The sequence below is a fragment of the Moschus berezovskii genome, chromosome 14, assembly GCF_049115385.1.
Source record: "Moschus berezovskii isolate FMDL1 chromosome 14, NW_MosBer_1.0, whole genome shotgun sequence".
Taxonomy (NCBI): Eukaryota; Metazoa; Chordata; class Mammalia; order Artiodactyla; family Moschidae; genus Moschus; species Moschus berezovskii.
The window spans coordinates 39749997-40038354 of record NC_142473.1 but is presented as its reverse complement, the minus strand read 5'-3'; the positions used below and the strand labels follow the sequence as shown (position 1 = coordinate 40038354).

General features: G+C 45.7%; 2 protein-coding genes and 1 non-coding gene across 11 annotated transcripts; 1 reads left to right on the top strand and 2 right to left on the bottom strand.

Moving 5' to 3' along the window:
- Nucleotides 1–7688: 7688 nt before the first annotated feature.
- Nucleotides 7689–33158, top strand: C14H11orf58 (chromosome 14 C11orf58 homolog). The gene is made up of 5 exons (XM_055423327.2): nucleotides 7689–7910; nucleotides 13034–13117; nucleotides 28237–28297; nucleotides 29823–29932; nucleotides 30691–33158. The coding sequence occupies exons 1-5, from the start codon at nucleotides 7848–7850 to the stop codon at nucleotides 30916–30918; spliced, it is 546 nt and encodes a 181-aa protein (XP_055279302.1). The 5' UTR covers nucleotides 7689–7847; the 3' UTR covers nucleotides 30919–33158.
- A 12515-nt stretch (nucleotides 33159–45673) lies between these two features.
- On the bottom strand, nucleotides 45674–266071 carry PLEKHA7 (pleckstrin homology domain containing A7). Of its 9 annotated transcripts, XM_088843056.1 has the most exons (30): nucleotides 265866–266071; nucleotides 265674–265750; nucleotides 265523–265580; nucleotides 131695–131781; nucleotides 118168–118279; nucleotides 117069–117173; nucleotides 114174–114246; nucleotides 112689–112789; nucleotides 107253–107416; nucleotides 93228–93695; nucleotides 83414–83930; nucleotides 82566–82652; nucleotides 81880–81999; nucleotides 79769–79822; nucleotides 74315–74395; nucleotides 70710–70778; nucleotides 70455–70535; nucleotides 69142–69291; nucleotides 68499–68600; nucleotides 62448–62556; nucleotides 62058–62284; nucleotides 58967–59155; nucleotides 58755–58872; nucleotides 57472–57575; nucleotides 56614–56814; nucleotides 53588–53746; nucleotides 51091–51224; nucleotides 50078–50220; nucleotides 48371–48481; nucleotides 45674–47069 (listed from the first exon to the last, which is right to left on the bottom strand). In XM_088843056.1, exons 1-29 carry the CDS (start codon nucleotides 266069–266071, stop codon nucleotides 48381–48383), a joined length of 4197 nt encoding a protein of 1398 aa, XP_088699182.1. In that variant the 3' UTR covers nucleotides 45674–47069; nucleotides 48371–48380. The 9 variants fall into 9 exon arrangements, with proteins under 9 accessions (XP_088699182.1, XP_088699180.1, XP_055279257.2 ...); XM_088843054.1 differs by lacking the exon at nucleotides 81880–81999; XM_055423282.2 differs by lacking the exons at nucleotides 48371–48481; nucleotides 81880–81999.
- On the bottom strand, nucleotides 255419–255523 carry LOC129554965 (U6 spliceosomal RNA). Its single transcript, XR_008685687.2, has one exon. It is a non-coding gene; the product is annotated as a U6 spliceosomal RNA (small nuclear RNA).
- Nucleotides 266072–288358: the final 22287 nt, after the last annotated feature.

Here is a 288358-nt window from a genome sequence, read left to right as displayed (position 1 = left end):
TAAAAACTTCCTGCAAAATCTTCTGACATCACAGTCTTACTGATTCAGAAACTCAGGTAGGGCCCAACAATATAAACTTTCATAAAAAATCTTCCAGGTCATTCCAATGCACACTGAAGTTTGAGAGCTATTGGTACAAATTAATAAGATGTTATCTCTTTGCTTCTGTACATTAATATAAAGTCCTTTAGTATATACAGCCATTAGTATACTTGGTGTTTTGCACCAAGTATAAAGACATCATCTTTTACTGCAAAACAACTAAAAGATTTGGTTCCAAAACTGAAAGTAACTTCATATCCACTAGGATAGCTATAATAAAAAAAGAAAAATACATAATAAGTACTGGCCAGGCTGTGGAGAAATTGGACCCTTCAAACATTGCTGGTGAGAATGTAAAATGGTGCAGTCACTTTGGAAAGCAATCTGACAATTCTTCAAAAAGATAACCACTGAGTAAGCTCATGACACAGCAGTTTCTTTCCTAGACATAAACACATGAGAATGAAAACATGTTCACACAAAAACTTGCACATAAATGTTCATAAGAGCATTATTCACAATAGCCAATTAATGGAAAAAATCCAAATGCACATGAAGTGATGAATGAATAAACAAAATATGGTATATCCACATGATGGAATCTTATTCTACTATAAAAAGGAATAAAAGCATTGATACATCCTACACTATGAATGAACCTTGAAAGCATTATGCTAAGTCAAACCAATCCCCAGAGACCACATATTGTACGATTCCATTTATATGAAATAGACAAATCTACAGATGCAGAAAGTAGATTAGTGGTGGGTTACAGTCCATGGGGTCGGTGAGAGCTGGACACGACTGAGCGACTTCACTTTCACTTTTCCCTTTCATGCATTGGAGAAGGAAATGGCAACCCACTCCAGTGTTCTTCCCTGGAGAATCCCAGGGACGGGGGAGCCTGGTGGGCTGCCGTCTACGGGCTCGAAAAGAGTCCGACATGACTGAAGTGAACGACTGAAGCGACTTAGCAGCAGCAGCAGCAGCAGGGTTGAGGAAGTGGGAGGAAAAACTGCTAATGGATACATGGTTTCTTTTGGGAATGATAAAATTGACTGTGGTGATAACTGTACAACTTCGTGACTATATTAAAAAATAATTGTGTACTTTATGAATGAAAAATGTATACTTTATTATGCGAATTAAGTGGTATGTGAATTATATCTCAATAAGCCTGCTATGGTGCTGGAGAAGACTCTTGAGAGTCCCTTGGACTGCAAGGAGATCCAATCAGCCCATTCTAAAGGAGATCAATCCTGGGTGTTCATTGGAAGGACTGATGCTAAAGCTGAAACTCCAATACTTTGGCCACCTCATGCGACAAGTTGACTCACTGGAAAAGACTCTGATGCTGGGAGGGATTGGGGGTGGGAGGAGATGGGGACGACAGAGAATGAGATGGCTGGATGGCATCACCGACTCGATGGACATGAGTTTGAGTGAACTCCGGGAGTTGGTGATGGACAGGGAGGCCTGGCGTGCTGTGATTCATGGGGTCGCAAAGAGTTGGACACGACTGAGTGACTGAACTGAACTGAACTGAACTGAAGCCTGCTATGTAAAGAGCCTAAGGCATATGCCAAAAAATTATTGATGGAAAGTATTCGTAATATAAAAATTGATGCAATAACAACAATTTGTACTTAAAGTCTAAATTATATTATCCTGAACGTGAACGAGGGAAGAACAAGGCGAAAGTGAAGGTGTTAAATTCTTCATACATCTAACAGAAGTCAGGAAACATTGAGATAGTTATAACCTTGATTGGAGCAAAAACTAAAATATAACCATTAATAATACTGAAAATAAAATGTATATCCTCCAAATCAAAAAAAAAAGAAACGAGAAGGGATTACACTTGGATGTTAACTAGTTACCCCACAACTATGGCTTTATGAGTGATTTTTATTTCCTCTTCGATGTGTGTGTGTGCTCATTTGTGGCTTATTCTTAGCAATGCTATGGACTGTTGCCTGCCAGGCTCCTCTGTCCATAGGATTTTGCAGGCAAGAATACTAGAGTGGATTGCCATTTCCTTCTCCAGGGGATCTTCCTGACCCAGAGATGAAACCCACATCTCCTGCATTGGCTGGCAAATTCTTTACCACTGAGCCATCTGGGGATATCCAAGCCATGAAACTCACTAGTTACCTCACAACTTTGGCACTGTGAGTGATTTTTATTTCCTCTTTATTTTCCACATTTTCTACAAAGGGTTGTTTTATCTTTGTGTAAAAAGCCTCTTGATGAAAATGAAAGAGGAGAGTGAAAAGGTTGGCTTGAAGCTCAACATTCAGAAAACAAAGATCATGGCATTTTGTCCCATCACGTCATGGGAAATAGATGGGGAAACAGTGGAAGCAGTGTCAGACTTTATTTTTTTGGGCTCCAAAATCACTGTGGATGCTGATTGCAGCCATGAAATTAAAAGACGCTTACTCCTTGGAAGGAAAGTTATGACCAACCTAGATAGTATATTAAAAAGCAGAGACATTACTTTGCCAACCAAGGTCTGTCTAGTCAAGGCTCTGGTTTTTCCAGTGGTCATGTATGGATGTGAGAGTTAGACTGTCAAGAAAGCTGATCGCCGAAGAATTGATGCTTTTGAACTGTGGTGCTGGAGAAGACTCTTGAGAGTCCCTTGGACTGCAAGGAGATCCAACCAGTCCATTCTGAAGGAGATCAATCCTGGGTGTTCATTGGAAGGACTGATGCTAAAGCTGAAACTGCAATACTTTGGCCACCTCATGCGACGAGTTGACTCAATGGAAAAGACTCTGATGCTGGGAGGGATTGGGGGCGGGAGGAGATGGGGACGACAGAGAATGAGATGGCTGGATGGCATCACCGACTCGATGGACATGAGTTTGAGTGAACTCCGGGAGTTGGTGATGGACAGGGAGGCCTGGCGTGCTGTGATTCATGGGGTCGCAAAGAGTTGGACACGACTGAGTGACTGAACTGAACTGAACTGAACTGAAGCCTGCTTACCTTTGTGACCTTAACTTTTTTAAAATCCAATTTCATTTACTTATGTATTCATTTATGGTTAATTTTAATATGTTAATAGATTCAAATAACTTAAAATTCAAACGATACAGAAAGTATGGTGAAAAGACTCACTGCTACCAGTGTACTCAGTCCCCCAGCCACCACCACAAGCATGGAGGCTACAAATATTATCTGTTACTTCCTGGGTATCTTTGTGAAAATATTAGATGCATATATATTAATTCTTTTCTGTCTTTTTAATACAAATACAGCGTAACATACACATTGTTCCATACTTTCCTGTTTTTAGTCAACAATGTATCTTACAGATTGTCTCATATTAGTATGTGTGGAGCTTCCTCTTTCTTTTTAATGGATACATGGTAGTCTACTGTATGTATTACCATAATTTATTTAGCCTCATATAAAACATACTACTTTTATAATTGGCAAGAACAGCAAAGAGATTATAGAGAAAAAACTATCTTTTAATCTCAGGCTCTTCTTCCTCACAAAAATGTATTGAGTCATGGTTTATCTACAAGACATGGTGCTAAGTTTAGATCCTATCGAAAAGAATCTCAGTCTCGAACAGCCAGTAAGACATGTATCTTTATTCATACCTCTATGATAGTACATATACTTTTGCTATAAATAGTGATGACAGATTAATAAAGATAAATAAAAGGCAGTGGTTCAGGGATAAAGAATCCATCTGCAGTGCAAGAGACTTAGGATATACATGTTCGATCCTTGGGTTGGGACGATCCCCTGGAACCCACTCCAGTATTCTTGCTGGGAAAATCCTATGGACAGAGGAGCCTGACAGGATACAGTCCATGGGGTCACAAAAAGTCAGACACAATTGAAGTGACTAAGCACACAGCACCAGTACAAAGTAGTATTGGAACAGATGATCGAGGTCAGAATATAGACCCTTAATTATAGGCTTAATTATATCACTTAAAATCCGTATAAAATAGGAAGCTCCAGAAACTTTTTGAGTAGGGGAGTCTCTACATTCCATTTTCAGATGATAGATATGGCTGTGATGTAGAAAATGAATTTAACTGGGGACCTGTTCAAGGATGGGAGAATGTATCTATTAAACAGATGATGGGAACCTGAACAGACCTAAATTAAGCCTTTGATCAGGTTGTCTTTGATCAGCCTACTGAGTTTTCTCTCAGAATATGATACTTTCATGCTTATCAGGTTTCATTCACATAGGACACTAACTATTCCCAAATACATGTTCCACCCTGCTCCACTGTTTTCCAAGGCCTAGATCAAAAACTCTGGGGAAAGAATTTCCTCCAATTCCCTTAGCTAAAATGAACTGCTCCCAGAGCATTTTATCTGTAACTTACTGGTGCTATTTAATCATTCTCTCCCCACTAAGCTGTAAACTCCTCTAGGTAAGGGATTATTATTCCTTATTTATTCTGGTTTTCTAGAATTTAGTACACTGCCTGACACATACTAAACACTCTATATAAATTGTTGAATTATACTGACACAGTGGAAAGTGTATGGGTTTTGGGAGTTAGACAGACATAAGGACTCAATCGCAGCTTAGCCACTCACTCATTGGCTATATGATTATGAACAGGTATTTAACTTTTCTTATCTATAAAATATGAAGAAGGCAATGGCAACCCACTCCAGTACACTTGCCTGGAAAATCCCATGGACAGAGGAGCCTGGTAGGTTGCAGTCCATGGGGTCGCAAAGAGTCAGACACGACTGAAGCGACTTAGCAGCAGCAGCATCTATAAAATAAAACTTCTTGCAAATTGTTGTGAAGCTTTGAGATCAGTACCTAGCGAAGTATACTAGATACTGATACTGCATAATGGATACTCAATGGATAATAGTTAAAATAATGGCTCCAAAACTTTTATTTTAGTCTCAGGTAAAAGAGCAGATCTACTTTGTTAACTATGCTCAGTCATGACTCCTCTTTGTTGAGGGATATCAATGTATGCACTCAACAAACATTTTTGAATGCCTACTACATGTTAAGCATTGAGTATATAAAAATGAGGAAAGCATGGTCTCTATAATTAGGACAATTATTTCAAAATCCTTTTAGTAACAGGATCTCCTCTCCTTGTCTTTACTACCCAAGAAAGAAGGGCATTGCAGAGTTTCTGAGCCTTATATGAGATGTCACTCTGTTGCATTGCATAATTTCATATTTCCTATATTAATTTAAAAAAAACTTACTAACTATCCTGTGGCAGGCATTGTTCTAGAAGATACAGAAACAAACAAACAAAAAAATACAGAACAGTCCCAGTCTTGAAGAAGGTATTTCAGAGCATCTTCTTCTTGTTTTCAAAAACAAGGAAGAAGAGTATTACTAAGTTTTTTTTTAACCACACATGCATTTCTATTACACTGCATAATTTCATCCTTACCTATAGCCTTCTGTAGATGAAACTGAGTAGAATCTGATAAGATGATCCAGTCTTTACTATCTCCTATGTTATTTGTTAGCTTTAATCTAGTTTTATGGTAACTTGAAGATTTAGCCATCCATGTACCAACAATTTTGGGGAGGAAATAAAAGATATGTCACTAGATCATTAACCTTTTCTGGACTTTCACCAACCTTACTGATAGTTGTTTTTTAATTCAGAATCCTTTTAGCAATCTAAGTTACTGACTCAGCCATCCAATTTACTAATAACAAAACTAAAAGGTTTTAAATTATATATACTATAGTCTTTTAAAACCTTTGAGTGTGAACTGTAGCCCATCCTGGAAAATTCTCTAATTTAATTGTATTTCATTGTAGTTAAACTTATAAACGTTTTATAGACTCACACAGTTAGACAAAATGTTTTAATTTCATAGTTAACAGCAAGCAACCACTTCCCCAAAATACCTTTTCTCCTCTTGAGTTTACTCTTCTTCTTCTTGATTTAAGGTTTATTTTTACCACAGAACTAATTGATAAAGATGCCCTTGCTTGGTTATAAAATAGGATGTCACAGTTAGATTTTTTAAAAAATATTTCCTAATTAGAATTGTTACTCCCTTGCTTCCAAAATAAAGGAGTAAAATTCGAATGTGAGACTGCATAAATTAAAGAACTGTCTTCTACTAGTCACAGTTCTATAAAAGGTTCAGTGATCATCAGAAATTTAGGAAAGTAATAGGACCACACACGCAGTCAAATTAGAGTAATTGCTGAGTTCAGAAGCTAATAGCTAAGCAGCTTCATAGGCTGCGCTCAATATGAAATTGAACTTTCAGGCTGTATTGTCTGTACAGACTGTAGTTACTGACTTTGGTTTTCAAACAAAATTAAACTTCTGAACAAGGTAAGAATGCTTCAGAATAAGTAAGGAAAAAGAAGTTCAAGTTCAGCCAGGTTCTGGCCTAGTTAAAAATTCAGATACCTTGCTACTCCATGAATTAAACTCCAATATCCAATTAATACTTTAGATTCAGTACTTTCTTTCTTACTAAATTAGCATTTGCAGTTGATGGGGAGAGGGAAGAAGGGGGAAGGGCTGCTTTATGGATATTGAGGTGCTTAATCGTTTTGGGGTGACGAAAATGTCTTAGAACTAGGTAAAAGTGATGGTTGCACAGCATCGTTTATGTATTACACGATAATTATACACTTTAGGCTTCCCCGTTGACTCTGCGGTAAAGAATTCGCCTGCAATGCAGAAGGCGCAGGTTTGAGCCCTGAGTCAGGAAGATCTCCTGGAGAAGAAAAGGGCAACCCACTCCAGTATTCTTGCCTGGAGAATTCCACGGACAGAGGAGCCTGGAGGGCTACAGTCCACTACAAAGAGTCGGACACGACTGAAGCGACCTAGCACACAAGCAGGCAACTAAACACTCTAAAATGATTGATTTTATATGATGTGAATTTCACCTCAAATTTTTTTTAAAGTAAATTATTTCTTAAAAGGAAAAGCTACAGGGCTTTCTTGCAGAGATGAACTTCACTTTCTGAAGGCCCTCTAAGTACAAAACCTACATACCAGAAGCGAGGTTGGAGAGGGTCACTCCTGTTTCACATAAAGCAGTGTTAAAAGCTTACAGATTTTCCTCAGGTGGACCCTAGTTTCAATACTGGCCAATTAACTAGCATTTAACACCAATACTGAACTCATTCCAGTGAGAAGGAGAAAGCGGGGAAATGTCTGTCTGGAACTTTCTAAAAGCAGCCCCGCCGGTTTAGAAATTCACTACGAGCGTTAGCGAACACCACAGGGGAAATGGTAGGAGCCATATTTTTTTCCTGAAAGGTTTTTGTTTCGGGGTGAGGCTACTCGTGAGGTTCTGTGAGCCTGAAACATTACATTAAAACCCAGATGCTTAACTGTAACGAATGGATTTGTAAAAGGGGCAGCGTCCCACAGTGAAATGCAAAAACCCAAGCTAGGTCTCTTTCTGTAGCAACGAATCTTCGCTACGCCGCTGACCGCCATACCCATCCGCGGGAAAGCTACCTCCACTAGCCGAGGAAGGCGGAGCCTCCGAGGGCACTCCCGCCACACAGCGCTGGCGGCGCCGCTGGGCTTCCTGAGAGTTGTAGTTTTAGTCACCCATCCATCTCCTTTGTTCAGGCGGTATGTTGTGAACCAGGAAACTACAACTCCCAGAGTGCGCCGAGGTAGCGAGCGCCCGCGGCAGTGACGACTGTGGCGGACAAGGCCCGGAGGGACTGTGCCTTGTGGAGTGGCGCTGCTGCTTGGGCCGGTGGCAGACTGCAGGCTGCTGGCGTCGCGGCTGAGGAGAACCGGCGAGTGGGTTCGACCTTTCCCGTTGTGGTGTCCGCAACGATGAGTGCTGCCAGGGAGTCCCATCCGCACGGGGTGAAGCGTTCAGCCTCCCCAGACGACGATGTAAATAACAATGGCGGAGTGGTGGAGGGTTGAGGCCTACCAAAGATTGGGATAGGCGGGGAAGGGTGGATGAAGACGGAGGAAGCGCTTGAGGTGACCTGAAGGGACAGGGCCGCGGGGAGGACCCAAAAGAGTGGGAAATGTACTCTTTTCTTAATTAGGGCTGAACTTTTTGTAGCGTTCTACCCGCTAAGACCTGCATGGGAAGGGGAATCGAGGAAGGAAATTCTGAATGGTCGAGAAGTGAATGAGCTTAGTCAGATGTACGTGTTTACCCATTTTGGGGCTGTTGAAACTTCTTTGTGGAAATGACAAGATCATGCTGGTTTTAGGCTTAAAATCCTCCTGTGATAAAGTCGAGATGTTCGTGCAAATTTGGACAGATTTTCTGGCCGGGATTATTTTTGCAACGTAATGATAACAGTTAAAATTAACTGTACTATTAAGAGTAAACCAAGAAAGTACTGAACGGAAAAACTATACCGGGAGAACTGGCGCACAGTGCCGAGGCCTGAGACGTTGAGATGTAGAATCCCGTTTTGATGTCAAGTACTTCTCTTCTCCCTCCCCCCACAGTTGTCAGTTTAAATAGCAGGCCATTCATTCCTTGAAGTAAACCATTAAATATTTACTGCTGTGCCAGATGTTGGGAATTCAAAGATGAATAACTATGGTGTTTATCCTGGGCCTTTTGTGTATTTGTACTGGCTCCTAGCGCGGTGTCATGGACACTGCAGTAACCAGTGAGTGTAAAACTAGGTCCTTCATACAATGGATGAATGCCATGGAAACGTCGACGGGGAAATTTAGGAGCGGGGGAAGGTGGAGAGGTTATCGATAAGGACGATGAAGGGAGGATAACTAGTTTACTTTCGGTTGTTTAAAGCGCTGTCAATTTCTGAATGTGTAGAAGTCTTTGTTTTCTAAAGTGCGGCTCAGTGTTTTTGGTAATATTTTACTTTGCGAAGCATAAAAGACTCATTGAACTCTGTTGGTGCATCACTTGTAGTAAATGAGATGACGTTAAGACCCATCCATCGTTAGGTAAATGGTGGAGTAAGGTCCAGAATAGTAAGGCTCTTAACGGAAATTGATTTTAGCTCTGCCGAAAGGTAAGTAATCAGTAAAGATTTGAGGATGAATAGTTATATAGTGAGATTTATTCATGCCCGCTGTTCCTCCCTACAGCTGGCTTTGAGATATTTTCTTGTTAATATGGTAAGCCAATACTTATCAGGAATTTATCTAAGCTTTTTGAATAACCTGGGTGCCGTTTTAAAAACCATTACGCTGTTTTCCTCCTGGTATTTAACTGTGACTTAATTGCTAGAATGTCAGGCACCTGTTTTGCTAGAATCAGAGAAATAATCTTTTATTTTGACAGAAAACTCTTGGCGATATTAGGTAATTTACCAAAGTTAAAGTGATTAAATAATTAAATCTCTACAGTTTTTGATGAGGTCAGGTTAAATTACATGACTTTTAAGACCTCTTCCAATCCTATAAGCATTCCTTTTGATGGAGATGGTTACAGTTGCAGTTCAAAATTAGGTCCTCGGACCTTAACCGGTTATCTATAAATGTTGCTAATGTGTGCTGCAGTTCATGGGGTCGCAAAGAGTCGGACACGACTGAGCAACTAAACTGAATTCCATATTTTAGTGCAATACAGTAGTAACTTGTCCCTTGACGGTAATTTTTGAGTCAGTTTCTTTAGTATTTTTATTTTTGTTGGCAATTGGGAGTTATCTTTAAGTGCTTGTGGTTTTAATATTTTAAGAATAATACATATTTACATTTTTAAAATACATGTCTAAGTTTAGAAAATCAAATGTAAGTGGTCAGCACTTTCTAATGTGCCTTTGCACCTAAAAGATTATCAGTTTTCTTTGTCTACTCACCTCATGTTTATTGGGGGTAACAAATCATGGAATCCAACTCTAGGAAAATGCTGACAATTGTAGAAATAAATTCTAAGAGTTACTGCAATGTGTACTGAAGAGGAGGTAAATTGACTGCAATTCTATAATAAGTGTATTAAGGATGAAACCAACTTAAAAAATGGTTTCGTTGGTTTGATTGGAGTGGAGAAATGAAAGCTGTCTTTTAGGAAGTAGGATGAATAGGGAGGTTGACTTTAGTAACTAGTGGAGAATCTCTAAGAATGTATGGGCACCCATGTGCTTTTCATTCAGAGTACAGCACTTGAGCAAGGTACTTTCTACTGTATGGGAAGACCTCGAAGGAAGAACTGGAAGGACTTCATGATTTTCTTTTTTAATTAGAATTATAAACTGTAGATGATAGGGTTATTTATGTAAGGCATTGAAGATATTTGCTCTTTTAATAGGAAATTTGGGGAAGTTTTCCTTTTTTAGACCATTATTTTAAGTTAATTCTACATATTTTATAACTGTAGTTCATAAACTACCTGTATATATCCTGTCTCATTTGATCATGTACAGAGTATGATGTGGAAAGAGCAAAGGATAGAAGCAAGTCATTTAGCCTCTTTGCCTCAGTGTCCTTATTTATTAAATGGACTCTTGAGAGAATGTAAATGAAAAGTGATTTGTAAGTTGTGAAACACTATGCAATTCTTAGGTGTTGGTATTCTTAAGACAGCCTTTCAAAAAAGACTCTTCCGGCAGATAGAGAATTAAAAGTTAAATATCAGGTCCAAGGAACAAGTGTTTGGTGAGAATCAGAACTTAAGCTTCACTAATACTTTGTTTTTTGTTTTGGGTTTCTTTTTCTTAACTATATTGAGCCAGAAATAGTTAAGAACTAACTAGTCTATGAAAAAATATGAGATGTCAGGTGGGACGATGTCAGATTGGGAACTTAGATGGCCAGAATCAGAAGAGCATGCCACCAAAAGGAATTGAGAACTGTAAGTGGGTGTCCAATATGGGACAAATATTTTAGCTCTCATATGCCCAGGAAGGATGACCATCATTGTTCTACATATACATTATTTTAGTGGTCTTTTATGAGTAATTTTCAGAAGAAAAAAAGGATTGTAAAAGTAATTTTATTAGAAATTCTAATAACTTAAATTCTAGAACTTAACAAACCAAATTTTCTTGATTTTTTTTTTCACCATATATGTATATACACATGCATATCCAAAATATTTAGCCTTCTCTGAATATAGCTAACTGCTTATCAGTTGTCATGTGTGAAACTGAAACATAATTTCAGTTTTCAGATCTATTTATAATAGATCTTAGCTTTATCTTAATTCTTGCATTTGCATCAGCAAAATGATACCTGAAGAATTTTTTTTGAAACGCTTTCATTTCTAATAGTTTTGTGTAGAAAGGGGGGTTGGCTTCTTTGCTCTATAATTACACAGCATTTTCATTTTTAGATTATAAACTCAACTGAAATGATCAATTCAGTGAATGCTTTCATTTCTGTATTCCTTGTAGTCACCAGCCCTTAATATTTGTCCACTTACAAACTATATCAAATAAGTTTCGGTGTACAAATATCATAAAAGAGAAAATTAAATTGTTATATATCTCTCTAGAAAAAAATGGGATGGTCCAGGCTATTGTTGCAATATTGCAAGATGAAGCCTGTTGAATGGCTTTCTACAGGATGGCTTTCTAGATGAAAGTATCATATTTCTTTTTTTGTCTTTTTTCTTTGTCTTGCATTGACTTCCAGGTTGGAGAAAAGTTCTCTCTCTCATTGACTTCTGGGTTGGGGAAATCTAGTATTTCATCATCCCAAAACTCATAGTTTTAGATTTTTGCAGTTAAGTTTGCCATTATCGTTAGAGTGTGTACCCTACTTGTCATTTTCCATTCATCTGCTGCTGCTAAGTCGCTTCAGTCGTATCCGACTCTGTGCAACCCCATAGATGGCAGCCCACCAGGCTCCCCCGTCCCTGGGATTCTCCAGGCAAGAACATTGGAGTGGGTTGCCATTTCCTTCTCCAATGCATGAAAGTGAAAAGTGAAAGTGAAGTTGCTCAGTTGTGTCTGACTCTTAGCGACCCCATGGACTGCAGCCTACTAGGCTCCTCTGTCCATGGGATTTTCCAGGCAAGAGTACTGGAGTGGGTTGCCATTGCCTTCTCCAATTCGTCTTCTAATTCATGTAATAGTTGTGAAATACCTCCAGTCAGTTTCTAGTTTTTTTTACTCCGTTGCCATTATGGGTAGAAATGTAAAATTTTCAACTGTGTCCAAAGAAAGCTAAAGCATACAACAGAGAGCTGATGTGTTCTTGAAAGATGATGCAATTCTTTGGACAACACAATGGGATAACTTTTCTTATTATGTAGTCATTTTTAGCATAATTGGGAATGATTAATGAATTATAATGAAATACTCCTTATATTTGTTTCAAGATGTAGGGAAAAATATTGCTAGGATTCCATAATATTTGTTAGATTTATAAAAAGTTTCAATAGACTCATTTGATAATTACAAGATAGGATTAGTTTTGTTCTTTTTAAAAAAAAATAGTAAAAATTCTTTTTGTTCTTTGGAAGACCTTAAAGAAAGAATAAAAGTCCTAACATACTAGTCCTTAGAAGTAACAGAAACTGTTCAAAAAAGAAACTAAAAATGGGTCCAGTTGACTCTGAAGTTTTACTGTTCTTTAGAATATTACTATAGCCAGTTTTTAACTTCAGTTAACAGCTGTGGCAGCCTTCTAGGTTTAAAGTATTAGGTACCCTTGGGCCCTGTAAGGCTCTTAAGTAGCTCTCACAGTATGGTTAGCATCATCAGTATCTCTTAAGAATTTGTTGGAAGTGAAATAAATCCTTGAGCTCCACCCCAGATGTACTAAATCTGAAATTCCTGAGGTACAGTACAGCCCAGCAGTCTGTTTTAACCAGCCCTCTAGGTAATTCTTATAGGTGTAAACTTTTGAAACCCAGATCTCTGGTTTCAAAAGAACTAAAGGAACAGAAAAGAAGTATTTTTTAAATCAAATAAAATGCATATGGTTAACTTCCTAATCAAGAATGAGCCTAGTTTATAGTGAAAACTGATGGGAGTGGGAGGGAGGAGGAAACTTGGGATTTACGAGTAGTAGACTCTTAAGTTTTCTTAATATTTATTATTACACAGAAAAGGTTAACTGGTCTATTTCTTTTCCAGCTTGGATCAAGCAATTGGGAGGCAGCAGACTTAGGTAATGAAGAAAGAAAGCAAAAGTTCTTGAGACTTATGGGAGCAGGAAAGGTAAGCATCAGACAGAATACATTTTTATCTTTTCTGTGAAAATAATGCCCTTTTTGTGTATGTTAAGTGAGAAAGAATGAATACACTCAGATTCCATTTTACTTTACATTTTAAGGTCGCCTGATTAGTTTTTTGTAACTATCTGTTCTGTTCTGTTCAGTTGCTCAGTCGTGTCCGACTCTTTGTGACCCCGTGGACTGTAGCCTACCAGGCTTCTCCATCCATGGGATTCTCCAGGCAAGAATACTGGAGTGGGTTACCATTTCCTTCTCCAGGGGATCTTCCCGACCCAGGGATCAAACCCGGGTCTCCCGCATTGGAGGCAGACGCGTTAACCTCTGAGCCACCAGGAAAGCCCTTTTGTAACTATAACTGACCTAATTGAGCTGCTTCTAGGATTCTCTGTGCCACTGGGTGATAGTGTTTAGAGACTATATATAGAAAAAAAAAAATTGGTTTGAGTAGACTCCTGTGGAAGAAAGAAAAGGCAAAAGTTGTGATTTGCCATCTGTTAGCCTAATAATGGAGAAGGAAATGGCAACCCACTCCAGTGTTCTTGCCTGGAGAATCCCAGGGACGGGGGAGCCTGGTGGGCTTCCGTCTATGGGGTCACACAGAGTTGGACACGACTGAAGTGACTTAGCAGCAGCAGCAGCAGCCTAATAATGGCAAGCCACTCCAGTACTCTTGCCTAGAAAATCCCAGGGATGGAGGAGCCTGGTGGGCTGCAGTCCATGGGGTCGCTACAGGTCGGACATGACTGAGCGAGTTCACTTTCACTTTTCACTTTCACACATTGGAGAAGGAAATGGCAACCCACTCCAGTGTTCTTGCCTGGAGAATCCCAGAGATGGGGGAGCCTGGTGGGCTGCCGTCTATGGGGTCACACAGAGTCGGACACGACTGAAGTGACTTAGCCGCAGCAACCTAATAATTTGATACTTCTGGGCAGACCATTTGGTAGATCTCACAAAGAATAATCTTTCATATTTTATAGCTTGTCCAGCTCTTTAAGTAGTGGCCTTTATCAAAAACTTGAATTCTGTCCTTTACCTTTGTTTTTCTTATTCATATGAGAATGCATTCATGCATTTTACCAATGATTGTTGACTGTCTAATACATGCCAAGCACTGTCCTAGGTCCTGGAGGAGCAGGGTGCGATCATGCAGATCAGTAACACATGTTTGGAGTCATCATGTGCTGGAGGATACCAGATAATGACAATATAGAATTATAATTACTATGGAAGAGCTATGCACATGCTGCGAAATCAGCAGACAAGGGAAGCTAACTCTTGCTTAGCAACACAAGAAAGCTTCCTAGAAATAGAATTGATCTGAAGCTGAGAGGATTAAGAGTTAGCCAGACTAGAACAATGGAGTTGGGCATAGGGAAAGATCATGTAAGATGTTAGAGCCTATACAAAGGAAGCATTTGTATAATACTACATTAGTCCAGATTTCCAATAATTTGTGATTTGTCATAGAAAGTAGTCTGAAGTTTCTCTTGATTCATGTAAATAGATTTTCTAAGGATATATAAAGTAATAGTTTAGGGAGTATACTCAATCTAGTAGAATTAAATTTTTTTATGTACCTTGAAAGAACAGCCTAACATAAAATGTATGAAATTTAGCTACCAGTGGTCAGTTATATCTCAGTAAAACAGGAGGAGGGGCTTAAGATGGAGGACAGATTGAACAATTTTCAAAAAAAGAAAACATTTGGCTACTGATAAATGGGTATAGCATACATTAAATTCTTTGATAGCAAAGACTATAACTGATCTTTTAGTCACAGGGTGCTATCATCTTCAAATAATTCGATGCCATTGTATTTATTCAAATCTTATTACATATTGTCTGCAATCTAAAGGTGCAGTCTACTTAATTATTGATTTGCTTTTGTGCTAATATGTGCTAATAATATGTCCGGCAATAAGCATTAATGCTTGAAGCTTTTCAGGAGTATCATCTTTGGGTATGGAGAATGTGGCATGATTTCACAATAGGATGATTTGTTATCTACTGTATATCTTCACACTTGATTGGTTAAGATTGCTTTGCAGAGTCAAATTTTAATGAACAGTTTTGCTGTTATTCTTGAGCTGCTAAGTCGTGTCTGACTCTTTTGCAACCCCATGGACTGTAACCCCCCAGGCTCCTCTGTCCATGGGATTTTGCAGGCAAAAATACTGGAGTGGGTTACCGTTCCCATCTCCATGTGGTCTTCCTGGCTTAGGGATTGAACCCAAGTCTCTTGAAAGGGCAGGCAAACTCTTTACCACTGAGGCACTAATTTTAGTGAACAATATTTTTTTCAGTTGGTATTCTTTTTTTTTAATTGAAGTATAATTGATTTACAGTTTTGTATTAGTTTCAAATATACAGCAGAGTGATTCAGTTATGTAATCTATATCTGTTTTTCAGATTCTTTTTCATTATAGTTTGTTACAAGATCCTGAATATAGTTCCCTGTGACATATATATATATATATATATATAGTAGGACCTTATTGTTTGTCTATTTTATATATAAGAGTTTGTGTCTAAAATTCCAAATTTATCCCTCCCACCCATCTTGCTCTTTGGTAACCATAAGTTTGTTTTCTATGTCTCTAAGTCTGGTTTCTGTTTTGTAAATAAGTTCATTGTATATTTTTTTAGATTTCACATGTGATATAATATTTGTTTTTGTCTGACTTCATTTATTATGATAATATCTAGATCCATCCATGTTGCTGCAAATGGCATTATTCATTCTTTTATTGCTGAGTAGTATTCTATTGTGTGTGTATATATATATATATATAATTCCATTATGTATGTATGTATGTATACACGCCACATCTTCTTTATCCATTCACCTAAATGATGGACGTTTAGGTTGCTTCCATGACTTGGCTATTGTAAATGCTGCTGTTGTGAACATTGGGGTGTTTATATCTTTTTGAGGTAGTTTTCTTTGTATATATGCTCAGGAATGGGATTTATGAATCATATGGTAACTATTTCTAGTTTTTTAAGGAATTTCCATACTGTTCTCAATTTACATTCCTACCAACACCAGCGTTGGTAGGGATCCTTTATCTCTTCATCCCCTCCAGCGTTTATTGTCTGTAGATCTTTTGATGATGACCTTTGTGACCATTGTGAGGTGATACCCGCTTGTAGTTTTGATTGGAGTTTCTCTAATAATTAGTGATGTTGAACATTGTTTCACGTGCCTTTTGGCCCATCTGTATGTCTTGGAGAAATGTCTGTTTAAATCTTCTGCCTGTATTTTGATTGGGTCAGGATTTTCTTTTGATATTGACCTGTAGGAGCTATTTGTACATTTTGGAAATCATTGTCTTGGTTCTGTTCTGTTCTGTTCAGTCACTCAGTCGTGTCCGACTCTTTGCGACCCCGGGGACTGTAGCCTACCAGGCTTCTCCATCCATGGGATTCTCCAGGCAAGAATACTGGAGTGGGTTACCATTTCCTTCTCCAGGGGATCTTCCCGACCCAGGGATCGAACCCGGGTCTCCCACATCGGAGGCAGATGCGTTAACCTCTGAGCCACCAGGGAAGCCCATTGTCTTGGTGGTCTCATCATTTGCAAACATTTTCTCCCATTACATAGATTGTTTTTTCATATTGCTTATGGTTTCCTTTACTGTGCAAAAGCTTTTAAGTTCAAGTTTTTTAGGGCCCATTTGTTTATTTTTGTTTTATTTCTATTACTCTAAGAGACAGGTAAAATAAATAGTGCTGCAGTTTACTTGTATCTTTAATCCTGTTCAAGTTTATATTTGAATACAGTGTTAGAGAATGTTCTAATTTCACTCATATGCATGTAGTTGTCCAGTTTTCCAAGCAGCACTTATTGAAGAGACTGTTTCTCTGTTGCATATTCTTGCCTCTTATATCATAGATTAATTGACTATAAGTATATGGGATTAATTCTGGGCTTTTGATCCTGTTCCATTGATCTATGTATGTTTTTGTGCCAGTTCCATACAGTTTTAATTACTGTAACTTTGTAGAATAGTCTGAAATGAGGGTGTGATTCCTCTGACTATTCTTCCTCAAAATTGTTTTGGCTCTTTGGGGCCACAGAAATTTTAAAATTATTTGTTCTGGTTCTTTGAAAAATGCCATTGGTGATTTCATAGGGATTGCATTAAATTGGTAAATGGCTTTGGGAAGTATGGTCACTAACAATATGGATTCTTCCAATTCAAGAATACTTTCCATCTGTTTCTGTTGTCTTCAGTTTCTTCTGTTAGCATCTTTTAGGCTTCTCAATACAGTTCTTTTGCTTGTTTAGGTAGGTTTATTCCTTGGTATTTTATTCTTTCTGATGCGATGGTAAGTGGAATTGTTTCCTTAATTTCTCTTTCTGATAGTTCATTGTTAATGTATAGAAATGCAGCCAGTTTCTATATATTAATTTTGTAGTCTGCAACTTTACCCAATTCATTGATGAACTCCAGTAGTTTTCTGCTGGTGTCTTTAGGATTTCCTATGTATGGTATCATGTTATCTGCAAACAGTGACAGTTTTACTTCTTCCTTTCTAATTTGGATTACTTTTATTTCTTTTTATTGTATGATTGCTGTGGCTAGGATTCCCAATACTATGCTGAATATAAGTGGCAAAAGTGGGTATCCTTGTCTTGTTCCCAATCTTAGGGGGAATGATTTCAAGTTTTCACCTTTGAGTGTCATGTTAGCTGTAGGTTTGTCATAAATGGCCTTTATTATGTTGAGGTAGATTCCCTCTGTGCCCACTTTCTGAATAGTTTTTATCATAAACGTATGTTGAGTTTTAGCAGAAGTTTTTTCTTCATCTACTGAGATTGTCAGTTGAAAAACATGCACAACATGACAGTTGAGAATTATTTTATTCAGCAGATTTTCCGAGTACTTAAGCCCTCTCAGATTGCTCTGAGCAACTGCTCTAAAGAGGTAAGGGAGGAGCCAGTTGCAGCAAAAACCAGATTAGTTGGAACATCAAAAGATTACTGTTAACTAGGGAAAATCCGATATGTTAAGTTAGTGAATTTAACACTTCATGTGGGAAGGTACAAGAGTCTGGACTCATTAAAATCATTCTTTTGATAGGCATCTTAACTGTTTAGGGCCAGTATCCTGCTTTTCTACATTCTGAATCTCTACCGGGAGCAAAGTGGTGAATGCAGTGGCTGCTAGCTTGATGGCTACAGTGTCCTTTGTTTACTGACATGGCTACATTTTTCATTCATAGTTCTTCTTTCCTCTTGATTGTAAATTCAACCAACATTTGAGAGGCACTTTGTGACCAATTTTGTCCAACAGTGCTAGGGAGTGCTGTGTGAGTGTGAGATTAACTGTCTTGAGACCTTTGCCATCATTAGTTTTTTGGAGACCTGGTTACACGTTGGATAATGCAAGAAACAGTCTTATAAACTAGACAAGATAATTAATATAGTTGGTAACGTTAATAACTTTGCCATCATTAATTTTTTGGAGACCTGGCTACACATTGGGTAATGCAATAGATAATCTTATAAACTAGACAGGATAATTAATATAGTTGGTAACATTAATAAAGTCATGCATAATACAGCAGAGACAGACAGTATAAACAATTAATGTTTTATTTTTGTTTATAAAGGAATACTTGATCAACTTGTACATCATGGAATAATAGAGGAAAAATTTTTCTGGAAAACAAAGACGAAAAGCTAGTGTGTTCCCCCCAAAATCATAGTTATATATTTATTATTTCACTCAGTCCCATGTAATGCCTGTTGATCTGGATGAAGTCATCAGGTTTTACATGAGAGTTTTGTCATTTCTTTCTTATTTCAGTGGTATAATCTAAAAGTTACCAGAAGCTTATATTCTTTTAAAAAGTTCTTTTTATGAATCTTCTAGATCTTCATTTTATAAAAGCATTAGAGTAAAACAACGACTGTTCATAAATTACAGGACTTAAAATGGCATGGTTAAAAAACTGACTGCAATGCAGTTGACAAGGAACTTGGGTATTTCTGTGAACATAAAACATTTTAAGATAGTAAAATTATAATAACATTATACCAGGGCATCTCAGATTTTTAGTAATTTCATGTAAATTTTGGAATATCTATTAATGGTATCCATACAATATAAGATTCATCTCTAATTACATGACAATGCTTCTCAAGTAATTTAACATACCTTATAAGCCTAACATCTAACCAGATGTTTTGGAGAAGGCAATGGCAAGCCACTCCAGTACTCTTGCCTAGAAAATCCCATGGATGGAGGAGCCTGGTAGGCTGCAGTCCATGGGGTCGCTAAGGGTCGGACACAACTGAGCGACTTCACTTTCACTTTCACACATTGGAGAAGGAAATGGCAACCCACTCCAGTGTTCTTGCCTGGAGAATCCCAGGGACGGGGGAGCCTGGTGGGCTTCCGTCTATGGGGTCACACAGAGTCGGATACGACTGAAGTGACTCAGCAGCATAAGCCTAATTAGTTTGACATTGCTCGCTGAGGTGTCTTGGTCCCTTTGAAGCATCCCAGAGTTAGTTGGAGGTCAGGAGAACTTTAGAATTTGATGTTTGGGAAGTCTGTCCATAGTGTCAGCACTTCATCAAATAGGATCATAGGTCATTCTGAAACAGTACTTAAACACAGTGACAAAAGATTTCAAAGCAAATATAGATCACCTAAAGGCAAAGAAAATCCCATAATCTATTGTCAAAAGCAGTTTTCTAAGAAAACTTTATTCTTTCAACAGAGAGAAGAAACAAATCAAGTCATGTACCAGCCTACTTTTAATAGCAAAATCCATTTATGTAATTCAATCTAATTTTAGTCAGTCCTGACCGTGTACAAAATTCTTTTCTCAGAGTTCGTTTTCCACAAACCTTCCATCACTTTCTATATCTGTATTATTTTGTCTCTTTTCTCATCTACAACTAACCACTTCTAGGAAAGAGTTACTTTCTTTTCTCTTATCAAAATGCAAATCTGATCCTCAGACCTTCTTTTGTTCTTAATACACATCTTACTTTTCTGGCATACTGGACTGTTTTTCTTTATTATATGTAGTAGCTTTAATTTTGTATTAAATTAGGATTCTTAACTCTTAAAAACTTTTTCTAGTGAATACTAAGAAGTAAGCAATTATGAACTTTTATGTAGCATTCTGTATATTGGTGAACATAAATACCAATTTTTATAAACTTTCATCTCAATTCTGTCAACTTTAACACCTTTGACTCTAGTTTTTATTAGGACTCAGTCAGCAAGTCTTCGTCTTACAGGGAGTCCTAGAAGCTTTCCTTTCTTTTATCCTCCAACCATTTTATCTATTTTGTATAAAAGTCTCTGGGGTCCTCAGTGAGGGGTTGAGCCAAGTGACTCGGGCCCTTTTCTCAATCTTTGAAGCTGATAAATTGGCCCATTTCCCCAAGTAATTGTTGATCAGGATCTCAGTGCAATTTTCTTCCACCCTTTAAATACATACATATGTATTAAACAGGTTAATAGAGCAGACCTGCTTGAGGTCTTTTATTGTTGGTGACCAGTACTTTGGGGCGAGGATCCCTTTGACACATTGAACCTTAGGTAATGTTGTTTGAGAATCTTTTGTTTTAATCCCTTTGACATATTTATCCCATTTTAAAATAATAATTTATCTAAACATTTCTTTATCTGTTTGGGATAAGTTCCTTTTAAATTTTTACCTTGTTGGGAAATAGTCTCTAGATTTTCCCTTTGGTTTTTTTCTTATTTTTCTGTTAATCAACCTAATTAATATTGATTATTCTAATACTTTTATCAGCATCTGTAAGATCCATTAAGGGGAAGCAGAAACCAAAATAAGATTTCCAAAACTAGTTTTTTTGGGTTTGTTAAACTAAGGGTGTTCTTAGAGTTAACTATATTATATACTGTTTTTTCCCCACCTTTTAATTTTTTTTCCCATAGGTATCAAGACACATATTTATAATGTTGTTTAGTCACTGAGTCATGTCTGGCTCTTTTGCAACCCCATGGACTGTAGCCCGCCAAGCTCCTTAGCCCACAAGATTTCCCAGGCAAGAATACAGGAGTGGATTGGCATTTCCTTCTTCAGGGGATCTTTCCAACCCAGGGATCAAACCCACATCTCCTGCATTGGCAGGTGGATTCTTTACCACTGAGCCACCAGTGAATCCTGTTTATAATAAGAGCTCTCTAAAAATTTAGATATTTAGAAGTTTCTCCAGTTTAAAGAATCAATCATCTGGTTGTTAGTGAGATGTATCTTAATAGTGACTTAAACCGATAACACAAGACAGTTCTCCACAAGAGAGTGTGAATGATGCCACTTAAACAGATCCAGAAAGTTTATTCTTAGAATAAGTCTAAGAAAGTAAAGGCCTTCACTAAACAAGCTGATGCATTGAAGGTTAAGAATGCAAAAAGCCCCTGTGAGTTGGTAAATTCAGACAAAAGACTGCTCAGAATCTATTTGACTGGCTGCTAAACGTACACCATATCCTTTTGGATGACAGAGATCAAGTGCTCAAGACACACACACACACACAAAGAAAAGGCCTGAAGATCAGGTAAAACATTTATATCAAAGACACAGAAGAAAAAATGAATGCAAATCACCCTAGAAGGGCTTTTGTTTTTTAACATCAGAATTCTGTTTTTTTTCAAGCTGACTTTTTCTAACTTAAGTGCATACACAATAAATGAGTTCCATTTAGTAGTTTTCAGGACACGACCCCTTTATTTACTTGCAGGTATGAGTTCTGTATGTACATGAATCTGGCTGGAGTATTAGTCAGAAGTTGGCTTTCTGACACCCCTCATTTCTCTGAGTCTGCTTCCTATTTTAAAGTTGAATTTCTCTCAAATTTACTACTGCACTTTTATCCCAACAGATTCTTATTAAGGTAGCCAATTTGAGGAAAACATTAATCAGGTCAGCCTCTTAACCCAACCATTCAGCCAAGACCTCTTAGTATGTTTTCAGTTGAGGAAATCCCAGCGTCTTTCCATTGAGTTCCCCCAGTGTCTTTCAGGTAGGGGGCACTTTCTTTCGGGGTCTTTCATCTGGGCTTCCCTTAGTACCTTTCAACTAGAGGGAGCCACTCTCTTTCAACTGGGGAGCCAGGCACCTGTTCCGTTCTGTTCCGTTCAGTCGCTCAGTCATGTCCGACTCTTTGCGACCCCCTGGACTGTAGCCTACCAGGCTTCTCCATCCATGGGATTCTCCAGGCAAGAATACTGGAGTGGGTTACCATCTCCTTCTCCAGGGGATCTTCCCGACCCAGGGATCGAACCTGGGACCTGTTGCTGCTGCTGCTAAGTCACTTCAGTCGTGTCTGACTCTGTGTGACCCCATAGACGGAAGCCCACCAGGCTCCCCCATCCCTGGGATTCTCCAGGCAAGAACACTGGAGTGGGTTGCCATTTCCTTCTACAGTGTGTGAAAGTGAAGTCGCTCAGTCGTGTCTGACCCTTAGTGACCCCACGGACTGCTGCCTACCAGGCTCCTCCATCCATGGGATTTTCCAGGCAAGAATACTGGAGTGGCTTGCCATTGCCTTCTCCAGGGACCTGTTCTGTTCAGTTCAGTTCAGTTCAGTCGCTCAGTCGTGTCCGACTCTCCGCAACCCCATGAATCACAGCACGCCAGGCCTCTCTGTCCATCACCAACTCCCGTTAGACACCACCAAATATAACTCATCATCATCAGGAACTGGGAGAGACTCATCCAAATTCGTCTGCACACTCTGAGGAGACAGATGGGCACAACAGGCCTCTGTTGGTATCAAGGCCTCAGTTCTTCATAGCATTCAGACAAAAGAGAGGCATCTTCTCTGTGTCCCTTCGTGGTCACCAAAACTGTCCACTGGAAAAAATATACAACCTAAAAGTTGAGAATTATGTTTTATTTGGCAGATTTTCTGTGGACTTAAGTCAACCTCTCATATTGCTCTGAATTACTGCTCCAAAGAGGTAAGGGATATATAGGCATTTTTGCAACAAAAATTATAGATAGTCGAAACATCAAAAGATTACTGTTCATTAAAGAAACTAAGGAAAACCAGACATGTCAAGTTAATGAATTTAATGCTTTTTGGGGAAGATTTACTGGGAAGATATGAGTTTGGACTCACTGAAATCATTCCTCTGATACGCACCGTAGATACCTAGGGCCAGTATCCTGCTTTTCTCCATCCCAAATCCCCTCAGGGTGCACAATTGAGGGTGGCTGCTGACTTGATGACCAAAATATCCTTTATTTATTGATATGGCAGGCCACATCTTTCATTCATAGGAGGATCATGTAGTTTATAATTCTTCAATTAATGGAGCATATCACACTGATTGATTTGCAGATATTGAAAAATCCGTGCATTGTTGGGATAAATCTTGTTTGATCATGTTGCATGATCTTTTTAGTGTATTATTGTATTCAGTTTGCTAGTATTTTGTTGAGGGTATCTGTGTCTATGTTCATCAGTGATATTGGCCAGTAATTTTCTGTTTGTGTGTTATCTTTCTCTGGTTTTGGTATCAGGGTGATGGTGGCTTCACGGAATGACTTTGGGAAATGTCCCTCTTTAATTTTTTGGAAGAGTTTGAGAAGGAGCAGAATAAGTTCTTTAATGTTTATTAGAATTCCTCAGAAGCCATCAGTTCCTGGATTTTTGTTTGTAGTGAGTTTTTAAGTTACAGATTCTCTTTCACTTCCATTGTCCAGTCTGTTGAAATTTTTATGTTTCTCCGTGATTCAGTTTTGGTGTGTTGTATGTTTCTAGAAACTTGTCCATTTTTTCTGGGTTGTCCAGTTTGTTGGTATATAATTGTTAATAGTATTCTCTTAAGGTTTTTTGGTATTTCTGCAGTATTAGTTGTTACTTCTGTTTCATTTCTTATTTTATTTGGGTCGTTTCTTTTCTTCTTGGTGAGCCTGGCCAGAGGTTTGTTGATTTGGTTTACCCTTTCGAAAAAATCCAGCTCTTGGTTGATTTCCACCACCCTCCCCCCATTTTTAAAAATCCTCTATTTTCTCTTTGAAAGTGAAAAAGTGAAAGCGTTAGTCTCAGTCATGTCTGTCTCTTTGCAACCCCATGGACTGTAGCCCACCAGGCTTCTCTGCCTGTGGAATTCTCTAGGCAAGAAAACTGGAGTGGGTAGCCATTCCCTTCTCCAGGGCACCTTCCCAGTCCAGGGATTGAACCTGTCTTATTGCATTGCAGGCAGATTCTTTACCATCTGAGGGACCGGGGACGCCCTGTTCCCTCTTTCATCTTTTATTATTTACCCTCTTCTTCTGACTTTGGGTTTTGTTTTTCTAAATATTTTAGGTGGTAGGTTAACTTGTTTATTTGAGATTTATCTTTTTAAGGAAGGCCTATATTGCTATCAACTTCTTACTTAGGACTGCTTTTGCTGCATCCCACAGATTTTGTATGGTCATGTTTTCATTTGCCTTAAGGTATTTTAAAATTTTCTCTTTGATCTCATCATGGACACCTTGGTTTTTTTAATACCATGTCGATTAGTCCCCATATAATTGTTTTTTTTTTCTTGTTTTCTTTCTGTCATTGATTTCTAGTTTCATGCCATTGTGGTCAGAAAAGACCCTTGAAATAATTTTTATCCTTTTAAATTAGTTAAGGCTTGTTCTGTTTCTTAGTATGTCATCTACCCCAGAGAATGTTCCATGTTCACTTGGAAAGAGTGTGTATTCTGATTTTTTGGATGTTATGGCCTATAAATATCAATTGAGTCTTAACTGTTCTGTTGTGTTATTTAGGATCTGTTGCTGCATTGATTCTGTGTAAGATCTGTCCACTGATATTAAAGTCTCCTATTGTATTCCCATCAATTCTTCCCTATGTCTGTTAGTATTTTATTTTTATTCATTTATGTGCTCCTATATTGAGTGTATATATGTTAACAACTGTAATAGCCTCTTCTTGTATTGATCCTGTTATTCTTTTATAGTATCCTTTGTCTTTATGGACTTTGTCTTAAAGTCTTTTTTCTGATATGGGTATTGCTACCCCCACTTTCTTGTCATTTCTATATCCATGAAATATCTTTTCCATCCTCTCAATTTCAAATCTGTATGTCCTTCACCCTAAAGAGAGTCTCTTGTAGGCAGCATTATGGTAGGTAGCCTCTTGGTTTAGTCCAGTCTGCACTCTTTTGATTGTATCATTTAGTACATTTGTATTTAAAGTAGTTGTTGATAGATATTTGTTGCCATTTCAAACCTTCTTTTCCAATTGAGAATGTATTTCTCTTTGTTCCTTTCTTTTTGTTTGTCCTTTTGTGCTTTGATAGTTTTTGTTTGTGTTACGTTTGAGTTCTCTTGTTTTTTTTTGTTTTTGTGAATTTGTTGTATGTTTTTGTTTTGTAGTTACCCTGTTTTTCAAGGTTTTTTTTTAAAAATAAAATTTCTTATAGCAAAAATTACATATATCAGATTTATTAGTGGAAAAACTAAACAATTTGGACAAGTACCTTAATATTTATGGGTTTAAACATTTTCATACTTAAGAAATGTGAAAATGCTTTCTGCCAGGTTACACACCAAATCACATATGAGGAAAGAAATGTACTAGGTTTTATTCATTGTACCCTTGGCGTGAGTTTTAAAGAAAATACTGTGAACACTGCCAGTTTGAAGCAGCCTCAACTTGTTGCCTGGGACAGAGTTAAGGATATAAATATGAGTACTGTTAGTCTTTCCTATTTTTCAAATGGTTTTAACCCATTGTTATATCTCCTTGCTGGTAATCATATTCCAATAAGCACATTCCAATAAGAATCTACATTTTCTAACTTCTCTCCCCCATATCTTATGATTTTGATGTCTGTCTTCTTTTGCATCTTCCTGTTAAATAAGCCTTTTGCTATTCATGTTAATTATCACTGCTTTCACAAAAGTTTTTTTAAAAACTATGGTACTGGCTTACTTAAGTGACTTATTTTCTGATTGTTATTTTCTCTTTCCTATAGGTTTTTGCTGCATTTCTATTTAGAGAAGACCTTTAAATTTTAGAATAGGTTTTGTATTGCTGTATTCTTTTAGTTTTTGCTTGTCTGCGAAATTCTTTCTCTTCTTCTAAATGATAATCTTGCTGTGTAGAGTATCCTAGGTTGTAGGATTTTTAGGACTTTGAATTTATCTTGCCATTCCCTTTTGTCCTGCAGTATTTCTGTGGAGAAGTCACTTGATAGACTTATGAGGTTTTTCTTGTAAGTAACTCTTCTGCTACCTTGTTTGACTGTGCTGCACAGTTTGTGGGATCCTAGTTCCCTGACCAGGAATTGAACCCTGGCCCCCTGCAGTAGAAGTATGGAATCCTACCACTGGGCTACCAGGGAACTCCTATTTGCTGCCTTTAGAATTCTCACTTTAACTCTGGCTATTTTAATTATGTGACGGTATAGTTCTGTTGGGTTCATCTTGTTTGGGACTCTCTTGTGTTTCTTGTACCTGGATATCTATTTCCTTTTGGTTTGGGGAGTTCTCAGCTATAATTTCTTCAAATGCATTTTCAGTCCCCTTTTCTGTTTGTTCTGGGATCTCTATTACATGAAGATTGACTCGCTCTGTTTTATACCATAGATCTCATATATTGCTTTCTTTTTTTTTTTTCATTTGTCATTTTGTCTGCTGTTCTGATTGGGTGATTTCCATTATTCTGTCTTCCAGATCATTTATTTATTCTTCTGCATTGTTTAGTTCACTGTTTATTGCCTTTAGCTCAGGTTTTGTCTCAGCAGGTGTTTTCTAATTTTAATTGGCTTCTCTTTATAGTTTCTAATTATAATGATCTGCATTTTTGTTGATAGCCTTTTTTAACTCCTTCATTATTTTTATCATCTTTTTGAACTTGGGGTCTAGTATACTGGAGAGAGGTTTCTTTGCACGTCCAGGGGATTGCTCTTGTTTTAATTGGGAACAATTCCTGGTTTCTTCATTTTACTTATGTTTCTCTATAATTTTAGGAGAAACAGTTTTTTGCTATTGTCTTAAAGGGTTGTTTTATGTGGAAATATCCCTGTATAGCCCATGAGTCTGATATTTTTGGTGTGAAGGCTGTTTTTAGTCTGCATCTTTCCTCAGTATATGCTTGCTGTCCTCACCTCGTCAGGATGTAATCTGGCCTCAGGTGATATGAGTTTCTATGATTCTTTTAATCTGGCCTCAGGTGGTCTCTTGGAGAGCTTCTCTGGTTCCTTTAATCTGGAATGAGGAATGCTAACATCTTACATTTGTTTATGGGGTTTAGTTTTGTAAAGAACTCAAGAGATTTGTATTTCTTGAGGTGGAACTTGGAGACCCTGCCCAGAGGCTACACTATTGTTTCTTGACTGCGCCTCACTCTGCATCCCCTCCCTTCTCTGTTTAGCATCTGTTTGAATCTGCCCTTTGGAACTCAAGGAAGGTCACGGAGGCTGGAGTCTCTTCCCTACAAGCAAGAAATGAGGGACACAGAAAGGTTTCTGTGCCCAGGAGCCCCGCAGGCTCCTGTTTGTTTTCAAAACTAAGTATGAACCATAAAGAATGGATTGGAACTGATAAATTGAGACTAATTATGTAAGCTAATGAGTTGGTAACTTTGAGTTAGATTTATCTTTATGTTGTATAGAACTCGATTGTTTTAAATTCTATGCTTTTTCATAGTTTGAAAGAGTGTTTTGTGTAGTCAGAAGTAACGAGCTAGCTGTTTGTGGTCTGTTGCTAAGTAGTAATGATTATTTTTAATATTTTAGATTTCTAGCATTTTGTTCATTATCTTTATTTAGCTAAATGATCTGATTTGCTTTTTATTCATGATATATACCTGAGACATAAACAACTCTTAATTGATTTTAGAAAAGAAAATGTTTAAATTGATCCAATTTTCTAGTTATCTGTCTGTCTAGTTTAAAATCTACATACTTTCTATCCGCATCCTCTGCTTGGTTTATTGTAATGACACTGCCTTCAGACATAACTATAATTTACTTATTGATTTTGTTTCCCCTCCCCATCCCTATCCATGCAAGAATGTAAGTTCAGCATCAGGCATATAGGCAATAATTATGTTAAATATGTGGTTTCAAATTCTAACACATTTCCTTCTTACAGAAAGAACATACTGGTCGTCTTGTTATAGGAGATCACAAGTCCACATCTCACTTCCGCACAGGTAAGAAGGTAAAATATAATTAAAGTGGAGGTGCTAAATTTGGAATGTGAAATACTTGCATATATTTTGGGGTATTCTAACTTCTGTGTATAATTGTTGATTAGTTCTGATGATTAACATGTTAGAAATAGATGTTGTATATGTAAACATGTTACATATATCATGTAACGGTATATACGCTGATGAAAGATTTGAAAGAGTTTACATTAATATGATATTCTAACCAAGAAACTGACTTGTTTCTGTTTTCATTTTTACTAATTTACAACATGTAGTATTCTAATTGTAGTGAGGTTTTATGCCTCATCTTGCCAATTGTAGTTTCTAGAGTTTACATATATTTTATATACTATTTACAGTGTTAATAGTTGGCATATTTTACTGGTTTTTAGTTTATTCACTAAGTCTGAGATCTTTGAAGAGCATAAACTCATTGGAAAACCTGAAGAAATGAATTTTTCTTTTAATTTTGGGGGGGTTTAAATTAAAAACTGAAAATGAATTTGGATTTGAGTTCAGTCTGCTGAAAAATTTTCTCGCATTTAATATTGACCCTGATCTTGGACATTATTAATAATAGGGCACAATACCCCATTTACATTTTAAGAAAACCTTTACTTAGATCATTTAAATTAACTTTATACTGACCTAGATTATGTAGCATATTTTAGAAATTAACAGGCATTTTATTTTCCTGGTGTTGAACAATTAGTTCAAATTAATCTGCATTGCTACAAAAGGCTAAAGAGTCTGAACTTTGGCAGAATGGAAATGTATTTAACTGTTGCACTTATTCTTTTAAAATATGAAGTCATTTTCTTGTATTTACAAATTAAAACGCCACGTACAGAAAGCTCTAATGGTATTGGTAATATTTTAGTCCTTGGGTGGTAAGTTTATAGATGGTTGTTTAATATTCTGCTTCATAACTTACATGCAGCAGAGTATATGTTAAAAGTGTATGTATATGTCAAATGTCACATGATATATTGGTTCAGTAAAGTGATATGCAAAGAAAGGCATAAGGAGAGCTAATTCCAAGGTCATTTTATTTAGCTATTTTCTGAACAGAATTATGTGCCTTTTCATTATTTGTGTTCAAAGACAGAAGCTGTTGTTTGTTGGAGGTGTTTTTCTATGACTAGGAGGAAACTTTCACTTTCAGGAGAACCATTATTAGACTGTATTAACTAAAACATGATACCCAGAATTCTTAGTAATTAATATTTACAGTATCTAAACTGCAGGCAATTCTGAGAATTCCTTATCTGGTTTGAATTATTACATGGAAAACTTTTTCATCTTTAATAAAACAGCTTCTAGTTCCAGTAGTTGCTAAAGAAGTAAGTTATTTTGTCTGCTAGGTTACTACGTATGGTATATAAATCCATTCACAAAATTCACTGTAAAATTACTCAGAGAAATAAACCCTAAATATAATAGCATCTGTATTATGGGTTTTTTGTGTAATCAGATATTTTTATTAATTTGACTGAAACATAATCAAAGTACACTGGACATACAGGGGAAGAAGACAAGAAAATTAATGAAGAACTGGAGTCTCAATATCAACAAAGTATGGACAGTAAATTATCAGGAAGATATCGACGACATTGTGGACTTGGCTTCAGTGAGGTAGTAATTAACATATTTTCATTAAGTAGAAAGATAATTCCAAGTTGATTTCACTTATTTCTGTTAAATTACTCTAGCAACCAAGCATCCTATGTAGAAACCTCTCTTTATAGTTACTTAAAGTATTTTTATATGCCAAACTAGGTCTTTGTAGATAATGAGAAGATATTGACAGTTTTTGAAATATGTTTTTTGATACTAGCTTAATGTACATTCTGCGCAGAGAATCATTAGGGCACATTTTAAGTAGGCATAAACAATGTACTCACAAGTTAGATGAAATATTTCATGTAAGTACTCATTAGGAGAGTTTTCTCAGTTATTTCCTGTGTCACCTCGTTCCATATAACTACTGGTTCATTACTCCAAAATAATGTAATATGCAAAATATTGGTAACTGTTTTCAGCATTCCCGTGAATCAGTGGTTAACTTGCCTTATTCTTAAAAAAAGTATTGTTTCCATCAGGAAGACAATGTTAATTTCAAACTAGGGAGGGAAGGAAAGGTGGTGGTCTGCAGAGCCCTTTCTGAAGCAAAAATCCTAGTCAAGTACCAGTTTATAAATCAGCTGGAAATGCTTGAGCCCTCAGTTCTTCCCTAGGCAGCCTCTGTTCTTTAACTGTTAATTTAATGGCTAGGGGAGTTAGACAAAAATGAAGATCTTTTCCAGTTTTTGTACTGGATAATTTTATTTTCTTGTTTTATTTATTTTTTTTGTACTGGATAATTTTAATAGGCTGTTGATTGATGTTTTTAGGTAGATGATCATGATGGAGAAGGTGATGTGGCTGGAGATGACGATGATGATGATTCACCTGATCCTGAAAGTCCAGATGACTCTGAAAGTGATTCAGAGTCAGAGAAAGAAGAATCTACTGAAGAGCTCCAAGCTACTGAGCACCCTGATGAAGTGGAGGATTCCAAAAACAAAAAAGATGCAAAAAGCAACTATAAGATGATGTTTGTTAAATCCAGTGGCTCATAACTCCCAAACACTTAGTCTTTGTATTAAAAGTAAGCCTTATTGTTATAATGCACAGTGGAGGACTGCTTATAGAGCACAGACCTTTGTATTATAATTTTTAAAAAGGCCCTTTTAAATAATTACAAAGAGTGTTTGCTTTCAGATGCCATGGGTTACACTTTTATGGGCATGATTATAACCATTTTTGTAAAGAGTAAGAGTTGTATAAAATAAGAAATAAATACAATGCTCAACTTCCTTTCATGTTAGCATCATCAAAAGTCTCTAACATCACCTTTTTACCCCTTCAGATACAGTTATGGGGGAAACAGTATTTTTTGTGTGGTAGCTGTTTATCTTTTTTTGTTTCTTCATGTTTTTCTCTTATAAAAGTTTTATCTGGTACTGTGATGTGTTCATGGAAAATATTCTTTTATTATACTTTCTCATAGTAGAACTATTCATTATGGGTATTTCTGCTGCCAATAACAATCTAAATTAATGCTGGCAAAAGATTAGGAACTTAGTTTACTCTTATTGATCCAGCTCTACTCTTTTGGACCAAAGCAACATGAGAGCAAATACTTTTCACACCTGTTAGGTTGGGGTTGCAGTTGTCCTATATTTGGAATGTTATGATCCCAAGTAGTCTTTATATAATTTGAATGATATTGTATGTTAGATTTTTTTTTTTTTTTTTTTTACTATAAAATTGGCCAATTTTTACAGAAGAAATTTTTTCTCTGATCATTTGGTCCTATCTATTTAGGAATATGTAAAATGGAGCTTTTTTTTTTTAAGGTAATATGTGACCAAAGTTAATTTCCTTCCTAATGCTTAAATAAAGAGAAAGCAGTTTCCCATATTTGGTTGTAATACCATTATCCTCACTATCTACAAATGAGGAACAGGCTTATTGAACAAGAATCTGAAACAAATTCTCTTCATTTTATCCTAGTGCTGTTATCCTGATTATCTTACAAAAAGGAGTATTGCTTTGATTTTATCACTACTTCTGTTGGAGTAAGATTAGTATCTGACTACTATTATGTGGTTAATTTGTACAGCAGGTTAACACAAACTGCATTATGGGCTAGTCAATGATGTTTGAGTAATTGGGATCAAAATCTTAATGTTTCTAAGTGATGTGTTCAAAGGCTTGAGTTCAACCTATTTGTTTGCTGAACTGTTATATACGTCTAGATGCTTAAGTGTGTGTTTAATGTGTTGGATTTTTTTTTTTAGTTCCTGTGTCATTTTGAAATATAGAATGTGTTCAAGGAGTATAGCATCTATATCAGGTGATTTTTGGATTATGCAGTCCATCCTGAATTTTTTTTTGTATTTCACACCCCCAACATTTTTTTTTTTATTTCTCACATTGTTTTATAACAGGTGTTACCCTATATAGTAAAATACTGAGTCAGTGGATAGTAAACAGAATGTGCAACATTTAACAAATAGCATTTGGTTTAAAACAAGTTTGGCTTTGTTCAGATTTCAGTTTGGCCATTGATTTTCAAATATCTAGCCTGTAGGTTTGCTTATTACAACTAATTTAAGAAGTGAAAACTGATTTATGTTTAACAGTGTTATATTTTTAAAAGTACTTTCCATCAATTTATTTAAATATTCTGGCTTATTAATAAGCCTCGGTTCTTATATAAATAGAAGAGCCTTGTTCTAAAATAACTACACTGGAGGACCTTTTTTCTTCATCTTCAAGTAGAGAAATTCTTACTCCAGTTCATTTATTATTAGACATTTAACAAAATTCAGGATCGGAATAAATTTAGGTCTGTTGGATCATGTGGCCCAGTGGCCCAGCACCACATTAAATATCATGGCTATCTTTTAAGCATGAACATTGGGTTTTTGTTTTTCTTTATTAAATTGTGGGGGAAGGGAATTAAAGGAAGACAGATACTATGCCATTTTGATATCCCTACTAAAGTACCAGGAGGAAAAATACAATTTGCTTTTGTGCAGTGAAACATGCTATTGAGGTGAAAGTTGAATGGCAACTTTCTCCTACTATTGATACTTTCTTACCTGAAATATACTTCTCCCAGGTGTTGATTATACTAATGTTCCAGTGATCTTTCTATTGTAAAGGTTTTTAGGAACACAGATTCCTGTGTGTATTGATAGGTAAAAGTCTTCTCATATCTGTAATTTTTTAAACCTGGAAGAATTCAAGGTATAGAAAAAAGTCTTGACATGATTGTCGTTCTGATTAAACAATGGTTTGAGAGCAGAAAGGTGGGTCATATTTTTTGAGTACATTTTGAGGTAGTAAATTTCAGCTGCCTGGTTGGCATCAGTGAACACTGCAGGGCTGTGGTTCCATTGCTTTGTCTCCACGATAACCACATCTTGGATACTTTTAGTATCCAAAAACAACTTTACCTCTGAAATGACAAATGTAGAAATCTTTTATCTCTGACCGTAACTGCTGTATTCATTTACGTATGTTCAAATCAGATCATTTCACTGTTGTCACCTGTTTCATAAGCCCTGTCTAGATTTTTTATGTGATCAATTCAGTGTCCCTGTGGTCAGTAACCCAAATTACCTTCCCTAAATGTCATAACATTCCTAGAAATACAGCCCTGGATTATCCAGTTTCCTATGGATTATTTCTGGAGAAAGACCACCAACTGAACAAACCAGTATTTCTAAATGTTGATTAACAACACTGCATATTATCCTTACTGTTTTCTCTTGTCAACCCTTCTCCCATTCTTAACTGTTGAAAACCCCTATTTTCAAACTTGCGACCCTCTCTTTCCTCCTTCACTCTTATAAATGTCCTTACATTCTAGCTTACAATAAAGAATAGGTTTTATCAGGCAGAAATTCCCCGAACTTTGACCTAATTTGACAACTGTGGAGAAGTGCTCCACTCTTCTAGGTCACATCCCAGCTCTACCAACTTAGTGATAAACTCAGTGACCTTGGACATAACTAGATCTGAGTTTCCTTTCCTCCCTTTCATCAGTAAAATGAGATTATCAATAGCAACCACCTTGCATGGTTATTATGAGAATTAGTTAAAACAGGTAAAATGCATTGTTCAGTTGCCAAGTCGTGTGTGACTCTCTTCGTAGCCCCATGAACTGTAGCCAGCCAGGCTCCTCTGTCCATGGGGTTTCCTAAGCAAGGATACTGTAGTGGGTTGCCATTTCCTTCTCTGGCGGACCTTCCCAACCCAGAGATCAAACCTGTTTCTAGGCAGACTCTTGACCACTGAGCCACTAGGGAAGCCCACATTTTCAGTAGTTTTAATAACTGCTGTTACTGTTTGCTTCACTGCTATTCCCTTCCCCCCAATCCACTCCAACGTTCCACCCAACTTTATTTAACACCACAACTGCATTGAAAACTGCTTTGATCAATCAAATCAATGATTCTTTCCTAAACAACATTTTTTTGGCCACTTGATGCAAAGAACTGACTCATTGGAAAAGATCCTGATGCTGGGAAAGATTGAAGGCAAAAAGAGAAGGGGGCAGCAGAGGATGAGATGGTTAGATAATATCATTGACTCGGTGGACATGAATTTGAGCAAATCCCGGAAGATAGTAGAAGACAGAAGCCTGGTGTACTGCAGTCGAGTTGCAAAGAGTCATTTAGCGACTGAACAACAGAATGGTGTTTCTGAAATCTGTTAACTGACTCCAAGTGAGCACGGTCTCTCAGTGCTTTCATATATAAAAATGAAAAGGAGAAGTTTTCTCCTTAGAAACTCCAATTACATGCGCATGTTTCATTTCCTATCCCATGTCATTTTTATTTTTATCCGTATTCTCCTTATTGTGATTTGAGCACTGTGCACTCTTATCATTCCAATTTTATATTCATTTTTATGATTATATACTTTTTTCCTTGAATTCTGCCAGTTCATGTTTCTTCTGTCTCCTCATATCCTCTCGTATTTCTGATGTGTCAGTTTATAAGATAAGATGTCAGTTCATAAGATACTAAGGTTGTCATGAAATCTTTGATCATAGTTTTCAACTTTCTTGAGGGAATGTTTTTCTGGTCAGTGTTCCTCACATGTCATTTATTTTTCTTGATCCTTTTTTCTCTATTTTAATATCCTCATGCAAAGCCTGTGCCAGTTCTTTTTCATTGTTTAGTTACCCGCAGATATTTACTCAGCACCTACTATGTGCCAGGCACTATTCTAGCTCCTGAGAGGGCAGCAGTTATACATATGTATTGTCTCCCCTTCACCAGAATGTATGCTTCATTAGAGCAGGGACTGATTTCATTTACTGCTGTCCTCCCAGGAGCTAGAATAGTGCCTGGCACATAGTAGGTGCTGAGTAAATATTTGCAGGTAACTAAACAATGAAAAAGAACTGGCACAGGTTTTTCCTACTTTTAGGCCCAGGTAAGATGGGCTTCTGCCTTGGGGGCTACATGTTAGAAGGCCCTGCATATCACAGATATTTATCAAAGAGCATGTGGGTGCCTAAGTCACTCAGAATTTGCCCCTGAGGACTAGCACAACACCTTGAATATTTAACCTTGTGACCAGGAAAATCCTCCATGTCTTTTGCCCTGTGTCCTTGAAACAAAAGGTGACTTATGTCAAATTCCATGAAGGTTTGTGAGTTTCATCACTGCTAATGTTAGAGACAGACACTGCTTCTTAGCACAGAAAAATTCTGGTGGCATCAGTATTTCAGTAAGAAATAGCTAATTTGTCAAATCCTTTTCACATGGATGTAATGGATTCTTGCATAATAAGATACTGTTCCCCAGCAGTGGAAAATACAGTAAAAAGTGTATAAAAATATGTATATTACCCATACATTCATATATAATTGGAGTTGCCAAAAGGAGAGAGAGTATGGGGAAAATTAATTTTCAAAGAGATAAAGGTTAAGAATCTTCTAAAACTGACAAAAGATACCCACCCATAGTTTTGAGATCTACAATTCCCAAGCTGGATAAAGACAAAATCACACCTAGGCATATTACAGTATAAGTGCTATGACGCAAAGACAAGAAAAAAACTATATGCAGATAGAGGGGGGAAAGACATTAAAGGTGCAAGAGTAAGGTACATCGAGAACTCGATGTAACTTCCCAGATGGCGCAGTGATAAAGAATCTGCCTGCAATGCAGGAGACCCAGATTGGATCCCTGGGTTGGGAAGATCCCCTGGAGAAGGAAATGGCTACCCACTCTAGTTACTCTCACCTGGGAAATTCCATGGACAGTGGAGCCTAGCAAGCTACGGTCCACGGGGTCGCATAGAGTTACAACTGAGCAACTGACCACACACTACACGTAAGCCAAAGAAGCCAGAAAACAATGCAATATCCTCAAAACACTGAAAGAAAAAAAAAAAAATCACCAACTTACGACCCTATCCCAGTGGAAATATCCTTCAAGAATAAAGGTAAGACATTTGTGTTGGCTTCTAACATTGAAAGGGAAGTGCTCGCAATGGGTTCCACATTCAACCCAGATTTCTCTCTAGGGTCATCTTTCAACAAAGTACAAACAGGCAGCAGACTCACTGGGTGGAGGTAGCATTCAGGGCTGTCAAGAGATCGCAGTTTGGAGGGAAGATTTCCAGAGACAGAGCTGTAAAGCTCCCAAATCTACATGAACTCCCCTGGTCCTTGACTAACCCCTAAGCTGTGTACAAACATGGTGAGAGGGAGAGGCCATCAAAAACAGCTGCTCAGGTCTCAGCGTCACAGCTTTTGGAGTAGACAATCTACTTCGGGGGAAAGGGATACCAGAGGTTGACCTCACAGTTCCTATCTTTGCTCCATTCCTCTGGATCTTGGCTCCACAAATTTTCACAGCTTTGCGAGCCCTCCAATGCCTTCAAATACATATTTTTTAAAAACAGTTCAGCCTCCTTTTCCATTTGTTCTCAGTAGGAATGTTGCTTCAAAGTACCCTTTTCTACCCTTGCTAGAAGCATAGTTTTTTTGCAATAAAATACTTTGGAGAGAAATATTTAAAGGTTTAAATAAACATGGTCATAGACTAGGACACTCAATATTGTAGTGATATAATTCTCTCCAAAGTAATCTACATACAATGTAGTCTCAGTAGAAAAAAAATCAATCGAGGATGGAAAATAAAACTTGACAAGTTTGTTCTAAAATTTACAAGGAAAAACAGACCAAAAATAGCCAAGATAGTTCTGGAAGATAAGAACAAGATAGACACTTTGCTTTTCTGTGTATCAACAGATACTATAAAACCCCACTAATTAAAATAGTATGATATTGGCACAATGATAGACAAATAGACAACAGAGCAGAAAAATAGAGTCACACATATACAGATACTTGATTATGACAAAGTGGCACAGCAGTGGGAAGAAAATGATAGATTCTTCAATAAGTTTGGCATCTATGCAGAAAAATGAAATCTGATGCGCACTTCACACCTTAACTTAAAAACCAGTTCCAGGTATACTGTAGATCTGTGAAAGGCAAAACAAGAAAGCTCCTTAGAGAACAACAGAGAATTGTTCTCCTTAGAGAACAACAGACAAGTACAAGAAGACTGAATGATGCAAAACACCGCAAACTACAAAGGAAAATATTTACATGATTACCTTAAAAAACTGTAATTATTGATTGAAAGTCGCTGTGAAAAGGCAAGCCAGAGTGGTATAAGACATTTGCAATGCACATCATCCATAACAGGTTCTATGTCAAATACTCCTTGGCTTTCACCACACATCCCCTAGATATGACTGGTAGGATCTCATTTTAGCCACACCTCTCACGTGATGCCCCAGAGCTTCTTAGCTGCCCCAGTGTGGGGTTCACATGGGAGTCACCCACACGTGTGGGATATGGAGATATGAGGGACTCACCCCATGGGGAGCCCGTGGTCAAGGGAGGCTCTGAGCCAGAAGATAAATGCTCTTCTTGGTTTATACCACAGGTGGATAATTTTGAGGAGCATTTTACATGACTCTTGAGAAGGTCCCAGTGAGACTGAGCCCAAGTTTCTCACTACAGTGACCAACTTGAGAAGGCACATGCTTCTGTTGCTTTCCCTTCTTTGCCACTTCTGTTCCTTGGATATACTTAGTCGCTCAGTCGTGTCCGACTCTTTTGCAACCCATGGACTGTAGCCCATCAGGCTCCTTTGTCCGTGGGGATTCTCCAGGCAAGAATACTGGAGTGGGTTGCCATGCCCTCCTCCAGGGGATCTTCCCAACCCAGGGATCAAACCCAGGTCTCCTGCATTGCAGGCAGATTCTTTACCAGCTGAGCCAGCAGGGAAGCCCTCTTTTCCTTGGATCATTTCCCAAATTAACTTTCTGCCTACAAGCCCTTCCCTCAGACTTCTTTCTAAGGGTAGCCAAGATTAAGACAGGCTTACGTCTAGAACCTCTACAAATCAACAAGAAAAAGATACATAAACCAATAGGATAATGATAGAGTCCTGAAGATACTTCATGAATAAAGAAATCCAAAAAGTCAACAAACATTTGAAAGGATGCACAATATCAATAACCAGGAAGATGCTAGTAAACCTAATTCAGACACATCAAAAATAGTTACAATTTTTTAAAAAGTTTTGTTGAGTATATCATCTATTGCCATGTAACAAATTACCCCCAAAACTTAACAAGTTAAAACGATAAACATTTATCTCAAAGTTTCCACAAGTCAAGAATCTGGGCTCTGCTGGGTGCTTCTGGCTGAAGGTCTGGCAAGGTTGTAATCAAAGTGGCAGGCAGGGCTGTAATCATCTCGAGGGCTGACTGGAGGCAGGGAGGACCCATTTCCAAGCTCACTCTTAGGTCCTCACTGGCTGTTGGTCACAGACATCTGTCCCTGCCCTGGGGCCTCCCCACAGGTTAGCTCACAACATGGTTTCTCCAGTGAGAAAGCAAGGGAGGATGCCCAAGACGGAAGCAACAGTCTCCTTGTAACCTCATCTTGGAAGTGATACCCTGTTAGGTTCTGTCACGTCCTATTCAGTAGAAGGGAACTGCTAGCTCCAGGCCACACTTAAGGGAATGGGCTTACAGAGGGTGTGAATGCCGGAAGGCGGGCATCACTGGGGGCCATCTCAGAGGCTGCCACCACAATGAGGATATGGAGAAACTCACATATTCATGGTGGGACTATAGATTAATACGATCACTTTGGAAACCAGTTTGACATTTGCTACCTAAACTGAAAGTATGCATACCTTATAACTTATCAACTCTATTCTGAGGTATAGACCAAAAGAAAGGAAATGTATATAGCAGCATTATTTTTAATAGCTCCAAACTGGAAACATCCAAATGTCCTTTGACAGTAGAGTTGATAAAAACTCCTCGAATATTCCTACAGGGGATATTATACGACAGCAAAAGGAGTGAAACATAGTTACATGGATGAATATCATAACGTTTAGTGGGAAAAAGCCTGGCACAAAGGATTACATTCTTCATTATTCCATTGGTACACATTTCAGAAAGCAAAAATTAGTTAGAGTATCTGACTAGGCCTGCTTAAATAGTAAAACTATAAAGAAAAAGTACATAGTAATAACAAAAGTCAGGGAGGGTGGTTATCCTTCCTGGGAGGGGGAGGGCCTACCTAACTGAGCAGGAAGGGGCATTAACAGAGCTTCCTGCATCCTGGCAAACTTGGATTTCTTAACTAAGGCAGTGATTACACAGATATCTGTTTTCTGACCATTTTTTGAGCTGTATGCTGTTATTTCATAGACTTCTATGTGTATGTTACATTTTGCCATAGAGGAAGCTTTCCCAAAACTGCACATAAACCCACATCCTGTTATCCAATCATGCACAAAAGGTGCCCAGCAGAAGGCCTGGCATGAGGTTAAATGCTCAGGGTACACAAGCCAGTATCCATTTTGGGACTCCTTCAGGTGGGAAACCCTGCCTGCCTCCTCTCTTGACCATGCCAGGTGCTGGAAGGAAAGGTAGGCAACAGGGCTGAGCCTCCCGGAAGCCCTGCTATTTGCAGCAGGGTTTGGCCTGGAGGGGACCACGGTCTCTCTTTCGGTGAGAGGGCCCCATCTTCTCCCCTGTTCCAGGCAGGAACAGGGCTGGCGGGGGTGGGGGGGGGCGGGCCTCAGGTCAGGAGTCAGGGACCAGGAGCCCTTTTGGGGCAGTCATTGGAGCTCCGCTCTGAGACAACTTGCCTACCCCATGTGACTTCAGCAAGAAGACTCAAAATCCTCTCTAGCCACCTCCCCCACCCAGAACTTCAATGAAAAGGTCAAGGGAATTTTCCTCCCCTATAAATGGAACTGATCCTTCTCGGGCCCAGAAAGAATTATTTATCAGGTGTTCGTGGCATTCCGTGTGCCTTTACACGGCCCAGGCGTGCTCTGAGGCACAACAGCCAACTTTCTTCCTGAAAGCTCAGTTTATAGGCCAACTTCAAAGCCCAGGTCCTCAGAACAGGACACAAGGCTCTAGTTTGGGAATTGACATCAAAGGCGCACGCACAGGTTGATCTGACGTCGGGGTGGACAGCCTCAGGGCTGCGAGGGGAGGCCTCAGAGGATTCGCCTGTCCTCAGCCCCTGGAGAGCTGAGGGAGGCAGCCTGGCGGTGGCACGGCCTTGTGAATCCAAACTTCAAAAGCCCTGGGCCACTGCTTAACTTGCTGCAGGCAACTGTCTAAAATGGCAGACAGACGGTGGAGGGCAACAGCAGCTGACCCCAAATCTGTTTATCCACTGAGCCAGGGAGAGGATACAGGGATTAAATGTGGAAGGGCTGTCTGAAGTCTTGCTGTCCATAGTAAGGATCCTACATGAGAGCAAACCAGCACAGTGACGGTCGGCCCACTCCGTCTTCACGTCACCCATGTACGGTAGGGACTGCCATTCCTATTGCCCAAGGGAGGAAACTAAAACTTAAGGGGGTACCATGACTTGCCCAAGGTCAGAGTCAATCAATAAGGGTGGATCTATCTGCATTGCACAACCCCTGCTCTTACCTACTACTCAAGAAACTTAAAAATAGGGCACTAGGAATGCTCTCTAGGGACTTGAGTATAAAACATGTAACAGCAGAGAGAGGCAAAGTCATTTAAGAAGGAGAGAAGGCTTCCTGGCTGACAGCCTTTGACTTTTTCATTCTCTCATTCATTCAACAAATTTCTCAGTACCTTCTTTGTGGCAGACATTGTTCTTGGCACTAGGGATGATATAATGAACAAGACAATGCCCTTGCTCTTACCAAACATATATTCTTGTAAGGGAGATTGGCTATAAACAAGTAAACAAATTAAAGAATGAGAATGCAGCATGTGTTAAATAATTATAATTGTTGTTGTTGTTCAGTTGCTAAGTCGCGTCCAACTCTTTGCAACCCCATGGACTGCAGCATGCCAGGTTTCCCTGTCCTTCACTATCTCCTGGCGTTTGCTCAAACTCATGTCTTGCTGCTGCTGCTGCTGCTGCTAAGTCACTTCAGTCGTGTCCGACTCTGTGTGACCCCATAGACGGAAGCCCACCAGGCTCCCCCATCCCTGGGATTCTCCAGGCAAGAACACTGGAGTGGGTTGCCATTTCCTTCTCCAATGTGTGAAAGTGGAAAGTGAAAAGTGAAAGTGAAGTCGCTCAGTCGTGTCCGACCCTTAGCGACCCCACAGACTGCAGCCTACCAGGCTCCTCCATCCATGGGATTTTCTAGGCAATAGTACTCATGTCTTAATAGCAGGTAAATGAGAACTTATATTATATTTTTTCTAGTGCTTCCTATGGGGTCAAGAACCATGCTTAGCATTTTCTATGCCATAATTCATTTAATCTTTGTTAACAACTCTCCTGACGTAGATGCCAATATAAATCTTTATTTTATAGGTGAGGGAACTGAAGCAAGGATAAATAACTTGCCTAAGGTTACAGGACTGGCAAAATGGCGTGATCAGATTTAGATTCCAGGCAGCCTGGCCCCAGAGTTGATTGCCTCCTTGCCATGGTGTCAGTCTCCTAAAAATGGATTGGCCAGCCATGGTCACAAAGAAAGGGGGCACCTGAGGATCAGTGCCATCTTATTCTGTCCTGACCTTCCCAGGCCAGTCTTCTACGCAAGGACATTGAAAGGATTTTGCTGAGATGCCAAGCCCTGGATCTGATTTTTCACCTTCTCCCTGGGATGATTTTGCCTCTGATCTCAAATTCAGGATCTACAAAGGAGACGCTTTCCAGACCCAAGAAGCCTCTGGAGGCAGACACTTGGAACTCAGTCAAAGCGGGCTGTGTGCTTTCAGTGGGTCAGGAGAGGCCCCCTGTGTGGGGGAAAATGAGATTCTGGATACTTCCAAGGACCCACCACCAGGATGGCATGAGGGACCACTATTGTGGCCCACACAACCAGCAAAGTGTCCCCAGATGTCAGATCAGTTAAGGACTGGGATGCAGCTCAGGGCTCAGTGGGAAAGCATCTCTGATTGTTAAGTGATGTCAAGGGCTGAGGTCAGCAGCAGCTTCCTTTCTGACTCTGTGACCTCAGCCAGGGGGCTGTGCCTCTCATGCCTTCTCAGTTCTAAAGCAGCTAAGGAACCCCTTACTTCAAGGACAAAACCTTCATGCAACAGAAGAAGGCCCTTAGCAAGTACTTCTCAGCTCCCTATGAAAAAGTCTTTGAGAAGCACAGCTGGGAATCCTCTTCCCTGTGTCCTATGCAGTCCCCAGTGAGCTCAGAGAGAAACCTTCTAGGGTCTGTGTGTGCTGCTCCATAGGCTCGGCCTCTCTCCCCAAAGCTCAGTCCTTCCCGGGCTGGTCCGCACCCTCCAACCACGACCTGCACCCTCCGCAGTGTGGGCAAGTCCACCCCCGTGTGCACCCTGGCTCCAGCCTCATCTGCATCTAACATCCCTTGTTGGGCTTTGGCAGAGAATACTCAACAGACTCGTATTAAAAATGCCCTTTAAAATTCAAAAGCTTTGAACTGAAGAAATACTTTGAGAAGTTTTCATGGAAAGTTCAGCTCTGCTGGTTCAATTCACTACACTTAGATGCGCCTTTTCAAATAATAGGGAAAAAATGTAACAGGGTCAGACCCAATCAATATGCCTGTTCAAACAGAATTGCAGGGACTGTGATGTGCACACATTTTGTACTCTGCCTTTGTACCCCGCCACTCGCTCTGAAGAAAGGTTTCTTTGCTGCGAGAGCAATGAAAGTGGTAGCCTTTGGAGTGGAGACGGCAAAGCAATGGCGTGTTTACTGGGCTGGGAGGGGCTGCCATTTTTTGCATCCACCCCCCACCCCCAGCCTCGTCTCTTTGTTCTTTTCATAACGGCATGCAACCCACATGGGCAAAGTCCCTCCTATGCCCCGGGGTCTGATGCTGAATTGGAGGCAGAGGACTCCCAGCATTTGCCTGCCCCATCTCAGAAAGGTGATTTGTGGATTAGACAAATAATTTGCTGCTTCTTTCCCACCCCTGGTGAGAATGCAAAGGGATTTGCCATAGAGCGCTGTACCACGACTGGGGGAACTCCCAAAGTCTAAAACGGGCTCTTGTCTGGCTAAGTCAGGGTCCACATCCACTCCACCGCCCCATGCCTTCCATCCCCAAGAGGACCTTGGGCAGATGGAGGTTTCCTTGGCCTTGGGCTGCAACCTAACAACAGCCAGGAAAATTCTGGAAAACCCACCTTAAGTGAAGGTGGCCAAGTTAGAGGGAGAAGGGGTGAGCTACAGATCCCACCACCAGCCCCTTGGCCAGACACAAAAGGCAGGCAAAATAATGAATGAAGGGGAGCAAACGAAAGGCCTGCCTTCAGCATCCACATCAGTCGGGCACACTGACCTCATGCACAATCACAGATGTATACACACGTCTCCACTTCAGTCATTGAAACGATGCCCTGGAATTGAGAGAGTGGCACTGATGTATATACACCGCCATGTACAAAATAGCCAGCTAGCAGGAAGTAGCTGTATAGAGCAGGGAACTCAGCCTGGTGCTCTGGAATAACCCAGAGGTGTGGGATGGGTGGCTGGGAGGTAGGCTCAAGAGGGAGGGGATATATGTGTACTTATGGCTTATTCACGTCGTTCTACAGCAGAAACCAACACAGTATGGTAAAGCAATTATCCTCCAATTAAAAAAAAAAAAATTAAACAGTGCCCTCCCTGGACATGGTGAGGGTTCCCAACCCCTACTTCATACTAGATCCTACAACATTCTTGTTGGTTCTTGCTAAAATAAGACATTCTGGGTTTCCGCTCGAGCTGCGTTAAAGTCAGGAATAGATGTCAACAGGGGTGCAGAAGCATGCTCATGCTCCCTTGGCTGACCACAAGCAATCCCATCGCTTCAAACTCTGCTCAGGCTTCCAGGGCCCCTGCAAAGAAGCGAAGTCAAAACTATCGGGCCACATGGAGTTTCCCCTCCAGAGGGGCCCCCACCTGGAGGGTCCCAGGTCAGCCAGTCCTTTCGCAGATGGTCCCATCTTACCTCGGGTAACGAGTCCTCTCGAGGAAGCAGTGAAGAGGGCCAGGCCATGTTGCCTGCTCATGCGTGACGCAGCTGAAGGGTGCCTGTGTAGAGTCTGAGTCGAGGGCCTGTCATGCTCTCTGTTTGAAATTTGGGCCACGATCCTTAGAATAGAGGCTACCCCTCCTCCCGGTGGAGTTGAGAAAAGAGTTAGGAGTCACCATGTTCCCTCCTACACAGGACTGTAGGTGGGACCAGCTAGTAAGAAAACCCCTGACATGCTTTTGCTGAGAGAATGGTGGCCACCTAGCGTGGGGGGCTCTACCTTCTGTACTTTTTTTCTTGCCTTACACTCAATTGTGGGCAAATTCTCCACCACCTCCACCCCTCACTGGGGCTTCCCAGGTGGTAAAGAACTCAGATGCCAATCCAGGAGATGTAAGAGACGTGGGTTCCACCCCTAGGTCGGGAAGATCCCCTAGAGGAGGAAATGGCAACCCACTCCAGTGTTCTTGCCTGGAGAATGCTGTGGATAGAGGAGCCTGGTGGGCTACAGTCCATGGGGTCACTAAGAGTCAGACACGAGCGAAGCGACTTAGCACAAGAGCACAACCACTCCACCCCTCGCACCCCAGCCTCCCTTTCATCTGTTACGGAGCTGTCTCCAAGTAATGCTTAAAATCGGAGAATACTTTCCATTTTAAAATTAAAAATCAGTAGCTAAAAAAGCAGCAGCATCCCCTCTTCTGTATGCTTTGGACTCTGTTCTCTCCAGTTTAACTAGTTGGAAAGTCACTCTGCACTGAGGGCGCTCTTCTTGGCAACAGAGATAAACTGCCATTAACAACAAACTCGAACATGCACGCATCCCTAAACTGAACTGGCCTCCTGCCTTCTGTTTCAAGCATATATCACAAGTCAAAACAAATTAAATCCAAATCCAGTTTGCAATGGTCCGTCACTAACCGCCTGACTGGAACGAGCTGGTGGCGTGTGGGTTGGAAGAGGGCCTGTGGGGTCCCTCCCGCCGCCTGGGATCACGGTCCGCCTGCCAAACCAGCCCCGCACGGGCGTCCACAGCCCATCCACAGCCCAGCGGCCCCTCGACTGCATGGGCTGGGCTGGGAAGCCATCCTGAGCAGCTATTGAAGCCCAGCCAAGGGCCTGAGAGCACAGGCCTTCCTCCCTGAGACCTCAAATGTCAATCAAGTGTCAAGAACTCATCAGGAGACACTTCATAGGTGAACACTGCAGGGTCAAGAGCTAACACTGGGGATTTTCCAAAGAAATAGAAAGAAAAAACTAACACAGGCCACTCATGGAAAACAGCCAGCAAAAAGCAGGAAGTGTACCAGGTTAACACTTTAATCTGTACATCACATTTTTTTTTTTTTGCAAACCATTACACTTTTTTTTTAAATTAACTTTTTCTTGCAAAATACTCATTTCATTTTTCCAACAAAATCTTATAAAGGCAAAAATAAAATCTTATTTTGGCAAATGTCATGAAGTCGATACTGGCAGCATATGGAGTTAGTTAAAAATAGACGGCAACTTCTAAATATATTCAAGATTATTTTTCTGACCATAGTCAAAGACCAATTTTCATTTAAAGTGTGGCTCTACCCAATGGAAGTTTTTTTTCCTTTTCAACCTCATTTTCTGTATGCAGAGTATCATGAGCTCGTGACTCACATAAAGGGCCACAAACACGGCAGCTGGTCTGGTGGCCCCTTCCCCATTTTAGGCTAGAAGTCAAGTCATCATCCTGCCATCGTGGCCTTGCTGGCCATCAGAGATGGTGGGGACCCGCTGCCTGCCCTCCAGCCACTGACCCAAGTCCTGGGAAGCTGACCCATGTTCTGAGGGGCAGGCCGCAAAGGTCCCAGGATCGCTGTCACAGCCTAGTGTGGACACAGGGAGTTGCAGGTAGATGCCACCCAGTGTGACGTTTATTGCTTACGATACAAGTCGAAGATGCTCTTCTCACCTTTTCTGTATTTCAAAGGGTTCTGTATTTCTTTTTTTTTAATTAAAGCAAACTTTTTTATTTTTGAGAAGAGCCCTTTGCTGAGAGAACCTCATGGGCGGGTTGGGAACCAAAGTTCTTAGACACGTTGTTGGGCCTAAGGCAGACCCAAGGCCGAGGCACAGACTTGGGCTCCGTCTCGGTGGAGCTTCCCACTCCAGAGTTGGCCATCAGGTGGGCAAGGTCAGGGACGGCTGACCACTGCCCTGGACAGCACGCCAATGAGCCCCACAATGATCCACTGGAGGCATGTCTCCCATCCAAGCTCGCCTGCGTTCAGCAAGTGCTGGACTGGCTTCTGCTCACCCTGCCCTTCAGCCTCACCCACACCCACCACCCCACGATACCTGAATCTGTGTGTGCAGCTCCAAAATCTTGCATCCCCACCTTCTCGGCCACTGAGCCCTTGAGGTGAACATTATAAAATACATCCTGATTCTAAAATACAGCATCAGTATTGTACAGTGTGTATAAAAAGTGCCTCTGTCACATGTAAAAGGAGTCTGAACTGAAACGAGCCGGGGGCGGTTAAGACCTCGCCCTGTGGTGGACGCCCCACAGCTGATGGGCTACTCCATCCTCCAGGCTGAACCCCTGCTTGGCTGGAAGGGGTTTCCTTGGCGGAAGAAGGGTCGATCTTCTGGGAGGAAACTGGTTCTGCCGGCCCCTGGCTCCAGACGTCTCTGTGTGCTGGATCACGGGTCAGTCACTGCCTGGGCTGCCAAAAAGCGAGGAGACAGTGAGGGGCTGGCAGGACCCCAACCCACTCTGGGGAGCAGGTGGTGGGCTTGTTTGCGCACACACGGGACAGGGAATGGCAGGTTAACAAGACAGAGTGCAGCCGGGCAGGGGGTCAGGGCAATGCGGCCGCTGCTGGGGGACCCTCAGCCTCTAGGACTCATGGGAGCCCCACCTTTCCTCCACCCCATCACTTCTAGGAAGTCTGCAGACACACTGGCCCTGAGACTGGGTCCCTGCTCTAACAGGGCCATAGGCCTGAGCAAAGAGGGCTCTGGGTTCCAGTTCCGGCCTGGCCCTCCATCTGCTGAGTCACTCTAGGTAACTTGCTCAGCTTCCGTGGCCCTTGTTAGTTTAATCTAAAAACAGGGTGATTGCACTGATCTCCTAGGACCACTGAGGATGCTGGAAGGGTAAAAAGAAATGTGGATGGGCTCTGAAAAGAGCATCAGAGGCCTACTAATGGCCACAGAGGTGCCAAAAGCTGATAGGAACAGAGCCTCTCTGTGGCCTGGGACACTCAGATCTCCAGGAGAAAACCACACACCCCACCTGTGACCCCAGAAGATGCTGTGGCCTTTACAGGGTCTTCTGGAGCCAAGACCTGATGGAGCATTTCCCTGGGGTTCCTCAGCCACGGGGGCCCTACTGTATACCTCCCAAGAGCCTGGTCCAAGGCCGACCTCCTGCCACCCTCAGGCTGGGGGACACCTGCCCAAGAGCATGCCTCCGCCCCGACCACACACCTCCATCCCTCACTACACTCCCTTCTCCAAACACCTAGAGCTCCTCGGGTGGCCAGATGGGCACACAGGTGGCGATAGAGGTCTCACGAGGAAAGGGTCCCCACCCTGGTTCTGACACCCACAGCCACGACTCTTTGGGCCAGTCCCTCACGGGCTCTGGGCTGCTCTTCCTCATCTGTAAAATGGGGTGAATATCCCCACGGGTTATCAGAGGACGACAGGGAAAACCCTACATGCCATCTGGCTTGCACCGGTCCCTGGGGGCGCTAGGCTACTCGCAGGAAGGACAGCTGGGCAGGGAGGGGCGTGGCTCTGGTTCCTGAGATTTCACAGGTCCTCCTGTATCGGAGCCACTGAACACTGAGTTCGTAAAAACCAACAGCCCTCAGTCCTGCCCACCAGCCCGGGAGGTCTCCCCAGCGGCCGCGTTGCCCAAGGAAGGAAGCATCAGCGGTGGTACTGCAATCGTCTCAGCAGCAGGGAGGGGACATGCTCAGCGCCAGGAGAGGGGCCACGACCAGGCGGGGGCTCTTACTTGGAAGGTGTTAGACAAAGGTGTAGTGGAGTCCGTTGCTTAAGGGGGGGTAAGGTGGCACGGTCCTGGAGGACAGGGGGGCTTTAGGCGGGAGGAGGGCCAGCTGCTGCGCTAGACGGGCAGACAGGAATTAAGCGGTGTGTTAGGCTCCTTGTCTGCTCCCGCAGCTCCAAACATCCCACTCGGCAGGGTCAGGGAGCTGTGGGCCCCACTGCCTGCCACTAGTGGCCTGGGCTTGGGGGATGTGCCCGTGGGGTTGGGTTGGGACCTGGCCTGGGACTGGAGAAAAGGAGCAAGAGTGAGGAGAGGCTGCAGCAGAGGTGGCCACTCAGCGGGGGAGTGATTGCGGGGGGTCAGGGTGGGAGGTGTGGGGCACACTCGCCCGCTGGTGGGGAGGAAGCCGAGGACAGTACGTCCACACAGGTAAGAGCGAGCACAGGCCAGAGAGGAGGGTGATTTACGGCAGGGCAGGTGCCCCCACTGGACCCCTGGACACAGGGAGGAATTAAAAACCGCCATGCGGGGCCTCAGGGACCCCTAGGATCAGCAGGAGGACGGGCCTGGGGGAGCCGCCTGCTGTCTCCCCCACAAGGACGCCCTCTCAGCTGACACACATGTCCTCAGCGGGGTCAGGACAGCAGGGGCCTCGGGGACTCTGTACGGGACCAGAGCTGGGGGAGAGAACAGGCCTCCTCCTGCCCTCAGCCATCCCACGGCTTCCTGATACAGCTCTGCTCCCCAGGGCCACCACCTCAGGGCCCGGCAGGCCCCACCCTCGGTCGCTTCTAGACCCTTTGGCCAGAGGTGGAGGACCGGTGGGGACTGTGACAGCACTTCGCTCTACGACCACGCCTCACACCTGGCCAAAGGCACCACCCAGACATGCAGTGGCCGCTGCGTCTGGGGAGAAACGGCCCTGGGTGAACCGTGAGGGCTCGCATGGGCAGGCCGCGTCTGGGTGGGGAGAGGAGCCAGGAGTCTCTTTCCCAGCTGAGAGAGAGAGCCTTTAGCACACGCGTGCATGTACACACACAGACACACATACACTCCTGACAGAGAACGCCTTTTCACACATGTGCTCATGTATGTACACACACACACACACACACACACACACACACACACACACACACACACCCTCCCATCCTGTGGTGTATTTTTTTCCCCACTGGACAACAGAGTCCCACTTTCCAAGTCCTGCTTTCTGGCACAGGCCACTCAGAGGCAACTCTGAAGGTGGACAGTGGTTCTGATTTGGGGACCAAAGCACAGACCTCAAGGAGGGTTAGAGGGGCCCCTTCTGCCTCGTCCCAGCAAGAAATTCAAGCACCAGAGGCTTTCCTGCCCCTTCTTCATGAGGCCAGAAATCTTAGCCCTGACCCCTCGGCTCAGGAGCCAGAAAAGCCTATTCTCAACCGGCCATCTCAGAGAGAGCAGGAGAGCAGCAGTGCTCCCAGGTCTAACAACGAGCTGCACGCTCTCTCTCGGACCCCCGTCCTCCAACACTCCTGAGTACCAGTTGCCCCGCCTGGCCTGCCCCGCTCCTCCCCGACCCAGGCCCTGCAACGGACAGGGCAAACACCACTGTTCCTCAATTTCTAAGCTGATGCCTGCTTTCCCACTGACTCCCCGACAAGCTGGGCTGGGCTCTGAACCCAGGGAGCAGAGGCAGGGGCCCAGCCTCCGAGGCTGCCCCCGTGGCCTCACCTGCCACCTGCTTGCTGCGCTGGGAGGCCTCCGAAGCCAGGGCGTAGGAGATGTTGATGATGCGCTCTTGCTCCTGCAGCTGCGAGTCCAGGTCGGCCACGCTGTTCCGGTCCTGGCTGGCAGTCGGCTGCAGGTTGCACATACTGCGGGAGGGTCAGAAAGTAGGCTGTGGGCCTCCCCGGCCGTGGCATCCACCTCAGGAGAGGTGGGAACCCCTGGCCTGAGGATCTCACCCTTCTGGGGGCGTCAGATAAAAGCAAGGCACTTTCTCTCCAGACCAAGGTACACAAGCTCCTCTCCAAACGCCCAGTCACAGCTTTGTCCCTCCCTTGGGGGATCACAGACCTCAAGGTAAGAGTTCTGGCTCTAGGCCCCTATTCCCTCCAGATGTGAAAAGGCTAACCTGGCTCTGAAAGGGAGAACCTCAAACACCAGGTTTATGTTTCTGAGGCTAAAGGGGCTGATGGGACAGGAAAGCCACTCGCTGGGGTCCCCTCCTGGCCTCCGGGGGTGTGGACGAGGCCTCTGCAGCTCAGGACATGGCTGGGCCCCTGGCTCTGGTCTAGGCCACAGGCCACTTTGATAGGTAAAAAGCAGCTCTGGTTTGGGGACCAAAGCAAGGACTCCGAAGGTCTAGGGTCTGAATGAGGGAACACAGGCCCTGGGACTGGGAGCGCCATCCTTGAGGGCGATCTCTAAGTGTGTCCACTTCACCGCCACACTTGGCTCCACTCCCCACGCTTGCAGGGCCACGGGATACAGATCTGGGGGTGAGGGCCTAGCATGGCCCTCTGTGAGCTTCACGACCTTCCAGGTGACCTGGGCAAGCTTCCTCGCTGATCTGTCGGTAACGTGCTGAGAGCTGGCCTGCCCGTTACAATGAGCAGCGCCTGCCTAAGACGGAGGCCTGATAAACACGCACACCCCGGCTGGCCCAGTCCACGGCCTGCTCAGCTGAGACATCCCCGGGGTGCCTAGCAGGCTGTCAGGACTCGGGCAGCGTGAGGGCTGACCTGGATCGGGTAAGGATGTTACGGATCTTCTCAGCTTTGCGGTACCGCGCCTGCAGCTCCTCCAGGCTGGGCGGCTCTTCAGGATCCAGCTCCACGTAACGCTCGGGGATGGAGACCTTCTCTGGCTTGGAGAGCTGAGGGAAGGACCGGGTGGCGGTGGTTGGGAGGCACAGATGTTTGGTTTGAGACCCGCTCCCTGACCCTGTCCCCCTACCAGGAGGCACAGAGAGCCACCCACAGACTCAAGTATTTGCTAAGATCACAGTGACGGCAGTTCAGTGTGGAGTCAGGATCTGCATCTGGGTTTGACTCCAAAGCCTGTGCTCTTTCCACCATACCCAGCACCTCCTACTGGTCAGGGGAAGGGAAAGAGGAAGCCAAAGTAACTAGACCAGAAGCCCCGAGGAGAACAGCAGTCACCCATGACGCCACCCTCCACGTGATCCGACCTGTGCGGACCTCTCCAGCCCCACAGACCCCTGGGGCTGTCCTCTGCCTGGGATGCTCCTCTCCAGGTCCACGGCCTCTCATCCTCCCGACCTCACCTGCAGAAGCCTTCCCTGACTGTGCCTCTCCCTTACACCCTCCCCGTTTTCCCCCTGTTTCTCCACTGTATCACTCAGACACTCGGTACTCAGTGGCCCTTCAGCAAACACTCCTTGGATAGGTCGACGGGTGGGTGGGCAGATGGATGGGTGGCTGGGAGGAGGAATGAAAGAAAGTGACAGTGCTTTTTGTCCCTACAAAAGGCCCTCTGACCCAGACAGGAGGCAGCCACGTTGCATCTCTTGCTCTCAAAAGGAAACTGACCCCCCCTCCACCCCTCTAGTCTCTCACACAAACCCAACAGCAACCTCAGCTTAGTGAAACCTTATTTGGGCCAAGAAAGCTAAAGGCAACTTTCGCACACCTTAGGGAATTTTTTTTCTCCTTGAGTAACAGCAGGACATTTAAAATGAGGTTGGTTGAAACTCCTAAAAACAAGGTCAATCTAATCCCAGGGCAAATATGGACTTGAATTTAAACCCATCCCTACCTTCCATTCTGGTGAAAGATGGCAAGAAAAAGCTCCTGTTTTTCCCAATGAAGGCAGAGACAGAGCAAGGTTGCAGATCACATTTCAGGAGCAGAGATTTAGGTTAGTGATAAGGAAGGACTTCCCCCTTGGCTGGCAGGCTAATCAGGACACCACAGCGCGTGCTTCCCACTGCCAAGGCAGCCTGTAGAAGCTGCTTTTGTGAATCTGAGAAGCATGGGCTTCTGGCTGCTTTAGAGGTGCCAAAGGGAAAGGGGCTTAAGGCGGGGGGACTAACCTCGCTAACCCCTGGATGCTCAGTGGACCCCAGGACCCGGGTAGTGCACAGGTGTCAGTCTGCCCACTCTGGTCTGGTCTATCCTTCACGTGGTAAGAGCACTTCCTCGTGCAGTTTCAGGCCAGGCCGAGTCCTCACACAAATGTGTTTGGGCTCTTGTGCACTTCATTCAACAGAGTTGTCATCCAGCAAATATTTAGAGAGTGGCTATTGTGTGCCAGGCCTGGGGCTGGATGCGTAAAGGCGAATCAAACAGCCATAAACACTGCTCTACAGAGCTTACGAGGGGCACAACACAGGAGACCATCCTATGTCTTGAAGACCCTGAGTCTGTCGTGCACTGACTCCCTTTCTCTTCCTTCCGGCAAAGACACTCTTGGCTGCGGTAACTTGCTTTTCTGGGCCTGCCTGGTCATGATGTATTTGAGCCACCAGAGGGCGCAAGGAGAATTCAGACCAGTCCTATCCAGGTCTCCCAGCCTCTGCCACACCTGGAAATTTCACCTGTGATTTTTTTTTAAATTTATTAATATTTATTGCTGCAGCTGTGCCAGGTCTTAGCTGCAACACACAGGATCTTTAGTTGTGGCATGTGGGTTCTAGTTCCCTGACCAGGGGTTGAACCTGGGTCCCCTGCATTGGGAGCTCAGAGTCTTAACCACTGGATCACCAGGGAAGTCCCAAAATTTCACCTGTGATTTCTAAACCTGCATCCCCTTTCCCCCACCTCAAGTCTGATTGCCTAAACTAGCCTGACTAGCTAGATGCAAGACCAACTCCTGGTTTTCCAGGGAATATATCCTAACAATAACAGCTACCTCATCACATTCCTATTATGTGCCAGGTCCTGTGCTCATAGCTTTCTGATCATTGCCAATCGTTCGGGCAATGTGATGAGTCTCTTAACCCTCACCACAACCGACATTACTGCTGAGGAAACCAAGGCACGGAGAAGTTCAATGACTTGCACCCAGTTACAGAGAGATGGATCTGAGCCTGCATCACAACGTCTGGACTTCTCTCACCACCTCCAGCTGCTGTTCACCCATCCTCTGGGCCACACTGAAGCTGAGCCTGTCCCATTCAGGGCAACACCCCCAGTGCCCCTGCGAGGGTGGGTCAGGCTGCAGTCTGAAGGCCATGCCTCAGAAGGAACGAGGCATGAAGGAAGCCCCCGCCCTCACCTCTCTGCTGATGTCCACGTCATAGTCTTGTGGCTCCAGGTCCAATTCTGTGACAGGCATGGCCTGCACCTTCAGCCAGCCATTCTCTTCCTTGTCTTTTCTGTCCCCTTGTACAGCCCGTTCCAGCAGCTGCAGGTCAAAGTCCTGCTCACGCTTCCACTGGCAACAGAACGAGAGGGTGAAATGTAGTCACTTCCTGACCAGCCCTTTTGGTGGGTCTTGTAGGCACCAGGGTCCTTGGGAAGTTGGGTCTGTGACCCATTAGGGAAAAGCTGTGTGACCGTGGACCTCAACGCCATCTCTGAAAGAAGGCAGCAGTGGTCTGTGACATGGATACTCTCTGTTGCGTGCTGAAACTCTGACAGAGAGAACAAGGCCTCTGCCCCTTTGATACAGCCTGACTCCAGCCTGCTCATGTCTCTCTGACCTGGCCCCAGTGTTCAGACCTCCAGGGCACAGGTCTGTGATCCACAACTTTAGACTTCACAACAGTCCCCAGGGATACAGGAAGCCTCCAGGTCCCAGAAGGTGACCCCAAAACAGAATCTGGGACACAGCTCCAGAGAAGGGGTTTGCTGCTTCTGCCACCTGACAGCTCATGGAAGCCTTTCCTGGTTCTGGAGTCCTATGTCCCAGCTCAGAAACAATGGAAAAAACAAAACACTTTGAGGCCCTGGTAAGCAAGTGGGGATAGCCAAGATCCTCTCTCACGGGAATTCCCAACAGGACTCAGTGAGGGGTGGGGAATACTGCATCCACAGTGGGGCTGGGGAGGTGCAAGCAGGAGCAGGTTAGGACCACTGAGGCAGATAAGCTGCTGTGTACCAGGCATCTATGTAAGTTAGAAAAACCAAAACCATGTAAGATTTAAATGCTAAATAAAACTCAACATTTCCAACTGTGTAGTGAGCAAGCTTCACAGAGGGAAACGCTAACCCGGCCACTTTAAAATCCCAGCACAGAGAATGGAGATACCTACACACATGGCTGAAACTATCACAACACCGTTAATCTGCTATACTCCAATATAAAATAAAAATTAAAAAGAAAACCCAGTACAATGGTTGGGCTCCACTTGGGCCTTCCTAATCACCGGTGGCGTTCGTCCCCACAGAACTCCATGTTGAACAGGTTGCTAAGAGGAGGCAATGGGCTCAAAGCCTCCCTTTCCTTGAGCAGAAGCCAAGAAGAAACTTCTCCATCCCAGGCTGCTCCTCCCTCTCACTTCATCCACTTCACAGAGCCCCGAGTGGTCACAATTGTCTTTAATGTCCCCTCCAGCCCCACTCACCCAAGCCCAAAACCCATAGCCATAACAGCACATTTCACCCATTCATGCACAAGCTCTCAATACTTACTCTACATCAACATAATCACTCTCAGGTGATGGCTTCCTACTAAAGTATGAAAGGATTAGACAGTTGAAGATTCAGGGATGAAAAATTAATTTAATGATTGATTCACAAAGAAAACACACATTTTCTGACACGCTCACCAATGCCCCAAATAGAGGCAAGTCCTCACATAAACCCAGCCTGATTGCTTCCACAGACAGAAAAAGTTCACTGGACTGTACAGTGTATCCTGGGGAAGAATCAAGCCAATCCATCATCATTAAGCAACACGTTTATTGGCGCTGAGGCAGAGACTTAACACAAGTCTTTTTTAAAGAGAAAAAATTACAAAGTATTCAAGTTACGATTTTTAGATCATTTTTCTACATTTGAGACATCAGGTTGTAAAAAGTCAGTTTTATCTCATAAGACATTTACTTACAAAGTTTAAAAGTTACTAGCTTTGCAGCTTTTCAGGATATGAGTGTGCTGGGTCTTATCCCTTTGGTGTCTGAGCTAACAGCTGCCAAGAGGCCCTCTGAATACAGATCATAATAAATCTTGCTACCTGTTCAAGTTATAAAATACTAGAACACAAAAAGTTTTCCATAAGAAATTGTGCCGATGGGGCTGGAGGAATTAAAACCGAACCACCTCAGACTTGGCAGAATTTATTCAAACGTGCAATCTCTGAAGTCCATGTCTACTATCCCGGTATAAGGCGTGGACATTAATAAACTCATCACGCCCAGACCTCTGGCAAAGACCACTGCCCTTGGGCAGTGGGGCTGGCTCAGCCTTGTGGGGCAGCTTTTGGGATAAGTGAATTATGAGTCAGTAAGCCTGCATAAAGAGGGCAGCAGAAAGTGAGTCACACATGGGAGTGCTCGCTAGGCTATGGAGAAAAGAACTGCTATTGTAAGCCTGGTAAACAGGAGCACAGGCCAGTTAGAGAATGGTGGATGCAAATTAGAAGCTTCTGTAAACACAATCAGGCAGGATTAGAGAGGCAATGAGTGGTAACGCTAAAAGCAAAAGAGCTTGTGCAACGAATTAGGGAAAGAACAGTCAGGCTAGAGGTCTAGGGAAACATTTAATTTCAGACAATAGAGAAAAATCCAATGGAATGTTTCCAAAAGGGACCTAAGGCGACAGTGGGCAGGGTGCAGTGCCTGGAAGCACCACCAGAGGGCAGCAGGCAGCCTGGCTCTCCTGGGGCGCAGGGCCTGTGCGCACCGCTAGCTGTGGGAGACGCCCGGCCCTCAGGAGTGTGCGCACCACACCCTGCTCAGTTGCTCCCCAGGGCACCTGCTTGGACGTTTGGGAGGCAGGCTGGCTGACTTGCACTCCTCAAATCATAGCACCATCTTTCTCCTCCACTCCTCCAACTCTGTACTTCCCAAGTCCTGGGTGCAGGTGAGAGACTCAGAATGCCTCTCCCTCAAGCTCGACTGCAGACCTGAGCGTGGACGCTTCCTCTGGCTCCTGGGCTCCTGCCGTGACATCCTCACTCTTTCTCTAGTTTGGGGCACCCTTTGACCAAGTCACTTACGCGGCCTGGCTTGTGGACACACAGCCCACGGGGCGTTCTCTGAACCACTCTCTCGGGGGTGAGCCGGGCTTGGGTCTGGGGGCCTCGGGGAAGCTCTGCTCCCTGTCCCAGCCCCGCCTGCCTGGCCCCTCCTAACATACTGAGCCGAGGTCTCCAGGGAGCGGCTGGCTGAGGGAGCGGGGCGAGGGCAGCCCCGTCCTCTCTCCTTGGCTCAGCGTCCTCTTGCGCTCCCGGACCAGCGCCTTCTGGTGCCGCTTCATGCGCTCCAGCTGCTCCTCCGCACTCATCTTGCCCCGCTGGTGGTCTCCTGAGTACAGGCGCTCCAAGGCACTCTTGGGTCTCTGAGGGGCAGGAGGGGCAGACAGGGCGGTGGGCTGAGAACAGAGGGCGGCCGGCCACCTGGCTTCAGCCCAGTCTCTCTTACACGTGCACACACTCACATACACTCACACTCACCCACACACACACAGTCACACACACACACTCACACACACACTCACACCCACACACACAGACACACACTCCCACTCACATTCCCACACGCAGACACACACTCCCACTCACATTCCCACACACAAAGACACACTCACATTCACACTAACACACACACACACTCTCTCTCCCCTCTAAGCACACTCAGGGACATGACAACCCAGCCCTCATGGGCCCTCTGGCAGCACCCCATCCTGCAGATGCAGACCCTGAGGCCCAGGCCTGTCCAGGCGGGCACACGCACCACGTGATGGACCAGGACTCAGGGTGTGGCTCACTGGGTGAGAGCGGGGAAAAGGGCGGGGGCCCTTGGGAAGTGGAGGGGGTGGTGTGACGCCCCTCTTGGTGGGCAGTGTGGAAGGCATCGTGAGCACGTGGTGACGGGTGGAGCTGAGGAGGAGCCGGGGCCACCTCACGGGACAGCCCATCACTGTCCACCTCAGAGGCCTTCCCTCTGTGCATGAGGGAGCAGTAAGCCCTTCGAGAACTTCTCAAGGCCTACTCACAGGGTAGGTCATTTTGCTGCTTTCGGCATCTAGACCCCTCCGGAGGGTGACGTAGGGAGCAATGGTGGACGATTGCTGGAGCCTTGACATGGACCCTGAGAGGCCTTAGTGAGGAAAGAGAAGTGAGTGGATTTGTGGTGAGGAGGCCAGGCCACCAGCCCCTTCTTGATCACCTCCCACTCCCACGAGAGGACCACAAGGACCCAGCCAACAACCCATGCTTCTTCCTCCCAGGGCCTAGAAAAGCAAGGCCTCGTGTAGGGAACGAGAGGCTAGCTCACGGGTGCCCTTTGTCCCTAAGAGGGGACAGTGTCCCTGAAGATCTGAGGACTCCCCACATCTTCCCTCACACGCAGAAGACTGGGCTACGTGGCAGGAGGAAAAAACAGAGGGCGAGGAATGCCCTTCTTCTTGATAAACTCCTGTGCATCTGGTATGATTCAACCTGGATGCCCTGCCCGTGAGAAGCCTTTTTAAATGCCCCAGGCAGAATCAGTTCTTCCCTGCGCTCTTCAGTATATTCACTGGTTACTGCACTAACCAGTGTCAACATGCCTGTGGACAAATTCAACGACAACTAGTTGAATGAAGGAAGGAAGAAGGGAAAGAAGAAGGCACCAAGCATTCACTGAGCACTTACTAAATAACAGGCGGGCACCGGGCCATGTGTTTCATACAGGTTTTGTTCCACTGGCCCTACAAGGGAGGGCACCTAACCACTGTGACGGTGCTCAATCTAAAGTTTAGAGAAGTAGAGCAACTTGTCCGAGATTATGGGAGCCACAGTCCAAGCTTTGTCCACTAGCAACATTCTGACAAGGCTGGTCCCTGACATCTGGAAACGGGCATCATGTTCAGTGAGGACACCACTAGCATTTAGCACATGGGAAAAAGAATGATGACTGTCCTGCAGCGCCCAAACACTCCACAAGTTATTTCATTTCTCTGGGCTTTGGTTTTCTTACCTCTAAAAACGGGGATAACAACAGTACTTCTCTCACAGGATTATTATGAATCTTCACTAAGTGACTATAAAGGGCTTATATTATAACAACCACCACAATTACCATTGTTCCCAGGGGCAGATGTAATAAAAGAAGATGAGAATCAGGATGTGAGCCAGAGGTAAGGACGGGCCCTGTCTACAGCCCAGAGGCCCCAGACAGCTGCTACCCCATGGAGGCCCCGCGCCGCAGGCAGAAGAGCTGCGAGGACCAGGTGAGGGCAGTGGTGTGGCTGCGGTGGGGGTCCCCGGGAAGACTCCGTAGAAAGTCACGCCTTACCTCTGCCTGGCAGCGTCTGGTACCTGCTCTCAGAGCCCACGAAGCCCAGGGAGGATGGGGCCGTGTCCCCGCTGAAGGTGGCCAGCTCTGGCTCGCTGACGTATGACCGGAGCTCCGCCTGCGGGCAGCCGGAGGCCGTCACAGCTGCCCGGGGTCCCGCCGCCTTCCCTCTCCCCACGCTCAGCGGGCACCCCGGGGTCCTCCCTGCTCACCCTGGAGTCCCCGTTCACACACTGTCCCTGCTCCCGATCTCGCTTCCTCTCGTCCGACTGCCGCTTGAGGCCCCTCACTGAAGTGTGCCGGATGATGGTGGCCTCCCTCGGCAGCGGGGGCACGGCTGGCGGCTGGTCCTCCGGGCTGTAGAGCTCGGGGAGCGGGGGCCTGGGAGGTGCCTCGTCTTCCTGCTCAGAAACAAAACCACAACCAGTGCCCAGTGAGAGGATGCCGAGTGGCCCAAAGGGCCGGAGCAGGCCACCTGGGGCCTGCGGGGCACGACCACTTCGGCCCAAAGATGCCAACATTTCCCCTGGTTGAGCTGTGAGGGTGGGTCCACCTCTGCTCCAAGCCCATCGTTCCCTCGGACTCATACGTCTTCCAGTGTTAACTATACACAAGTTTCCCAGTGTTAGCTACACACAACCCAGAACTCAGGACGTGGGTCCCCGCTCTCACTCCACCTGCTCATCTGTATATGACAGCACCCCACCACCCCCACCCCACCCCACCCGCATAGACCGAGCTGGCTCATATCCCTGCACGATCTCTGGATCTTCCAGCAGGCTGCAGATCTGAGCGAGGACCATCTACATCCTCCTGCCCTTTCTATCAGAAATGTGCATGGTTACGAAATATTTCCTCCTGCCTGACCACTGAGCAGGCCGTCAGGATGGGTGACTCACTGCTTTCTCCGCAGCCCACTCCCTGGGCTGGGATGAATGTAACTATTTTCCTTGAACTGCCCTGTCCACAATGCTCTCCAAGGGCTGTGGCCTCCTTACAGGCTGACAGCCTGGCCCCCGATTGCCATGAACACCCACTCCTGGGACAAATGACCATCCAGACTCTCTCCTCCCGAACTCCTAACTTTGCTTTGATTTTCAGATTTTTTCAGAGTTCAGGAAAGGGAACTGCCAGCTTGTTTTGCAAAGGTTTATCAGCATTCTTCTAGAGTGACAGATTCATTACTGTATGAAGGTTAAACCGCCTACCCGAGATACCCAGAGGCTCTCTGAGCATCAGTGGTTTCCAACCCTGAACAAGATCTCAGAATCACCAAATCCTAAAAAGCCCCCCAGAAAGGTAAACATAAATCACTGATTGCCTTTGACTGAAGGGAACAGAATGTCTGGAGATAGAGGGTGGAAGGGAGACATTTTATTACACACTTTTTTATATCCTTTCACAGTGTTGTCTAATAAAAAAAGTACAAGACATTAAATTAAAAAAATCAAATAAAATGAAAGAACTATAGCTACATGCAGCAATGGGATGAACTTCACGAATATAACGTTGAAAGGATACAAGATAAAAAAGAATAAATACAGTTATGATAGATGGGCAGTGTTCAGGATACAGATACAGGTATCAAAACAAAAAAGCAAGGAAATTATCTGAAAAGTCAAGATAGTGGTTACCTCTGGCAGAAAGAGAAAAGAGCCTGCGCTGGAAAGGGACCCATAGGCCCCAAGGGCTTCTGACCACTGGCCAAGTCCTATTTCTTGGTCTGAGTGTTGCTATGAAATGTGGAATCTCTTTTTTATTATTTATTAAATTATATATTCATGCTTTATGTCAATTACAGGATATCATTATTCACAAAAATAAACATAAAACAATATAAATAAAAAATAAATCTGAAAAAACAATAAAAAATGGTGAAACTGGTGAACACATATACAACTAGAAGGTGGCTTTTACACCACCCTCTCCCTGAGCCTGAAGCCCAACCAAGCTGCAAAGCCTCGCCTGTGAGCAACAGCAGCCAAGTGTGAAAGGAGCCTCTGTGATCGTTTATTTCATGCGCTTGCTCTGTACAAGGGGAAACTGAGGATGCTCGGGGGGTGGGCCGTCCCAGAGGGACGGAAGGGCTGGAGTCCAGGCGATCCTGCTCCCAGGGCTTTTCCCCTTTGCTCCTGGCCGCAGGGGGCAGGCATCTTGCCTTATGGTAGCAATGTCTGCCCCAGCCACTCCTGTTACTTGTTTTGCTATTTTCTACCTCCTGCCTTGTGGCTGGTGCTTCATGACTCTTAGATCTGGGAGTGGGAAGGAGATCGCAAGATAAAGTTCACAGCGACCCTGGGTCCTAGCACCTGCCTTCTAGCTCTGGGCTCTAGGCCACGGTTGGAAGCAGGTGGATGGTGATGTGTTTTAGCCAGCACTGTGCACTGATCTTGTCAGACATCCTAAGCGTACGTGGTGCCCAGCTACAGCTCCTCCAAGCCCTTGTTGGCAAAAACCTGGAGGTCTCCATTCCAAGGTCCCTTCTGCGATGGCTTCCCTGTCTCTTGGATCAGGCCCCTCATGCTTTCCAGCCAAGACTGGCCTGGCCCTGGAAACATGAGCTATCGCAGTGTCTGACTGCATCCTCTATTTCCTTAGAGCCTCCTGTGCTCCCAGACTCAGCCAAGGACTTGGCTCCTCTCTGTGCCAGGCAAGCCAAGGTGCTGGCTCAGGCAACCACACGGGCTATATACTGACCTGAACATCAGGGCTGAATGTCCAGGTAGATATCAGATGGCACAAAGAAGATGTGGATTGGATTTGCTCATATGGAGACCTCGTGCAAATTTTGAACACCTTGGGCCTCAGTTCTCTTATCTGTGGAATGGGAATACTGACCTTCCTGTCTATACTCCGTGAGGTCACTGTGCAGACTGCATGTATCCTCACAACCCAGCACCATGTTTGGCTGCAGGTAAAGATTCCCTTCCGCTAAGAGGTGCTCCCTGTCCACCGACTTAACTATGAGTGTGCACAGAACCCTGCATGGGGCAGCCACACACTTCCCTGCACAACACAGATCATAAACTATACCTTACTCAGGGCAGTCACTTCCTTTTGCCCTGCCTCAGTCTTCTCAAATGCAATGGGAGGGCTGGACTAGGTCATCTCTAGGGGCCTTTTCAGTTCTGGGAGACAAAGCAGGATGGCAGGGGCCCCCTACCCCATGGTTCTGGCTGGTTCTGTCTGACCAAGTTTCCCTAAGAGCTTCTCTCCCAAGAGAAGCGGACCTGAGGACACGGTGAGACCCTCACCTGGCAGGGAGGTGAGGACAGCGCTCGGCTCCTGGTCCCCAGTACTCACCACTCTGGGCTTGGGCTTGGTTGGTGACTGAAGGGGGGACGTCACCTTCCTCAGCTGGGGTGGGTGAGGTCGGTACGGCACGTAGGTTTGCAGCTGGGGGAAGAGTCGAACCTCCAGAGGGGTCCGCACGGGGCTGGTGGGAGGGCTGGGCTGCGGGGGCGGCTTGCTCTCAGAGGTCGAGAGTGAAGGCACAGGCAGGTGAGGAAGCAAAGGCACCGTTTTTCTCTCTGAGGGGCATGGAGGGGAGGAAAGGGTGTGAGGGAACAAAGACCCTCCTCAGAGGACAAGAGCAGCGACTTATGCTGCAAAGACCCAACCTCCCCGGGGCCACCCCCCAGCGCCGGGTGCAGGCCCCCCGACAGCCCTGCCCCAGGAAGACGGTCGGCTCACCTGGATTTTTGACCGATTCCACCAGGATTCTGAAGTTCTCTTTATTTGCACTCAGGCCTGCAATGACGTCTTCAATCCTCCAGAGATCCTTCTGTATCTGTGATTTCTCCTGAGGAAAAGGAGGTGGGGTTTATTCCCTTCTTAGCTCCTCACCAGAGGCTTCTTCCTAGGATTTCCATTGTCATTTCAGACAGAGCCCCTCACTCTGGAGGACGGTATCCCCTTGGGAAACCCCACCAGGGCTAGAGACAAGCCTGCTTCACAGCTTCCTGGACAAATGCAGACGTGGGAGAGGCCCCAGGTCCGGGGGAGGAATCTCAGAGGAGCTTTCATCAGTGCACCTCACCTGTTTCCACCCCATTTAAGAAAAGACTGCCTTAAATACAGAGCGAGTCTATGAGGTGATCTAGGGCAGCCAAATTCAGAGACAGACAGCAGAAAGCTGGTTGCCAGAGGCTGGGAGAAGGGGGAAGAGGGATTGTTGGTTAATGTGTACAGAGTTTCGGGTTTGCTAGATGAAAATCATTCTGAAGACTGAGTGTACAGCAATGTGAATACACTTAATGGTACCAAAGTGGATCGTTACAAATGGTTATGGTGAACTTTTACGTTAGGTATATTTAACAATTTAAAAAACAGACTGTCTCAGGCAACCATGGCAGAAGGGAAGAGAAGGCAAGGACGAGGTGACATGACCCCTAGAATATAAAGAGCATCTTTTTAACAACAGGGCTGAGTCCTGGGATTTGGGGTGTAATATAATGGGCAGAGTAGACATTATTTGGCAGTAAAAAGGAATGAAGTACTACATCTGCTATAACACGGAGGAACCTTGGAAACATTATGCCAAGTGAAAGAAGCCAGACACGTCAGTGCCACATATTTATGGTTTCATTTCTATGAAATGTCCAGAATAGGCAAACCCATATAGAAAGAAGTAGAGTAGTGGCTGGCTAGAGCAAGGGTGGAGAGCTGGGGTGGGGATGAGGAGGGACCGTAAACAGGACCACGTCTCTTTAGGGGCAAGATGGAAATGCTACACAACTGACTGTGGGGATGGTTATCCAATTCTGTGGATTCACTGAAAAATCAGTGAACTGTTTACTTAAAATAGTGAATTTTACGGTATGTGAATCACATGACAAAGCTGTTTTTCTTTTTTTTTTAATAAAGTACAACGGGGAAAGAGCCAGGCTACATGACCATGTGCACACTGTGACAAGTTACAACCAAAGATGCCCTAGAAAGAAGTGAGCAGGGTCTGCTTGACTAAGGGATCGTGGGCATCTTTTAATGGAGTTGTTTAAACAACAGATATGGTATTCTTTTAACTTTAAAATTATCATGTCTCACCTCAAGGACTTAAAAAGGAAAGCTCCACACCCATATTTCCTCTCAAGGTTCCCTGCCAGCCTCAACTGGAAGAGCTCTCATGTGTGTAATATTTGTGGATCACTGCTCCTGGATACCTCCCCACAGGGCCCGGCACTGAGCAGGTTCTCAGTACCTGAATGTTGAATAAGTAAAGGACCAATCACATAAAATCCCCTGACCAAATACTGCCCAATAGCCAGGACAACAGACGTCTGAAGCCTCCCTCCTAAGCGGGACTCTTCTACTCTCTGCCCTTCCAACACCAGTACATCTCCTCAGGGCTGATGTGCAAATAGCAGGCTTTTAACGCTCAGCTTCCCCTAAAGGTACAAGGGTCCTAAGACAGACACGTCACTGAGCTGGGGGGATTATCTCTAGAGCTGAGGGCCCCAAGCAGAGGGCTGGTAAAGGAGGGGTGTGGGGTTAAGGTCACCGCACTCTCTCGTCCCCGAGCAGTCTACGTGGTGTAGTTTTACCTGTCAGTTCACAATCCTGCCCCCAGTTCCCCTGTCACCCCAACATGTAAGAGAAGAGCAGAGAAAAAAGCAAAGGCCAGAGAACTCATATCTTTCCCCAAGGACGATGGAATTTGAGAACTGAACGACAAGGTGAAGGAGGCTTTTGGGGGAGCAGCAGAGTGGGGCTTCACTCCTGTGTCCTCGCATCACACTGGGCTGGAAGGCTCCTATGGACTTCATTCAGCAAAGGTCTGAACTCACTGTCCGGAAGCAGGGACACCTACAGGCAGCCTCACCTATCACTGACTCTCACAGTCACCTGCAAGTTCTTTTATCCTCTGGTTTCCCTACTCAGGTGGCCGTGAGGATCTTCATAAATAAAGCCACTTATCTTTGCTGAAAAGGCCGTGGGCTTTCTCCCAGCCAACCTTGGCTAAAGAGAGGTGAATTTCCAAGCCTCATTACTGAGAATTTGCATATGGGGCTGCAAGCCTATCTCCAGTGTCAATGATTTATTGAGGACTCTCACAGCTTGGCTGGCCTAGAATTACACCAAAGAAGTTAACACCGAGCCTGCTCAAAGGAAGGCTTTGTGAGCTTCCCAGGTCACTGTGGCACTCAGGGAAAGCATGAGCAATGCCACTAGGCTAGGTAGAAATCAAGCTTCAGGGCCCTGGCTTCAGACTGGCCTATTTCCTAGTAACTTACAGGACTGAGTTCTCTACAAAACCTGTGACAAGACCTGCATGTTGTACCCACTTGATTGGGGGAGGGGAAAAAAGGATTCCAGGCCTGCTGTGTGTTAAGTCACCAAGAACTAAGGCACGGTAGAAGCACAAATAGCCAATAATCACATGAAAAGATGTTTAACCTACTAGTAATTAAATAAAAGTAAATAAAAGCCAGATGTCCTTTTTCAGCAGGCAGACTGGCAAAAACTAAGAAGGTTGATAACATCAAGTGTTGGCAAGGATTTGGGCAAACAGGTTCAGTACTCTCATGCACTGTGAATGGGCTTTTAGAAGGTGGTTTTGAGTTACTTGCTAACATTTAAGAGGTATACTCAATTCATAGCCATCGTTAAAAAGCCTACAACTAACAAATGTTGGAGAGGGTGTGGAGAAAAGGGAACTCTCAGACACTATAGGTGGGAATATAAGTTGGTGCAGCCACTATGGAAAACAGTATGAAGCTTCCTCAGAAAACTAAATGAACCACCATATGGTCTAGCAATCCCATTCCTGGGACTATACTCAGAAAAAAAACTGTAATTCAAAAAGATACATGCACCCCTATGTTCTCAGCAGCACTATTCACAATAGCCAGAACATGGCAACAACCCACGCTTATTGGCAGATGAATGGGTAAAGAAGATGTGGTACACATATACAATGGAACACTACTCAGCCACAAAAAGCATAAAATAATGCCATTTGCAGCAACGTGGATACAACTAGAGATTATCATAGTGAAGTCAGAAAGAGAAAAATATCATATGATATCACGTATATGTGATACTTCAGCCACCTTATGTGAAGAGCCCACTCCTTGGAAAAGACACGGATGCTAGGAAAGATTGAAGGCAAAAGGAGAAGAGGGCGGCAGAGGACAAGACGGTTAGATAGCATCACCGACTTGATGGTCATGAATGTGAGTGAACTCTAGGAGATAGTAGAGGACAGAAAAGCCTGCCATGCTATAGTCCATGGGGTCACAAAGATCTGGACACAACAACATAAGGGGAATCTAAAATATGGCACACATGAACCTGTCTGCAAGACAGAAACCAGCTTGTAGACTTGAAGATCAGGACTTCTTGTTGCCAAGGGTGAGGGAGGGAGGGAGAACGGTGGATTGGAGTTGGGGTTGGTAGAGGCAAACTATTACCTTTAGAGTGGATAAAAAACAAGGTCTTAATGCACAACATGGGGAACTATATCCAATATCCTGTGATAAACCACAGTGGAGAAAGAGTATTAAAAAAGAATATGTGTGTATATATATGTAGAACTAAGTTACTTCACTATACAGCAGAGACTGGCACAACACAGTGAACTCATCACACTTCAATTAAAAAAAATCTCACAAATTAAAAAGGATGTGTACTCATTTCAACTCAACAAGTCCACTCCTAGGAGGTTATTTTAGATAAATGCTCATAAATAAGTTCTGATAGGCAATGACATAGATGCTCATTGTGACACCATTTACAAAAGCAAAACACTGCAAATAACTTAAATGCCCATCAGAAGAGGAATGGCTACATAAAGCATGGGATATATACCTATGAAATATTATGCAGCAGTCAAGAACTAATTCCATTCACTTAGACCAACAAAGTCCAACACAATTTCTGAGACTATAAAAGCCTATAATGTGTGCTGTCCAATACAGAAGCCACTAGCCACATGTAGCTACTGAGCACATGAAATGATTCTAGTGTGACTAAGGAGTACATGTTTAATTGTTAATTTTAATTAATTTATGTTTCCATTTAAACAGCTATCATGTGGAGCAGTGTAACTTGGGGGTATCTCTCCTGGAAAGATTTCCATAACATAAAGTTATGACAAAAAAGCAAGTTACCAAACAACGTGTTAAGTACGATTCCTCTTTAAGTAAACCCAACTGCCTCCTCCAATAACTTATACTACATACGTGTGTTCATTTGGAAATGCATAGGTCACAGTCTGGAAGGCAGCACTGCAAACTCATGGCACTGACCACACGCAGGGAAGGTGACGGGACCAGGACAGAGAAGGGGAGAAAGGAGGAAGAGCTTTTGTGTCTTTTTCTGGTCTTGTTTCTCATTGTGTGGACTTTTCAGAGAGATGCATTTGTGTGTTATCTGTATAATTAAAGAAACAAAACGAATGAAAAGCTAAAAAAAGAAAAATTACTGATGAAATTAATGTGCATAGTTGAAGTCCAAGAAGATAAGTATAATGAAACAGTTCAAGGAACTAGTAACTAGAAACAATCATTTGAAGGACTCTGCCAAAAATATCCACCTATTTATTTTTAAGCCACCATGCTAAATCTGGGGATACAAAAAGAATAGGAAACAGCTCAAATGAAGGAAAATTATGGGGAAACCCAATAGCCACAGAAGATAAACAAATTCTAGGTAACCTTACAGGCCAACCCTGAACCACAGGCAAGAATCTCCTCCACGTGGTCCTAGAGCAAGCTCTCTGGGACCAGCTCTAAGTGGTGAGTAAAAGCGTAGCAGGGTCTGGGAAAAGCCTCCCAGTCCACAAACCTAAACCTTCTCCCAAATTCCCTCAGTTTTCTGGGGTGATGCTGATGTGCAGAGAGTCAACACATTCATTAAATCACTTAAACGAAGAGGCCTGGCTAGAACTAGTTCACCAATTAGCAAGCCTCGCCCCAAAGCTGGCCCAGCATGGTGCCTCGTACACAAGAAGCCTCGATTCAAGGCTTGCTGACTTCAAATAAATAGAATTATGTCAGGGTCCTGAAGAGGGGGTACAGATCTGAAGCTGAGTTCAAAATCAGGTTATTTTCCATTTTCAGAATTTTGAGGGTGGAGTGGAAGCCCAGTTGGGTGCTTCAATGGAGGAAAACTGGCAGCTGGAAGACCCAACCAGAAGAAGGAAAACCACACAGGGCCTTTCTTTCTCTCACCTTTGCAGGGGCAGCTATCAACGGGGTGGCCTGGTTTTAAGGTAGGGAAGGCAGGGCTCTAAGGCTGCCTGTCCTGAGTGAGGCAGGGGCCACAGCAATGGGTATCACCCCATCTGGCCTGAATTCACACTACTGATCCGGTGAGGGCTTGATAGCATCTGTCCTCAGAAGTCAGGGAGGGGAGAGGAGACAGGGCTGCTGCTAAGTGAGCAGCTAGGAATCCAAGACAGGGCCAAGGAAGAGGAACACAGATCACCCTCCAGCTCCTGTAAGGTTCTCAAGATCAGTACCGTCTCCTTTTGGGGCTGTTTCCCCAGATGATTAGTAGAGAAACCCTTACAAAAATACCAAGGAGCTTGTCTCTGAGAACAGAGAGGCAGGGGGAATTGAGGTGACGCTTCTCATGACAGCCTGGCAGTGGCAAAGTGTTCCCCAAGAGACAGCTTGGGGTGGTGAGCAGGCTGAGTTCAGATGGACAAAGAGAAGGCCTCTGGGTAAGGCTTACAGCCCTCATAAGTGAAGACTCCAAGAAGAAATCAGAGCTCAGAGGGATGAAGAGCCCTTGGGTCACCTGGAAGAAAAAGGCTCTTCTGTGTTGCTCCTGCAGGGTCTGCTTTAGCTGCTCCACATCTCTTTCTAGCTTTAGGTACTCATTCCAGGCATTTTCCATCTCCTGTGGATCAGAAAAATGCTTCTGATTCTTAGTTATCCCATGCCTACTCCTCAAAGGGCCCCAAGAGCCCCTGTACTCGTGACCACTGCTGACCCGACTACACGGGAAGAGGGCAAGGGGTGCCTGATGCGTCTCAGGCCACCTGCACTGTCCCGTCTCCCACCCCTGTGGGTGCTTTGATTCCCAGCTCTGGCAGAAAAAGGGCCTGAACCACATCAGACAGACAAATTAAAGAGCAGAAATTCTGACGTCTCAGAGTTAACTGCACACAGATCAGGGGAACAGCCGTGCAGGCTGCTGAGACGGCTGACCCCCTGGTGTCACTGCAGTCACCCAGAGGCACTGAGAGCATGCACCTTAAGGCACCGGTAGAGACACACGTGTCACCCTGACAAAGTAAGCTACTGTCAGGAGGAGTTCTGCTATGCCCAGACTCTCGCCCCTGGCCACCTTCTCAGCTATAGGTTGGGAGACAAGGAAAGCAGCCCCCTCCCAGCCCAACCGGGGGGGCAGGGGTGGGGCCAGGGGAGCATCTACGCACGGTGGACTCTCTGGAGAGCTCAGCCCGGATGTGGACAAGGTCCTCTTGCAACAGCCTCTGCTGGTAGGCAATCTTCTCCAGGTGCTGGGGCTGGTCTCGGTACTGCTCCGTCTGTGTGTGCAACACTTCCAGCACGGACTCTAGCTGGTCCTGAGCCAGACCAGGGCCAAAGAGCAAGAGGATAGCAAGACAGTTCCCTGGTGGCCCCTTGCCAGGCCAGAAACTAAACAAACTTGCTTGATCTAAGCAAGACTGAAGAGGCCAGCACCCAGCTAGGGGCCTGAGAGTCAAGGCCTCTGAGTCTAGCTCTGACTCTGTCTGCCCACTGGGTGGCACAAATCGCCTAACAGTTCTGTGCCTCAGTTTCATCGTCTATAAAGTGGGCATAAGGCCATCCACTCCTTAAGGGGATAAACTATGAGGCTAAATCAAAGAACAGATGGAAAACTCTCTAAGCTGTTGAAGAAGAAAATTATAAGCCAAGTCCTGTTGTTTAGCCTAAGAGATTTATTTAGTAGTTTCTTCTCAGGTATGGAATCACTGTCATAATTAACATCTTGGCCAGACTAGGACTGAGGGTTAAACCATTTTATTCACCATTAAGTGATCTTTTCAATATTCTGGATTAGGTAACAAATTACCTTTCTTGGGTGTTCCTTATAAACTATACTCCTGCTTGAATGTTAAATTTTTATTTCTAAAGTTTAATTTTAAGATGTTGGAATGTTCAATTTATGTATTTAAAGTACAATAAACCAACCCTTTTTTAAAAAAAAAATTTATAAACTTTTGAGTATCACGAATATAATGCCTTGTTAAAATGCAGAAAAAAGTTCACACAAAGCGTCTAAGAGACCAAACATCAGTGGCTACCAGTCCATCCCTCCTCTCCACACTTGCTTCCTCTCCAGCCGAGATCCTTAGAGGAAAGGAAGCTTAGGAAGAAACAACCTCTGCCGCATTATGACTCTGGCCACTTCCCCCAAGGCGGCCCCCATCCCTGGGGTTCAGGGGTGTAGCATCATCACTACAAGCCAGGCCTACCTCTCAGGGCTGCTGGGGAGAGCTGGGTCGGGGCAGAATTAAGGTTGGGGACATGGTATTTGGAATAAGTAAGCTGAGGCTGCCCCACAAGGCTTCCTCTGGGTTCAGACAGAAACCCCACAAGATACCCTTAAAATTCAAAGACATTGCTCTGGATAAAGTAACACCTGCTGTCCAATACTAACACGAGAGTCCAGTCTATACTGAGGAAAGACAGGATGACAAAAGCCCCGCCACCCAGCCCAAGATTACACAAATCTGATACACACTTTGTTCTCCTTAAGGGCTCGTATCTTGTCTTCCAAGTCCTGGAGGACCCTATCTTGTTCACAGAAGACGCTCAGCTTGACCTGTGAACAAGAGCAGTTTGAAGAGGGCCTGGGCGGACGAGCAAAGGGCACGGCCTTGGAGGGTGACCCGAAAGCCTTTGGCTACAGAACCACCCAAGCCCTGCCTGAAGCCGCCCACCCCGGGCTCGGGGGCAGTGGGCAGGCGGGGGCCGGCCTGTCGCCCCGCTCACTCACATCAGCGTCACTCTCTGCGATCTTCACTGGCTTTAGACTTCGGTCCTTGAGGAGATCCCGGCCTGTCATCTGGGAGGTGAGCAATTTAGAGAGGATTTAACCACGGGGTTCAGAATCAGAACTCAGGAGGGAAAGTTTACCCTACAACAGACAGGTATGGAAATCTTGGCAGTGGTAGGGAGGGTCACGGCACAGAAAGGGAAAAAACGTGGGCAATACCTGCTTTAATTTTATGCTTATTTCATTTCAGGGAAAAATAAATGAGATCTTACCAGTACTCACAAAATTCTCAAAGAAAATATAGACTTTCAAGTTAAGAATCAATAGTCAAGTCTTAAATTTGGTCCAAATGAGTTCACTATGAATCACAGAAGATCTGCCACTGATAAGAAAGAGTTCTGTTACTAAATCTGGGGTCAAACATAATTAACAGAAGTCCATGACCCCGACCCGGGGCTATGGAGTGAGTGGACCAAGAAGAACTAGTAAATCCCTTGGGCATCATTGAGCCCTTAGTTCAAGGAAGTCTGAGCAGCCCACACCCCCATGAATACGATCAGCCTTCCTCATTCTCCACTATTTAGCAAGAGGATCTGGTCAAAGGTAGAAGCACCTGGGTGATTCCTGGATGGGGTTTTCAACTGATCCCTGAATAGCTGAGGTTAGTCGGAACTTACAATACAAGTTACCCTGTCCTCTCAAGAAACGAAACCACAAAGCAGCAGACAAAAACCACCCAAACTTAGCGGCCAGTAGAATTTCACAAGATCTGCCACCTTTTCCCAGACCAGTGTGGGCGACATGTCGCCCTTCACTCACTGGCCCCTACAGTAACTCTCTAGGCCATGTTTTCATTTCTACCAAATCTCCTTCTTTGTCAAAAACTGCAGGAGCAGAGGGACCTTTTTCACAGATGCACCCCGATGGCCAAACCATGGTCAGGGATGGCCAGGTCAAATACCCCTTGTAGGGGAGGCCATCTTGCTGAACTCCGGTTTGCAGATCTGGCCAGAGAAACGGAGGGTGGAGCCAGCCGCAGCAGAGAGAGGTGGTATGTGCACTACACAGAAGGTCCCACTACAGATGGACACACGGCTGCTGGAGAAATGGCCCTCACTTCCTCCCTACTCTATCCAGTCTGTGCGTGTGAATCAGAAGCAGAAACAGATTAGCAAACATTCCCCTCAGAATTCAAAATCTGCGTACCCAGATCCAAAGGTCAAGGTCAAGGGAGAAGCCCTCTTCACGCTGTGAGCTGAGGGCCGAGTCTGGGCTGCAGACCCACCCCCACCCGTTCCCCTGCTCCCTTGGGTGGCACAGCGGATGACAGGAACCACTGTCTTCTTTATCCTGGGGGAAGTCAGCCCCGGACGGAAGGCCTGGCACTCTGGAAGGCAATTGGCAAATTGCTTACTGCCTCCCAGGTAGGTGAAAGGGAAACATATGTAGGTCAATCCTAGAAGGAAGTAGAATCCAGCCAAATTCTGCTCTTCAAACTGGCAAATTACGAGTACACACACAGTCACATAGTCACAGAATACACTGACCACAAGAATTCACAAAAGCAGACTGCGCTGGCTCCTGCAGTGGCAGGGGGTGTGTGGAGGGGGCAGGGAGGGAGGGGAGTGAATCTCGGGGAACCAGGGACAGCTGAACTTCCCAGGCAGGACATGGGAGCCCAGCGGGCAGAGGGTGGGGTCCTTCACTCTGCGTCACAGTCCTTTGCCAAAGTGAGGGGCCATGTGCTTGTCTGCTTTCCCAGGGGCTGACCCTGGTTCGCTTCCTAGGAAGAAATCAGTTTCAAATTGAGATATGCTTCGGGGATATTTTCCTCTTAGCAAAAATTCTTTCTGTCCCTGAAGCTTTTTCCTGGATGATATGTTTTTGATACTGAAATAGCAAAGGCAGGGAGTCCAACTGAGCAACGCCTCATTTATCCAGCACCGTCAGGCAAGGAATGAGGTATTTCTACACAAAAAGGGTACTTTCAGAAAGCTTTTAAACTTTTTGATGGAAAGCTTTCTGAAAGTATGTCCTTCACTGCCTTCATGGAATACTGAATATAAATTTGACCTTTCTGGGGATGAATCAGAGTCATTACAAAAATCAGTAATACAGAATTTCTTAGAAGTTAGTGTCCAAGACTATTTGCTTATCTAGCAAAATGCTCCAAATTTCTGTGCTTTCATTTCCATTTCAGATTGGCATAAAATGTTTCTTCTCTCAGGATATTAGCACTCTCTCTTTTCTAAGAAGTAACTTTCTTTCTGTCCCCTCTTAATGCGCAGCTTTTAAGGTGCTACAGCTTGGGAATTCAAGTGACCGAGTCTATTAGGATCAGACACTCAGCTGACGGGACCCACTTGCTGCTCTTCTGTCTCCCTCCCTCCATCCGGGCCTGGTACCCATCCAGGGATATCCTGGCACACCTGGGGTCTGTGACTACCAGGGGCCTTAGTAGACAACCTGTTTCCCCTCACTTGACAGTAATCTATTTAGGAGTAACTGTGGGGACTGTCATGTATTTTCTCTGTAACCTCAAAGTCCAGTCCAGGGCCCAAAGTACTGAGGATATTTGAGAAGCGTTTGCTTAGTGAGTCTGTGAATGTAACAAAACCAGGTGTGCTGGCTGTGCTCAGGGCCTAAGTCCTCTTTCTATGGGTAAAGGTCACAGGCTTCAGTGACAGGGGCTATGGGACAGCTCACAGGCCCTTTAAGCTTCTAAATTTAGCTTCATTCCAGAGAATCGAGGCTATTAAACATAGTCACATAGCAGTACGTTACATCTAATTTTCCTTTTCAAATTGCACTTTGTGATAACAATGCTTAAATCCTTTCAGAACATTAACTATGAGTCCACAACTGTGGGTCCAACTAAGTCACCAGAAAAAGTGAAGTTAGTGGGCACTCGTTCATTTGAAAGTCTTGGCATCAGAAAGGAATTAACGGTCACCCAGGCATCTGACTCCCCTCCCATACACTCAAAGACATCTACACTCAGGGCTTAAGATGACTGGACACAGCTCCTGCATTCCCATCTGCAGCCTCCCTTGGGATGCTATAAGAGCTGGCCACGTTTCAGGCACTACCTCTGCATCTCTCAAAGAGGAGGGTGCTGGGGGGGTGGGTGTTTTGTTCTAGTCCAGATCTAGCGCGTTTTCAAACATCAACACTTTGCCCCAAAGTAGAGCCACCCTAATATCAGGGCTATGGTAGAATCTCAGGACACCCCGGCTCCTCCAAGGTGACCAGGAACTGCTGCTCCTTCCCCAAGAACGCATGCTCTAGGGCAGCCCTCACCATGGAGGCAGACGAGTGAGAATGGGAACACAACACAAGCTGGTGGCAAGCTAGGCAAGCCCCCGCTCCGCCCCCCGACGGCAGCACAAAAGATGGAGTCACAAAACACTACAGATGGGAGGCTCAGCCTGGTGCACCAGCCAAAACGCTGAGGGAGTTTCAGTAGAAAGAAAATAAACCGAAAATGACTTGCAGGAAGCCTGGGGGCGGTCAGGAGAGCCCCTGGTTAAGCAAGTGATGAAGTCGGCACTGAGCCAGAAGCAATGGAATGGCCCCGCCTGGAGACACAGATCAGGTCATCTTACGCTTCTCCTGGGCCGACAGCCCCGTGCTGACTTCTTCAGCACTTTGTAAAGCACGTTGATCAAAGGTTCATTATTTTTAATCTGTTTCAAACAGAAAGGCAAATACAACAAAACGTAACAGGTAAGACATCAAACGACATTTGAAGGAGCCAGAATTTGGGGACGTGGCAAGGGGAAACCTTAGGAGGATGTGTGTTGTGTGGTTTTAATGAGTGGGTCTCAACTGGTTATGCTGCTTCCCAGCCAGTGGACCTTTCCAGATTTCAGTTCCCTCATCTGTAAACCGGCCTCCTAAGCGCTGCCTGGAGGATCTTCGTGAGAGCGCCAATTTCAGTGCCCATGCCTGGTTCTAAAGGCAAGAGGGGACTCTGCTTCTTCCTGCGTCCTCCCCCATCACATACTGAAAGATACTGAATCTGTGGTTCAGCATGGAGCCATGCGTTAGTCTCAGCCCCGCCAACATTTTCCACCTTGGGTCTCTCAGACTCTCGCCGCCACACCTAAACGATTGTCTTAGCAATGACGCCAAATGCTTCCAGCTCCCTTGAGGGATCACTCTCCCTACCTGCTAAGACTGGATCTCATCTCTGCCTCCACCACTGTGATCAAATAGGAGCTTTAAAAAATACTGATGCCTGAGTCCCACTCTGAGAATTTGGATGTAATTGGTCTGTGGTGGGGCCTGGGCACTGGGATTCTTAAAAGCCCTTCTGGGTGAGTCTAATAGGTAGCCAGGAGTGGGAGCCACTACACTTTAAGGGGTTCTTAAACTTGTGCATCCTTCAGAATCATCTGGAGGGCTGTGAATATACAGATTTGCTGGGCCCCATCACCAGTGGTTCTCACTAAGCAGCTCTGGGGAGGGATCCAAGATTTTGCATTCTGACAAATCCCTAGGAAGTGCCGACAATGTCAATCTGGGATCACATTTTGAGGATTACTAATTTGAAACCGTTTCTCAGCCACAGCTACACATAAGAAACACCTAGGGAGTTTTTGTTTCCTTCCTTCCCTCCCATTCTTTCCTTCTTAAAGGGTGATACCTGAGTATTACCAATTAAGTCGGAGTCTCTAAAGGGTAAGACCCAAGCATCCATACGCATTTTAAAAACTCACCTGGTTGCTCTAGTTCACGACCAAGGTTAACAACCTCTCTCCAGAATAACAGACCTCAACTTTCTGTGCACAAGAATCCCCCCAGAGCTTGATTTTTAAAAAGATTTTTAGAATTCTGGGCATCATTTCCAGTGATGTCCAGCACCCTCCAGACCTACAATTTTTTAAATCAAGCTCCCAGGCCATCCTGAGACAGATGATGTCCCAGACCATGACTTAAGAGACTCTGCTCCGGAAACAGACTCTGAACAGAGAAGCCCTGATCTCAAGCTCAGTCAGAAAAAGTCCAGAGACCAGGCACCTGGAGCCACTGATAACATCCCTCACCAGGGACAAGAGCCTCTCTGGGGCTGATGGCAACCTGTTCCACCTAATGTGGCTGCAGGTACCCTCCCCCCACCTCACTTTCCCAGCTGTGCTTTCCACTTACATAAAAACAATTCAAGCTGTCAATAACTGCAAACCCTCACACCTGCTCTTTAGACCTGGCTTAGGTGTAGGGTTCTGAAGAGCAGAACGTTAATGCCAAAAATACAACTCAGTGAATACAACTTCAGGGCAGGCTTAGTATCAGTACATGGCACATGGAAGAAAGGAGGCAGGTATGAAGTTAGTCACAGGGTTCGAATCTCAGTTGCCTAACTTTGCAGAAATTACTTCTCTGGGTAATTTGATTAGTGTGGTGGGGATAATAATTCGTATTTACTCGCAGAGGATTTAAGTAAGACGATGAACATCAGGTGCCCAAACATTGCCAGGCAGGAACAGATGCTTGATCAACGTGAAATCCTTTCCACCCTGGCAACACCAAGTAAAATGCCAGGGAAATAAACATTTCCAAAGGTCACTAACACACAGCATTTTTTAAGACAATGGAGTCTGCTTCTACTTGATCCTTTGGCACCCCAGAAGGAATGCTCAGACCAGACTCCACAACACATGGGCAAGCACACACCACCAACGGGATCAGCTGATGGGACATGGGCTTGGGATCCTCAAGTCTGTGGCATTTGGGATAGAGACACGGGGGACCCTAGGCCCACCTGCTGGGGGCAGGGAGACTGTCTTTCTCCAGAAGGGCTTAGCTCTCCTCATGAGGACCCAGGAGGAACCTCTCCCAAGAAGCTGGTCGCAGCAGGGGTGTGCTCAGCAGCATCTCTGCGCCCAGGCTGGGCTACACACCCATTCAGATGTCAGCCTTTCTGAAGGTGACGCACAGCGCAAACCCCGGCATCTTTCTCCACATGTGCTGCTGGCAAGCCAAGTCTCTCACCTGCTGGTGCTGTCACGGGGGATGGGTTCTCTCAGAGGAGCTGAGCAACCGGAGTAACAACTATAAGAGCAGGGGAATGCCGGCATCAACACAGCTGTTTTTCATGACAAACAGTGACAATTTCCAATCACGAGCTACTGTTTTGGTCGCGCACGGCTCCGAGCTGGTAAAGACACAAGGATGTACCTTGCCTCTCTCTGTCACACCATGCACATTTCCTGGCAGAAAAACCCCAGTTCAGCTCCATAAAAAACCTAATGCCTTTGGGTCCACAGTAGTAGAGGCAGTATTGTGAAAGCGGCCGGGAGGCAGGGGGCTTAAGAGCACGAGTTTCAGAGTCAGCGCTACACCCAAGTATGGATTCCTCAGTGACTACCAACACAGCCTTGGGAAAGTCGTTTATTTCCTTGAGGTTCGGTTAGTGAAAACTATAACACCACCTCCTTTATAGGGCTACTTACAGGGGTTACTTAATTGACTAGAAGTGAAGTAACACATGGTGACTGGCACGCATACCCTCTGTGGCTATTCAGCTTCAGTGGGGAGTCAGGGCTCACAGGGCCTTCTGGCTCTGCTCCATTATCCTGTGCCTCAGTTACCCCTCCCCTCTCTCTCAATCCCTTTAGCTCAATACAGGTTTGAGCCCTGGGTCTGGAAGATCCCCTGAAGGAAGCCATGGTAACCCACTCCACTACTCTTGCCTGGAGAATTCCATGGGCAGAGGAGCCTGGTGGGCTGCAGTCCATGGGATCACAAAGAGTCGGACACGCCTGAAGAGATTTAGCACACACACTACAATCTTTAAACCAACCTGAGCTGGATCTTCAGCCTAGGACCTGCTGTGAGATCAGCTATCCCACACAGATGGGAATCAGAGGACAGCTATTTCCTATGACTCTGGCTCAGGCACTTTATTAAGTTCCCTTGCGCCATGCACCAAGCACGCTGAAGAGCTCCACAAGGCACACTTGTGCTACCGTGAGCCACGCCTCTCCCACAGGCCCAGATAACATCACGGATGCGCTACAAATATTTGTGCGTGGCCTCCGTGGCCCTGAAGCCGGAGAGAAAGAACTGAACGGGGGCACGGTGAGGGCAGGGAACAAAGATGTGGGATACCCAGAGCAGGGGGAGATCGGGGGCTGCTGATCCTCACTCCAGGTCACGTGGGGAAGGTGGGCATGGCGGAAGGGCCTGCCCAGGGTTAGAGGCTGCCCATCTGGCCCATGCCACCGTGTCTGAGCACTTGGCATCCTGAGGCCTGACTGCCACCACCGACAGCACTCACTCATGTTTTGCGTGACCTAACGACCACATAAGCTAGAAGACATCCTGGTTTTGAGAGAACCCTCTTTGTTCAGCTCAACTATGAAAGCCAAGTCTGACTTTTGTTCACTGCACCTTCCTTCCTAAAGCCTAGGACAGATTCAGGAACCTAGACGATCTGCCCCCACGTCCCCCGAGCCCCAGCCACACCCTGGCTCCCACTGTTCCCTTCCCTTTAATTTCAACCAACCCGAGCCTTCTGGTTCTTCAAGGCTCCAGACACATGCCGCCTCCTCCAGAAGCCTTGCCGACACATCAGCCCACGGGGATCCTCACTCTCTCAGATCTGAGCACTGAGCCAGACACATCTTTATACACTCCTTGCCATAAATCTGTGTTATTTGAGGACATCTTCCCCCAACCCAGAGCATTTGGAAGTTTCTCAAGAAAGCCTCAGTTATTCTTTTGCTTCTCCCCCAGTTTCTCTGAGCTGGGTATGCACAAACGTCAAGTTATTAACAGATAGGTAAGTTAACTGAGCGATTCCTAACCAAAGGCCTCGATCTTGCCTCAGAGTGGGGAGGCCTCTCATCTGCTGCCTGAGGACCCAGAGTTCATAGTCCTGCTTCTGCCAGGCTGGATGACAAGCCCAGGTTAAAAATCTGTCAAGCCGGGTACCCTGAGGGCTGAGGGAGGCATGCCTCAGTGGCCCTCACCTGGGTGTCCTCCCTTGGGGGCCCTTGCCCGCCTTCTCACACCCACAGTAAACTAAAGGTCACATTCCTTCAGGCTATGTCCTGGCTCAGGCATAAGAAGTGCTTTTCACAGTGGGAGCTTTCGGAGAGCTGTGGGAACAAAACAATAGCTGTTCTCTTCCCGGCAGAATGCTTCCTGCTTCTCCAGCAACTTGCCCAGCTCTCTCTGTGCTCTGGAGGTTGATTTAGAGCCTGAACTTCATCACCTACAGGGAGGGGTCTGGTGTTCATCTCCTAAACACGGGTGGAAGACCACAGTACCCCTCAGGGCCACAGGATTCTGTGTGGTACCTGCTCCCCCAGCAACAAAACTGAAGCCACTAAACCACCAGTGCCTGAAAATACACATCAGGGACACCTGTGAACCAAACCTACCCCCCCACCCTACTGGAGGCTCGGAAGAAGCAACTTGGTATTATTTGGAGAAACCTTGTGGTTCTAACCAAGGACAGGAAGAGAGCAAGAGTATGTGCCCTCATTTTGTAAACCAGAAACCTGACAGCAAAATTCATAAGAAACTAAGAGCCCAGAGTCTGACAGGTTATAAGAAATAAAACTCTTCTGAAAGGGAGAAACTTCCGGTTATAAAATAAATAAATCATGAGGCAGTAATATACAGCATGGTGACTATAGTTATTAATACTACATTGCACATTTGAAAGTTGCTCAGAGAGTAGATCTTAAAAGTTCTCATCACAGGAATAAAGAATTCATAACCAAGAATGGTGATGGATGTTAATCAGACTTACAATCACTTCCTAATACATACAAATGTCATTTTGTTGTACACCTGGAACCAATACAATGTAATATGTTAATTATATTCCATTTAAAAAATGAAATTTTCAAAGCCACAGCAACCAAAGAAAAAAAATCAAAAACACCAAAACAAAACTTCCGCCTTCTGATTCAGATAGGAGACATCTTAATTTGAAACCCAGATTTATAAGACCTGCAAGGTCTCTGGCTTTGGGGCTGGTCTCCGATGAGGCTGACACTCAGAAAGGTAAGCGCCAAAGAAAGCAGACCCCTGAGGCCACTCACCTTTAGGTCCAGGTACTCCAGGTCTTTCTTCAGCTGGAGGTAGGTATCGTCAGCCTTCAAATGAAGCAGAGAGAGAAAAAGAGCCAGCTATGAAAACCCAAAGGTGTCCCTTCGAGTGTGAATCATTTACATGGTGCAGCTTCAGGGACAAGAGACCACAGGAGAACAACATATCCGAGCCACAGAGGAAGCACAAATGTCTTGGTGCAGTTCAGAGCCCCGCAGCATGGCGGATCTCACTGGTCCCCCATGTGGGGAAAGCCAGCGTGCCCCCACCACGGGCTGGGGACAGTCTGAGGGGGAGCAGGGCGCCAGCACACATCCCATCAGAGGGCTAGGACAGCAGCGCAGCTGAGGTGGAGGGGAGCTCTGGACACAGAGCTGGAGGGGTCTGCCTGGAAGAGCACAGGCTACGTTCCAAATCTGGTCGTCAGGCCTCTGCACCGCGCAGAGGAAAATGGCCCCTGATCGGTGCGGACTGGTGCCCAGAAGAGGCATGGAGATGATGCACATGGCCCAGCGAGGTCCCCTTAAGACCTTGGGTTCCAGGAGGATAAGCACCTGGGGCTGTATAAAGTCCCCGGGAAGTTCTGGCTCCATTTGCTCGCATGAAGTCGAGGTGGCTGTGCCGAGAGCTAGATCAGGAAGGTCCAGGCAAACCGACCTGCCTGCGTCATCTCTGACAGTCTGTTGAGTTCTTCAGTATAATGACCAGAAGCAGTGAGAATAAGAAAAAGACTCTCTGATTCCCTAGAACTGGTGCTTTCCACGTAATGGATTACAGAAGCTAACTGTGAGGCAGAGGGACTATGAAAGCTTCAGAAAAACAGTCCCGGCACTTTCTCAGCCAGCTCAGAGGCCTCTCAGCAAGCCAGGGCTGTGAGAGTGGTCTGGGTTTACAGCTCTGATGTAATACCAACAAAAACAGGGACTTCCCCAGTGGTCAAGATGCTGTGCTTCCACTGCACGGGGCATGGGTTTGATCCCTAGTCAGGGAACTAAGATCCCAAAAGTTGTGTGATTAATCTTTTTAATCCCAAAAATTAAAAAATAGACTACAGGCTTGCTGAAGTATTTTATAAGAATAAATAAATAATGCTAAATGTTTAGGCAGTGCTTTAAAGCATAAGAAGGCCTTAAGGACCACGGCCAGGGACACCAGTGGCTTCCAAGATCTTATTTCTGACCCTAAACTGTCTCCTCACCCATTCCTACTTCCTCAGTCAACCCAGTTCCACAGCAGATAGCACCAAGCAATGTTATTAAAAAATCACCCAAATTCACAACTTAGGATTTTTGTATGTGTTACCTTAGATTCATTTTTCCAAAGACATTTCCTTAGTCCTTCAGGTCCCACTAAAATAGGACAGGTAAGCAAGGTGACAATCCCTCACCCTCCTCATCTGTCCTCTACCTATTTCTGTGCAGCCGGGAGGCCAGCCCTGTGCGGGCCAGCATTTTCTTTAGGATGATGCCCAGGATGCCCAGGAGAACAACTTCCTGGCCACTTAAGGAGCTTGCCTGCAACCCCCCATGTCTTGGAAACACTGTGCCAGACAGGACCTGCAATTCGGCCCTGGCCTTGCATGCCCCTGACTGCAGGATCCTGGGCAAATCACTTCCCCACCTGTCTCACCTAACCTGTTCCAGGTTACTGTGAAGTTCACCAAGCTAAGGGGTGTGAGGATGCTCTATCAATCAGCAGGGCACTGTCCAGATAAGAGGGCATGATGCCTTCTCCTTCTGGGCTGACACACACCTTTCAGCATCGCAATGAGTGCCCAAGGTGGCAACAAGGATGACAACCAGCACAGCCCTTGGACGTGACCACACACCAGCCTGGCAATCACTACTCACAGGCAGAGAAGCCACAGTCCAGGTCCCTCACACCCCATGCAGCCTCCCTCGCTGCTCCCAAGCACCAGGGGCGCGGGGCCCATGATGGCCGCACGGTGTCCGGCAGTAGCATCCAGAAGCGAACAGGCAGGAACAAGGGAGAGAGCCAGACAGCAGGACAGACTCGAGCACGGGCACAAGGGAGCACAGGCCGGCAAGGCACTCCCTGGTCCCCAGGGTGGCCCCCAGCCCTGAGAGGGTCCACCAGCGCTGACCTGGCAGGAGGGAAAGGTCAGCTGGTGCTGCAGTAACTGGCCGATGGCGAAATTTCGCACAGTGGCCAGCCTGGCCTGGTGCTGCCGTAACTGGGCGAGCAGCAGTGACAGCTCCTCCAGCTGTGGGTGTGCAAGACACAAGGCAGGAAATGAGCCACCGCGGGAGCACAACGCCGTCATTACTCTTCACCCCGCTGCAGGGACAGCACTCATGTGACACCGGTAAGTAATTATGGCACTAATTCTGTCATTAGGACAAATAGAGGGCCGGCAGAAAGGGAGATGCAGGAAGTCGTGTGTGTCAGGAAACAGCCACCAGCAGTGCAGCCTCACCCAGACTTGAACTTTGAAGACAGGGAACTCATCAAAGCAAACGCAGGGAAGAAAGGAGAGATGCCAACAGAGGGGAAAGGCAGGTGGCTGGAGAACACTGCCCCAAAAAGAAGACACACCACATCCTCCTCCATTCCACATTGTCTTCCACTTTCCCCAAATTCTCCCGCCGACCTCGGGAGGACCCGGTCCCAGCGAGTCGGGCCTGGGCAGCTCATTGACTTCTCTGAGCCTCAGTTCCTCATCTCTAAAATACAGATTGCCTTTGGCTCCCGGGAGAACCCTGACGAGACCAGCCCTTTGCAAGCTGGATCAGTTCAGTCACCCAGACCGGGAGAGCAGGCGCTGCTTACCGATTTTCCGTGTAAACTGGGAGCGCTGACAGTGTGGGTCATGTAACCCATGGAGGGCATGGAGCGTCGGTCCACGTGAGAGGAGTTCTGCGGGAGAGGAGACCACACATCACACGGGGAGCCAGGCAAGGCTGCAGCGCCAGAGCGGAGCCTCTGCCACTCACCATCGGGCAGCCGAGCCTGGGCCAGGGTCCCTCTCTCAGCCTGACTCTTCACCTGTCTAACGCAGACCCACACCTTCCGCACCGGGTTACAAAAATGCCTAACTGTGACAGACCCCCGAAAGTTCAACCTTAGGTCGGGTTCTTATAAATAACTCAACTGGTTGAACACGGACATCTTTCCCTGCCTTTCGAGCTGCAAGAAAGTAGAGTTTGAGTTGTGTGACTCTGTGCAAGTACGTTCACCCCTTAAGGCCCAAGAGTTCTCATATGTGAAATGGGCACACAGGGATCTCCTGCTTTCCAAAAATTTGTTACATGCCACTTTGATTTTACAAAAGACCTACCTTCAGTACCTGTTTTTTGATAACTGAAATCCAAAGGCGATTTTCGCTTTTACAGAAAAAGGTAATTGCTTCTTTGCTTTAGGCCATCTTGGCTTACAAAAGCTTTCATAGGAATGCTCTACCTGCAGACAGCAGGGACACCTGAGAAAACAGCACCCACCTCACAGGGCTGCGGCTAGGATTAAAGCCTCCAGTGCTGCTCCCAGTGCTACAGCACAGAACGGCGGAAGTGTTACCTAGCATTACCCTGCATTGCTCGAATTGGTGTTCAAACCACGTGAAGCTCCAGCGCCATAAGGCGGGGCCTCCCGGCAGCTTGGCTGGGCCTCCGGAGTCTCACCTTGGCGGCGGGGCCCCATGCCTTCCTGGGAGAAGCCCCCAGCGAGATGTCCACGCTCCTCCTCTGGTCCGGCGGCTTCACAGTGACCCTCTCTGCCGGCGTGTGAGGCCGCCGGGGCGGGAAGGCCCTCGGGGGCCCCGGGGGAGGGAGGTCCGAGGGAGACGGAGGCACGGAGACGGCGCGGGGCACCTCCAGCATGCTCCTGCTCCGGCCCTGCTCGGGGAACTCGGGGGCGCAGACAGGGGCCGTGGGGCTGCCGTGCCGGAACTGCTGGCGCTGCTGCCACTCGTAGAGCTGCCACACGGTGCCGTCCCGGTGCGCCCGGCGCTCCTCGCTCGACATCTTCAGGTGGCTGGCTCGGTCCTGCGCGTACTTGTAGTCGCTCGGCAGGCTGCGCGGAGGCGGCGACGAGCCCCCCGGGGGCTGGCGGCCGCTCCTCGGCAGGGTCTGGTAGTTTTCGGGGAAGGACGGGTGCTGGCCGGGACCCTGGCGAGGGAGGGTCTGCTCCGGGGGCAGGCTGCGGGGAAAGGGGAGGGCAGGTCAGGGGAGCTGCAAGGCGTCGCCACGCGCCGGGCCCTGAGGGAGCCCTGCCGGAGCCCCAAAGAACAATGGCCCATCACTCACCTCCGCCCTCAGCAGAGCGCTCCTGAACCACCGTCCCCATCAACCCTGCAGTGTCAACCCCCTACCAGGCCCGCCCGCCCCACTTCGGTGCAGCAGGATCAACCTGCCTCCCTCTCTCCCTCCCTCTCCGTCTCGCCATCACTTAGCTCTTCCCACGGGTGTGCTTGTCTCTAGGAAACGCCTCACCGTTTCCTCCAGTCACCAAGATGCTCCCAGCACCACGTTCTGGAGCTTCTTAAAGGAAGTGGCTGGCATCCGCTCCTTCCTTTCCCCATTATTCTAGTCCAGATCCTGATGAACCCCTGCCTCCCAGGCAACTTGGCTCCGTTGGTAAAGAATCTGACTGCCATGCAGGAGACCCCGGTTCGATTCCTGGGTCGGGAAGATCCCCTGGAGAAGGGATAGGCTACCCACTCCAGTATTTTTGGGCTTGCTTCCCTGGTGGCTCAGCTGGTAAAGAGTCTGCCTGCAATGCTGGAGACCTGGGTTCGATCGGGGTTGGGAAGATCCCCTAAAGAAGGGAAAGGCTACCCACTCCGGTATTCTTGGCCTGGAGAATTCCAGGGACTATATAGTCTATGAGGTTGCAAAGAGTCAGGCACAACTGAGCGACTTTCACTTTCACTTTTCAGACAACTTGGACACCTTTCTATCTACAATCCCTGTTGTACGCAGTCAACTGCTTGGATCCAATCACTCCTGTACTCCAAAACCATCAAGGGTACCCTGCTGTTTATGAAGCAAATTCTAAACCCCTTCTCCTGATACTCATGGCTCTCTAGCACCTGACCTCAACCCTCACCACCCTGCTGTTTTCTCACTGCTCCTCCTACGCAGGCCATGATCAAACTGGGGCAAGTTGAGCATCAAAGGCCCAACATTTAAAAAGGCACCCCCTCTCAGCTGCACCCCTGCCTCACCCTGACTTTGTCCGGCCGCCTACATCCTTGGGCAACTTCAATCCACCGGCTGTGTGACCCTAGGCAACTTACCTGGCTGCTCTGAGCCTCAGCTGCCTCACTACAATGCGAGGAAGGACGACTTGCCTCCTAAGGCTGAGCTGAAGAATGAATGAGGCAGGCAGAGACCGCAGGCTCCGTGAGACACAGACAGTACCTTCACCAATGGGTGAGCCCTTCCAGCTTCTCTCTCCTTGTTCTCACAGTTCAGTCCCGTTCAGTCGCTCAGTCGTGTCTGACTCTTTGCGACCCCACGAATCAGTACTGTTCATCTTTTCCCTACGTGCACGGGCTCATCTTGCCTACTGCCAACTTTCACTCATTCTTCAGGACACACGCCTCTTCCATGGAGGCCTTCTGCAGTGCCACAGACCTCGGGGTTCCTGCCCTGCTCTGACCTAATTACTGTACGGTCTGTAACTTTTCCAAGGTCCTGAATTGATGTAACCTTTTTCTGCTTGTAAGCTGTCTCTTCCCCAGCCAAGCCATAAATCCCAGGGGGGCAGGAACTGTGTCTCACATTCTGTGGTGCTGTCCACGGTCTGAGAAAGTCCTGACGCATACCCAGCCCTTCAACATATACAAAAGCTGGACAGGATCATGAAAATCACTACCAACCAGCCATCTTATTTTCTAAAAGAAAAATTCAGCAAGGGGCCAAGTAGAGGGTTTTATTAAACCTTGAATTTATTAAGCCAGTCTGAGAGGAGCATGATGTAAAAAGGACAGGTTTTTAGAATTAGGCCCCGGCTGGAATCCTGACTCTGCCTTTTTCAATTTTATCTAACAAACCTTTATATTGTGCTTACCAGGTGCCAGACCTTGTCGTAAGCCAGTGCTACTCACAGCATAGTCCAGCAGCCTCAACACCACCTGAATTTGTTAGACATGCAGGTTATCAGGCCCCACCCAAAATCCGAAACCCTGGGGCTGAGGCCCAGCCACCTGTGTTTTAACAAGCCCTCCAGGGGCGCATGTTGGAGAAGTGCTGTTCTGTTTCTAAAGTCACTGCATCACTTCCTACCTATAGGACCTCAGGGTAGTATCTTTTATGTCCTCACTCTCCTTACTGTAAAATGGGGTCATAAGAACTATTTAATAGACTTTTGTGAGGATTACTAGTAGTTGTCATTCAAAAGTGGTGACTTTTGGAACTTCCCTGATGGTCCTGTGCCTAAGACTCTGAGTTTCCAATGCAGGGGGTGCAGATTTTGATCCCTGGTTGGCGAAGTAAGATCCCACATGCCCCATGGTGAAACCAGAAAAATAAAATAGTGACTTTATTATTTTTATTGTTACTTTTGAAATTTGTTGTTGTTTAGTTGCTAAGTCATGTCTGACTCTTGCAACCCCCTGGACTGCAGCCCACCAGGCTCCTCTGTCCATGAGATTTTCCAGGCAAGAATACTGGCGTGGTCTGCCATTTCCTCGTCTAGGGGATCTTCCAGACCTAGGGACTGAACCCATGTCTCCTGACTTGGCAGGTGGATTCTTTACCACAAAGAAGCCAACCTTTGCAATTAAGGAAGGTAATTTCAAGATCTCTTTGGCACAGACTCCTTGAGCGTGTCTCCTTGCCACCAGGTGGCAGGTTTGCTGCGGATTTCTCAGAGGGGACTGTGTTTGAGGAAGGGGCAATGTGGCAGCAGTGGCAGAAACCAGGCCAGGGGCTTCCCCCCGGGAGTTCGTGACCGTTCTAACCACCGCTTCCTCCACCTGAAGCAAAACGCAAACTGCAAAGCACGTCCCAGCCCTGCTCACCCCGTAAACCTCTTCAGTCTGGCTCTGCAGCCCATTCCCCATGCTTGCCTATGGCGTCCAGATGGTCCACCCACCCAGTAACACAGGGCAGTGCCCCCAAGCCCCCAGCTCATCCTCTAGCCTGTGCCCTCTGCTCATACACTGCCTGCCACCCCTTCAGTGCTGGCCGTTGGATTGTGTGACTCAAAAGACCCCCGTGTAATAGTAAGTCCTGGTGCCAGAGGCCAAACCACCACTAACAGATGGTAGAGGGAAGGACACAGTGGATAGGGTTGTAAGATGAGGTAGAAGTCCCCCAGGAGCAGGGAGGCACACCCAGAGCAGCTGTCCTAAGAGCAGACCCATTTGCTGGATCCCAACCTCAGCCTTATCCAAAAAGCAGACTCTACACTTCCTGCCCTCTGCCATGGGCCCTCCCTGTTCCAAAAGGCATCTAACTACATTTTCTGATACAGTCCCTGTAAAACAGTCATATCAAAATGTGAAATCAGTTCTTATAACCAGTTACTTATACAGCAGATGGCACTCCCCTGAGCTTCCACACTGACTGCACAGGCCTCGTGGTAACGTCTGCATCCCTGACTCTACCCCCACCCCTGCCTTTTATTATACAAGTATGCATTATTTTAAATACTAGGAAAACACGGAAGGCTAGAATTTCAAATCAACCTTATAGAATGTGGTCAGATTCTAAGGCTGTATCAGTCTGCCCTTGCAAACCACCATTCAAAAGGAGTTTAATAAAGTGAAATATAATAGACACCTCCATGTACTGAAAGAACTGTTAGAAATAATTCCTTGTGCAGTCTAGAGTCGTGAATACAAGATCATATTACACTTCAAATAACCCTCCTTGCCAAGTCCAGCGTGCTCCAGTTAATGAGATTAGCAGAGTCTCCATCATACAGAGCATGGATATCCCTCTTCTGTATTTTCAAACGGAGGAGCTTCTTTTATTAAGCAGCCAGATCTACTTATTACTTGACTGTAAAAGATTATAAAAACATCATTAAGGGGAAAATAGAGATAACTCTGATATGTAATATGCAATCCCTCTCAGATACATGTGAATAATTAAAGACAGTGCTCTCTTGACCTCAGAGGTTGACAGCTTGCTTCTCCAAGGGTCGTCTTCAACCCCTAAGCCCACTGAGCACTGCTTCCACCACGAGGCTGAAATTCCTCTCACTGAGTACACAAGGACCTCCAAGGCCAATGAGCCGTTTTCATCCACAGACCTCATGTCTGCCCCTTAGATAAGAATGGCTCCACATCCTGGGGACAGTTCAACACCTTCCCCGGCCACCTTTACCTCCTTGCAGTTGGCTTCTCATCCTTTAGCTCCCTGCTCTGCCCTCAGCCCCCAACAATGTGCAGCAGAATAGCCTAGGTCTGTGGGCTGCCAGGCACATTTCACAATCACCACTTATAACTGCATATCAGGTGCACAGCTTTTGAAAACCATTTCTGTATCCCTGTCACAAAGGTTTATCACTGGCCATGGCTTCTTTCTGGTTCCCTTCTGTCTTGCCCTCCCAGTACTCTTCCTTCTGACTTAACTTCAAAACTCTAGCTCTATTATGAAGGTCCACCCATCTAAGGCCCATCAAGCAGCTCGGTGAAACCAAAGGCCTCTGCTACTGAGCACAAGACCAGCAGAGACTGTGACATTTCAGATTCTCCTTCCAGGTGCCCAACCTCCTCAGAAAGCACCACACCTAGGGAGCAAGCTGTTGACTAGACTCGTTCCAGATGAATCCCCCCTCACCATACCCCTTTTCCTCCTCCGTCTCCTACTAGACTTCTTTAAGCAGTCTCTGCTGTTGCCCACCCCCTGGGGCTGGAGATCCTCAGGCTTCTGCCATTGAAAAGTGAAAGTCACTCAGTTGTGTCTGACTCTTTATGACCCCATAGACTGTAGCCCACCAGGCTCCTCTGTCCATGGGATTCTCCAGGCAAGAATACTGGAGTGGGTTACCATGCCCACCTCCAGGGGACCTTCTTGACCCAGGGATCAAACTCACGTCTGCCAGGATCTCCTGCATTGCAGGAGGATTTTTTACCCATTGAACCACTAAGGAAGACTCAAGTCTGCCACTGGTCCTCTGCTACTGTTTCCTCCAAGCCATTTATTCTCAACCCTGAGCGCATGTTAGAATGACCAGGGACAGCGGGTATTTTGAAAACTCCTGATGCCCAGGCTGAAATTGGGATCATCAGAATCAGATTTCCAGGCAGGGGACACGGGCCTCAGTAAATATCAAACCTCTCTCATACACTGGTATCACCTGGAGAGACTTTAAAACATACAGATGCCCTGACCTTGCCCCAGACCAAAGAAAGCAAAATCTCTTGGGCAGGGCCTCAAATGACCAAATTGTGCAGCCAGAATTAAAAACCAACTGCTTGAAGTTTTCAACCCTGGGTAATCTCAACTACTGCCTGGGCACATTACCACCTCCATGGCAGTGACTTCCAAATCTCTCCCTAAGCTGAATTCACATTCTCTAGAACCTATTGCTTATTTGCACATGGCCATTCCACAGGTACCACATTCCTCTTCAAGCTTAGCCCTCTCTCCCCTGCTCAGTACCACACCTAGCTATTAACCACGTCAAACATTAAGGTTAACCTCAGCTCCACCTGCGGCCCTCCTCACCCTCCAGTGGATGAATCAGTTCACCAAGCCCTGTACCCACCCAGTCTCAGCATCCATGTATCCCATCCATCCTATCCCCACAATCCTCATCACCTTCACTGTTTTCACTGAGATCTTCCCTGCCTCCTACCCAAAATATGACCACTTCATACTCGACTGTGTTCTTTCCAGACTCCTCCACTTAACTATCTTCTATATGGCCATCTGGAGAAGGAAATGGCAACCCACTCCAGTGTTCTTGCCTGGAGAATCCCAGGGACGGGGGAGCCTGGTGGGCTTCCGTCTAAGGGGTCACAGAGAGTCGGACACGACTGAAGTGACTCAGTAGCAGCAGCATATGGCCACCAGAACAAGGAGTTAACTGAATACAGTTTTCAGAGATAATTTGAGGGTGGGGAAACAGGGACACTTTTGGCAGGGGTATAAACTGAAATAATACTGTTGAAGGTCAATTTTGTAAAATCAATCAAGATCACATATATTCTCTGACTTAGTCATTCTACTTCAAGTAATCTGTTCTGCAAGTATACCTGCACTTATTTGTAAAGACAATTGGCCATGGACATTGACTGCTGCATAATCTGTAATAGCAAATGTTAACAATCAACCTAATCTTCCATCAACAGAGAAATGGTATAAAGATCACTGATTATATTCATTAGATGAATATAGTGCAATATTCTGAAACATTTCAAATTAATAATCTCAGTCTGTATGTCTGATATGGAAGGTGAGCCAAGATATGTTAAAATATCTGTATTTTCATTGCTATATTAAAAGAAACAAAGCGAGAAGAAGAACATGGATTTTTGTTTTGTTTTTAACACAGCGGTTGTTCGTCTGGGAGTAGATCTGTGTTTCTGAGATAAAATAGAAGGGCACTTATTTTTTAGTATTTACCCACTGTTATTATTTTGATTTTTTACCTTATTAGTAAATTACTGACTATTTGAGGGCCCTGAATAAGGGAGATTTACACATCTTGCTCTGAGTTTGGTGATAAATTAGTAATGAGTACACAGAAAACTATGGTCCAGCAGTGAATATTTATATTTTACATTATGTAACTATGTAAAAATTGACTAGTGATCTAAATAAAAATTATAGCTATATTATAAAGCTGGAATAAGAGTAAGTATGTTTTTGGAAAGGAAAAGCAGAGATGGGAATATGAGACTTAAATCTTTATTTTCTAGAGTAGAATGTCAATAGCTAACTAAAACTGAAAAATCAAGAAACCAAGCAGTATAAATATCTTATCTGGAAATACAGAGATAAATACTGAAAACTACTAAAAAAAACTTGACTGTGTAGTCTCATTTTGCATGGTGGTACCTCAGAGTCCCTTGGGAAATTTCTTCACCATGTACATGGATCTGCTGTGTTAGAACTGGGAATAGGTAAGGACTCAGTTCAGTCAGTTCAGTTCAGTCGCTCAGTCGTGTCCGACTCTTTGCGACCCCATGAATCACAGCACACCAGGCCTCCCTGTCCATCACCAACTCCCGCAGTTCACTCAACCTAACCTTAAAATTAGATAATTAGATTAGATTAAATTAGATTATCTAGTCTTAAAATTCTCCCCAGCTATCCTGATCCCTCTTCCCTGCTGCTGCTGCTGCTAAGTTACTTCAGTCGTGTCCGACTCTGTGCGACCCCATAGACAGCAGCCCACCAGGCTCCCCTGTCCCTGGGATTCTCCAGGCAAGAACACTGGAGTGGGTTGCCATTTCCTTCTTCAATGCATGAAAGTGAAAAGTGAAAGTCAAGTTGCTCAGTCGTGTCCAACTCTTAGCGGCCCCATGGACTACAGCCTACCAGGCTCCTCCGTCCATGGGATTTTCCAGGCAAGAGTACTGGAGTGGGGTGCCACTGCCTTCTCCATCTTCCCTGCTACTCTTCAAACCACTGTCCTAAATATTAAAAGCTATCACGCCACACTCTATTTTAAGCTCATCAGTGGCTTTCACTAGCCTTCAAGATTACATCCAGCCTCTTCATTCAGGCTTTTCAGGGCCAGACCCACGCCCCGCCTCTCTGCTTCTCTTTCTGATTTCTCTTGCTTTCACCTGCCCTAGTCAGCCCCAGACTGACTTCAGTTCCTGAGAGTTGTTGTATATAAGAGGAAACAGCTAACTTACCACGAGTAGCTTCTGTCTGACACACCATTTCCTCTGTTGGATCGCCCCTCTGTTGTAACACAAAGTGCTGGGATACCACCTATGCACTCAGGGCTCCCCATCAACATGTCCAACCAGATGCCAAACCTCCACACCACAATCCACATCCACCTGCCTCCCAGACGTCTCCCCCACTGGAGATCTAATAGGTTCTCAAATTTAAACGTCTAAAATGGAAATCCTGATTTGCTCCCCCCAACAAACTTGTTCCTAAGACTTCCCCATCTCAGCAACCACTCAGAACAAATTTTGTTCAATTCAAAATTTGAGGAATCATCCTTGTTCTCCCTTTCTCTTATTCTGCACATCCAATTCATGGACAGGCTTTTCTGTCTCAACCTTCAAAATGTACTGCAAATTTATTTCTTTCTGTTTCCACCATCACCAGGCTGTCACCATACTGGACTACTGCAGCAGCCTGTTCCCTAGGCTCTGATCTTCTTTGTGAATCAGATCGCACCGTTTACCCGTTCACAACCTTCCAGCAGCTCCCCCTATTGCTCTTTCAAATAAAATCCAAATTCCTTATCTTGGAGTATGAGGATCTGCATGATACAACCCCTGCTAGCATTCCAATCTCACTCAGCAGCAAAGTCACTAAGAACTACCTTCTAGGGGGTCTACCGAGTCTGGCATCAAGAACAGCAGCTTTCCCCTCATGTGTCCTAGGGCAGTAGCTGATTTCAATAAGACACAAATTCTGATCAAACAGAACTGACACCTGGTCTGTGTCAGGCGGGAACTGGACAGTATCTCAGCTGCAACACCAAGGGCTCTCCTCACCTGACCCACGGCAAGGTCTACCAACTGCTCAGGGAGCTTCCATTGTGAGTTCTCCACCGTTTAACCTCACAACAGACCACCTGGATCAGACTACAGACTTTCTGAATGGACCACAACTTTGCTGTCTCGTCTCCAGCCCGAGGCTTGTTTTCGAAGCCTGAGCTTGGTGAAGGGGACCTGTTGTCTTCACAGTTTAAACACACAGTGGCTTCTAAGAGCACCGGGAAAGCTGAGTGACCCTGAATTCTGCACGTTCAGAAATGCGTCCTAATGAATCTAAAATTATAAAATACAGACAGTGCTTTGCAAATAGCAAGCGATGTCTTCCCTCTAAATAATTAAAACCACTTCTTGAAGGAATGGGTATAATAAAGCCGAATGTCAACAGTGCCTGAACACTTCCCTATGCCTGGAATTAAAAAGGGATCTCTATTTACTATTAATTGCTACAACTATATCCCGGATGCAGAGAAGTAGCGAAGTAAGAGGAGAAGACCAATTACTCTCTATAAGCTGACAGTCTCAAGGCATGCTCCCTGGGGCATGGGGAACCCCCATTCTGTTATGTAATCTCGGATGAGCTTGGCAGGCTCACGAACAGGCTCTGAACTCCTGTTTGCCACTGATCTGTGTGCCCCAGGCAAGTTCCCTTACTCCTCCAAGCCCCAGTTTCTGTTTATAAATTGAGGCTCTTACCCTTCCTTGCAAGGTTGTTGCAGGGATTTATGGAGATAATGGGATAAAGAGTTTAGGGCCAGCATGTACCCAGCCTGTGCTGGGGAAGTGACAGTTACTGTTACAACGTTATTACGCTCACTAGCAGCAGCGATCCTGAAGCTGTTACTGACCTCCTGCCGTCCCCCTTCTGGGCCTTTGCCCACTGCTCCACTTGGGCCAGGCTGCTCTTCCTCTGGCTGTGCTTCTCAGGGTTGGTCCTGGAAGGGAAGGCCCGCTGGTACCCGGCAGTCCCGTTCTGCTCTCCTGGGCCAGATGTGACAGGCAGCACTCCATTCCTCTCTGCCCGCTGGGGCTGAGCCTGCTGGCCTCTTGGGCCGCTGGGTAAATCCACAAACAAGGCGTCCTCTTCGACTTGTGAGTACGGGGACCTGGCCTTGTTCCTGTCCCGCTTGCCCTCCAGTGGGTCCCTGGAGCGGTACCGGTCTTCCTCCTGCTCCCGCCTCTCGAATCCAAAGGAATCCTCGTGGCTGCGATAAGGACAATCCCTTGCATGTCCGGGTCCCACGCGGCCACACTCTCGACAAGACTCTGTGTGGTTGGCCTGGGGGACCGCCTGCCGCTCCACCTTCTCTGTGTCCCTGCAATGACAACAGCACGTTCAGCCCAGCCCAGCCCAGACTGGAACCCATAGCCAAGACTTGCCAAATAACACACTTTACACTCCAATTACCTAAAGGCCTCTGCATGGGCTAGTCCCTCTGCTTGGAGCCCCTTTCATGCCTACTCCCTTACTCTGCTGACCTAACTTCTACTCCTCTGGGATCTGGCTTAAATGTCACCTCCTCCAGGAAGCCACCCTACACACAGTCCCAGTCTAGATCAGGATCTTAGCTGACTCCACTGTCAAACTAATCACACTGGACCATAACTGCATGTTTACTCATCCAGTGCCCAAGTAGACTACGAGCTCCTTCAGGCCTGAGGCACAGCTGGCCATTCATCATATGCCTGGAACTTCCAAATAATGATGGTACAAAATAGGAGCTCTATAAACACTACTGAACAAATAAATGGTATATGTATGACATTCTCATGCCTTTCCCTTTTGCTGTTTGTCTACCTGTCTGGGGCAGGTTAACTTGGATAGAAAGTTCCTGAGCCCAGGCTCTCTCCCGCTGGCATCCAGCACAGCCCAAAATACAATGAGCAGCATAACTAACAGTTCTCCAAGATGGTGAGTGAAGAGTCGCACAGCAGTCTGTCTATATGACCAGTTATCTGTCTTGTCAAGGAACTGCTCAAACAGGAATATAAGAACAACGACAACAATTTTCTGAAGTATTGTTAGTGACATTTCAGAGATAAGGAAACTGAGGCACAGAGAAGATAAATGATTTGCCCAAGACCATCCTGCTGGGAAAAAGAGGCACCAGGGCTTAATTCCAGGCAGGCTGCAGAGTCCAAGTACTGGAGCCACGACTCTCTACAGCCTCTCCATCTGTTTGTCTATGATCTGCACACATGCAGACCTGGAAACTATACGGGAGAAGGGGGTAGGGGTGAGAGGTGAGGATGTGAGCTGAGGCTAAAGAGCTTCCAGGACATAGAGAAGAGAGCCTCTTTCATGATCCATCTCCCGCTAGAAGCTGCCTCTCTCCCACTCCTTGAGTCCAAGTTGTATCTGCATCCTCATTACTTGGTACCAGGGGCACAGCAGCAGCTCCATAAGCTTAGCAGAATTTAGACTGAGTAGGCAGGGGAACACACTCCAGCCTAGCTCAAAAGGACCAGAAAAATTACCAGGGACCCTTGGACAGGCAGCCAGTCGACTTATATTCCTTGGTAAAAAAGTCCTGGCCTTGACGTCCATCACTTCTTGAAATGGCCAAGGCTGAGGGTTCAACAGAAGAACGAACACCAGAGGTGCTGCCGCATTTATATCTCAATGGCCAGACCTCAGGTGTCCTGGCAACAACCTCAGAACCTCAGCTACCAATAATCAGCACAGATTCAAGGCAGAATCCACCCAGTCAGGGAGCTGGTTGAAATGTCAATACAAAGTGCATACAACCCCTAGCACAGGTCTGCTTCTTCCTATGTGCCTGGCTGTCAGCCTAACACAGGGATGGAAACTGAGGAAAGCAATCTCACATCTCACGTCCGTGCGCTACTGTGTGTGCCCAGTTATGTTTGATGTTCCGTGACCCCACGGACTGCAGCCCACCAGGCTCCTCTCTCCCTGGAATTCTCCAGGCAAGAATACTGGAGGGGGCTGCTATTTCCACTCCAGATGATCTCCCCAACCCAAAGACTGAACCCACATCTCCTGCAATTGGTACATGGATTCCTTAACACTGCACCACTTGGGAAGCCCCATGTACTCATTACTTTTCCAAGAAAGCCCAAAGCTTTTGAGGGGAAAGAATAAGCTTCTCTGGACTTCCTCTATTCTTCACTAGGAGACACCTGTCCCCCAACTCCCACCCCTTCTGCTAACGGAGTTTGAATTTTCATTTGGGGATCATCCTGTCCCACTCTCAGTACTTGTAGTTTAGGTCCTGCTGACTCTACTAGTCCCTTTCAATCTGAGGCCCCCAGTCTCAGTGACTGGCTCACAGGCTGACAGGTCACCCAATCCAGGCCATGCAGAGCTAGTAATGGGACTTTGGCTGGAGCTGGTCTTGAGCTGCTCCAACTACATAGGAAACAGCTATCAGAGAACGAGGCTTCCCAGGTGGTGCTAGTGGTAAAGGGTGCCTGCCAATGCAGGAGATGTAGGAGACACGAGTTTGATCCCTGGATCGGGAAGATCCCCGTGGAAGACCACATGGCAATCCACTCCCGTATTCTTGCCTGGAGAATCCCACAGACAGAGGAGCCTGGAGGGCTACAGTCCATAGGGAAGCAGAGTCAGACACAACTGAAGCGACTTAACACACACGCATCTGAGAATGAAAGCAGATGGAGAGAAATAGAATCTTAAAGACTTGTCCTGAACTCCTAGTTTTAGCCATACCTATCACTTCATGGGAAATAGATGGGGAAACAGTGTCAGACTTTATTTTTTTGGGCTCCAAAATCACTGTGGATGCTAATTGCAGCCATGAAATTAAAAGACGCTTACTCCTTGGAAGGAAAGTTATGACCAACCTAGATAGTATATTAAAAAGCAGAAACATTACTTTGCCAAGCAAGGTCCGTCTAGTCAAGGCTATGGTTTTTCCCGTGGTCATGTATGGATGTGAGAGTTGGACTGTGAAGAAGGCTGATTGCCGAAGAATGGATGCTTTTGAACTGTGGTGCTGGAGAAGACTCTTGAGAGTCCCTTGGACTGCAAGGAGATTCAACCAGTCCATTCTAAAGGAGATCAATCCTGGGTGTTCATTGGAAGGACTGATGCTAAAGCTGAAACTCCAATACTTTGGCCACCTCATGCGACGAGTTGACTCACTGGAAAAGAGTCTGATGCTGGGAGGGATTGGGGGCAGGAGGAGAAGGGGACGACAGAGAATGAGATGGCTGGATGGCATCACCGCCTCGATGGAGATGAGTTTGAGTGAACTCTGGGAGTTGGTGATGGACAAGGAGGCCTGGTGTGCTGTGATTCATGGGGTTGCAAAGAGTCGGACACGACTGAGTGACTGAACTGAACTGAACCTCTGATAAACCATAATTGAAAAGATTATGAAAAAGAATATGTATATATATATGTGTGTGTGTGTATACATATATAAAACTGAATAACTTTCCTATACAGTAGAAATTAACACAACATTGTAAACCAACTATACTTCAATAAAATAAATTTTAAATTAAAAAGAAGAGGATTTCTTCAACTTCAGAACCCAGGAGTTATGGGTACAATGTCTTAGCCCAACCAACTGTAATGAGGATTTTTCTTTCAGCCTCCATGTCTTTATGAGAACCTATCCATTCCCACTGAGGCAAGCACTTAGGGATATAGTATAGAAAACAGCCTCTGCCACCACAGCCAGACAACCCTGCTGCTGCTGCTGCTAAGTCACTTCAGTTGTGTCCAACTGTGTGACCCCATAGACGGAAGCCCACCAGGCTCCCCCGTCCCCGGGATTCTCCAGGCAAGAACACTGGAGTGGGTTGCCATTTCCTTCTCCAATGTGTGAAAGTGAAAGTGAAGTCGCTCAGTCGTGTCCGACCCTTAGCGACCCCACGGACTGCAGCCTATTAGGCTCCTCCATCCATGGGATTTTCTAGGCAAGAATACTGGAGTGGCTTGCCATTGCCTTCTCCACAGACAACCCTAGAGCCTGATTTAATCACAGTAACCACATTTAACACTGTTCTCTTGAGCTGATGCCACATCATGGAGTTTGCATCTTTTCTAACCTTGGAATTACCTTATAACTATAAATCTTAATCCTTACTGTCTGTGTATATATATGAGTGTACATATCCCAACACATGCCAATACATCCTAAATAGAAAGTTGACTGAGAAAGATAAAACTTTTTTCTCAGATTGACACCAGGATTTACTGCGAAACAAACCTTAATAGGGTACCTAAAAGAACGGGCGGAGAAGGCAATGGCAAGCCACTCCAGTACTATTGCCTAGAAAATCCCATGGATGGAGGAGCCTGGTAGGCTGCAGTCCGTGGGGTCGCTAAGGGTCGGACACGACTGAGCGACTTCACTTTCACTTTTCACTTTCCACTTTCACACATTGGAGAAGGAAATGGCAACCCACTCCAGTGTTCTTGCCTGGAGAATCCCAGGGACGGGGGAGCCTGGTGGGCTTCCGTCTATGGGGTCACACAGAGTTGGACACGACTGAAGTGACTTAGCAGCAGCAGCAGCAAAAGAACGGGAGTCTGCTTGCCACCCGGCCCTAAGACTTGGGATTATGAACAACAGCTCCTGTTTCCACAGCTGTTGGGCCTTACCCAGGATAAGAAGATGCCTTTGTGTCCAAAATGTTCAGGCTATGGCTACAGGTAAAAAAAAGTGAAGGCAATGTTCCCGACTCCCCCACCTTACCTGTCTTAAACATTTAACTTACTAAGTTACAGGATTTAAGGCAAAAGTGTTTTTTGGTCTTCTCCCTGTCTCTTTGAATTCCCTGCAATGTAACACATGACCTCTCAAATCAGGAGACCTGTCACACAACACATCTGAAGTGCTCAGTTTAGCACAGTGGTGGGGAAAGAAGGAAGTACCCCTTGGCTGTCAGTGACCGTGTCATTCAGAGAAGAGACCATGCACAGCACTGATGTTCAGCTAAGATGACAACAGCCCTTCCTGTGCAGGTCATTACTATTGATGCGAGTACCTGGTATCACTGACTATTTAAAAACACAAGGAATTCCTGACATCTGGTGATCACTGTGGCCACATGTGTCACTTTCTGAGCACGACAAACCCAGAGTGCACAGGATTAGTGACAGTCAGACCTGGATTCAACAGCTGGCTCCAGCCCATAGAAGCTGGGTGACCTTGGGCAACTCCCGGACCTCTCTGGTCTCAGGCTCCTCATCTGCAAAATGGGGACAACAACCCCTACCCCCTTGGGTTCTTATGAGGAATAAAGGACACATTGGCACAGACGGAGCACCGCACTGGGTCTGGCACCTAAAGCGCGTGTGTTAGTTGCTCAGTCACATCTGACTCTTTGCAACCCCATGGAATGCATCCTGCCAGGCTCCTCCGTCCACGGAATGGAATTCTCCAGGCGAGAACACTGGAGTGGGTCGCCATTCCTTCTCCAGGGGATCTTCCTGACCCAGGGATCGAACTCGGGTCTCCCGCTTTGCAGGCAGATTCTTTACTGTCTGAGCCACCAGGGAAGCCATTAGCACATCATCAAATACAAATGTACTAGCTCCCAACAACTTTTCCTTCCTTGCCCCCAGTTTTTCAAAGCAGCAATGTACCCAACAAAAAACTCACATTTCCTAACCTCCCTTGGAGCTGAGGGTGATCATGTAACATAAATCTGGCCAATAAGATGTATGCATAAGTTGTTGGATGGGTCTCCCAGGAAAGTCTTTAAAAGAAAGAACACTTACCTGGCTTAGCTAACCTTTCCCTTCTTCCTGCCTAGAACTTAGACTGGAATGCAAGGTGACAAAAAAGAGGATGAAAGCCACCTATCAAAACCTGGGTAGAAAGTGAGAAAGAGCCCAGGTCCCTGACAGCACCGTGGAGCTTCTACATGAGCCAGAACTAACTAACTGTGGATTCCTATTAGTGAGAAAACTAAAACCCAATTTGATTACACCGCTCTAAGTTGAGTTGTTCTATCGCAGGCAACCAAACGTAATCCCTGATACAAGGGGCTGAGCCCTGCCCTGGCCATTTTCAGCACATGACAGCAACACTTATGTCTGCTTAGAGAAAATCCTTGTTTTCCCCTGCAGGTGGGAAGAGCACAAATCTCAGGCTGAGGATACTTCTCTCTTATTCCTTTCACAAGAATTTAGAAGTTAATAGATCATACAGAGCAGTTGACACTATTATTTTATTCTGCCTCCAAACCCTTTATTTCACCAGGAAATAAGGAATAATATTTACTTCTATCTTTAAGTTACACAGATACTTTACACACACCGGAAATCTCATGCAAAGACCTGAGAGAGAAAAGGAACCACACACAGCTTGAAGGGACTTAGCTGGACTTCAGTCCTGTTGGCAGACACAGCCCATCTGTCACAATCCCACTGGAGGATACCTCCCTACTCACCACACCTAAATGACCAAACTAACAGCCCAGGAACAAGGGTCAGGACACTGACATCCTTGGAGTGTTTGTCTCAACATCAGGTGGCAGATGTTCCTGTCCAGCTACTGAATAGTACAGGGAACTCTGCTCAATGTTATATGGCAGCCTGGATGGGAGGGCAGTTTGGGGAGAATGGATTCATGTATATGTATGGCTGAGTCCCTGCACTGTTCACCTGAAACTATCCCAACGATGTTAATCAGCTATACCCCAATACAAAATAAAAAAGTTTAAAGTTGGGGGAAAAAAAAAAATTCTGTCCTGGAAAACCAGCTCAGCCAGTGTCAACAGATGCCAAGTCCTGAGCACTGACCCCAGGGCTCAGGAGGACAGTGGGCTCAAAAGCTGCAACCCACCCTGTGCAGTCCACAGCCTTGTATAAAAGCCTGAAGCAAGTGGGTCCAGAGTCTCTAGGAAGCCCACAGGCAGGCTTGCTCACTTGAATTAGTTCCTAAATTTGATGACGGAAACGTCTGGAGAAAAATGGAGACAGAAGTTGGTTTCTTTTCCCAGACTTAACTAGGGCAGTTCCCCTGGGATGGGGGAAGATAGCTGGCTACATTTCCGGCTCTGCTCTAAATAAACAATAGGTGGGTCTGTCCTCCCCCAGAGAAGAGTGAGGCTGAAGGACAAATGAAACACCACACTGCCAAGCTCAGGCCGTCACTCCTCTCAGCAGTGGCTACTGGCAAAGTCCGTTGTGAAGTTTTAAGGACCTGACAAACCAGACAAAGAAGAAAGGAGAGACGTATAATGGCTGACAGGTCTGCTCACTTTGTTCATTCCTGCCTGGAGAATCCTTCCCTCTTCCTCTACCTGGGTGCTGCTGCTGCTGCTAACTCTGAGCTTCGTGTTCATTACCTATAATGAAAGAATAATGTTTCTAGCTTGGTGCGATTGTAAGAGATAATATTTAAAGTCCTTTAGTTCAGGGTTTTACAGTTAGTAAGTCTCCCCGTAATCCCTATCCTTCAGTAGAGACAATTTATTTTCAGTAAGCTGGTGCTCATGTGAGTGCCCTCAGCCTCTCTGGGCTTGACAGTACTCACCTTGCAAGATTGCTCGAGGGGTTAGAGGTGGTCTGTGCTGGGTTTCTGGCACACAGTAGGACCCAGCATAAAACAGCCAAGCACCATTACAGGTAATGAACACGAAGCTCAGAGTTACCACTTGCCCTGGATCATGCAACCAGTGACATGAAAGTCGTTCAGTCATGTCCGACTCTTTGTGACCCCATGGACTGTAATCTGCCAGGTTCCTCTGTCCATGGAATTCCCCAGGCAAGAATACTGGTGGGTAGCTGTTCCCTTCTCCAGGGGATCTTCCCAACCCAAAGATCAAACCTGGTCTCGCACATTGCAGGTGGATTCTTTACTGTCTGAGCCACCAGGGAAGCTCAACCAATGAAATAAGCAGGACTCAAATTCCATCTGATCCAACTCCTAAGCCCTGTACTGGGGTTGAAGCATGTCTATAAGTTACTTCTGTCAAGGGTCCAAGGAGCTTGTCCAACCTCAGGTGTTGTTCTGTCACACTTTAACCAAAGCGGTCAGGGTCTGAAAGGCCAAAGATTACATTCTCTGAAGAGAGTGGAAAGAGCCAGAAGCGTGTGGGTCGCTTCTGAGCAGACTGAATCCCACAACCAATCCCACAACAGTGCTCAGACTGCTCTCAGACACCCCAAATCCCTATTTGAACATCTCTGAGGGAGAAGTTTCATTCATCAATCTAACCACTCACCTGTCCAGCCAGCCAAACATCCATGCACTGTCCTTTAACTGACTATTTACTATGTGCCAGGCACTGTTCTCATTTTTAAGGAACTTACAGTCTAGCGGACGTGACAGAGAGAAAGCAGGCTGACATAACTTTAACATGAAAGTTCTATGCATGAGGGACGACACAGTGCTATAAGCAGAAGCATCTAACATATTGAGAGTCAAAGAAGAAAGAAATACAAGTCAGCTAGGACCTGAAGGATGTGCTGAGTGGTCCTAGTAAGGGTGAGGGCCAGGGGAGCAGATGGGCAAGGCCTGGAGGACCGACAGGGAACAGACCCAGCCAGGGATCAAAAGCCATACTAAGGAGATTGGATTTTACTCTAACGGTGACTGGACTATAAGCTCCCTCAGTTCCATGACAGGACTAGTCACACTGAGACCACATAGTAGTTATGCAGAGACCAGAGAGGTTGGGAAGCTGGAAAAAAAGAGGCAAGCTGCCCTCCGATAGGCCCTCCTATCTGAACTGCTTGTCAGTTCTGTAAACTGTAACAAGCTGGCCTCCTCACTTAGTTAGAGACCTCCTCAGCTTGTTGGAGAAGACAGACATCCTCAGATAAGAGTTAGGGGGGAGGCAGTTCAATGGAGGAACTCGGAAGACAGATTTTAAGCAGGCTGTAGAGAATAAAAAAACGGAATCCAAAATCTGGCAAGTGGAAGAACATGGAAATAAGGGAGAAGCAATTACGGACAGAAGAAGGGAGAGGGTGGGCTCTGGCCATAGTGCTCAGTGTCCCTGACGAAGAAGGGGTGGGGGCTCGAGAATACTCGTCCATCAAGAGACCCTGAAGCTTGTAGGGAACAAGAGGAAAATGGAAGGAAGTACAGCAAGGGTGCTCAGCTCCCTCTGGGGTTAGAGGAACAAGGGAGGAAGACGCTGGAGGAGACAGTGAGGGGCAGGCCGAGGGATGGTCCTGCAGGAAGCTGGGTTGCTGAACCACAGCTCACACTGCAAAGGGATGGGCACATCCTGGAGAGGAGGAGAGTATGATGTGCCCACAGGAGATTCATCATCATGTAATTCAGAGGATTAACAATGAAACTGGACGGGTGCCAAAGAAAAAAAAGAATGACGCTGTTAAAACCTATGGGAGCTAGCATATTGGAGATGGAGTATCAACTATGTCTTAGGCAACATGCGAAGTAAGCACTTCACACATTCATTTCATTTTTACAAAAACCTGATGAACTGGAAAAATTTGTTTAAAAAGCATACCTAAATTGCACAAGTGACACAGCTAGAAAGTAGTAGTAGAGCTGCATTTAAACTCTGGCCTATCCAACTTCAGAGACTAAACCTGAGGAGGAGACAGTACTGAAGGCAAAAGAAATCGATACAGTAGAAGTGGCTTGGACATTGGTTGCTTGCACATCACTTATCACATCCCATCAAGTCATTTCTCCTTCCTCTGTCCACAGCCCTAACATCGCTTGGGAATCCACCCCTACCTCACCCTCAGTCCCCACGGTTCTGAGGTTCTCAGAAGTGAAGCAGGTATCTCAGGCCTGTGTCGGTCAGCACGGGCACTCCCTGGCCATGGTAGGTGACTTGGGGAATCAGTGTGACCTAAGCCAGTCTGCTCAGAAGAGATCTCAGAGCTTTTGGGTAAGACTCTGGTTCTTTCCTACTGGACTTAACTCAGATGACCTAAGTCTGGGGCTACTGCAGCCATCTAGCCACCAGATCCCAGATCTGCCAGGGACCTCTACACGGAGTTCAGGAATGAATCCAGCCCAGTGGGGAGAGAGATGACTAGTAAAGATACTGTCTGAGCCTTGAACGCAGCTGTTTTCTAAAGATATAGTTATCCTGAACTTTTTAGTGACGTGGACCAATAAACTGCTCCCCTTTTAAGATAAATTTGCATTTTGTTACCTGTAATAAGAAGCCCTAATGTACCACATTGATAAAGAATTTGCCTGTGTGAATAAGCATAGAACCATTTGGGTGAGAATCAAGGAGGGGAAGAAGGAAAGGCTACGGGTGGGACTGCCCACGGAACAGAGCTGGAGGTTTTCAGAGCAGATCACCAACATGGAGGAGAGGCAAGATGTAGTCTTACATGATGAATACGTCTCACTAACTAAATGTCTGAACATCTCATTCAGAAAAATATAACATTTAATAAGTCTGAATTCCCTTGGCTGACAGTTTCATCTCTCAGAAAACTAAGAGGAAATGCTACGCTGGTTTTACTGAGTCAGAAGGTAGAACAAGTTTTGTTTTGTTTATGTTTTTTTAAACAGGGAAGAAACCTTGGGCAAAGACGACTATGGCATTTCAAGAGTTTATTATGAGCATAGCAAGAACACATTTTAAAAGTTCGGAAAAAAGTCAGAGATAATAAAGTGGCCTGAGATCTGGAAGGCAGCCCAGTGGAGAAGAGAAGGAGCCTCTCTGAAAGCAAAATCTGAGAGTTAATTACAAAATCCTCCTGTAGGAAAAAGTAAACAAAAAAAATCCTAATCTTAGCTAGCAAATTCATCCTAAACAGTTCAGACAGACATCACTTATCAACCACAGCATGTTTTCCTGTTAAGCCTGATCTCATTCTCAAGCTATCTTTGACCTAGTGCCCAAGTCAGGCACAAGACAACTGGGCAGAGCTGGCACACAAGAATGAACCTGTCTGACGTTGCTGGTGGAAACTAACCAGCGTAACAACACAGGGAGCATTATGAGAAATGCATCAAGCACAAATCCAGTGAAATGGGCCCACATGAATGACCGCAAAAATGGTAAAGTCTAGAAGGAACTGAGATTTGTTTACTTAAAGCAAAGCAAAATAAAAAAAAACTTTCTATTTTATAAGAATTAAAATAAAGGAGGGGAAAACTTAAAAAAAAACAAGACATAGGTATCTCTGCTTGGGAAGATGACCACACCACAAATAAAGTTGAATTCTTCAACTTCTGAATTTATTTCCGTATCTTCATCAAGGTGAGTGACCTTACCACGAATAAGAGAACCACCTTGGTTCCGAGAGACTGAAAGACCAAGATGGCAAAGAAGACGGGAAAAGTCCAGCTGTCAGAGCCCCAGGGCCCTAAGGGAACTCAAAGATGGGCTCTGGAAACCTCTCAGACCATCTCTGAAGAATCCAAGAGGACACGGAAAATGCCAGAATGTTACAGACTGACAAACGGTATCCTGACATTGAAAAGAGGGGGAAAGCAGATTCTCTTAAATAACACAGCTGAGAGCCTACAACCAACCTCTGCAAGAGGCCAAGCAGCATTCCCAACTGGCAGATTTCAACACATGGAGGAAAGGAAGCAAGGAACTCACTAGGAAATGCAGAGAAAAGGTACCAGGAATTCACTGCAGAGGAATACAAGTGACTAATAAATATAAAAGATCCCCACCATCATGAAAACACACGTTAAACAGATACCACTTATCTACAAAGCAGCTCAGCAAAAATGAAAAAGACTCGTAACATCAACTGCTGGCAAAGATGTGGAGAAATGAGCACTCTCACTAGTGGAACATATTAACACAACTTAAAGGACAGTTCGGGAGTACTGATCACAGTTTAAGATGCACTGTGTATTGACCCAACAATCTGAAAGCCTCACGTGTGCAGAGGCTTGTACAAAGTTTTTCATTACACAACTGTGTTGTAAAAGAGAACACAAAATAAACTGTCCAACATGTGGCACATGCTTAACTACACTATGGTACATTTACATTATGAAATACCATACAACAGTCAAAAATAAAGTCAGCCCATATACACTGATACAGAACGATTTTCAAGATCAATATCATTCATGCTATTAAAAAAGCACAAAATAACCCTCTATATTTCTATAAGAGCATATACGCACATAAATGAACAGAAAATAGTTTAAAGAGATGCCTGGTAACCTGGTAACGACAGAGAATGAGATGGCTGGATGGCATCACCGACTTGATGGACATGAGTTTGAGTGAACCCCGGGAGTTGGTGATGGACAGGGAGGCCTGGCGTGCTGTGATTCATGGGGTCGCAAAGAGTCGGACACGACTGAGCAACTGAACTGAACTAAACCTGGTAACAGAGGTAACACTGGGAAGGTGACTAAGGATATTACCTTCTGTATTTTTTTACAAGAAGAATGTCTTTGCATGTGTGTCGCATGGAGGAAGACTTCCCTGGTGGTCCAGTGGCTGAAACTCCACATTCCCAATGCAGGCGACCCGGGTTTGAGGCAACTAGGGCTTCACATGCAGCAACTAAAGATTCCACGTGCCACAACGAAGACTCAGCACAACCAAAATAAATAGTTTTTGATGAACAGCAAAGACAAGGAAACAGTGAGCTTCAGGGGCCAGCGTGTGCACGGGGAGTTAAGTCGTGTCAAACCTGCCCAGTTCCTTCTCCTGGGGTGAAGGTGGAAATGCCAATGTCACTGAACAGACTGCCTGCAGGCTAATGGCACAGACTTGCGATTCATTATCAAGCACACAACAGAAAAGTTCAGGTTGGATGACACTGCCAGGAAGAGAGGCAAACCTGACTGAATGCCTATAGGTAAGAGTCACTGATTCAGGGCCCACAGGGTAACTTTCAGGACCGTCTTTGTTCTTGTCCTGTCCAACATATTCATTCTTTCAATTTCTCACTTACTCACTCGATAGATATTTCAGAGCTTACTATGTGTCAGGTGTGCAGAAGATTCAAAGATGATATCCCCTTGAAGCCTAGGATACTGAAAAGTAGACGGGAAAAACCCGGCACAACAAATGTTCAACTTAGGCGCTATGGAAACTCCAAGGGCAGAACCTGACCCCTACCTTGCCTCTTGCGGGAGGCTACTAATTATATCAAAGACCAGTTAGTCTCTGGAAAGAGAATATGAAGCTAGGAAGTACCACTAATACCCCAAATTGCATAAAATTGAGTTGGAAAAGGTGGACAAAATAAAACCACTCATTTGAAAACACTGAGAATCCGGTCTTTAGGTTGCTGGAGGACACCACTCTTACAAGGCCTAAGAGACCTTGCTCCAAACAGAGCAAGACGGCCAGTGAAGAAGGGGGTTCACGTCAGGTGAGGACTGGCTAAAGGCACCCTGACTTTTCCAGGGCTACCCGACCTTCTCCAAGCAACTGACTTCACTCATGTTCCTTGTCCATGCGCTCTCAGGGCATCACCCACAGTCAGCAGGCTTAGGAACCTCCAGATCCCCGACGGTACCCTGGTTGGCCCATTTGAGGGAAGAGGCAGCTGAAAGACAGTGCCCACGTCAGCTCCCAACAAGGTGGTGGGCCGTCGGTGGCGCGTTTCCAGTTTTAAGATCTTTCCTGCTTGTCCGCTCCCTCCTCCCCAGACGTTGCCCCAAGGTTGTCCTTTCAACTACACACAAGAGGAGAAAGACGAGAAACACATGACCAGGTTCCAAGGCTGGGCATCCCAGCCATGTCAGTCATTTCACCCTTCCAGTCCTTCCCATTTCTCTGCTTAGTGAGGACAGTGGCCTCGATAATTCCCAGGGGACCTCTCAGCTCTGCCGGCAGTATGTGTTGGCTCTGTTAGCATTCTCCTCCAGGAAGAAGTCACCATTTAAACCTCCAAGAGAGGGCGATGCTTAATAGGAGCGTGCGGACGGTGGCGTCTGGGTGCCCCTCCCGCAGAGGCAGCACTCTGGCAGGGGCCCTCCATGGGGACTGACCTCTTCAGTGACGATCGAGACAGCACCTGCGCTGCCTGGTTCATGGCCCGGACCCAAGCGTTCATGTCTTCCTGGGTGTCGGCGCTGAGGTAGTAGGTCCTCACGCCCGACTGCTCGGCCTGAGAGTTGTGACAGATGAGAGCCCGCATCCCCGTGTGCACAGCCTGCAGACAGAAGATGGAGACCCAGCTCAGACAGGGTAGTGTGCGTTTCACTTCCAGGAGCAAACCCCAAGAGGTGCCCCAGCCCAGTTCTCCCCGCTTCCAGACCGAAAGCCCACGCAGCACCCTCCACACGTGGAAACAAAAGGCTGGGTTCTCCTTCCCTGACGCAGCCAGGCCCAGCAGCAGCTGTGTCTGCTCCCCACAGCGAAAGCCCTGCAGCTGTACCTGTTTCCTACTTATCTTACGCCCACTTATGGTAGGGCACACAGTCAATTCAAGGCTTATGTGAGAGAGTTTAAAAATTAAAAAAAAAAAAAAAAAAACCACCTCATTTCAAAGAAGCAAGACTCTCGGGAATCCCTGTCTCGGTTCTTCTGAAGCACCTGATGACTGGAATTGATTCAAAACAGCTCTTCAATAGCAGATAACTTGGTGCAGATATTCACTGGGCTTCCCTGCTTGGCATGAAATGTGATGCGTGCCCATCAAGGAAGCTGCTCTTCTGGCCCTCCAAAGAGGTACTACGAAGTTTGACCAAGCAGTCTAACACCTGACAGAGGACCCTGGCATACCTACTATGTGTCAGGAAGCCTCAACGTGCTCTTATGTGTTCTATAGGTACAGGGAATGATCCCTGAAAAGCAACTGGGATGAACCGTGAAGAGGTAACACTAGTTTTCCCCTTTGGGCTCTGATAAGCAGGGTCTTTTAAATTTGCAAGGAAAAAGCTCACCAAGTCCACAGAGCAAGATGATGCGGAAAGAGAAAGATTTACGGAGCACCTTCTATGTATCCTCTGGGTACCTCCATGACTTTAATCTCATTTTAATCCCAACAGCCTGGAAATGTAGCAACATTCAGAATCCCTTTTATAGATATGACAAGTAAAGCTCTGAGAAGTAACTTTCCTAGATTTCCACGCCTAGTCACAGATTCTTCACAGCACTTCTTACATGGCATTGTTTATTTTGCACTCTTGCTTATCATCTCTCTTTTCCTTGCAGAATATAAACTTGATGAGAGCAGGGATTCTGTCTAATTTGTTCACTACTGTATCCCCAGGAACAGTGCCTGGCACACAATAGGTGCCCAATAAATATTTTTTTGATTGACTGAAAAGCTGGAGCCAGGATTCTAGACACTCACCTAGGAATGTCTATCCAGATATTCCAGACATGTCACCCAGGGTCTATCCAGAAGTAAGTCTGATACAGCTCACTGATCTAGTAACCTGGATCCACAATGACAGGCAGATACCACGCAAGGACCAGTCAGAGAAAGCAAAATGAGAGAAGTGGAAACATGTCTAGAAAATGACATGTTTCTGAAATCACCGGTGGTTATAGATGAAATCTCAGACATGAACTGAAAGCATTCACTTCTCCTCTCACACCCCTAACAACCATGTCCAAAAATGATATTAAATACAACTCTGCTTGTGACACTCACAGATCTGAATCCATCTAGCCCTGTGCCAAGGGAATCCAGGCAAACCTGGCTTGCAGCTAAGGGTTCCGACAGTGGCCAGAGCAAATCTGATTTCCTTTCTTGCATGATAAGGGCTCATTCACTGTTCTAGGAAGGATTCCTCCTTTTCAGCAAGGTGGAGATGTGGCAATAAGAAGAGAACTAGAAGGGGCTTATGTGTGTCTTACTGTGAACTGGCAGAAATTCTTGGAAAAGCTCCCTTGGACAATGACCCATAAGATCTTTGACACCTGCTTCCCAGACTTTCTGCCCAGCCACAGGGGGTTCTGGGACAGGCATCCACTTGAGTAAGTTAGTGGGATTCACTGAACCATCACTGCCTTATAGAGGACTAAACATGAAATACAAGTAAGCTGAACTGACCTTAACTTGGGAAGTATAAGGAGTGTCACTGACCACAACTCCTACTACAAATGACAGCTCCATGTGATCTGTTTAAAGAATACGACCAGCCCCGTCTACCCTGGTAAAACTAGCTGATGGCTAGTTTCCCTGGAGAAAGCTCTGGATGGGTAATCAACCATTTATAGGGCAATGATACCAGAGCAGTGGCTGTTCAAATAAAAGTACCAAACCTGTCCAGAGGACTTAGAGAAGGCTTCCTGGAGAAGGTGGCCCCTGAAGAGACACCTAAAAGACAAGTAAGAGTTCAGAAAGTTTGTGACTGAAGCTCAAGCAAAGGCCTATGGGCAAGAAATGGAGGAAAGGCATAAGAAGAAAGTGTGCTAACACGTGGCTAGAGAGATAAGCCAGACCTTCTAAATGAAGACTGAGCTCTGTCCTGAAGGCAATGGGGAGCCACAGAAGGGTATATGGTGGGAGCATTCTTGAGCAGACGTGTACCTGAGGAACAGTGTGGAGGACAGACCGAAGGCTGCAGAGGAGTTGCAGGGCTGAAGCAATGATGGCCAGCACTCACCGAGTGCTCACTATGTGCAAGGTATCGTTCCAGTGCCTAGTAAGTTAGTTACCATGGGGATGGCAGGCTAGACAGAACAGCGACAGCGGTAGGGGAGAGATGGATGTCAGGGAGAGAGAGCACAAAACTGAAAGGGGAGAGGGGAGTAGCTCTTTCCCATTCTCTTCTTATCCCGTTAATCCCCAGGCTCACGCAGACAAAGGCAAGGCCTGTGTCCTTTCCGTGCTGTACCCCTAGCATCTGTATCCTGCCAAGGAGAGCAACAGAGCACAACAGAAGTCTGCTAAGGATATGTAAGTAAAACACCATGACTTTTGGCTGGCCTTCAGCCAGAATCGAAAGCAGAGCATCTTAACCTTTTTTCTGGCATCTGTTTGAAGACTTGGTGAATTCTATGAACTCCTTCCTAGAAGGTGTTTTCACGCACAAATAAGATAAAGGAAATACACTATATTGAAATATAGTTACCAAAATATTTTTAAATGTTGCAATATAGTGATACAGGTGCTTCCTTAATAATGTATCACATAACAAATGTAGTGGCAGATGTAATAATTATTGTAATTTTGAAGTGGTGAAGAACAAACAGTATTTCAAGATATCTGCAACAACTATAATGTGATATGAAAACATCTCTGGTTTCTATTGGTGATCAAAGGCATGGGAGCTACCAATACCTCCTGTTGTCTGCTTTCTCAATCAAAGGAGATGTTATGCAATAAAATAGGAAAGACATGATTTACCCGTGGACACTAAGAGGTTTAAAAAAGAAAGATGTGATTTACCTCCTGACACTTATGGGTCTGTAGGCCTCAGGTAAGGCGCCCTTAGTCTTGAGGGAGGGAGAACAGCTCAAAGGGAAGCAGTAAGGATGCTTTCCCCCATGGCTGCTTGGGGATGTTTTCTGCCCCAGACCCTGGATCTGAGGGGCCAAGCTTGCTCAGAGGTGACCAGCAGGCCAAGGGAGGCTGTGCCTCCAGTAGGCGCTCTATGGGGGTGATGCCCCAGATAAGCCAGCAGAGCACAAGGCCTGCTGGTGGCGGGGAGGGGTGGGAGGTGGGGGAACAATGGCACCTAAAGGCCACGGAGAGCCCTGCTGGCTCATCCCACAGACCCAGCGGAGCCTCAGGGTGCATCCAGCACCCCGCCTCCCTGACAATGCCGAGGGCTGCCAGGCTGGGAGTGCAGTTAGAGAAGACAGACAAGAAAGGAACACATAACCCTTTAGGCTCTGCCACTGCAGATACTCTGAACAATCTCAGGCAAGGTGTCCTAGCAACAGTCAGAGAACTGCAGTTCTGGAAACTGAGAAATGACATCAGAGGCAAGCATAAGGCCCAGGACATAAAACACTGCACACTCCTCGGTAGCCCGAGAATGTGGACCCTGAACTGCCCCAGGCCCACCGTCACGTCCCTGAAAGAATGACACTGCAACCCAAAGGGAAGGGACCTCTTCCACACTCAGGAAACCAGTCCTCTCTAGAGAACCAGCTGAACATCACCAGTGCTGCCTGGAGTAGCTTTTCTTTCCTCTCAGACCCTGAAGACTCCAATCAGCCCGCAACGGGCATGCCTTCTGTCTCCCAGACAAAATATTTAGGGAACACTCTTGGTGAAGTCTTATTTCTTTTAAAAAGGAGAGAATGTGACAGCACATAAAAGATGCTTTCCTCAAATCTATTTTTCACACCTCCCAATGAAGTGTTAAGATGAAATATATATAGTTATTGTAATCTGTTACTTTGAAGATATTCCAAATGCTGTCCCCCACCACCATCAAGTCATATATAACAGCGTTATCCCAATTGTTTGCCCAGTAGCAACACTCAATCCTAGAAAGGAAGGTTTTCTAAGGAAGGCGTTCGGCTGCAAAAGACTAGTCTGAAACCCAGGGAACAAAACGTTTTCAGAGCCAACAATGAGCAGGAGAGGCTCTGAACTATTTAATAGATCACTATTACTAAAGTAACAATAAGCATTCATCGAAACCATCTCCTGCCTCCTGCGATGGGTGTGCAGGTGACCAGAGTAAGATGTGGGAGAAAAGCAGACAGGAAGAGAGAAAAATTGTCTTCCATCCCTGCACTGCACACGAAAGAGCTCTCCGATCCTCATTCTCCTAATCTATAAAATGAAGCTAATCATACTAAGCCCCCAGGCTCCCCACAAGCATCAAATGAGGTAATGTGAATAACAGTAGTTCTCAGTCACAAAGGTTTTACAGGAATAAGGCAATACCACATCATGCAACAGGAAGCAAAGGAGGATCCAGGATCTTCAACCCACAGCAACTCTGGAGTCACTGGGGATAGCGACTGTGGTTAAGAAGGCAGAAGACCCTGTTTTGTTTTGTTTTTCTGAGACCCTGTCGCAGAAATACAGTAGTGACAGGAAAACAGAGGTCTAAATACTTAAGCAAGGCTGAGGGACTCAAAAGCTCTGACACAAATGAAAGCACTTGTGATGGGATATTATTCTTGCTTAAAGAATTTATAACTTTATTAACATGAGTCTGAAACACTCAACTTCTTAACTTCTTCCCCCTTCCACTCCCAACAAAAACAGCTGCTTCTGTGAAGCCATTTATGGGAACACAATGTATCTTAGGGGCTTTCCAGGTGGCTCAATAGTAAAGAAGCCACCTACCAAAGCAGGAGATGCGAGTTCAATCCCTAGGTCAGGAAGATCCCCTGGAGAGAAATGGCAACCTACTCCAGTATTCTTACCTGGAAAATCCCATGGACAGAGGAGCCTGGCAGGCTACGGTCCATGGGCTAACCAAGGAGTTGGACACGATTCAGCGACTAAACAACAACAACATGTCTTAGGATGGCACGGCTGCACTAAAGGAGAGGGACAGTACCTTAAAGGAATACTTGCGACTTATGCGATCCTCAGGGGCCACCGGTGAGATCACGTAGCTGGGCAGAGGGATGCTCCCAAGGACCACTTCTTCTCGGCTGTCTTTGAATGGAAGAACACATCAGGATAACCTCCTGGGGCACCCTCCTTAGGATGGTCCATCCCACAACCCTAGTTCAGTGCTTCTTATCTCTCCCAGGATGACTGCAATCATGGATCATCCATTCAGGTGCTCTGGGGACCACTGTGCTAGTGCTGGAACTACACAGGCACGTCAGACAGGGCCCTCTCCCTGAGGATGGGGACACACATGTAAACACGCTCCATCCCACCTGCTAACTCCAGAAATACAGCAGCATACCATGTGCTGTGGGAACACACAGCCAGGAGGAGCACATGGCCTGGAGAAGTGAAGAAGCCTTCGGAAGGTGCAGTTTAAAGTTTTGTGAAGGGTGGGGAAGGGATTCTGGGTGGCACACTCCTCATGGGCAAAATGAGAGCAGGTGGGAAATACCATATTTTCTATATCTATTCTCTTCCTCCCCCAAACATCTTTGTTATCAAACATCTTTGTTACCAACCTAATGACAAGTTGGTCCCTCTGCTCTCCCACACAAGGTGTTTGCTAACTGTTCACTGGATACAGAGGAAACCCAACTTCCTCTGTCTAGAGTCACGGCCCTTTTGCATTCTGGCCCTTAGCTACCTCCTGAGCCTCATCTCCTAGTGTGTGCTTCATGCAAGACTCATTCTAGGCTTGAAGGTCTATCATTCCTCCTTTTTCTGCTTCTAGAATGTAAGTCAAGCTGTTTCTTCTGCATGAATGCCCATCTTCCCCCAAACATGGGCAAAGCTCTACCCATCGTAAAAAGCTCAACTCATAGCCTGCCCAAGTTCTCCACGATGGAATTAACTTCTTGCTTCCCTTGCACTGCCTAAGCACTCTGGATGCCTTCCAAAGCACCTGTCACAGCCTAGTCTTATTTTATAATTAGGCTATCTCTTCCTCCATATTTTGAGCCTTACTTCCTTCTCACCTTTGCACAGCCCCTAACTCTATGTACTGGGGCTTCACAAATATTCATACGGCCAATTTATTCACCAGCTGCCCATCCAATAATAGGGGATAAATCCAGATAACAGATTACAAAATACAACGCTTCACCTATACTTCTCATCCCTCCAGATTGCATCAAAGGTGTGCCTATGCCCCAAGTAGGGCAAAAGCTGGAAAAACTCCAGATCTTGAGACCCTAAATAGAAGGCAAACCAGATTCTATTATTTTTAATTCGATAAATGGCACTTCCAGTGCTGGGACTGATAAAACCATCCACATATGTAAGAGTGAACACTTTGGCAGGTTAACAGGTTATTAATTAGCTCGGGTCATTGGTCCAAACACTGGGTTTGAGAAGACCACCTTCTTTATCACCTCACCACCCCCTCGGGCACAAAGAGGCCTTGGTGGCCTGAACCTCAGCTCACCTTTATAGTAAAACAAGCAATAATCAGCAAGCACAAACCACCTCCTTTTCCACAGCCTCATCCCAGAACTGTCCTGCAAAGCAAAGAAAACTCATCAGGGCAATATCTGAGCATACTGCTCCCCCTCCTTAGTTATGTACAACCTGATTCTGGAACCAAGATTTGCCCATATTCACGCTTTCTTTTCATAACTTAATAAATTTTTATTGCATAGGCTTTATTTGAATAGGACATTAAAATTTAAATCCAGTGATGGTTTATCCCCAGGAAGTTCTGTTTCCTGTAAACAGTCTAATATATCATAAGCATCCTACTTTTAGAAAGGAAGATAAGAATTCAAAAATAGTTCTTCTAGTAAGAAAGAAATCAGCTTTTAACAAAAAGTTATTCATTCATTCATTCAATATGCTATAACATATCTTCATTTGTACTGATTAGAAAATTGATTTAGCATAGCACAGGGAACTCGACTCAATACTCTGTAATGGCCTATATGGAAAAAAAATTTAAAACACAAGAGTGGATATATCTATATGTATAACTGACTCACTTTGCTGTACACCTGAAACTAACACAACATTATAAATCAACTGTACTCCAATACAAATTTAAGAAAGAAAGAAAATTGATTTACATAGTATGCAACAAAGAATTTAAGTTAGCTTATTAATTAGTGAGGCAAAATTCTCACTTGACTAAGTTATCTACCGTAAGGGACTGGTTATGCTGTGTTTTCCTTCCATTCAACAGAAAAAGACCTGGATTTTCTTGAACTAAACTGTCTCGTAACAAGACTCTGCCTCTACTCATCTAAAATGTAAATCATTACATCTATTTTAAAAAAAAAATTTTAGGTGACTATGAAAAATTTTTAAATATGGCTAGGGTAGGAAAATTGGAGAAGGCAATGGCAAACCACTCCAGTACTATTGCCTAGAAAATCACATGGATGGAGGAGCCTGGTGGGCTGCAGTCCATGGGGTCGCTAAGGGTCGGACACGACTGAGTGACTTCACTTTCACTTTTCACTTTCACACATTGGAGAAGGAAATGGCAACCCACTCCAGTGTTCTTGCCTGGAGAATCCCAGGGACAGGGGAGCCTGGTAGGCTGCCATCTATGGGGTCACACAGAGTCGGACATGACTGAAGTGACTTAGCAGCAGCAGCAGGGTAGGAAAATAGTAGTTTTAGGGTCACTTTTCTCCCAAACCTAGGAAAATTCCAGAGCCACTTTTAGCTGTTTAAATTGTCTTCCTTCTGCAAAACTTTTTGACAGGCTTAAATTTTTTAAAATTTTTATCCATTCTCCATTTACTTAAGTGTTAAAAACTTGCTAAGCTCCTGTATTTCTTGGTTTTATCTTCTGCATTAACTAGGTGACCTCTAAAGTCTTGGCATACGATATTTGCTTTGTTTGAAAAGCTCTTCTCCACCCTTATATATCTGCTTCAAATGTCACTTCCTCCAGGAAGCCTTTCAGGACTCCCACAAGCACAGCAACACTTTCTCTACTGTGGGTCCACAGCATCTACACAGACCTTACAGCTACAGCACAGCCCAGGGGCCCAGGGGCCTGGGCAAGGGTGTGTCTGCTGGGGAGAAGGATTATCTATAATCCCTTCCATCTCACCCCACATTTCAAAGGAGCCTTTTGTTTAACAGGGACAGGGATGCAAATGGAAAAAGTCAGAGGGTGACCCAGGTAAGAAAAGAGAATGAGAACAGAGCTGTGACGGAAGAGGGTCTCATTAAAAGAGGGTGGTGCCCAGGGAAGTATTGGTCAGAAGAGGCTGGGGAGCTGTGGGAGCTGCCGTGGGAACAGAACTGGGGGACAGGGACTTCAAGGGGACATTTAGGAATTTCTTCTGTGTATCGTACAAGTTAACACCATCTCTGTCTTCCCATAAAGCCTTGAGTAACAATATACATCACTGCTCTCAGAATTGGTGTTTCTCTGGCTAACATGCTATGTGGGAGTCCGTGCTGGCTGATGACATGACACATGAGAGGTGTCCCCTGCAGACAATGACAGGAGGTCCTCAAGTGCAGGAACCACACGTTACTCATCCCTTTGTCATTGCAGTGAGAACACTTAGAACATGGCAGGCATTCGGTGGGTGAGTGGGGGGATGGATGGATGGATGGCAAGAAGGGAAGGAAGAAGACAGAAGGAACATGTTCTCTGACCCTAGGACCTCACAGCGTATCCAAGGCCAGAGGACCAGAGGCAGAATAACTGGTGGTAAAGACAGAGATGAAGGATGGACTGTCGGGGGACACAGAGCTGACAGGGTTTCCGGACTGAACAGATGTGGGAGCAGGAGAAGCTGGTGATGGTGGTGCTGAGGTTCCTAAACCGAGTGCCTGGGAGAAGGACGGCACCACCACGACCCAGGAAAAGCAGGCTGGGGGAAAAGGCAGGTAGGGGCTGCAGGAGACAGTGAGGTGAGTTTGGCTGATTTGAAATCTGAGGTGCTAGGAAGCTAGATGTGTGTGCTAGACAGGAGAAAAGGAAAACATGGGATTTTTCAGGCAAATGATAACAAAGGCTCTTTAACATCAGGAAGGCAAGTGCTGGCAGAGGATTACGGCAATAAAGCTGGATGCAGGCTGATCCACCCACACTCGGGTCCGAGTCCCAAGACAGCCAGTAGGACCAAGAACCAAAGCAGTTAAGTGGGTTTGGGGAAGGAAACTGCAGCCATTGATTAGACAGTCCACTTACAAACATGAAGAGCAAATCCCTTAGCACGATCGCTAGAATCTACTGGCCTTGGACAGACTCAGGAACAAAAGCCTTATTATGAGCCCGTTCCCAGCTCCCGGGGTCAGGGGAAGAAAGGAAATCAGCAAGAGCTATCTCCCTGCCTCCCTCCCTCCTCAGTCTCCTCACCTGCTTGTGTAGCCAGCCCCTCACCACCACTGGAACGTTGGGGTTCCTCCGAATGGCCTGGTCCCTCTTCCCAAAGCTGTGGACTTTACTGCTGGACTTCAGGATCTAGGAAAGAGCAGACTTAGTCTCTAGCCGCTGGGATGATTTGAGGAAGCCCCCAAAAGCACACGCATGATAGAAGAGCCATAGGCTCCCTGTGCCTTCATCTGCACAGCACCGTCCTCTGATCAAAAGAACAGCAAGATGACCGAGAATGGGTGGGCGCATGGCCATAGCATCCTAATTAAAAGGGGAGTCCAAGAGTTAGCAAGCTTCCTGTCTGGGTCACAGAGAAAACAAATGTAAAGGGATTTTTCAATCAACTTTTACCAGCAGCTGCTGTCCCCAGTATGTCCTGGGGCTTTCTGAAGCAATGCGACTTTGTGGTGACAGTATTTATTAATTTCCAGATATTTACCCCGCTTTCTGGTGCTCTCCCCTTCTCCACAATGCTGGTTCTCTTCCCTGCTCCTCAGGCAGTGCTTCCACAGCTTGGGCACAGACACCGCTGGGGCCTCTGTCACAAATTTTACCATGCGGCCTCCAAGACACATGTGAACAGAGGTGTGGCTGTCCCAAGACACGCCAGGAAAATGAAGAATATGGCCAAGGCCCTAGATGTCAGTCCTGGTTCTGTCAGCAATCACCTGTTTTCTTGGACATGGGACATAACCCCAACTGGCCTCAATTTCCTGATCTCTCATTTGGGGAGATCTCTTATTATGTGTCTCCTTCACAAAACTATGGTGGAGCTGCTGTATTTAAAATGGATAACCAACAAGGGCCTGTTGTATAGCACATGGGACCTCTGCTCAATGTTATGTGGCACCCTGGATGGGAGTGGGGTTTGGGGAGAATGGATACATTCACATGTATGGCTGAATCCCTTCACTGTTCACCTGAAACTATCACAGCATTATAATCAGCTAAACCCCAATACAAAATAAAGGGTTAAAAACCAAAAAAACACTATGGTGACGGTCAAATGTGTTTTTGGCTACAAAGGCACTTGGCAAAATACAGAAGAGGGGAAGGCAAGGGCGAGTGGCCAAAAGCTCACCTTGGGGCCAGGCTTGGCCTCCACGGTGGAAGTGGTCCCCGCCGTGGACGTTTCACTGACCATGCTGGATGGTCTTTGGTTTCTCTCTTGCTTCGACATATGTGGATTTGGCCTGTGGAGAGACAGAAGAGAATCCAGTGAGTAAGTGGCCAGGCTGCGATGGGAAGTGGAGTCTGAGATTTAGTTCAGGTTAGAACTGGTTAATGGACCTTAAACAACCCAGGACAGATCTTCTGGACACCAACTAGCTCCAGACTGCAGTCAGAGGGTCACGATGTCCAGCCTACATATGCGCTTCAGGGAATCAAGAGCATGGACAGATGGGCAGGCTCCACAGCCTGACACCCCACCAAGGGGCCAAGTCACTGCTGCCTGCTGTCCCAAGGCCCCCTCATTTATCCTTTTACTTGGGTGACTGTGGGCCCCATCAGATAGGCACACACGGTTACACCACCACTCTTCGCGGCAAGAGCAATCCATACTCCTCACACATATATACACACCTCCATTTCCCTGGCTCCCAAAAAGAGCTGCTTATAATTAGTAACAAGAAATCACTCGCACACACACCCACACCCCCAGATACACAGAGAGAATCGCTTACATAAATGCCAGTGGGGCTTGCCTCCCAAAATAGACTACTCAACAAAGAGTCCTATTCTAGGAACACTCCATTAGCCCCAAAATAGAGCCATTGGAGATATTAACCCTTTGTGCCATGTCTGGAGAGCAGGAAGAAATGAGGCACACCTGGGTCCCCAGCACAGATGTCCTTGATGTGTCCCCATCAGCATCCAGCGACATCACGCTTCCCACCAAAAGGGCCAGTTACGCTTCCCACTTGCCCTGGGAAGGCTGGTACCCTGGGAGCATCGTGCATAACGCTTAAGAGATATTGTAGAGAACCCTTCTCACCTGCCTCTACAGATTGTAGAGAACCCTTCTCACCTGCCTCTACAGAGCCCCAGCATTTGCCAGACTCTTTCAAAGCAGCAGCAGCAGCAGAAAATGATTCCACACAATCCAGTCCCTATCCTTGAGCAGCTCAATGCTTGATTCCCAGACCCTGTTAACTCCAGGATCTGTAAGCCTTCCTCAAAGTGTAAGTGCCAGCATTCTTTGGCTGGGTGCCTGCTGCTCCGATGGGTGACAGGATCCAGACAGCTGCAGTAAACTGAGGCCTTTTGCCAGAGAAGTGGAGAAACTGATTTGGAGGCCTGGGCCAGGGCCCTGAGGAGGTGGAGCTGGAGGATCCAGGCGAGACACAGCCGAGGAAGACGCGTTCTGGATGTCTGCTCACCAGGCTCACTTTTACAGAGGTGCCAGGAGGGAAAATCCCAGTTTCCAATTTGGAGCTATGCTGCTTCCTTCAAAACCACTGCTACTCAAAGGACAGTGATCCTTCCCACACCCCAAGACAGAGCCCCGACACCCTGCACCATCAGGAAGTCCTTCGCAGAAACAGCCGTGACCACCGTGCTTTCTGAGCTGTACTAGTAGCAGGACCACCGCGGCGGGCACCAGCTTTCCAAAGGGCTGGGCCAGGCTGGATGCTTGGCAGCTAGAGGTGTGAGTCCCACCAGGCAGAAAGATCACTGGCTCCTTATCATCTCAGGCACTCACTCCGGATTCCCCGCCCCCAGCCTCCGTCCCAGCCAGACTTTTGTCACTGCTCCCCACTCAGAGAATGTCACCACACTTAGAGCCCGCACACTGCTGGCAGAGGCTGTGTGCAGCAGAGAGATAACAGCCAACCGGGGGAGGGAAGGGGCTCTGAGAGGCTGCCTTGTCCAGCCCCTGCCTCCAGGCAGAACTATGCCCAAGACGTCGTCCTGGAACCTGGTTTTGCCTGACTTTTCAGATTCCCAGAGGCTGAGACAAGGAAAGAGAAGAGTTCTCGGCTCATCTCAGTTATGGCAGCTACATCTCTAAGCCCAAATTCAGGACACATAGTCCAACAATTAAAGAGGTTTGTTTGGGATTTTATCAAGTTTAATTGTCTCCCATTTAAGACACTGATATGAGGGTTATTATAGAATACTTGAGAAATATAAGAAAAAAGCTAGAAGCAAAGAAAACTGGAACCATAGTCCTGTTATCCAAAGGAAAATCATTTTTAATACTTGGTATATTTACTTTCTTTCCTTTTTCTTTTTTTTTGCCACACCACACACATTACACAATCTCAGTTCCCTAGCCAGGGACTGAACCTGGACCACAGCAGTGAAAGCCCAGAATCCTAAACCAAAAGGACACTAGGAATCTCCCTGGTATATTTACTTTCATTCTTTGTAATATGCTTGGGTTTGGTTTTTTTTTTGAGGGGGGTACTTTTTTGTGTTTTTAGATAATTGTGTATGCTAAGTCACTTCAGTTGTGTCCAACTCTTTGCGACCCTATGGACTGTAGCCCACCAGGCTCCTCTGTCCATGGGATTCTGCAGGTAAGAATACTGGAGTAGCTTTCCATGCCCTCCTCCAGGGGAATCTTCCTGACCCAGGGATGGAACCCATGTCTCTTATGTCTCCTGCAGGGGCAGGTGGGTTCTTTACCACGAGAGCCACCTGGGAAGCCCAGATAACTGTGATCACATTGCTTTATGATTTTCCACATTGATTTGTAAAACTTGCTGTAATCTAAACACTTTTTCCTTTGTTTTAAACTCATCCACGTCATTTTAAATGACGGCATCACATTCCATCAACTAGATATGCTGCTGCTCCTCAGTGGGACAAAGAACAGACCATCTGGGTTTGTGATGGCCCAGGAAATCCAGGACAGGTAGCCACGCTTGCCATTTCTGCACCTTACAATCTTGAGCTCTAACTGTAGTCATCTTTCTGTATTCTAACCCCATGTCCCCTCCCATACTAGCTTCTGGGATGCTGGCTGGCCAGGGAGCTCTCCAACCAAAAGTGCAGGAAGAAAGAGGACCTCCCGGCAGCCTTAGGTCAGTGAGGCAAGAAGGCATGACCATCACCCAGACAGCCAGGTATGAACAGATTTCAGCTGGAAAAGGACCGGCTGTGGCCCCAAAACTGAACATCAGGGAGGGACACTGAGGGATGGGTGGGCAGGAAGCAACACACAAAGAACACCCTGTACTCCACGACTATAGAGACCTCTGCTCAGCAACATCCAGAGAAAGCAGCTTATTAGGAGACAGGACTAAAGTCCAAACTAAACCCGCCCCAGGGAGGGAACCGTGTTGTCTCTATAAACAGGGAGCATGTCTTCACAGGACTCCCCACTCACGCCAAAGAGTCAACCATTACCTGGCAGTTCCTGACCTGGCTCTTTGAAAGAACCAGGCGCACACAGCTACCCACTTGGCCAAGTAACAAGACCTGCGCTCAGGGGACGTTCCTCTGAATCTCTTCAGACTGTGCAACCATCTCTTAGGTCCTCTGTCTGTGTGCGAGTGTGCTAAGTTACTTCAGTCGTGTCTGACTCCGCAACTGTAGCCCTCCAGGCTCCTCCTGGCATTCTCCAGGTAAGAATACTGGAGTGGGTTGCCATGTCTTCCTCCAGGGGATCTTCCTGACCCAGGGATCGAATCCACGTCTCTTGTGTCTCTGGCATCAGCAGGTGGGTTTTATACCACTAGCACCATCTGGGAAGCCCCTTAGATCCTCCAAGGTTGACTAGACTTATGACTTTCGGAAATCACTAGAAGTGATCTGGAATTTCAACTAGTAAAAAAAACCAAAGAGTGGTCATGCTTGAGACACTATTTGATATTCAAAAATGAGGATATGAAAAAAGATTCAAAAACATTTTTCTTGCATGCCTGAAAAGCTGGCTACGATGGAAACTTCTAGAGATCTTTTACCACAATAGTCTGAGCAGTGGGAACATCAGTGGTGTATGTGTGTAACCCGTGCACACACAGCTCTGAGTAGATCCACACTCCCTTGGATGTGGGCATTCTGGTTCATCTGTTTTAGCCAGTCACATCTTACAGGTATGTTCCCCACGTAAATGTCTGACAGGGCAGACACTAACCTGTCCTCATGTCCTCCGACTGAGTTATACTCCTGACAGGTTTCACTCAAGCAGGGTCCCCTCCCCCAGAGGAGAGCCCGTGCCCCTGAGCAGAGCATCTGCGAAGGTGGTTCGGTTCCCAGCAGCTTGCCCTGAGGCACATGAGTCACAAGGATCCCGGGAGACAAGAAAAAAAAAAAACAAAACTGCACACGCTATGGGAAGGCAGACTCCTAGCGTCATTAAATCAAATCTATTAACTTAAAAGCCTGTTTGCCAGGTTTCTGCACCATCCCGATTCCCAAAGTGCAGTGGGATGCTCTGAACAAAGACTTCTCTTTCCTTGACTTAGGCTACATGAATGCTGATTATTTTGCTGGAGGGGTGTGGGCTGAAGTTCAAAACAGTGAGTTAGAGTTTTAACTGAACTGCCTCTTCTCTGCAAAGAACAAAAGAAGATAGAATCAGACAGAAATCAGTCTGGAGAAGTCCAGGAGGAAAGTGACTTCATTCGACTCTGAACTTCCTCAGCGATGCGTCAGGTGAACCTGGGCAGGAAGTCATTTTCTCTGTCCCTCCATTTACCCACCTACGAAAGGAGCTGCTTCTGCCGCCCACATTTCCAGGAGCAAATGTGTATAATGTTGACAGATATAGTTAAAAAAAAAGAAGTTATAAATTCAGAAGCCATTTTTTTCCTTTGGGTCTGAATTTAGGGGAGTTCGGTCCTCAGCTGTCTCTCAGTCAACATCATGAACTAGAGCAGATCACAGCAAGACCCCATTGCTGTTGTTAATAGATAGGCTGCCAGGCCAAGTATCACCAACCCTTAGGGACAGGTACACAAAGTCAAGCAAGCTGAGGGACCTGGCTGTACCTGTCCAGCACCTGTTGTGTCAGGCCCTTTGCTGGCATTATCTCACTTCCCCCTGCAAAGCCAGTTTTATCTTCTCCATTTTGTCAAAGAGGAAACTGAGGCTCAGAGAAATTAATGACCAGCCCAAGAGAGTAGCTGGATTCCAAAACCTGGACTCTGTCACAGAGATACCAACCTATGGTAAGTCCCAAGGTCTGGCAGAAATAGGCCTCTGCTCTTCTCAGCCCCAAGACCAATCCCCAATCCAAGAAGATCCTGGGATGGTGGAAAGACCATGAGCCCAGAATAACAGGATCTCAACCACCCTCTGCAGCTTACTGACTCCTCCATGAGTCCCACTGCTACTCAGGGCCTCAGTTTCCATTTCTGCAAAATGAGAAAAGAATTCTCATCTCAGAAGGTGGTTCTGTGGACAGAAATGATGCTTTGAAAACCATGAAGCATTACATTCAATGAAAAGCACTGTTTGTGACTATTACCAGTGGAGATTCCAGAACATAAATCTCAGGTACACTTTATTATTTCCAAGGCACTATCTCTTCAGAAAGCTCAAACCAAACAATTAACTTCTCAACAGGAATCATTTCCTACAAACAGACGTTTAAACACCTTATCTGGGTCTTCTCTAATGTGTAATAACCCTGTGTGACTAGGAGGTTGGCCTCCCATTCTTTGCCCAGAAGAAAGATAACGTCCTATGATAGGAGGTTAGGAAACTATGGGGAATCAGGAATCTCTTACTAGGAGGACATCATTAGATGACATCTGTGCCCCATTAATTCCTAGAGAAACCAGCAACCCAGTTCATGCTTTATCTGCAAGGATTCTACGTGGAGAACTCAGCTAAAATTACTGGGTGCATGAGAAGAGGCACATTCACCAACAACCAGCTCAACCAGCATTTTCTATGGCACTCACACCCACCACCTAAGGGGTTTGGAGGAAGCAATACAGGATGAAAAGCAGGACTAGAACAAAGTTCTTGTCCGAAACAGGCGAACACCTCCACACTCCCTCTTCCAAGAAAAAGAGACACCCAGACACAGTGCCAACGCTCCCAGTACACTCCCAACACCCTGGGGGAGGCTGTCTGACAGGGGTTTTCATTCAGCAACTGTGGCCTCATTACTCAACTGGCTTTCTGCATTCCTTCCCCTTCCACCCCAGCTCCTCTCTGGAACACAAGCTCTAGTTCCTCTCCCTACTCTGCATAACTTTGGGAGCCAGAAACCAGCCCAAACAGCACCCCTCACCTGGCACAGAAACGACCCAGTGAGCCTCGAAGGCTGCTCTCTCCTGCCTCCAAACCCAGGGTCCCACTCTGCCATGTGAGCCTGGTCCAGTCTTCTGCTGTCCAGGCTCCACGTCTCTGTCTACGGCAAGAGAGAACCAGACTTTGACCTCTGTTTGCCATTTCAGAGATGCTACAATTCTAACCCCAGCCTTTGGCAGGCCCTCTTATAGCGTATCTCCTCCTCCTGGATTACCAGGCAGTCACTTTACTCATCAGAAAATAGCCTTTTCTGATGGAGATCTGGGTACTTCCAGGACTAGGAGGAGGTAAAAGAAGAGGACAAGGAGGGAAGTCACAGGAAGACAAAAATCATTGTGCAGGCAGCAGCTTCCCTTCCACGCTCAGCGAAGCCACCACCGCAGCATCTCCCCAGCACAGACAGCCAGAGATGTGGTTGCTGTGTGGCAACCACCGAATCTCCGGTGCCAGTGCCCTCCAAAACAGCAGCATCAAGAGCCAAGCCAACATCCAGGTGCCCAAATGAGCTAAGGACATCATCATCATCTCTCCCCTTACCTGTGATTGTCACCAACACCGTCTCTTAGACCACGAAGGAAAACTGAACAGTTAAGTTTCTGCTTCTGGCTTGCCAGGTGTTCCCATTTTTCCTCATTTTTCTGCTGCCATGGCAACCAAATGCAACAGGCAAAGCTAGTCCAAGACTGCCTGTCTGGAAAGACAAGGTGCTGGCTGTATCAGCTGCAGAGAGCAGCGCATCAGCCTTGCAGCCCAGGGCTCAGCAGATGAGTGATAGGACAGACTCCTTGTCTGAGCTCAGAGTTATAGGACGCCCTCTGCCATCCTGGGCTCTCAATCTCTCACTGCAAGCTTTTTACCAACTTGAAACTGCAGAAGAACAAGAAACAGCCATCTCTGGCAGCAGGAGATACCCCACCCCTAGGCATAATCAGCAAATGCCTTGGAGAGTCTTGCCCTGCCACCTGCAAGATGAACCCCCAAAGAGGTCAAAGGTCAGGAAGAGAAGCTGTACCTTCAGCGAGACAGTATCTTTTAAAGTCATATTCTCCAAACGCCACTCATGACATTCTAGGCAATTCCAACTGTTATTTTTTTCCAACACAGTCCAATGAGAAAACGAAAGGCTGCTCAAATCCCAGTGGAAGGACCAAGCTAAACTTACTCAGATGCCCAGAACGACAGGCCAGGCAAGGGTCCTCTTCCTAGGTTAGGAAACTCCAAGGCGATCTTAGGGGCCTTACAGCTGGCTTCTGAGCACAACAGCAGGCTTCTGAACTTCCAGAACACATACTCACTCAAGCAGGCCCCACCTCAACATCAAATGCTTGACAGAGCCTGGGATCAGGGTATACAGCCTGCTGTCAGTCAGCTGCCAGCATCACGGCTCTGGAATGCTTCTTTCCTCTTCCCCAAGAGCTGCAGAGGCGTCTGTCAGTGGCTTCCTGGGCTTCCCAGCACCAGAGAATAGTCCTGTGCACAGTGCCAGCCACCAAAACCACAGCTGGGAGTTCTCTGCGCCCAGGCTTCCGCTATAATATATTAGGGCCCTTGGGTGTGGCCCTCTAAGCCACAAGCTCCCAAGTCAAGAAAATCACCGAAACTCAGGAAAGAGGCCTTCAGAGGAGACCAATTGATCCAGTCATTGGAAATGAGCCCTGTAAACAGGCTTGAGAATGCTTTCTGGAGAAGAGACTTTGAGGGGAAGCTGGTGCCTTTCGAGCAAGCATGAAGCTATTAGATCAAATTTCATTACTGCAAATACAATTAAAACCTCTAAGTAGCAGCAGCCTACTTAGCCAGCACATTCATGCCTAAGCACAGCCAAGGAAGGGGAATGTCTCTCGAAGACCACTGAAATGAGAGGCAGAATGTATAGTAGTCAGAGGCATAGCATCCGAGGCCAGACTACCTGGATTCAAATCCTAACTCTGCCACTTATTAACTGTGCAACTTCTGGCAAGACTCTTAACCTCTCTGTGCCTCAGTATCCATGATAATGATGGTATCTTCCTCAAAGGACTGTTGTGGAAATAAATACATGGAAAGCACTTAGAAAAGTACCTGATAATAAATCATAAGGGCTCTAGGCATTACCGATAAAAAGAATAGTAATATTATTAATGGAAAAAGTCAACTCTTATCCTAAGAAGCAGATGACTTCATTTAGTGTTAAAAATAAGATTCCAGATCTTGAAAAAAGAGTTGATTGAAAATCACCTCCCTTGAAAATTATGGACTAAGTGAAAATTTGCCTGCCTTTAACTTTTACTCATTGATACAATGCTTGCCTTCGGCAGCCACACAATGGGCATACCCCACTTCCAGCTGCCAGCCCTTCTTGAAGACTTCCAGTATATCCTCCTTCATCTTCTCTCCTACAGACTAAACATAGGACAGGGTTTCCAGACCCCTTACCATAATGGTCCCTCTCTTAGGGGTAATCTCAGTTGCTCAACATCCCTCTTGAAATTGAGTACCCAAATCAAAGTGTTTGGGGCTTAGCATATCCTTGGGGCTCCATAAACTTGGAATGAATTTATGAAGTAGTCCACAAATATCATGATAAGCCAGAACTACTCTTCCCTTTTCTCTACACACTGTATTTTTACTAATACAGCTCTTCCAAGAGATATTTCCTATTGGCTTGGGTGTGCAGAGGTCTCCCCTGGGGGTCAGGCTGCAGGACCTGTTGACTGATACCCACGTGCCTTGAGGGTTCTGACAAAGAACGAGGTAGCATAACAGAAAGGGCAAAATGAGAAAACAAACGCTCTAGTCATGGAACAAAAGAAACTCGGCAGCACCTACCTCAAAAAGTCCTGCTTCCCTTAATAAATCTGCTCTGTGGATTATTAAGTGTAGTCATTAGTGCTGACCAACAAGTATTTCTGATTCTATTCCCAGATGCCTGGTAGAAAAGCACTTCCCTGCCCCTTTGGCGTGAGAAGTGGTCACGTGGCTTGTAGCCAATGAAATGTGAGTGAATATGCCAGTACACAGTTCACCAAGTTTCCTTTTTCTTGCCTTTGGTAATCATGGGAGCACAGAGATGCAGGTCCTTCAGTAAAGGTGACAGAGCTGAACCCCTCAGGTGACCTGTGATGGACATGAAAGTGAGAAATAAAACGTAATTCCTCTGAGTCACTGAGATTTTGTTGGTTGCTGTTGTTTCCACACAGACCCTAGGCTATCCTGACTGATTCTGTATTACTGACATGGAAACTAGAACACTCAGAGTTCATGTCCTCTGGATCTGCCAGATCACAGCTTTCATTTTATTTCTCTTCTCCAAGTTTCTAATCCTTAAAATGGAAAAACAATCTTTTGGTGGGCATGTGCCTGGTACACCAAACAGCTCAGGTAAGCCCCACCTGCCAGCGGTGGGAAAGATGGGTCATCTGTTCATATCAGTAATGCTTTAAAGGAAGTCACCATGGAGAATTTTTTTCTTCCTATAGGAGAGAGGATCCCAAGATTACCTGACTAAAATCCAAGATTACCGGACTAAGAAATGCCACCGGAGCCCAAAGAATGATGGGTAATCTGGAGGAGTTTAAGGATGAACAGAAGAATCCAGGAGTGATTTAGGGGAGATGGAAAAGCAAGTTATCTAAGTCAGTGGTTCCCAAGCATTTACCAGAATCAGAATCACCTGCAGGCTTGTTAAAACATAGTTTACAGAGATCCCACCTCCAAAACCTCTGATTCAGTAGATCTGGAGTGGGGTTTGAGAATCTCCAACAAGTTGTCAGGTGATGCTGGTTCAGATGTCTCTAGAAGGATTCACTCCAAAAAACCAGGGTGGAGGCTCTGATAAGAGGAATCAATGTGACCTTAACAGATCCTCTTTGGAGAAGGAAAAGAAAAGAGCCAGTTTTTCTTTTTCAACCAATATATTAATCTGAGAGCTGATATAAAGGACACAAATGGTCTCCTCAGTCTTTTTATTTTTCTCACTACGTATCACACTACACAACAAAATTAAGCTCCTCCAAGGGAACAAAGCAGAAATCCTATTTGTTAGCACAGTTTTTAAAAGGAATGGTTTCTGTGAAGCGAAATCAAGCCTCACTCACCCTCTGGAGCTTCCCCAGGATTTACCTGGAGGTAAAGCCAAGTGAAGTTGCTCAGTCGTATCCGACTCTTTGCGACCCTGTGGACTGTAGCCCACCAGGCTCCTCTGTCCATGGGATTCTCCAGGCAAGAATACTGGGGTGGGTTGCCATTTCCTTCTCCAGGGGATCTTCCCAACCCGGGGATCAAACCCAGGTGTCCCGCAATGCAGGCAGACGCTTTAACATCTGAGCCACCAGGGAAGCAAGTCTATTTCAGGAGGAAGCAATTTGGATGATTGGCTGCAACATCCCTCTCCAACCTTATCTCCTTCACAAACCTCCACTACAAGTCAAACTTCTTGCCAAGGCTGGTCACACTTGACCCTCACACACATGCATGCTTATCTTCTCTTATCTAAATTCTGCCCGTTCCTCCAGACACTTCAAGAAAATCTTCCCTCTCTTTAGTCACCATTAGAGACAATCTATCACCAAACCCTGTCAATTTTACCTCCCAAGCAGCTCCAGAATCCACTTGGTGCTCTTCGTTTTTCTCTCTAACTCACCTCGTATGGAGTCCCCATGCTCTCCCCTCTTGGTCTTTGAATAACCTTAACTGGGCAGATCTCAATTTAAAACATCTTTTCCCAGTGTGGAAAGGCCTTCCACGATCCCCAAGGCCTAAGCCAGGTTATAACCCTCATTTATCAACTTCCATTGAACCCTGTGTTCCCTCTATTCGGAGCATTTATCACATTTGTGATCTTGTGTCATTATCTACCCTGCTCAGCCATAAGCTCTTCACAGGCAGGACCACGTTCGTCTTGTTTGTTGCTGTCTTTGAACAGTCTGGCACAGCCCCTGACGTAGGCACCCACTAAGCAGTCAATGAATAAGTACGGCAGTCACCGCATCGGTCCACAGAAGGCCTCCTGTCCTCTCAGTGCCTAAAGCACGTTCTGTTTGCTTCAAGGAAATGTCTGGCCATATAGTTGTACCTATCATCTGAGATAAGCAAGCACCCCTTATGACATCAGGAAATGAGGTCTAGAGGGAAAAAGTGACCCTTCAAAAGAAGGAATGTCTTTTCCTTTGAAACTGGATGGAACTGAGATTAGCTGTGGAGATATTTTGGTAGGATAAAGAGGCCGCCTCCTCAGAAGTAGTCAGGGGGTAAAATCTCCTGTTAACAAGGAGGAAAAGGATGTGTGTGTTTAGTGATGGAAAATGTGCATTTCTCCAGAAGCTCTTATTAAGGCTGGTAACTTCTCAAGCTAAGTGTTCTGATGGATTCTACCAGACCTTTAATAACGACAGGCGCCCGTGTCTCTCGGATGCCTAAGGACTGGGGGCTGAACTCAATGACCTCCCTAAAGCCTCTGACCTTCAGGATTCTATAAACAAACTCATTCCAAACTGGAATTCGGAGAATCCACATTCTGATTTTGTCTTTACACAGCAGTTCTTTTCTGATGTAGGAGATAAGATAATCTTTACCTCGTACCCACTCTTTCTGTAGTAGTATTAATGCTTTCAAAGTCAGACATCCCTCCTACCCGCTACAAGCCCCACAGTCTGGCTGTCATGTCCTGTGGGCCAGCACCAACATATTGACTAGGGAAAGGCTCAGACCTGACCAAAGAGATCAGGCTGGGGTGACATCCTGGCTTTTCTACTGCTAGCCAGGCAATTTGGGGCAAGTGACATGACTTTTTCAGGTTTTAGCATCTTTGCCTCTAAAATGGTGATGATGGTCTACCTCTCAGGATTATTGTATTAAATGAGATGTGCACAGAAAATCCCCCGCACAGAGTAAGCATGCAGGGAATGCCAGCATGATTATAATTACAGATTTCTGATTTTAAAAGTTTTGTTGGATAATGATTCTAAGCTGAAAACACTGAGATAAAAAAAACTAAGATGAAATAATATGTTTAGAATTAGCTTCAAAATAATCCAGGGGTGAGGGGGAGGATATAGACAAAATAAAATCAGCCATGTTTTAGAAACCGTTGAAGATAGATAGTGAATATATCAGATTTATTATTGTATCTCTCTACTTTTGTATATATTTGAAGTTTTCTACCTTAATTTATAAGTGTAAGTACTACAAGAGGAAAACACTGTAAAAATACAAATACTGATAATATAAGATTACGTTTGAACATATCTAAGTGACGAAACAGAAGAAAATTGATTTAAAGGGGAGAAAAAAACACCCTTGGGAATTCCCTCCCAGTCCAGTGGTAAGGACTCTGCATTTTCACTGCCAAGGGCTCCAGTTCAATCCTTGGTCAGGGAACTAAGATCCCACAAGCCGTGTGGTGTGGCCAAATATATATATATATATATATATACACACACACATATATATGGGCTTCCCAGGTGGCACTAGGGGTAAACAACCCACCTGCCAATGCAGGAGATGTACACACAAGGTCAATCCCTGGGTCGGGAAGATCCCCACGAGGAGGGGGTGGCAACCCACTCCAGTATTTTTGCCTGGAGAAGCCCATGGACAGAGGAGCTTGGCAGGCTATAGTCCATGGGGTTGCATAGTCAGATGTGACTGAAGTGACCTAGCACGCATGCACATATATATATGTGTATATATATATAGGAAAAAAAAGAAAGAAAAACCCGTAAAGCCAATGTCTCTATTAGTTTCTCAGACAGAACTGTTTTCTTCAAACAGAGCTGTCTCAAACGATCAGAATGAAACACAGACACTTGCACATGTTTCTCCTTCTTCATTTTTAGGCAAACACATCCCCAAAATGTGCGCATGGGCTGTACATGCATTTTATAGCAGAGAAGCCCTGGGTGGTAGAACCTGCCTCTGAGCCCCCAGAAGCCCTGCCGAAATGGGACTGAGGAGCAAGAAGTTCCTGTGTTAGGAAGAGCAAGCACAAAGGACTCAAAATGTTCATAGACAAAGGGTGCCACCAGCCCTCCTCTCTTCTAAGCCCTGGCTTTGGGCTCCTACACGAGGCTTCCTCGGGAGGCTGTACTTACAGTACTTTCAACAGCAGGGGAGAGGGTCCTCTCAGAGCATAACTAGTGCGTAAGGTGATGCTTGAGGGCAAAGGGAACTCTGAAGAGGCTCTGACAATACTCATCACAGCACACCCGCATATCACCTCCCCTCTTCCACATCTACCCACTGAGAGAAGTCTAGAGACTGAAAACAAAATTCTTGAGTTTCACCTTGAAGCAAACAATCCACTCCAAGACCCTATGTCTGAGAGAGAAAGTAGCCCAACAAGCTTTTTTTGAGCAAAATGCCTTTAAGTTCCCAAGCTGTGCCTAAAAAAAGGAGAATACACAAATGTACTTACTCTTCTTCTTGAAGAATAAATTCACTATTTTCTGGAGAAAACTGCCCACTCACAGGATGCCTGAAGGCTGTGGTCTGCTGGTTATGGCTAAAAAGAGAGAGAGATAATGAATGAGAAGTCACGTGAGTGGAAAGGCTCACAGACACAACAACAGGTCAGTGGTGTCTGAAGACCCCTGCTCATCGCACACTCCTCCCAGGGTGAGCCCGCCAGCCTTGCCTTGGAGAGACACTTGTCAGAACCCAGCTGCATTTAAAAACCAAAACCCTCCAGCTCAGGTGCCAAAGCCCACTAAAGACATACGGGGGTTTCAATTCTAGGCAAGTCTTGCCCCCAAGACAACACTGGATCTTAGAGAGACAGTCCATGAAGCGCTTACTCCTACAAACTGACTCCACTCCTACAAACTGACCCACTCAGCGAAAAGTTACTTTAAGACGGCACGAGCTGAGAACAAGAATGAAGGAAAGCAGACGGCACTTTCAACAGCTTCCAAAACCCACGAAGCAGGGCAAGAATTCTAAGAATTAACACCCACCCAGAAAAATCTATCTTCTTAAAATTCTTCTCCCTACTACAGAATGTCTTCACTTCAGTGATGGGATATAAATGTATGGGCATGTCTCTGCAACACGACCTGTACAATTTCAACACTGTGCAGTTTCTATCACCCTTTTGATGTGAGGAGGGATCAGCTTCCACGCCGAGTTGACAGACACAACCAGAATGTGTAGGTGTTTTGTGTATTCATAAAGGCTGCCTGCTTCTTTGAAAGGAAGGGGGAGTTGGCTTTAGAGGCTGCTGTTCTGCTCCATGAATAAACTAATCTAACCTCCTCTTTTTTCTTTAAAGAATATGATTTATGTTAAAATGTTTTTCTCAACTGCAAAATCATAGTTATTTTAGACATTTTAGAAACTATAGAAAGAAAAAAAGTCACCTGTGATCTCACTACCCAGACATATACACCTGGGTATCTTCTCTTTCCTAGCTTTTCTTTTTTCCTTTAAATCATTTTATTTTTTTAAATGTGATTTTACTGTATTTAGAAATCTGTATCCTGCTTTCTTCACATCCAATTAACACAGAAAATTTCCTATGTCATTAAGATGTCTTCATTTGAAATAGGTGAATAACAGTCTCATCATGTAAGTGTGAAATTTTTTTTTCATATAATTGTTCAAAAAATGTTTATTGGCCATCTGTGTGCCAGGTACTGTCTTAGGTCCTAGAGATACAAAGTGAACATAAAGTCCTTACACCGTGATGCTTACGTTCTATAAAGATTGACATTCTTCTAATGCTGGAAGAATGTAATTTCAGGTGCTTCCCCTATCCCACTCCCCATTATTATAGTGAATATATCTTTGCATATATGGGCTTTCTCTGCAATTCAAATTATTTCCTTGGGCTAAAGTCCCAGAAATAAAATTACTAAATCAAAGGGCATGGTCATTTTTTAAGGCTCTGAATACAGACGGTTAAAATGCTTTTACTGTCAGAGTCAATATATCATCTTAGTTTGATAGTGTTAAGATATCAGTCCCATCTCCAAATTGAGCCCTGACTCACCCCAGACATTAGTAGGTTTAAATGAGCATAGCATAAAGGTTAAAAAAGAAAAAAAAAAAAAATCTCTAAGCCCAAGTCTATCTTTCTCTGCCTGGGGCCATCAGGGCATCCTGCGCTGGGGTGTCTGGGTAAGGCTGGCACTGAGGTCTGAGTAGCCGGAATCCTAATGAGCCAGATATGAAGCAGGCAGAGCCATCAGGCCAGGCTGCTTCCTGGCCCTGCGACCACACACTACCCCTGGCACCCTTTCAACCCTCCAAACCACAGCCAGCCTTCAAATTCTCAGCTCCTGGTTCCAAGCAAAGCCCTTGGAATCCCATGACCTCATCTGGCTGGCAGCAAGCTGTTCTTCCCAAAAAAAGCAGAGTTAAGGCATGAGCATCTAAATAAGGGTGAGAAGCAAGCCCCCTTGACATCTATTTCAGAAAACTTTGTATTGCGTTCACGGGCTAGGCTTGATTTATACCAGTTTCTTTTAGTCATCTCCATTCACCCTAAAGAAGTCCCTAAACACAAGACATCTGAAAAACACCAGGGAATTTGAAAACACAAACTCTAACTTAAACCTGCCTCATTTCTTCCTGGAGGAAAAACACTGTTCTGCTCATAATGGGAATAACAATAATTCCTATCCATTATTACCTCTAAAAAAGTCTTTTCTTACATAACTTAGCTATTAGTACCATCAACTCCTGCTTTATGAATGAGGAAATGGCTCAGAGAAGTTAAGTGACTTGCTCAAGGTAACTTTGTCAATAAGCAATAAGACTGGGACATGAATCCAGGTCTTCTATATCTAAATTTGATGCTCTTTGTACAATAACCTGCTGTTCCCTTCCCTCAGAAGTCCGCAGGGCTGGCAGCCTTCTAGGCATGATCAGAAGTCCCTAAACACAAAGCATGTGAAAAACAGCAGCATTTACTGCTATTCCCTCTCCCTCCCCACCTCCTTCCTTCCCCTCAGCCCGGGGCCAAGCTTCTGAATGACAACACCTGTGTGGCACTCAGGCACCCCAAAGGCACCCCCAATCAGCCTTTGGTCCTATCACAAGGTCAGTCTGGTGAATTTCTGGCAGAGGGAGGCAAAGAGCAAACCTTCTCTGTGCCTGGAGCGGCATTCAGCAAAGACTTCATGAACACTGTACAACTAGAATACCAACTCCTAGCTGGGCTCCCCACGCTCAACGTGTACCAGCTTAAATAGGCCCAGAGTCTTGGGTAAATGAATCCTGAGCTGGAAGGTGTGGGCACTATGAAGATTTTCACATTCTAACATTAGAAGAAAGATTTTTAAAGTGGACAAAAACATAGCTGTCATTTGATCAGACCTTAGAGGCAGCTCCCCAGCCTTTCTTCCCTAATACGGATGCTGCCCTTTTTGCCAAAAATAATTATCAACCACTGCACCATCACCACCATTTCCTGCACTTACATGAAGTTTTAAGTGTGGTCACATTCATCACCGTATTTGACCCTCCCAAGTACCCACTGAGGTAGACAGCACAGCTATTTTTATTTCTATATTACACATAAGGAAATGAAGATCTGGGTTATGGGATGTTACTGGATCACTAAATTAAAAAGAAAAAAAAAAGAGGATTCAATACATTTGAGAAAAGAGATGAATCAAAGTACTGCCTCCTGAATACTAAGGTCTTAAAATTTGATGATTTCTGATTAAACTGGCCCAGCTTGCTTATGGCAGAGTTTCTGCTTCAGCACTTTTTGAGCAAAGAAGAGTTAGGTCCTTGGACTATTTCATTTAATCTGTCTGAACACCCAACAGGGCAGGCTGTGTTTCATCAGAGCAAACCACAGGTGAGGAAAGGCCCAGAAAGGGTAAATGACGTGCCCTCAATAGTCAACTCCTGTGTTCCTGCAACTACCACCCTTCTGATGTCTTTACACCACTCCAGGCTCACCCTCACGAAATGGAGGTCAGCTACTGAACGCTGGCTCCCCACGCCCATTTGGAGGCCACAGGGTCCTCTGTCTTCACCTGCTGTCCTTGGCCCCTCAGCCAAATCTCCAAGCTTGCTCCATTTCACGATATTTTATTTTCTAAAACCCATGACGAATCTCATGTCCTATCACCTTGTCTTAAGACACAGCAGGCACAGACAAATCCCCTGAAATACCTGTTCTTAAACCTGAATTGCCACCTTGCTCCCCGGCAGTGATGGAGATGGCCCGGCCAGGAGCCAGGTGGCTGGTTTCAACGGAGCCCAGAAACTCTCTTCCCTCCATACAAGGGCTTCTGTTGCTCTTCAGAAAGTTACTCAGCAAGTGAGATAGAACACAGCCTAGCCTTTATTCTCAGATCCCACTCTTCCTCCCAGGAACAGTCATCCAGGTTGAATAGCAGACAGTGTTGCCTGCAAGAGGACCAGGGAGCATGGGTAGCAAGTGGCAGGGAAGGACCATCCCCGTACAGGCGGGCCATGGGTAACCATCCACGTAAACAAGCAGGTCTTCACAAGCTCTGAGCTGGAAGGACTTGGGCTAGGCCCTAAAGAAGTCTGACAGCCAACGCAGGAGACCTGGTAAGAGAACAGAGTGAGGTCCAGGGAGAACTGCAGGCTGATTTGAGCTCAGTAGAAGGAAGAGCCCACCACAGACAGGGAAAAAGGTAAATGAGTCCTACAGCTTCCTGCAATGTTTTTGCAAATTTAATCTTCCATTCATACAGATTTTTACTATAATGTGAACAGTGACTCTGGCTGGATAAACATAAAGGTTTCAATTTAGCACAGCCATCCTTTTCAGCATGGGGAGAAGTTCTGGAGTTTATGTGAATGGTGCTCAAGAGTGGGGGTCGGACCAGCTTGATAAATCTTTTCTGACAGTGGTGGTATTGGTATGCTGAGAGTGTGACAGATTTGCTCTGTCAGCACCGGCTCTTATCTGGCCCCTGCTGTAAAGAGGAGAAGAAACAGCTTAAAATGTAAGGAAAGTATCTGGCCTCAGAGCCCACGGAGGGACTCTATCAAGGCTCTTCTCATTGGTATGCATGGCAGCAGCTCCCACTCTGAACCTTCTGGCTCCTCAACACAGCTCCCAGATTACTGTAAAAGGGTCACCCTGCAGACCTCAAGCCACGGTCAGCACTGCCTCCAGGCTTGTCAAGGCCCTTACTATCTTTGTTCTAAATCCCAGTGTCTCCAGGAAACCAAGGCGCCGGGTCACAAAACAGTGCTCCTAGCTAAGTCCCCGAATTGATAACCCAAACTCCAAAACCGTTAAGAAACTGCCTCCCCGCCTTCAGCTCCCATCTGGGCTGCAGAGTAAAGACGTAGCGGCCAAGAGTCCCGATGGCATCTCTACCCTCCCTCAACGCTTCTCAGGCAACTTTTGTTCTCTTTTACTTAACACTTTTACGAATTGCTCATTTAGTACAAAGTGTCACTGCTATTCCTGTGGCATTTCCTAAGGGGGGCTTAGGAGGTTACTGATGTGGTCTTTGGAGCTTGCGCTGTTTTGAAAATGTCAGGCAGCTCTCTGCACAGCATGACTCTGACAGGCCCTTCTTCCAGAAACACGGGAAGCAGGCCTTGACAAGCCAACAGACAGTCCCCATCCTCTCTCCAAGCGAGTGCCATCAACACTGGGCACCACGTCAGTCCAGAGTCCTGGGGTCAGAAGAGCTGGGTGTAAACCAGAACAAGCCACCTCAGCTCTTCCGTTTACACACAGGGAAAGGTTGTTGTGAGGATACATGAAACGGCATCACACAATGCCTGGCATACAGAAGGTACTCAATTAATGTCCACTGAACCTGGCTGTGTCTTGACGATAGCGGTAACTAACAGGCATCTAAATCGGAACAGGGCAAAACCAGAATGAGTCTCCTCGCCTCACCCCCACCAAACCCAATAACGCTCCCTACTGGTTTCCCTTTGTCCATTAACAGCATCACTATCCAGCAACCTAGGAGTCATCCTCCACTCCTTTACCTTAACCTCCGCACATCATATATTAGCAGGTCCTGCTGCCTCCATCTAAAACACATACTCTGAATCCACACACTTTCTTCCACGCCTACAGTCACACCCTAGTCATCACAGCAGCCACCTAACTGCTCTTCCTGCTTCCACTCTGGCCTCTATACCATCCGTTGTCCTCACAGAAAACCTGATGGATCTTTTAAAATGTCAGATAACACACACTTCCCCTTTAAACCGTACAACAGCTCCACATCACCCAGAGAGTTAAAATTCGAGCTCCTTACCTTGGCTTCCAAGATCCCAGGTGATCTGGCCCCTGCCTAGTCCCATCCTCTTCCTGCACCACTCTCCTTCTTCCCTATCCTGCTCCAGCCACACTCATCTCCTTTCTGCTCCCTGTACACCAAGCTCTTTCCTACTTAACGACCTTTGTACTGGATGCTTTCCCCGGTACTTAACTGGTTCCTTGCCATTCAGCAGAATTATCATCTCAGAGCCCTTCCCAACCACCCACTGAAGTAGTAGCTCCCAGTCATATCACATCATCCTATTTTAATTATTACTGTTATTTTTCTTACTGATGATCATCAGTGTCCCTGACTAATGGTGTATTCCAAGAGAGTAAGGACCTTGCCTGTCTTTTTACTGCTATTATCAGCCCATAACAGAGTCCGGCTCTGTTATATGTGCTGAATGAATGAATGAGAAATAATGACTAAGGAAACTCCTACTTTAAAGCGAGGTCATGCCTCCAAATAGGCTAGCTAACCTTACAGACGGAGAAGGCAATGGCAAGCCGCTCCAGTACTCTTGCCTGGAAAATCCCATGGATGGAGGAGCCTGGTAGGCTGCAGTCTGTGGGGTCGCTAAGGGTCGGACACGACTGAGCGACTTCACTTTCACTTTTCACTTTCACACATTGGAGAAGGAAATGGCAACCCACTCCAGTGTTCTTGCCTGGAGAATCCCAGGGACGGGGGAGCCTGGTGGGCTTCCGTCTATGGGGTCACACAGAGTCGGACACGACTGAAGTGACTTAGCAGCAGCAGCAGCACATGGCACCCCACTCCAGTACTCTTGCCTGGAAAATCCCATGGGCAGAGGAGCCTGGTAGGCTGCAGTCCATGGGGTCACACAGAGTCGGACACGACTGAGTGACTTCACTTTTACTTTTCCTTTCATGCATTGGAGAACCTTACAGAAATCTGGACTCGGGTCACAAAATTACAAGAACTTGAAGGGTCATAAGCCATACAAAGGCAGTGGCTTCTGCTCTTTCTACCTGAGGAAGGACACATCAGAGACCAACATGCTAAGATCGCTTCATCCTTGGCTCTCTCCCAACTGTGTTACAATGTAATTTGGAGAAATTAACCCTCCCCTGCAACCCCCTCTACCACCCCTGCAAAGGAGAAGGAAGTACACTCAGCAGAGAGAATCAAAGCACGGAATGCAAACACCCCGGAGGCAATTACTAGGTGATTAAAAACGCAGAGGAGGACAATACAAACATCACCTGTATCTCCTTTCTGTGAACTGGGAGAGTATTTGGTGTGAAACCTGCAATTTGGTGATGATTATACACTCTCACATTGCTTTCTACTATTTCATCTGTGTTTGCCCTCCTCCCCCTCTCCTCCAGCTCCAGTAAGATCCTAAGTTAACCGCAGGGCTGGGAGCAGTCCTTCACTGATTTCTAATGTATCTCCCACAGCACAGAACAGCAATGCCATGGAGCAGGCATTTGAACTCCTTTATCTCACCAGCCTGAGCACAAACTCATACCACCTTCAGGGAGAGGCTATGCAGAACCCCTCTCACTTTCTGATTTCAGCAGCCCAACGTATCACACATGCCCCAGAGAGAGTGGGGGAGGCCGGGGCCCCTAGGCCCTGACGAAGATCCTACACCCAGGCTGGAGAGTCCTCCAGCCCTGGGGAGCGTGGCACAGACCAAGGAAGGGCCTTCCCCATCCCCACGAAGTCCATGCTTGACTCACACCCAGCTAGGCAGAGACATGAAATTCAGCCAACCCTCAGACCCAACACCCTGAGGGGTAGTCAGGAGCTGCTCTCCTCACCTAAAAGTGCCAAAGCGGGCTGAGCTGGTCTCAAGGGAGTCACAAAATTAATGGAGTGAACTGAAAGCTCTCAAATCTTGCAAGAGGGAGGTGTCTCCTTCCCAAACACTGAATTTAACAGACTGAAGTCTTCCGGCAAAATTTGAAAAGTTCTGTATTTCATTAGGCTCTCCAAGTGTTTTCAGATGCATTCAGTGGCCAATTTATTTCATAAATTACCTCTTCTGACCCAGTAACCCACACTGCAAGCCTCTCTTCTCCCCGAGCCCCCATATGGGGCTCCAATACTTAGGACTGCTGGTTTAAATAGGAAGTTTTAATTGTGGCTCCACAGGACTTCAATAACCATGAAAAGACTAAAGCCCAACTCCTGACTGAATGAGGAAATCAAACCCAGATTGCCTCCCTCTCCTAACTTTTTTTTTTAAGGAAGTTGGCAGAGAAGCAATGTAATGGGAGTGGGGAGACCAGTTCTGTTACTACAAACTAGTTTTACGCCCCTGAGAAAACATACAACCTTGCTGAGTTTTAGTTTCCTCATCTGTCCAATGACGGGGTTAGACCCTCCACCTGGAGAAGCCACCTGAGGCCTCCAAAGCATGAACCCCAGGTTATTCAGAGTCGTACACGCTGGAGTTCAAACCCCAGCTCTGCCACACACTGGAGGTGCATGACCTTGAAGGAGTTAAAGACCTTTCCGAGTGTGTTGGTTTCTTTATCTGTAAAAAGAGGAGCCAACTCCAATTCTGCGAGACTGTTAAAAACAGCACTGATAATGTGCCTGCCCCAGAGCAGACACTCAACCTTCCGTTCCTGTCATATTTTTCTTTTGCTAGCTCTAAATCTCCACTCTAACAGAGTTGTTTTGTCTTTTCTGTGTTACAAGCTTCAGTATTAATAGCCTGGCTAAAGAACACATTTTTTTCCCTCTGAGTTAAGGCAAAACACTCAGCCTCCTATTTAAACTTAAACTCGCTCACCAAGCCAAGTAGTTTAAGATCAATAAGCACATTCCTTGAGTCTCACTTCTGTCCCTCACTGGTTGGAGCCCTATGGCTCAGAAAAAAGTGAACGTGTTAGTCGCTCAGTCATGTCTGACTCTTTGCAACCCCAAAGACTGTAGCCCACCAGGCTACTCTATCCATGGAATTCTCCAGGTAAGAATACCGGAGTGGGTTGCCATTCCCTTCTCCAGGGAGATCTTCCTGACCCAGGGATCGAACCAAGGTCTGCTATACTGCAGGCAGATTCTTTACCATCTGAGCCACCAAGGAAGCCCTCATGGCTCAGAAAGCGCAGCCTAAGACAAAACAGCCTCCCCAGCAGGCTGTCTGAGCCAGGGACACACACTCTACAGAAGTTTCAAAACTGCATAGAAACATTTTCTACCTTAAAGAACATCCAGTTTTATGCTTCTATTTAATGCTCTTCAATAAGTCAGACTTCTCAAGTATAAAATGAGAAGGCTAGACCAGGTGATGGTTTAGAGATCCTCCAGCTGTAACATCTTAAGACGCTGAGGCTCATCTCAGACTATTACCGGAGCCAGACTGAAATGTAACAACACTGCACATAATTGAAAACACAAAGGAAGGAGGCAGAACAGCTGTCCTCCCCAGTATCACTTGCCAACAGAGTATCTTTCGTAATGACAGCACGGAGGTGTAGTTAATGATACTTTTGTCCTGTTTATTCCCAATTAAACTGGATTTTTTTTTTTTAACTACAGGTGCTCCCAACCACTCCATCGAAAACTCCCTTTCTCTCACTCATGACTTGACTTTCACAAATCAGAATACATCACGGTAAAGTGAATGCTAGAAACCAGTACAGAACTAACCTGCTCTTGGGCTGTCGTTCTCCATGGGAAAGGCAGCAGACACGTTTGCTCTCTGCTGGGGTTCCATGCTGTGTCTTCCCAGAGTTCCCAGTTCAAGTCAGACTAGAGGCTCACAGCCCGCCCGCTCTATTTCGATTTTGGTTCTGGAGCAGCTGCCTCCCAAGGTGTTACAAATCCAGCAGCCACTGGCTCCTACTCATTCATTCTCCTCCCTACCGCCCCCCCCATCCCCACCCTCCACACACACAGTCTGCAATCTGGCAGCAATGCAGGAACACAGTTCCAGCTGTGAGTCACCGCCCCACTGTGGCCAAGCAGAGCACTAGCTGGGGTAAACAAAGGCAGGCACTCCGTGGCTCCAGGCCCCAGTTTTGTTCTTTGAGACCATGGGGTTGGCTGCCCCTCTGGTAAGAGGACATAAGAAATACCTCCGCTTGTGAGCCCTGGAGTCAGAATGAATTGCACACTCAGTTCTGCTCTGCCACGCTGGGGCTGAAATCAGCCCCCAAGCAGAGAGCCTTTGGTGGCGAAATGAGGGGTCCTTCATCACTATCTCTCATGGTCATGGTCGGGAAGAGCCTGAGCAGTTACCAACCATCATACTCTCTCCCAGTGGTAACAATCTGTGATTCTTTCATCACTGCTTGGGATGGCTACGGTCTTCTCTGCATCAATTTAATCATGTTGCTCTCACTCCCAGAGCAGGCTTGGAGAGAAGGGCCAGGCAAACTAAGGCTTCAGGGTGCCTTTATCCCCATGGCCTGAGAGCAACACTGTGGCTCTCCACTGCCTCTAGGTAGGTAACAAGTTATGATGCAGTTGAAATATGAGCTCCACGGGACAAGACTTGTGTCTTCACAGCTATGTTCCAATGCCTACATGGTGCCTGGCACATAGTAGGTGCTCCATAAATATTTGCTGGCTGAAGAAAAATGCAAGGGGTTTTGTTCCAAATCTACTTGGGATGACAGTTTTACTAAAACCTGTATCCATTAGAATCATGTTTTCCCTTTTAAAAATTTCTATATCCTTCATAACTCCCACCACTGCCTGTAGGGAGTGTTCTATAAATCTTTAAACGCAGAGATGAATCACTGTGAAACTAAGGAATCTCGAGCATTAGGGCCCCTCACTTTCACCAGCCCCTTCCGAGGCCTTAGATAGTGGCCTACCAACATGTGTACATGCTTTCTACAACTCTATGTATTCTTAAAGAAGACCTCCCAAATTTTATAAACATCAAGCTTCACAGAACAGATCTGCCACCGCAGAATGAAAGCATGAAGGACTCGCAAGCCATCCTGACACGTTATCCTAACAAGGACACTTGAACTGACATGCTCTCAACTACCAATATATCCTAATTGATCACAAATCAACTGCTTGTTAAAGCTGGAGTAGGATTAAAAACACAAACTCCATCCATCCAACATTTATTTAGCCCTACTATGTGTTCAGCGGTGAGTGTTTCAGGATAAGACAGTGAATAGAAGATAATTATCCCCACTGAACAGGAGCTAACAGTTCAAAAGAATAAACTGATATGGTCATAAATAGATACAACGTGTACTTTATAATGTTAACCATAAATAATATAAATATTTATAACTATAGATCAGAGTGAGTACCGCAATGTAAGGACAGCAAAGCACACCTAACTGCCAAGTGTCAATCTGCTGGGTATAACAACTCTAGAAGGTGAATCATTTTATCCCCATTTTTCAAAAGTGTATATTGAGGCCCAAAGAGGTCAAGTGCCAACCCCAAGGTCACATAGCCAGTAAATGACAAAGTCAGATTTCAAGCCCATATCGCCTGACTCCAAAGTATGGGCTTGTTCTCAGTGGTTACACTCCAGTCTATGGCCAGCTGCGTCACAGAATCTACAAAATGTCTGGGGAGACACACTGTCAGCAGAGGCACAAGAACCGCTTCAAGCACCAGCAGAGGCTGGCCGACCTCCAAAGCCCATGCTCCTGAGAGCTTACCCACCAGGTATGTGGCCATAACCCCGTTCACTCACCAGGCAACACGCAGGCAAGGAACAGTGACAGCTCGCTGGAAGCTGGATGAGGCCACATGAGTGGCTCCCACCCTGCAGTGCTGCCTCCAAACTCCCTCATCCTTGCTGCCAGATGGATCATGCTGGAACACGGCTCTCATTCCATTACCTCCTGGTACACACCCTCTCCATGGCTCGTCATCCGCTAAAGCCTTCTCTACTTCCCTAGACCCTTAGCTCCTAGCAAATTTAACTGTTCACCAGTCCCCAAGTCACCCCATCTCGCCCAGCCCTGGGCTTTGGCTCCTGCAGTCTGCCTCCTCAATGAGTTCTGCCCAACCTTCAAGACCCCTTCTCTTCCGAGTGGCCTTCCTGATCACTCCAGACCACTCAGCCTTCTTGCCTCCTTGTACTCTTAGCACCGAAGTTTTACACTTGTTATATAGCAATTATACTTCCCCAAAACTCTTCTCATTTTACCTTACAAAAATTAAGTACAGTCGTCCCTTGGCATGTGTCAGGGGTTGGACCCTCCCCAATATCAAAATCCACAGATGATCATGTCCCTTGTATAAAAGGGCATAGTACGGTCAGCCCTCCTTAACTGTGGGTTCTGCATTCTTGGATACAGAGGGTCAACTGTATTCCGAGTCACAGACAAGTATAAACTAGAAAGCAGAAGACCCCTTTCTTGCCTTGAATTCAGTGTCAGTGTCAATCTCAGAGGCAACACCTTTGCCAGTTTCTTATGTGTTCTTTTTGTTTTTTGCCTTTATGAAATTGTCATGCATTTAAAATATACACATCATTTTAAAAAGAAATTACATAAACGGAATAAAACTGTACATATATTTCTATAACTTGCTTTTTTATGCTTTGTATCTTCTATTCCTTCATATCCACATGCAAGGATGAACATAAGCAGCCCCCTCCACACACAGCTCCACTAGGAACCCCTACCAGACCAACCTATATAGAGAGATGACCCAGGAGCCCACCCCATAGGCCCATCTGTCCCAACATGTATGAGAGGGTTCAGACTGCTTACCTGCAAACCAGTCTGTTCCCCCAAATTCATTTTAGTTGAACCACACAGACCCTGATGCTGGGAAAGAGAGGAAGGAGGAGGTGAAGGGGACAACAGAGGACGAGATGGTTGAATGGAATCACTGACTCAATAGACATGAATTTGAGCAAGCTTCAGGAGATGGTGAAGGACAGGGAAACCTGGCATGTTGCAGTCCGTGGGGTTGCAAAGAATCGGACACCACTGAGCGACTGAACAACAACAGATATTTTAAATTGAGCCCAAGTTTAACAACAGGAAATTTTCATATAAAAACTCAGCTCATCCTGGTAAATCGAAATCTATGACAACACTAGGACCCCGTGAGAGGTGGGATGGCCCCTCTAGTTCACTGCAGCCCCCACCACTCCCTACTGCTTCCGGACGCTGAGGGTGCACGCTTAGTGCTTTTTGTCATCACGCCTGCATTTCTCACTTCCCTACAGGAGAGAAGTTTCTGTATCTCAACCAGAATTAGGGAGACAGAGGTGAACCAAGAGGACAGAGTAAAACAAATTAGAGCGCATACACACAGTCAGCTCTCCCGTTATCCACTAAGCCTCTGCAGACATTAAGAGTTTGCAACCCCAATCTGATGCTAGAGAAATCAGATTCCAGACAAGCTCTTCCTCTTAGGAAGGAAGTCTGTTGTAACGAATAAAGATTTCTTGCATAAGAACTAAAAGAAGATGGCAAAAATAAGCCAGAAAATTCCCAACAATAACAGCAAGTAGACGTGCCCTTAGCCTTCTCTGACTGGTCTCCTGAAAAGGTGAACCCCATGACAGTCAGCAGACTTCCTGCATAGCGTGAAAAATCCAGAGAGGCACTGCCAACAGTCTGTCCATAAAGAACTCAAAAGAAGAGAGATGCCAGAGATTGCAGCCCCTATGGATATTCACAGGGACCACTGATGGCAGGAGGGGGAACCTGAAACAGAAAAGCATCTGAGCATGTGCGCCTGGAATGAGACCACAGACCTCCTTGGTGAAACCTGAAAAATGCATGTTTCCATGGTGTTTCAAGCATAGGCCCTGAAGTCCAGGCCTCACAGCCGTCTGTATCACAGACAAGGAAACTGCTCCAGAAAGCAACTTTGAAACATTGCCACCGTCTTTTAAAAGTAACTGCTTGGGACTTCCCTCTGGTCCAGTGGCTAAGACGCCATGCTTTCAACGCAGAGGTCACAGGTTCAACCCCCGGTGGAGGAAGGTCCCGCAAGCCACAGGGCAAGGTGAGAAGAAACTGCTTCTGGGTTGGGGTGAGGAAAGAAATAGGTAAGGGAGATTAAGAGATACAAACTTCCACTTGCGAAATGCATGTGTCATGGGAATGAAATGTACAGCATGGAGAATTCAGTCAATAAGTAACTAATTCTTTTATATGGTGACATACTGTAATTACACTTATCCTGGTGATCATTTTGAGATAGAAAAAAAAATCAGTACTTTGCGTAAGAGGAACAAGCATAGTATTGTAGGTCAATTATACTTCAAAAACAAACAAAATATAAAAGCAAACCCACAGGAAAATAGGTCAGATTTGTGGTTACCAGAGGTGAGAGTGGGGGTGGTAAAGGTAGGGGCTGGGTGAGATGAGGGAGGGAGTATTGGATGAAGGCACTACAAACTTCCACTTATAAGGCAAATAAGTACTAAAGATATAATGTGTTGCTTTTGTTGTTCAGTTGTCAAGTCGAATCCGACTCTTTGTGACCCCACTGACTGCAGCAGGCCAGGCCTCCCGTTTCTCACTGTCTCCCAGAGTTTGCCTAAACTCTGTCCACTGAATCGGTAATGCCATCCCACTATCTCATCCTCTGTCACCCTCTTCTCCTTTTGCCTTCAATCTTTCCCAACATCAGGGTCTTTTCCAATGAGTCAGCTGTTAGTATCAGGTGGCCAAAGTTTTGGAACTTGAACTTCAGCATCATTTCTTCCAAAGAGTATTCACGGTTGATTTCCTTTAAGGTTGACTAGTTTGATCTCCTTGCTTTCCAAAGGATTCTCAAGAGTCTTCTCTAGCACCACAGTTCGAAAGCATCAATTCTTCGGTGCTCTGCCTTCTTTATTGTCCAGGTCTAATATCCGTACATGACTACTGGAAAGACCATAGCCTTGACTACCTTTGTCACCTAAGTGATATCTCCGCTTTTTAACACATTGTCTAGGTTTGTCATAGCTTTCCTGCCAAGAAGCAATCGTCTTCTAATTTCGTGGCTACAGTCACCATCCGCAGTGAGTTTAGAGCCCAACTTGATAAATATAATTAGCACTGCCATATGTTATATATGAAACTTGTTAAGAGTAAATCCTAACAGCTCTCGTAATTTTTTTTTCTGTTTCTCTAATTTGTATCGAGACAAGATGACGGATGTTCACTAAACTTACTGTGATAATCACTTCATGATGAATGTAAGTCAAGTCATTATGCTGCACACCTTAAAGTTATAGAGTGCTTTATGTCAATTATATCTCAATACAACTGGAAAATAAATAAAAATAATTGCTTCTGAGAGGCACACTCGGGGAATCTGTTTAAAAATATTTATTAATATATTTGGGTGCATAGAGTCTTAGTTGCAGCATGCAGGATCTTCTGCTGTGGCTCTCTAGCTTAATTGCCCCCAAGCAATGTGAGATCTTAGTTCCCTGACCAGGGATCACAACTGTGTTCCCTCACTGGAAAGCGGATCCTTAACCACAGGACCACCAGGGAAGTCCCAGGAGGGATCTTAAAAGGCCCACAATTACTAGATGGTCAGACCTGAATGATACTGCATTATTTGTTCCCAATAATAATATGTGACATAAGTATATTCTTTCTTTCATGTAATAAATATTTAAGAGCTAACTAAATGCCAGCCTGTAGGATCTTATACTTCGTGAGTATCAAGAAGAGGGAGGGAATGTGTCATAGCTTAGACTCCATATTCTGTCAAAGGTGAACAAGAGGACAGAGTTTTTCAGATTTTCAGATTCATAAATGACAATCTGTTTTTATCAAGAGCTGTGAATTCTCAGTTTAGTAAGCCAACTTGAGACCTTTTATCATCAACAGGAAGCCTTGATTTCCAGAAACCACTGTATTAAGAATTTCAGAGCTGAAAATGACATAGAGCTCACCTCATCCAATCTCTTTGTTTCACAGATGAGGAAACTGAGGTCAGAGAAGGTCAGAGAATTGCTTAAGGTCATACTTATCACTAACCAGAACATACCACTAGGTTCCTGAAAACAAGGATTATGGGGGGAAAAAATTCATCATCACATTGTTTTAAAATTATTTCCTGCCTTTAAAAAAATCCATCTTTCAGTGACTAATTACTACTAAAAAACATGAAAAATATATTTTAGAGAGCTGGGAATCCTCATGTCCAGTCAAAAATCCTTGCACAGAAATCCGGTGCCACTGCTCTGGATTCAGGAAAGTGTTAGTTACTCAGTCATGTCCGACCCTCTGTGATCCCATGGACTGTATGTAGCCTTCCAGGCTCCTCTGTCCATGGGATTCTCCAGACAAGAATACTGGAGTGGGTTGCTATTCCAAGAGGCATATAAAACACATGTTGGGGGAGATGATCATGTGAAGACAGAGGCCAAGATTGAAGTGATGCATCGACAAGTCAAGGAATGCCAAGAATTGCCAGCAACCCCCAGAAGCAGAGAGAGAGGCATGGACTGGAGTCCCCCACAGAGCCTCCAAAGGAACCAAGGTGGCAGACGCTGTGGTTTCAGGCTTCGGGCCTCCAGAACTATAAGAGGATAATTTTCTGTTATTTTAAGCCCCCAGGTTTATAGTAACTTGTTATGGCAGCTCTAGGAAATAATACAAAATCTGTATTAGTTTAGTGGTATTGATTTACCACAAACCCAATTAGTGTGGAAAAGCTGTCACAAAGCCACTACGACCTTCAGTTCAGTTCAGTCCAGTCGATCAGTCGTGTCCGACTCTGCGACCCCAAGCAATCGCAGCATGCCAGGCTTCCCTGTCCATCACCAACTCCCGGAGTTCACCCAAACTCATGTGCATAGACTCAGTGATGCCATCCAGCCATCTCATCCTCTGTCGTCCCCTTCTCCTCCTGCCCCCAATCCCTCCCAGCATCAGGGTCTTTTCAAATGAGGTGGCCAAAGTATTGGAGTTTCGGCCTCAGCATCAGTCCTTCCAATAAACACCCAGGACTGGTATCCTTTAAGATGCACTGGTTGGATCTCCTTGCAGTCCAAGGGACCCCCAAGAGTCTTCTCCAACACCACAGTTCAAAAGCATCAATACTTCGGCGATCACCTTTCTTCACAGTCCAACTCTCACATCCATACATGACTACCATAGCCTTGACTAGACGGACCTTTGTTGGCAAAGCAATGTCTCTTTTTAATGTGCTGCCCAGGTTGGTCATAACTTTCCTTCCAAGGAGTTCAGTTCAGTTCAGTCGCTCAGTCGTGTCCGAATCTCTGCGACCCCATGAATCACAGCACGCCAGGTCTCCCTGTCCATCACCAACTCCCGGAGTTCATTCAAACTCATGTCCATAGAGTCGGTGATGCCATCCAGCTATCTCATTTTCTGTCGTCCCCTTCTCCTCCCGCCCCCAACCTTTCCCAGCATCCAAGCAGTAAGCATCTTTTAACTTCATGGCCGAAATCACCATCTGCAGTGAGTTTGGAGCCCCAAAAAATAAAGTCAGCCACTGTTTCCCCATCTATTTGCCATTAAGTGATGGGATCAGATGCCATGATCTTAGTTTTCTGAATGTTGAGCTTCAAGCCAACTTTTTCACTCTCCTCTTTCACTCTCATCAAGAGGCTTTTTAGCTCCTCTTCACTTTCTGCCATAAGGGTGGTGTCATCTGCATATCTGAGGTTATTGATATTTCTCCTGGCAATCTTGATTCCAGCTTGTGCTTCTTCCAGCCCAGTGTTTCCCATGATGTACTCTGCACATAAGTTAAATATGCAGGGTGACAATATACAGCCTTGACGTACTCCTTTTCCTATTTGGAACCAGTCTGTTGTTCCATGTCCAGTTCTAACTGTTGCTTCCTGACCTGCATACAGGTTTCTCAAGAGGCAGATCAGGTGGTCTGGTATTCCCATCTCTTTCAGAATTTTCCACAGTTTATTGTGATCCACACAGTCAAAGGCTTTGGCATAGTCAATGAAGCAGAAATAGATGTTTTTCTGGAATGCTCTTGCTTTTTCAATGATCCAGTGGATGTTGGCAATTTGATTTCTGGTTCCTCTGCCTTTTCTAAAGCCAGCTTGAATATCTGGAAGTTCACAGTTCATGTATTGCTGAAGCCTGGCTTGGAGAATTTTGAGCATGACTTTACTAGTGTGTGAGATGAGTGCAACTGTGCAGTAGTTTGAGCATTCTTTGCCATTGTCTTTCTTTGGGATTGGAATGAAGACTGACCTTTTCCAGTCCTGTGGCCACTGCTGAGTTTTCCAAATTTGCTGGCATATTGAGTGCAGCACTTTCACAGCATCATCTTTCAGGATTTGAAATAGCTCCACTGGAATTCCATCACCTCCACTAGCTTTGTTCATAGTGATGCTTTCTAAGGCCTACTTGACTTGACATTCCAGGATGTCTGCCTCTAGGTGAGTGATCACACCATCGTGATTATCTTCAGTTCAGTTCAGTTCAGTCGCTCAGTCGTGTCCGACTCTCCACGACCCCATGAATCACAGCACACCAGGCCTCCCTGTCCATCACCAACTCCCAGAGTACACTCAAACTCATGTCCACAGAGTCGGTGATGCCATCCAGCCATCTCATTCTCAGTCGTCCCCTTCTCCTCCCGCCCCCAACCTTTCCCAGCATCAGAGTCTTTTCCAGTGAGTCAACTCGTCGCATGAGGTGGCCAAAGTATTGCAGCTTCAGCTTTAGCATCAGTCCCTCCAATGAGCATCCAGGATTGATCTCCTCTAGAATGGACTGGTTGGATCTCCTTGCAGTATAAGGGACTCTCAAGAGTCTTCTCCAACACCACAGTTCAAAAGCATCGATTCTTTGGCGATCAGCTTTCTTCACAGTCCAACTCTCACATCCATACATGACCATGGGAAAAACCATTGCCTTGACTAGACAGACCTTGGTTGGCAAAGTAATGTCTCTGCTTTTTAATATACTATCAAGGTTGGTCATAACTTTCCTTCCAAGGAGCAAGCATCTTTTAATTTCATGGCGGCAATCAGCATCTGCAGTGATTTTGGAGCCCAGAAAAATAAAGTCTGACACTGTTTCCACTGTTTTTCCATCTATTTCCCATGAAATGATGGGACCAGATGCCATGATCTTTGTTTTCTGAATGTTGAGCTTCAAGCCAACCTTTTCACTCTCCTCTTTCACTTTCATCAAGAGGCTTTTGAGTTCCTCTTCACTTTCTGCCATAAGGGTAGTGTCATCTGCATATCTGAGGTTATTGATATTTCTCCCAGCAATCTTGATTCCAGCTTGTGCTTCTTCCAGCCCAGCGTTCCTCTATCTTAGGACTCACTTAATAGGGGTGCAGGGTCTAAGAAAAGGGAGCTTTAGAAAAAAAACAGTTCTGTTTTGAACTGATCCAAATATTGTGTTCACTTCTGGTAACCACACCTACAGGCCAGAGTGGAAAGCTGGAGCATGTCCAGGAGAGAGAAGCCAGGGCTGTGAAGAGTCAAAGCCACTGAAGGAACTGGAGTTTTAAGGCCTAGGAAGACTCAGGGCACACAACAGTTGTCATCACCTCTGAAAGGCTATCATGAAAAAGAGTGATTTGATTTGTCCCCCGAGGTCCAAAATGGAGTCACTGGGAGGCAGATTTTTCAAGGAATCAAGTGTCCACAACGTTACAGCATGGCCTCTGAACAACAGACTGGCTGGCTGCCTTCTGTTGGTGGGCATTTTCAAGCCCAGGCCAGAAAACCATTTGGCAATATGTTGGTAAGGAAAGGACACAAACCCCAGGCCTGCAATCTGCCAAGATGACCTTATGCTCCTCTCTAGCTCTGTGAATCTATTAACTCATGAAACACACCATTAGCAATTAGGTGAGTCAAGAGATTTCTGAAATACATGGGTAGGATGATGAGATCCTGAGCATGCAGAGATTTTGGTGGGACTACAAAGCAACAAGGCCTTGTACAGAGCTACGGCTGAAAACCTATGCCCACTTCCCAGGAACCTGGCCACAGGAGCAGGTGTTCACAGCCCTACAGTGGAGGCTGGCTTAGGCTGCTTAGCCCCTTCTCACAGGAAGCTTACACTAAGATTGACAATACCTATGTCAAGCCTTTTCTTTTAGATACACAGCTTTCACAGTTCAGTGCAGCCAGGATCTATTAACAAACCACGGGGGCTATATTCAAAGTAACAGCCGCCTCTTTCTGAACACCTGCCATGATGAGTAGCTGCCTGAGACGCCTGCCGATATTACCTCTAATGGTCACTTCAGCATTGCAAGGTATTATCATCTTAGGAAACAGGTTATAAGCAGTTAATTCGTTTGTCCAAGGCCACACATTTCAGGATTTAGGATTTCCACTGGAATCCAGGTCCAGAAGCCAAACTCTTTCCCTACATCACGATGTCTTCTCTGCACCCTCCGTCAGGCATTTAATTTGTTCAAGGTAAACAACAATACCAGGCAAAGAAAGGGGAATGCAGGCAGGTGGCTTTCCATGTCTGGGCCTCAGTCCGCTTGTCCGTAAAATGGGAAAAGGTTGGAGATGATGAGCACAAGGAGCCCTTCCATGCCTTGACACCTGGTGCTACACGACTAGATTCCTTTGCCCCATGTCACCTTCCACACTAGTGAGGCTGAGGAAACGGCAACAGCAAAGATGGTAACTCTGGTACTCACAGCAAAGTGGACACGGCTAGCAAAGTTGTTCTGCCTGCTGCCTGGAGGTCAGGGCAGTGAGGGAAGGAGGAAACCAAGAGGGATACATGTATGAGCTCATGTGCAGGTGTGCAGGGTAGAATGGCCCACGTAAATCTCAACATTCAGCACTTCACTCCAGAAACCAGGGCTGTCCTATAACGCATGAGCCCAGAGAGCCGAAGGCTCCCTGTACCAGGGCCCTGGGATGTCCATGGGGATTTAAAGTGCAGGGTCTCTGTTTGGAAGTTGTCTGTAGGGTGTGAGAGGTAAAGTAGTCCAGCCACATTCCAGGGGGAGGAACCTCCTACAGCTGCTCTGCCCAGCACAGCCTCCGCGGTGCCATCCTGAATAAGGTTAGGGCACCAGTCCATCCTCCACAGCTGCTTCCTCACAGGCCTGCTCAGGACCACCTAAGGCTGCCTATTTCCCAACTGTCCCTCTGGGGTCTTCCAGCAATGGTACTGACATAGCCAAGGGACTCCAGAGCCCTAATCACACAGGGCGACTGGCCCAGCATTCCTCCATGACCCAGGAAAGGGGGACCATCCCACCCTCAGTGCTGAGATGGGGGCGGGGAGGGGGAAAGATTTCAGAAACCCGGTCAGGGAGGGGCTCTCACTGCCTATCTCACTTCTAGACAAGGGCAAAATGGGATGATTTCGGAAAGCCCCCACCCAAACCCATTTCCTTCTCAGTTTCCTAGTGATGCCATTCAGGAAGGGAACCTCGGGTCAAGAGCCCAGCAGGAAGAAGGCACGTAACCCACAGGACCCAGAGTACCCAGACCTTCCAGTAAGCGAAACACGAAGCCCAGACAGAATATCCTGACAGGGCTTTCTGGTTCTATTCTAGTTTCTATTTTCTTGCGGGGGCAGGGGTGGGGGTGGGCAGGGAGGCAGGGCAAAGCAGGCCTTAAGAAGGGAGGAGTCAGGGGCAAGACATCAAAGTCAGTGGAAGAGTATGGGTTTGGAGCCAGAACTGCGTTCCATTTCCGGTCCCACACTGCAGTGTAGGTTCTGTGAAAGACCTTCTAAATGATGACAGGCATCAAGGCGGTAAATAGGGGAAATGGTCTTATGGAGATCGCTTCTCCCTCAAGAAAACTCACTAGCTCCCCATATCCCTAAATAGAGAGCCCACCATGCTGAAGTGTCAGATTTCTGCAGATAGCCCAAAATGTGTGTGCAGGGGTCAGAAGGCTGTGGATAAAGAATCACACAAGGTGAGGCAGAGATCTGTAACAGTTACTGCAGTAGGTACAGTTCAGTTCAGTTCAGTCACTGAGTTGTGTCCGACTCTCCGCGACCCCATGAATCACAGCACGCCAGGCCTCCCTGTCCATCACCAACTCCCGCAGTACACTCAAACTCATGTCCACAGAGTCGGTGATGCCATCCAGCCATCTCATTCTCCGTCGTCCCCTTCTCCTCCCGCCCCCAACCTTTCCCAGCATCAGAGTCTTTTCCAGTGAGTCAACTTGTCGCATGAGGTGGCCAAAGTATTGGAGTTTCAGCTTCAGCATCAGTACTTCCAATGAACACCCAGGATTGATCTCCTTTAGAATGGACTGGTTGGATCTCCTTGCAGTATAAGGGACTCTCAAGAGTCTTCTCCAACACCACAGTTCAAAAGCATCAATTCTTCGGCGATCAGCTTTCTTCACAGCCCAACTCTCACATCCATACATGACCACGGGAAAAACCATTGCCTTGACTAGACAGACCTTGGTTGGCAAAGTAATGTCTCTGCTTTTTAATATACTATCAAGGTTGGTCATAACTTTCCTTCCAAGGAGTAAGCGTCTTTTAATTTCATGGCTGCAATCAGCATCTGCAGTGATTTTGGAGCCCAGAAAAATAAAGTCTGACACTGTTTCCACTGTTTTTCCATCTATTTCCCATGAAGTGATGGGACCAGATGCCATGATCTTTGTTTTCTGAATGTTGAGCTTCAAGCCAACATTTTCACTCTCCTCTTTCACTTTCATCAAGAGGCTTTTGAGTTCTTCTTCACTTTCTGCCATAAGGGTAGTGTCATCTGCATATCTGATGTTATTGATATTTCTCCCGGCAATCTTGATTCCAGTTTGTGCTTCTTCCAGCCCAGCGTTCCTCATGATGTACTCTGCATATAAGTTAAATAAGCAAGGTGACAATATACAACCTTGACGTACACTTTTCCTATTTGGAACCAGTCTGTTGTTCCACGTACAGTTCTCACTGTTGCTTCCTGACCTGCATACAGGTTTCTCAAGAGGCAGGTCAGGTGGTCTGGGATTCCCATCTCTTTCAGAATGTTCCACAGTTTATTGTGATCCACACAGTCAAAGGCTTTGGCATAGTCAATGAAGCAGAAATAGATGTTTTTCTGGAACTCTCTTGCTTTCTCCATGATCCAGCGGATGTTGGCAATTTGATCTCTGGTGCCTCTGCCTTTCCTAAAACCTGCTTGAACATCTGGGAGTTCACGGTTCACATATTGCTGAAGCCTGGCATCTGAATGCAGAGTTCCAAAGAATAGCAAGGAGAGATAAGAAAGACTTCCTCAGTGATCAATGCAAAGAAATAGAGGAAAACAACAGAATAGGAAAAACAAGAGACCTCTTCAAGAAAATTAGAGATTCCAAGGGACATTTCATGCAAAGATGGGCTCGATAAAGGACAGAAATGGTATGGACCTAACAGAAGCAGAAGATATTAAGAAGAGGTGGCAAGAATACACAGAAGAACTGTACAAAAAAGATCTTCACGACCAAGATAGTCACGATAACGTGATCACTGACCCAGAGCCAGACATCTTGGAATGTGAAGTCAAGTGGGCCTCAGAAAGCATCACTACGAACAAAGCTAGTGGAGGTGATGGAATTCCAGTTGAGCTATTTCAAGTCTTGAAAGATGATGCTGTGAAAGTGCTGCACTCAATATGCCAGCAGATTTGGAAAACTCAGCAGTGGCCACAGGACTGGAAGAGGTCAGTCTTCATTCCAATCCCAAAGAAAGGTAATGCCAAAGAATGCTCAAACTACCGCACAATTGCACTCATCTCACACGCTAGTAAAGTCATGCTCAAAATTCTCCAAGCCAGGCTTCAGCAGTAGGTACATCATATATCATATCAATATCATATTCCAGGCACTCTGCAGGCACTATCTCATGCTTTAATTTATTACAATCCTAAAAGTTAGGTATTATTATGTCCATTTTACAGATGTGGAAACTGAGCATGAGAAAAATTAATGGGTTTGTGCAAGATTACACAGCCAGGTAGGGGCAGAGGCAGGATTCAAACCTAGGTCCTTTGACTCCAACTCTGGAGACATGGATGACGGGGGGTCCAACTGTCTGAAATGGACTCTGGAGTCAAAGGATGGATTACTCTCCATGAAAATATCATGGCCAAACTGGCTCCTTATATTTCCAAGGAAAGAAGAAAACTTTGGTACAGGGTAACCTTGGACCTTGTACAATCACTGCCTTTTTGTGGCAAATGGGCTTGTGTAACTCAATGAAGCTATGAGCCATGCCGTGCAGGGGCAGCCACCCAAGACAAACAGGTCATAGCAGAGAGTTGTAACAAAATGTGATCCACTGGAGACGGGAATGGCAAACCACCCCAGTATATTCACTGTGAGAACTCATGAACATATAAAAGGCCAGTACTTTGGTCATCTGATGGGAACAGACGACTCATTGGAGAAGTCCCTGATGCTGGGAAAGATTGAGCGCAGAAGGAGAAGAGGGTGTCAGAGGATGAGATGACTGGATGGCATCACTGATGCAATGAACATGAACTTGGGCAAACTCTGGGAGACGGTGAGGGATAGTCCATGCCAGACCCCATGGACTGGCATGTTTCATTCCAAGGGGTAGCAAAGAATCAAACACGACTGGGCAACTGAACAACAACAAGGGCTTACTAGAAACCATTCTTACGAGCATCTTCACACTCTGAAAATAAAGTCAACCTCCCAGGCTGAAGTCCCAATCCTCCTAGCATGGGTACTGGCTAAAGGCCTGAAGGTTAGAGCCTAGAACTTATCTCTAACCTGGAATGACTCCGGCCTTTGATGAAGGTAATGTAAAGGAAATGCGAATGCAAAACTTCTTAGACCCCTCACCATCCACCTCTCCAAGACCCCCACTTTGGAGACAGCTGCACATCACAGGTGGCACAGTGGTAAAGAATCTGCCTGCCAGTGAAGCAGATGCAGAAGACCTGGGCTCCATCCCTGGGTTAGGAAGATCTCCTGGAGGAGGAAATGGCAACCCACTCCAGTATTCTTGCCTGTGAAATTCCACAGATAGAGGCTACAGTCCATAGGGTTGCAGAGAGTCAGACACAACTGAGTGATTGGGCACGCATGCACACGTCACTGACTCTGAATCATACATCCAAACTGTGTTTTTCCAGATTCAGACTCAATTCCCCAATATCAAGCTTTGTTGGCAGGGGGAGACGCAGACAGCAGAGAGAGAGCTCAGTGAATCATTTTCTCTGCTAGTGATGGTATCTGATGCATGTTAAATGCCTCCCTGCAATTCCTCAAGTGTCTATTAATCAGTGAACCAAGAACACAGAAGGCGCCAAGGAAAAATCTGCCATTGAAGGGAAAAAAGCAAATTGTGAAAAGCCTCCTTACTAATGCACAAAGACTTCTAAACCCAAGGAGAGGCAGAGATAATAACAGCCCTGTCACTGAGACACTTAGTCCAACTGGTCACAAAGAAAGACATCAAAGAGCCCAAGGGGCAAATCCAGCCTCATCTGGATGCTGGTTGGTCAAGGGGAGAATCTACCAAACTGATTAAAAGACAAACTTGCAAATGTCATTTGCTCTTGTTGAGCTTCAGTTTCCTCTCCCCTGTAGGCCCTGAGATACTACGTGTCCTCCCCAACACACATGATCAAACAGGATACACGATGGTCCCCAAAGTTCTGCCATCCACCCACCTCCCCCGCCCCTGCCCCGTGCTAAATATCCTCCCTAGAAAGCTCCTTCGCTGCCGTGGGTATGTCTCCTGAAGCAGTATTCCCAGTGTCCACTCTCTCCTGCCCTGGATCCCTAGGTCCAACTGCCTGCACTTCTACCAAGAGGTCAATCAAACATAAAATCAACATAGTCCACAACAGGACTCTTCCCACCCTATTTCTCCTCTTTTATTTCCCATGTTGGTGGAACTACCATTTCACAGTTCCTAACCAAGGGCATCTGGAAAAATTACAGTGACATTTTTGTTGCCCCAACCACCAGGGAACATTTAGTGGGCAGGGGACCCAAGAGGCTTAACGACGCTGTCCTGCACAATGAAAATTTTGCAATGTCAACAGTAATATCATTTAGAAATGCTGGAATCATCCTACCACTTTCCCTCATTCCATTTCAGTCATAGACTCTCAACTCCACTTTCTACGTCACCAGGCCAGCCCATCTTCTTCATCCCCAGGGCCACTTTCACTGGATGACAGCAGAAGCCTCTAAGGTCATTATCCTATCTCTGTACTCATCCACCTATCCCCAATTCAACAGTCTCCACACAACTGCCAGTAGTATTTCTAAACCTATAAATTGTTGTCACTCCTTGCCTTCAAATAATAGCCCATCAGCTCCCCTCACCTTCTGGATAAGCACCCATCATTATTTGTTCCCTGGCTCATGGTTCACTGCTCCCCAGTGATGCCTCTGTGTCATTGCATACACTGTGCCTTTTTTCTTGAAGGTTGTCTCCTGTCTCTCTGCCTAACTTATACCCATCCTTTAAGACTCAGTGCAAGGATCGTCTCCACCTAGAAGCCTGACATCAGGCAGAATTAAGTACATTTTCAGCTTATTCTTTTTTTCTTTTCTTTTTTTTTTTTGGTCATACCACGCAACTTGCAGGATCTTAGTTCCCCAATCAGGGATTGAACCTGGGCCATGGCAGTGAAAGCACCAAGTCTCAACCAGTGGGACGCCAGGGAACTCCCCTCCATCTTATTCTGATTATTGTTCTCGCTTTGCCTCTCTGTGGGCTCTGATTCTCCAGCATAGAGTCTAGTGTACAATATGAGCTTAATGAATTAGAATTTACAGCTTATACAACACTTAAAGCTGACAAAGCAACACCTCATGCAGTACAATGCCTGGAGAGGGAGTTAGCATCATTGTTATAGTTTTATGGAAGAGGAACCCAAAGTTAACTTCTTGCCCATCTTCACAGGGCTAGCAAAGAGGTGGAGCTAAAATGAACCAGGTTCTCTGAGGGCAAATTCTTTGTTCTTTGTCACAATACCACTCTACATGAAAGATTATGGAAGAGATACCCAGTTGGGGGCGGGTGGTGTCATAAGTCTGTCTTCACACCTGCAGACCGAGCTCTGGAAAATCCATCCATATTACTCGACTGCACATCATTCTTCTCTGCTTCCCCTTCCCACATCCATATCACACAGTGCAGAAACCCCAAAGCCAGCAAAAGAGCCTGGTTTTACTGTCAGAAAGAGCCACTCTGCCTGCATGCTGTCTGATGGCGCCCATGTGCAGTTAGGTGCAGAAGGGGGAGAACAGGTGTAAGTGGCAGAATTTAAAGTTGCCATGCATTAAGTGCAAGCCTCGTTCAATGGACTGCCCATGGAGAAGGTGTGTCAGGCAAGACTTCTGAGTGCCAGGAGGCAGGTAGGAGGGTTGGGACGGGGAGGAGGCCTACCCAGCTGTCCTGTTGTGCCATGTGAAAGGTTGTACCTCCTAATTGCTTTCTGAGAGCTTTCACGAGCACCTCACATATGCCATTTTGCTTCAGGAGCACAAAGTAATTAGAAACTGGGTTTCAGACTTTACGACTCTAACCATGGCTACAAGCAGAGCTCATTCCTTCGCACACGTGCGTGCATGCCACTGGCTAAAACTCAAATTTAAGGTGATTAAGGAACTGTGCAGTTTGGCTCTGTAGGCCTCTCAGCAGGCAGGGGAAATGATAAATGCACATTTCAGGGCTCTGGATGACAATCTCTACCCACTTCAGCAGTGTCATTCAGATGTCACCATGACAACCACCAAAAGGCTTCCTTCCTCTGTGGCAAAGACAATAGAAGCTTTAATTAAGGCCATTCTTTTTATTTCTTCTGACCAATGGACAAAAAACATCAACACACTATTACCCAGAAATACATGACCGAGAACACTTCCAGAACTCAAAATTCCTTCTGCTTTACACAGAATCACACGATCTCCATCCCCAAAGCTGTCCTCCTATCTTCTCAGTTCAATTCTGTTCAGTCACTCAGTCATGTCCGATTCTTTGTGACCCCATGGACCACAGGACACCAGAACTCCCTGCCCATCACCAACTCCCAGAGTTTACCCAAACTCATGTCCATTGAGTCAGTGATGCCATCCAACCATCTCATCCTCTGTCATCCCCTTCTCCTCCCGCCTTCAATCTTTCCCAGCATGAGGGTCTTTTCAAATGAGTCCTTCGCATCAGGTGGCCAAAGTATTGGAGTTTCAGCTTCAACATCAGTCCTTCCAGTGAACGCTCAGGACTGATCTCCTTTAGGATGGACTGGTTGGATCTCCTTGCAGTCCAAGGGACTCTCAAGAGTCTTCTCCAACACCACAGTTGAAAAGCATCAATTCTTTGGCGCTCAGCTTTCTTTATAATCCAACTCTCACACCCATACGGGAAAAACCATAGCCTTGACTAGACGGACCTTTGTTAACAAATGCATTACTTTGCCTGTCCTCTCAACAACTCATATTTTATGGGTCTGGAATCTCATAAATTCCAGCTTGTCTAAATCTTTTATCAAACATTATAAAACTAGGTAAACATTCCAATTTGATTTTCTGACCATGATTGCAAAGAGGATTTTCACCACTTTTATTTCAGTCATAAAATTCAAAAGGTCTAGCATATTTTCATGAAGTACTTTCAATAAACTCTGAAAAATCCCCAAGATTAGACAAGTGTTCAGTGGCCTCTGGGCAAAAGCAGATCTAGATGTGAACACTAGCTTGGTTTCCCTGGGTGACCTTGGGTTAGTTACTTAAACTCTCTGAGGTTTAGTTTCCTCACCTGGAGGATGGAAGTAACAATATCTACTCCAGAGCACTGCGAGAAGTAATGACGATGGTAACATGCCAGCACTTTGCTCGGGACACAGTGAGATATCAATAAATGGCAGCACGTGTTATTATTCTTCTGCCTTATTTAGCCCTGAAAGAATTAATTAGGCCCTGTCCATTCTTCCTAGGAGATGTCTCTGGTGTGTCTTGGCTCCTCTCCCTTCTCACAGTCCTAAATCCAAGCTTTCATCTTGTCTCAGCTCTTCACTGACTCCCTTACCTCTAGACTCTGCTGTCATTCACTGTCCTCACGGCCACCCATCCAATATTCTTTGGTCTGTGAACCTCTGATAGGATTCTCATGGAGAATAATATGGGTTAACTGAAAAATATGTTAAAAGGCCTAAATGAAAGTAGAGCTAGAGAACCCCAATGTCATAAAGATGTTGCTTCTTCCCTAAATTAACCTATAAATTCAATGTGGAAATAATCGATGTTTCACAGGTTTTTCATAGACCTTCACAAACTGATCTTAAAATCTAAGTGGAAAACTAAAAGGACAAGAAAGCTCTGCTGTGCTTGGTCACTCAGTCACGTTCAACTCTTCGCGACGTCATGGACTGTAACCCACCAGGCTCCTCTGTCCATGGGGATTCTCCAGGCAATAATACTAGAGTGCGTTGCCATGCCCTTCTCCAGGGGATCTTCCCACCCAGGGATTGAACCCAGGTCTCCCACATTGCAGGCAGATTCTTTACCATCTGAGCCACCAGGGAAGCCCAAGAATACTGGAGTGGGTAGCCTATCCCTTCTTCAGGGGATCTTCCCAACCCAGGGATTAACCGGGGTCTCCTGCATTGCAGACAGATTCTTTACCAGCTGAGCAACAAGGGAAGCCCAAAGACAAGAATAGCCAAGTAAACTTTATTATCATAGAAAGTTCTATTGGACAGCTTACTCTAATCAATTTTTCGCTTCCATGGGTTTTTTGGAGAAATGCATTCAATATAGATTAAAATTTAACACAAAAATAGGTAGATGGGGGAAAAATATTTTAGTCATACCAACAGGTGGCCTTCAGAGGTGGTTACTTTCTCTGCCAACCCAGTCTAAGAATCAGGTGCGGGAAAGGGGAGGCAAAAGAAGTGTGTCTCAGGCACTGTGCTACGTATTTTCTGTATGATTTTCATTTAATACAGGCACACCTTATTTCATTGCACATCACAAATATTGTATCTTGCTACAAATTGAAGATTTGTGGCAACCCTGCATTGAACAAATCCATCAGAGCCATTTTTCCAACAGCACTATGTTTAAATTAAGGTATATGAATTCCCTGGTGGTTCAGCCTGTAAAGAATCTGCCCACGATACAGGAGACCTGGGTTTGGTCCCTGAGTCAGGAAAATCCCCTGGAGAAGGGAATGGCAACCCACTCCAGTATTCTTGCTTGAAGAATTCCAAGGACAAAGGAACCTAGCGAGCTACAGTCCATGGGATTGCTAAAAGTCGGATGCAATTGAGTGACTAACACACATGTATCTTTTTTAAGACATAATGCTATCACACACTTAACAGACTACAGTATAAACACAGCTTTCATATGTACTAGGAAGCCAAAAAATTCACAAGATTCTTTTTATCACAATATTCACTTTATTGCAGTGATCTGGAATTGAACCCACAGTATCTCCAAGGTGTGCCTGGGTTCACCACGAGCATGGAGGGTAGTAGCATTATTTCTATTAAAGAGTAGGAAAAACTTAAGAAGGACAAGTGATTTGCCCAAAAGTAAAGAGCTCTTGTAAGTGTTAGAGTGAGGACCCAAACTTTGCTCTCTGAGATTTCTCTTTCTACCCTACTTGTGAGCTATTCCAGGCCTGCTCTTAAAGGTCCTAGGCATCAGAAGGAAAAGAGAGAGCCAGGGTACCAGGGGGTGTTCAGAAGAGTGCTGGCAGGCTCTCTGGGGTGAGGTGGGGGCCAGGAAGCTAGTAGACCTGCTCCCTCCACCCTTACTCCTCATTTACCCCTTTTACCTGGAAGGCACCTGGACCCTGCTTACAGACAAACACACGCACACAGTAAACGGGAAGGCCTCAAGGCCCAGAGCTCTCCACTTCTAGCCTGAGAAATACAGGTCATGCTCCAAGTTGCCTACTTAACGTGCAATGGGAAAAGAACTCTCCATTTAAGCCTCTCATGGGTTGTAAATCCTCAGCTTTACTCTGATTTCTTGACAGCAAATTCTGCCCTCAAACATACAGTTGGATCTCAATACATTTTACTTCACTGATCCATAAATCCTGTTAAAAAGCAAAACAAAACGTTATGTATGGTCTTACCTCAGGTAGAAACACAAGGGCTACGGTGAATTTCCCTTCAGTGAAGGCCTTGTAACTTTCATGAGGTATTTTACTGGGTTGCAAGTAGACTATGAAATGCTGGCATCGGCAATGGAACAAATTACCTAAGGGCACAGACCCCATTACATTTCCTCCCTTTACTCATATTCATTTGACCACCCATCACCACCACCCCTACCTCAGGTTCCTGATCATCTTTCCCTTTCACAGCAAGTAAAGTTGTGCACAAAACTGTATACAACATTGTGATCATTAACAACTTGGTGGTTCTTAGACTCAAAGAGCAAATAAGAATTGAGAGGATAAAAGGCAGGAGGCTTCGAGAAGTAACTGGATTCTGACACCAGCTCAATTCAGGGCACACACGTGTTCAGTCAGTTCAGTTCAGCTCAGTCACTCAGTTGTGTCCGACTCTCCGCAACCCCATAAATCACAAAACGCCAGGCCTCCCTGTCCATCACCAACTCCCGGAGCTCACTCAAACTCATGTCCACAGAGTTGGTGATGCCATCCAGCCATCTCATTCTCAGTCGTCCCCTTCTTCTCCCGCCCCCAACTTTTCCCAGTATCAGAGTCTTTTCGTGTTACCTCTCACTTTTTTCCCAAAAAAAAAAAAAAAGTCTTTTCTAGGATAAGATTCTATAAAATTCTCAAACCAGTTCAAGCAGCACAACATGTAGAAGTCATGATATTCTTTTTGCACAACCCAATGGAATACATAGTTAATAACATTCTTTATTTTTGGTTCCCTACTTGTAAAAGCAATACATACGCCTCAGAGAAAAATTGAAAAACCCAGAAAAGTAGACAGGTGAGAAAGCCACCTCTAGATCCACCAACCAGACAATCAACCGGGAATTAAATATTTAATTTTGAGCTAAATTAAATCCATCCTAGTGAGGACAAATTAATACAGGCCAAAAATGTAAGAGAACTATATGGGATTTATCTACTATATCCTAAATTCTACCATTAGTAATTCATTTCTTTGGGTAAGAATTGTCCTTCCTGGCTTTTCTTCTCACTCTTTGGTTTAGTAACAACTTAATGGGGCTTGCCTGGTGGCTCAGTGGTAAAAAATCTTCATGCCAATGCAGGAGATGCAGATTCAATTCCTGGGTTGAGAAAATCCCCTGGAGAAGGAAATGACAACTCCAGTATTCTTGCCTAGGAAATCCCATGGACAGGAGCCTGGTGAATTACAATCCATAGAGTCTCAAGAGTTGGCCACAACTTAGTGACTAAACAAGAACTTAGTGAGTTGTTCACCTGTCAAACAACTCCGCCATTTACAGTGTACAATGAGAGAATTCTTTGGCAGTCCAGTGGCTAGGACTCCACGCTTCACCTGCAAGGGACTCAGGTTTGATCCCTGGTCAGGGAATTAAGATCCTGCATGCCACATGGTGCAGCCAAAATTTTTTTTAAATTTTAAAAATAAAGTGTTCAGTGAAATGGCTTTTAGTAGAGTCACAGTAGTGCAACCATAATCCCACTCAATTTTAGAACACTTATTCCCCTTAAAAAGAAATTCCATACCCTTTAGCCATCATTCCTCCCAGCCTAGGCAATCACTAACCTATTTTCTGCTGCTGCTTAATCACTTCAGCTGTGTCCAACTCTCTGTGACCCTATGGATTGTACCCGGCTGGGCTCCTCTGTCCATGGAATTGTCCAGGCAAGAGTACTGGAGTGGGTTGTCATGCCCTTCTCTAGGGCATCTCCCCAACCAAGGGATTGAACCTGGGTCTCCTGCATTACAGGCAGATTCTTTGCCACTGAGCCACCAGGGAAGGCCAATCTACTTTCTACCACTACAGAATTCCCTATTTGGACGTTTCATATAAATGGAATACTACAGTATGTCCACCTCATGCGACGAGTTGACTCACTGGAAAAGACTGATGCTGGGAAGGGTTGGGGGCGGGAGGAGAAGGGGACGACAGAGAATGAGATGGCTGGATGGCATCACTGACTCTGTGGACATGAGTTTGAGTGTACTCCAGGAGTTGGTGATGGATAGGGAGGCCTGGCGTGCTGTGATTCATGGGGTCGCGGAGAGTCAGACACGACTGAGCGACTGAACTGAACTGAACTGAACTGACAGTATGTCATTTTTTGTGACTGGCTTCTTTTGTTTTTCTTTTTATTGGCTGTGCTGCACACCTTGCCAAATCTTAGTTCTCCAGGGATGTCAGTAGAAGGATGGAGTTCTAACCACTGGACCTCTAGGAAATTCCCTGATTTCTTTCATTTAACATAATGTTTGCAAGGTTTGTCCTTGTAGCAGATATCAATACTTCACCTTTTTACTGCCAAATAATATTCCACTACATGGATATACCATATTTATTTCTCCCTTCATTGGTTGGTGGACATATGGGTTATTTCCACTTTGGGAATGTTGTGAATAATGCTTCTATGAACATCTATGCCTGGGTCTTTATGCAGATATATATGTTTTCATTTCTCTTGAGTATACACCTAAGAGTAGAATTCATGAGTCATAGGTGACTCTATGTTTAAACTTTTGAGGACCTGCAAACTGGTTTTCAAAGTGGTTGCACATTCTTACCAGCACTGTATTAGTGTTCCAGTTTCTCCACATCCTTACCAACACTTAAAAACGAGATGCTCTAAGAGTAACAAATAAGATTAGATATCCAAAAAAATATCTTTTTGCATACAGACATCCTATTGTGTGTGAAGCAGCAACTCATCATGATTATGATTTGCATTTCCTTGCTGGCTAGTGATGTTGAACAGTTTTTCATGGGCTTACTGGCCATCTGTGGAGAAGGAAATGGCAACTCATTCCAGTACTCTTGCCTGGAAAATCCCATGGATGGAGGAGCCTGGCGGGCTGCAGTCCATAGGGTCATGAAGAGTCTGACACAACTGAGAGACTTCACTTTCACTTCACTGGCCACCTGTATATCTTCTTTGGCCCAGCTTTTATTTTAAACTGCAGTACCTCTTCAGGGATACAGCCTGATTCACATTTTCTTGTTCACTGAATTATCCTGGGTAGTCACTTAATTTTTATTAACTTCAGGTTCCTTATCTGTAATAAGGAGATGATTCAGTTCAGTTCAGTTCAGTCACTCAGTCGTGTCCGACTCTCTGCGACCCCATGAATCACAGCACGCCAGGCCTCCCTGTCCATCACCAACTCCCGGAGTACACTCAAACTCATGTCCACAGAGTCGGTGATGCCATCCAGCCATCTCATTCTCAGTCGTCCCCTTCTCCTCCCGCCCCCAACCTTTCCCAGCATCAGAGTCTTTTCCAGTGAGTCAACTCGTCGCATGAGGTGGCCAAAGTATATACTATTAACTATATAACAGAGGATGTGAGAATTGAGAGAAGGCACATAAAGAACTTATCACACAGCTGGGTACTTAGTAAAAGGGCAGCATGTTGTTTAGTCACTAAGCCGCATCTGACTCTTTGCAACCCCACAGACTGCAGCATACCAGGCTTCCCTGTCCTTGACATCTCCTGAATTTTGCTCAAACTCATGCTTATTGAGTTGGTGATGCCATCCAACCATCTCACCCTCCCTTCTCCTCCTGCCCTTAATCTTTCCCAGCATTAGGGTTTTCTCCAATGAGTAGGCTCTTTGCATCAGATGGCCAAAGTATTGGAGCTTCAGTTTCAGCTTCAGTCCTTCCAGTGGATATTCAGGGTTGATTTCCTTTAGGATTGACTGGTTTGATCTCCTTGCTGTCCAAAGGACTCTCAAGTGACAGCTATTATTATTAACAACACATTCAGTCATTAGCACTTTATAATCCATTAATCCCAGAAAGGAAAAGTCTAAAAGCTGTAACAGATAAACTGGGGGCAGGGGATAAGAATTTAAAAGAAGGAGTAAAAGGAAAAAGAAAAGTCACTAATGAACCGTCTTCAGAGTCTTGTTTTAGGAGTCACTGCCACATGTCAGCTTAGATCCTCCTCCTCCACCTTTCCAACAATGGTGTAAGCACCTAATCCACTGCATTCAATCCATGTCTATTTAGAATAGCTGGTTTCTCATTACTGCCACTGAGCCTGAATGAAACAGGAAGGAAGTGTTAGTCACAGCTGTGTCACTACGGCTTTGCAACTGCATGACACACAGCATTAGGTGATCAATAACTAAAGTGGACCAAATAGAATTAATGAGTGAAGGAATGAACGGAATTAATAAATGGACAAACCGAACATGAAGGGGATGTATGCTCTGCCAGGTGAATGAGGACTCCCTTCCCCAGAGAATCCTCAGAAAGGCCAAGAAATAGCACAATAGGACCCAGCAGCCGAGCTTCTCACTGCCCATCGCCACCACACAGACGTCTACGTTTGAGTAGTTTTTATTTCTTTGTTGCCAACGCTCAGGGATTAGAGAGTCTAGAGAATGCTGCTTTCCTTTATTTCTTGAAGTCGTGAGTGAGAAGGTGAAAAGGCTTCCACTTGTGCTTTTTGGCATATAAATAGCTCACAGTGTAAAGAAAAGGGGAGTAAATAGTTCCAAATTCAAAACAGACAGGCTGTTCTGATAAGGCCTGAATTACAGAGCACTCCAGGCACAAATAAAGAGAGACACTTTTAGAGACATTCTATTCTCCTATCCAATTCTGAAAGAGAGACTCAAGTCAAGAAAGTCGTCACAGCCTTCCACAAATTGGTTTGGTTTCTGCGGCCATTTGGGCGGCACACAGTCAGACAAGAAACCACCTTTAGGTTTGCATCCTTCTTGACATGTTCCCTTCCTCCAGGGACTGGAAAAGCACCAGTGTCACTTGATCTGTCAACCTGGCACAAAGGCAGAGAAAGCTATACATTCCTACTGTACAATTTTGCAAATCATTTTTTCCCCCCAATACCTTCATGGCCGAAATTGCAGAATCCTCTCAAAAACTTGGCAGCTATCAGGGTATGACAGGCTTAGATTTTGCAGTTCATCCTGGGGTCCCTCTCGACAGGCCTTCACTGCTGTAAAACATTCTTTGTTCTTTCATGTTATCATTTATAGAATACTCCTTCACTCCAGTCCCCTCATTCACTAAGCACAAGCAACTGCTGAGTGCCTGCTGCATACCCATCCATTGGGAAGACAGTTTCTCTAAACTGAACTGATTTTTTCAAGGTTGACACTTCTAAGTGCTGTGTTCACTAAGTTGTTCATTGTGGTATTACTTTAACAGTAAAAACTGGAAGTTACCTAACTGTCCAATCATAAGGGAATGATTAAAATAGTGTTTCTACTTGGTAGAATATTCAACAGTCATTAAAAACAAAGTTTATGAAGAATCAAGCTTAATAAATGCTTATGTTAAATGAAAACCAAGCAAGACCCACTCCTGATATAAAAGATAATTTCAACTATGTTTATAAAATGCAAAGAATAAATACTCAATAAAAATAGACCTAAGTGTTAATTCTAAGATTATGGACAATATCTCCTTGTACACTTCTCTGAATATTTCTGCTCATTGCAGAAAATTTAGAAATAAAAACATAAAAAATAAATATATCCAGACAAAACTATAATTCAAAAAAGATATATGCATGCCAATGTTTACAGCAGCATATTCACAATAGCTTCTAAAGACACAGAAACAATCTAAATGTCCATTGACAGATGGATAAAGAAGATGTGGTATATATATAAAACAAAGTATTACTCAGCTATACAAAGGAATGAAACAATGCCATTTGAAACAACATGCATAGACTTAGAGATTAAGTGAAGTAAATCAAGACAGGGAAAGACAAACACCATATGATACCACTTATCCACAGAATTTAAAATATGACACAAATGAACTTATCTGTGAAACAGAAACGAACTCACAGACACAGAGATCAGACTTGTGGTTGCCAAGGGGGAGAGATAGACTGAGATTTTGGGATTATCAGATACAAACTATTACATATAGAATGAACAAACAACAAGGTCCTACTGTATACCACAGGGAAATATATTCAATATCCTATGATAAACCATAATGGAAAAGAATATGAAAAAAAAGTACGTGTGAGTGTGTCACTTTGCTGTGAAGTAGAAATTAACATAGCAATTACATCAACCATACATACTTCATTTTTTTTTTTGGCCGCACCATGGGCAGTTTGTGGGATTTTTAGTTCCCCAACCAGGGATTGAAACTAGGCCCTCTGCAATGAGAGCATGGAGTCCTAATCACTGGACTGCCAGGGAATTCCCAACTATTCTTCAATAAAATAAATTTTTACAAATTTTTATTTATTTTTAAAAATAAAATTGGTCATGTCACCACTGTTACCAATTTGGTATTTTGCTGTCCACTTCATGTAAGAATAAAAATTTTAAGTATATTTTTACACATACTGCCTGCAGAACTTTTAAATTGGGAAAGAATAAGACATTGTTTAGACAAATGAAGATCAACTAATGTTAACTGAAAGGGTCAAAATCATATGTAAGAAATGACTAAAAACATGTTCTATAAACAGACTTATTTTTCACTGCTTTGTACCCTGTCAAAAGTGTGCCATTAGGTATATCTATTAAAATAAATGAAAATTATTATCCCCCACCTTCCCCAAAAATCCAGAAGAAATATATTATGATAAAAAGAATATGGGCGCTCTTTCTTCTTTATTATCCAATTTTTGATGTAAAATATTTATACTACCTTCATGATGAAAAAAATTTTTTTTAATTCTCTGCACTCCTCAAGTCACCATAATCCAAAGTATCTATTAGCAATTTCCCTTTAAATAATCCAAGTTCCCCTAAGCAGCCTTCTTTGCCACAGGGAAGAGCAGGATGGGGCCCCCTCTGGTGAGTATCAGTGGGAGGGACCAGCAGAAACCCATACTTGCCCATCAATGCCTGTGACTACTTCCTCCAGAGCAGGTAAGGAAGCAGAAACACAACCACATAAGGGTCACTGAGACTGCATGCAGGTGGGAGGCTGGGTGAGACGATCTTTGAAATGAGTAGAAAAGGAAGATTAGTTTGCTTCTTCTTGTCCAAAGCGTGCCTACATTTCACTCCCTTGAACATTCTCCCCCAGGCTCCCACTCTGTCCTCCTCGGGCACTGTGATGGTGACGATGGTGACGCACTAGGCACTGAGTAATCATTAGTCTCACAATCCCACATAAATCCACAGTTTATAAACATCTTTAATATGAAGTACTTCATCTCACACTCTCCAAAAAAAAAAAAAAAAAAAGGTGAAACAGGAATTGCCTCCGCTTTAGAGCTGGGAGAAATGAGGCTCTAGAGGGTTAAGAGATCCATCAACCAAAACCTAGGCCTTGGTCTCCAAGGCTGTGCCTCCCTAAACAGCTGGCCTCTGAGGTCCTGAGTTGGGGAGAGCTCTTCTCTTTCAGTCTCTTGACACAGCCTAAGAGGGAGGGAATGTTTGAGGGCAGGTGGTGACCTAGTGAGCTGAGCCACCCAGTAAGGACAGCTCCAGAGGTTCATCTAACAAACAGCAGGTCCTTAAGCATCTGCTTTGGCTGGAGAGGAGTGGGCTGGTGGGCTTCACAGTAACTGCCCCCAAGGGAGCCAGGGACAGATCAGGAAAAAGCCTATTCTGGTTTCATCAATTGGAAGGGTTTGAATCTCAGCTCACCCTCCTACTCTGTGAGCTTGAGCTAAGTTTCTTACTGTTTCCCTTCATAACACAGACAAGTACAGTATCCTCTCAGTAGAGTTTTTGGGTGGATCCATTGAGATGTGCCGGAGAAGGCAATCTCAAGCCACTCCAGTACTATTGCCTAGAAAATCCCATGGATGGAGGAGCCTGGTGGGCTGCAGTCCATGGGGTCGCTAAGAGTCGGACACAACTGAGCGACTTCACTTTCACTTTTCACTTTCACACATTGGAGAAGGAAATGGCAACCCACTCCAGTGTTCTTGCCTGGAGAATCCCAGGGATGGGGGAGCCTGGTGGGCTTCCGTCTATGGGGTCACACAGAGTCGGACACGACTGAAGTGACTCAGCAGCAGCAGCAGCAGCATTGAGATGTGCATGATAAACACATCACATGCACTGGCATACAGTAGACACTTAATAAAGGGCAGTAAGTATTAATAATACTAACAATCAGTATCAGCGGTGATGATGATACAGAAGCAGATCATAGTGGGAGAAAATGTATAACCACTTTAAATGGTGTTCAAAGTGACTGAAGAAACAAGAGGAACTCCAGTTTCTCAATCTTTTTCCTCTTCAAAGTTTTTAATGAAACTGGTACCTTTCTGCCTCAGGATATCCTGCTGTAAGAATCAGTGGAAATCATTCCGTGTACTGTGTGAATTCTGGGAAAGTTCCATCCATAAAAAAACTGAGCAAAGACAGATGATCTCACACCTATTAAGCAATACCTGACGTTAAACAGGGGGCAGCCACGGCACCCTGGATACAGAGTGGGGCCGGCTCCCCTCACACCACCCGATCAGCAGCCTGGACATGCATGAACATGTCAGGAGCCTCGCCAGCACCTGGAAAGCCCAGGCCACAATCTTACTCTGTGCCTGTGAAACCTCAGACAAGTTCCCACTCTGGGCTCAGTTTCCTCGTCTGCAAAATAAAATGCTGGACTAGCTGAGCTTTGCTGTGCCAAACAGCTTGGGGACCTTTAATCTCCAAGTTCATTTGCATGCAACTCTTTACAGATTGATGCTGGCTTCAATGCCTGCATTTAGGCCTCGAGTACCAATTATCACATACTTCTCTGCATGCTGGCAAAGAGGGAAGGGAAGGTGGCACTGGTTTTTATTTTCATAAAATATTTGACAGCCCTTCTGAAACCTCATCATAAAAAGAACCTGGCTCTTGCGAGTCATAGGTAATAAACAACCAATCTTGCAGAGACAATGACCGCAAAGAGGTATTGCTATGGCCACTAAGAAGGAGGAGATGGAATTTAAAGTGAGAGAGAGGAAGATTAACTTTATGGGCAGAAAGATGACAAGGGTAATATACTTGGCCAAATACAAGTCTAGAATTTCTGTGCTGAGTTCTGCACTTTTGAATTTGTGAAGACCTCAAGTGCTGGTAATTAGACCTGAATCTTATCATCACCACTTAATATACGAATGTTTTATAAACATTTACACATTCAAGGTGTCACTTAATTCTCATTCAAAACAAACATTCATTTCTATCATAATCAGATGAGGAAAGGGGCCCAAGAAAGCAAGAGACTTGCCCAAGATCCCACAGCTAGGAAATGGAGGGCTGGCAGGCAAACCATGGACTAGAATCCAAATTCAGTGGTCCTTCCAAGTTTATTTATGCCTTTCCTCTGCAGGCCAAAACAGAGGAGGAGACAGCTTATATTCATCGTGACTTCATTAATATGTGTAATCCAGCACAGGAGCCAAGTCGGGTAGAAGCCAGCTATGCAAATTTTAAGTGAATTCCTAGATATAAAAATAAATGTCGTAGGATGATATTAGGGAACATCCCTGACATACAGCTTTTGCAGCTAAAGCTGTGGTTCTCAGCTGGGGTGATTTTGTCCCCCAAGGACATTTGATAATGCTTGGAGACATTTTTGATTGTCACAATGGGGGGATACTACTGGAATCCAGAGGATAGAAGCAAGAAATGTTGCTAAACATCCTACAATGAACAGGATAGCTCCCCACAGCAAAAAAAAGAAGTAATCTGGTTCAAAACAGAACAAAGCTCTACACAATTATGAGGTGATATTAACATTCTGGATTTGGCTTAGGTTATTCCAGGCTTGGCTCCAGTGTGAATTCCATGCGTGACCCTGGGCAAGTCACTTAACCACTCTGTGTTGTATTTCCCCTGTAAAACAAAGGGGGTGACTTAAAAAAGTGACTGTCAAACATTTCTGTACCTGATAATGGCCTGGGATTCTGGTTACACTGCAAATTCCTAAGTTCCAGTCCCAGAGATTCTGTATTTTTAACAGGCACCCCAGGGGGATCTGTTATAGAAGGCCAGCAAAACTGCAGTTTGACTAGCATGAGAAAACTAAAAATAAATAAAAAGTGTGTAGTAGCTTTTTCTAAGCAGGATTTGTGAGTTTGAGGAACAGTGCCATCAGTACCCCAGGGGTTAATCAAGAGGCCTCCTCACCTCTGATAAAACTACAGGGGGCTCTCTTAAGGGCGCTCCAACTTCTCTAAGGCTGAGAGGGCCTGGAGGTGCCCAAACCGTAAGACAGAAGCCAAGGAGCAGAGGAACCCTCAAAAGCAGCCCGCCCCTCAATCTGAGAGGATGCTCATGGGACAAAGCCAAAACCACAAACACCCTAAAGAGGGTAAGGGAAGGTATAGAACAGAGGACATCAAGTCAAATGCACAAGTCAACAGGAGCATAACCATCTTTGAATCATGGAAAGGAACCCTCAGGTAAACCCAAACACATTTAATGAAGGGGCTCATTCACTCATGAGAAGAATTCAGTTTCCTATTATCTCCTCTGGGAAGAGGTGTCCAGAACATTCAAAAGGAAATCTGCAGAAGTGACATCTCAGAGGTCCTAGCCTACAGTGATTAACCGAGAGCCACGAAGAGCTGGTCGTTCAGCACAGACACCCACTGCTTTGACCTGTTTGTCCTCAAGCCTGAAACCGAACACCACCCTCTGCCATTCTTTCAGCTCGGTTCCCCATCCACCCCTCCTGTGACCCATGCTCCAAATATTTGAGAAAAAAGTGAATCGGGGCACTAGTTAATGAACCAACTACAAGCAGGCTCATTGCCTGTTTGTTCCTTTTTAACTTTCACCTTAACTAAAACGTCCTCACCCTGTTCAGATCCCCTGTGGTCTACCAGGCAGAGTGACAGCCAGAGCACTCCTGGGTAACAGAAAGGGACGCTAGGTACATCCACAGGGGCTCCCATCAAGCCAGCACCACCCACAAAAGGCCTGACACAATCCTCTCATTTCTCCTGTCATCCTTTCTGCTTCCACAAAGGCTATGAGCTGCAGACATCACAGGCTTCCAATACAGATCCTCCCATAAAGGGAAACTGCTGACAGGACAGCAGGGATGGACGTCTTACTCCTTATTCTGGGAAAATTACTGAACCCTAGAACCACCTGTGGAATGTGACGGTGCCAGGGCCCCAACTGAGACTAAATAAATCAGAATCTCTGGTGTTGGGTCCCAGGCATCGATATTTTTAAAAAGGTCTCCGAGGGATTCTAACAGGCAGCCAGGGACAGCGTTCACTAGGCTAAGGCCTCACAGTGGGGACACTGGGCTCCAGCTTGTCAAGGTCACAGTACCAGTGACACTCAAGCACAAAGCGAACATGGGAACACAGCAAGGTGAGGCAGGAAAGAAAAAAAGCTGACCCTCTTCAAAAGAAGAAAAACCATCTGACATGGAATTTTCAAACAGGGGATGAAACTAGAGAACTGGCGTCTTTACTGAGTGCATAAAACTGCTGGGTTTCGCTTCAGGAACGCTTGTTTCAATAAAGCACGAACACTGTACCAGGCACTGAAGGAAGGAACAGCAAATATGAAATAAAGCACCTTGTCTTGAAACTGTGGACCTTCTGAGGAGGTAAAGCTGGAAAATCGAGCAGTGCATACTAAGGCAGGATCTCCTGGTGCTGACATGCAGGAAGGGGACAGCCAGGAGCTGGAGGTGGTCAGCCAGCCTGGGCCAGGCCCCAGGGACCCTTCAGGCTCCAGCCATGCACGGATACTCGCACAGGTGCTGTAGGTCTCAATCCCCAGTCTGTCTCCTGTAGGACTCGGTCCACTGCTGGCCTGCTTCCAGTCAGCTCTAAAACGCCTCAGTGACGGACACAAGGGGCCTCCTTCTGCCCATGGAGTTGCGGCTATATTCATTTCCCTTCCAAATTAACAACTACTGCCCTGTAATAGAGCTGTCAGCTCTCAACAAAGGATGCTGCCTAAGAAAGGTGGCCAAGGCTCTTCAGGCAGAGGGCACAGCAGCTACTTGATGCCAAAGGTGGGAGGCCCAGGGTGGGACCCTACCCTTTTCACACTGACAGTGGGCTCTGCCATCACCAGAATGCACTCAAATGCCCCTCCCTGCCCGGCCATCCTCCTTCATGGCACAGTCACCACTTGGCCAGTGCACTTGGGACTGAAACACAATTAATCCCTGCTCCAGCCACATTTCTTTTTTTCCCAGAGAATGAATCTGATAGACCTGCAGTGTCAATAGGAGAGCACCACTCTGAATGCTAATTAACCCCCACGAGTTCTGCAGAGGGCACAGGAGAGACTGGGATGCTGGCATCCGTGCCGTGGGCACTCTCAGGTTTAGAAACCCTACCTGGCGTTATCAGCAGCAACTCGATGCAGGGATCGCCCTCCTAGTTGCGACAGCAGTAGCCAGAGACCCTCAAGTTTCCTCCAGGGTAACATAAGGCTGGTGGCTGGAACCGCGGCGGTCAGGCCGGGAGAGAGGTAAGTGTGCCGCCTGCAGAAGGAGCGCAGCTCTGCTCCTCTCTGCTCCAGTCCACTGAGGGGACCCAGCACTGGGGGAGGATTTAAAATGCAGCAGGCGAGATTTAGGTTAGATTCACAGATGAACTTCCTGACAGGGAGGGAAGCACTGGAAAAGCTGACCCATTACTTAAATTTCACTGGGGAGGCACAAGGGGCTGATTGTACTGTCTGCCAGGAAGCGGAGCGAGCAGAGAGGAGGCAGCCTCCTGTGCACAATGGTCAGAAGCAGGAACCTTACCCAGCTGGCCCACCACAGTCTAACATGTCATAATGCATACAGAACTAGTCTTTAATCCCCATCAGTATGCACTGTTAAAAGTACTTATTCTTTGGTCTAGGAATTCTAGTCCTAGGACTCTAAGAAGGCAGCTTCAAAAAAAAAAAAAAAAACCTAGCCAAATATTTTTTACATATTTTAGGGGAAAATACGTATTTATATATTTCAGAAGTCACAATCTAAGTACCCAACTACTGAATGGGGGATGATAAAGAAGATGACGGTACATGTACCAAACAGACTATTATGTAGCAAATAAAGGTGCTTCTAAGGACTATGTAATAACTGGGAAAATGCACATGATACAGTGTTAGTGAATAAAGCATATTCAGCTCAGTATTGTCTACAAAAAGTTTATGTAGACTTCAAATAGAATGGAGGGAAATACACTAAAATGTGAGCAGTGATCATCTCTGGATGTGGAAGTAAATGTCTTTATTTTTTTTAAAATATTTTCCAAATATTCTAAAATAACCACCACCTTAATAAAAAAATGCAGACATTAAAAAAAAAAAAAGTTCATTCCTTCATTCCTTAACATACCTCAGCACCATAAATCTACTTCATCGGCACAGCCATTATTCCCAGAAAGCAAAACAGTGACACTCAATCTTGTACTTGGCAGGATGAACATATTCGTGCTTCCAAAATGGCTCAGCTGACCCACTGCAGCTACCTGAAAACCACTCGTCACCATTTCCCTCTGGGAAGCACGGGGACTTTCCCAAAGAGTCACGGGTCTCTCATTCCGTGGCCAGACCTCCCTTCACATCCAATTACAACGTGCCTAAGTGAGCCTGAAAGGCAAGGGAGAAAGTCAGAATCCTGCAAAGAACTGGAATGTATTGGATTAACCCTGAGAAGTCTCGAACTGCCAGCTTTAGAGACAGTCCCTATTCACTGAAATGTCTGCTATATGCCAGGAACTGGGCAGGAGGCTTTCACATACTTTGCAAAGTTGGAATCATTAGTCCTATTTTACGCATGAAGAGACTGAGGCTCCAGAACTCACGTCAACTTGCCTCAAATCACTGCATGCTCCTCAGCCCACTTTCAAGTCAGGAAAGTTTCCTTCTCAGTCACCTCTAGCATTAGTATCTTTGCAGGGAACACAACGCAGACTACACTTCTTCCTTCCAGACTTACATTCCCACTCTCTGAGACAGGCCACTCCTCTTGCCCACCTTCTATCTCTACCACCACCCACAGATGCAAACACTCCAGCCCCATGTGGACACGTCAATGATCTGCTGTGGCCAAATTCCCCGACCTGCCTCAAGACCCTTAAGAATGATCAGCACTGCAAGATGGGGATCACTAACAAACAAGGACCTTTCTGGAGGTGTCAGAGACTCTGATGAGAGGAGAGAGGTTCGCAGAGAAAACACATTCCCCCAGGACATCCCTTAGGTTCACAACCTCTGTGAGGGAGGCAGACCTCCTATACCCTTTTACAGATGGGAATACTGAGGATGAAGAAGCATGGCTAGCACTAGGACTCGGGTCCTCTGATTGCTGGCCCAGTGATCTTTCTTCCATAGAGGAGAATACTAAGTATGAGGGCTTCAAAACCCGAAGGCTTGGATTCAAATCTCAGCCCCACTACTTATAAGCTATGTGGTTCTGGGCTCATTACTTAATCTCAATTTTCCTCAATCATAACATGAAGAAAATAACAGCCCCTACCTCTCACAGTTGTTGCCTGGATTAAATGGGAAAATCCATGCCAAAGACCTAGCAGGTGCCTGAGATGGTGTCAGGTCCGTCATCACACAACCCTGAAGGCATAAGTAACACCAGGGCTTTTCCATCTTAGCTCCCACTATGCAAGGCTTCGGTCTGAAAAGAGCGCCATGAAGATCTGCACCAACTTAAACCAGCTTTCCTCCTTGCAAGGCCTGGCCAGTAGCCTCCACCTACTTTTTAGATCCTATTGAGATGACCTTGAATGTGCTCTTCTTTCTCCATAAAAGCCCTTCCCTGGCCTCCTTCATCCCATAACTCCAACTCTCCTTCAGCAGCACCTCTGAGGTCAGCTCATCCAAGCAGTCTTCTCCCAGGCTGAATTCTCTTATCTCCCACAGATTCCTGAACTCACAGCCTTATAAAGATATTCACTGCTATTACCACAATTGGCTCTGTACTCGCCTGTGTCCCCCACTGGACTGAGAGCCACTGAAGGCAGGCAAGGACTGAGCTAGGTTCATTGTTTCATCTTCAGTACTCATCTGTATTGATTTGTACTATATTTGTGATATAACAAATTACCACATATTTAGTGGCTTAAGACCACACACATTTACAGTTGGGAAGGTCCGAAGTCAGTTTCAGTGGGGTAAAGTCAAAGTGTCAACAGAGTTGTATTCCTTCTGGAGAATCCATCCCTTGCTTTTTTCAGCTTCTACATTTCTTCCCAACAGGCCCGCGTCACTCCATCCTCCACTATCATCACAGTTCCTTCTTTTCACTCTGACTCTCCCTTAAGGAACTGTCTGATTACACTGGCTCATCCAGATGTGTGTACTACGTTGCTTCAGTCGTGTCTGACTCTTTCTGACCCTTTGGATTGTAGCCTGCCAGGCTCCTCTGTCCAAGGGATCCTCCAGGCAAGAATACTGGAGTGGGTTGCCACACTCTCCTCCAGGGGATCTTCCTGACCCAGGGATCAAACCTGCATCTCCTGTGTCTCCTGCATTGGGAGGCGAGTTCTTTACCATTAGCACCATCTGGGAAGCCCAGATAATCACCCAGATAATCCAACATAATCTTCTCAATCCTCACTCACTCACACCTGCAAAATCCTTTTTACCACAAAAGGTAACACTGACCAGTTCTGGACATCAGAACATGGACACCTTTTGGGGAGGGAACCATCATTCAGCCTACCTCACTATCACAGCTTTTACTGCATAGCAAATGGGCAGTGACTGACTGCTTCCTACAACAAACCTTGCTCCATGTGATCCTAAACTGAAGGTTTAGAAGGTTCTCAACTGGTTTAGGAAGAACGCAAAGCCTGGAGCCCCTGCTCTAGCCAAAATCTCCCAAAGGAGGCCTTGTCTCCATAACCTGCAACTCTGAGTTTCAACAGCTACAGTGGGAGCAGCCCACCCACCTCCACCCTAGGTAAAAATCTACTGGCTGATTCTCTGAACTCTGAAAGTATGGATAAGTGAATCAGCCTCAGAGATCATTTCATAATTGCCCTTTAGATAGACTGACAGGCACAGCCTATGTCTTCCTGGAGCTCACAATCCACATGGCGTCATCACAATGTGTACAGAAGCCAAAAGGCAGCAGGATAAGGATTTTATCACTTACCAGCATGAGTCAGATTTGATAAATACCACATATTAAAAATACAGCACATTCTCTGAAATTCTATCAAAATCAAGCTTTAAATTAGCAGGCTACAGCAGCAACCTAGCAACCCAATCACAATCATTTCCACTTGAGCCTGGTACCTGAAGAAGACGGTGTCAGAATCTTGGATAACAGCGCAGAATGAGTGTAGGGTGCATTCATCTGTGGAATGTGGCCGGTAGCAAGCAGGGCCAAGGGAAGGAGCCCCAGGGTCTGAACTCTCCCTCTCCAACTGCCCTGTGTGACCATGGACTTGTTAATCAGCCTCTCTGAGCTTTCTCAATATACATACAGTGAACCCATTAATACCAACCCACAGGTAAATGTCTAGCAAGTAATATGTTTCCACAAGGCTCTGCCCCACTTCTTTTTGCTCCTCAAAGAATCAAGTAGGTAGGGCAAGCAAATCTTCTCAGAGAATACAGCTTGGTGTATCTGCACTGTGTCCCTAATGTTATCCACACATGGCCCACGCACCACCTCTATTATTCTGTCTCCTCCCTGTCCAACCTGTACTTCCAATTCTTTCTTTAAACAGACAGTGCAGACTTTAGACACATCCTAAGCAACAGTAGCTGCCAAATGATGAGTTTAATATTCTAGCCATATTTCACTTGAAAAAAATCCTATACCCATGTATAAAACTATTAAAATTTAAAATATTCACCCTGGTTTTAGCCCATATCCTGTTACATTTGGGAAAACTTTGGTGAAAAAACCTGATTTCCAGTCCTAACTCAACCAACAACTATTAGGTATGCCCATGTCAGGTCCCTTCTCTGACATTCAGTTTCCCCAAAATGACAAAATAAAGAGAATGGTCTGGACGACTTTTCTATTTCTTTCCCATTCTGAGATTATGAGATTTATTATCAAGTGGTCCACACAAGCAAAAGAATCCAAGCAAGAAACGTTTGAAAAAGGTAATGAATATCACTCAAAATAATTAGAATCATTCATCTTGAAAGATGCCAGAAGAAATAAAAGGATGACAGAGAATGACAAAGGGGTATATGCCACACCTTCCCTCATCTCAAAAGACTCCGTGCTTCTCTTTTAAGGGATTTTCAAAAGAGAGGGCACTCGGTCTTATAATGGGACAACCTAGATTTGAATTTCAACTTGGATGGTTGTCAGTTTTATCATTTTAGGCGGGTCATTTACCCTCATAGGCTTTCTACAACTGTGAAACGGTTACTACCTCCTTCACAGGGTTGCCTGAGGATTAAGTAGGAATACTTCATCTAAAGCATGCAGGCCAGAGCCGGATGCAGTCACTGTTTGCTATTATGGTTATACCTGGAATAATTGGTTGAGTACACATCTTTCTCTCCTGCTTAATTATAAAGGCAGGAATGCTTTGCTCATCTTTCTCTCCCCCACTGTGCCTACTACTGTGTGTCACATAAAATAAAGAACTTGACCTGAATGTGTAGGGAATTAAAGCTTACAGAAGGAGTGCCTGCTCCAAGACAGGAAACTGGAACTGCCCAGAGACATATGACTAGCAATTCTTCTCTGACAAAAACAAACGTTCCCTCTTCCTAAAACAAAAGTCTGTTTAGAAATTCACCAAAATGTACATAATGATGGTCTCTGGTACGTGGGCCATGATTCCCTGATTTGATCTTCCTTTATAATATTCTGTTATCCATCATGTGTCCACAATAGGAAACACTGAATTGTCACAAGAATAAATGCTTGCTTTTGAGACAGAAAGTCAGAAGGGGTCTGGTCTCCAGCGTTACATATCTGGGTACCTGACCTCAGGCAAGTCACTCCATTTTCCAGTAAAATGACAGGAACAATACCACCCTGACGACATCACCAGGCTGCTGTGGGAATTAGGGCACCGAGGTCTGCACTGTGAAAAATCTCTGCTAACAAGAGCTCTGGAATCTTCTGAGCATGGCCGAGGCCCACCAGTTGCTTTTCTCTTTTTATTCCTAACCAGACCTTTATTCCTTTGTGTCACACCCCCCCAAATGTTATTCCTGTCATAAAAAGAATGACCCACAAACTTGCAGCCTTTTTCTTCTCCTATAAATGTGCTACAAAAGTTATCAGAATGAATTTGAGGCTGTGATCATAACTCTCTCTTAATGAGCACCACCCATGTTTGAAATACCACCAGCCACTGAGTCCTTATTTTCACGGGGTGTTTTGTTTCTTTCTCCCCTCTCCTGTTTTTTTTTTTCTTAACACATTTGAAACTTCAGACCTGAGTGCCTGTTGGCAGATGGTGTGGAGCAGAGGCAAGAAAGCAAAACAGCTAACCAGAACCGTTAGAGAGATAGGACCTTGAAAACTTTAAGCCTAGTGGTTGGCTCTAAACCAAACAAATATTTCTTCTGCCTACAGTCAAATCAAACTAGCAACCTTTTTTCTTTTTTAAATCCTTAAACATTTAGTTTATTTACATGAATTACACTCACGTCAGAAGGAGGTACAACTGATCCTCAGTTTCTAAGTGTTACCCACCATTGAGGCAAGCTCATGTACAATCCCTTTTATGTACCTGCCACTGCTATCATAATATCAACCATCTCTGATGCACCAACAACCTCCTTCTTAAAAGGCACCGTTAAGTGAGTGAGCACAAGAGGGTTACAGTCCCATACAAATGACACTTAAACCTAACAGCCAAGAAGGTACTGAGTCTATAAGCCCCATCGAGCCTATGGGCGTAAAGCAGAGTAGGCAACAGAGTAGCACTGAAAAACCAAACGACCAGTAAGGACTTCTTTTAGTCATTTTACAAACATATCCAGAGCTAGCTTGAGATGTTAGAACAGGCGGATGAAAGAAAGGCATATGCAGATCTATCTGCACAAACTTCAGTTTATTCCTGCTCTGGAAGGCAGAGATCTTCAGATGCATGACTTCCGCAGAGTGTCAGCCACACAACAGAAACAATTTTAATTCCTAATAGTCAACTTTTTAATCAATAAGATGTGGGCAGTAATTAACTGCACCATAAACTGTTGTCAGAATTAAGTGAGATAATATATGAAAACACTTAGAACAGTCTAAGTCTGGTACATTAGTAATTCCACGGACAGAGGAGCCCGGCAGGCTACAGTCCCTGGGGTTGCAAAGAGTTGGACACAACTAAACAACAGAGCACACATACGCAAGCTAGCAGTAATTACCAGCATGCTGTGTGACTTTTGTATATACTACTGCATTTAACCACAAGAACTGTGTGAGGCAGGTTTTATTACTCTCACAAAACACTGGCTCAAAGAAATAAAAGGACTTGTCCAAAATCACACAGATTAAAAAGTGCCAGGTGTCTGGTGGTTCTTAGGACTAACAATCCACAGTCAAGGCTGGACCAGAGATGGCTGCATTAGCAAAAGTTTGAGGGATGCTACCTTTCCAGCTCAGCTCTGCTCTGTGCCTGCAGTTAGGGATTTCATGGGAGATGCAAGGCCTCTGAAAATCTGAGAATAGAAAACAATCTTAATGTGAAGATCAGAAGAAATTTTCCAGGACAATTCTCATACCTGACCCCCTATGAGCCCAGGTCTGGCCTCTGGGGTGGACACAAAATGGCAGTTCTAATGTTCTTATCATCTATGAAAAAAAAAACCTCTCTCAGCTACTGCTCCAAAGATGCTCTGCTGCTGCTGCTGTGGCTAAGTCACTTCAGTCGTGTCCAACTCTGTGTGACCCCATAGACGGCAGCCCAGCAGGCTCCCCTGTCCTTGGGATTCTCCAGGCAAGAACACTGGAGTGTGTTGCCATTTCTAGTTACCTTTAATTAAATTTTTTTTAAGCTACCAATGAACAAGCACTGTGTTCAATCCTTTGCAAACATCGTGTATAATCTTCATAATTATCCTGCTTGAGGGAGGGGGTGAAGAAAAACTGAGACAGACTCAGCCCCACAAACATGAAGCAAGTAAACAGCAAAGGCTGAGTTTGAACCCAAGGCAGCAGAGAAAATGCCACAAACCAACTGCCTCAATTAACTCATCATTCTCTCTCCCCTCACCTGGAGACCCACAGGGCATAGGCCTAGAATAACTAGTCTCTTTTCTCCTCACAGAGACAATATAAAACCTAGGGAAGAATTCTGTATTTTACAAACCATGACTACAAAGGCTGCCAGGGTGTCCATTCTGTTTCTCCTCTTGATCTTATGTGACTCAGAACAAACCTTCAGAAGCACCTCTCTCTTAGCCTGGGTACTTTCTCCAGCTGCCCATCCCAGGATGAAGCCCCCTGCCAGAGCTGGGGCTGAAGAACACAGTAATCACCATCATTAAACCCAACGCTGCTGTTAAAAGGGAAGGGAGAAGTCCAGGAGCTGGTGTACAGACAGAAAGTGAAAGTCGCTCAGTTGCCTGACTCTTTGCAACCGCATGGACTATACAGTCCATGGAATCCTCCAGGCCAGAATACTGAAGTGGGTAGCCATTCCCTTCTCCAGGGGATCTTCCCAACCCAGGGTTTAAACCCAGGTCTCCTACACTGCAGGAAGATTCTTTACCAGCTGAGCCACCAGAGAGAGGCGGACCCTCTTCCCAGGTGGCAGGGGCGGTCAGGTCCAGGGACAGAGGCCTCAGCTGTTGCTGAACTCACTCAGCACAGCCCGCTGTGCCCAGCAGAGACAGTGGGATAAGGACACACTGGGGGAATCTCCAAACCATCCCTGCTCAGTCCTTTGACCCTACCACTCTCAGTGACCCTGATCCCCCCATCTCCGTTTACCCCACAATCCCACAGCCTAACAATCGCCTCACTTTCCCCACAAGGTCACAATCCCTGATAACGGCCTGTTCTCTTGGTGCCCCCAGAGACCCACCCACTCTTTATAGAATCACCCTAAGTAGCTTCCCCAGGCAGTGGCCAGGCCATTATTAATGAATATTCATCTGTGACCAGCAGGCTGCAAAGTGAACAGACATTAGATGGCAGCCTGAGGCAGACTTCCCATAATTAAAAAAAAAAAAAAATTGTTCTTAATCAGGACCATCTTCAAATCCTCAACTCACAGAGTGCCAGCAGGCCAGCAGATCCCAGCAGCTCAGGATACTGCTGGGGAAGGTGCCACTCTAAAAGCGAGTGTGTTGGGGGAGGGGTGTGCTGAGTGTACATGCCGCAAACCCAGTGGGAAGACAGGTGGCACAGACTCACCAGTAACCCAGGGTGTCAGGATCAGCAGGCTCCCTGAAGCCACACCTTTCCTCACTCATTTCCTCCCAGAAGGCTGGGGTGAAATGGGGACTTCTGTGTCTCCGGGCAGACATCAGAACAGTCCAGCCCTGGAGACCAGAGCCAGGAAGAACCCAGTAAGCCAAGCCATTGAGGCAAGAGTGCAGAAAACAACGGAAAGATGTGGGGAACAACAACAGCCTCTCTTACAAAACCTGATACAACTCACAGCCTGTGTGCGTATATGTGAAGCTGCTTCAGTCCTGTCCGACACTTTCCGACCCCATGGACAGTAGCCTTCCAGGCTCCTCTGTCCATGGGGATTCTCCAGGCAAGAATACTGGAGTGGATTGCCATGCCCTCTCCTAGGGGATCTTCCCTACCCAGGGATCGAACTCATGTCTCTTGCCTCCTGCACAGGCAGGCAGGTTCTTTACCACGAGCACCACCTGGGAATCCCACAGTCAGAGCTGAAATCCCCCTCCCTCGCATAAGCCCAGCCCCCTCTTCCACCCTCAGGAGTGTCAACTTCCAAGAGGTGCTCATCTTCTCATCATACACCTGCCAACCCTCAGCTCAGGAGGCTGAGTCCTCTATCCTAAACCGACAAAGACAGCAGTGAACCAGGTCTCTAAGGCACAGTGCCTCCAGGACGGCTGAAGGTGACAATCCCCTCAGGCCCCAGCCGCGGCAAAGTCTCAGGCCTCCAGCCAGCCCCATCCGCCACCCTCCATTTAGACCTGAGCCCTCTCATTCTCTTTCAACAGCACACGGCACACCTGGTGAGGCTACCCGCCTTAGAATCCACCTTCCCCCAGCCTGCCGGGAGGGAAACTGAAACCTGAGCCAGGAGCCCCGCCCTCAGCTCTTCCCCACCTGGACCTCCTCCTCCCCGGGCGAGCGGAGAAAACTGGGAGAGGCGAGTCAGGTGACCACCCGGCGCACACTTTTGCCTCCGCCCACAGTCCTACGGAGCCGGGGCCGGAAAACACACCCCAGGGCACTTGTTGAGCGGGGCGGAGGTGTGCACGCTCCGAGGTGGGGCTGGGCGGCGCTTCACCCGGCCGGCTGCGGGCTCGGGTCTCAGACACCTGGGCCTGGAAGCTCCCTGAGGCAGGGGGTGGGGAATGAGGTTGTTTAGAGAAGGCGAAGGAGGAGAGGTACGGGCCGGTTCCAAAGTAGATCAAAAACAAGAGTTGCTCCCTTTGTGCCCTCCGGGGGGGAGGTGGCGGCTGTCCCACAAATGGGGAGGGAGGGGAGCCCTTTCTCGGGAGTGCTGGTCACTGGGGGAAGGCCAACATCCTTCTCAAGAAACAGGCTGCAATACCCTGGGCTTCAACCTTGATGGCCAGCGCCAAAAAGCGGGGGGTGTGGGGGGGGGGGCGGGAGTGGAGGAAACCTGCAGCCCACCAATCTCATTTCCAGATTCCCTCCCTCCAGCCTAGACACGTTAATAATTAACTTGCCTACCCGGGAGCTCGCCGGCGTTGCCAGAAAAGATGAGTAATGGCCCTGGAGTCCCGGCCCCGTGCCCGCGGACTTCTGGGCTCCGGACTGGGACCAGCCCTGGAACAAAGCCTCCGCATTCCTCCGGGAAGGTGTGTCTGAAACTAGACCTGTCAACGGCGGCGAGAGGCTGACCCTTGCCTCGACCTGAGCCGGCTCACGGAGGGAAGGCGTGGGGGAGGAGTGGGTGGCCGGGTAGCTTTTGCCCACCTCCCCTCCCCCGCACCCCGACCGACCGGTGCCCCCAACCACAGCCGATCTCGGGAAGCCGCGCTGTCTGCTGAGACATAATCCTGTTACCATGAATGCAGGCTGTACTTGGAGACCAATTCTCAAAACAACAAGGCTGCTCCTCGGCGCCCTTGCCGATGAGTAACCCAAAGCCGGTCGCCGGCTCAATGAATTCTCTCCCTGAAACTCCGGCGGCGAGCTGCGGCTCCCACGCGGATGGCCGGCCGGGGACCCACCGGCTCCCGTCACGCCAGCGCCCAGACACAAAGCACCCCTAAAAGCAGCCTGCGCACCCTGCGCCCTGCCCGCCCCAAAACAGCCCGCAGCCCCCCGAAAGTTCCGGCGCGCGCGGACACACCTGCAGGCCCCCCGCGGCGGCCCCCGCCAGCCCCCAAGGGCGGCGGGGCACGCGTCCCCGGCCGGGCAGCGCCGCGGCTCCATAGCCCGGTCCGCGAGCCGGGGCCGGTCACCGGTCAGCGGCGCTGGGCGGCAGAGCGCGCTGGGGCCTCAGCGCGCCCGCGGCGCATCTCGCGCCCTCCTCGTCCTCGGCCGGCCTTCCCTGAGAGCCCACACCCACTTGACATCAGCGCCGATCAAAGCACGTGGCGCAGCGCCAGACGGCGGACCCCGGAGGTCCAGAGCGCGCCCCGGGGTGCCGCCGCTCGGCCAGGACCGCGCGTCCGAGCGCGGCACATTCCTCTCCTTGCAGAGGATGCTGCAAGCGGGAGTGGGCTGGGAGGCGGAGGAGCGGGAGGGAAACCGGCGGAGGGGGCAGGACCCGCCGCCGACCAGCAGCGCGGCTCTGGCTCCCAGCCAGCCACCAGCAGACCTTACAGCCGCCACTGCAAGTGCCCATCGATTGTGAAGACCGGGTCGCAGGTGACCTGGGTTGCTGTCCTCTCCCCGCCAAAGAGAGTCCTGACCTTGAATTCTCTTCCCCTGTATGACTCAAGGAGACTCCTTTCTAACCACCTCCACTAAATTGCCGGGTTGATTCTGCCAGGCCAGGAACGAATGCTTGGTTGGATGTGGTTGCTGACCCCTCCCCCCAGGAGGCCGCTATGGCACCCAGGGATGCAGACCATACCCTCCGGCTTGTCGCTACACCAGCAGCCTCAACTGGGTCTCCTTTCCCTCTCTTCGCCCAATGCCCTTGGCCATAAGGAACAGCTCTTCTGGTTCTGCAGGCAATCAGAAACAGCACCACCCAGCAGCCCACACACATTTCTAATTCACTAATTAGCATCCATCCAAATAGTCAAACATTCAAGCATTTATTAAGGTTTAGTATATGCCAGGAGCAACAGAAGATAAACAATATTCCTACACTCACAAAGCAGATAGTCTAGTCCAGGAGAGAGACATTAAAAACAAAGCAAGCTAATTATAACTGTGACAAGGGTATTAAAGGTAAGAGGTGCTATAAGATTGTACACAGTGACCCTAAACTATCTTAGCAGTCAGGAAAGGCTTCCCCGAAGAAGTGACTTTTGAACTGCTAAGGCATGAACACAAGTTATCCAGGGGAGGGAAAGTTCAGGCAAAAACCCTGGTTATTAAAGTGTAGGCCCGCTAGCATTGACAGGTGGGGAGAATCAAGCAGGGGTGAACTGCCATGCCCAAGACACCTAGGCCTTTGTCCAGGAGGGGCAAGAGGCAGCTCACAGGCCCGAGAAGAGAGCCTGGCCCACCGTCCAAAGAGGCCCTTATGTCTGCTTTCTCATCTCCCCCGAACTAGGCTGGTCTACATCATCTCTGAGCTCTGAACAGGTAGTTGGGAACCAACTCCATCATCAATTTGCTGCATGGCTATGCCTCTAAAGAAATGCCTTCCACTCTCTGGTTTCAGTTTCTTTATCTCAAATGAGGACTTAGAACAGCATTTCTACATTTTTTTTAAACCTGTACTCCCTTTTGGATAAACATACAAATGTCATTCCTATTCTGTAGCGTCTATGATGACATCAAATCATTTTCCAAATTAAAAAATTATTACTGAATGTGCTTTTAAAGCTCTACATGCCCTTTAAGTATTCACCACTAAAAGATCTCTGCTGTAGTTAACTTGGAAGCAGGAGTAAAGAGATGGTCTCCAAGATCACCCTTTTCCTGTCATCTGTCCCCATTCCTTCAACATGAACCTGGCCTCAAGCATTTATTATCTCTAGACTCATTTCTTTTATTCTTTCCAGGATAAATTGGCCAGGCAATGAACAGAAGCCATGGGTCATCCAAAAGGCATGCTGTGAAAGACTCTTTTGAATAATAATTTCCAGTGATGCTGGGAAATAGACACTTTGAAAGAAACACATAATGTTCCTGGGGACAAATTAGCTATATGATTTAAAAGCCGTAAAAGCGTACATATCCTTTGAAACATCAATTTCACATCTAAGAATTTATCCTCAAGACATAATTATGAATGAACACAGATTTATAACAGCAAATGATTGGTTAATAAGCTGTGGTATATCTTTGTAATTGAATATATGCAACTTTAAAACTGCTATACAGAATATCTACTATTGAATAAAATGAGATGAAGATTATAAGACAAATGATCCCAATTGTGTGTGCACGTATGTGTGTGCGTGTAGGTTTGAGGGGGCTGGTAAGCACCTATGGTAGAATGGTACTGTGCTCATTTTTCTTACTGGATGATTCAAACCCACCTCTTAGACCAAAATGAGATGGTTCTATCGCATGTCATCCTCACAAGTAAATCTCCTAACCCATATGAAAGTTAAAGAAACTTAATATTAGAACAGAATAAATCTTACAGGCAGGTAAGAATACAGTTCAATTCTCTACTGCCATCCACTTAGCATCAGGTATTTGATAGTAATCTTAAAGGTAGAATGGTTTTCCCCCCAGACTTTTCATATAGATTTTTCTATTGTTCTTTCTTTGAGTCTAGTTCAATGGTTTCCCAACTTTAGAGTGCATAAAAATTACTGTCCATGTGGCTTAGGGTAACCTTCACTTCATCAGATTTTTTTTCCCTTTAAATGCTGAGTTAAGAACCCAAACACTGTATTAGAGTTCAGAGGAAAAAACTACCAGAAGTACATTTACCAGGACTTCCCTAGTGGTCCAGTGGCTAAGACTTGGCGCTCCCAATGCAGGGAGCCCAGGTTCAACCCTTGGTTAGGGAAGCAGATCCTGCATGCCACAACTAAAGATTCTGTGCGCCACGACTAAGGCCCAGCACAGCCAAATAAAAAAACCTTTTTTTTAAAAAAAAAAGACAATTACCAAAATGTTAACAATACTGGAATTAGAGCTTTTATCTCGTTCCTTTGGATTTTCTGTGTTTTCCAAGTGGTCGGACAATAAAGATATATAACCGAGATAATCAGAAAATAAACTACTGCTTAAAAAATAAAGGGGTTAAAAATCCTCCAAAAGATAAAAAGAAACTATGCCTTGACTTTAAAAGGGGTGACTCTGACCAGGCCTTTCATATCCCTTTTCTCTGAAAGCTCTGATACTGCCCCAGTTGGTGCCCCAACACCCAAGGACAGACAGTACATCGTCGCTAGGATACCATGCAGGAAAAACTGGCAAGAAAATTATTTTTACATTTACCTCCTGGGCTGTGCTTATAATAATGCTTAAAGCTCAGATTAAAGGGTCCAAAATGAAGCAGCCACAACCATTCGCTAATGGATCTCCTACCCCTAAAACTCTCTACCAAATATTCTAGGTTCTTAATAAGCTGAGAACATATAAAGCATATACCCTTGGTCCTGAGGACCAAAAACTATTCAGCCTGCTTCTTCCATATCTGATGGTGCCACAGGCCATAAATCAAACCAGGCTGAATCAGGAACTAGATGAATGATCTGTTCCTCAGTTTCCTTGCTGTTAAACAGCCTAATAAAGGCTCTACTTTTCTTTTAAGGGGTGAATATCCCTGGTGGCTCAGACAGTAAAGAATCTGCCTGCAACACAGGAGGAGACCCGGGTTCAATCCCTGAGTCAGGAAGATCCCCTGGAGAAGGGAATGGTTACCCACTCCAGTGGGAGAAGGGAATGGTTACCCACTCCAGTATTCTTGCCTGGAGAATTCCATGGACAGAGGAGCCTGGTGGGCTATAGTCCATGGGGTTGCAAAGAGTCAGACATGACTGAGCAACTAACACTTTCACTTTTTCTTTATAAAAGTATTAGGACAAAGTGAACACAGTGAGTAGTACCTCAGTATAGCACACTGTTGTTTAATGAAGGTATATCTAGAACTTTGGGGAGGAGAAGGAGCTGGTTAGTTGTTAGTTCTTTGGCACAAGGGTGGTAAACTGCAATTTGCCTCATATTTCAAGCTTTCTGAAAACGCAGAGTGCTCACAAACCAGATGAGGGAGGTGAGGTGGGAAATACAGCTGTGCTGACTTTCTCCTGTGGCGTAACTTAGGAACTCTTAAGTCATGGACAGAAAGCAGGTGGGATTAAAAATCCAAGCTGGAGGCACAGGTTTCTCAAAACACAATAGCTAGAAACCATCAGGGCAGCATCTAAAGATGAAGGATGCTTGTATTATTTGGCCACTTTAATTCAATTATCATTAAGTCTCCTACCAGGCACGGGAACCAACTGCATTCTCTGCTCAAAATGAAGCACATGACTTCCAAGCCAGACAGAGCTGCCATTAGGTTACATTTTAAGTCCACCTAGAGTCTAATAAAGCTAATTTTACTGTCATGGCGTCTATTACAACATGGGACCTTGTTTAGAGAGGAAACAGAGAGGAGGGAAGCACAGACTGCCAGATCTGGGGATTTTGATATGTCCAGAATTGTTTCTGGAAAGGAGGTAATAAGAACAAACTTGATTTTTGAAAGTAATTTTAATGGGACCAAATGTATGAGAAGGTCTGCTCTTGTACAACTACCTAGCCCCCTTGAGAACAGACCAGCCTCAACCCCCCCAGCCCCCTGCCGACACACACACACACAGTCAAGCAACTGCACAGGGACAGAAATGAGGCACTCTGTTTCCGTAAGCAGGAAACACTGAACATACTAACCAAGCAGCCAACTTGGGTCTGGGACTTAGAGCTTAAGAGTCATTAAGAATGGGAAAAAAGACTACTTGCTCCATGGTCAGTGACTAAAAACCATGCGAATGAGTTTTGATAAAAATCAAAAATTAATAAATATGTAGCTCTACAAATTTTTTTTTAAAAAAATCAAGAACAAAATCAAATCACAAAACACCTAATTAGCTAGAACATATCTATGACCAGTGATCGTCATACATCCATTTTAATCAAAATAACCTTGGTTGACTGTACAAAAGCACATTCCAGGGGTCCACCCCTAGAGAATCTCATGCCACTCATTCTAGGGTGAGCCCAAGAATCCCATGTTAGCAAACAACCCAAGTTGATTTGACTGTTTGTGGTCTGGAGCCCACACTTTGAAACATTTGAAGCTACAAGGCCATGAGGACCTAACACACCCATCTCCCCTAACCTCCTAGCAGGCATCACCCTACTGGACTTGAATCAATTCATAATCTAAGCTGAATGAATCCAATTGCTACATCTTGTGAAACCTCAACAAAATTGCAACAAATCTAGGGCATGATGAAAAACACCAGGAAAAAAGAAAATAGGAACCAGCACATAGGAAAGGCTCTAAAACTGTTATCTTTTAAAAAGGATGAGGATAATTAAATCTTGATACTTGTCTAGACTCACTTTGCATTCATACACCAGGTACAAACCCCATGAATTCACTAGTTTTATCACAGAAACACTGCATGGACTCAGCCAGATATAAGTTAAATTATCTTGGCTTAACCACTTGCCAGCTTGTTGGCCCCAAAGAAGTTTTTTCTTCTCTCAGCCATTCTATTTGCTCAACTGTAAAATGGGTTTTAAAATATCTATTCCCTTAATAATGTTATGAGGAATAAGTAACAGAATTGTGAAAGTGTGTGGAACATAGTAAGTACTAAATAATTATGGCAGTTTCCATTACTTGGTCAATAGATAAACATTTATTAGGACCTCTAATGGCAGAAAGTGAAGAGGAACTAAAGAGCTTCTTGATGAGAGTGAAAGAGGAGAGTGAAAGAGCTGGCTTAAAACTCAACATTCAAAAAACTGAGATAATGGCATCTAGTCCCATCACTTCACAGCAAATAGAAGGAGGAAAAGTGGAAGCAGTGACAGATCTCATTTTCTTGGGTTCCAAAATCACTGCGGATGCTGACTGCAGCCATGAGATTAAAGATGTTTGCTCCTTGGGAGTAAAGCCATGACAAACCTAAACAGCATATTAAAAAGCAGAGACATCACCTTGCCAACAAAGGTTTATATAGTCAAAGCAATGATTTTTCCAGTAGTCATGGACAGGTGTGAGACCTGGACCATAAAGAAGGCTGAGCACCCAACTGATGCTTTCAAACTGGGATGCTGGAGAAGATTCCTGAGTGTCCCTTGGACTGCAAGGAGATCAAACCAGTCAATCCTAAAGAAATTAACCCTGAATATTCATTGGAAGGACTGTTGCTGAAGTCCTCCAATATGTTGGCCAACTGATGCAAAGAGACGACTCATTAGAAAAGACCCTGATGCTGGGAAAAACTGAAGGCAAAAGGAGAAGAGGGTGGCAGAGGATGAGATGGTTAGATAGTGTCACCAACTCAATGGACGTGATTTGAGCAAACTCCAGGAGAAAGTGGAGGGCAGAGGAGCCTAGCGAGCTGCAGTTCATGCCAACAACATTTACAATCAGGCACTGTTTGCACAGGAGATACAGTAGTGACAAAAGAGACAGAGGGACAAAACACAGATAATAAACAAGTAGATAATATCAGAGACTGATGTCTGCTATGAAGAAACAAAGCAATGAGGTGACAGAGTGAAATGGTGGTTCAGAGTATGTATCAGGAAAGGCCTAAGACGCAACATTTAAACTAAGATCTGGTAGAGAAACACTTTCAGCAAAGTGGGAGCAAAATAAATGCATTCCTGCAAAGGAAGGACAGTGAAGCTAGAGCTCAGTGACCACTAGGATGGACGGTAAAGGAGGAAACTGGGGAGTCAGATAGTGGAGGTTATGGAGGCCATGTAATACGTGGTAGGAGAGTATATTCTCTTCCAAACGCAATAAGAAGACACAGAAGGGTTTTAAAAAAAAGATTGTGATGGACGACACATGGTCTAAGTTGCCTTTTTAAAGGACTTCTGTAGCTGCTATTTGGAGAATGAGTCGGGGCTGGGGACAATAAAACCCTAACATTTCTTTAGTGCTTAACTATGTGCTCAGAACTATCCTAAGAACGTTACATGTATGATCTCTTTTAATCCTCATGAAAACTTTTTCTATGAGAACTATTATTATCCCAGTTTTACAGATTCCAAACCCAAGCACAGAAAGATGAGGTAACTTGCTCATCACATTAAGTGGAGGATCCGGTATGCAAACCCAGATGGTCTGACTGCAGGGCCTCTCTTATTGAAAAGAAGCAGGGAGAAATAGCAACACTAGCTAAAGAGACCACAGAGAACAGGCAAGAGAGGGTGAAGGTTGACCAAGAATGCAACAGTGAAAACGCTGAGGGGATGCAGCTGTGCAAAATGCCTTGGGAGCAGAGCCAAGGGCACTCACTGATGGGATTTATGACAGGGGTGTAGAAAAGAGGCAGGCAAAAAAGACTCCCAAGTTTTTGATGTGAGCAACAGAATGGGTGCCAGTGCAGTTTCCTGAGATGATTAAGCCTGGGTAAGGGGAAAAAAAAATCAAAGGAGAGGAGGGCATTAAAATCAACCAAGAACTCAGTTTTAGACTTGTTGGTCTGAGGCATCTATTAGACTTCTGAGTGGACAAGTCCTGAAGGCAGAGAGCTATAGAAGCCTCCGCTTAGAGGGAGGGTCAGGGCTGGAGATGTAATCAGAGGGGGGCGGTGGTCTCATCATCATGTGACTCCTGACTATGTGGAAGAGGAGCTGTTCCAGCTATGGACCTCTGATTGGTTGTAACAAGCCAGGGCAAAGCGGCGTCTCAACACAAGACTATAACCTGCTCTGAGGCTGAAAGCACCCTGCACAAGCTGCCCTCTGTGGTCCGCGCAAGTCTGTACCCCAGCCCCAGCCCGGACCAGCTTCCTGGGAGCCTATTGGGCCGAACTCTCCCAAGATGACCCCCAGCATGCCTGATCCCGGGAAGACAACACCAATGCTGGAGGTCCTAGAAGGATGGACTCAGGAGCCGCGAAAGGAAGTTTATCGGGCATGCTGCCGGCTTGTGAGAAAAGGACTTCTGCCCCCCCTTCCACTTCAATACTCCTTTCTTTTCAGTCCTCTTATCATCAAAGCCCATCCGGGTGCAATTCCTTGTGATTGCTCACAAGGGCCAGAGTGTGATAATAACGAAAGGGTTTCCAAAATAAGCCTCCCACATTCAGGCTTCCCAAATGGCCAGCTGACCTCCCGGCTACACCATTTCCAGAAACACAGCAACCTCATTTGATAAAATACTTTCAGTACTGGCACCACCTTGGCTCAGAGGAAGTGGGGATGTGCTGGAAGTCAGGTAGAGGTTGGAAGGTAAAGAAAAAGGCAATTTTAAAAGTTCAGCTGAAATGTCAGGAACACGAAGCTGCCCATGTTTACACAGAGCTTTCCAAAACTGAGAGCAGCCTCCAAACAGCTTTTAAAAAAAACGGCTACATCAACATGTAAAATGAAGTGGCTTTTTAGCTTAACAGAAACAGTACCAGGCTGTTCGCATTCTCCTGTCTCCGTGGGCTTAATCTCCTAGTATAATTTATATTCTTGTCGCTGCTGATTGTTTTATTTTTCATTCATATTTTATGTCTTTCCCATAAGCTGCTTTGAATCCACTGTGTAATAGGATAAAGCAATAGATGAACAGACACATAGTTAGGGTTTCCCTGCTTCTCTGGTGGCTCAGACAGTAAAGAATCCGCCTGCATTGCAGGAGATCCAGGAGACATGGGTTCAATCCCTGGGTCAGGAGGATCCCTGGAGCAGGAAATACAACCCACTCCAGTATTCTTGCCTGGAATTTCCCGTGGACAGAGGAGCCTAGTGGGCTATAATCCATAGAGTCACAAAGAGTCAGAAACAACTGAGATACTGAGCACACACATATTTGGATACTAAGCTTTCAGATTTATGTAATCAATAAAGGTTGTTTATCATGGATATTAATTGGAGGTTGGAGGAGCCCTAACTAATATGTAAAACACTTAAAAATTTGATCTCTTGTTAAAAAAAGACATGAGTCTGGCAATAACTAGCACTTACATTTTTCACATTTTTTGTCCCTAATTGTCTAAACAATAATTTATAGGGAAAATGGGTGAAATCTTATGTCCTTTACATGTATGGATGATTTTGTGCCTCTTACCATTCAAACTAGGAACAGGATGCTAGTTCAATAACTGTGCTGCTTCATCTTGCAAATAAGACTTGTCAAAACCACTGAAGGAAATCAGAATAAGACTCAATCTAAATCAAATGACAAATCAGGCTGGAATCTGTCAGTCCTCTTCTGGTATAGAGAGGTACAGGCATGTCAATGCATGTCTGCTTATAAATGCAGAAACAAGCTTTAGGATATAAAATAGCCAGGAGCCTGGGAACACAACTTTGGAGACATAAAAATTATTAGGTTTTCTAAATCACTGACAGGAGCCAAAACCCTTACTGAGACTAGTGGGTCAGAGATGGAACCAAAAGCCTCGTCACGTTTACAAGTATCCCCTTAAGTGCCTTCTTCAGGAACATTCTCTAATATAAACCTGAATACAGCAATTATTCAGATCCCCATGTGCAGGCAGCAAATGTTTCTGAGGCAGTTCATCCTCAAAGCAGCAAAGAAAAAGCGGTATTTTTTTTAATCACCGGAAGTCAATGGAACCGGTATGTTGACACTCCAGAGCACACAGTAATGACAGATGCTTACAAGGCTCACCCTGAGGACTTGCAAGCTTGTGGAAGAACAGACAGATCAAATTATGCCTTGTTGCAACTTGAAATGTGTTTTATTGTCCTCTTTCTGAAGACTGATACTCCATGCAGTAGCCAATAGGTGGCAACACTGAGCCATGAGAATCTCCCATTTGCCAGTCTTAAGGAGTAGACAAAGTTTAATAATAAACCCCACTCTAAAAAACTAGGTCTCTAGTAAAAAAATAACAGGTACAAAGTAATTAAAAACACATGCCTGACAAATCTGGAATCAAACGTAGCATCACATGTATGTCCCGGCACATTGTCACTTCCCGCCTCCACTCTCCCAATCACTGGGCAAATCCAATTATTCCCAGAGACAACCAAATTGTGCCCCTTTGCTCCCTTTCTCCCTAGTGACTTTTATGAAAATAATATTCAACTTTAATGCGCCTGCAGTTCAGGAGACAGTGTGACAAGAGCAATAAACACATTCTCTGTGTGCAAAAGCCAGGACGAATGAGTTCTGAGACTGCCGTGGCCAACCCCAGGTGTGGGCTTTCTTTCCCCAGCTCAAGAGAGACTGGAATGTAACAGCTGTCAGAGAGCAGCAATGGCCTGTGCCAGAAATACCGTGCTGTGCTGCTCTAATTGCCAAGAGATAAGAACCCATAACTCACACAGGCACTTGTGGCTCAGGCTCAGCACAGCAGGCAGAAAGGAAACAGCATGCACTCAGACCTCCCTGAGTGCAGTCAGACAGACCTACACTCTCTTACCAGCTATGTGACCTTGGGCAAGCCCTCTCCCTCCCCTGAGCCTCAGTTTCCCTCATCTGGGAGGGCAAGCATCAACATGCACCAAGTGCCTACTACGGGATCGGACTTAAAGCAGGTGCACAGTGCCCTAGTTGTTATGAACAATTTCTGAACGATATGGTGGAGTAAAATGAACTTGCAGACATTCTGAGAGCTACTGGACAAGGTGGTCGAGCTCTCTGGACAAGAAATAGCTTGTGCCCTTGAAATAACCTTGGATTTCTGTGAGAGTGCTACAAGAATCACATAAAATCCCAGGCTGCTTCTGCCTTACTCATTTGTTCGGACGAGTATTTACTGAGAGCTCACTGTGCCAGGATTATGCCAAACACTGAAGGCAACATGGCCCTGGCCTTGTGAGACTTAAAATCTAGTGGAGAAGACAAACAAAATAAGCTCACGAGTAGATGTAAATGTACTTCTACGGTAAGTACCACAAAGGAGAGGTCTGTGGCCATCTGTAACGTGGCCACCTGAAATGAGAGAATCAACCCAGTCTGAGGGGCTGCCAGATGATGAGGACTTACTAAGTCAGAAGAAAGCTAGAGGACTCTGTTCACACCCTCAGTGGGCCCGACGTACGAAACTCAAAGGAACAAACTAGGAAGCACTCAGCTTCCTCCTAATGACTAGGGTGTTCTTCTTCTCTCACAGTAAAATCCCGAAAACCTACTCTGTTCCAGTTTTGTTTAGACTGTCAGGAAGCACCAAGTCAAATGTAAAGCTCAACAATAATAAAGACCCTTAACACATGCATATGTACATTCTACCCATCCGCCTTGGTTTGTTTTCTTCTTCTTACTTATGTTTTCCCCAGTCTGGATTTCAAATTCCTATTTGTTTCATCAGTGTATCTATCGTTCATGACCTGCATGCGTACTCAGTCCTGTCCGACCCTTTGTGACTCCATGATCTGTAGCCTGCCAGTCTCCTCTGTCCACGGAATTTTCCAGGCAAGAATAATGGAGTGGGTTGCCATTTCTGACTCCAGGGGATGTTCCCCACCCAGGGATCAAATCCGCATCTCTTGCATCTCCCGCATTGTCAGGCAGATTCTTTATTTTACCACTAAGCCACATTGTTCATGAATCCTTGGTGAAAGGTGACAGGACACACATAGAGATATTATTACTCTTTCTAAGGCTAATGGCCTGAGCTGGAAAGAATTAACAGAGTGCCCTTTGTGTCCCCGCCTGGTGTGTTACCCCAGAGGCAGAGAAAGACATGTGGCTTGGTCCACTTTTATGCAAGCATTGCCTTCCTTGTGGTTTGTGTGATCTAGCAGGATGGTGCTTTTTTGCAGAGACACTTTATCATGTTATATTTCTATCCTAACATGCAGCTTTCCTTTTGCTTATTTTCCTCTGAAACATTCAATGACCTATATTTTCAGTAAGCCTATATTCTGGATGTTCCTGGATATTCCCCTCCCTTAAAAAAAATTTTTTTTGCAATTCTCTGTTTAATAAAGGCATTTCATTAAGTGTATAACTGGAATTTTCCTTTTATACCTCTGAAATACATGATACATACACACAGATTCTTCATCAGATCATATGTCACGATTTTTGGATCAGAAAGCAGTCACTCTTGTCCTGTGATGAATTAATGTTCACACATTGAAGGTTGAAAACAGGATAGAGATGAGGAGGAATGTGGGAAAGGCCATTACCATTTTTCAATTTGCAGTCTATCTGCACTTCATTAAAAAAAACAGGATGTTTTATGAGTAAAAACTCCATTTTTTTTTTTAGAAAATTATTTCTCTTCCTGGGAAGATGAAATCTTTGTAAATTAAAATTAGACATAATTCTAAGAACTGCAAATTGTGGTTCTTCTCTGGTCCTGGCCCTTTCACAAGATGAAAACCTGAACTGTTTTCCCCAAGGAAAAAAGACATAAATACAATTTTGGCCAGTTTTAAGGGATTTAAAAAACCTCTGAAAGTCCATTATTCATGAACCTCCTAGGCAGAATCTCCTTAAGAATGGAGCAAATACTTGAGGGTACCTGAGATGGCAGTGTGGCAAGAACATTTGTAAAAATATAAATGCTATAAAACAATAGTTATAAATAATGTAGATAAGAGCTGTGAAGGTTAATAAAAAGTGAATATAAAATTATATTTTAAAATTCACTTGTTTGATGTTTGTTTTAAGTCAATTTTATATGTCTACTGCAAAAATGCAGAGGTGAAACAGGAACGCCTGAAAGTTGGGATGCCCTAAGTTTAAGGAACACTGCATAGAGGATTTATAAAATGTGGATGTAAACACTGCAGATACATTCTGAAAGTCATTAAACCTTTGTCCAAATCCATAGAACATAGAGCCCCAAGAGTAAGCCCTAATGCAACTATGGACTTTCGGTCATAAGGATGCATCAGTGCAGCTTCATCAACTATAAGAAAGGTACCACTCAGGTGGGGAATGGTGATAACGGGGAGACTGGTGCATAGGTGGGGGAAGGGGGTATGTGCGAAATCTCTGTATCTTCTGCTCAGTTTTTCTGTGAACCTAAAACTGCTCTAAAAAAATAAAGTCTCTTTAAAAAGTCATTCTCATAAAGCAGCTCATTCAAAGACACTGGTTCTTCCTTTCGTATCTCCTCATGTTCCCCCAGGCCAGCTGCCTTGGCAACACACACCCCATGTCACTCTTGTCCGTTCTCCCAGCTTTCCTTCTATTACAAGCCAGGGGATTCCTGCTCTGCTGCAAAGATTACGAAGGGTGACAGGCTTCTCTGGCACAGGAGACATGTAGGGGTGAAGGGCAGGGATTTCCCTGAGCTGCCTGTGCAGAGGTACCTGACCAGGGCGAGGCGACAAAGACCAGCGGCGTTTCACTGACACCCAGGACCTTTGAGATCCAGCATCGTCACAGGAAGGGAGTCAGAAAGCCAGGAGCTCAGACAATGTGCCAGTCTTGCCAAATCAAAGCCAGGGCCACTGCGGGCGGGACAAGGAGGGTAGGGACGACATTCGGACAGTTGTGGGGTTGGGGAGTCGCCTCCTCTTCACAAACAATCAGAACCTTAGATCAGTGCCCATCTCCCCCTGCTGGGCTGTAACTTCCAAGAGAAGGACCGCTTGTATCTTTTCTCAGCTCCCTATCTCCAGGACCCAGCACTGTGCCTGGAGGCACACAGTAGGCACTTTGAAGGCACAGAAAGACAGTGGCTAGCAGGTGCTTTGTACCAGCAGACACTCAGGATATGGTTCTGTTAAAGCAAATAAACTGCTTATCATTTAAAAAAGAAGAAAAGAGCAAATGAACCCAGAAAACACAGTCCTTCCTGTAGTCCTTCCTGTAGCCAAGTCCAAGGTAGCAAACAAAATGGAAGAATAATTGAGACCAAAGTTAAAAGCTGGCTGTGGCTCCGCTAGAGCTAGCCAAGTGATCCAGACACAGGTGAGCTCCTCCACTAACCACTCGGCTCTGAAGTCATTTCAGTCTACTCTGTCCCCAGAAAAGGGAGTGAAAGGAGGACTGTGGCACTGAGACTCAGGTGGACTACTCTCTGGACACAGTGTGGAAAGGGATACATGCCTCTCTCGGGCTCAAGTCTAGCACCCGTGTCCAAGAAATATCTATACTCAGAAGAAGAAGCGTTAGCAGCACTATCAGGCCAAGTGCCCCTCCTGGCTGGGGGCAGGGAGTCTCCCGAAGTCACAGCTGCCCTTTAGAAACAAGCACCCCAAGCTTTTGGGATGATTGGGTACCTCTCATTAGAGATACCTTACCTAGCTGGACCCAATGTTGATTACCAAACAAACGCTCCATCACCTCAGAGCCGGAAGCAGTCTTCAAAACAACAAACCCAAGGATGACCCCTTTAAAATAACCCTGCCGACTGACTGTCTAGCTTGGACACCCCCAAAAAATGAGGGACTCCTACCTCTCCCGGCAACCCGCTCCATCTTTGGGCGCCTCTAAGGAAATTCCGGATCTCTATTTTTCTCTAGAAAAAAAAGAAAAGGTTTCCGGGGCACCTCTGAACCACATTCCCCAGGGGGAGGGGCACCACAGGAGAACACGCTTCATTCAGTTTTCCCTTATACCACCCTGCGGAAACTTTTAATTTAGAACCACTGACTTCCAGAAGCTCCAGAACGAGATAGCAGTAACAGCTACGTTTCTAGAACACTTACCACGGTCAACCGTGCTACGAGATTTACAGGCACAGTCTCATTTGATGTAACATTTAATGCTGATGCTCTCCTTTGTGCAAGATATTATTCATTAACTTTTTTATACATGAGGAAACGAAGCCTTAGAGAGTTAATAAAACTTGCCCAAGGTCACACAGTGAAGAAGTAGGTAAGCTAGGAATGAAACCCAAGGATTTGTATTTGCCTTGTTTTGTTTTATTTAGCAGTTAGAATATTTTTTTAATGGGATCTTATATTGTCAAAACCCAATAAATAAAATAAAGCAGTACTGTGCATGCAGGCCCCTAAGATAGTGACATAACTTTGATTATAATTAATATAATTTAAATTCCTCTACTAAAAGCACTCTCAACGTGAGTTTTATTGCTTTGTTCACTGTTCTTCCTGGTGCTTATAACAGCACCTGACACATAAGAGGTACTGAAAAAATATTGTTGACTGAATGAATCCAATGTTCACACAGTATTTACTACCTTCCAGGCACTGTTCAAAGGACCTTCCAGGTGTTAACTCAATTAACCTCACAACAGGTTCTAGTATCCTTATTTTACAGATAAGGAAACTGAGGCACAGAGAGGTCAAGTAGGTTTCCCAAGGTCACACAGTTAGCAGTAGTAGAATGGGAATTCAATCTGGGGCCAGACTTTGCTGCTGCTGCTGCTGCTAAGTCACTTCAGTCATGTCCAACTCTGTGCGACCCCATAGACGGAAGCCCACCAGGCTCCCCCGTCCCTGGGATTCTCCAGGCAAGAACACGGGAGTGGGTTGCCATTTCCTTCTCCAATGTGTGAAAGTGAAAAGTGAAAGTGAAGTCGCTCAGTCATGTCCGACCCTTAGCGACCCCACGGACTGCAGCCTACCAGGCTCCTCCATCCATGGGATTTTCTAGGCAACAGTACTGGAGTGGCTTGCCATTGCCTTCTCCGTGGGTCTCTTTAACTATATTGAATTATTCTATTCCCTTAGTTTTCAACAGGAGAAAGATCTGAGGCCTATAGAAGTGAGACTGTTTGCCACAGAAACTATTAACGGAAGGACAAACTGATCTTCTGGGCTTTTACTATCAACCATTTGTATACCCTGGACATCCTGCCTTTTAATTTCTCATAATCCCACCATGAGGTAGACACAATAGCTTTCAGCTCAACCACTTTGTTGATGAAGAAAATGGTCTGAATTCCCAGGAATTATGCCACTTAAGGAGAAATTCACTGACCGTGCTACTCCAACTTGGCCACTGCTTGGTAGCTACATCTGTCTTTCTTAATCTCACTCTGTGAGTGCCTGACTGGGCCTCACACACGGTAATCACCAAACAACATCAAGCGAAGAGAGAGAAAGCAGAGGCCTAGAGAGAGGTCAAAAACGATTAGGAAAAAGGGTAAGCCGTGCTTCCACTGCTGTTTCGTTTCATCCCACGTCCACAGTTAAAAAACAAACTGCAGTGCTCACTGTAAACTGCTGTCTTCTGGGCTTGGCAGCTCTGCAGTAAAAATCCAATCTGAGCGAAGCAATTTCTCACTTAGGCTTCCTTCTTGCCCCACCTAGAGACGTTAGGAGATTTTCTTTTAAAATAATACATAAGTCGCACTTGCACTTCAAACCAAATTTCATGAAATTCCCACTTCAAAACAAAGCACCAGTGATGATAAACAATACTGCAAACATTCAAGGTCAAGTTAAATGATTCAGAATAACTTTTCTGGATGTTAATCTCAAATGTAAAACCCATCTTTCAAATCTGCAAGGTAAATATAAACTTTTTGAACTGGCCCACAAGATTGACTTCAAACCTAAAGCAGCACTGTTGTATGAAATATAATGTGAGCCACATTTGCAATTTTAAACTTTCTAGCAGTCACATTAAAAAGGGTAAAAAGAGGAGGGTAGCACGGACTGGGAGATTGGGATTGACATATATACACTACTGTGTATAAAACATAACTAATGAGAACAGACTCTATAGCACACCGAACTCGACTTAGAGCTCTGTGGTGACCTAAATGGAAGAGAAATCAAGGAAGAGGGGATATATGTATACATGTGGCTGATTCATTTTGCTGTACAGCAGAAACTAATACAACACTGTAAAGCAACTATCAGTTCAGTCGCTCAGTCGTGTCCGACTCTCTGCGACCCCGTGAATCACAGCACACCAGGCCTCCCTGTCCATCACCAACTCCCGGAGTTCACTCAAACTCATGTCCACAGAGTCGGTGATGCCATCCAGCCATCTCATTCTCCGTCATCCCCTTCTCCTCTCGCCCCCAACCTTTCCTAGCATCAGAGTCTTTTCCAGTGAGTCAATTCATCCCATGAGGTGGCCAAAGTATTGGAGTTTCAGCTTTAGCATCAGTCCCTCCAATGAACATCCAGGATTGATCTCCCTTAGAATGGACTGGTTGGATCTCCTTGCAGTATAAGGGACTCTCAAGAGTCTTCTCCAACACCACAGTTCAAAAGCATCGATTCTTCGGCGATCAGCTTTCTTCACAGTCCAACTCTCACATCCATACATGACCACGGGAAAAACCATTGCCTTGACTAGACGGACCTTGGTTGGCAAAGTAATGTCTCTGCTTTTTAATATACTATCAAGGTTGGTCATAACTTTCCTTCCAAGGAGCAAGCGTCTTTTAATTTCATGGCTGCAATCAGCATCTGCAGTGATTTTGGAGCCCCAAAAAATAAAGTCAGCCACTGTTTCCACTGTTTCCCCATCTATTTGCCATTAAGTGATGGGATCAGATGCCATGATCTTAGTTTTCTGAATGTTGAGCTTCAAGCCAACCTTTTCACTCTCCTCTTTCACTCTCATCAAGAGGCTTTTTAGTTCCTCTTCACTTTCTGCCATAAGGGTGGTGTCATCTGCATATCTGAGGTTATTGATATTTCTCCCGGCAATCTTGATTCCAGCTTGTACTTCTTCCAGCCCAGTATTCCTCATGATGTACTCTGCATATAAGTTAAATAAGCAGGGTGACAATATACAACCTTGATGTACTCCTTTTCCTATCTGGAACCAGTCTGTTGTTCCATGTCCAGTTCTAACTGTTGCTTCCTGACCTGCATACAGGTTTCTCAAGAGGCAGGTCAGGTGGTCTGGTATTCCCATCTCTTTCAGAATGTTCCACAGTTTATTGTGATCCACACAGTCAAAGGCTTTGACATAGTCAATGAAGCAGAAATAGATATTTTTCTGGAACTCTCTTGCTTTCTCCATGATCCAGCGGATGTTGGCAATTTGATCTCTGGTGCCTCTGCCCTTTCTAAAACCTGCTTGAACATCTGGAAGTTCATGGTTCACGTATTGCTGAAGCCTGGCTTGGGGAATTTTGAGCATGAATTTACTAGCGTGTGAGATGAGTGCAACTGTGCAGTAGTTTGAGCATTCTTTGGCAATGCCTTTCTTTGGGATTGGAATGAAGACTGACCTTTTCCAGTCCTGTGGCCACTGCTGAGTTTTCCAAATTTGCTGGGATATCGAGTGCAGCACCTTCACAGCATCATCTTTCAGGATTTGAAATAGCTCAACTGGAATTCCATCACCTCCACTAGCTTTGTTCGTAGTGATGCTTTCTAAGGCCCACTTGACTTCACATTCCAGGATGTCTGGCTCTAGGTGAGTGATCACGCCATCGTGATTATCTTGGTCGTGAAGATCTTTTTTGTACAGTTCTTCTGTGTATTCTTGCCTCCTCTTCTTAATATCTTCTGCTTCTGTTAGGTCCATACCATTTCTGCCCTTTATCGAGCCCATCTTTGCATAAAATGTTCCCTTGGTATCTCTAATTTTCTTGAAGAGATCTCTTGTCTTTCCTATTCTGTTGTTTTCCTCTATTTCTTTGCATTGATCGCTGAGAAAGGCTTTCTTATCTCTCCTTGATATTCTTTGGAACTCTGCATTCAGATGCTTATATCTTTCCTTTTCTCCTTTGCTTTTCGCTTCTCTTCTTTTCACAGCTATTTGTTAGGTCTCCTCAGACAGCCATTTTGCTTTTTTGCATTTCTTTTCCATGGGGATGGTCTTGGTCCCTGTCTCCTGTACAATGTCACGAACCTCTGTCCATAGTTTATCAGGCACTCTATCTATCAGATCTAGTCCCTTAAATCTATTTCTCACTCCCACTGTATAATCATAAGGGATTTGATTTAGGTCATATCTGAATGGTCTAGTGGTTTTCCCTACTTTCTTCAGTTTTAGTCTGAATTTGGCAATAAGGAGTTCATGATCTGAGCCACAGTCAGCTCCTGGTCTTGTTTTTGCTAACTGTATAGAGCTTCTCCATCTTTGGCTGCAAAGGATATAATCAATCTGATTTCGGTGTTGACCATCTGCTGATGTCCATGTGTAGAGTCTTCTCTTGTGTTGTTGGAAGAGGGTGTTTGCTATGACCAGTGAGTTCTCTTGGCAAAACTCTATTAGCCTTTGCCCTGCTTCATTCCATGTTCCAAGGCCAAATTTGCCTGTTACTCCAGGTGTTTCTTGACTTCCTACTTTTTCATTCCAGTCCCCTATAATGAAAAGGACATCTTTTTTGGGTGTTAGTTCTAAGAGGTCTTGTAGGTCTTCATAGAACCGTTCAACTTTGGCTTCTTCAGCATTACTGGTTGGGGCATAGGCTTGGATTACTGTAATATTGAATGGATTGCCTTGGAAATAAACAGAGATCATTCTGTCATTTTTGAGATTGCATCCAAGTACTGCATTTCGGACTCTTGTTGACCATGATGGCTACTTTATTTCTTCTAAGGGATTCCTGCCCACAGTAGTAGATACAATGGTCATCTGAGTTAAATTCACCCATTCCAGTCCATTTTAGTTCACTGATTCCTAGAATGTCAATGTTCACTCTTGCCATCTCCTGTTTGACCACTTCCAATTTGCCTTGATTCATGGACCTAACATTACAGGTTCCTATGCAATATTGCTCTTTACAGCATTGGACCTTGCTTCTATCACCAGTCACATCCACAACTGGGTATTGGTTTTGCTTTGGCTCCATCCCTTTATAGACCACAACAAACTGGAAAATCCTTAAAGATATGGGAATACCAGACCACCTTACCTGCCTCCTTCAAAACCTGTAAGCAGGTCAAGAAACAACAGTTAGAACCAGACGTGGAACAACAGACTGGTTCCAAATTGGGGAAGGAGTATGCAAGGCCGTATATTGTCACTCTGCTTATTTAACTTATATGCAAAGTACATCATGTGAAACGCAGAGCTGGATGAAGCACAAGCCGGAATCAAGATTGTGGGGAGAGATATCAATAATGTCAGATAGGCAGATGACACCACCCTTATGGCAGAAAGCAAAGAGGAATTAAAGAGCCTCTTGATGAAGGTGAAAGAGGAGAGTGAAAAAGTTGGCTTAAAACTCAACATTCAAAAAACTAATATCATGGTATCCAGTCCCATCACTTCATGGCCAATAGATGGGGAAACAATGGAAACAGTGACAGACTTTATTTACTCGGGCTCCAAAATCACAGCAAGTGGCGACTGTAGCCATGAAACTAAAAGACTCTTGCCCCTTGGAAGAAAAACAATGACAAACCTAGACAGCTTATTAAAAAGCAGAGATATTACTTTGTGGACATAGGTCCATATAGTAAAAGCTATGGTTTCTCCAGTAGTCACGTTTGGACGTGAGAGCTGGACAATAAAAAAGGCTGAGCACCAAAGAATTGATGCCTTTGAACTGTGTTGCTGGAGAAGACTCCGGAGAGTCCCTTGGACTGCAAGGAGATCAAACCAGTCAATCCTAAAGGAAATCAGTCCTGAATATTCATTGGAAGGATTAATGCTGAAGCTGAAGTTCCAATACTTTGGCCACCTGATGTGAAGGGTCAACTCACTGGAAAATAGCCTGATGCTGGGAAAGACTGAAGGCAAGAAGAGAAGGGAGTGAGAGGATGAGATGGTTAGATGGCATCACCAACTCAATGGACATGGAGTTTGAGCAAACTCCAGGAGATGATAAAGGACGGGGAAGTCTGGCGTGCTGCAGTCCATGGGGTTGCAAAGAGTCGGACACGACTGAACAACTGAAGAACAACATTATTGTTATAAGCAGGCACAGGTGGCTAGTGGCCACCTTTGTAGGATAGCACAGACCTCAAGCTTTCAACTCCCAATCATAAATGCCTGGCATTGTCTTCCCTCCACAGACAGACTAAAGCTCAGAATCAGAGGTTTTTTAACAGCAAAGAATTTGTTCTCAGGCCAGAGCACAGGTTTTTGTTACTTACCATTAAATCCTATCAAAGTCAACTGCAGGCTTAAAAGCTATGTTGTAGTGGTAACTCTGATTCAATCATTAGAGAAAAGGGGATTGTTATAATGAATAAATAGAATGATAATCCCTTACTTTTACTGAGCCCACAGAGAAGTACTGTCACTCATCATCTCATCAGATACCCATGCTGGACAACCCTGGGGCTCCCAGAGCCGGAGGGACAGGAAGTCACCCAGGTAGACAGAGGTAGCACCAAGAGAAGCTAAGTCCAGGGCTGGCCTCAGAGTCCTGGTTCTGTCTTGGGTTCCCTAACTGAGCACTTATTTAAAACGCAGACTTCCAGGACCTGTCCAGATATACTGGAGCCGTCTAGGGTATGGGAGAAAGGCAGAATCCCAGAATCGGTATTTTAGAAACCTTTCCCAGGCGATTCTGTTGCCTATCTTTGGGTATGACTTCACCGAATCGCCTTACAAGTATTAAAATGCCTCTCTTAAAAAAAAACAAAACAAAAACCCGTGTGCAAAACCCATACTTGAGAAAACAAAGTGTTACTCTTTATGCAGTAGATTTCTTTTACTGATGAGTTGAATTGTTGGAGTTACTCCTCTCACTTGTGCTGAGGTGTGTTACAACAGATAGGTTTATAAGACTTGTTGGATTCATGCTGAGCAAATTGTTGGAGATGTTTTTCTTTGCATTTTCTGACACTGATAATAATCACAACAGCCAATATTTATTGAACAGTTACTATGTTCCACAAACACAAAATATCTCATTTAAACCTTAACAACAATCCTATGAGATTGGTGCTATTATTATGCCTTACTCAATTTATGGATGAGGAAGTTGAGGCTCAGAAGAGTTAATACTTTTAATCAAGCTTAGTTGAGGTCTGTATAATGCAAAAGCTTCATTATCATTATTCCTCCTAATATGAAAACTCGCATAAGCATCTGGTGTGTTCTGATCTTACACACACTGGGGGACCATTAACAGATTCAGCTCACTTTTACACAGGTGTTCCTCCTCTATTATACCACAGTTCACCAAACTTGTCTCTACTCGACTGTTGTCTGCCTTCTCCAACAACCTGAGAGTTCCTTAAGGATTACGCGTCTTCCTGTCATATGTATCGCTGTATCCTTGAACTTCACAAAGCCCTGCAGTACTTGGTGAGTGTAGGATAGATGGATAGATACAAGCCTGAAAGGAGAAGAGGGAGATCTAGATCATTGGACTTCATCAGCTGAATAAATGGAAGCTCCATAAGGTTTCTAAGCAGGGGCACAGGATACAAGCTTTGCTGCAAGAGTATCCGGCACTCCCTGGAGGGGAGGGACTGATGAGGACACGGGGAGGGATATGGGGAGGGTGGGGTTGGCTTTCCATACAGAAGATCTGAAGGGGAGAAGGTTTGGTACCAGAAAGCAGCAAAGGTCATACTAAGGGCAGTTTCAAAGGAATCAAGGATCTGGGCCTGGGAAAAGGCTAGACCATGGGCCCAGTAGGTACGTGATCAGGAAGAAAACTCGTACAAAGTCTCTACTTTCTCTCTCTGGCTCAAAGGACATGGCTGCTTCGTGCTATCATTTAGGTCACAGGTATATCTGGTTTGTTTCTAATGGAACATCCTTAAGGCCCATCCCGGTCTGCTCATGACTGAGCCACAGACAAGAACCAGGAGGACCGCCCCCCCACCCCTGTGGTTTCCTTGGTCTCCTCACTCACAGGGCAGCCAGAGCCTCCACCGTTGGGAAGTTGCTCCCTTTCCAGAGTCCACCTCACGAGGGCAGCAGGCACCACCTGTGGCACACCCACACTCTTGGGGAGCCACTCGCTCCTACTAGAGACCCAGAGGGAACCAGCAGCCACCCAAGCCACAGCCCAGTGGGTCTGAGGCTCCAGCTCCCAGGTTTGCTCCCAGGAGCTCCTCCCAAACGGTCGAGTCACTGGATAACAGCCTGCAGAGGACTGGACAGCTGCCGGAGTAAAAACCCTGCAACCACTCCCCTCTCCGCCTCTTAAAGTGTGAAACCCTCCTTCCTTAACTTCACACCACAAGGCAGGATCACATCAACCTGAAAGTGAGGGCAGACAGGAACTTTGAAATTGAACACTGAATATTTTTAAGGCTTAGGAATAACTGAGATTTCTGTTTGTGTGTGTGGACTTTTTTGATGTGTTCAAAGAAATTTCACTCCAAGTATCTCCCAAGAGGTTCACAGCATCAACATGCACAGAGGGCACCACAAACCTGCCCACAAAGCCCGACTTCAGCGCCTCATTAGAAAGGCAAATCAGGGTATTTGAAGGCAAATCAGGTTGTGAAGTGAAATTTCTGTAGAAAACAGCAGAGAGTACTCATTACTGACAGGTCCCAACTTGCTGTGGGTCTTAATGAGTGTTGTTAGACTCGGGCTCTGGCAACACACACCCACCACGCAGGGGAGACCTGGGGGAATAGTCCCTCGGCCACCTCTCTGCTCCGTGAGGTATTTTCCTCTCTGCTGATCAAAGTGGAGGAAGAAGGAGTCCTTCTCAAGTTAAAAAACCCATCCCAGCTGAGGAATTCAAAGGCCCTTAATCCCTTGGTAAAAGGGCAAAGTGACTGGGTTATCTGGGCTGGAGGTTCCAAAATGCAACTGCATCAGCATCAACACATTCCCTGGGAGCCTGCAACTAATACAGAGGCCAGGGCCCTACGGGACCCGGGGAGCTGCGGCATCTGGAAACTGCTGTGACCACTGAAGAAGAGATGCTTTTCTCAAGCAGTGGACTGTAAGAACACATCTGAATGTGCCGCGGTGCCTCGCCCTCTGCTTCCCTCACACCAGGCGGGTGACAGCAGTCATAGCAACGAGAAGAAAGGAAAACAGTAAAACCGCATCTGCACAAATATATATATATACAATCCACACACACACAGACGGCTAGGTGAGCTGTGAGCTGGGATGAAGGACGGACGCGCGCGCGCACACACACACCCAGGTGAGCTGTGAGGTGGGATGAAGGACACACACAGACACACACACACACACCCCCAGCTGAGCTGTGAGGTGGGATGAAGGGGACACACACACACACACCCAGCTGAGCTGTGAGGTGGGATGAAGGACACACACAGACACACACACACACACCCCCAGCTGAGCTGTGAGGTGGGATGAAGGGGACACATACACACCCAGGTGAGCTGTGAGGTGGGATGAAGGGGACACACACACACACCCAGGTGAGCTGTGAGGTGGGATGAAGGACACACACAGACACACACACACACACCCCCAGCTGAGCTGTGAGGTGGGATGAAGGGGACACATACACACCCAGGTGAGCTGTGAGGTGGGATGAAGGGGACACACACACACACACCCAGGTGAGCTGTGAGGTGGGATGAAGGACACACACAGACACAGACACACACACCCCCAGCTGAGCTGTGAGGTGGGATGAAGGACACACACAGACACACACACACACACACACCCAGCTGAGCTGTGAGGTGGGATGAAGGGGACACACAGACACACACACACACACACACCCAGCTGAGCTGTGAGGTGGGATGAAGGGGACACACACACACCCAGGTGAGCTGTGAGGTGGGATGAAGGGGACACACACACACCAGCCTCTAGCAAGTTCACAAGAGGTGGAGACGATTGGAAAAAAAAACATAGAAACTTGAAGCAAGGAGATACACTTTGACGTTAAACATGGACGGAAGTATTTCAGGACTTGATCATGACCTCTAGGTTTCCCACAGCCTCTCTCTTCCTTCCCCATCTCTCCCTCACTCCACAGCCCCCAGGGATATTCTCAGCACACAGGGAGAACAGCAGGCTCTGCAGGCGATCGGTCCACACAGACGCCCACACTCTCACTTCCTCAGCATTGTCTTCAGGGCAGGAATCACCTCCTCAGGACGGCGTTCAAGCCCTCATGACCTGACTCTTTCTTGTGCTTCCCAGCACATGTTTCCAGCAAGGCAACCCAGACCCCCTGTCATTCCCATCCTCCGGATTTCCCACCTCCATGCCTTGCTCATGCTGGTTCCTCCTCTCAGAAAGCTCCCCTCCGAGCCCCCTTCTCTTCGCCTTCTCCTCGTCTTTACTCAGCAAGCCTCGTCGGTCTGTCTGGTTCAGTGTAACTCCCTCACCTCCTTTGTGCCCCCCTCCCACTCACCACGTTTCAAAGCCATGCCTTCCAAGCAAGCCCTGATTCCACCTGTGCGGAGTCTAGGAGACATTTCAGGCTTAGTGGCTGAGATTCATTTAAGATTGGCTCACTGTCCAAAAACCAGGAGTTCTTGGATTTCAGTGGGAATAAATTCACCTGCTGCTGCTGCTAGGTCACTTCAGTAGTGTCCAATTCTGTGCGACCCCATAGATGGCAGCCCACCAGGCTCCCCCGTCCCTGGGATTCTCCAGGCAAGAACACTGGAATTCACCTGCTGCTGCTGCTGCTGCTAAGTCACTTCAGTCGTGTCCAGCTCTGTGTGACCCCACAGACGGAAGCCCACGGGGGTTAAAAATGCAGGCTGCAGAACCATCCTCCCAGTGAGTCTGGTTCCATAAATCTGAATAGGGCCCAAAAACCTGGATTTTAAACAGATACTTCATTATACACACAAAACGGTCTATGGAAAACACTTTGAGAAACATTACTCAGCATTAACTTAAAACAAATCCCCCCAAAATTATACATTCATTCCATTGTCTGACTGCCCACTGGAGGCCTGTCCTCAGCAACTGGGGGAGTAAGAAAGAGAATTAAGGATCAGATCTTGCCCTGAGAGTCTAGCACAGAGTGAAAAAAAAAAAAATGTAAATTACCCAAGTAAACCAAAGTACAAGAAAGAAAGTAGCAAATGCCATCAAAGTACGGAGATCATGAGCCACAGAACTTTAAAGGATAGAAAGCAACCAAACAGAAGACAGAGCGCAAGATAAGGCGAGCATCCTGAATGATCAGCAAGACGAGGTTTTAAGAAAGAGATTCTGGTCACTGAAGTCAAGAGTAGGGGGAATTAGGCCTGACAATGGCCTTTGGACTTGGTGAGTGGGAAGCCTAGCAGACCTTAAAGAGTGGAGGGTGAAAACCAGACAACAAATTCTTAGAGTGAGCGAGTGGAAGCAGGGGAGGGCCACAGGAAAGGGAGGGAGAGCAGAGAGCTCAGAATGACTCTCCAAGAGCCGAGAAGGCTTTCCTCTTTTCCTGTAGGCCATGCCTTAGCGTTTTTGAGGCGAGACTATGGAGAACAGTAGCCCTGGGCATGGCCCTGACTACCAGGTTGAAATCTCAGGTTAAGGCAGAGCAGCCCTCAAAGAAATGGAGGACGAGCTCCTACACCAATGATGGGAAGAGATGCCCACTCTGGGAAGGTTTCAGCGATCTATTTATTCCTGGTAAAAAGTTTTCCCCTTACGTTCCTAAAGACACAACTCGGGTATGTTTGGGCTGGGGTGGGTAGGGAGGTGAGCCTATCCCCTGCTGTCTGGAATACAGACAGAATGGCTGGAGTTCAAGCAGCCACCTTGAGCTTTGAGATGAACGCCAAGCACTAGGGATGGCAGAGCAAAGCAGAGCAAGTCTTGGGGCCCACAAGACTTTTTGAGACCAGTCTAACTGAGATGACCATCTCCAGATTTTTAGGTGAAATGAAATGAACTTCTTTAAGTAAATCTCTGTTATGTCAGGTTTTCTATGATTTGCAACTAAACATAACACTAAGACAAATAAGAATAATGGTTTTTAACTTTAAAAAATTCATAGACCTCCATTATAACAGTTATCACGTGTGCTTAGCTGCTCAATCATGTCCAACTCTTTGCCACCCCATGGACTATAGCCCACCAGACTCCTCTGTCCATGGAACTTTTCAGGCAAGAATACTGGAGGGGGTTGCCTTTTCTTCCTCCAGGGAATCTTTCTGACGCAGGGACTGAACCTGCATCTCCTGTGTCTCCTACATTGCAGGTGGATTCTTTACCCACAGAGCCATCGGGGAAGCCCATAACAGTTATACCTTTAATATTTTTGACTGTAAAAAATACAAAAGGACATAGAGCATCTATGAATTCAGTAAGGTATTTAAGTTAAATTCAGATATTTTAATTTCACCTTTCATAATGGCATCTATGTACCTTTGAAAAATAATATTTTTGACAAATGACATTGTTTATTCAGTCTGCAGATAATGTTTAGGACCCATGTGAATTTGTTGACCTACTGTGATAATTCTGAGGTTCCCCTCAAAGAATCTACAGCCCCAGGTTGGGGATCCACTGTTCTTAAACAAGACAGGGAGGCTTGAAGGCTAAGGATTAAGTTGCCACATGTACAAGAGGGGACAAAGAAAGGACACTCCAGGCAGAGGGGAACAGCTTATGCAGAGGCATGGAGATGATACTATTAGATCCCACTGGATTATACATTCTCATAGACTACTCTTAAACCTTGGTCTTCTTCATAATAACCAGCCAAATACCTTGCATTGGTTAAATGACTAAATGCATGTAAGAATATATGAATCAAAGAAAGTTATCAGCAAGTTCTTGTGAGGTCTAGAGTGACTGTAATCTACAAGACACCCTAAAGTTTAAAAAAAAAAAAGAGTAACAGCAATTATGTACACCATCCCAACTTAAAAATTAAATAAGCTAGACCAGATAGTGAGGACCAGGGCTCTTCAGAATGATAATAAACTAAAACCTTTGGTCACATGATTGAAATACAAGATTTCATTTTATGCTCTACCTATTTTTGCAACAAAATAGACAGAAGAACCTACACTGACAAAGTTTAGATCAGAGCTCTTCACTGCTTAACTTTTAATGTTTGACTAAATAGTACTGCATTTAAGGGCACAACTTAAGCTACCTACTAAAGATATATTTACCTGGATGATGTTTTTCTAGTTTGTGTTTATTTTACTTTTGTTGTTCAAACAACTGAAAAGTCTATTACCTACTCTGCAGGAAAATGCAAAGCCGATAGAGAGGAAGTTCATGATTTTCTTTCCCTTCCTCCTCAAGAAACTGGAAAGACAAGAATGTGACAAATCACAAAGACTTATAAAAGAATAATTTGGCCTTTATCACAATCAGAAAGTTGACTCACTACACATAAACTTACATAAAGTTCAGAAAGTGACCCCTCAGAACCACAGGAAACTAAACTGAAGGGAGGAGTCAGAAGGATGTTCAGGGCTTCAGTAGGTAAGAAGCAAACTTAACACAAAGACAAGGGATCTTCCACAAGTTAAGAGGGATTTGTAGGGTTTCTGGCCCTATAAACTTTGTTTAACAATAACAAAATAATCATGAAATAAAAACATCACCATAAGTGTTTAACAATAACAAAATAATCATGAAATAAAAACATCACCATAAGTGTTCTCTTCTCCAACACTATCGGAGCACAGAATAAAAAACTAATAATTATAGGATGCTATAGTTACTTGAAGGAGAAGGCGATGGCACTCCAGTACTCTTGCCTGGAAAATCCCATGGACAGAGGAGACGGGTGGGCTGCAGTTCATGGGGTCGCTACAAGTTGGACATGACTGAGCGACTTCACTTTCACTTTTCACTTTGGAGGAGGAAATGGCATTGGAGGAGGAAATGGCAACCCACTCCAGTATTCTTGCCTGGAGAATACCAGGGATGGGGGAGCCTGGTGGGCTGCCGTCTATGGGGTCGCACAGAGTCGGATATGACTGAAGCGACTTAGCAGCAACAGCATAGTTACTTGAAAGGTCACAGGAATCCTCCAAATAAATTTCTTGGGAAGAGAACAAAATAAAAACAGCTAATAAGAGAGGTAAATATTAAGTACATATCTTAAAGTTGTCTCATGATTTATTTCTATATACATACTTTCATCTGAAATTCAGTTTCTGCAAACGTCAGAGTAATTTTTACTTCTCTTATCTATCAGATAGATTTTAATTTCTCAAATATTTCCTAAACAACTGTTATACAAAGCACTATGCTAGGCACTCTAGAGAACATAAAAAAGAAAATCTAAACTCCTAACAAACCAAGGTGCCTGAACTGTGGCAGGACAGGAGGAGAGACTTGCTGAACAAACAAATGGAATGAAAGGTTTTTCCCAGAATGCCCTTTTCCTACCCATCCATATGGCGACATCATACCTATTCTTTGAGGCCCATTTCAACGTTGCTTCCTAGTGAACCTGTCCAGGGAATGGATTGCCCTCCCATCTGTGTTCCTGTTGCATTCCATATAAATCCATATGAGGACACTCATCACATCACAGTTTATTTATCTGCTCTTCCCCACTGGACTGGGGCATCTTGAGGGGCCATGATTTATTTATCTTTGATTTCCTGATATCTAGTATAGAGCCTGGCACACAGTAGGGGTTCAGTTAATGTTTGAATTGATTGAATAAGTCAGCTGCTGCTGCTGCTGCTGCTGCTGCTAAGTCACTTCAGTCGTGTCCGACTCTGTGTGACCCCATAGACGGAAGCCCACCAGGCTCCCCCGTCCCTGGGATTCTCCAGGCAAGAACACTGGAGTGGGTTGCCATTTCCTTCTCCAAGAATAAGTCAGCTGTTTACAGACTAATAGAGAAGACAACAAATATACTTAAGCAAACAGCTACATTCTATCATCATAAAGGAGCAGCTCAGAGGAAAGTGTGTGTGTGTGTGTGCACGTGTGCCCATACCTGCGCACGCTGAGGCTCACTCTGCTCCAGGCACTGTGTGCTAAGCTGAGAGGGAAGAGTCATCAAGGATGGTCTAGCAAGTGCAATTCTGAAGGGAAGCACCAATGTCCAGAACAAGTCAGCATCTACCTGAAGTATAGACAGCCTGATTCCTAGAGGGTAGTCTTGCCCAGCGTCATACAACTAATTAACAGCGAAGCAAAGCTTAGAGCTCACTTCAGTGTTTCTCCCATCAGCTCATACTGTGGTGTGCACGTTCTTGCTATCTCTCTCCTCACAGAACCAGTCAACAGCCCTTCAATGACCCCAAGATCACAATGCCACAGTAAGAGTCAAAGGTAGCTCCTATTGTAATATCATCTAATTCAGGCCTGTGACAGGGATAAAGGGACATCCTGCCCACCAGTCTTGGATTTCGCAGGAGATCTGAAGTCTCTCTGGGAACTCTGCTGCTGGCTGAACAGTAATCCACAATCTGTCTACACAGGGCATCTCACAGCCAGTCTTACTCTGGCACTTCCTGTACCTGGATGAGAGACAGGAAGCAACGAACTGCAAAGCTTTTACCTGAGGTCTTTGGCAGCTACAAGTTCCACAAACACTGGCCAGCCCTGTTAACTCAATCTAAAGCAGTTTAACCAGTCTCTGCCAAAAAGTTAGGAGAAGGCAATGGCAAGCCACTCCAGTACTCTTGCCTAGAAAATCCCATGGATGGAGGAGCCTGGTGGGCTGCAGTCCGTGGGATCGCTAAGGGTCAGACACGACTGAGCGACTTCACTTTTCACTTTCACACATTGGAGAAGGAAATGGCAACCCACTCCAGTGTTCTTGCCTGGAGAATCCCAGGGACGGGGGAGCCTGGTGGGCTTCCGTCTATGGGGTCACACAGAGTCGGACACGACTGAAGTGACTTAGCAGCAGCAGCAGCAGCCAAAAAGTTATGCTGCCCACGAAGAACAGAAAGATTCAGCAAAAACAGCCCAAATGGTCCAAACGGAAGTGGCAGGTTAAATGCTACCTTCTTAAGTGGTACCTCTGTGTAATGTGAGGTATTATGACCATGCATGGTTGAAAGTAGCATTAGTCACCTTTGCCAAGGAATGGCTTTGATGTTAGAGATAAAACTGTTCAAAAAGCAACAGGGAGCCCAAAGGTTAGAAATTGGAGTCTTTCATTCAAGGAGACAAAAAAAAAATAATAATTTATTGTAAACTAAATTACATGGGATATTCAAGAATGTGTGTCCTTGCTAATTTGAAATTTTAAAAAAAGGTTTAGGTACAAAGATGTTCAACGCATTATTACTTGTGCATGCTGAGTCACTTTACTCATGTTCAGCTCTGTGCGACCCTATAAACTGTCCATGGGATTCTCCAGGTAAGAATACTGGAGTCGGTTGCCATTTCCTCCTCCAAGGGATCTTCCCAACACAGGGATTGAACCCTCATCTCTTAGGTCTCCTGCATTGACAGACAGGTTCTTTACCACCAGCGCCACCTGGGAAACAATTTACTTGTAGGCATTTTAAAAATGCAAACAACCTCGGTGGCCAAATACAAGGGTTTAGGGTCTTCCCAGTGGTTAAGAATCCACCTTCCAATGCAGGGGACTGGGGTTCAATCCCTGGTCAAGGAACTAAGATCCCACATGCCACAGGACAACTAAGCCCATGCACCGCAACTCGAGAAACTGCACGTGTGCAACAAAGACCCAGAGTGGCCAAAAAAAAAGTTAGAGATGAGATAAATTACAGTATATTCATATGACAGAATCCCCAACTTCTTGATGATAACATATTACGCTGACGATCCAAGGCCTGTTCAAACAGATCTATACAAACATACCATGCAGCCATTAAAACTCATGTCTCACTTATGATTCCACTTACATGAAATATCCAGAACAGATAAGTCTGCAGAGACAGAATGCAGATTGGTTGGTTGCTAGAGGCTGGGGGAAATGGGGACAAACTGTAAGGAATTTTACTTCAGAGGATGGAAATATTTTGAAACTAGATAGTACAACGTTGTGAACATACTAAATACTACTGAATTGCCCACTTTAAAATGGTTAATTTTCTATCACATAAGCTTCACAAAAACAAATTATTTTTTAAAAACCATGCCTCAAAGCAAAACTTCATGTCATAACATACATTCATGGGGTAATTTTAAGCCAAAAGGAAAAAGAAAGGGTGTCTGTATATGCATGACCCCAATCTGTGGTGTGAGATAACGTGTGTATATGCTTGAGAAAAGAAAGACTGGCAGTGTATACGTGCAAACAGTCACAAAGAGTCGTTCTCTCTGGATGGAAAAATAATTAGTGCAATTTCTATTTTTCCCCTCTGTGCTTTTCCTCTGTATTTTCCAGATTTTCTGCAATCAAATATGCATTGTTTCTATAACAATAAAAAGAAATAAACTATCCTGAAAGATATATAGACTTACATATGAAGAGTGTAGACATCAATAAATATTTCTAAATGTCTCCCCAAATCTAGAAGGAACAATAAGATCTTAAGTGTCATTATCTTGGAGTGGCAGAAACAGGGTAACATTTTCTTATTTGCTAAATCCTTAATCACACAGCAGAAATAACCAGAGAAAAAAATAATGAAAAGAAAAAGAGTCATGAAGTCTCTCACCCAGAAGAACAAGCAGTGTCCACTGAAGAAAGGAAGCATCAAGGCTGGGGGATGGAGGGAAGGGGATGGGGCCCCCAAACCCCTGCCTGAGCCAAGAAGCGCCCTGCCTTTACAAGTGGGTGACCTGCTGCCAGGCATGGCAGCCTTCCTTTCCTGTTTTCAGCCTGGCTTCCCTTCCACCACTGTCTGATGCCTTTCCAGTCCCTCTCCAAACCGTGAAAACTGATGGAATTATTCATAAGCATGACAACTGGAAAGAACATTCAAAGCCCATCTTGTTTGTGCCAGATTACCTCAGGAAACCGAAGAAAACACGTTTGTAAATGTTTTATAAAATTCAGAGAGCCAAGATAATGTGTCTACATGTTTGGGCTATCTTTTTTCCAGGCTCAGCACCCTACAAGGGTGATATCTGAGAGAGATGCCAGGCCAGTAGTTATATCAAGTTTGAAAAACTGGACCCAGTGGGCCCATAAGTAATAACATCAGGGCTGAATACCTGGGGTGGTAACAGACCAAAGTAATGAATCCGAACTGGTTCAGGGAAACCACAGCAGTATTGAAACTACCTTGACTAGAAAGGCTCCTGCAACAAAAGGCCCACTCAATTGAAATCTAATCTGTGTTAATTAACGCCCCCAAGGATGAAAACACTTCTTATCAGTGTGCGGTTCCTGGCTCTCCCATAAAACGTGGCTCCTGGGTGGAGGGAAGCTTGGAAGCCAGAGAGGCCAAGCCCAGCGGGAGGAGCCCAGGTGACATAGGTGCATTTTTAGAGCTAAAACCTACTGCCTGCAAGAGACTAATCGATGACAAGAAGATGAGCAACGGCCCTGGTTCCTGAGCACCCCATGTCCCAGGCTCACACTCTCCTGCCCAGATCAAGCACGTACACACACCCTCTCCCCCAACTTCCACCCCCCGGCATGGCTCTGACCCACAACACTTGCTGCAAACTGACTCCTCTGTCCACCTTGGGCCACACGTCCCTTCAGTACCCATGGGACCTTCACTCCTGGACACTGCGTCTTGTTTCCCTTTTGTCCAGAATGCAGCCACTAGCAGCCCCTCTAACCCCACTTCTGCAGCCATCACAGCCTCAAAGCTGGAGGAAGCTGGCACACCACCAAGGAGCACCCAGAGCAGAAGGCATTTGCACCCAGGGCCTGAGCTGAGCAGCAAAGAGGAAAGCGAGGAGAAGCCACTGCAGATCTAGATTCCACACGCAAGCCCTCCTTTGCCTGTTTACTGAAATGTTTCCTGAGACCTGGGAGCCAGGCACCAGGAGCATGATGATCAGCTGGTCCCTGGAGAGGGGGAAGAACAGGAAGAGGCGAGGAGAGGGGAATATGCACACCCCCACGGCAGAAACAAGTGCTGCAGGAGTCCACAAGAGACGGGAGAGCATCCCTGAGCATTCCAGGAAGGTTCCTCGGCCCCAGGACTAACCCACGTGAAGCACCTGGTGCAGTCCAGGTGAGCTGTAGGTGCCAACTACAATCAGGCGATCGTAGGGTCCAGAGGAGAAAGTGTGCCCGCAGCCCAGGTGGTACTCCACTAACAGGACCCGGCTCAGCCACAGGAGAGGGGCTAAATAATAAATAACAACGACTGTGTAACAGCTGCACTGCGAGCCTGAGGCCTCCGATGCTTCACCCCCAACACAGACGGGAACACTGAGGCTCATAGAGGGCTGCCCAGGCCAGGAAAGGCACTCTCACTCCAGTCATCTGTCAACTCCTTGAACCCAACCTTGTTCTCAAACTTCGGCTTCCTTGCACCCCTCCGTCCCCGCCGCCCCATTCACAGTCTGTCCTCCCCAGAACAGACCCAGCCAGCACCCTCCTCTGCACCGCTGCAGGAAGCTCACGCCGGTTGGGCCTTTGTGGGGAGACGGGTCTCAGGCTGAAGAGCCTGACTTTTTGAAACATATTCCTCCCTGCTTCCTGACTACAGCTTTTTCCAAAACCCAAACACAAAGCCCTCAAGTTTTAGAAAAATCAGGTCATCCAGCAAAGTTTCTTCAGCAAGGTCTCCAAACCACCCACGCCCCAGGCTGGTTTCCGACACTCACCAGGATGCCTGAGGCTCCTCAAGAGATGACAGAATCTCAGAAGCTCAGCCAGACAAGGCTGCGGGGAGGCCCCCAGCTCCTTCAGGTGACCCTGATGCCAGGCTCCGCAGCTCACGGGAGGAAGAGTCTCAGAGGCAGAAGAGCACCTGCTTCTCACGCCTGTCCTGGCCCCTCAAAAGCTCTGACCCTGCCTCAGCTTCCAAGCCAGCAGCCAAAAGTGCCATCCAGGGAGTTTATAGTTACAGCTACAGGCAACCGGAGAAGTGGCCCAGAAAAGAGGCCCTGAGCCCCGCACCCACCCCTGGCCACATCCAAAGGGGGCATCCTAGCTGTTAGTCTCCCCAGGGCAGGATCTGCAGGACACCCAGGGGACCCCTACTTCTATCCCCACTATCTTTCCCAGAAGGGGCATGTGTTGTATCAACCTTGCCCTTCAGACCTACCCTGGCATCTTCAAAGCCAGAGCCAGGCTTTTTGCAAAGCCATGATCGTGGATGGTCATGGCAGCCCCACTTCAAGAGGGTGGAAAGGTCACAGATTTTGTTAATCAGATGGTCCTGGAAATCAAACTGAGGTTCTGCCATGAATTAGCTATTTAACTTGGGCAAGAAAGCCTCAGCTTTCTCACCTATAAATGGGGGCAGTGATACCTAACTCGTGGACCGTTGTGAGATACTATGAGTGAAGCGTGTGACACAGGGCCTGGCACATAGTAGGCCTCTGAAAAATATGTCCATGGTGGGCCCGACCAAAGGCAAACTGCAGAAAGCAGGAGTGTGCATGCCTAAGTCGAGCTGACATCACCCCACTCCAGCAGGGGAGCAAATAGGGGAGAGTGGGGCAACTTGTATTCTGTCCTTTTTTCTGAAACAGGAGGCTGTGGTAGGAGCAGCAAAGCCCCAAGTCCTGACCCTATGTCCCAGGTGAGGAGGCGGCCCTGTGGCTCTGACAGAAATGATGGCTTGCACGTAGCGTGGTGCACAGGCCCTGGAGACAGACAGCATGGGTTCAAACCCCATCTTTACCTCTTGCTGGCTGTGTGGTCCTTAGCCTAAGATTTCTCATCGACCTAGACATGATCATAGTAGCCACCTCCTATGGTGGCTACTATAGGAGGTGAGGTTGTCTGCATAAAGGCCCCTGGAGACAGGTCTGAAATACAGTAAGAGCCCAATATCTTTCACTATTGATTATTGTTATTGCTTCCATGCACATACTCACTTCCTAAAACAACTGTAAGACCTACAAACTCAAGTTCTCCCTGTGGCACCTCGATATGGCCCTTGAACCTGTGTTCCTACGAATCTCTTGTGCACCCGCTCTGCCCAGTGCCCAGGACCAACAAAAAAATCAAGTGCCCAAGATGTAGCACTTGGCCGCTGGAGCCATGAGAACCAGGTGGCACCAAGGGTGTTTCTGAGTTAAAGGCAGCCCCTTCCCCTCCAGAAGAACCAAGAGCTAAAGGGACATTCTGGGAGGGAGGAGCAGAGGCAGCCCCTGCGATGTGGGGGCAGTTGCCAAGGCCCCTCTTTGTTTCCACATCCCCACCTGCGGAACAGGTAACCTCACTCCCCACCCCAGGGACCAGGCATCATGAAAGACAAGGCCTTGTGCACGGTCCAGTCCTCTGGGTGATGCTGTCCCTGTGCAGCTGCGGAGCTGGGATGGGGGTGGCAGAAATAGAAAAGCAGAGAAGCAAGCACCTGATCAAGCAGTCATATTTGGTATTTTCCAGATTTCAGCATCTTTTATTTTAAGAGGTATGTGTTCCAGTTTGGCTGAGGTATCTTCAGAATCCATATACCTTGCTTAATTTAGGACATTGTTTTTCTTTTTTTTGGGGGTGGGGTAGTTGTTAAATACAGCTTTTCTCAGCCACCCCTGGGTTCTAAGCCCTAAATTTAACTCCAAAGAAACCTGTCTGTCCTACTTCATGATTCCAGCCCGCAGAGAAAAACCATTACCTGCTTCTGAAAATCTGAGAGCTCTGACAATGGAACACCCAGCAAGGTGTGTCCTGGATCACAGGGTGCTGGGCTGTGGTACTGGAGCTGTCATCAGGTGACTGGGGACAGAGCAAAGAAGGGGGACAAATGGCCCCGCTTCAAGGCCTCAATCTTGACGACCATTCCCCTGGGGGCTGGAGCTCTATCTGTCCAGCTAGACAGAACGGCCAGGGCACAGCCACAGGTGCCCATAAGGCTGGGCACAGGGGCCCACAGAGAAAGGGACAGCCTGGCGTCTGATTAGCAGTTGTAACACATTCAGACAAGGGAATTAACTGCCTGTCTCTCTCCTTTCCTTGCTTCCTCTTTTCTTAAAGTTGTTTTTTTTTTTTCTTATTATATTTACAGTGTTGCATAACCATCACCATTATTTATTCCTGAAACATTTTCATCACCCCAATCAAAATTATTATAATCTTTTGTTAGCAATAACTTCTCATTACCCCTCCACTGACCCCTGGTAACCTCTCAGCTTTCTGCTTCTGTGTGTTTGTATGTATCTGTCCTAGGCACCTTGTATAAGTGGAATCATACAACATGTGTCCATTTGTGTCTGGACAAATGGACAGCAGCACGATGTGTCTGCAGCATGATGTCTTCGAGGATCTCCCACATTGTAGCATATGTTAGAATTTCATTTCTTATGGCTGAATTATATTCCTCTGTGTGTGTGTGTATCACATTTTATTAATCCATTCATTGGTTTAGACAGATACTTGGGTTATTTCTATCTTTTGGTTACTGCAAATAATGCTGCAATGAACACTAGTGTATGAATATCTATTCAAGTCCCTGCTTTCAATTCCTATGGGTATATGCTTCCCTGGTGGCTCAGTGGTAAAGAATCCACCTGCCAACGCAGGAGACACAGAGGTATCACCAAGTTCATCTATCTTGACCTTGACTTTCTGATCTGTAAAATGGCAACATAATCCTATCATCAACTTCATAAGGTGTCTATAGGGAGTCAGTGAGACAGCTGACATAAAGCACTGTACAATGTCTGCCTGGCATAGATACTAGGTCTCCTAATAAAACAAGTAAGAATGAGGACACACAGGAGGCAAAAGAGAGACTGGAGCTAAAATGAGGACAAAGAGGGAGAAGGCTGGAGGTAGCGTGTGTGTGTGCACGCGTGCGTACACCGCACACAGCTTTAAGTAACCACCCCATGCATTCCGCAAACATCCATCGAGCAACCACTGGGTCGGGCATCTTGAGGGAGATAGGAACGAGCCAGGCAGAGTCCACTCTCTGAGCTCATTTCTGTGGGCCACACTGTGAACCACAAGCCCACCAGGGCACCAGAGAGAGAAAGCAGGGCACACGGACATGGAGTCACTAGCCAGGGTGTGACTGTAAAATCAGAAGCTGGAGCTAGGGAGGGGCTGTGATCCAGGGCCTCTAACAAAAGGTACCATCTCCTGCAGTAACACACACCGCTCAGAATCCAAGAGGAGCCTTTGTTTCAGTTTCCCTAAATTTTCCATTCAGAGACTTTTTTAAACCTCTTCTCTTTTCCAAAGCAAACTCCTCAGAAGGACTTTGTCATCTCAGACACTAGACTCCCTTCTTTATCTCTTGGGTCAGCCCCACCCCTGTTCAGCCATGAGGGCTTTATTACGGTGGTGTGCCTGGAGCATCTGCCAACATGGTGATTCCCTTTCCTGCCCAGCCACATTCCCTGGGTTATCCCACCAGGGGCAGAGTTGCCCCAGCTCGGAGGCTTTACATAGTGGTGAGATGGCCTCCTGGTTCATCTACTGATGGGCAGCACAGTAGATTACTTTTCGGGGATAGGGAGCCTGGCATCAAGGCCTCCTGGAAAGGTCACCAATGATAAGAGGGCCATTGAAACCCTCCCAGTCTGCACAAAACCACTTATTCCAACCGAAACACCGAAATCATTCCAGGACATGCATGTTCTCAATGTCTTATTTTTTTAAATTCCCTGACTTGTTTTTTAAATCAACTGTTAAACTTCAGCTCAACAACTCGCCAGGTACATTATTAACTGTAGACACTTCTATGGCTTTGTTAGTTAAAGTTTAGAAAAGAACATTCCTATTAAAATCTAATTTCTCCAGCAACCCCCAAGAATTGCCTAGAGCACATTTTATCAGGGCAGATCTCAACTAGCACCCTTGCTTCCTCCCACAGATTTCCCCAGGCTGGTTTCTATTCTCCTATAGCAGAGATAAGGGAAAATCTGGACAATTCAAATTGACCCTTGGCTGGGTACCAGAAGTCTGGGCAGTGCTGATCAAGGACAAGCACTGGAGACATTCATGCTATGACTCTATCCAGCTGGGGAAGGGGGAGAGAAACAGCTCTGCTTAATGCCAGGCAGCCTTCCATGCCCGGGGCCCACCCTTCACCAGCCATACGGTGAACACAAGTCCCCTCCTACCATGAGAGGAGTGGCCAGCCTGCTATCACCTCTACTCCGGCTCCCTCCACTGGATCCCCTTCTCCAACGTACAGGTGTTTCCCAAACTAGGCTACTCGGCTGTGAGAGGCCAGGAGCCCAGAACGAGATCCAGACAAGCATGTGTCTTATGCACTCCAGATCCCAGTAAACTAGGCATCTGCATTAGACACACAGACTTGCCACTGCCAGCCTGCTGCCACAACGCCTCCCCCTCAGCAGTCAATCACAGCACTGGACTCTAGATCATTCTTTGGACCAGGTGTGCAGGAAGTGGGGTTCATCTAAATATGAAGACATTGTTCCCTGTCTAAAACTAACCTAGTCCCAACCTCCCTTGGGGTAAAATGGGGGCTCGGGGCATGCAGGAAAAGGGGAAAGAAGTGATGCAGATAAGGAAGGAGAGAAAGAAAGGGAGTGGGGAAGAGAGGCCAAGACAGAGAACAAGCAGACAGAATCCCGTTGAGGCCAAGCCAAAATAACAAGTCCAGTGGGAATCCGGTGCAGGCAGAGGAAACAGAACTACTGGGCTCGACCCACAGGAATTCACCTGGATGTCAAAAACAAGCCGCCCAAGTATTGAGTGGTCTGGCAATCCCACCCAGGGGTGAGCAGGTCTCAGGCACCCCTAACGCTCATCAGCAGACAGATCTGCCTCCTTGTCCTCCAGGACAACCACTGGGGAAACTGCTCCCAGACTCAGATCTGGACACAAAGACACAAACCCAGCGCACGTGAGGCTCCATCAGGCCCACTGGGCCACGTGGGAAAGGCCAGTCTCTGGTCTCATTCCTGCCCAGCTCACAGGCGAGCCAGAGCCTAGATCAGGCCTCCTCCCACGTCGTCTGTGGCCTCAGGGCCTTCCCAGGCAAGCACCCCTCCAGCCCCCACCATGCCCTCTGGTCCCCGGGGCTCCTCTGATGCTGCTGTCCAGCTCTGCTTCTGCCAGGCCACCTGGATTGGGGTGGTTGGCCCTGTGCTGCACCGGATGAGTGTGACACACTGCCAGAACCACTGCATGCCCACCCACCCTCTGTCAAGGGCCGCTTTGTGTTTCTGGCTAGCAAAGGAAGAAAATTGTTTTTGCAGCTGAGCAACACAGTTTGGAGTTTTCAATAGAGCAATGGAGGCCAAAAGCCACCCGGCACACCCATGCCACCCCCCAGCTACCAAGAATGCCCACATGCAGAGGCTGGCATGCTGGACCTGTAAGCCCAACAAGGCTCAGAGAGACTTCCAGTTCCCTGCTGGCCACCCCGACAGCCCCGCAGACCTCTCAGGAACCTGCTAGCTCCTGACAGCCTCTGGAAATGGACCTACCACTGTCTGCAGAGTGCCTTCCCTACCCACCATGACAAGAAGTGATTAACATCTAACCAAGATCCTTCCTCTGTTGTTGTTCAGTTGCTCAGTCCTGTCTGACTCTGAGACCCCACGGACTGCAGCACGCCAGACTTCTCTGTCCCTTACCATCTCCCAGAGTTTGCCCAGGTTCATGTCCATTGCATCGTGATGCCATCCAAGCACCTCATCCTCTGTCGTCCCCTTCTCCTCCTGCCTTAAATCTTTAAATCTCTTCCCCTCCCCTCCCCCAACCCCACCCCACCAAATATCTACACCTGACTTTACAGAGCACTGAGCTGGGAGGGAGACCACTGTGACCCATGATGGAATTGGGGTTAAAAGATCTTAACAGGCTGGGCCTCCTGCCTTAAATGAGTTGGCTCTTCACATCAGGTGGTCAAAGTCTTGCTTCGGCATTAGTCCTTCCAGTGAATATTCAGGGCTGATTTCTTTTAGGATTGACAGGCTTGAACTTCTTGCAGTTCAAGGGACTCTCAAGATTCCTCTCCAGCCCCCCAATTCGAAAGCATCTGTTCTTTGGCACTCAGTCTTCTTTCCTTCCTACTTCAACTTAAGTTCATTTGGGGTCTCAATAGAAAAGCAGATGCTTGATGCCCTTTCTGGTGACCTCTGACACGCTATGAACCTGCAAGGCTGACCGTATGGGCCAGGAAAAGGAAACTTTAGAGGTCTGGGGCAGACAGGAGAGGGCAGGAGAAGATTGCAGCTCTTTTGATGCAAGTAATTGCCTAGTGCTATCTCATTCCCTCATCTCTTCCCCTGCCCCAACCCCACCCCACCCCACCCCACCAAATGTCTATCACCTGACTGTATAGAGCACTGAGCTGGGAGGGAGAACATTGTGACCCATGACGGAATCGGGGTTAAAAGATCTTAACAGGCTGATCCTCTGGACCATATACAGCCATAGGAAATCTACAAGAATAAGCTTCAAGACCTAATATTGAGTGCAAAATCTCCCAGCAGAGGTAGCACAAGAGGGGAGAGACAAGCACAGCAGTAATCTTCGATGACCCAATAATATGATTACGTAGTAAAAAGGAACCTATTTTGATTTCAGGCTAAATTAATAGAAGTATAATATCACGCGAAAGAAAGATGGTAATCCCACTCTCCTCTGAACTGGCCAGACACCAGCTGGCACACAGTTCGATTCTACACACCACAATACAATAGGCTTGCATCGCTCACGTGCACCCCTTCATTAGGGAAAGCCACAGCTCCCTGTCCTGCTGCTATAACAGTCAACCAGCATGTACCACTCCTGGGGGGCACCCCTGATCCAAGCAGGGAAAACCGGAATCGTCTCTAAGAAGCGATCTATAGATCCTGAAAGAGACCATCTCTCTGACAAGGGAGTTAGCAGAATTGAAAGGAGAGAGGACAAACCTATCAACCTGCCCTTCGAGTGCTGGGGTCCAACAGTGCCTCGGCCAGGTCAGATCTACCCTTGAAGTTTCCAATTACTGGAGCCAATATATTTCCTTGTCTGTTTAAGCTGGTTTGAGTTGGGTTTCTGTCACTTCCAACCTGAAGAGCTGACTAACACACACACTGATAAAGTGGAATATGCCCAGAGAGCCATCAAAGACAGTAAGCTAGTGGACAATCAGTGTTGTGAAGTGACTGTCCTCCAATTAAAATAAATAAATAAATTGAAAAAAAAAAAAGAACAAGGACGATTTAATTTGGAAAAGGGAAAGTTTAGAGCCACGTGGGGGCCTCTTCAAATACTGAAAGGAAGAAGACTTGCTCTGTGATGGGCCAGAGGGCAGACCCAAAACATCGGCTGAAGTTATGGAAAGTGGAATTTCTAGAAAGTCTGAGTAATACAACAAACTGAGGAATCTGAACTTGTTTCCCACTCTATTCCTCAGTCCCACTGGATTAAAGCAGCTCCCTTTATCTTTCCAAAGCAGTTTCTTATCTTGAGCAAACTGCAACTTTTAAAAACCTCAGCTTCCAGTGTGTACAGCTTCAGGGTGCTATTTTAGGGATCAAAGGAGAAAATGTAAATGAAGAGTGCATTACCACAGGCTGATATCCTAAGACCCACAAATGACCCTTCTAAGAATTTATCCTGAGGACACAACCAGATGTTTCTACAGACAAGGGTATTTATAACAGTATTATTAACAATAAAGAGAAAAATCAGTAACCACCTAGTGTCCAACAATTCAGAATCACTCATAAAAGCTAGATACTGGACAGCACTGGAAATCATGTTGTAGATGATCAACCACTGACAGGGAGAAGGCGCTACAACAGATTAGTGAAAGCAGGAATGAAAACCGTATGCACAACATGATCCCAAGTTCACAAAATTTATAATATCTCTGCAGTGAGAAGAGACGAAGAAAAAATATTAACAATCATTATCCCTCAAGAATTAGAAACATATTTTTCCGTGTCTGGGCATTTCTTTACTTTCCTAATTCTATAATAAACATGTATTTCTGATTTTGTTGTTGTTGAAGCATAGCTGATTTACAATATTGTGTCAGTTTCAGGTATACAGTGATTCAGTTAAACATATATATATTATACATATATTCTTTTTTCTCAGTTATTTTCCATTATAGGTTATAGAATTGATGCTTTTGAACTGTGGTGTTGGAGAAGATTCTTGAGAGTCCCTTGGACTGCAAGGAGATCCAACCAGTCCATTCTAAAGGAGATCAGTCCTGGGTGTTCATTGGAAGGACTGATGCTAAAGCTGAAACTCCAATACTTTGGCCACCTCATGCGAAGAGCTGACTCACTTGGAAAGACTCTGATGCTGGGAGGGATTGGGGGCAGGAGGAGAAGGGGACGACAGAGAATGAGATAGCTGGATGGCATCACTGACTCTGTGGACATGAGTTTGAGTGAACTCCGGGAGTTGGTGATGGACAGGGAGGCCTGGCGTGCTGTGATCCATGGGGTCACTGAGAGTCTGACACGACTGAGCGACTGAACTGAACTGATAGGTTATTATAAAATATTGAATCGTTCCCTGTACTATATAGTAAATCCTTGTTTATCTAAATACATATTCTTGTTAAACCCAGGAAAAAGTTATATATGCTTTAAAGTACTTTACTAACTGTAAAGAACTATAGAAATAAAGTAACATGATTGTCAAACAGGTCTCTCTGCCTCACTTGTCTTTCTTGCTCGAAACATGGCAATTAACGCTTGATTACAGAATATCCTACTCTGTTTTTTAAATAACAGAAGCATCTGAGGATGGTGACAAACACTTGATTCTTATAAAAGACCCAGATCCAAGCGTGACCTTCAAGCAAGTCAGTTTCCTTACCAGGAAAATGAGGAGGGTGACAATACTGTTCTGTATGCACATGGATTGAAACATTCATTGAGAGCCTCCAGATGCCAGCCTGTTTCATAATTTTCTTTTCATCTATGAAGGCACAGGGAATACTTTCCATATCACTGGTTAATATTTTATAGCACCATTTTAAATAGATGCATGGCAGTTCACTGTGTGGCAGTACAACTAATGTGACCAAGGGGTGGTAAGTTTTTTCCTTGGTTTCTGAACTAGAAAAAGTTAATCTCCTCACTAACCCTTTGAGCTTAGGTGTTCCAAGTGTCAGAGCGTGGTGTACACTCAATAAACGTAAGCCATTATTACCACCACAGCTACTGTTACTATTGCCACTCAGGTTCCAGTCAGAAATGCAAGTTCTGTCCACTATCTTAGGCTGTTGAAAATGTTTCTCTGGAAATCAGGAAAAAATGCTGTTATGGCTACATTTTAAAATTGCCTCCTTCTTGTTTTCCAAACACTCTGATGAATGGGTAGTAACATACCAAAACACATGTGCTGTTACTCAGCAGCTAATTTTCATAAATGCTTGAAAAACTAGAAAACTTCTGGCCAGTAACCGTACACTGTGCTATAAAATGGTTTCCCAAAGAGGCATAAACCCAAGGTCTTCAGCAAATCTACAGACCCAGACGGTTCTACCAAAAAAAAAAAAAAGCAAACTGAGAGTCAAAAGAAAGATGTTCAACTCTGACTCACTCCTTTGGATCAAAGACGCCCTCGGAACCTCCGTTTCCCCAACTATAAAACAGGAATAAGACTGCCTGGGCCATCTGCCCTATAGCTGGTTGGGAGGACTGGGTGACCCCATGTCTAAAGGCACCCCGTGACCTAAAAGGCACCAGGGATGTGCAGAGAACATCACGGTCTCCCTCCGATCCCTCCCAACATTTAGCAGGCCCCAATCTGCTCTCTTCCAGTCCTCATCAGCCCCTCCGTCCCCCGAGGTGGGCAAGGGCTTCAGTCGCATGAAACCATCAACTGCAAGGTTTAAAACTAGCAACCATCCCCACACAAGGTAAAGAGGAGATGTGGGGGCCAGAACTCTAGTGAAAGGGTCACCAGCTCACAGGTTCAGCAGAAACCACAGCAGGAAGCCCTCCAACAGACCACCTTCATGTCAGCCTCCTACTCGCTGGCAGCAGCATGGAGGCGAAGGGAGAGGCTTCTCTTCATGCCTCTCCACGGTGCCCTGCACTGCGCCGGGTCCTGGGGTAAGGGAACCAGCGGAGGTGTCCATGGTCTCACCACATGGCTCTCAACCCTGGCTATACATTAAAACCACTGGGAGCTTACAGAGAACAATGCCAGGGACCCAGCCTCAGAAACTCTAATTCATGTATTTATTTTATAACCAGCTACCACAAGGAATGACACTCCCTTTTAGAAAACAACCCCCCCTCCAGAGTCTCATACATTTACTAGTTAGTAAATCACAGTGCCACTGCATAAGGAAATACTCAGTGCAGTTCAGTTCAGTCGCTCAGTCGTGTCTGACTCTTTGTGACCCCATGGACTGCAGCACGCCAGGCCTCCCTGTCCATCACCAACTCCCAGAGCTTACTCAAACTCATGTCCATAGAGTCAGTGATGCCATCCAACCATCTCATCCTCTGTCATCCCCTTTTCCTCCTGCCTTCAATCTTTCCCAGCATCGGGGTCTTTTCCAGTGAGTCAGTTCTTCACATCAGGTGGCCAAAGTATTGGAGTTTCAGCTTCAGTATTGATCCTTCCAAAGAATATTCAGGACTGATTTCCTTTAGGATGGACTGGTTTGATCTCCTTGCAGTCCAAGGGACTTTCAAGTCTTCTCCAACACCACAGTTCAAAAGCATCAAAAGGAAATACTACACAGGCATTAAAACTGATGAGGTAAATGTTAATTAATGATATAGAACATATCACTAAGTAAAAAATACACAAAATAGTTTATAGTATTATCCTAGTTTTCTTTAAACACACACACACATACATAGACACATATAGATAAATAACAAAATGATTATCTTTAGGTGACAGGTTTACAAGAGATTTTTATTCTCTTCCTGTTGCTCAAATGCATTGTATAAGCTTCCACAAATGAACAATGGGTAACTTTATAACACAAAAAGTAAGTTTTTAATTACTTGGAGTAAAGCTCCATTTTGCCAATTTTAAAGCTTCTAACTAAAACTGTGTCCTTCTCCCACTAGCAAAATATGTTGGGTGGGTCTCCATTCCATTCACAGGTGGAGTACAGCTGCTTGTAGGCTGGCCCACCCCACCTCAGGCAGGGGCTGCTCTGTTATCTGCCTCCCTGGGCCCTGGGGTCATTCCTAGTGGGGGCGGGGCACAGGCACTTAAGAAGGACCTGAGGCTGCAACCACACCGGGACCTGTTTGGCCAGAGCCCCAAGGCTCAAGGGAAAGCCTCTGGAATTTTGGCAAGGTATTTGGCCTTCTGAAGTGAATGACATCTTGGCCTCTACCACCAAGGCCTTCAGAAATAAGCCCTAGAAATGAGCTACTGAACCGTGGCAAATGGGGAAGATTTGAGCCCAGCCGAAGCCTCTGAACTTCTGATCTGGGGCTTCACTGGCCCACAGAGGAAGGGAGGCTGTTTTCCCTGGAGCTTGTCCTGTCTGAGATATTTTTCTTGTTCCACTTCAAATGTTCATCCTATCCCCTTTTGCTCCTCCACCTCCTCTTCCTACCCAAGGGCAGAAAGCAGCCTGGAAAGACTGGCTCAGCCAGAGAAGAGCCAGCATGGTTTGGGCAGTAGTGCTGAGAAGAAGGACGGACAGGAATGTGCTGTTCAGCTCCAAGGAATTCCCCCAATTTCAGGGAGGCCTCATTGCTCAACTCACCTCTAAGAAAGGGGAGCTGCAGGCTAAAACCCCACCCCTCTGGGCAAGCTCTGTCCAGGAACTTCCTCTATAAGGTCTCATTTCTGCAGTGAGAAGCAATGTTTTCATGCTGGTGGAACAACGAGGCCAAAGGGCAAATTGTTTTCTGAGAGTAGCTCATGACTTTTTTTCCTCATCATTTCTTTTTCTCACATGACATATACTTTCAAAGTCAGACAGAAGGAGTGGATCAGGTCTGTTGTGCTCCGTACCATATGCCTAGCTTAAGAGACATGGTAGACATTTAATAAATAATTGTTGAATGAATGCACACACTCATGCCAAGCTGAGCACCTCTAAGGTGTGGTCACACACCCTCCCACCCCTGGTCCAGAGCGCACACAGCTATCTGTTTCCGTCTGCTGTTGGGACCATCACACACCCATGTCAAAGCAGATCTGACAGCCCCAGTCTACCTGAGCTGGGGCATCCCCACCCCTCCACCACTGCTCTTGCAGGCAGGTAAACATTCTAGAGAGACAGGCAGCTCCTCCTCCCTGCCTCCATCACCCCACATTTCACAGCAGGGCTAGGTGCATCACCCTAGAACCTCAACAGCCTTCAGTGACTCCCTATCACCCAAAGGATCAGGCAATGCTCCTTAGTCCAGCATTTAAGCCTCCCAACCCACCACCCTCCGAGCTTCCCAACCAAGCTCCCACCGACTCCTCACCTCCAAGAAACCTCCACTTCAGCCCAGACCTATCACCTTCACACCATCGCTCACGCCGCCCCCGCTCTCCCGGCCCACTCAGCCCTGCGGCAGCTCCTTTTCAGGCTTCCTCCACCTCTCGTTTTCTGGGCTCCTATTTATCCCTCACCACCCCTTGCTGCAGCTCTCTGTGTGAGAAACAGTGACTTCAACCAGATGGTAGGCTAGACATGGACAGTGTCATCCTGACCTCTGCATCCCCTCCGTGTCCAGCATCACGCCGCACACACAGCAGACATGAAATACGACCTGACTGGCTCTTCGTTACACTGCTCCAACTCAGAGCCTTCTACCTTCTGCTCACCATCCAAGCCCAAACCCACTTGGCAACAGTGCCTACCTGCCCAGACCATGGCTCAGTCCCTGCCCTAGGATTACTGGCAGTTAAGGCAAAGCACAGGGGGTCAAGGGCAGATAGACCTGTGGTCAAATCCTGGTTCTATCAGTTTCTAACTGGGCAACCTCAGCAAGTTACTCAACCTCTCTGAGCCTTGGTAGCCTTGTCTGCAAAATGAGGGAGAATATTTCCTGGATGAAACAAGATAACATAAGGTGCTAGCGCCCAGTAGATGTAAGGCAAAGTTTTCCCCTTCCCCTCTGCCACTCTCAACAAAAACACACCGGCTCAGATGTTGTGCATCAAAACCGGTTGGACAGCAGGCACCTCATCCCCCCCTCACCTCCAGTTGGCTCCCGAAGACAGAGGAAACAAAGCCTGAATTTACTCCCCCACCTCCACCCCACTCCACCCCACTAAAGCAGGGAGGTCTCTGGAAGAGGTCTTTGTTAATACAACTTTAGTTTTAAAGCTTCTTTATGGGCCAGATACTGTTTCTGTTTGTAACAGAGAAGGAGAATCAGCCTACAGCTTAATATCACTTAATGGTGATAACAGGCCTTTGTTTACATCCCTCAATTAAATTCTGAGTAATTAGCCGCCACCTACTCCTGTTGCTTGAGAGAAACAAGGCATGGTCCTTATTCACAGAGACCCAGACATAAAATAGTTATCAAGTAATATAAAACAAAGTCACACACAGGGAAAAAAGCAAACCCAATCTTGACAGGCATTCAAGTCATAGAGAAAAATGGCAAAAGGGTAGCAAGCTAAATGCTGTGTTCTTACATTCTTCCATGTGGATATATGTTGTGTACCTGCTGTTTTCAGAAAAAAAGACCTGCAGCCTCATTTTAGGATGCGTGGCTTCATAATTTAGTTATCTGGTTCCTGATTGATGGACAGATTGTTTTCAATCTCCTAGTGTTTCATACAAGGTTGCAATGAACATCCTGGAACATGAACCTCTGCAATTTTGTCTTCTTACCCTGGAAGGATAGAGCCATAATATGAACTCTTTGCTGGGTGTCTGTACTTTTGATTTTCTCGTTAAAAAAAACTATGTGCATAGAGAGGGTTTTAACCTTTCCCAGAACATATAAACATGCACACGTGAACACACACAAACGTGCCTGGTGTCTGCCCTGTTCAGGTCTGCATCATCTCTCACTGAGACCATCCCAGGAGTCCCCGAGCAGGTCTCCCTGCCACTGGCTATGTCTCCCCCGACCTGTGGGCACCAGAATGAGACTTGTAAACTACTGACCAGATTCTGCACTTCACTGCCTCAAGTCCCTCTGCCCCCGGGCCAGTACCTTCAGGGCAAAGCTGAGCTCATCGCCAGCCTGGTTCACAGGGTGGTCCACGTGCCCACAGCCACACCTCCACCCCTCAGCGCATCTCTATAATGCCAAGGTGTGTCTGCCACTACCTGGTGACCCTGCCTTGTACCCCTACCTTTCTTACCTCTGCCCCACTCAAGTGTTAGCTGGGAAGCCTCCCCTGACCTCCTAAGAGTTGAGTACCAATATACCTTCTGTCGTGATTCCAGCAAAGCACTGGCCTGACATGTTCTTGAAGTCCATTCACTCACACATCCCTCCACCTTCACCTCCATCTCTGGGCTCCACGAGGAAGGATTCTATCCATCCTTCGAAGCCTGGCTCTGGGACATAGGAGCTCTAGCAAAGGCTGGTTGGTTAAATGAATAAACACAAGAAGATGTGATCTTTAATTCCTGACAATTCTACATGGTCATTCCCATTTTAGAGATAGGAAATCGGAGGCCCAACATGCTCAAGGTCACAAGGTCACATGACAGAACTGGGATAAAGCCCCAGCTCCCCTGACTTCTGAGTCCAACAGAGAACTGAAGGGACACAAACCATGCATTGCCATAGCTCCCTGAAATTAAATCTTCCATTCTTTTCTCTTTCTAAGGCCTTTCATCGTTTTCATTGTTTTCAATGAGAGGTACTCACAAAATACTCAGTCTCTGAGAACTTGGCCCTAATTAAATTCATCAAGACGAAAAAAAACATATTCATTCTCCCTTTCTTGACCAGAGACTGGTTATGTAGATAATCTCAAATCAGAGCAATCTTTTTGTCTACAGATGATTCTCATTTGGATATCAAGTGTCCCATTCATGGGCAGGCAAGTCTATCCATAAGCAGGTTTGTATACACGGGTTCTTCACATAGCATCATGTGAGGCTACCTTGTAAGGTACCCATCTGCCGCCACAAGGAGAGGCCACATCAACAAGCTTAGTCAGTGGCTGGAAAGCAAGGGATCCTGCCAGGGACAGACTGGAGCAGGCAGGCGGTGCTGGGCACGGCAAGGAACCGGTGCTGAAACCTCCCTGATCCACTGTACCTCTTCCACTCCTGTCACCCCCAAAAGAAATCAGTTCAGTGTGGAGCCTAGAAACAGAAAGACTCCAAACAGAAAAACACTGTATCAGACCTTTGCAGAGTTGCCATGGCAGAAACAGCTAACTCGTGTTGAACACTCACAGTCAGACACTGTTCGAATACTTTATGTGGACTAACTTCTCGCAAGAAACCTGTGAAATGGCTGCTATTACTAGGGCATATTGAGGGCCACACAGTTAGTGGTGGAACCAGGATTCAATCAGAGCCAGCCTGGCCAGTAGGCTTTCACACAGCCTGGGTCCTCGGGGGATGGTGGTTCGGGAATTCCCAAACTCTCCCCTGTACGGTCTACTCCCCCAGGCCCAGAGCCACTACTCCCAGGGTGTTTCCTGGTAGAAGGCAATACATGTACAAAGGCATGGAGGATAAAAGTCAGTGCAACAGCAGGGAAGAAAATTGTCCTCTGGGGTGGAGTTATGTTTTTCTTTGGCTTGGTATAGGTGGGTAGGGGGGAAAAGACAGGCAAGATAGAGCCAGCTGATGAAGGGTCTTACAGACTTTGGACTTAATCTAAATGAGCAGGGGTGCACCCAGTGCCCAGGACTTAACACACAGTAGGCTTTCAATACATAAAAGTTCCTTTCTCCTGTGCAGAAAGATCAATGGGAACTCACTTAGGTTTTCTAAGCCAAGGAGTGACCAAATCAAATTTGCATTTTAGAAAGAATGTTGCTCTCTTCATCTTGTAATCTCAGATGAAGTCTTGAAGGGTAAATGAAATATTGATGATGATTAGGATATAACATTAAAATGACATAATAACAAATGCATTTTGGGGGTATTTATTATATGCCAGGTATTACCTTTAGCATTTTATATATGTCAAATTCTTTTAATTAGCATGGCAAGCTTATGGGTTAGACACTAGTCTTATCCCCATTTTGCAAATGGGGAACCTGAGGCCCCAAGTAGGAAATGTTACAACTGGGATTCCAACCCAGCTGGCCTGACTTCATAGCCAGTCCTCCTAAGTCCCAGGCAGCCCTGTATGAGGGCAGGACCAGCTTTTTAGACACAGCACCTGTGATGACACTCCAGCTGGGTTACAGGGACTTCTCCTAGCCACCTCCAGCCCCTCACCCCACACTCCTCTCTCTCACCATCACCAAGTCAGTCAAATGCAAACCACACCCCAGACTGAAAACACCATTTTCCCGCAAGAGGCTGGTAATATTAGAGGGGGGAAAAAGGAGCTGCGATAGTTGGCTCTTGAGTGGCAAAGGGAAAATGAAGGAATGAGGAGGAGTTGGCCACCAGATCCCCTAGATTTCAGGGTAGAAATGGTTCAATTAAAATGTATTCTGCCCCAGCTCAGCAGCAGCGACGCAACAGAGCCCCCATTGTTCCCATCTAAGCTGCTGCTGCCCACGGCCCAGCACGCGGCAACGGAACAGGCTGTCGTCATGGAGCCGGAATGCAGGGTCTTGGCCCTCAGACAGCACCAGAAACGCCGCTCTGTTTACCCATGTCGCCCCTATTTAAAACCAAAACAAAAAGCCCCACTCCACCCTCGGCCCTTCAGCATCCAAGACCCTGGGGAAGGACAGACGGTGGTAGGAGGATACTCCGTATGCCGGCAGTGCGAGGCGTGTCTGCCAGAAGGTTCCCAGTGAGCCGGCCAGGCTGGGAGAAACAAGCCTCCCCAAGGAAGCTCGGAAAGTACCTTTGGGAATATATAAAAATCAGACACAAACAGCCATCGGCGTGGGGCATAAACAGACCTGCGAGGGCCCCAGGCCCCTTCAAAAAAATCTTTATGCCCAAAGAATCTGGAATGTTTGGCCAAGGGCTCAGAGTCCAGGCGTTATTCATGCAGGCCCCCTGCATAACGAGAAACCCTGCAGGGCAGAGACGGGGCTGTGTGTCCAGCCAGCTCTGGGGCAGAGGCAAGCTGAGGCCGGCCGTCGGCCGTGGTTACCGCGTCCAGCCTCCACCCCAACCAGGGAAGGCGTGCTCAGAGGCCGGGGCCTGGAGCCAGGCTCACCCAGTGCAGTGAGCTCAGAAACACGGATTCAAGGGTGACTGGCACATTCAAGGTACTGACTTATCCCTGCTCTGCTCAACAGAGGTCCCAAGGACAGGTTTAATCAGTAACTCCAGAACAGAGCAAGAAGCAGAGTTTGAGGTGCTCAGAAATCTATTCGCCGGTTCTAGGAGAATGTGAAACCTGTGCTACCTAGGCCCCCCAACAAAGCCATTTTTAAAACCCGTTCTCCTAGGCAGCCCTCCAACCTCAGGTTTGGTTCCCCCTACACACACACACACCACCCCCACCCACTGTTCACACACACACACACACACACACACACCCCACCCCCACCCACTGTTCCTGTGAACCTAGAGTTCCTGGACTCTACATATTATTAGAAGACACTGTCTTACCTTTTGCCTCAAGGTTTTTCTCCCCTTCCTCATCTGGCTGATTCCTCACCCTGAGGACCCCCACCCCTGCATCCTGTCCTCTACAAACCTCTCCTTGACCTTCCCAGCTAGCTGATCACTCTGAGTAACAAAGCAAGAACTACAAAGAGCTTCCTGGGACACTAGTAAACTTTTTCCTAACTGGGAGGGCTAGGGGATAAAACGGGTGGGAAAGAACATAACTAACTCCCTGTACTTCAGAATTAAAAGCAATAAGGAAAAGTCAGAGCCTACGAGATTTCAACTCAACCTAGAAGGAAACTTTCTAACAGTGAAGATGTGACAATTACAGGAGAGGCTGCCTTGTTAGAGAGCAAGCTCTCCTGTTATCCAAAGGAATTCATCAGAAGTAACTGGATCAGCACTGCTGCTAAAGGATCGATGTATGGATGAGTGGATAAACTACATCAGAGACCACATCAGGGTCCCAGGACTTTTCCATTAAGGTCTGAGATTTTGGGGGTGGAGACAGGGAGGAGAGACACTTATGAATGAGTGAAAGCCCCTACAAGATAGGTGTTCTCACTAACCCCTTATCACATATGTGGAAACAGAAGCTCAGAAAAGTTGACTCACTCGTCTAAGGTCAAACAGCTAGTAAGAGACAATATGAGATTAAAGACCAGTCCTGTCTGAAGGAAACAACCTAAATATCTATCAACAGATGTATGGATAAGAAGATGTGGTGTATGTATACATACACACATAACGGAACGTTACTCAGCCATATAAAAGAATTAAATAATTTCATTTACAGCAATATGGGTGGATCTAGAGGTTAACATACTACATGAAATCAAAAAGAGAAAGACATACCATATGATATCACTTATATATGGAATTTAAATTATAATACAAATGAAAAATAAATAAATTATAATGCAAATGAACTTACCTATGAAATAGAAACAGACTCAGACATACAGAACAAACAAACAGAACAGAAAAGACTTGTAGTTGCCAAGGGGGAGAAAGACTTGGGGAGGGAGGGATTGGGAGCTTGGGATTAGCAGATGCAAACTATTAAATACAGGATAGATAAACAACAAGGTCCTACTGTATAGCACAGGGAACTACATTTAACATCCTATGATAAATCACAATGAAAAAGAATATGAACAATACACATACAGCTGAATCACTCTGCTGTATACCAGAAACTAACACATTATAAATCAGTGATACTTCAATAAGATAAAACTTTTTAAAAAGTCCTATCTGACACCCTCCTAACTCTGTGGTGGCATCTTCTTTGACCAAAAGAAGAGCCTGGGCACCCTACACCACAAATATCCTGGGTGCCAGCCGACCGGGCACCTCCTCACCCTGTCTACATGTTCCTTAGTCTAGCCCGAGCTTCTCAAGGCAGATGCCTCTGCCTCACTCATAGGTTCACAGACTAACATGGAGAAAGAGAAACCTTAGTGTAAACTAAGGTGAAAGGCAGCAGGAGAGGATGCCCAGGTGTAAGTTCCTCGAGCACAGACAATTTTGCTTCATTCACAGCTGTGCTCCCCAGCCTTCACAACACTGCAGGCTCATAACAGCTTCTCATGACATACTTGTTGAATAAATGAATGAAAGCACCAATAAAAGTAGGTCACAAAGCCTTGGTGAAAGGGGGTCAGGGAAGGTTTCCTGAGAGAATGTCTTAAGGATGCTTTAGGAACGGTAACAGCAAAGGCACAGAAGGAAGAAAGTGCTGGAAGCACTATGATGTGGTTGGGTTGTGTTCAGGCCGAAGTGATCGCTGTGATCAGACAGGATGCAGAGAGAGAAGTCCCAAGCTGAGAACACCTTGGAAGGCCCCGATCGGAAGGCATGATATAGGATAAGGTCTTTGGGCCCCTGGAGAGAGGACAGGACGACCAGTCAGACCAAGGACACTAGCCCGAGCTCGAGCTGATTCACGGCAGGACCCTCATGAGGCCCAGAAGCAAGGCACCGTGCAGGAACCTGCACCAACCAGAGCTGCCAGACCCTGCTGGGGGGGCAGACGGCCAAAATGAGCCACAAAACACAGCCAGCATGTGAGAGAAGGGCAGCCCAGGAATGCTGCAAAAGTGCTTGGGGGAGATGGGAGCAGGGCCATGTCACACCTTGTATGCAATCACCACACCAGGGACCCTGTGATTGGCCAGGAGCAAGGAGGAAGTCAGAGCAGAGAAACCAGAAAAAAAAAGCCCACCATCTATTTTACTTTCACTTTGAACACAGAACTGGGAGGAAGACACCCAGGCCCAGGAGTGGAGAAACCTGGCTGGAGTCCCAGTTACCACCAATGACCTGAGTGACCTCGGGCAGGTGATGGCTCAGCTTCCCCACCCATAGACCCAGTCCAACCAGCCCCTAACAGCCAGGCTCCCATCAAGTAAGTATCGGCTCTGCATAGTACTTTATAAAGCACCTACTGTGTGCTTTTCCTTGTTCCAAAGGGGAGAGAGGAAAAGGACAGGCCCCGACTCTGCCCCCAGGGAAGGTTTTAACCAGGGGCCCAAAAAGGCAGGGCAGGAATCCAGGGAGAGCATTCTCGGGACATTCTCCAGCCAGCCTGACTGCCCAGCCCAGTTCAGGGAGGGGGAGAGGAAGTGGAGAGCTGTTTCACCATCCATCAGATTAATTGCCCCAAATGGGAAATTTACAGCCCTCCTACAGCCTCCTGTGTATCCCATAATCTCCCATGGCCCTAATCTCCTGAGAAAGAATGTGTGCGCTGTAATCTTTCCAGCCCACTGTTCTCAGGGGCAATGCCTTGTAAAACCTCAGTTCCTACCAGTAGTGGTCATTCCCGACCAAAAGTCCTTTAGCTGGGGGCTGGCCAGGGCCTGACTCCACCCACCAGGAGCCAGTGCAGCTGACCTTGGCCTAAGACATGGGTCTCAGCAAGAAGACCTGCCCAGCCAGCCCCTTTGGTAAATACAACTCAGCTTTCTCCTCTTTTACATTAAGAGGAGTAGCCTGCAGAGAGGCAGAACCAGAAAAAAATGGAATCTCGGCCGACTCACGCATGGGGCAAGATGAAAACCTGGGAGAGGTGTCAGGCATTGGTTCTAACCTCAGCTCACCCTAACCCTGCCAGTAAAGCCTCTTCCCATGTGGGCCTCACCTTCCCCTGAGAAATGAAGGGAATATAAGACAGCCTCCCCCAAATTTCTCACCCTGCCCCTTCCTGACCCACGTTTTGTCAAACTGCAGTCAACCTGCTTCCTTTCAACCACCAGAGAGCTTCGTGCTCTACTGTCAGGAACAGAAGTCTTCCAGCTGGGAGGCAACACCCCACCCCAATAAGGAGACTCCCTACCCACCCAAGCAGCTGATTCTCTCCGTCCTGTCATCTGTACCCCACACACGCCCTTGACTCCTCCAGGCCTTTGCCGCCTTCCCCGCATAATGAAATCTTTGTCTAGGTCCTACTCAAATGTCACTTCCTCCATGAAGGTTTCCTGGATCCCTCTTTTCTCAACACCTGTCCCAGTCTCTCCTTCTGACTCTTTATTCATGGGCCCTTGAAGGCAGAGGACTCTCCTGTTTATCACTAGTGATGGGAAATTCACTTTGTCACCAAACATTTCAGAGGACTGTGCACAAACCTGGAGCCAGTTCTCCAAAACACTGGCACCTAACAGGTCCTCTACCACCACTGGGTGAAGTTTCCTAGACACAGGATGCCCAAGCCCCTTGAAGTTGATTATGCTCCTAGTGATCAGAGCTGCACCCGTTACCAACCAGAATTTGAATCCTCTCTCCTTGACAAAGCATTTTGTCACTTACTACCTGATGAAAGGCCAGCGGGTGAGGGGCTGACATGACCCTCTTTACAGAGAGAACAAATACACTATCCAAGGTCACACAGCAGTAGGAGGCTGAGCCAAGGCTCAAACCTCAGTCTTCGAATTCTGATTCTAAACCTGTGTTGGCTCCACCACCCCTGGAGGTACCTGTAACCCTGGAGTCTGTTGAGGAGACCTGGGTTTCGGGGAGAGAAAACCTAAACCCTTCCCTTCTGAACCCCCTCCCAGGACCCACACCCGGAACAGCAGAGACACAGCACAGTCAGGGGCTCTAGAGCAGAGGAATGATAGACAGCATTTACTCCATACTCTCCACTACTTCCATCCGGGCTTGATTACCTCTGGTGACAGTATCTCACTACGTCCCGAGATATGCTAGAAGGTTCTGTTAAAAACCTGGAGCCAAGCCTTTCTTTCTGTAGCTTTCCCAGAGAATAAGAGTCTTCTGCATGACAGTCCTTCAAATATTTGCAGCCAGACCTCATTTCCCTGGGGGTCTCCTCTTGCTCACATGAAACACAGCAGATGTTCCTGGTTCCTACAGATGTTCTTCAGGATACAAGGTTTCCTGTGCACATTACAGTTACCCCCTCGGAAGGGCGGAAGGTCACATCCCTCTTATAAGGGTGATCCCAAAAGGGACCCCAATACTCCATGTGTGATCACCCCTGAGCAGAAGAGCACCACCTTCTCCCATGTCCTAAGCACCACACGTCCATCCATGCAGGCTGTAACAAAGTTAGCATTCTGGCTGGTCACATCATCCCTTTGACTCCTATGGAGTCCATGGTCACTCAACCCCTCTGCCCAGTGCTGTACCTTCCAGAGGGCCCTGACTGTGCTGGGGCATGGATGAAACTCATTTTCATCATCTGGATACAACAGAAAGCACAGGAACTTTGGAGTGAGACCTGGGCTGGAATCCTGATCTGGCCACTTATTTACCTAGTGACCCAGACAACTTACTCACCCTCTCCAAATTTCTACAAAACGGGAGAACATTTTTACCTCGGCAGGCTGAACTTAGGAATAAATAAGATAAAGTATGGAACCACCAAGCCCAGAACGAGAGCTTGCCCAAGGTCAAGTAACTGACTGGGTTGGGATAAGAGTCAACTCACTCCTGCCAACCCAAAGCTTTGTGGCCTGAGGCATCACGCTCCAGCCTCACCCTGTTCTCTTTGTCCCACAGCCTCTCCATGCTAAATATCTTGGTCTGTCCTTCTCCCTGCGCTGGATGATAAATTCCTTGACAACATCCTTGTCTTTGTAGCCACAGAATCTGGCATGGTGCCACCTGGTAAAGAGTAGGAGCTAATGAATGCTGATAAACGAATTAGAAGAAATTAATTAAACTGATGTCAAGAAGACAGGCCCCAATCCCATCACCAGGGACTAGGCAGTAAGAAGTATTCATTTCATAAGGGCTTTGAGGTTCTGAATCATGCCAGCACGACCCGGCCCCCCTAGAACAGGGAAGCCCATTTCACAGCCCCATTCTCTCCTCGGGTTCCTCCCCTACCCATGATGTAATAAAGTTCTGCCTTCCCCAATCACGAAATCTCCAAGACTGGAGAGGTCCTGGAGCCAGGCTGAGCTGAATGTACTTACATGAGCATTTTTTGGGATGGTCCCTGAAATGCATAGGTCCTATATGGGGGAATGTTGGTGCCAGGGTTTCTCTAACCCAGGTAGCCAGGGCTTTATTAAAACTATCTTCTTCCTAATCTCAGGTAATTTGTAATGGGGAGGGGTGGGGAAAACCTGTTCATATTCAACAGGCTATCTCAAAACCATCCAAGCCATACTTGAGAGAGCACTCCTATCTCCCCATCTGTGTCTCTGCATGATGCCACACGGCCCCTGCGACCCAAATACTAACAGTTCTCTATAGCCTGCTGTGAGTTCCCTTTTAGAGCCTTGTCTAGTTGTTATTTCCAAGGCTCTCGAGTCAGTGAGAGCCTTGATTACATCATCTCTGAGCCTTAATGTTCCCATCCCATCACAGGGGCACAACCTCAAGGTTAGAACGTGGTTAAGAGTGAAATAACCATCTCGGCCATGTGCAACACACAATAGGTGGTTGTGCACTCAACCTTGGCTTCTTTCCTTCCGGTCTATTATATCCTGAGCCCTGAATCACACTGCTGTCCCAGACATGGCTCCGCTCCAATTCTGCAGAGAGAACCTCAAGAGATGGACACCACCTCCTCCAGCCACTTCAAGTATTTGTATGGCTTTGAGAACTCAATGGGTATTCAAACACCACTGGTGGTGAGCCCACCCATTTTAATTCCCTGTGGTCAATGAGGACAGGCATGATAGAAAATGTCCATTTTCAGGTAATTCTCCACAAGGGGTGACTGGAAGCCAACAAAGAAATAGAGGGACACCATCCTGTCCCCACACTGAAAAGGAGACACTGGGGACACCCGAGGCAGGGCACCCAAGGCCTGTGCTTCTTGGGGCCAAGCAGGGAGACATCACTTAGTAGCTGATGAGCTTCTCAGGTAGAGTACCAAAGAAAGACTATCATAGAGTTCACTGAACTATTGAATAAATTCATTCAACAATTATTTTCTTTCACTACACACAGAGAAAGGAACCATGTGAAGCGATGCATCTGTTAACTAGCTTGATTGTGGTGACCATTTCACAATGTGTATATATATCAAAACATCAAGTAGTACATCTTAAATATATATAATTGTTATTTGTCAATCATATCCTGTGCATACATGCTAAGTTGCTTCAGTTGTGTCCAACTCTTTGTGACCCCAAGGACTATAGCCCACCAGGCTCCTCTGTCCATGGGATTTTCCAGGCCAGAATACTAGAGTGGGTTGCCATTTCCTCTTCCAGGGAATCTTTCAAACACAGGGATCGAACCTGTGTCTCTTACGTCTCCTGCATTGGCAGGCAGGTTCTTTACCACTAGAACCACCTGGGAAGCCCCCAATCAAACAATCTAAAAAATTTTTTCTGAACACCTACTTGATCCAACCACTATTCTAGGCACTAGAGGCACAACCTTGAACAAAGTAGGCACTATTCTGTGTCATCACGGACATTAAATTCTAGTGGGAGACAAACAAAATTGTAATATATCTGGATCATGTTGAGAATTCTTTTTTTAAAAAAATTAAAGTAGGGTTAAGGAAATAGATTGTGCTGGAGGACAGGATTCAAGAAAGGCCACCATGAAGGGTGACACCTGACAAGACCTGAAGACAATGCAGGAGCAGTAGGCCATGGGGATATATGAAGGAAAACATTCCAGAAAGAGGGAACAGTGAGTGTGAAGGCCCTGTGGCTGGCTGTGCTCTCATGTTTAAGGAACAGCAAGGCTGGAGCAGAGCATCAGGGAGAACAGAAGGAAATGAGGTGACGTGGGGGTGAGGGAGCGGGTGACACAGGGCCTCCTACTGTGAGGGCTTTGGAGTCCCTGTGTGAGATGGGAGCCCTTAGGTGGTTTGACCTGATCCAACTTCCACTGAAGAACAATCTCTGGCTAGGAAATGGCAACCCACTCCAGTGTTCTTGCCTGAAGAATTCCATAGACAGAAGTCCATAGGCAGGCTACAGTCTATGGGGTCGCAAGAGTCAGACACTACTGAGTGACTAAGCACAGCACACCGTAGCAGGGGCCGGGGAGAAAAACACAGGGACCAGCTAGGAGGGTAATGCGACAGTTCCGGCAACAGATGACAGTGCTGAGAACCAGGATGGTTATGAGGCCATGAGAATGGTCTGATTCTTGACATAGTTCAAAGTAGAGCCATTCCGTTTTTAAAAGTTCCCTGGAAATGTGTCTATTGCCAAGCAGTCCTGGGCTTTACCAGCTGCTTGTACTGGCAAGACCAAAAGACAAACTGAATTTGGTCTACTGAGCCCCAGCCTGGGCAACAAGTATGGGAAATGCATCATTGCAGGGCTTCAGGCAGGAAGCCACGTGACTCTGTGTGAGTGCCAAGGGAGGTGGGGACACTGTCACCTGGCCAGGAGGGGCCTCTCCCAGCAGGACTCACCACTACTCCCACCTCCCTTCAGACTCCACCGCATTCCACCCCCAGCCTCTGAAGGGCTGAATGACTCAAATGCAAACTGCTCCTGGTTTTTCAAGGTGGAAGGAGAAGTCAAGGAAGCCCAGCGAGGCACCTGGGGTCTGGGTCCAAGACCAGCTCCTACCACCCACCCGCAACCCCATCCCACCTCCACTATGTGACTCTGGGTAAATCATTTACCTCTGGATCTTAGTTCCACATGCGTAAATGAGAGTCATAATACACCACCCGGCCAGGGGAGGGTGGGGGGGTCATTCTTGTGAGGTTTCAGTGAATTACAGGTACCATGCTCTGCAAAAGCCGGCTCAGAATCATAACACACTAGCCATTCCAGCTGTATAACCTTGGACTTAGAGCCTCCCTGGTTCTCTGTGTTCTCTCATCTAAAAAATGGAGGAAAACGACACCTTTTAGGGCTACCATGAGGATCAAAGCAAATAATCCATAAAAAGTGTTGATCACAGAAAAGCACCTCAATGGCTGTCAAACAGCTGTGAGCGACTCCTACAGGCTCAATGTTCCCAGTAATTTTAAATGTGGCCTCAGGCTCCAGTTCACCAGAAACAGTCAGCACCCTGGGTCACCTGCGGAGGCTCGTGCGCTTTCAGCTCTGGAGGTTCTCCCTATGGACGACACTGGCCTCCCAGGGCCATTTGGGTGAGGGGCCAGTGAGCACACAGTAGGTGCTGACCAAGTGGTGGTCCTGGGGCACCCTCCTGACTCAGAATCGCGGACCCAAAAAACACCACCAGGTGTCACGGACAGACGGTTTCACCTCACATTCCTGCAAACAGCATCTCCACACAATTTCCATCACACCCACAGTCTCTGTTAAAGTTTAAAAGTCCTATGCAAGGACCTTCAGCACATAAATTACTAGGCACGGAAATAAGTCCTGAAGGCCTCAGAGAAATCAGAATGGACCAATGAAGAAAGAGGCAAAGAAAAGTAAAAGTCTTCTCCGTTTTTCCTCTTTTCTAATATCTCTGGGTGGGATTTAGAAAGCTGCGGGGACGAGGAACCAGCGAGTCTAAGGGTGTTACTGTCTGTCAGATAATTGAGTCTATGAGGAATTATGATATACTGAGGGCAACAAAAGCCTAAATGTGAAGAGTTTTTCCTCCGAGTCTTCTACACTTGGAGTTACTGAACGCATAGGTTCCATTAACCTGAATCCATTCACCCATTTTTACTCTCGGTTCCCAGGCCCTCAACCAGCAGCACACCGGCCTGGGAAACAAACTTCCTCTGTCAGTGGGGTGGGGCCGAGGCCCCCAGTGACAGGACTTCTGCACAAGGCCCAGAGCTGAGGAGGGACAAGATAAGGAAGGTAAGGCCACCCTTGGCAGCTGCCCCTGGGAAGGCCCTGGCGTGTGAAGGAAGGTGAGAGTGGTTCTCGCACTTCCAGGGGCTCGGGTTTTAACTAGGTCACCCCTTGGACACTCACACCACCTCTCACTCTTTATCTCCATCTCCTTCTATTTTAAGGCAGGAGCGCTGCCAGGCAGTGGTGTGGGTTTCCCAGCCTCTGCTCCTCTGGAGGCCAAGCCCTCACCTGCCAGGTGATGGCTGGGATGTCTCACAGGCTTCAACCCGCTTCCTCCAGCCTCACTTCTTTGGACTCCTGAGCTGGAGTCTGGGAGAATGACCAGCACATCCAGGATGTCCCACCTCCCTCCCCCACAACCATGGGGGCGGGGGGAGGCCTTACACCCTTCTTAAGCCCAGATCCACGCCACCCTCACGATGAGGCCCCAACTCCTCAAAGCAGTCCTCTCTGCAGCCTCCTTCCTCTCTTGATGTCCTTGAACATGTCATGCTCTTAGCTAGCTCTGCCCACTCTGCTTTCTCATCCCTGAACATCCAAACTCTGTCATCACCTAGAAATTCCCTGCTTGTTCTTCAAGGTCCAGCTCAGGCTCCCCCACTCCCCCAGCAAGACTTCCCTGGCCACCCCTCTCTGTGCCTCTCCAGCCCGCATGCTTCCCTTATCCAGACGCTTGCAGAGTCTCCTCCAGTTGTTGACACGTCTGGGTCCCCACCAGAGAACAGGCGCTCAGGCTCCCTGAGGACACCACTGCCACTCTGATTCCTCAACGAATGCCTACAACCTTCTGGTATACCAGATACCTGCTGAGAGCCAGTGATACAGCAAGTGAACACAACAGACAAAATGCCTGCCCACATGGAGCCCATATTCTAGTGATAATAATAGCCAACACTCCAGAGTACTTCACATATTCAAGACTATTCTGAGTCATCTTAATTCGTTTAACCCCCACCACAATTACTTGTATCCCCATTTTATAGAGGAAGAAACTGAGGCCCCATATTAGATAATTTGCTCAGGATCCACAAGCTAGTAAGTGGGAGGGCTGGGGTTCAAATCCAGGCAATCTTGTGCTGGACCATGCTCCCAATCACTGGGTCTTTCTGCCTGTCAAGGCTGTTTTCTTTATTATGCTTTACCCATGTTGATATCCCCAGCCTCCAGGTCAGGGCTTGGCACACTGAGAGCTCAGTAAAAGTCTGCTAAATAAAGGGATCTCCTTGAACAGTGGAAGCTGCCTCCCCTGCTGGAGGCACCCGCTCCTCCTCCAGTCCTCACTCAATCCAGCACACAAGACCCCTCAGCCTTCCCCGACACGTCCACCACTGAACTATTTCTCCCTGGATGCTCCTCTCCATGCCATACCCACACCACTCACCTGACACTTCATCACACACCACCTGACCTATAGCCTGAACTTGCGTGGACATGTTACTTCGCCAGCTCCCTGAGCTCCCTGACATCCCCCAGAATACAAACAGCATGGTGCCAGGCATGCAGCACAAATAGACACAGAAATGCTAAACTGAATCTTGCTTCCCCTCTGCATTTCTTCATTATCACCAGAGCTATTTTTCCCTTTCCCCAGGGGAAGCAAGCCAGAGCCTGGTCAGAAACGATCTCTGCTGCAACTATTTCCAAACTGCCTAAATCCATAAGCCAAAGTCATAATTAGGGTGTAGCTTTCCCAGGTAGCTCAGTGGTAAAGAATCATCTGCCTGCCAAGCAAGAGACGTGGGTTCAATCCCTGGGTCGGGAAGATCCCCTGGAGAAGGAAATAGCAACCCGCTCCAGTATTCTTGCCTGAGAAATCCCATGGACAGAGGAGACTGTCAGGCTACAGTTCATGGGGTTGCAAAAGAGTCAGACACAATTCAGCGACTAAACAACAACAAATGGTTAAAACCAGCAAGTAGAGTTGGCCATTTTTAACCGCTTGGGCAAAACACACATTTCAACACCCTCTATTAGAAAATGCCCATAACTGAGAATCTGAGCCAGGCAGTATCCACAGGTACCCTCTGTGTGGATCAGAAGACAAGAGTCCTTGCAGGATGTAAGTCAAGGAATCACTCAAATGCACTTGGACCAGCATAGCTGTTACAGAAAAAAGACAAATTCCTTGGAAATACTTGCTAAAATTTATTGAAATATACAGTGTTCTGAGGACAGAGTAATAACATGTTTTGTTCTCAAGTGACCGGTGCAAAAGTCCCAGAAGGCAGATGCCATCATCGCCCCATTTTCTTTAGAGGTTAAATAAAATGACAGGGCCACAAAGCTGCACTGCCTGTGCAGTCACCCACAACCCCAGGGCTGCCCTATCTGAAGTCCGGAGGGGAACAGCTGAACCATGTGTGAGCCTAAGCCCAGATGGAAGCACTCAACACTCAGGGAGGGGGTCCCTCCGCCGACCCCACTTGCTTCCCAGGCAGATACAGCCAGGGCCAGGAGGGGAATAGGCCTGAGGCCACAACCAGTTCCAGAAAAATTCGGAGGGCTGGGGGTCGGGTAGGGTATCAGTCTGCAGGAAATAGCTGAGTTACCAGGCCATCACACAAGCACTGGCGGGTTGTGGATCTGTCAGAATCTCAGAACTGAGATTCCCCTGCCCCTCTGTTTCTGAAGTGAAGTGAAAGTCGCTCAGTTGTGTCCGACTCTTTGCGACCCCATGGACTGCACAGTCTGTGGAATTCTTCAGGCCAGAATACTAGAGTGGGTAGCCTTTCCCTTCTCCAGTAGATCTTCCTGACCCAAGAATCAAACCGGGGTCTCCTGCATTGCAGGCAGATTCTTTACCAACTAGGAAGAGTCAAGGACATTTCTGCTCACTCCCCCAGAGGCCAGCACTCCCATCACCACCCCTCTCATGAAACCCTGTGGCAACTATGGAAAAAGGAAAGCCAGTCACCTTCTCCCTGCTTCAGTCCACAGGCTGTCTCCATTTCCTCCCACCAGGAATGTCCCAGGACAGGGACCCGAGCAATAACCCACAGGCTGTGGGAAAGAACTAGATGTGAGGTTTTCACTCTCCTCCAAAGGCCAAACCTTTTCACAATGAAGAGGAGTTGACTTTCGAAATCTTCTTTCCGCTTTGCGTGGGACTAGGGGAGGGAGGCGTCCATCCCTAAAAGAAGGCAAGTCCGAAGCAAAGGCTTTTGGTTTAAAGGATCTGTTTCCTCTTCCAGACCCAACCCACCGAGAAGCACAGTGGACACAGGCCAAACAGGTTCAGAGAGATGGGGAGGATCCCAATGAAGGACAGCTGGGGCTGATCCCACCCCTGCCACCTAACACCCGCGCTGTGCGTTCTAACCCACCTTGTCTATAAAATGAGAACAGAAATAGGGCCTGCCTCATGGGGTTGGTACGAGGACTGTGAGCTCACGTCTGTTAAGTCCCTAGAGCAGTGCACACTGCCATTCAGTCGCTCAGTCGTGTCCAGCTCTTTGCGACCCCTTGGACTGCAGCACGCCAGGCCTCCCTGTCCCTCACCATCTCCCAGAGTTTGCTCAGACTCATGTCCATTGAGTTGGTGATGCCATCCAGCGCACACAGTGTGCACTAGATAAACATTTATAAAACAAAAAGCAAATAACTCAACAGAAGCAACTGGCTTCTCAGTGTGACAGTTCAGCTTTTTATACCCCCAAACCAAGCAAAATCCAACAAAGGCCTGAAAGAAAAAATTCTCAAACTTTTCCATGAACTCAAGGAGGCAATCCAGCATCAACCAGGTCCTCCCTGCCCCAAGGAGCAGCTTCAAAAAGCCCAGCAAGAACACTGCATGACACAGTTATTGCATCTGAAATCACTGTGCTCCTCATTTCAAAATACAGGGGTTTTTGAAAGAAAAAGAGTGTGCTTTGGGTTTTAATTTAAATATCTACCTGTTCAGAGACTAGGAAGCCCTCCCCAAAGCCCTCCCCCAAAGAATTTCCATCCCCTCAGCCCGAGTTTTAGAAACCTTGTAGTGCCAAACCCACCAAAACATGGACGCGTTTTCAGGTGAAGAGGGCTGGGAGAAAGTCAAAGCAGAGGCCAACTGAGCTCTCCCCGGCTCCCACCTACACACTAGCGCTAAAAAAAAAAAAAAAAAATGTAATTATTCAAAGCCTCAGCAAGCGGATGTAATTTCAGGTACCACCAATTCTGTTTAGAAAAGGATTAATGGGTACAGTGATTATAGGTATTTAGCTTCACAGCATTCATGTGTCTTTTTTAAAACTCCCCAGGTTAGAATGTGTTGAGAAAAGAAATCTTTCCAAATGCTTTCATAGGCAGGGGAGGGAATCATGTGCCCTCCCTGGGACCCTGACTTTGCGTCCCTCCTCACCCCTTCAGTTTCAGTTCAGTTCAGTTCAGTTCAGTCGCTCAGTCGTGTCCGACTCTCCGCGACCCCATGAATCACAGCATGCCAGGCTTCCCTGTCCATCACCGACTCCCGGAGTACACTCAAACTCATGTCCACAGAGTCGGTGATGCCATCCAGCCATCTCATTCTCCGTCGTCCCCTTCTCCTCCCGCCCCCAACCTTTCCCAGCATCAGAGTCTTTTCCAGTGAGTCAACTCGTCGCATGAGGTGGCCAAAGTATTGGAGTTTCAGCTTTAGCATCAGTCCCTCCAATGAACATCCAGGATTGATCTCCTTTAGAATGGACTGGTTGGATCTCCTTGCAGTATAAGGGACTCTCAAGAGTCAGTTACCACCCCAATTTACCCCTAATTCCAGTCAACCCTCTCTCCTTGTGTGCTTGCCAGTGTGGAGAGGCTCAAGCCGAACGTCAAGTCTACATAGCCACTCTGATGGTTGAACACTGACTCAGCGCCTGACACTGTCCCCAGGGAGTTGGTGAGCCTTTCACAGCACCGAGCCCCATCTCCCCCAGGACCAGCTCAGGAAAGACTGTAACACCAGACTCCTCTAGGACTCATCAAAACAACTGTCAGCCAGGACACATTTCTTCTCCCACACAGAGGAAGCATCCCCATTTCTCAACTTAATTGCAACCTGCTTGCCTGCTCTGGCTGGCAATGTCAATCACTCACAACCACCCATCCATCACCCCTGCCGCTCCTCCCTCAGGAGGATCTCTGAGTGATCATAGGGTTCTAAGATGTAGAATGGATAGCCCGCCCACCAGGTAGACACAGTCCCCACTCAATGGTCACCCCTAAAGACCAGCCACCCCGCCAATGCTGCCAACAGCTGCCAGCAGCAGCATCTAAGCAGCGGGGAGGACAGGGAACTCCCAGACTCCACAGAGGAAACCAGAGGCCTCAGGGAGGCTGGCCCTCCAGGATCTAAGCAGGGTCACAGGCTGGGCACTATGGAGAGCTGCATCCACTGACTCGCTTAAGGCCTTTCTCACAGCTCCATCGAATGAATCCTGATGGATGTCCTCTCTAAATGAAAAGGCTCACAGGGCCTACAGATCCATTATGTGCCAAACAGCAAACTAGGAGGCTCAGATAGGCCATCACGTTTCATTCTCAAGTAACACCCGGAAGGAACGGAGCGCTTCCAACATTGCACAGATGGGGAAGCTGAAGCTCTGAGATGTTTTCATTTCCAGGATCTATAAGCACCCACAGAGCTTATAATGAAGCGGATTCCCAGTCCACTCCCTAGAAGTTATGCCTCAGCATCTACTTCGGGTTGACCCTCCCTGCTCCCTCATCGAGTGCTCTAATACAGATACCAGGGATGCTGCTTCTAAAACAAAGAGTTTAGATGCCCAACCAGGCAGTGCAAACACTAATGCCAACACCAGGGAGCCCTCTCCGTGGCGGTGGTGGTGGATGGGGAGGAAATCAAAACTGTCCATTTGGAAAATGTGTCAAACAAGAAACCTGGTCATCTTCTCTCGGGTTGCACACAGCCACGCAGAGCTTCGAGGAGTCATTTCTTTGATATTTAGCAACAGCCATTTAGTGCCCTTTCTTTTACAGATAAGAAAGCACAATTCTCCCTCCTGTTAGCCTGATCTCAGGAGATCTTCCCCAAGGGACAAGATCTATCTGCTGATTGTGCTGTATTTATACCACAGGAGGAGGCTCCCTTTACAGGAGTAGCATGCTAGTTACACAGCATGCACGATCTGCCAGACACTGTTTGAGTCAGCAGGACAGGCATCTTCCCCATTTTACAGAAGAAAAGACATCTGAAGACACAGAGCTTTAAGTGAGCTGCTCAAGCGGGCAGTGGCGCCAAGATTGCAACCCAGGCCCTCAGACCCCAGAATCTGCGTTCTGTAACTCCCCCACAGCACACCCCTGATACAGAAGTTGGGGGAATCCCAAGGCAAAACCCCCAATTATGTCACTATCCTAAAGCCCAGCTACTGGTGAAAGGTGGTATCCAGGCCCAGTTCCTACTAAACTCAGTGCCAGCCTCCTAGGGGCGCAGACAGGCACACACATATCCTCAGCGCCAGCCCCTTCGCCTTCCTTCCACTGGCCTCTCCAGCCTCAGGTTGCCCTCTGCTCTGCTCCACAGCGGTCTGGCCTTCACACTCACCCTCTGGTGCTCCTGAGGGTTCCCTTCTCAGGCCGCCAGCCTCGTCACCCACACTGAAACTACCCGGTGACCCTTTCCTCTCTTGGACTGGGCGGTGCTGGAGGGCAGAGACAGGGACCTCCATCTCTCTCCACATCACCCTGTGTGGAGACTGGCGTACAGTGGATTCTCATCAGAGTCTAGATGAATCCTGGGTCAAAAGCTAGCCAGCCTCTGGTTAAATGCTCCCCCAGGAAGGTGCTCTCTGTGGACATGCTCTGAACTCGGTTTGGAGAGGACAGGCTTATTGAAGAGGTTACTACATTAACGTACAACATTGCTCTGCTTCCACGCCTCCGGGGAAGGAGACAGTCTCATCTTTTATTTCATCCAAGAAGTGAGAACACAGGAGCTGTGCATCCAGGGGCCCAGGCATAGGGCTGAAATGGGATCTCTGCCCGCTCCATACCCCTAGCATGCTGCCCACCTCCCCACCTTCTCCCCACCCCCCATTCCGCACTGCAGTGTTCCAGGGGAAGCACAGGAGGTAGCCTGCAGTCCCTGGAAGAGCCTGCATGCTAACTTCCAGCTGTCAGACCTCACAAGCCTGAGGGCTCTGCCTTGGCAGGAAAAGTCCCTGAAAAACCCTGAGAACCCTGGCTGTGACGTTGGAAATGCTCCTCTGGCAGAAGCTGAAAGAGACAGCCGGGCTCTAAGCAGGCTTAAGAGGCTCATCAGCCCCTAAGCTGCGATCAGCTGACATCTGCAGGGAGGTCAGGGGACCTACTCCCCCAGAGGACCAGGGACCCAACCCACCACCCTGCCTGGGAGCCGTCTACCCGGCCCATCACCCTTGTATCCTGCGGGGGACTTTCCGAGGGAGGTCCAAGGAGACTTCTGCGTCAGGGTCCTCAGGGAAGCAAAGGTACAGGGGACGAGTTTTGGGGAATAGACTGAAAAGAGAGAATTCGGGACAGAGGGAGAGGTGATGGGAGCCAGAAGACACCCCGAACCTTGGTAGAAACGGTACACACATTTGTAGCCAAAAGGACCCCGGTTCAAGTCCCAGCCCCGCCACCAGCGCTCTGGCTTTGAAAAGATCTTTTAACCCTTCTCCCACCGTGTGCCTCAGATGCTTGTCTGATCTGTAAAATGAGGACAATAAAATAATAAAAATACCTGCTTCTAAAAGGAATGTGTTTTTCAACAATCAAGCACCATGGAGATGATCACTGTTGACATTTGTGGCCCAGGCAGCACCAGTCAATGTCTGTCCTTCAGCAGTCAGAGCTGATAACCAGGCGGCCGGCCAGATTAAGGATCAGACATCTGTGCAGCCCTCTAAATGCCCAGGAGAGAGACAAACCAGGAGCTGTCTTCACATCTCATTACCTAGGGCTCTTGGTCCCCGGGTCCCTACAGCCTGGACGAGGTACTCGTGGCCTTGGGACAGCACAGGTGTTGTTAGACAAGGTTATGTAGTGTTTTTTTCGATTAACTTTTTATTTGGAAAAATTTCAAACCTACTGAAAAGTTGCAAGTCTAGGACAAAGAGTGTCCACATACCCCTCACCCTGATTCACACGCTATTAACATACTGCCCCGTCCGCTCTCAATAGTGCATCCTACTCCCCGGAATACACAGATGGATATTTTTGAGTGTTTTTGTTCAAACACATTAAAGCAAATACTTTAAGGACATCTTTTTTCCCTTACTTTCAAGTTGTATTTTATTGTAAGAAAGTAATTTTTAAAAGAAATTTGCTTCATGAATGGAATACTTCACGAATTTGAGTGTCATCCTTGTGCAGGGCCATGCTAACCTTCATGTATCATTTTAATGTTGGTATATGTGCTGCCGAAGCGAGCACATCTTTTTAGTAACCATGATGGTTATATAGTTTTTATTCGTCTAAACCAATTTCTGAGCTGAGTCCTACCGTTGGTTTCCAAGCCAGGCAATCCCAGTTCAAGGGCAACATACTCTGGCAGCAGCAGCAGCAGAATATGATCAGGACTCAGAAATCACATACGTCTCTACCTCACCTGATAGCTGAGTGGATATCTGGAAGAGAAGCTCACATCTACTGGCACTTATTACGAGTCAGGCAGTTGCTAAACCCCTTTTATCAGTTAACTCACATACTTCTCACATTTATCCCCATTTTACCGGCAAGGAAGTGAGGCTTACGGGGAGTAGTAACCTGCCAGGATTAGGGAGCTGTACATGGAGGACCTGGAATCTGACGACTCAGATTCCAGAGCCCACGCACTAAGTCAATGCCTCCTACACCTAACAACCCCTACACATTTTTCTGCGTGATAAAGTTGGCCACCTGTGCTCTGCTTCAAGAAAAGTTTGATGTTTGGTAGAAACCAATGCAATACTGTAAAACAAACATCTTTCAGTTAAAAATAAATAAAAAGAAAACCTGACCCTGATGCCAGGGCAGCATCCCAATGACTGTGAGGATACTGGATTCAAGAGAGGAAGGTGTCCTGGCACAACTCAGTCCAGCCAAAAGAGGACCCGAAGTCCCCAGAGTTGCTGATGTCTTTATGGAGGCCAGCAGGAACAAGTTCACGTTTAGGAAAACATAAAACCATACACCAAACACAATGCATCCTGACAAAGAGCTGATCTTCGTGGAAGACGAGGGAGGAGATTGTTTCAATAATTTAAATTGAGGATAAAGTCTACTTGAGTTTCTGGACAGAGTCATTTTAAGGATGTTATTCACCACCCAGTCTCCCAAGTGAGTTGGCCTTCACCCTTCTGTCATTGGGCTACCCAGGTGGTACCAGTGGTAAAGAACCTGCCTGCCAGTGCAGGAGACATAAGAGACATTTGATCCCTGGGTCAGGAAGATCCCTTGCAAGAAGAAATGGTAACCCACTCCAGTATTCTTGCCTGGAGAATCCCATGGACAGAGGAGCCTAACAAGCTGGTTCATAGGGTCACAAAGAGTCAAACATGACTGAAGCAACTTAGCAGGCACGCTTCTGATATTAGAGCTGTGGTTGAAGGTCTGAGAAGTCCTGGGCTGAGACAACATGCCCACCAGCTCCTGTGAACCCTGAAAAGGCTGAGTTAATACCGCCCTTGACTTTAGGAACTCACTTTATCCCTCTGAGCCCACATCTCATAACTTAAAAAGGCCATAATTGTGAGCCTCCAACCTGATAATATTCATGAAGCACTCCATAAGCAATAAATCATTAACCCAAAACACTTCTCAGTGTTTTGGAAGTAAATGTTTTGACACTCATTTAAAAACAACAGACAAACAAAACCATATTTTCCCATGTTTTTTCTTCTGCCAATATTTACTTAAGACACCTTGCCAGTTTGCGGAGATGTTGTTTTACATGGAGAAAAAGACTCAAACCCGTGTTCTTTTCTGAAGACACAGAAAACCAGAGTAAGCACCTCACTAAATCACCAAACAGTTTACATCATGAACTGCTTTCTTAAATAAGCTCCTTTTCCCAAAGTCCTCCATTTAGGAATCCCAAAATTTACTCCCATAAACATCAAGAGAATGAGATCTACACCCACCTTCTTCACACACACATACTGCACCCATCCTTTCTCTGAAAATAAGAGCCTTAAGAAGCCACTTGCCACCATTTGTCTTAAAGAGGTTTTCCCAGATCTTTTCTGGGTTGGTTTTGAGACCATGGCACAAATCACGGCTCTTAATCCTTCCCCGGCTCTCTACACAACAACGCTCTTGTTCCTTTCACACAGAACCTAACATTTCAATCTATGAGCCAGTTTTCACCCTTGATAAAGCAACCAGGAAATGAAACATAAAGTGTGGGATTATGCCAAGGCTTGAAAGCGGGGAGAACCTTTTCTTAACCTTCAACAACAAGAGGTTTCAGAATTTCCCTTCTAAATAGATGTAAGCTGCTAATTTCCCAGTCATTCTTTGTGGAACTGTGGCTTTCTGGTTTGAAATAAAGTTGCTGGGACTGCTGTTCCCAGCAATACCTCAATGAGAAAGATGACAAATACCTGAATGAACAGGCTGGCATGCTACAAGACAAATTTCACCACCATGAAGTTCAACATTTGTCTGGGGAGGAATACGTGGCAGACGGGACAGATTTCTTCCTAGGGGTGCCCTGGAAGACTCTCCCTTGGCTGATGGCTTAATTAAACTTCAAGAGGGCAGTTTCCTGGGCCATCCTGTATTCACAGGCTTCTATACCTAGCGCCAGTGGAAACAGTGTCAGACTTTATTTTTGGGGGCTCCAAAATCACTGCAGATGCTGATTGCAGCCAGGAAATTAAAAGACGCTTACTCCTTGGAAGGAAAGTTACGGCCAACCTTGATAGTATATTAAAAAGCAGAGACATTACTTTGCCAACCAAGGTCCATCTAGTCAAGGCTATGGTTTTTCCCGTGGTCATGTATGGTTGTGAGAGTTGGACCGTGAAGAAAGCTGACGGCCGAAGAATTGATGCTTTTGAACTGTGGTGTTGGAGAAGACTCTTGAGAGTCCCTTGTGCTGCAAGAAGATCCAACCAGTCCATTCTAAAGGAGATCAATCCTGGGTGTTCATTGGAAGGACTGATGCTAAAGCTGAAACTCCAATACTTTGGCCACCTGATGCGACGAGTTGACTCACTGGAAAAGACTCTGATGCTGGGAAAGGTTGGGGGCGGGAGGAGAAGGGGACGACCGAGAATGAGATGGCTGGATGGCATCACCAACTCTGTGGACATGAGTTTGAGTGAACTCCGGGAGTCAGTGATGGACAGGGAGGCCTGGCATGCTGTGATTCATGGGGTCGCGGAGAGTCGGACACGACTGAGCGACTGAACTGAAACCTAGCGCCTATAGCCAACTGGGGTCCCCACCTGGACATTCTGTCACCCCTGGTCCAACCTTCACTCCCCAATTCCTCCTCTCTCCCTTTAATTTCAGACTGTATTTGTAGAATAAAAACACACACTCTAGATATTCAGCATTACTCTAGAGGAGTAATCCTTCTGAAGGAGGCCTGAAGCCTTGGTTCATGCCTGGTCTCCACTCCCTGCCTCCATAAGATGGGTTCTTTTAACTGCCCACTCCCAGCCGCCTTGGAGCACAGAGCTCGGCCCAGCACTGCTGCTCCTCACTCCTGTTGAGGGGCTCGGAGCACAAGCACTCTTGCCCTGTGGTGTCTAGGAGTGGGGCATGAGGGTGGTGATTCAGCCTGTGAGGTCAAAGACCTAATGTTTGCACTGAAAACTTTATATTCCACAATACAGACAGGAACCACAAGATTTATGCCAAGAATTTAAATTTTTTATTTTTCTAAACTTAGAATGACATTAAATATCGATAGCAAGTAGAAATGCCATGACAAGTGGAGGGAAAGCCTGCAGAAGCAAATAAAGGATCTTTATACTTTAATACCTTTGATGGCACTTTTTTGTGTGGCTTTTAAAACACTTTGATTTTGCACTGCTGCTGCTGCTGCTAAGTCACTTCAGTCATGTCCGACTCTGTGTGACCCCATAGACGGAAGCCCACCAGGCTCCCCTGTCCCTGGGATTCTCCAGGCAAGAACACTGGAATGGGTTGCCATTTCCTTCTCCAATGTGTGAAAGTGAAAAGCGAAAGTGAAGTCACTCAGTCGTGTCCGACCCTTAGCGACCCCACGGACTGCAGCCTACCAGGCTCCTCCATCCATGGGATTTTCTAGGCAAGAGTACTGGAGTGGCTTGCCATTGCCTTCTCCGTTGATTTAGCACAGGGTACTGCAAATCAGGTTTCCAGTCCTGCCCTGGGATCTGCCGTAGTCCAAAGGTCTGGGAAGAGAAACTGGCCTTAATCCAATGGGCACCCACAAGGACAGCCCTGGAAGGCTCGAAAGCTAAAACTGAGGGCCTTCAAGCTAGAAGAGACCTTATGGAATCATCTGTTTCCCACCAGGACCCTGAAGCCAAGTTACAGCAGACACTTCCAGGGCCTGGTAACCAGGGAGGGTGGGAGGCCTGGTCCAAAGACCAACAGACATCTCGCTCCCCAGACACACAACATGAGGTTATGAGGTGAAGAAGCCAAAGGACACCAGGTATCCGCACTGGGTGCTGTTCTTGACAGCAAGCAACAACATCCAAGAAGCCTGAGGTCCAGGCATCAGCCTTGACAGGTGCGGTTTCCGACGGCTTTGTTCCTTCAACTTGCCCAGTTTCCCCTACACTCCTGACCTACTTCAATAAATACCAATGCCTACTCTGCCCAGTGCTGCTCTGGGCACGAAAGTCTCAGAGGAGCCAGGACCCCTCCTCTATGCCATTCATCCTCCTTGTCGACTGAAGATCTATTCAAAGGCTGCTGTAGGGAGAACCCAACTTACAGGGTTCCATGAAACCCTGAAGACCAGCCCACTGTAATACTCTAGCTCCCAAAGCCTCTTCTAGAACTTTTCCCTCATGGGTTTCATGTTTGAAAAGGGTGTGTCTGTCAAACTGTCTTCACTAAGTAATAGTTGATGGGGAATTCCCTGGTAGATCAGTGGTTAGGACTCCGTATTTCCACTTCAGGGCACATGGGTTCCATCTCTGGTTGGGGAACTAAGATCCCCAGTAGCCATATAGTGCAGGGGGAAAATAATTAATGTCTTCCATTTCTTACTCATTAGAAACGTGCACCACCACCACCAGTCAGAGCAGGATACCAAGGGCTGCTGTCCATTCAAGGCGCCTCAACCCTCAGTAAAGCAAGGAAGGGGTGTGGCCATGTGAGGCCTGGGCAGCCTGACTCAGAGTGATGACACATGATACAAGGCTGCTTCAAGTATCAACACGAGCTCTCACTGGTGATCTGGGGTAGAAGCCACCACCATCACCATGGTGACCATGAAGACCTCCCAGTTCTAACACTTTAGCCAAAAATAACTGAACTTTCATGAACTTGAATTTCATCATTTGTAAAACAGGATAATCCATGATTTGCTGCTTCCAGGGCCTGTTAGAAGGATCAATAAGAAAAGGTACTGGATGGGGCTTCCCTGGTGGCTCAGTGGTAAAGAATCTGCCTGCCAATACAAGAGACACAGGTTCAATCCCTGGTCCAGGAAGATCCCACATGCCATGGAGCAACGGAAACCATGTGCCACACTAATTGAGCCTGTGCTCTAGAGTCTGCAAGCCGCAGCTACTGAATCCCACATGCCTTAGAGCCCGTGCTCTGCAACAAGAGAAGCCACCACAATGAAAATACATTGCAACACCCACACACTGCAACAAAGAATAGTCCCTGGTCCCCGAAACTAGAGAAAAGACCACTCTGCAGCACCAACAAAGACCCAGCACAGCCAAAAATAAATAACATTTTAAAAAAGAAAAGGTGCTAAAGACCATCAACTGCCCTTTTCCGCCTGAATACCCAGGATTATACAAGATTCCTTGTTGGTAAAATGGAACTAGTAACAGCTACTTCATCAAGTTGTGGTGAGAATTAAATCAGATAATAGTTACAAAAACAGTTTCTGGCATTTTTCAAGGACTCAAAAAGAAGCAGCTATTACATAATTGCTGGAGAAGGAAATGGCAACACACTCCAGTATTCTTGCCTGGAGAATCCCAGGGACGGAGGAGCCTGGTGGGCTGCCGTCTATGGGGTCGCACAGAGTCGGACATGACTGAAGCGACTTAGCAGCGGCAGCATTACATAATTGCTACTACTACCACTGCGATTGTGATTAATGACACCACTATCCCAGGTACTGTCATAACTTGGTCTCTGGCTAACAGAAAGTAAAGAAGTGTTGGATTACAGGAAGTCTTCGTAGGGAATACAGGCATCATGGAGTCTAGAACCGGGAGAACCAGGAGTAGAGTCCTTGTTTCTGTCCCAGGTTAACCCCAAAATGAACCAAAAGTGCAGAAATCAAACTAAAATCCACCTGCCTTAGCTCAAGGTTTTCTGCTTCAAGAAATTTTTCTCTGGAAAGTATTCAAACATCTACCAAATCTACTGATGCATCCTAAAAAATTCACATGACTCTCTAGTCCGAGGATCCAGTAGGGAAAATATAAGCAGCTGCACAAGTGATTCATCCCTCTAACTGAGCCCTACTGGAAGAGGATCCATAAAAAATACAACACTCAGAAATGCTCATAGCAAATCTAAGAAAGCAGACTGAAAGAATATTTTTATGCAGGGAAAAGGAGAACAGTAACTCGCAAACCCTTAAATCTCTCAAGAAACTGTCAGGGGAGGTAGGAAATATAACCAACTGCCATAGGGTCTCAGCTTCCCCACATAGATCACCTTTGAGCACAGGGACACTTTCACATACTGCTTTCCCCTGGGCCTGGGAGGACTCAGTCAAGGCCCTAGGAGTTAGAGAGCCAGGTAGGGAGCCAGGGCTTGCTGTAAGATGATCACCAGGGACTTGATACCAGTTACTGGAGAAGAGTCAGCAAAAGACAGGAAGGTTGGGAGGCTGTGACTATACAGTCCTACACACTCTTCAAGTCCCCAGCCCAGGACTTTGCCTAATACCTCATGGAAAAGACAGAACCTATCAGACAGGAATACCTACCTCTCCTCTCACCAACCCTATCACCCTCCTTATATCAGCTCTGGCACTCAGCCCCTTCCTTTCTGCAAATGGATGAAAGGCCTGGTTCCTGCCTGAGACCAATGAGACTGAAGTCCTGGATGCCTTCCCTCCCACTATCGCGGAAACACTGCTCCAGTAACTGTCCCATCTCTTTCTTGCATCATCTACTTCTCCGTCTCTACTGGACCGTTCCCATCTGAACAAAACATGCTCCATAATCTCCCTCTACAACAATGCACCCCCACATGCACATCCTCTCCAGTTCTCAGTTCAACTCCACTTTGCAACAAAACCACCTGAAAGATTCACCTGGACTTACTATTTCCTTGCCCCATGTATTCTTTCCTACTTATTTCACTCAGGATTTGTCCTTTAGGCTTGTGGGACCCCTCATTCTCTTGGGCTTTCTCCTACCTTTTCAGTCCTTCTCTTTTGCCGATTTCTAAATGCTACTTTCTCCCAAGGCTTAGGTGATCTTTTCTCTAAACTCTTTTTCTAAGTGATTCCATCTAATCTAGGCCTTGAATAACCTTATGATGCCCAAATGTATATCTCCAGTCCTCGCTCTCTCCTGGGCCCAGATTCACACATCTGACTAACTGATATAGTCACATCAAAATGTAACATGGCAAAACAAGATCTCATGCTCTCCCCCACCCCTCAAACCTGCTCCCAGCCTTCCTATCTCAGTGACATGAGCACCATCCACGCAGGTGCTCAAGCCCTTGGGAGTCATCCCTGACCCTTTTCTTTCTCTCACAGACTGCAACCCAATCGCCAAGACTACTTCTCTCCATCTCCAGTGCTCCCTACCACCCTCAGCCAGGCCTTCATTAACTCCTGCCTGGACTACAGCAATAGCCTCCCACCACTGTCCCTGCACTTGTCCACCTACAGCCCACACTAGAGCAGGCAAAGCGATCATTCTGAAAATGTAAATCAGGTAACTCCCTGGCCGTCCAGTGGTTGCCTGGACCCAGGTTCAATCCCTGGTTGGGGAACTAAGATCCTGCAACCTCTTCTCCTGCCACTTTCTCCCTTATTGCTCCACATTCCAGCCACACTGGCCTTTCTGCTCCTTGAACTTGAAGCTCTTTTGTGCCTTAAAGCCCTTTCACCAGCAGTTTCTCTCTTCTAGAAATGCTCTACCAGCTCATCAACACAAAGATGGCTCTTTCTTGTCATTCAAATTATACCTCAAATGTCACCTATTCAGAACTCCAACACTAACCTCCAATCCAACCAAACCACCCAGTTACTTATCACATCATCTTACTTTACTTTTCTGCATGCTAGTTACCACTATCTGACATTACTCTTGTTTGTCTTTTTACTTGTTTTTCTGCTTCCTCCCCTCCCCTACTCAATTGCAAACTCCCTGAGTATCCGACCAGTGTCTGCCTCATTCACTTCCGTAGTCACAATGCCTAGAACAATGTGTGGTACACAGGAGAAATCTCATAACATCAATAAATGCAGTTATGAGCCAGAGAAGCCCACTGACCAAGAAATCTGAGGCCCCAGTAAGAAATAGAATATTTCCTGCCATATCAGGAAACAAGGATGTCACAGTCATCAGCAATTGCAGCCCTAAGGAAGCTCAGGAAGGAGAATACCTGCCATCTAGCAGACCTCAGTGGAGAAGGAAATGGCAACCCACTCCAGTGTTCTTGCCTGGAGAATCCCAGGGATGGGGAAGCCTGGTGGGCTTCCGTCTATGGGGTCACACAGAGTCGGACACGACTGAAGTGACTTAGCAGCAGCAGCAGACCTCAGACTACAACCACTCCCTACCATAATCCCTTGAGGAAAGGAAGCTCAGGATGTGAAAACCAGGATCTTAGCTGAGGTGCATATGAAAAAAATGATTTCATTGAGTCCAGACTCTTGTATCTTCCCATACACAGAAGACACTAAATTCCTTAACTTGGGATATATGGTTTTCTTTAATTAACAATAATCTTTTATGTTCAGACAACCTGCCCTTTGTTGCAAAACTGGCTCCTCCCCTCACCTCCTGAGCAGTTCTCTCAGGGTTACTTGACATGCTGCCTCTCAGGCTTAAGACCTAATAATTTCCACCAAATAAACCATAACTCTCAACTTTTAAGTTGTGACTATTTTTCAAGTTGACACCAAGCCAGCTCCCCAACTTCTCTCTCAAACACAAATGTGAGGTAGAACAGCGAAACAGCTATTGATCATTACGATAAATCTCATCCAACAGAATTTCAACCACCTGCCTGAGCCCAAAACCGGGGAGGGAGGCTCTAAGATATTTTAGACCATTCGAATTTCAAATATGTTGCTCCACTACTGACTAGCAATGTTTCAGTTGGTAGGACTGACTCACAGTCCCTTAACATACACCCGCGTCCATCCTTTGGCTAGTTTATTCATTCCGTGAGCAAACATTTACCGAGTACCTACTCTGTGCCAGGCACTGGGGCAAAGGATCAAAAGCAGTTTCTGATCTCCGGCGAGAAGGCAGGAGGCTGCAAAAAAACGCTGCAACCCAGGTCCACACCCAGAGTGAGAAAGTAAAGACTATACTAGTGTTAGCGTCGGAAGGGCGCCTGAACTCCTGGGCCTCGATTTCATTCCTGCACACCTGGGTCTAGGGCACCTGCCGACCCGGGCTCCAAAGCTTTTGCCGAAAAGCTGATTGACTACCAAAGGCAGGAGTGAAAGTCCTGGTAGAGGATAGGCTGAAGATATACATAGTCTTCGAGGAACATAATTGGCCTACCGTTCCCCTCCCACCGTCTCTCTCCCCCGCAGGCCCCTGCTTTGGAGCTGTGCGGAGTGCGGTTCCGACTCTCCACCAACCATCCGAGAGATCGCACCCCCGAAGATAAAATTCCCCCAGACGAGACACCGTCCGTCTGTCTTCCTCCCTCCCGAACCCCAGCTGCTGGACCCGGATCAGAACTCCTACTCTGCTCTCCCCAACCCCAGCGCGCGCCAGGTTCCTTGCAGCCGGAGACCCCAGTGAGGGGGTGTGTCCGTCCCATCGCAACAGCGCCCGAATCCCGCCCAGTCGCAGTGTCCAGGGCGCAGTTTGAAGCCCCCGGCGCCCGCATCGGGCCCTACTCCGGAATACCCCTGTGTAGATACGGCCTCCACCCCGCCTCCCCCTGGAGCCCGCCACACAAATCAGGCACAAAAAAACCTCACACGAGTACGGCTCAGTGCGCGCCAACCCGCCGGGAGCGCGCGGGGGGAGGGAGCGGGGGCGCGTCGCAAACCCAATCGGACCCTCGAGGCACAGGTGCGGGCGCGGCGCCCCCAACACTCACTCGATGAAGTAGCTGGCGCCCTCCTCCGTGAAGCCCTCCTCCCAGCCACGGGGCAGGTCTGCGGGAACGGGAGAAAAGTCCGATCAAACTTGGGCACCCGCGCGCACGCCCCCCACCTCCAAGCGCCCCACTCCTCCCGCCCGGCGCCCACCTGAGCGGATCATGTGGCCGGAGTTGACGGGCTCCCCGGTGCGCGGGTGCAGCCAGGTCGTGCAGCGGAGCTGATCACTGCGGGGAGAGAGGGGTGCACCTGTTAGCGCCGCCGCCGCTCCGGGGGCGCCCGCGCGGCCCGCACCCCCGCCCGCCCGCGCCCGGCCCGCGTGCTGGCTTTCCCGCGCCGCACTTGATGAAGAAGACGCGGCCGTCGCGGCACACGCCGTAGGACCAGTGCTCAGGTAAAGTGTCCCGCCCGCCCGTCGCCGCCGCCATGTTCGCCGCGCGCGGAGCCGCCGCGGGGAGAGGAGGAGGCGGCGGGGGCGGGGGCGGCGCGGGCGGCGGGCCGGCGGGCTCGGCCTGCGCGGGCCGGGGCCGCGCCCCCGGGCGGTCCATTGCGGCGCTGGTTCCTAGCGGCGCGGGCGCGCGGCCAGTGCCCGGTCTGGCAGGGTCCCGGCACCGCGGCGGGGCTTCGCCGGCGCACCCGCCCTGCGCGGCGCGGGAGCCGCGGCCTTTGTCCCCGCGCCTTCCCCGCCCCCAGCCCGCCGCGCGCCCCTTGGCCCCTGAGGCCGCAGCAGGGCGGGGGCCGCCTGCGGGGCGAGGCGGGCAAACTCCTGAGACAGGCAAACTCCCCGAATGCCCCAGCGAAGCCCACCGGACCCCCGCGACACAACTCTCCAGGAACTGTACTTCTTGTCTAAAACCATCTAAACCTCAACAGGTTACTTCCATATTCCGAGCCCCGGTTTCTTCCATTGTAAAAACTTAGCAGTAAATACCACATGGGTTAGGACGGTAGATCAAATAGCAGTGGTATGAAGTGCTTAAATGGACCCTGGCACCTTTATCCGTGCTCTGTTAATTCCAGGTCAGGCATGATTTCATTTTCCCAAGTTTGCAGCAGGCAGATGAAGCAGGAGGGTACGGGTCTTCCCCAGACAAACCAAGCACGGAAACCTGAAGATGCGGAGACTGCAGGTCTCTACCTTCAATTCTTGTCAAGTGATAGGTACTGAAAGCCATGCTTCATCTCATCCATCTTGAGAAGCACAGACCCCACCCACCCCCCAGGCAGGAACTCTGGTGGGTGCTCTGGAAGCTGCTTTGTGTGGCCAGGTCTTTGCTCTCATCTCATCTCCTGAGGGTTCTCTCCCCTGACCGGTCTAAAGGAGACCCTTTCCCTTCCCTTACTGTCTGGTTTATTGCCTGTTTGTTGTATATTATCGAACACACCCACCAGTAGAATGTGAGCTGGATAAGAGGAGGTGCTTGTTCTGTCTCTGCTGCTGCTCTAAGTCGCTTCAGTCGTGTCCGACCCTGTGCGACCCCATAGAAGCAGCCCACAAGGCCCCTCTGTCCCTGGGATTCTCCAGGTCTCACTCACTGCTATATCCCCAGTTCCTGGAATAGTGCCTGATTGATGTATACAAAAAATGCAGGTTGAGTGCATGAAACACACTCCATCCTGACTGCCCTACACACTGAAAGTGGACAGAGAGGAAGATGGGCTCTGGGAAGTCTGTGATTGGTGGGATGAAACTTATCTAAAAGTGAAACTGTAGGCTACATTCAGAAAGGAGCCCCACTAATAAGGACCTTGGTCGTGCTAGTGCTAAAGAACTTGCCTGCCAATGCATGTGACCTAAGAGACACTGGTTCGATCCCTGAGTCAGGAAGATCCCCTGGAGGAGGGCATGGCAACCCACTCCAGTATTCTTGCCTGGAGAATGCCACAGACAGAGGAGCCTGAGGGCTACAGTCCATGGGGTTGCAAAGAGTTGGACACAACTGAAGTGATTCAGCAGGCAATAAAAACCTACATTATAGCACAGGAAACTCTACTCAATACTCTGTAATGACCTATATGGGAAAAGAATCTAAAAAGAATGTATACATGTATAACTAACTCACCTCGCTATACAGTAGAAGCTAACAACATTGTAAATCAACTGTTACGTTCCGTCGCTCAGTCCTGTCCGACTCTTTGCGACCCCGTGGACTGTAGCCTACCAGGCTTCCCCGTCCATGGGATTCTCCAGGCAAGAATACTGGAGTGGGTTACTGTTTCCTTCTCCAGGGGATCTTCCAGACCCAGGGATCGAACCCAGGTCTCCCGCATTGGAGGCAGATGCTTTAACCTCTGAGCCACCAGGGAAGCCCATAAAAATTAATTTTTTTTAAAAAAAGGGAATTCCCTTGTGGTCCAGTGGTTAGGACTCCATGCTTTCACTGCTGCGGGCTCAACTTTGATCCCTGGTTGGGGAACTAAGATCCCACAAGCCAGGCACAGTGGCGAAAAAGAGAAAGGCATCCCAGATAGGTGGAATTCGGCTGGATCCTGAAGGACTGGTCAGATTTGACTGAGAAGAGAGCGCCACTGAGAGGAGGGATGGGAGAGCAAACATGGGATTGTGGGAGGGGTATGAGATATGAGGAAACCATACCCCTCCTTGGGAAAAGACAGAGGCCCATATGAGATGAAAAGAGGGAGTTGTGTGATATCGGAGGACCTTGAACACCTGTCTCAGGGCCTCCTGCCTTTGAGGAGACTCAAGCAAATCACAAGGGGAAAGCAGTGTCTTTGTTGTTAAACATTAATTTAAGAGAATGCATTAAATGGGCAAAGAATATGAACACTCAGTTCACAGAAATTACTTTTAAACAAATGAAAAAATATTCAAGCACCTCATAGGAGAGGTAAAATGCAGATTTAAAATAAGGTAAGGTTTTTTAGTATCAGACTGACAAAAGTGCACATTGTAAAGACAGACGTTCCTGTTTATTGTTGGTGGGACTATAAAATGGTTGTCTTTTGCCAAATGAAGGCAATCTGGCAACAGCTATTCTAATTTAAGTGCATTTTGTTTAATGCATGTATCTTTGCCCTAGCAATTCCACTACTAGAAATTTATCCTGCATTAATGCTCACACAGGGGCATAAAGACATGTGTAACAGCATATTCACTGGAATAGAGTATTCAATAGCTACAAAAGACCAAAAACAACCTAAGTGTCTGCCCCCCAAAAAATGGGTTTGTATGCTGACAGATGTTAACTAGATATATTGTGATGATGTTTTACAATATATACAAATACTGAATCATTATGCTGTACACCTGGAACTAATACAGTATTGTATATCAATTACACCCCAGTTTTTTAAGTGGGTTGAATTATGCCATACTCCTAAAATAGGATGCTATACAGCTATTTAAAAGAATGAGATAGATCTATGTACTGGTACAGAACAGTCTCTGAGATATTGCATGAAATGCAAAATGCAGAACTGTGTATGTGATATGCTACTATTAACATATAGGGTACATCATGGCTGATTATTTGTGTCCCACCTTCAACAACAATATGGCATCCGTCCACAGAAAGGAGTGCTTTTATGGGAGCTGTGGGACTCAGCATCATATTCCAAGGGACCCAAGAGGAGTCTTACCTACATATAGTTCAGTCAATACCTTGATCCCAGCTATGGACCCTTGAGGGGCCTATGAACCAACTGTAGCCCCTCTCAGACACGGTCCAGGAGTCATGGAAAACACTGTCTTAGAAAATCACCCACAGACAAGAGGGTCTTCATGGAAGTTCAGGTTTGGTGCGAAGTTCCAACATACCACTGGAGCAAAAAAATACAAATTTGGATGCACTGTAAAGGGCAGTTAGTAAAAACTAGAGAAGGGAGATGCTCTTTCAAATGCAAAGACAGCAACTCAAAACTTCAAGGAACATGAAAAATCAGTGAAACATGATACCACTAACAAATCACAATAATCCTCTGGTGACCAATGTCAAAAACATGGAGATATGCAATTTACCCAATAAATAATTCTAAATATCTCTGTTTTAAGGAAACTCAATGAGCTACAAGAAAACTCAGGACAATTCAGTAAAATCAGGAAAACAATATATGAATAAAATGAGAAGTTTAACCAGATAGAAATAAGAAAAATAACTTAAAAGGTAATCACTTTATAGTGTAATAGCAATCGAATTATAATGCTGTACCAGAAAGTTATAGAAAAGAAGGAACCACAAATAAAGATCTGTAGCTAAAGAATACAATGAAATTAAAAAAATTTTTTTTTTCAACAGAGAACATCAACTGCAGAATAGATCAAATACAGGAAAGAATCTGTGAGTTAGAAAACAGGAATTTTGTTAGAAGAATTGAAAAAAAAAAAACAGGAATTTTGAAATTATCCAGTCATAGGAGAACAACAAAAAGAATGGGAAAGAGGAAAGAAAGCCCACCTCATCGATTATCAGAGGCAATAATTTGTGAATTATTGTAGTTCCAGAGGGAGACAGGGGCAGAAATCTTTAAAAAAAAAAAAATAGGGAATTCCCTGGCAGTCCAGTGGTTAAGACTTAGTCTTCCAATGCAGGGGGTGCAGGTTCAATCCCTGGTCTGGAAGCTAAGATCCCATATATCTGGCGTCCAAAAATCCAAAACATTAAAAAAGAAAAAAGAAGAAGCAATATTGTAACAAATTTGACAAAGACTTTAAAAATGGTCCACATCAAAAAAAAAAGTTTGAAAAAATTAAAAAACAATGACTGGTGGAAATTCTCTGGAGGTCCAGTGATTAGGGCTCTAACTGCCGAGGGCCCAGGTTCAATCCCTGGTCAGGAAACTAAGATCCCACAAACTGTACAGCTGGGCCAAAAAATAAAACATATTTAACAAAGTAAGTCAGAAAGAGAAAGACAAATACCATATGATATCACTTATATGTGGAACCGAAAATACAACACAAATGAACATATTTACAAAACAGAAACAGACTCATAGACATGGTTTCCAGGAGCGGGGTAGAAGAAAGGATTGGGAATATGGGATTAGTAGGTGCAAACTGTTCAGTTCAGTTCAGTCGCTCAGTCGTGTCCGACTCTCCTTGACCCCATGAATCAACAGCATGCCAGGCCTCCCTGTCCATCACCAACTCCCGGAGTACACTCAAACTCATGTCCATCGAGTCGGTGATGCCATCCAGCCATCTCATTCTCTGTCGTCCCCTTCTCCTCCCGCCCCCAACCTTTCCCAGCATCAGACTCTTTTCCAGTGAGTCAACTCGTCGCATCAGGTGGCCAAAGTATTGCAGTTTCAGCTTCAGCATCAGTCCTTCCAATGAACATCCAGGATTGATCTCTTTGCAGTATAAGGGACTCTCAAGAGTCTTCTCCAACACCACAGTTCAAAAGCATCGATTCTTCGGTGATCAGCTTTCTTCACAGTCCAACTCTCACATCCATACATGACCACGGGAAAAACCATTGCCTTGACTAGACGGACCTTTGTTGGCAAAGTAATGTCTCTGCTTTTTAATATGTAGAGGATTAAACAACAAGGTCCTTCTGTATGGTACAAGGAACTATATTCAATATCCTGTGATAAACCATAATGGAAAAGAATATGAAAAAGTGTGTTATATATATTTGTGTGTATATGAGTGAGTTACTTTGTTATATAGCTGAAATTAATACAGCATTGTAAATCAAATAAATCAACTACAATAAAATTTTAAAAATCTGCAATTCTATATACTAACAACAAAATGCCTGAAAAAGAAATAAAATACTTCTAGTCACAGTAACTTCAAAAGCAATAAAATACATAGGAATAAATTTAACCAGTGTTGTGAAAGATCTGTGCACTGGAAACTGTAAGATTTTGACAAAAGAAAACTGAAAACACAAATAAATGGACAGATATCCTGGTCATGGATCAGAAGAATTAATATTGTTAAAATGTCCACAGTACTCAAAGTCATATATAGATTCAAAGCAATCCCTATCAAAATTCCAATAGCATTTTTCACCGAAATAGAAAAAAAAAGTCCAAAACTTTATATGGTACCACAAAAGACCCTGAGCCGCTGAAGTAATCCTGTGAAAGAAGAACAAAGCTGGATGGATCACACATTCTGATTTCAAACTATCCTACAAAGCTACAGTAATCAAAACAGTATGGCGCTGCCATTAAAATGACACAAAAAACAGTGGAACAGAATTGAGAGCCCAGAAATAAACCCTCACATAAACTGTCAACTAATATTTGACAAGGGAGTCAAGAATACTCAGTGAGTAAAGGAAAGTCTCTTCAGTAAATGGGAAAACTGGATAGTCACCTCAGAAGAAATTGAACCCCTGTCTTAAACCACTCACAAAAATTAACTCAATTGGATTAAAGACTTAATCATAAGACCTGAAATCATAAAACTAGAAGAGAACATAAGAAAGAAGCTCCTTGACACTGGATTTGGCAATGATTTTTTAGATGACACCAAATGCATATGCAACAAAAGCAAAAATAAACAAGAAAACATCAAATTAAAAGCTTCTGCAAAGAAACAGTCAATTAAGTGAAAAGGCAACCTACAGAATGGAAGAAAATATTTGCAAATCATATATCTGATAAAAGGTTAATATCCAAAATATGTAAGGAGCTCCTACAACTCGATAACCAAAAGAAATTAAAAATAGGCAGAAGAACTGAGCAGACATTTTTCAAAGAAGATATGGGCTTCCCTGGTGGCTCAGACAGTAAAGAATCTGCCCGCAATGCAGAAGACCCAGGTTCTATCCCTGAGTTGGGAAGATCCCCTGGAGAAAATACCAACTACAGTATTCTTGCTTGGAGAATTCCATGGACAAAGAAGATATACAAGTGGCCAAGATGGTCAACATCACTAATTATCAGGGAAATGTAAATCAACACCACAATGAAATAACACCTCACACCTGTTAGGATGGCTAGCATCAAGAAGACAAGAAATAACAAGTTTTGGTGAGGATGGGGAGAAAAGGAAACCTTTGTGCACTGGTGGGAATTTAAATTTGTAGTCACTATGGAAAACAGTATGGTGATTCCTTAGAATTATGATCCAACAATCCTACTTCTGGTATATACTCGAAGGAAATAAAATCAGAATCTCAAAGAGATACCTGCACTCTGATGTTCCTTGTAGTATTATTCACGATAATCAAGATATGCAAACAACCCAAACTGCCCATCTATGGATGAATGAATAAAAGTTGTGAGATGTATATATTTTAAAACTTTAGTCATGAAAAAGAAGGAAATTCTGCCATTTGTGACAACATGGTTAGATCTTGAAGGTATTATGTAAGTGAAATGTCATACAGAGAAAGACAAATATGGCACAATATCACTTATATACAGATTCTAAAAAAACCAAACTCAGAAACAGTAGAATGGTGGTTGCAAGGGGCTGGAAGGTGGGGAAATTGGGGAGATGTTGGTCAAAGGATACAATTAATCTAGTTATTATATAAGATGAATTAGTTCTGGGGATCTAATATACAGCATGGTGATTAGAGTTAACAGTACTGGATTATATACTTGAAAGTTGCTAAGAGACTAGAGTTTAAATATTCTTACCACAAAAAAGAACTGGTAAATATGAAAGGTGATGGAGGTATTAACCAACTGAACTGTGGTAATAATTTCACAATATATAAGTGTATCAGATCAGCACACCGTCCTTGTTAAACTTACACAATGTTATATGTTGATTTTATCTTAATAAAACTGGAATATGTATATGTATATATACATTATATACATATATATAAGTTACAGTCCCTAGATGAAAACACAAGAAAAAGATTAAAATGATTGTTTTAGTGACAGCAATAGGAAGAGATTTACTTTTTCCTATGTTCCTTTTTGTACTATTTGATTTTCTTACCATTTAAAACCTATTTATAGTGACTTCCCTGATGGTCTAGTGGTTAAGACTCAATGCTTCTACAGGTACAATCCCTGGTCAGGGAATTAAGATCCCACAAACAGTGTAGCCAAAAATAAATAAATAGCTTTTAAAAAATAAAGAAAGAAAACCTATATGTAGAATTGGCAGTGATCCAACCCTGAAGTGGCTGAGGACTGCTCGTGGAGTCTTGTTGGAGATAAACAGCCAGATTCCTTCAAGTGACTACCTAGTGGTTTTCCTGTATGGATTCCTCCTTATGAGAGAGTATACCACACAGACTACAATGAATTGCCCCAATTTCTGCCCCAAATGGTCACACTGAAAAAGCCCCCTGGGCTCAGTTGGGATTTCACATCTGAGTAGGAAGGGCCTCCCAGCAAGACATTTTCATCTCCAAGGTGATTCTTGACTCTGATGCACACTGAGCAGGACTTCAGGAAGGGGACCAAGTTCTAGCTGTGAGTGATGTGGATTTCCAGAATGTTGAGCACAGCAAGGTTACTGAGATCCTGAAGACAGCTGGTGAAGCCAGCATGCATGTCTGCTTTTTTTTTGTACAATTATTATCATCAAAAAGAGAGGACTGTGCACTAGAGTGTTGCAGCCCACAGCCCTCCACATGGAATCTACTATGACAGGCTGGCTACGCCCCTGCACAAACACAGGGGAAAGTGTACTCTTAGCCCCTCCCTGACCCAGTGGAGTGGGGAAGATGGGAAGACAGACCATGCACTGAGTTAGCCAGCCAACTGCATTACCCAAACTGTGCTGCACTTTCAGTTGCATAGTTTTCCAGGTGACCTTCACTCCCTGAAAGGAGAAAGATGATTATGTCCAGGTACAACCTAGCCTGTGGAGAATTCTGCTAGAAAAGGCAGTTGACATTTTTTAATACTCTGTGTTAAGCCTGGCATGCTGTAGTTCATGGAGTCACAAAGAAACATAGCTTAGCAACTGAACAACAAATGTATTAGGCACTTACATATGTCATGTTTTCATTAGATTATAGAAATCAGTAAAAAAAGAATCTTGGGGGCCTTCCCATCCTATATGACTAGTTTCATACTCTTTATAAACTCCAGTGGGACCCTGCTTTTTCTCCCTTACTCCTCCAAAAAGTAAAATGCATTGTTGAGAGGGAAACATATATCTGTGTATTTATGGATAAAATCATGCAATTCACCAAGTTACTTAAAGTGAAAGTGAAGTCACTCAGTCGTGTCTGACTCTTTGCAACCCACGGACTGTAGCACACCAGGCTCTTCCGTCCGTGGGATTCTCCAGGCAAGAATACTGGAGTGGGTTGCCATTTCCTTCTCCAATAAGATGGTAGGTATTGCGAGAGGGCATCAGAGGGCAGACACACTGAAATCATAATCACAGAAAACTAGCCAATCTGATCACACGGACCACAGCCTTGTCTAACTCAATGAAACTAAGCCATGCCATGAGGGACCACCCAAGACAGGCAGGTCTTGGTCGAGAGGTCTGCCAGAATGTGGTCCACTGGAGAAGGGAATGGCAAACCACTTCAGTATACTTGCCTTGAGAACCCCATGAACAGTATGAAAAGGCAAAATAATAGGATACTGAAAGAGGAACTCCCCAGGTCGGTAGGTGCCCAGTATACTACTGGAGATCAGTGGAGAAACAACTCCAGAAAGAATGAAGGGATGGAGCCAAAGCAGAAACAATACCCAGTTGTGGATGTGACTGGTGATAGAAGCAGGTCCGATGCTGTAAAGAGCAATATTGCATAGGAACCTGGAATGTTAGGTCCGTGAATCAAGGCAAATTGGAAGTGGTCAAACAGGAGATGGCAAGAGTGAACGTAGACATTCTAGGAATCAGTGAACTAAAATGGCCTGGAATGGGTGATTTCAACTCAGATGACCTTTATATCTACTACTGTGGGCAGGAATCCCTTAGAAGAAATGGAGTAGCCATCATGGTTAACAAAAGAATCCGAAATGCAGTACTTGGATGCAATCTCAAAAACGACAGAATGATCTCTGTTCATTTCCAAGGCAAACCATTCAATATTACAGTAATCCAAGCCTACACCCCAACCAGTAATGCTGAAGAAGCCAAAGCTGAACAGTTCTATGAAGACCTACAAGACCTCTTAGAACTAACACCCAAAAAAAGATGTCCTTTTCATTATAGGGGACTGGAATGCAAAAGTAGGAAGTCAAGAAACACCTGGAGTAACAGGCAAATCTGGCTTTGGAGTGCGGAATGAAGCAGGGCAAAGGCTAATAGAGTTTTGCCAAGAGAACGTACTGGTCATGGCAAACATGCTTTTCCAACAACACAAGAGAAGACTCTACACATGGACATCACCAGATGGTCAACACCGAAATCAGATTGATTATATTCTTTGCAGCCAAAGATGGAGAAGCTCTATACAGTCAGCAAAAATAAGACCAGGAGCTGACTGTGGCTCAGATCATGAACACCTTATTGCCAAATTCAGACTTAAACTGAAGAAAGTAGGGAAAACCACTAGACCATTCAGATATGACCTAAATCAAATCCCTTATGATTATACAGTGGGAGTGAGGAATAGATTTAAGGGACTAGATCTAATAGATAGAGTGCCTGATGAACTCTGGACGGAGGTTCGTGACATTGTACAGGAGACGGGGACCAAGACCATCCCCATGGAAAAGAAATGCAAAAAAGCAAAATGGCTGTCTGAGGAGGCCTTACAAATAGCTGTGAAAAGAAGAGAAGCGAAAAGCAAAGGACAAAAGAAAAGATATAAGCATCTGAATGCAGAGTTCCAAGAATAGCAAGGAGAGATAAGAAAGCCTTCCTCAGCGATCAATGCAAAGAAATAGAGGAAAACAACAGAATAGGAAAGACAAGAGATCTCTTCAAGAAAATTAGAGAAACCAAGGGAACATTTCATGCAAAGATGGGCTCGATAAAGGACAGAAATAGTATGGACCTAACAAAAGCAGAAGATATTAAGAAGAGGAGGCAAGAATACACAGAAGAACTGTACAAAAAAGATCTTCACAACTAAGATAATCACGATGGCGTGATCATTCACCTAGAGCCAGACATCTTGGAATGTGAAGTCAAGTGGGCCTTAGAAAGCATCACTATGAACAAAGCTAGTGGAGGTGATGGAATTCCAGTGGAGCTATTTCAAATCCTGAAAGATGATGCTGTGAAAGTGCTGCACTCAATATGCCAGCAAATTTGGAAAACTCAGCAGTGGTCACAGGACTGGAAAAGGTCAGTGTTCATTCCAATCCCAAAGAAAGGGAATGCCAAAGAATGCTCAAACTACGACACAATTGCACTCATCTCACACGCTAGTAAAGTCATGCTCAAAATTCTCCAAGCCAGGCTTCAGCAATACATGACCCGTAAACTTCCAGATGTTCAAGTTGGTTTTAGAAAAAGCAGAGGCACCAGAGATCAAATTGCCAACATCCGCTGGATCATGGAAAAAGCAAGAGAGTTCCAGAAAAACATCTATTTCTGCTTCATTGACTGTGCCAAAGCCTTTGACTGTGTGGATCACAATAAACTGTGGAAAATTCTGAAAGAGATGGGCATACCAGAACACCTGACCTATCTCTTGAGAAACCTGTAAGCAGGTCAGGAAACAACAGTCAGAACTGGACATGGAACAACAGACTAGTTCCAAATAGGAAAAGGAGTACGTCAAGGCTGAATATTGTCACCTTGCTTATTTAACTTATATGCAGAGTACATCATGAGAAACGCCAGGCTGAAAGAAGCACAAACTGGAATCAAGATTGCCGGGAGAAATATCAATAACCTCAGATATGCAGATGACACCATCCTTATGGCAAAAAGCGAAGAGGAACTAAAAAGCCTCTTGATGAAAGTGAAAGTGGAGAGTGAAAAAGTTGCCTTAAAGCTCAACATTCAGAACACTAAGATCAAAAAAAAAAAGAACACTAAGATCATGGCATCTGGTCCCATCACTTCTTGGCAAATAGATGGGGAAACGGTGGAAACAGTGTCAGACTTTATTTTGGGGGGCTCCAAAATCACTGCAGATGGTGACTGCAGCCATGAAATTAAAAGATGCTTACTCCTTGGAAAGAAAGTTATAACCAACCTAGACAGAATATTAAAAAGCAGAGACATTACTGTGCCAACAAAGGTCCATCTAGTCAAGGCTATGGTTTTTCCAGTGGCCATGTATGGATGTGAGAGTTGGACTGTGAAGAAAGCTGATTGCCAAAGCATTGATGCTTTTGAACTGTGGTGTTGGAGAAGACTCTTGAGATTTCTTTGGACTGCAAGGATATCCAACCAGTCCATCCTAAAGGAGACCAGTCCTGGGTGTTCATTGGAAGGACTGATGCTGAAGCTGAGAACTCCAATACTTTGGCCACCTGATGTGAATAGTTGACTCACTGGAAAAGACCCTGATGCTGGGAAGGATTGGGAGCAGGAGGAGAAGGGGACGACAGAGGATGAGATGGCTAGATGGTATCACCGACTCGATGGACACGAGTTTGGGTAAACTCCGGGAGTTGGTGATGGACAGGGAGGCCTGTGCTGCGATTCATGGGGTCGCAAAGAGTCGGACACGACTGAGCGACTGAACTGAACTGATGGCTGATTCTTGATGTATGACAGAAAACCACAAAATTCTATAAAGCAAATATCCTTCAATTAAAAAAGTAAGTTGCAATAAAATAAAATGACAACAGAATGAAATTGTCTGTATTCTATAGACTATAGAATAATGCACACATTTTGTGCCAATGCGGATTTTCTAATTTTGATATTGTTCCACAGTTAAGTAAGATATAACCATTGGTAAACTTGGGTGGAGGGCAAATACAGACTTCTTTACTGTCTTTGCAAACTTCTGTTTGCAATCTATCTCAAAATAAAAAATTTAAGAAATGTGTTAGAAAATTACAAATAACCAAATGTTTCTTTTGAGAGTATTTCTCTCAAACACACACTTTTTTTTTTTCCTTTTCGGTCACACTGTGTGGTCCAGGGGATCTTAGTTCCCCACCCACCATTGGAAGTATAGAGTCCTAAGCACTGGACCACCAGGGACCACAGTGTATGTATGAGTCCTGGCCTACACATTCTTTAACAATGAAACATTTAAAGATATTCTCATTAAAATAAACATTTTTAAAAAAAGAACAAGCATACCTATGCTGCTGCTATTATTAATGTTGTTTTAGAAGTTCTTGCCAATATAGTCAGACCTGAAACAGAAATAAAAGACTTAAGTGTTGGGAAGGAAATAAAATTATCTTCATTTGCAGGCAATAAGGCATAATGTCTTAAAACATGGAAAACCTCAAACACTTAATAAGGGAACTCAGGTCCAAGCTAATATCACAAAATTAATAGTTTAATAAGCAGTTGAACTATTTCCCCCATTATAAGAGTAGCAAAAATATAAACAATTTAGAAATAAAAGAAAAAAATATATATGCAAAAGAAAAAATATATGCAAAACATATCTGTAAAAATATGTAAATATAAAACCTATATTTTGCCTATCCGTAAAACCTATATGATGAAAACCACAAAGCTTTACTGATAGTGTTGTAACAACTTTGTTTTAGACTTAAACTTGTAAGTGTAAAAACAATAATAAAAGCAATACATGTATTCTAATTGTTTTTGCAATATTTAGAAATTCCAGCAATTACTAGTAACATAATCCAATGAATTATTAGGAAAAATGCTTTTATATTCTAGCTGCGTACTACCTCAAACAATAGCCGTTGGCCACTTGAATTGTAGCTAGCCTGCATTGTCTCAATTGATATGTGCTCTGAAGAATAAAATAGGGACTTCCCTGGTAGTCCAGTGGCTGATAAGACTCCATGCTGCCAATACAGGGGGCCTGGGTTTGATCCCTGGTCAGGGAACAAGATCCCAGATGCTGCAATTAAGAGTCGGTTCATAATGAACTTCATTATGTAAAGTCTACTACATTTAAGGCCTCAGTGGATAATGTTTTCCATATCCTGTAGGTATTAAGACTTTGTATTTTTCTTATCTTTCTGTAATGATGTTGTTTCTACATGCCATGTACTCAGTGAGTGATATAAACACATTGTAAATTTCAGTTTTCTAGTAAAATTTACAAAAAAAAGTCGGTTCAGCCAAATAAATAAATATTTTTAAAAGAATAAAATACACAGCAGATTCTGAAGACTTAGTATAAAAAATGTAAAATACCTCATTCTTCAGTCAGTTCAGTTCAGTTCAGTCACTCAGTCATGTCTGACTCTTTGCAACCCCATGAACTGCAGCACACCAGGCCTCCCTGTCCATCACCAACTTCTGGAGTTTACCCAAACTCATGTCCATTGAGTCGGTGATGCCATCCAAACATCTCATCCTCTGTCATCCCCTTCTCCTCCTGCCTTCCGTCTTTCAGCATCAGGGTCTTTTCAAATGAGTTAGCTCTTGGCATCAGGTGGCCAAAATATTGGAGTTTCAGCTTCAACATCAGTCCTTCCAATGAACACCCAGGACTGATCTCCTTTAGGAGGGACTGCTTGGATCTCTTTGCAGTCCAAGGGACTCTCAAGAGTCGTCTCCAACACCACAGTTCAAAAGCATCAATTCTTTGGTGCTCAGCTTTCTTTATAGTCCAACTCTCACATCCATACATGACCACTGCAAAAACCATAGCCTTGCCTAGACAGATCTTTGTTGGCAAAGTAATGTCTCTGCTTTTTAATATGCTGTCTAGGTTGGTCATAACTTTCCTTCCAAGGAGTAAGTGTCTTTTAATTTCATGGTTACAATCATCATCTGCAGTGATTTTGGAGCCCAGAAAAATAAAGTCAGCCACTGTTTCCCCATCTATTTGCCATGGAGTGATGGGACTGGATGCCGTGATTTTAGTTTTCTGAATGTTGAGCTTTAAGCCAACTTTTTCACTCTCCTCTTTCACTTTCATCAAGAGGCTCTTTAGTTCTTAGTTATTTATAATAACTTAGTTTTTAGTTATAACTATAGTTATTACTTAGTTCTTAGTTATTTATAACCTCATTCTTATTTATACTGGTTACATGTTGAAGTCATATTTTGGATATGTTGGTTATATAAAATACATTATTAAAATAGTGGTTATTACAAAAGTTCAAGTTAACATTTTGTGGCTCACATATTTCAATTAGACAGTGTCTTCCTAGCTTTTTTCTTGTTTTTTCCAGTTTTATTGAGATATAATTGACATACATCACTGTATAAGTTTAAGGTATACAGCGTAATGATTTGACTTAGACACATCGTGAGGTGATTACAATATGTTTTTAAGCATTCATCGTCTCATACAGATAAAAAATTTTAAAAATACAAAAAAATATTTTTCCTTGTGATGAGAACTTTTAGATTTAACTCTCTTAAGTTTCATATAACAGTGTTGTATGTACTTATTATGTTGTACATTACATCCCGTTATTTATCTTATAAATGGAAGTTTGTATCTTCTGAGGGCCTTCATGGAATTCCCCTTCCTCCCACCACCCGCCTCTGGTAAACACAAATCTAATCTCTTTTCTATGAGTTGTTTGTTTGTTTTTGAAGTGTAATTGACCAAAAACACTATGTGAGTTCTTGTTATAGAATATGGTGATTCAATATTTCTGTACATTTCAAAATGATCACCATAGTAAGTCTAGTTACCATCTGTCACCATACAAAGATATTACATAATTATTGACTGTCTTCCCCACGCTGCACATTTCATGCCTGACTCAGTTGTTTTGCAACTGCAAATTTGCACCTACTAATCTCCCTTACTTCTCTCTCCTCTCCCGGGGTCCCCTCCCCTCTGGCAACCACTTTTTTGTCTTCCTTATCTGTTTCTGTTTTGTTGTCTTTGTTCATTTGCTTTTTAGATTCAACATATAAGTGAAATCATACAGGATTTGTCTTTCCCTGTCTGACATACTTCATTTAACATAATACCCTCTGGATCCATCCCTATCATCAGTAATGGGAAGATTTCATTCCTCTTTATGGCTGAGTAATGTTCCATTGTATTTATATACACCACATCTTCGTCCATTCATCTGTTGGTGAGCACTAAGGTTGCTTCCAGATCTTGACTAACGTAAATAATGCCACAGTGAACACAAGGGTAAATGTATCTTTTCCACTTTGTGTGTTCATTTCCTTTGGATAAATACCCAGGAGTGGCCCGTACTTATTGCCATTTTGTTAATTTGAGGGTTGTTTTTGCAGTTCTTTTCTGTTCCTCTCTTCTTCTTTCGCTCTCTTCCCTTATGATTTGATGATTATCTTTAGTGTTATATTTGGATTTCTTTCTTTTCTGTGTGTATCTGTTATAGATTTTTGGGTTTGGGGTTAACATGAGGTTTATATATAGCAGTCTTTATATGTATGTTATTATTATAAGTTGCTGATCTCAAATTTCAATGTGTTTTAACAACCTGCATTTTTACTCTTCCACACAGTACCCCCCACATTTACTCTTTTGACATCATTTTTTACATCTTTTTGGTTTGTTTATCCCTTAACTACTTATTGCAAACATAGTGATTTTATTGCTTTTGTCTTTTAACCTTCCTCTAGCTTTATTCTGATTTATTATCTTCACTGTACCAAAAAATAATGATAATAATGAAAAGAAAAAAATCTCCTTGTAAAGGTAAGTGTACAGTGAAGATGCTTTGACTCTATGGACCTTTGTCAGCATAGTCAAAGCATCTTCACTGTACATTTGCTTTACCAATGAGACTTTTTTCCTTTTCATATATTTAGTCGTGACCTTTTCTGCTTAGAGAAGTCCTTTTTAACATTTCTTATAAAGCTAGTTTCATGGTTCTAAACTGTTAGCTTTTGTTTGTCTGTCAGACTTAGTGTGATTTTGTACACCCTTTGAGAGTGCAATGTCTTTCCTACAGCTCTCTGGCTCTTCTGAAAGCAAGCCCTGCTGGCCTTCAAAGCCAAATGTTCCAGTGTCTTGTCTTCCTGGTGCAAGACTCCCAGGTTGAGGAGCCCGATGCAGGGCTCAAACTGCTCACTCCTTGAGGAAACCTCTGCAATTGTAGTTATCCTCCTGTTTGAAGGTCGCCCACCTGGGGATCTTGACTTTCCTGTGACTCCACCCCTCCTAGCTCTCTTGTTGTGGTCCCTTCTTTACATCTTGAGCTGTAGAAGACCATTTCTGCTAGAACTCAGGTCTTTCTCATCAACAGTGCCCTGCAAATAGTTGTCATGTTGCTGTGCCCATGGGAAGAGGTGAGCTCAGGGTCTTCAAATTCTACACCTTAGCCACTCCCCCATTTTAGCTTTCTCATATCATGCTTTCATGTATCTATAGACCTTACTGCCTATTAGAATTACTTGGGAACTTTAACAAAAATCCCTGTACCCTACCACAAGCAATATAATTGGTATTGGACTTCCCTGGTGGTCCAGTGGTTAATTGTCCCTGTCAATGCAGGGGACATGGGTTTGACCCCTGTTCCAGGAAGATTCCACACGCCATAGGGCAACTAAATCCCTATGCCTCAACTACTGAGCCCACATGCCCTAGAGCCTGTGCTCTTCAGCAAGAAAAGGCATCACAACAAGAAATCCAGATACCATAACTATAGAGTAGCCCCTGCTCACCACAACCAGAGAAAGCTTACAGGCAGCAATAAAGACCCAGTGCAGCCAAAAATAAATAAGTCATTAAATATATATATATATATATATATGCTACTGCTACTGCTAAGTCACTTCAGTCGTGTCCGACTCTGTGTGACCCTAGACGGAAGCCCACCAGGCTCCCCTGTCCCTGGGATTCTCCAGGCAAGAACACTGGAGTGGGTTGCCATTTCCTTCTACAATGTGTGAAAGTGAAAAGTGAAAGCAAAGTCGCTCAGTCGTGTCCAACCCTTAGCGACCCCACGGACTGCAGCCTACCAGGCTCCTCCATCCATGGGATTTTCTAGGCAAGAGTACTGTAGTGGCTTATATATATATAATTGGTTTTGGTGCATTGGTATGGCCCTAAAACTCCCCAGGTGATTCTAATGTACACCCAAGACTAATAAGCACCACTGCTGATTGTCAAGCACCATGACCAAGCTATCAGGCCCTAAAGAATTCTTGTCCAAATTTTTCATTTTATATAATTAAGAAAAGGCTCTCTACAGGCTAAGAAATAACATTTGAATTCAGCATAAAGACATGGTGCCAGTTCCATTCTGGATCAATACCTTTTGTAATTGATCAAAACAAGATGTGAATTTTTCCCAGCCAACTTTTCTTAGTCATGGCAAATTTCTCAGTTTATAAAAACAAAATAATGATTTTTTTAAGTTTTACATGCTCTTTGGCTGAGTACAATTACAAATATTTGAACCAGATGGAATTTAAAACACAGAAGACTTGTGTGCTTTCTCGCCTTTTCTGATCACAGCACCTCTAGGAGGTGGGCAGGGCAACAGTTTTTAATCCTCATTTTGAGAGGAGGATACAGAGGCCCACAGAGAGCAACTGGGTCTCCTAAGACCGTGTGGCTAGTAGTGTGGCCTGGCCTAGACTCCACCAGCACACCTCTCTACATCTGCAACCTAATTATCAGGACAAGTCACCACCACCCATGATAAGAAGAGCTTTTGTCCAGAGGCTTCCCTGGGGGTTCAAACAGCAAAGAATCTGCCTTCTGTGCAGGAGACCCACGTTCGATCCCTGGGTCTGGAAGATCCCTTGGAGAAGTAAATGGCAACCCACTCCAGTATTCTTGCCTTGAGAATTCCATGAACAGAGGAGCCTGCTGGGCTATGTACAATCTGTGGGACTGCAAAGAGTCGGACAAGACTGAGCAACTAACACTTTCACATTTCCTTTCTCTTGACTGGTCCTAGGGAAGGACTATATATAAGACAGTCCTGCTGAAATAACATATCACTAAGCCATCAGCTTTGTAAAAAAATATTTTATTTATTTGGCTGCACCAGGTTTTAGTTGCAGCATGTGAAATCTTTTAGTTGCAGCGTTTGGAATCTAGTTCCCTAACCAACGATCAAACCTGGACCCCCTGTATTGGGAGCATAGAGTCTTAGCCACTGGACCACCAGGGAAGTCCCTAAAGAGCTTATTATTAGTATATGACCCAACAAATAGAAGGTGCTCAATAAGTAAAAATTCCTTTCTGTCTTCGACTCAAACAGTTACTGCCACTTCCCTTTCCTCCCTTGTCCCACCCAACAGTATCTTCATCTGTGCATTTGATCAATACATATTAATTCAATACATATTATATGCCAGGCACAGGTCTAAGGGTACTTACACCTCTAGGTGATTGCATAAAACAAACACCATCCCTCCTTGCCTGCATGGAGCGTCCAGTCCCCAGCTTCACATCAGGCAATTCTGACCTATTAATGCCTGCCTCCCTGGCTCTATACAGGCCATCCCTCCACACATGGCTAAAGCAGCTTTCCCACTCTATTCCTTCAGAATCTGACTTAAATTCTTCTCCATGGAGCCTCTGAACCCTCAGGGACATTCTCAGTAGAGGGACTCACTAGAGCCTCAGCCAGCTTCCTGCTGCCCTCTGGTGGGACTCCCTGGGATTCATGGTCCCACTAAATCTCTGGGAACTGCGGCTCACCTGGGTAGGCAGCTCCAAGAGATCTGTGTACCCACAACACACTGGCTTTCCCTGGACCCTGTGGCTCAAGGCTGGGATCTGTGTGACCCTGAGTCTGAGCCAGAAATGTCCCAAAGCCATTACCATCAGAGAGTCAGTGCTGTAAAGGAGGGCAGTGATACTGGGGTGGGTGTGTGTGTGTATGGGTGTGTGTGTGTGTGTGTGTGTTGGGATGGGGTGAGAGCTTCAGGTGAAATACCTTTAATAGAATTCTTTCATTCTTTTACTGTGTTGTTTTTTTTGTTTAATCTTGTATTGTGTTGTTGTATTGTTCAGTAGCTTAGTCGTGTCTGACTCTTTGCAAGCCCGTGGTCTGCAGCAGGCCAGGCTTCCCTGTCCTTCACTATCTCCCAGAGTTTGTTCAAACTCATGTCCATTGAGTCAGTGATGCCATCCAACCATCTCATCTTCTGTCACCCCCTTCTCCTCCTGCCTTCAATCCTTCAGCATCAGGGGCTTTTCCAGCGAGTCGGCACTTCACATCAGGTGGCCAAAGTATTGGAGCTTCAGCTTCAGTTCTTCCAATGAATATTCAGGGTTGATTTCTTTTAGGATTGACTGGTTGGATCTCCTTGCAGTCCAAGGGACTCTCAAGAGTCTTCTCCAACACCACAGTTCAAAAGCATCAATTCTTCAGTGGTCAGCCTTCTTTATGATCCAACTCTCACATCCATTCATGACTACTGCAAAAACCATGGCTTTGACTATATAGACCTTTGTCAGCAAAGGGATATATCTGCTTTTTAATATGCTTTCTAGGTTTGCCATAGATTTTCTTCCAAGGAGCAAGCGTCTTTTAATTTCATGGCTACGGTCACCATCTGCAGTGATTTTGGAGCCCCCAAAAGTAAAATCCATCACTGTTTCCATTTTTTCCCCGTCTATTTGCCATGAAGAGATGGGCCTGGATGCCATGATCTTAGTTTTTTGAATGTTGAACTTTAAGCCAGCTTTATCACTCTCCTCTTTCACCTTCAACAGGAGGCTCTTTAGTTCCTCTTCACTTTCTGCCATTAGGGTGGTGTCATCTGTATATCTGAGGTTATTGATATTTCTCCTGGTAATTGTGATTCCAGCTTGAGCTTCATCCAGTCCGGCATTTCACATGACGTACTCTACATATAAGTTAAATAAGCAGGGTGACAATATACAGTATGACGTTACTCCCTTCCCAATTTGGAACCAGTACGTTGTCCCATGTCCGGTTCTAACTGTTGCTTCTTGACCAACATACAGGTTTCTCAGGAGACAGGTAAGGTGGTTTGGTATTCCCATGTCTTTAAGAATTTTCCACAGTTTGTTGTGATACACACTGTCAAAGGCTTTAGCACAGTCAATGAAGCAGATGTGTTTCTGGAATTCCCTTGCTGCTTCTACGATTCAACAGATGTTGGCAATTTGATCTCTGGTTCTTCTGCCTTTTCTAAATCCAGCTTGTACATTTGGACGTTCTCGGTTCACATACTGTTGTAGCCTAGCTTAAAGGATTTTGAGCATTACCTTGCTAGCATGTGAAATGAGCGCAAATTTGGAAAACTCAACGCTGGCCACAGGACTGGAAAAGATCAGTTTTCATTCCAATCCCAATGAAAGGCAATGCCAAAGAATGTTCAAACTGCTGTACAATTGCACTCGTTTCATTTTTATCTTGTACCCAAAGCAATTCATACTCTTACATAAACATCAGAAGATAGAAACATGCAAAAGAGAGATTTAAACAACTCACATAATCCCACCTAGAGACCATTTCCGCTCACACATGGAACAGAAACACAGGGGAAAGGGGCAGTAGGCCAGCAGCTGTGTGACCCTGAACAAACCCCCTTCTCAGAGCCTCACCTTGTCCATACACAAAGCAGTATCTTAGTGGCTCAGACAGTAAAGAATCCACAAACCAAGCACCCCAGTAAAGGGCCTCCTCTGGCTTTCTTCCTCTGTGACTCTGAGTCCATAGGCCCAAGCAATCCCTTCATCAGTGAGACCTTTAGACAGTTACAACTTCCAACTATTTTAAATATTGAAAAAGCAGTAAGGTAGGCTAAAGCAAATTACAGTTAGCTTAAAAAAACCTGAAAAAGTTCTGAAAATGGACAAAAGTGCTTAAAAACTATCACACAGTTGAAAATCGCCTTGTTGCTGCTGCTGCTAAGTCACTTCAGTCGTGTCCGACTCTGCGTGACCCCATAGGCAGAAGCCCACCAGGGTCCCCCGTCCCTGGGATTCTAGGAAGCAAAAAAAAATCACCAACACTAGGAAAATAAAAAAACCCAGCAACTGGGGAATACTCATTTTTGATCAGGTCATTGTTTCAATCAAAATGTTGTATCCACAAAAATGCTTTTAGAAAAACTGCTTTCAGCACAATGTCATGTCTCTGTGTGAGGTGGCCAGGAAGAGCTTCCGTCCAGCATCCCATGTCCTTGGAAGAATTTTGAGATCCCTGCTCCTGGTGAACAAGGACGAAGTTTGAGATGCCCGCTCCTGGTGAAATAAACATCAGACCAACTGTGGGCTGCAGGTACCAGGCAAGCACTTGCTGATTCCCTCATGTCAGGTTCTGTGCTGGGCACTGAAGACTCAAGGCAACTGAAAGGTCCTGCCATCTTCCCTGGGCAGGGCCACAGCCAGTCATATAGGACAGACAGACAGACCCATCCACACATGACTCCAGTTCAGGGTGAGGTGAAGTGAGAACTGGGAGTCGTGGTAAGTGTAGAATGGCTGGGAACCCACTGTCCTGTCCCTCTACCAGACAGAAAGCTGTAGAAACTTGGCCTCCCCATCCTCAATAAAATGTTCCCGCCTGTTATTTTTGCTGTGAAACACATTATCCCAATACTTAGTACCTTAAAACAATCACTGAATTATTCTCAGGATTCTGCAGGTCAAGATTTCAGATAGGGGACTCCCCTGGTGTTCCAGTGGTTAAGAATCTGTCTTCCAATGCAGGGAACACGGGTTCTATCCCTCGTCAGGGAACTAAGATCCCACCTGCCAAGAGGCAACTAAGACTGAGCAATACAACTACTGAGCCTGAGCGCCTCGACTAGAGAATCCTGCGCCACAATGAAGATCCTGCCTGCCGCAACTAAGATCCAATGCAGCGAATCAGTTCAGTTCAGTCGCTCAGTCGTGTCCAACTCATTGTGACCCCATCCAGGGACTGCAGCATGCCAGGCCTCCCTGTCCATCTCCAACTCCTGGAGTTTACTCAAACTCATGTCCATTGAATCAGAGATGCCATCCATCCATCTCATCCTCTGTCATCCCCTTCTC

Coding starts and splice junctions, on each gene's coding strand:
- C14H11orf58 (XM_055423327.2), top strand. CDS start 7,848: ATGAGTGCTGCCAGGGAGTCCCATCCGCACGGGGTGAAGCGTTCAGCC. Junction 7,911..13,033: donor CAGCCTCCCCAGACGACGAT/GTAAATAACAAT, acceptor TTTCTTTTCCAG/CTTGGATCAAGCAATTGGGA. Junction 29,933..30,690: donor GTGGACTTGGCTTCAGTGAG/GTAGTAATTAAC, acceptor TGATGTTTTTAG/GTAGATGATCATGATGGAGA.
- PLEKHA7 (XM_088843056.1), bottom strand. CDS start 266,071: ATGGACCGCCCGGGGGCGCGGCCCCGGCCCGCGCAGGCCGAGCCCGCC. Junction 265,751..265,865: donor GGCCGCGTCTTCTTCATCAA/GTGCGGCGCGGG, acceptor CTCTCCCCGCAG/TGATCAGCTCCGCTGCACGA. Junction 51,225..53,587: donor ACGTGGACATCAGCAGAGAG/GTGAGGGCGGGG, acceptor TCCTTCCCTCAG/CTCTCCAAGCCAGAGAAGGT.